At 48.4% G+C, this 274,781-nt stretch overlaps 3 protein-coding genes across 5 annotated transcripts; all 3 read right to left on the reverse strand.

Moving 5' to 3' along the window:
* Positions 1-30,767: 30,767 nt before the first annotated feature.
* Positions 30,768-59,679, reverse strand: LOC101674581 (solute carrier family 22 member 1). 3 transcript variants are annotated; one of them, XM_004770843.3, is made up of 12 exons: positions 59,017-59,664; positions 54,416-54,519; positions 52,515-52,669; positions 51,061-51,229; positions 49,627-49,741; positions 49,106-49,212; positions 46,099-46,313; positions 45,026-45,130; positions 43,284-43,392; positions 35,710-35,822; positions 34,509-34,608; positions 30,768-31,998 (listed from the first exon to the last, which is right to left on the reverse strand). In XM_004770843.3, the coding sequence occupies exons 1-12, from the start codon at positions 59,425-59,427 to the stop codon at positions 31,932-31,934; spliced, it is 1,770 nt and encodes a 589-aa protein (XP_004770900.1). In that variant the 5' UTR covers positions 59,428-59,664; the 3' UTR covers positions 30,768-31,931. The 3 variants fall into 3 exon arrangements, with proteins under 3 accessions (XP_004770900.1, XP_004770901.1, XP_004770902.1); XM_004770844.3 differs by lacking the exon at positions 45,026-45,130 and having other exon boundaries at positions 59,017-59,660; XM_004770845.3 differs by lacking the exons at positions 30,768-31,998; positions 34,509-34,608; positions 35,710-35,822; positions 43,284-43,392; positions 45,026-45,130 and adding an exon at positions 45,150-45,850 and having other exon boundaries at positions 59,017-59,679.
* A 7,182-nt stretch (positions 59,680-66,861) lies between these two features.
* Positions 66,862-162,900, reverse strand: IGF2R (insulin like growth factor 2 receptor). The gene is made up of 48 exons (XM_004770907.3): positions 162,513-162,900; positions 144,046-144,185; positions 134,311-134,432; positions 132,626-132,724; positions 127,696-127,828; positions 125,185-125,314; positions 123,793-123,898; positions 120,621-120,783; positions 120,270-120,444; positions 119,343-119,446; positions 114,213-114,377; positions 111,539-111,679; positions 110,201-110,341; positions 108,961-109,098; positions 108,205-108,352; positions 107,509-107,686; positions 106,758-106,873; positions 106,141-106,309; positions 104,790-104,969; positions 102,463-102,564; positions 101,255-101,356; positions 98,893-99,088; positions 97,899-98,069; positions 97,262-97,405; positions 97,007-97,182; positions 96,659-96,746; positions 95,948-96,163; positions 94,953-95,083; positions 94,612-94,709; positions 92,421-92,557; positions 91,416-91,606; positions 89,703-89,829; positions 88,884-89,003; positions 88,334-88,590; positions 87,798-88,016; positions 85,661-85,810; positions 83,078-83,239; positions 81,704-81,911; positions 81,206-81,352; positions 80,056-80,290; positions 79,192-79,328; positions 76,729-76,843; positions 75,452-75,598; positions 74,727-74,914; positions 72,717-72,903; positions 70,462-70,614; positions 69,367-69,436; positions 66,862-68,687 (listed from the first exon to the last, which is right to left on the reverse strand). Exons 1-48 carry the CDS (start codon positions 162,659-162,661, stop codon positions 68,271-68,273), a joined length of 7,488 nt encoding a protein of 2,495 aa, XP_004770964.3. The 5' UTR covers positions 162,662-162,900; the 3' UTR covers positions 66,862-68,270.
* Positions 162,901-222,591: 59,691 nt separating this feature from the next.
* MAS1 (MAS1 proto-oncogene, G protein-coupled receptor) lies at positions 222,592-230,668 on the reverse strand. Its single transcript, XM_004770848.3, has one exon. The coding sequence runs from the start codon at positions 230,639-230,641 to the stop codon at positions 229,664-229,666; it is 978 nt and encodes a 325-aa protein (XP_004770905.1). The 5' UTR covers positions 230,642-230,668; the 3' UTR covers positions 222,592-229,663.
* Positions 230,669-274,781: the final 44,113 nt, after the last annotated feature.

Raw genomic sequence — 274,781 nt, forward strand, 5'->3', positions numbered from 1 at the left:
AGGGTCAAGGACACCAGGAAGAGTAAAGCCCAGCCCCTGAGCCACTGGAGCTCACAGAATAACAGTGGCCACAGTTGGATCATATCAAGCTACCGTGTAGGTGCTACATCACTAGACTGGGGTGTGCGTGCGGTTTCTCCCACACCGCTAGCCAAAGAGCAGAGTGGGCTGGACCTTCTTCACTCCGTAAATACTGGCTACAGACTAATGATGTCAGTCAGCATCACGCGAGGCATCAGGACAAGGTGAACAAGACGGATGTGGGTTTTGCTGTCACAGGCTTGGACGAAGCAATGACAGCACAGTGTGGAAAGCTAGCCTGGGAACAGACAGGAAGGAAGCCGCTGGTCTCACAGTCACTGGGTCCTGCTTGCTGAGTGGGGACAATTTTCCCTGGGGAGTTGGTACCCAGCTCTAATTCTAAAAATCTGCAGGCTTTGCCATACAGAGGAGGGAGAGTGTTCTCTGTGGAGACAGTGGCAGGTTTGGGAGGTGCTGTGTGGTTGAGGTACTGCATATGCAGGAGGGGGAAAGCTAGGGGGGGCATCAGGTGCATGGCCTTGACCCTTGCCATTGTGGTCTTGAAGAGAACTGTGAATGGCGGGACAGGCCGCAGGAGGTCAGGAGCAGCCCAGGCTGACCCTCAGTGGGCCATGAGAAGGGGGTGGATGAGAAGGGGACTTAGGGAGAGAAACAACAGAGAGACTGATCCCATGTGGAGCCTGAAGGTAGGGGATGAACTTAATGAAGGTGAGTAGAGCAAGCAGAATTATCCTGTAACAATCTAAAAGAAAACAAACCAGAAACTCATCAAACCCTCAGCAGCTGGATTTCACATGAGAGCAGATATCAAGGGGCAATTCTAGAGGTCCTGAGACCATCAGTGTCTTTGAGAGTGATATGGTAGTTTTTATACACAAAATAACCCTAACTCATAGAAACAGCTTCAAGTACATTAAAAGTACTTTCAGGAAGAAAAATAAAAGACATGTCTGAAACAGTTTCACTCAAAATGGTTAAGAGAAATAGTGTGGTGATTGAAAGCAAGAGTAATTTTTAATTTTCTACTTCATAATTTTGGCATTTCCTCAATTATCTTGAATGCATGTATTTTTTAAAAATATATTTGTTAAGGGGAGCTTGGGTGGCTCAGTTGGTTAAACGTCCAACCCTTGATTTCAGCTCAGGTGTGAGACTGAGCCCCACGTCACGCTCCCTGCTCAGTGGGGAAACTGCTTGAGATTCTCTCTGCCTCTCTCTCTCTCTCCTCCGTCCCTCCCCACCCACTCACACACTCTCTCTCAAATAAATAATTATATATATATCATATATATGTATATATATTTGTTAGGCAAAATTTGATGCATACAAAAGCACAGATGTGGTATATGAGTCATCTGTAAAGCCTTCCTTCCTTCCTTCCTTTATTACTCCCTGGTTTACCTCCATCATACCAAAGGCAACAACTATTCCAGGTTTGGGGTGTGTGTGTATGTGTGTGTGTATGAAAGAGAGAGAGAGAGAGAAGAGAGAGATTTTTCTTGTTTTGAAGTATAATTGACATGCAATGTCTGGTTAGTTTCAGGTGTACATCACAATGTTTCAACATTTTTTATACATTATGAAATGGTCTCCACAATAAGTCTCATTATTACCATTTATAACTACACAAAGTTAAAGTTATTACAGTATCATTGACTATATTTCTTATGCCGTAGGGTATATCCCCTTGATTTATTTATTTTATAACTGAATGTTTGAACCTCTTAATCCCCTTCAGTGAGTTCATCCACCCTGACCACTCCCCACTCTAGTAACCAATATTTTGTTTTCTGTATCTGAATCTGTTTCTTTTTTGTTTTGTTTGGTCATTTGTTTTGTTTTTTAGATTCTACAGGTAACTGTAAGTACAGTATTTGTCTTTTTCTGTCTGACTGATTTCCCTTAGCGTAATACCCTCTATGTTGTCACAAATAACAAGATTTATTCTTTTTATGGCTGAGTAATATTTCCCTGTGTGTGTGTGTGTGTGTGTGTGTGTGCACATGTGCGTGTGTGTATGTGAACCACAACTTGTATATTCACTCATCTATCAATAGACACAGGTTGCCTCTGTGCCATGGCGGTTGTAAACACTGCTACAAGGAACAGAGCAGGTGCACAGATCTCTTTAAATTGGTGTTTTTGTTTTCTTCAGATAAATATCTAGAAGTGGAATTGCTGGAAAGCCTGGTAGTTCTCCTTTTAACTTTTAAAGGAAACCTCCACTCTGTCCTCCACAGAGACCTCACCAATTTACACTCCGACCAACAGTGTGTGAGGGCTCCCTTTTGTCCACAACTATTCCAGATTTTGTCTATCTCATTTCCTTATTTTTATATTCTCTCTCTCTCTCACACACACACACACACACACACACACACACAAATATATAAGTGTGCACCTCTACTTTGTTTTCATTTCCATTTTTTTATTTATATGTCTCCTTTTATGTACACCTAATAGGAATGCAACACCACATTTGTTATTAGAACTGTATTCCATATGACCCACTTAGATTAAGGATGAACATGTTGCTAGGAAAAGAAGATGAGCATTTTGGTTTGGGTCTGCCTGGTCTACTTTTTTTTTTTTTTAAGGGATTTGGTAAGAAATTTTCTCCCTCCAGAATTTTTTTCTCTCTTTTTTTTTAAATTTATTTTCAGCGTAACAGTATTCATTGTTTTTGCACCACACCCAGTGCTCCATGCAATCCATGCCCTCTCCAATACCCACCACCTGGTTCCCCCAACCTCCCATCCCCGCCCCTTCAAAACCCTCAGGTTGTTTTTCAGAGTCCATAGTCTCTCATGGTTCACCTCCCCTCATTTCCATTTTATATTTAATTATTTTCTGCTTTTCTGCTTATCTCCATTTTTCTTATGTAAGTTTATTCTATGGTTCCTTTTCTAACTCTCTAGTCCAAACAGTCCGAAGTGGAAGTCTTCCTGTTCAGTACTTACTTATGCTCAGAAAAACAGAACACATTGCAAAAGAAAAAGATTTCATTTTGAGTTCAAAATCTCTATCGCTTATAAAATTTACCTTTCCGTTATAATTCGTCATGTGGAGTTTTAAATTCCTAAAGCACTATTTCTCGAGTTATATACTTTGTCTGTACTTATACCTGTGAATCTTTCTTGACCATATTTGATCCTGTAATAATGGCAATTAGCTACCATTCCATTTTTTTTGAGGAAAATGTACTTTCCTAACCAGGATAAAATATGATTTAGCTACTAATTGAGCCAGGTGGTAGCCAAGGGAAGACCTTACCAGTTCCTGTTCTATAAAAACAAACTGTAGTAACTTAATGTTAGTCTGGAAACAGAAACACATGGGGGTCCTCAAGTTTCTTTGGTCATTGAAGTTTCAAGCTCTTTTGACATGCTAGGAAACAATGCTAATTCATTTGACCCAATAATCCTTAGAAGTTTGAAAGCAGTCAGATTAAATGGACTATTTGTTTTTATTCATTCAGACCGGATGATGACAATAAAAATCTGGTAATAATTACATGAAAATGTTACTTTGAATAACATCTGATTTTTTGGCATGCTTTTGAAAAACAAAGCTTAGAGTATTTAGAATAGAAGGGAACTATCACTTGGACATGTTGCAACCTAACCGCATCAGCAAGATTAAATGAGGGGGTAAGAATGTTTCTCCCTAACCTCAGAGACTATTATAAAAGCAAGCATTAGTCAACAAAGTTTTAAATGGCCTGCTTTGATAAACTAAACCAATAAATATTGTGACATCTGACTGTGGGGTGAAAGCCACAATAAGATAAACTCCCTTAAATACTTGATACATTGCAGGGCTTCTCTGTGGGGGGAGAGTAAACTGTCATGACAGTGGGATCTGATGAAGTAGCTACAAGAATAAAGTGAAAGAAATACACAGGGAGAAACATCATTTCTGCCTAACTTAGAGACCTTTGGTGAACCCCAGACGTCATAAGTACTCTCTAGGGATGAATCTAAATTAACACAACCTACCTTTGGCTATCATGAAATCCAAGATTTGAGCCTTTTCTCTCCTTGGAGAGGGATAATGTAAACAAAACATCTGGAAAGACATCAATAGTCATTTGCTGTTTATTTAGGTCCGGGGAAGCGTAGAAGAAATACAGCAAAGCCAGTGCTTAAAAATACCAGAACCTAGGAGAGATGCACATTACGGATTATGGCAGTACCAAAGTGGCTAAATGGAATTTGCCCTGAATAATTTTAACAGCCTGTGGTGTGAGGACTGCTACTTTCAATGCAGTCTCCAGGAATTTTTGAAAAAACATCTGTCAATCACGATGCACAAGAAAAAAAGTATTAAAATCTTCAGGGTGAAACAATCATAGACATTTTGCTGGCATTCACCATCGTGTTTATTTGACTCACACTTCTTAAGTGTCTGCTGTGTGCAAGTTCTGTCCTGGGCATGGAGATTCCACACGGAACAGGAGATGCTATTCTTAGGTCACGGAGTTCATGTTGTAGCAAAAGAAACAACATTCAGCAACTGAATTGTCACCCAACACACTCACCTAGCCAGGTATCTTGACCAGAGAAGTGGTCAAGGCAGCCCAGAGGGAGGCACAAGGATCACAGAGAGGTCTGACCTCATCTGGGAGCCAGAGAGACTTCCGCTGAGATCAAGGGTGAGTGCGAAATACCCAGACAGGAGTCAAACACGTGCAAGGCCACCTAACTCCTTCCCTCACGTGGGTCACTTGGGACTGTTCTGCCCTACATGGAGAAAAGTCACGTCCACATGGTGTATTTACTGGACACGTTTTCTTAAATTGCGGTAAAATACACAAAATGCTTACCATTTTCACCATTTCTAAGTTCAGAGGCATGGAGTACATTCCCACTGCTATTTAACCACCGCCATCCGTCTCCTGAATTCTTTCCAGCTTGCCAAATGGAAACTCAAACTAAATGTGAACTCCGCGTTCTCCGTGCCCCCACTGCCTGGCGCCCCCCCTTCTTTCTTCTCTTTGTCTCTGTAAATTTGACAACCCCAGCCACCTCATGTGTGTGTGCACGGAGTGTCTTTTTGTGACTGGCTTATTTTACTTAGCATTATGTCCTCAAGGTCCATCCATGTTGTCACAAATGTCATCATTTCCTTTCCTTTTTAAGGCTGAATTTTATTCCATTATATGAATATATCATGTTTTGTGTATTCATTCATCCATCAGTAGACTCTTGAGTTGTTTCCTCTTTTGACTAAACAATATCCAACCAAATATTGTTTGTGAATAATGCTGCCATGAAAGTGAGTGTGCAAATATCTCTTCAAGACACTGCTTTCAATTCTCTGGGATATTTACCCAGAAGTGGAATTACAGGATCCTATGGTAATTCTGTGTTTAATCTTTGGAGGACCCACGGTTTTCCACAGTAGCTGTGGAAATACTTCAAATTTGAAATACTTCAAATTGTCCTTTAGAATGTGTTACAAATTAATCCCACCAACACACTACCAGAGTACAGCTTTTCCATATCCGTGTCACATGGACCTCTCCCTTCTCCTTCTCACACACACGTGTGCATTGCCCACACAGACAGCTTTGCAAAGCCGACCAGCAAAAGAGGATACCTCATGGCTGTCTTACCCACATTTCTGTCAGTAGTGAGGGTAAATGTGTTTTCTTGTTTATTGGCAATTTTCTTTTTATTATGGAATGACTGTTTTTGTCTTTCACCCATTTTCCTTTTGGGATAGTCCACTTTTCCATACTAATAATAAAAGCCTACTTTAAAAAAAAAATTCCTTTTCATGACCTCATCTGCTAGAAACTTGCAGAGAACATGAACTGGAGGTTTTTTTTAAAGTTTTTTCCTTTGGGGTAGGGGACCTTTTCTAAAAGGAAATATTTGCTATGTTATTTCAAGATTGTCACTTTATCTTGAATTCCTGCATCTCTTAAATGTTAGGCTATGTTTTCTCTGCTCATTTCTTTTTCCCAGGTGCGTTACATTATTCCCGCCAGAATTAGTAGATGAGATCGTTTCCTGGAATGTGTTTCTTGATGATTCATGAAGATTCTGCACAAGGCCCATGGGCTAATACATGAAAAGGTTATCATCACAGTCACCTGTAACACACACACACACACATACACACACACACACACAGAATGTGCGGGTCACTCTTCAAAGTTTTTGGATATGGACAAGTGGATTTATTCTTTTAATTTTTAAATTCAATTAATTAGCATATAATGTATTATTGGTTTCACAGGTAGAAGTCAGTGATTTATCAGCCTTATATAATACCCAGTGCTTATTACAACATGCGCCCTCCTTAGTGCTCATCACCCAGTTATCCCATCCACCCACCCCACCCCTCCAGCAACCCTCAGTTTGTTTCTTATGGTTAAAGTCTCGTATGGCTTGTCTCCCTCTCTGATTTTGTCTCATTTTATTTTTTCCACTCTTCCCCTATCATCCTCTGTTTTTATCTTAAATTCCAAATAGGAGTGAGATCATGTGATAATTGTATTTCTCTGATTGACACATTTTGAGTAACATAATACTCTCTAGTTCTATCTGCATCGTTGCAAATAGCAAATTTCATTTTCTTTGATGGCAAGTAGTAGTCCATTGTGTATATATATATATATATATATATATATATATATATATATACCACATCTTCTTTATCCATTCATCTTTCCATGGACATTTCAGCTCTTTCCATAGTTTAGCTATTGTGGGTATTGGACTGTAGGTGATACTTTGAATCACTGCATTTGTATCTCTGGGGTAAATACTCACTAGAGCAATTGCTGGGTCTTAGCATAGTTCTTTTTTCAACTTTTTGAGGAACCTCCATGCTGTTTTCCAGAGTGGTTGCACCAGCCTGGAGTCCCACCAACAGTGTAGGAGGGTTCCCCTTTCTCTGCATCCTGCCAACATCTGTCATTTTCTGACTTGTTAATTTTAGCTGTTCTGACTGGTGTGGTATCTCATTGTGGTTTTGATTTGTATTTCCCTGATGCCATGTAATGTTCAGCACTTTTTCATGTGTCTGTTAGCCATTTGGATGTCTTTGGAGAAATGTCTGTTCATGTCTTCTGCCCATTTCTTGATTGGATTATTTGTTCTTGGGTGTTGAGTTTGATAAGTTCTTTGTAGATTTTGGATACTAGCCCTTTATCTGATAAGACACTTGCAAATATCTTCTCCCATTCTGTCAGTTGTCTTTTGGTTTTGTTGACTGTTTCCTTTGCTGTGCAAAACATTTTATCTTAATGAAGTCCCAATAGTTCATTTTAGCCTTTGTTTCCTTTGTCTTTGGAGACATGTCTAGCAAGAAGTTGCTGTGGCCACAGTCACAGAGGTTGCTGCCTATGCTCTTCTCTAGGATTTTGATGGATTCCTGTCTCATATTTAGGTCTTTCATCCATTTTTAGTCTATTTTTGTGTGTGGTATAATGAAATGGTCCAGCTTCATTCTTTTGCATGTGGCTCTCCAATTTTCCCCAACACCATTTGTTGAAGAGACAGTCTTCTTTTCTATTGGATAGTCTTTCCTGCTTTGTCCAAGATTAGTTGACCAATAGAGTTGAGGGTTCATTTTTAGGTTCTCTATTCTGTTCCCTTGACCTATGTGTCTGATTTTGTATCATTACTATACTGTCTTGATGATTATAGCTTTGTAATATAGTTTGAAGTCCAGAATTATGATGCCACTAATTTTGGTTTTCCTTTTCAATATTACTTTGGCTATTCGGGGTCTTTTCTGGTTCCATACAAATTTTAGGATTATTTGTTCCACTCTGAAAAAAGTTGATGATATTTTGATAGGGATTACATTGAATATACAGATTGCTTTAGGTAGTGTAGACCTTTTAATAATATTTGTTTTTCTAATCCATGAGCATGGAATCTTTGTCCATTTCTTTGTGTCTTCCTCTAATTTCTTTCATGAGTATTTAATGAGTAGTTTTCTGAGTACAGATCCTTTGTATCTTTTGGTTAAGTTTATTCCTATCTCATGGCTTTGGATGCAATTGCAAATGGAATGGATTCCTTAAATTCTCTTTCTTCTGTGTCATTGTTGGTGCATAGAAATGCAACAAATTTCTGTGTGTTGATTTTATAACCTGCCACTTTACTGAATTCTTATATGAGTTCCAGAAATTTTGGAGTAGAATCTTTTGGTTTTTCCACATAGAATATCATTTCATCTACAAAATGTGAGAATTCTTATTTTCTGATTCAGATGCCTTTTATTTCTTTCTGTTGTCTGATTTTTGAGACAAGGACTTCTAGTACTATGTTGAACAGCAGTGGTGATAGTGGACATCCCTGCCATGTTCCTGACCTTAGGAGAAAAGCTCTCAGTTTTTCCCCCATTAAGAATATTTGCTGTGGGTTTTTTGTGTTTGGCTTTTATGATATTCAGGTATGTTCCCTCTATCCTTACACTGTGAAGAGTTTTAATCAAGAAAGGATACTGTACTTTGCTTAATGCTTTTTCTGCATATATTGAGAGAATCATATGGTCCTCTCTTTTACTTATGTAGACTATCACATTGATTGATTTGAAGATGTTGAACTACTCTTGCAGCCTAGGAATAAATCCCAGTTGGTTGTGGTGAGTAATTCTTTTAATGTATTTTTGGATCCTATTGGCTAGTAGTTTGGTGAAAATTTTTGCATCCATATTCATCAGGGATATTGGTCTGTAATTCTCCATTTTGGTTGAGACTTTGGTTTGGGGATCAAGGTAATACTGGCCTCATAGAAATAGTTTGAAAGTTTTCCTTCCATTTATAACTTTTGAAGCAGTTTTCAGAAGAGTAGGTATTCATTCTTCAAATGTTTGATAGAATTCCCCTGGGAAGTCATCCTGCCTGTACTTGGGTTTGTTGGGAGGTTTTTGATTACTGCTTCAGTTTCCTTGCAGCTTATGGGCCTGTGCAAATTTTTTGTTTCTTCCTGGTTCAGTTTTGGTAACTTATACTCTCTATAAATGCATCCATTTTTTTTTCTAAATTGCCTAATTTGTTGGCATATAGTTGCTACTAATATGTTCTTATAATTGTTTGTATTTCCTTGGTGTTGGTTGTGATCTCTCCTCTTTCATTCATGATTTTATTTATTTGGGCCCTTTCTCTTTTCTTTTTGATAAGTCTGGCCAAGGATTTATCAATCTTATTAATCCTTTCAAAAGACCAGCTCCCTGTTTTATTGTTCTGTTCTATTGCTCTTTTGGTTTCTATTTCATTTATTTCTGCTCTAATATTTATTAATCTCTTCTCCTTCTGGGTTTAGGCTTTATTTGCTGTTCTTTCTCCAGCTCCTTTAGGTTGTGTATTGGAGAGCTTTCTTGTTTCTTGAGAAAGTCTTGGTATTGCTATATACTTCCCTCTTAGGATCACCTTTTCTGCATCCCAAAGGTTTTGAACAGTTGTGTTTCATTTTCATTTGTTTCTATGAATTTTTTAAATGCTTCTTTAATTTCTGGGTTGACCCATTCATTTTTTAGTAAGATGCTCTTTAGCCTCCATGAACTGAGTTCTTTCCAAGTTTCCTCTTGTGATTGAGTTCCAGTTTCAAAGCATTGTGGTCCAAAGATATGCAGGGAATTATCCCAGTCTTTTGGTACTGGTTGAGACCTGATTTGTGACCCAGTATGTGATCTATTCTAGAGCATGTTCCATGTGCACTTGAGAAGAAGGTGTATTCTGTTGCTTTAGGGTGGAATGTTCTGAATATGTCTTTTAAGTCCATCTGGTCTAGTGTGTCATTCAAAGCCTTTGTTTCCTTGTTGATCTTCTGTTTAGGTGATCTGTCCATTGCAGTGAGGGGGATGTAAAAGTCCCCTATTATTAGTCTATTATTATCAATGTGTTTCTTTACTTTGTTGTTAATTGGCTTAAATAAGTAGCTGCTCCCATTTTAGAGGAATAAATATTTATAATTATCAGGTTTCTTGTTGGATAGACACTTTAACTATGAAATAGTGTCTTTTCTTGTCTCTTATTACAGGCTTTGGTTTAAAATCTAATTTGTCTGATATAAGGATTGCCACCCCAACTTTCTTTTAATGTCCATTAGCATGACAAAAGCTTTTCCTCCCCCTCACTTTAAATCTAGAGGTGTCCTTTGGTCTAAAATGAATCTCTTGCAGACAGCATATCTGAGGGTCTTGCTTTTTTATCCAATCTGATACCCTGTGTCTTTGGATTGGAGCATTTAGACCATTTACATTCAGAATAACTATTGAAATATATAAATTTAGTGCCATTGTATTGCCTGTACAGTCACTGTTTCTGTATATTGTCTCTGCTCCTTTCTTGTCTACATTACTTTGGGCTCTCTCTTTGCTTAAAGGATCCCTTTTAATATTCCTTGTTGGGTTGGTTTGACGATCACAAATTGTTTTAGTTTCTGTTTGTCCTGGAAGCTCTTTATCATTCTCTTGTTTTGAATGACATCCTAGCTGGACAAAGTATTCTTGGCTGCATATTTTTCTCATTTAGCACCCTGAATATATCATGCCAGTCCTCTCTGGCCTGCCAAGTCTCTTTGGATAGGTCTACTGCCAGTCTAATGTTTCTACCCTTATATGTTACAGACCTCTTGTTCCAAGCTTCTTTCAGTATTTTCTCTTTGTCTCTGAGATTTGCAAATTTCACTATTCTATGTTGACTTATTTTTATTGATCTTTGAGTGGGAGTTCTCTGTGCCTCCTAGAGTTGAATGCCTGTTTCCTTCCTCAGATTAGGAAAGTTCTGTGTTATAATTTGCTCCTATATATCTTCTGCTCCTCTCTCTCTTTCCTCTTTTTCTGGGATCCCAATAAGTCTAATATTATTTCACTCTATGGTATCACTTATCTCTGGCATTTTCCCTTTGTGACCCAGTAGCTGTTTATCTTCTTCTCAGCTTCTTTATTCTCCATCGTTTTGTCTTCTATATCACTAATTCTCTCTTCTGTCTCATTTAACCTAGCAGTTAGAGCTTCCATTTTTTATTGCATCTCAGTGGTAGCCTTTTAAATTTTGTCTTGATTAGATTTTAGTTATTTTATTTCCCCAGAAAGGGATTCTCTAGTGTCTTCTATGCTTTTTTCAAGCCCAGCTAGTATCTTTATAATTATTATTCTGAACTTTAGTTCCAACATCTTACTTATATTCATACTGATTAGGTCACTGGCAGTCACTACTGCCAGTACTCTTGCTCTCTTTTTGAGATGAGTTTTTCCACCTTATCTTTCTGTCCAGAGAATAGATGAATAAAAGAACAAAATTCTGAAATGGCAGCAACAACCCCAGAGAAATATACACTAAACAAACAAAAAGAGATCCAAAACTGAAAAAAAAAATTTTTTTTAAAGAGAGAATATAGTCAGACAGGTGATCAGCATAGAACAATGCACTGGATCCTGTGTGTATTTTGGTCTGTTTATTGTAGATCCCAAAATTGTAAAGAAAGAAAAAAAAAAAAATATATATATATATACACATATATATGTATATATATATACAAAAATTAAATTAAATACAACAAAACTATAAAATGTAACTGTAAAACTGAAAATTAAAAAAGATTTTTTTAAAAGAGTTGATAAAATTAGAAATTGGGGGGCGCCTGGGTGGCTCAGTGGGTTAAGGCCTCTGCCTTCAGCTCAGCTCATGGTCCCGGGGTCCTGGGATTGAGCCCCACATTGGCCTCTTTGCTCGGCAGGGAGCCTGCTTCCTCCTCTCTCTGCCTGTCTCTCCTGCCTACCTGGGATGTCTGTCAAATAAATAAATAAAATCTTTTTTTTTAAAAATTAGAAATTGGTTGAAAAAAAAAGAGAAAAAATAAAATTGAAAGACTAAAGAATAGTGGGGGGGGGTGGTGCATGAATTTTATATACTGTTTTCCCCTAGCACTGGAGTTTTGCAGTGAGTTTTGCAGTGTGATCAGTGAACTTGGTCTTGGCTGGATGTTCTTGCGGATCTTCTGGAGGAGGAGCCTATTGGGTTGATTCTCAAATGTTTTTGCCCCAGGCAGAATTGCACCACCTCTGCCAGGGTCCAGGCTAAGTAATCTGTTCTAGGGTCACTCTCTGTGGCTTTCATTCCCTAAAGGCTTTCTGCACAGCTTTAAAGGATGAGAATAAAAATAGCGGCCTCCCATTCTCCTGCCCCACAGCTGAAAGCTCAGGACCCCACTCCTCTGTGAGCCCTTAGAGAAAAGCAGTCAACCATTCCTGTCTCCCTGGTCTCTGGCTGCTGCCCTGAGCTCACCCAGCCTGTGACCGAGCATATCTATCTCTGGCACACGGCCCCATTTGGAGTCTCCAAACCCAGCAGATTACAGCAGCTCCTGTGCCACTCCTCCCAGGGAGGAAGAGGAGTCTTCCCAGTTCTGCCACTTGTTGGGCCCCTGCTTGAAAAGCAGTGATCCTAGTGTACCACGGATCATGGTTTATGGCAACCCTGAGCTGGAGCCCACTCCTCAGCTCACTCCTGCAACTGACTTCCCTGCTGCAATACCTGAGAGCTGTGCTGCACTCAGGCACCCCCAGTCTTTCTGTGACCCTGAGAGACATGAGACAACATTGTCCCAGCTTGGGTCTTACCCCCTGCTTAGCTACCTGAGTGACATCCCTCACCAGAGCAGACTTCTAAAAGTTCTGATTTTGTGCTCCACTGCTCTATCACTCGCTAGTATCTGGCTGACAGAGGTTCCCTCCCCCTGCCATCTATCTTCCCATAAATTACCTCAGATTCACCACCTTGCACAAAGTCATCCCTTTTCTATTTGTAGAGTTGCAGCTATACTTTTCTTACATCTCTGGTTGAATTTGCAAGTGTTCAGAATGAGTTGACAGCTATCTAGATGAATTCCTGGGAGCAGACAAAACTAAGGTCTCCTACTCCTCTGTCGTCTTGACTCAGACTCCAGACAAGTGGGTCTAGCCACTTAGATTTGCTGTAGTTTTCCTTTGCCACATGTTTTGAGACCTGCTACACACTGGATTTGTACCCCCATCTCTGGCCAGACTGTTCTTTGTATCTTTTACTCGTAATGGGATGGTGATGTCCTGGCATCAAAAGTTTGATATTGGGGGGGGCACCTGGGTGGCTCAGTGGGTTAAAGCCTCTGCCTTCAGCTTGGGTCATGATCCCAGGGTCCTGGGATCGAGCCCCACATCGGGGAGCCTGCTTCCCTCTCTCTCTCTGCCTGCTTCTCTGCCTACTTGTGATCTCTGTAAGTCAAATAAATAAATAAAATCTTTAAAAATAAAAAGTTTGATATTGGGGAGGAGTCAAGATGGCAAAGTAGCACGCTGAGATGACATCAGGTAGCAGGAGATCAGCTATATAGCTGATCAAACCATTGCAAACACCTAGGAATCCAAAAGGAGATCAAAGAGAAGAAAAGCAACAATTCTAGAAACAGAAAATCGATCACTTTCTGAAAGGTAGGACCAACAGAGAAGTGTATCCAAAGAGACGGAAAGATAGACTGTGGTGGGAGGGGCCGGCTCCTGGCAAGTGGTGGAACAACAGAGCACAAAATCAAGACTTTTAAAAGTCTGCTCCACCAAGGGACATCGCTCCAGAGGCTAAACTGGGGTGAAGCCCACGCGGGGTCAGCATGATCCCAGGTCCTGCGGGGTCACAGAAGGATCAGGGTGTCTGAGTGTCACAGAGCTCGCAGGTATTAGAGCAGGGAAGCTGGCTACAGAGACAGAGCTCTCAGGTCGGGATTACCTTGAACCAGTCACAGGTTGGGTGAGCTGGGAGCCCGGCCAGAGGCCAGGGAGATGGGAGTGATTGAGCTCTTTTCTCTTTTCTCCACGTTGAGGAGTGGGGACCTAAGCTCTCGGCTCCTCCAGGCTGGAGATTGGGAGGCCACCATTTTCATTCCCATCCTCCAGAACTCTACAGAAAGCATTCAGGGAACAAAAGCTCCCGAAAGTGAACCCGAGCCTGGCCCCTGATAAGGGCAGTGCAATTCCACCTCAGGCGAAGACACGAGAATCACTACAACAGGCCCCTCCTCCAGAAGATCAACAAGAACATCCAGCCAAGACCAAGTTCACTTACCAAGGAGAATAGTGGAATTCCAGAGGAGAAGAAAGCAAAGCATGGAGTTCATGGCTTTCTCCCCATGATTCTTTAGTCTTGCAGTTAATTAATTTTTTTAATTTTATTTTTTTCCTCTGCTAAATTTTTTTTAACTTTTACTCTTTCCTCTTTTAACATTTCTTTAACTAGTTTATCTTAACAATACCTTTCATAAAAAAATAATCTTTTTTGAACCTTCATTATTATAGTCATATTTTATGATTCATTGTATCTAACTTTATTTTTTGTATACACATAGGGTTTTTTCTTCTAAAAAATTTGGGGTACAACTTCTTCTAATATATCAAAGTATACCCTAAATCTAACTCGGGCTTGTTCTAGTCTCCAGCCTGAGCAAATTCTCTCCACTTTCTTTTTCTTTATTCTCCCAATCAACTTACTTTATCAACTCCTTTTTTAGAAATTAAAAAAAATTTTTTTTTCATCTTTATAGGCATATTCCATCCTTCCATTGTGTTTACCCTTATATATGTTTTTCATTCTTTAAAATTTTGGGAGGTAGTTTCTTCTAAGAGACCACAATACTCCCAAAATTAAGTGGGTGACCCTGTTCTAGTCACCAGTCTAATATATATATATATTTTTTCTTTTTTATATTTTTTTCTTTATTTGTTTTCCTTTTTAAACTTTTTTTTCTGAACTTCTTTTTATTCCCTTTCTCCCTCCCATGATTTGGGGTCTCTTCTGATTTGGTTAAAGCACATTTTCCTGGGGTCTTTGCCACCCTTTTAATATTTTATTTGCTCCTTCATATATTCTTATCTGGACAAAATGACGAGGCAGAAAAACTCACCACAAAAAAAAAAAAAAAAAAAAAAAAAAAAAAAAAAAAAAAAAAGAACAAGAGGCAGTACTGAAGGCTAGGGACCTAATCAATATGGACATTGGTAATATGCCAGATCTAGAGTTCAGAATGACAATTCTCAGGTTCTAGCCAGGCTCAAAAAAGGCATGGAAGATATTAGAAAAACCCTCTTCAGAGAGATAAAAGCCCTTTATGGGGAAATAAAATAACTAAAATATATCCAAGTTTAAATCAAAAAAGCTATTAATGTGGTGCAATCAAAAATGGAAGGTTTTACTGCTAGGATAAATGAGACAGAAGAAAGAATCAGTGATATAGAAGACCAAATGACAGAGAATAAAGAAGCTGAGCAAAAGAGAGACAAACAAATACTGGACCATGAGGGGAGAATTCGAGAGATAAATGACACCATAAGACGAAACAACATTAGAATAATTGGGATTCCAGAAGAAGAAGAAAGGGGGGGGGCAGAAGGTATATTGGAGAGAATTATTGTAGAGAATTTCCCTAATATGGCAAAGGGAACAAGCATCAAAATCCAGGAGGTGCAGAGACCCCCCCTCAAAATCAATAAGAATAGGTCCACACCCCATCACCTAATAGTAAAATGTACAAGTCTTATTGACAAAGAGAAAATCCTGAAAGCAGCCCAGGGAAAAGAAGTATGTGACATACAGTGGTAAAAATATTAGATTGGCAGCGGACTTATCCACAGAGACCTGGCAGGCCAGAAAGAACTGGCATGATATATTCAGAGCACTAAACGAGCAAAACATGCAGCCAAGAATACTATATTCAGCTAGGCTATCATTGGAAATAGAAGGAGAGATAAAAAGCTTCCAGGACAAACAAAAGTTGAAAGAATTTGCAAACACCAAACCAGCTCTACAGGAAATATTGAGAGGGGTCCTCTAAGCAAATAGAGAGCCTAAAAGTAGTAGACCAGAAAGGAACAGAGACAATATACTGTAACAGTAACCTTACAGGCAATACAATGGCACTAAATTCATATCTTTCAATAGTTACCCCAAATGTAAATGGGCTAAATGCCCCAATCAAAAGACACAGTATATCAGAATGGATAAAAAAAACAAAACCCATCAACACGCTGCCTACAAGAAACTCATTTTAGACCAGAAGACACCTCCAGATTTAAAGTGATGGGGTGGAAAACAATTTACCATGCTAATGGACATCAGAAGAAAGCTGGGGTGGCAATCCTTATATCAGATCAATCATACTCAAAGGGTGTGTCCAACAAGAAGATCTAACAGTTTTATTTGTTTTTTTTACTGTTTCCTTTGCTGTGCAGAAGCTTTTGATTTTGATGAAGTCCCAAAAGTTCATTTTCACTTTTGTTTCCTTTGCCTTTGGAGACCTATCTTGAAAGAAGTTGCTGTGGCTGATATCGAAGAGGTTACTGCCTATGTTCTCCTCTAGGATTCTGATGGATTCCTGTCTCACATTGAGGTCTTTTATCCATTTTGAGTTTATCTTTGTGTACGGTGTAAGAGAATGGTCAAGTTTCATTCTTCTACATATAGCTGTCCAGTTTTCCCAGCACCATTTATTGAAGAGACTGTCTTTTTTCCACTGTATATTATTCCCTGTTTTGTCGAATATTATTTGACCATAGAGTTGAGGGTCCATATCTGGGCTCTCTACTCTGTTCCACTGGTCTATGTGTCTGTTTTTATGCCAGTACCATGTTGTCTTGGTGATCACAGCTTTGTAGTAAAGCTTGAAATCAGTTTTAGATTGTTATATTTCTATTGGTTCCATATGTTTGATTTTTATTTGTGTGTATATATGCCTATACACACAATCTTACTCATTTTTTTAATTTATTTTGTCTTCTGAGTATGTAAAATTACTTATAGAATAGATTATTTTTTCTTTTTTAAACTTAGTTTTATTACTTTTTAAAATTTTATTTTATTCATGAGTGTTCTGTAGTTCCTCGAGTACAGATCCTTTACCTCTTTGGTTAGGTTTATTCTCAGGTATCTTATGGTTCTTGGTGCTATAGTAAATGGAATCGATTCTCTAATTTCCCTTTCTATATTTTCATTGTTAGTGTATAAGAAAGCCACTGATTTCTGTACATTGATTTTGTATCCTGCCACGTTGCTGAATTCTTGTATGAGTTCTAGTAGTTTGGGGGTGGAGTCTTTTTGGGTTTTCTATATAAACAATCATGTCATCTGCGAAGAGAGAGAGTTTGACTTCTTCATTGCCAATTTGGATACATTTTATTTCTCTTTGTTGTCTGCTTGCTGTTGCTAGGACTTCTAATACTATGTTGAACAAGAGTGGTGAGAGCGGGCATCCTTGTCATGTTCCTGACATCATCCCTTGAGGATGATATTTGCTGTGGGTCTTTCATAGATAGATCTTATGAAGTTCAGTAATGTTCCCTCTATCTCTATACTTTGAAACATTTTAATCAGGAACAGATGCTGGATTTTGTCAAATGCTTTTTCTGCATCAATTGAGAGGACCATGTGGTTCTCCTCTCTTCTCTTATTAATTTGTTCTATCACATTGATTGATTTGCGAATGTTGAACCATCCTTGTAGCCCAAAAATGAATCCCACCTGGTTGTGGTTGGACCAGATGGACCTCATAGATATATACAGAACATTCCACCCTAAAACAACAGAATACTCATTCTTCTCAAGTGCACATGGAACCTTCTCAAGAATAGACCACATACTTGGTCACAAATCAGGACTCAACTGATACCAAAAGACTGAGATTATTCCCTGCATATTCTCAGATCACAGTGCTTTGAAACTGGAGCTCAATCACAAGGAAAAGTTTGGAAGAAACTCAAACACCTGGAAGCTAAAGACCACCTTGTTTAAGAATGCTTGGATCGACCAGGAGATCAAAGAACTTAAACAATTCATAGAAACCAATGAGAATGAACACACTTTGGTCCAAAACCTATGGGATACAGCAAAAGCAGTCCTAAGGGAAAATACACAGCCATCCAAGCCTCCCTCAAAAAACCTGAAAAATCCAGAATACACCAGCTCTCTTTACACCTTAAAGAACTGGAGAATGAACAACAAATTAAGCCAACCCCACACACCAGAAGGGAAGTAATCAAGATTGGAGCAGAGTTGATCAATGAGATAGAAACTAGAGATACAGTAGAATGCATCAATAAAACTAGAAGCTGGTTTTTGGAAAGAATCAATAAGATTGATAAACCATTGGCCAAACTAATCCAAAAGAGAGAGAGAGAGAGAAGGCCCAAATTAATAAAATTATGAATGAAAAGGGAGAGATCATGACTAACACCAAGGAAATAGAAACAATCATCAGAAATTATTATCTACAGTTATATGCCAATAAGTTAAGCAACCTAGATGAAATGGATGCATTTCATTGGAAACCTATAAACTTCCAAAACTGAATCAGGAAGAAATTGACAACCTGAATTGACTAATATCTAGTAACGAGATTGAAGCAGTGATCAAAAACCTCCCAAAAAACAAGAGCCCAAGATCTGATGCATTCCCTGGGGAATTCTACCAAACTTTCAAAGAAGAAATAATACCTATTCTCCTGAAGCTGTTTCAAAAAATTGAAGCAGAAAGAAAACTTCCAGACTCTTTTTATGAAGCCAGCATTACCCTGATCCCCAAACCAGGCAAAACCCCATCAAAAAGGAGAATTTCAGACCAATGTCCCTGATGAATATGGATGCTAAGATTCTCAACAAGATCCTAGCTAATAGGATCCAGCAGTACATTAAAAAGATTATCCACCATGACCAGGTGGGATTCATCCCTGGTCTACAAGGATGGTTCAACATTCTCAAGATCTAACAATTTTAAATATCTATGCCCCTAACATGGGAGCATCCAACTATATAAACCAATTAATAACAGAATCAAAGAAACACATCAACAATAATATAATAATAGTAGGGGACTTTAACACCCCCCCCTCACTGAAATGAACAAATCATCCAAGCAAAAGATCAACAAGGAAATAAAGGCCTTAAATAACACACTGGACCAGATGGACATCACAGATATATTCAGAACATTCCATCCCAAAGCAACAGAATACACATTCTTCTCTAGTGCACATGGAACATTCTCCAGAATAGATCACATCCTCGGTCATAAACCAGGTCTCAACTGGTATCAAAAGATTGGGATCATTCCCTGCATATTTTCAGACTCGATGCTCTGAAGCTAGAACTCAACTACTAGAGGAAATTTGGAAAGAACCCAAATACATGGAGACTAAACAGCATCCCTTTATTTTTATTTTTTTTAAAGATTTTATTTATTTATTTATTTGACAGAGAGAAATCACAAGTAGACGGAGAGGCAGGCAGAGAGAGAGAGAGAGAGAGGGAAGCAGGCTCCCTGCCGAGCAGAGAGCCCGATGCGGGACTCGATCCCAGGACCCTGAGATCATGACCTGAGCCAAAAGCAGCGGCTTAACCCACTGAGCCACCCAGGCGCCCCAACAGCATCCCTTTAAAGAATGAATGGGTCAACCAGGAAATTAAAGAAGAATTGAAAAAATTTATGGAAACAGATGATAATGAAAGCACAACAGTTCAAAATCTGTGGGGCACAGCAAAGACAGTTCTAAGAGGAAAATACATAGCGATACAAGCCTTTCTCAAGAAACAAGAAAGGTCTCAAATACACAACCTAACCCTACACCTAAAGGAGCTGGAAAAAAACAACAAAGAAAGCCTAAACCCAGCAGGAGAAGAGAAATAATAGAGATCAGCGCAGAAATCAATAAAATAGAAACCAACAAAACAATAGAGTAAATCAATGAAACTAGGAGCTGGTTCTTTGAAAGAATTAATAAGATTGATAGCCCCCTGGCCAGACTTATCAAAAAGAAAAGAGAAAGGGCTCAAATAAATAAAATCATGAATGAAAGGGGAGAGATCACAACTAACATCAAAGAAATACAAACAATTATAAGAACATACTATGAGCAACTCTACACCAACAAATTTGACAACTTGGAAGAAATGGATGCATTCCTAGAGACATATAAACTACCACAACTGAACCATGAAGAAATAGAAAACCTGAACAGACCCATAACCAGTCAGGAGATTGAAACAGTCATCAAAAATCTCCAAACAAACAAAAGCCCAGGGCCAGACGGCTTCCCAGGGGAATTCTACCAAACATTTAAAGAAGAATTAATTCCTATTCTTCTGAAACCGTTCCAAAAAATAGAAATGGAAGGAAACTCATTTTATGAGGTCAGCATCACCTTGATCCCAAAACCAGACAAGGATCCCATCAAAAAAGAGAATTACAGACCAATATCCTTGATGAACACAGATGTGAAAATTCTCACCAAAATACTAGCCAATAGGATCCAACAGTACACTAGAAGGATTATTAACCATGACCAAGTGGGATTTATTCCAGGGCTGCAAGGTTGGTTCAACATCTGCAAATCAATCAATGTGATACAATACATTAATAAAAGAAAGAACAAGAACCATATAATACTCTCAATAGATGCAAAAAAAAAAAAAATTGACAAAGTACAGCATCCCTTCCGGATCAAAACTCTTCAAAGTGTAGGGATAGAGGGCACATACCTCAATATTATCAAAGCCATCTATGAAAAACCCACCTCAAATATCATTCTCAATGGAGAAAAACTGGAAGCTTTTCTTAAGGTCAAGAACATGACAGGGATGTCCATTATCACCACTGCTATGCAACATAGTACTAGAAGTCCTAGCCTCAGCAATAAGACAACAAAAGTAAATTAAAGGCATCCAAATTGGCAAAGAAGAAGTCAAACTATCACTCTTTGCAGATGATATGACACTCTATGTGGAAAACCCAAAAGATTCCACTCCAAAACTGCTAGAACTTGTACAGGAGTTCAGTAAAGTGTCAGGATATAAAATCAATGCATATAAAATCAGTTGCATTTCTTTACACCAACAACAAGATAGAAGAAAGGGAAATTAAGGACTCAATCCCATTTACAATTGCGCCCCAAACCGTAAGATACCTAGGAATAAACCTAACCAAAGAGACAAAGAATCTATACTCAGAAAACTATGAAGTACTCCTGAAAGAAATTGAGGAAGACACAAAGAAATGGAAAAATGTTTCATGCTCATGGATTGGAAGAACAAATATTGTGAAAATGTCTATGCTACCTAAAGCAATCTACACATTTAATGCAATCCTTATAAAAATCCCATCTTTTTTTTTTTCAAAGAAATGGAACAAATAATCCTAAAATTTATATGGAACCAGAAAAGACCTCGAACAGCCAAAGGAATGTTGAAAAAGAAAGCCAAAGTTGGTGGCATCCCAATTCCAGACTTCAAGCTCTATGACAAAGCTATCATCATCAAGACAGTATGGTACTGGCACACAAATAGACACACAGATCAGGGGAACAGAATAGAGAGCCCAGAAATAGACCCTCAACTCTATGGTGAACTAATCTTTGACAAAGCAGGAAAGAATGTCCAATGGAAAAAAGACAGCCTCTTCAACAAATGGTGTTGGGAAAATTGGACGGCCACATGCAGAAAAATGAAATTGGACAATTTCCTCACACCACACATAAAAATAGACTCAAAATGGTTGAAGGACCTCAATGTGAAAAAGGAATCCATCAAAATCCTTGAGGAGAACTCAGGCAGCAACCTCTTCGACCTCAGCCGCAGCAACTTCTTCCTAGGAATATCGCCAAAAGCAAAGGAAGCAAAGACAAAAACGAACTATTGGTACTTCATCAAGATCAAAAGCTTTTGCAAAGCAAAGGAAACAGTTAACAAAACCAAAAGACAACTGACAGAATGGGAGAAGATATTTGCAAACGACACATCAGATAAAGGGCCAGTATCCAAAAGCTATAAAGAACTTAGCAAACTCAACACCCAAAGAACAAATAATCCAATCAAGAAATGGGCAGAGGACAGGAACAGACATTTCTGCAAAGAAGACATCCAGATGGCCAACAGACACATGAAAGAGTGAGTGCTCCACATCACTTGGCATCAGGGAAATACAAATCAAAACCACAATGAGATACCACACCAGTCAGAATTGCTAAAATTAACAAGTCAGGAAATGACAGATGCTGGCGAGGACGCAGAGAAAGGGGAACCCTCCTATACTGTTGGTGGGAATGCAAGCTGGTGCAACCACTCTGGAAAACAGCATGGAGGTTCCTCAAAATGTTGAAAATAGAGCTAACTTATGACCCAGTAATTGCACTACTGGGTATTTACCCTAAAGATACAAGCGAAGTGATCCAAAGGGGCTCATGCACTCGAATATTTATAGCAGCAATGTACATAAGAGCCAAACTATGGAAAGAACCTTGATGTCCATAAGCAGATGAATGGATAAAGAAGATGTGGTGTATGTGTGTGTATATATACACACACACATACACACACACACACACACACACACACACACAATGGAATACTATACAGCCATCAAAAGAAATGAAATCTTGCCATTTGCAACAACGTGGATGGAACTAGAGGGTATTATGCTTAGCGAAATAAGTCAATTGGAGAAAAACAACTATCATATGATCTCCCTGATACAAGTAAGTGAAGATGCAACATGGGGAGTTTGGGGGATAGGAAAAGAATGAATGAAACAAGATGGGATCGGAAGGGAGACAAACCATCAGAAACTTAATCTCACAAAACAGAGGGTTGCTGGAGGGAGGGGTGTCAGGAGAGGGTGGTGGGGTTATGGACACTGGGGAGGGTATGTGCTATGGTGAGTACTGTAAAGTGTGTAAACCTGGCAATTCACAGACCTGTACCCCTGGGGCTAAAAATACATTATATGTTTATTTAAATTTTTTTTAAAAGGCAAGACTCTGAGCAGGTGTGGCCCCTGAGGTATGTTCTTATCAGAGGCAGAAAAATAGGAAAATGTGCCCACTGCCTGGGCTCAAAATTTGGGAACTTGAGGGCCCCTCTCCTCCAGCAATTGAAAGTTAAGAAGGCAGAAGTTGTAGTTTGAATTAAAAAATTCACTCATAACATCCCTGGGGTTTGATGTCAAAAATCTTAGTGATCAACAACACAGTTTTAAAGTAAGACACACACCGCTCCCTTAATGATTTTGGTGTTGTTGTCAAAAGCCAGAAAGATCTGTAAGAAAAGAGCATCAAATAAAAGAATTTACACGAGCTGTTAATTCTTCCACAACAGGAAAAAAATAGGATTACACACTCATTCAGGAACTGAAGTATAATTGTATTTCTATTCTCCATTTGAGGAAAAAAAAGAAAATATTAGTACACAATTACTCAAGCTAAATTAGTCCTGCGGACAGGGTCCATTCAAGTCTTTCTGCATCCTATCATCCTGCGCGACTGTATTTCCTTCTGAAATTACTTCAATTGTCTGGCTGTTTTAGTCTGTCTCTCAAAACAAGAATGTAAGTTCTATAAGAACAAGAGATACTGACTCTCTTCCTCTCTAACTGAATCCCCAGGACCTAAAGATTTATGGGCACATAATAGATGGTCAGTTAATATCTGCTAAATGAATTAATGGTGGGTAATTGGGTTAATGGATCTATCAGCAGATAGAGGCATGGTATCCTTTGATTTTTAGCTTTTCCCTAACACAAAATAAAAGTATAGGGGGTGGGAGGGAGAGGAGTCTGGCTGTGCAGCCCAATAATCATGATTAATCCTGTAATAATTAAACAATATCCAGACAAGAGTAGTTTTCGCCGTCTGCATTAGCTACCACATTGATCAGTCTCAGATGGGTCATTAATTCATTCACTGTGCTTCTTTGGTATTGATTTTTTGTCATTCTCAAATACAACTTTTCCTTTAACTTACCATTAACTTGTGCATCTTTCTATCCCATGGCTCTCACAGGGGCACTGGAGGAAAATATGCTACTTTAACTAAATTAACTAGGATTCTGGCACCAAATGTTAGAATTACCCAGCCTTTTCCCATGCATAGGGGTGGTCCAATATTGCACAACTGTTCTTTAGAACAAAGCCAGCATAGAACAAGATTTCAAGGGCCACTTGTATGTTTTATATGAGCCTCTGGGGTAGGATCGTTTCATTTGTCTTGGAAATCTCTCTTTCTCATCTCAAGAGAGCAGCCTTTGGTTAGGACCCTGGAATTGAACACAGTGGGTTATGTCTCCAACTTTGAACAGCCCCCATCATTTCAGGAGCAGCTGGACAATGAGAACCACACTGAAAAAGGAAAATGATTCTGGAACCTCCTAATTCCAAATAACAGTGGGTCGTGTTTTGTTTTGTCCCGGACAGTATTTCTCTGTGTCCTTCGTTTGGGTCATGGGTACCTCACCTTATTTGACCCCTTCCACAACCCAGCACCAACAGTTAGAAGGTTTTTATCCTTTCATTAAGCTTTTGGCTAATTGTAATCAGTAAATGATCATCACATGATTCCCTCAAATTAAAAAAAAGAGCATAGATTTAAGTGCATATATCTGATAATGACCTTCCAATTAGTAACCAAGGGAAGTGTTTCTACTTCTTCCTTGGTGGTGGTCCCTTCATGGCATGGACCCCTGCTATCCCTGGACCTTGGCCTCTTCCTGTCTGACCAGCCCCTGTCTTCACCCTCCCAGAGCCTGTTTGCAACAGCAGGAGGAAGTGGGGGGCTTCTGTGTCTGCCAAACTTCCTCACCCTTTGATGGTTCTGGCCTGGATGGACAGTGGCATTTTGAAGGTGTGACTATAATTACTGTTGAGCAGGTGACTGATCAGGTAGGCAGGAAACATCCATTAGTTTCCAATTTTTCAATTTCAATTAAGAAGGTGTGTCATTTTGGAATACCATTTTTTTTTTAATCTTTCAAGGAGAGAAGCAATTCTGTATCATTTCCGCCCAGGGCACAACCTGGTGGTGTGTTGTGCAGTTGGGCCCAGGGCAGCAGCTCCTCGGTGGCGTGAGTCACAGTGAGGGCAGCCTCCATAGGCTCTGCGGTCCCTCTACCAGTCCCCCACCCACGTGCTAGTCATCCTCTCCTGCACGCACCAACGTTTCCTCTCCTATCCCCAACCTTCCAGTCTTCAGCTTGGACAGAGCCCAGGAAAGATCTGACCTTGTTTTCCAGGTCCCATAATTCTGCATGCCCAAAATATGTTAATATAAAAATACCATATGGTTTCACTCATATGTAGAACTTAAGAAACAAAACAGATGAACATATCAGGGGAGCGGGAGAAAAAAGAGCAAAAGAAACCATAAGAGACTCTTAACTATGGAGAAGCAACTGAAGGTTGATGGAAGGAGATGGGTGGGGGATGGGCTAGTTGGGGGATGGGCATGAGGGAGGGCACTTGGTGTGATGCGCACGGGGTGTTGTACGTAAGTGATGAATCCCTAAATTCTACTCCTGAAACCAGTATTACACTGTATGTTAACCAACTAGAATGTAAATTAAAAAATTGAAATTAAAAAGAAAGAAACGATCAAACCATAGACATTATGTACGTGAAGCACGCTTCACTTCCTCTTCCCGTCTGCTTCTCATTATGACTGTGAGCCTTGGCGGTAATTGAATCTTGAGGAGAGAACTCACGTTAGTTGTGTTGAACAATTAACAGAACGTCTTGTAAACTTGATTAGAAACTCATGTGTGCTTTTCCTTGGCACAATTCCTATTATTTTTCCCTTTTGAGTATCATTATGGACTTTTGACTCTATGTATAGGCTCAACTTGCTTCGTTTGACCACAATTACTGTTTTTAGGATGGTACAGTTGTCCCTTTGTGGTCTTTGTGGACCCTCCATGGTTCAAAATACATCTTTTTAACACTACCTTAGCCATCTCCGAGAGTCTTTGGCAAAATGTTTCCTTTCTCTTTTTGAATTATGAATTTTTCTTGTTCCTAAGCCTAGCATGGCAACTCTTCTTGGAATCGTGATTTTTAAAATTAATTTTATTTAATTTATTTAAGCAAATTATGCATGAGAGACTAAAATCTGGCCTCCTGGAGTGCGCATTTGATGGCCCCACTGGCTGTTGTTGCAAGTGGAGCAATGCCAGAGGGCACCTTGGCCATGGAGTGAAATGACAAATCATTTCAAGACACTTGACGGGATGTATAAATAAGGCCACAAAAGCCTTGCCTTCTACATGTCGATGACCAAACCAGAGCAGATAAAGACCAAACACTGCAGTTTCGAGCTGATGGCCAGTTGCAGAGGGTGTCTGTGAGCACCAGCACATGGGGTCAAAGGCAATGACATCAGCACTTAGGAAAGAAGTCTCAGAGATGGGAGATGGGGTGCACTGACCGATAACCCATCTGGCACTGGGTGAACATTTTCATCACCATTCGAGGGCCCCCAAGGCACAGATGCAAACTGAAAGTGTTTCTGGGAATTAGGTTAACTGTGTGATCAAGGTGATCCTCTGAAGAGTCCTGACCCTCCCTCTAGCCCTGGTGTGAAGCACAACTAGTTTCTGATGGGAAGGATGGAGGACAGAGCCATGCCTTACCAACTTCTCTTCCCAGCTGCTCTCTGGCTCTTCAAAGACCCTGTTATTGTCCTCCTGGGACTAGCAGAGACTCCATCTGATGTCACCAGCCAGGGTCTGGGTGAGAAAGAGCCACTGGAAGATGCAATCAATTTCTTTTTGACCATGTGGCTATCATGATCCCTTTTGCTTGTAGGCAGTGAAGGGCTTCGTCACTGCAGTAAGAGAACAGATGTTCTAGACCTCAGCTGTCACTGCACATGAGAGCTGTGCCCGCTCTGGGACACCTGGCCATCTTCCACATCCTCACCTCTTTCTTAGCAGGTTAAGGACGTGGTGAGGGGGGGGGGGTGGGACATGGGAACTGCCTGACCTATACTGGGCCACAGGCCAAATGAGCGCCTTATTCCCACATCTCCTCTCCAGCTCCCTTCGTTCCCTCTTTTTAATCTACAAAGCAGATTTGCGCTCCACAGAAATCTGGGCAGCCGACTGGCATTCTCTTCATTTCCTTGTCCCCATCCCAACCCTGTTTTCATTCGTGAAAGGTCCCGGCGGGGTCTCTTTGCTAAACTAAAGGCCATCTGGTCCGTGGGATCAAGTATGTCCCCAAGGGGACGGCAGCACTGCAGACACAGACGGAACTCTTCCTTCCTAAGGGGCAGACATTAAGAACGTTGTGTCTCCCCTTTGAGGGCATAGTACTTCGTGGAGAGGGGAGTTATTTAATTAAAACAGAGCAAACTTTTTCACTACCAGGGTTGGGAAATGTACCCACTGAGAGATTTCAAAAGCAGTCAGCCACGTTTGGGGTGATTTTTTATATGTAATGTAACATGTGGTGTGAAATGTAATGTATTTGTAGTGTGTGTGTGTGTGTGTGTGTGTGTAGAGAGAGAGAGAGAGAGAAAGAACAAGAACAAAATTAATTCACAAGATAAGGCAAATCGGATTTGATTCAGCAAGCACAGTCAGTTTGCACACAAAATGCTTGGGGGAGCAGAGATAGCTTCTTTCCAGTTTTGACATTTCTGACACACGCCAGAAAAAGAAGGTGCTAAGGTGGGGTTCGCACCTTGACTCACTGGCTTTGCTCCACTCGTTACTATGAAGCCTTTAAGCAAGAAACCAGATCCATGTGCTCACAAACGGAAAAAATGTTGAAAAAGCACGTTGCCAACCGCGAGGCATGGCTCTCAGGCCGCAGAACGTAAACGAGCCAGAAAGGGAGCCTGTTGTTCTCTGACGTGGCTTTTCATGTCCAGCCCTCGCTCTGGCAGGTGGTGGAAAACTATACCCTGCCAACTCCAGGCAAGCCTGATCGCTTCAGTTTCTCTCAGAGAATTCCGGTCAATCAGGGCATTTGCACTCTCCTGCCCTGGCCTCCCCAGAGAGGAGACTTGGGTCTCTGGAGCCTCCCTCGTGCCACGGCCAAGAATGCAGGTCCCCTCTCCTCCCAGACTCTCGGATTTGTTTTGAAGGGTCAGACATCCCACCAGCCAGAGCGGGGACAGCTGGTTCTCCTCCAATATCCATTGTCACCACTTCCTTGGTAATGAAACCCCAGCTTTATGTGAGGTCCACATGCCCCCTGGTTTCCTGTTCTCTCTAGATGTGCTGCTGGCTGGTGAGACACCGGGCCTAAAGGAAGACATTCCTCCTCCTTGTCCCCCGTCTCCTGTGATGCATATACGCGCGGTAGGGGTGGCTGTAACCAGTGACTTCCAGAAGCCACCTGGGGAGGGAAGTCCTGCCCAGCACAGCAGTGAACCAGCGGCATCGGCCCCGCTCTGTGCCACTGCACCAGCTCTGGGGGCATCCTCCAACTTCTTAAACGTGAGAAAGAAATAAACTTCTATCTTGTCAAAGACCCTGATATTTGGAAGATTCTGGTAACTCAGAGGCAAACTTAAGCCAGACTTCACCACCTTGGGAGCCAGTGCAGAATAGGGGGCCAGACCCCAGAACGTGTTCTCTAAGACCAGCACCTAGCCCTGCAGCTTTTCCCTCCGTGGCCCTCCCGGCCCAGAGCACTGTTGTCTCTTCCGCTGATGGGCGGGAGATGCCTTCTGTCCTGTCCTGAATCTCCAGCACCCTGAGCAGACAGCCTAGGTGCCAAGACCCACATCTTTTGCTTTCTGGCTTTACTGTGACAGCTCAGCGTGGAGCGAGAGCTGCTGTTCATGGCGGCCAGAGTTGGGGTGCAGAAGGGGCGTGGGGGAAATGCACATTCTTCGTGCTCCCAGACTCAGCTTGCCCGATATTCCCAATATTCCCCGCTGCTCCGGTGTTGAGAGGCAGGATGGGGACTCAGCCCGCTCTAAGCAGCGCCCCCCGGTGTGAGGTCAGGTGGGGAGTGAGCAGCTGATGCTCCCTCCATAGGGTTCGGCCAGATGGTGGGTTTTGAAGTGATTTTCTTTGTGTGTGTATGTTTCTTGGTGTTTTTAAGTTTTAAAAATCAAGAGTCAGTATTCAGGAAAGGTGCAGTTTGAGAATTGTGGAGAACTTCCACAGCCCTCGCCAATGGGGTCCAGAAGATCTAAAGTCAAGGCCCAGATCTTTGCTTTATTAGCACAAGCCACTTACCATCTCTGAATTTAGCTTTCTTAATTTTGAAATGCAGATAATAATATCAGCTTTAAAATGTTGCCTTGGGGCACCCGGGTGGCGTCTGACTCTTGCTCTCAGCTCAGGTCGTGATCTCGTGGGTCTTGGGATCAGGATGCTTGCTCAGTGGGGAGTCTGCTTGAGATTCTTGCTCCCTCTCCCTCTGACCCCCATCAAATAAATCTTAAAAAATAAAAATACAATAAATAAAATGTTATTGCCATGACTGAATGAGCTCCTGTCTGTGAATGCATCTTATAAATGACCTTTTGAAAGGTGTCTTTGTACGAAGCCTAACCCCACGTCTCTGATTTGCTCTGGCGACATCTGAGAACATCAGGCATTCAACCTTCACATTCACAGAGGACATAGAAGTGGAGCAGACACTAGGACACAACCAGGCACAGGGAGGGAGCTGGTCAGATAGCTCGGTTTCCTCTCCAGCTAGAGACAGTTGACTCCCATGTACGATAGAGATGCAGGGCCCATGTTACATGGAGCCTGATGGGGTGTCCCCAGGTGGTGCTCTTCAGCTTTCCATATCCTTCTCACCACATCCTCAGAGCCTCCTGGAGGTGGGCGCCAGGAGGACACAGAGGCTCGGACAGTTAAAGAGCTTGCTTCCATCCACAAAATCAGCAGATGGTGGAGGAGATGTGGGAACCCCTTCTGGGTCGTAGCAGAGTCCGGGCTCGTCCCATGACTTCATGTCGCCTCACTAAGGCACCATGTCCTAGGCGCAAGGCTGGAAGTGGGGCTTCCTGCCCTTCCATCACACCCGCCCCTCTTGGGCAGCGTCCCAGGACCTCCAGGCCCCACTTGCTTTTACGTGATGAGTGGCGCCATCCCCATCACTTGAGGACCAATGTGTGGTTTCCCTTCTTCCGTCTCCCCTTCTGCCATCTCAGTGATTGGCCTTCAAGACCCACAGTATGAAATCTCTAAAGGTTGCATGTTAGGCACTGAAGACATGTTTGGGGCAGGGCTGGGGAGGTGATTTTCCAGATCCTCCTCATGTCCCTCCATCCGCTGAGAAGCTCAGCTGCCTTGCTCCTCCACGCCCACCAGCACAACCTGACTCACCTCCCAAGGCGGTCCTGGAAGCTCCTGGTCGGGCCATTGGAAGCGTAGCCTGCCTGCAGCTGTCTGCGGGCTTTTCTGAGAGCCCGGGATGACTGAGGCACACAGCAGGCGCTCATCACATGTTTGCTGAACTCATAGTACCCCATAACATTGCCCCCCAGAGGAGGAGTCCAGGGGCCTCACTCCAGGTCCTCACAGGAGGTTCTGACACTTGTGTCACACCTTCCCAGCTCTCCCAGTCCTTAGACATCACCTGTCTCCGTGACCGACTTCTCTCCACCTTCACACTATCTGACAAAGCCCTCCTCCACCCTCGCTCCGTCTGGATTGACCGTGGCTCCACACGGAGGGCGGCGAGGAGAGAAGACAGCCTGTGCCTCTCGTGACAAGACAGGCAACATTTAAATACACTTTCTGTAGGTGGGCTCCACTTAAAACCTGGTCACCAGGACCAAGCCTCCCCGCCCCCACCACTCCCAGGAGAGCAGGAGGAGGAGGCTCCCCAGCGCCCCCCCCCCCAACACACACTCTCTCTTCTTTGTCTAAAGCCTCTTCAGAAGTTTCATCAGAGGCTAAGAAAGATCAGAGAGGACATGTAAGAAAACAGTTTGAAGTCCACAGTTTACATATTTGTTACCAGTGAAGAGTTTATATGTTATGGTCGGAAAGATAAGATATTGGGGAAGAGACTTGCTGGAGAGAAACAGAAATGAAGCACTGGTCTCCTCCATGTATCCAGATGGGTTTTAAAATAGAATTCAGAAGACATGGCTTCGACATGGCTTCGACATGGCTTCCCTTCCCTTCCGTTCCCGTCAAGTGCAAAGCTTCAGGTTCCAAGTAACCCATGTCCATTCTCAAAGGAAGACCAAATGCTGCTTAGACCTGACCACCATGGTTTCATGTCCTGGAGACCGTCACTGAGCTTAGCCCATTAGGCCAGAAGTGTTTGTAGCACAAGCACCTGTCTTTCACCTGGCCTCCCATTCACATTAGAAGCTCTGTTTCCCCATGTGCTCTGAAGGCTGGCTATCATGCTGTTTGGTTTATCTCACAGGTAAAGAAATTTTAATATAAACCTTCTGGTGTACTCGAAGAACAAAATCACTTCTTCGACCAGAACAGGAACTATTTATAACTCACAGTAAATGGAACTCCTTTTGATGTATTTACTAGAATATTTTGCAGTTGGCCTAGGAGTTAAGCTTCTAGAATCACCAACAAGAACAAAAACCAAGAGTGAAATCAAATACAATATTCCTGGAGCAAAGGGGACAAAAACTGCTTCCTAAAAAGGTTACAGTTCTAGCCTTCAGAAAAGGATCATATTTCCAACATGATTCAGGTACGGTTTGCAGGAAGTGCAGCCATATTTGAAAACGAAGTGCCCTTCAAGAAGGCAACATATTAAAATACTTTTGCCAAGATAGATACTATAGATACAATGACATTTGCTTTCAAATAATGAATAAAACAACACTGCCTTTAGGAAACCAGTGACAGAGGCCTCTTTTATAGTAATATTAAATTCTATTGGATCTTCCAAATGTTTCAGATAATTAAGTAACTGGTAACCACCGACAGTTCTCGCCAGGAAAAGTACGTAGATAAAAGATAGGGCTTTGGGAAATTTCAAAGAAAGAAAATAAAGCAAAGCACATTTAGTGTTCTTCAGGCTATTGGTTCAGCGGCAGGCGAGTGTGAGGACGAGCACAGAGAAACCAGGGTTTCTTTTCTTCAGATGAAAACCCTTATCTTCCTCTCGGCCACTCAGGCCCCGTGAAGCATCTCTCTCAGCTGCCGGCACATTCTGAAGTTTGGATCTGAAGGTAAATCGTGTTTTCTTTGGGCTTTGCTATCCTGTAGCAGCCAAAAATAAAAGTGAAAGTTAAACAGTCAATGTTTTGATTAAGAAACTATTGCAGGGATCCTGAGGGGCTCAGTTGGTTAAGTGTCGGACTCTTGGTTTCAGCTCAGGTTATGATCTCAGGGTCGTGGAATCAGGCCCCGTGTTGGGCTCGAGCTTAGCTCGGAGTCTGCGTAAGACTCTTCCTCCCTCTGTCCCTTCCCCGTGCTCTCTCTGTCAAATAAATAAATCTTTAAAAAAAGAAAGAGAGAGAGAGAGAAGGAAAGAAGGAAAGAAACTATTGCCAAAAAAGAAAGAGAAAAAAAGAAAGAAGAAACTATTGCAAAGTTGTCTGTGGAAATAAATCTCAAAACAAAAGGTTTCCTGTCTTGCTAATTCAACGGACGAATGGATAAGGAAGATGTGGTCCACATACACTATGGAGTATGATGCCTCCATCAGAAAGGATGAATACCCAACTTTTGTAGCAACATGGACGGGACTGGAGGAGATTCTGCTGAGTGAAATAAGTCAAGCAGAGAGAGTCAATTATCATATGGTTTCACTTATTTGTGGAGCATAACAAATAGCACGGAGGACATGGGGAGTTAGAGAGGAGAAGGGAGTTGGGAGAAATTGGAAGGGCAGGTGAACCATGAGAGACTATGGACTCTGAAAAACAATCTGAGGGGTTTGAAGTGGCAGGGGGGGTGGGAGGTTGGGGTACAAGGGGGTGGGTATTAGAGAGGGCACGGATTGCATGGAGCACGGGTGTGGTGCAAAAACAATAAATAGTTATGCTGAAAATAAATTTAAAAAAATTTTTTTTTAAATCTCAGAACAAAAGATGAAAATGAGATTAGCAAGCAACAGAGGCCAGCAGAGGGCGGTCTCAAGAATAAGCATGTGTCTATGGACAAATTGTACTGAAACGGCTTAAAATCTGCTAATCAACATTAGCTCTCTGTCAGCAACTAGAAAATGTGTTTACAGTTAAAATAGAATGTTTGTTCCTTATCAGTAGTGAGACACCCATAATTTCTCAAAGTCAGGTTTAGTTAGCACTTAAATGCACTTGGTTGGCGGAGTTTATTAAAAGCACAGATTTCCTGGGTCCCACCCTTCATTTACTGAGTCAAAAACCTTAGAAGATGGCCCAGGAATCTGCATTTCAGTAAACTTCTTTTTTTTTTTTTTTAAGATTTTATTTATGTATTTGACAGAGAGAAATCACAAGTAGATGGAGAGGCAGGCAGAGAGAGAGAGAGAGGGAAGCAGGCTCCCTGCAGAGCAGAGAGCCCGATGCGGGACTCGATCCCAGGACCCTGAGATCATGACCTGAGCCGAAGGCAGCGGCTTAACCCACTGAGCCACCCAGGCGCCCAGTAAACTTCTTTTTTTGGTGATTCTCCCGCATACCAAGTTTTGAGACTCACCAAGGAGTTCACACAAGATGTGAGAAGAATGGAGAAAACCTCAGACTTATTGAGCACCTACTTTGTGCCAGGCGATCGCTTGGTCATCTACTTTATCTTAAAATAATAAAATGTCATCTACTTTATCTTCAATAAAAAATAAAATGTCACCTACTTTACCTTACTGCATTTTCCCAGCAACCCTCCGAACTGAGTACTAGTGTGGCTCTTTCTCAGGCAAGGAAGTTCACTCTCTGTGAGTTTCAGCAACATCCCCAAAGTCACATGGCCACATGGATGACTGGATTTGAGTCCACATCTCTCTGATGCCACAGACCATTGTCTCTCCTCATCACAGGGACACATGTGTCTTTCCTATGGAATCCACAGAGTGAGCCTGGAAGGGGAGCTAAGTGGCCACCTCCTCGAGCACTGTTTATGCCTTTCCTTTCTTACCACTTTAAGAGTAGCATCTGAGGGGCACCTGGATGGCTCAGTCCGTTAAGTGTCCGACTTGCTTTCAGCTCAGGACGGGCTCGAGGTCATGGGATCCAGCTCCCGTTGGGCCGCGTGCTCAGCAGAGAGTCTGCTGGAGCTTCTATGCGTCTCCCTCTGGCCCTCACCCCCCATACTCACTCTCTCTCTCTCAAAAAAAAAAACAAAAAATGAAAAAAGAAGCATCTGAGACTCCATTAAAGCACTTGTCCCTGGTACAGGAATGAATGTTTAAATTGTTCTCCTTTGTAAAGAGAGTCACTAAAGAGTGTGAACCAACAATTGTTGAAAGGACAGAAGATTGATTTAAAAAACATTCCCAACACAGAGCAGTTCACTCCAGGGATGAACTAGGGACTCGGTCCTCGGTCAGTCAGCATCTCAGACACCGATTCTCCATCCCACAGTTTAGAACAGATAACTGCCCACTAAAAACACGTAATTGTGCTCTCTAGTCTCTCCTTACCCAAAGCCACTGGTTGTTTGTCTTTCTCTCTCCAGCAACTCTGGGACTAATAAAAAATGCAACCATACCTGCAAAGCTCCTACACCCTTAAGACCAAGAGAGGACATGGAGGCACGCGGCCCCGAGTCTCTGAGCACCGTGGGCTTACCTCCCAAGGTTCTCCGCATCTTCAATGGTCTCTGGCAAGGTGACACCTTTGGTCTCAGGAAGAAGCAGCGTCATTCCCCCGGCAACCAGGCCCAACACCGCTTCAAAGGAAACAGAGTTTACACAGAGCCCTTAGAGCACAGCCAATGGCATTCCGAGGGATGCCAGCCGCTAACTAAAGGGCTGGTGGTAATGAACCTGGTTTTTAGAAGTCAGGAGCATCTCGGGAAAAAGTTGAACAATAGGATTACTGGGAAAATGTCAGAGTAAGAATAGGGAATATTGCCTTCATTTTACTTCTATGTAAATTCTACCATAACTGATGTTTAAGTATTAGGAAATTTATTTATTATTATACATAATATGTATTATATTGATTTTAGTGACTGTATATAAAATGATACATACTAGATAATTATATTATAATGTATTATTTTAATATATAATACATATTATAGCTACTATAAACTATAAAATATACTATAGTTACTATATGTTAATATTCTATTACTATATATGATATGAAGCATAAAGAGTACATTTTGGCCAGGGTGGGCCACTCTTGTTTCTCCCTCCCCTTTCCTCCCCCCTTCTTCCCCCCCCATCCTATTTCTCTCCCCTCTCTCCTTCTCCCACTCCTTGGTGGGTCTGCCTGGGACGCAGCACAGCAGCTCTCCGCACACAGACAGCAGTTTTGCCTTCTGCCAAACAGGTAAGCTGGGTCTTGGAAGACCCAAGGTCTTAGTCTGGGGAGGAGGAGAAGTGCTCTCCTCCTGCTCTACTCCAGCATTATCACTAACAAAGCGAATACCTCCTTGTGTCTATTCTCAATTGTTAAGCAAAAGAAGGGCGACAATTTAGCATCTTCAAACCTCCCACAATTACATGTTATATGCACAAAAGTTGGGAGTCAAATTCATAAGAAAGTGGGAGGCTATGTCAAAATGCCTCCCAAATTTTGTCCTATGGGATGAATTATTGGACTCTAGAACCTTAAGAAGTAATATCTGGCCTGCCTTCTGGGAATGGCATCTAATCTTTCCCATGAAACAAGACAGAGTGAGTCAGGAGACAACAGAAGGGCAGGCACCTTCCTTGTCTCCTGTAAACTCACCAAAGGATATCGTGCACTGGTCAAAGAGGTCTTAAGCAATCATTCTGGGCTGGAAGGAAAGAATATTGAATAACCCATGAAGTCTTACCAAACAAAATGAGTGGCAAGCCTTGCCAAACCTCCATCAGCCTGAAGACCAGGAAGGGGGTGATGATTCCACCCAGATCACACAGGGAGGAACACACCATCACTCCAAGATTCCTGATAAAATACAGAGAACAAAAAGGATGATATGTTTGTGATTCAACTTTCTAGATGTTAACCTTATCCTAGAGCAAGAGCAGGGAGGGGAGAGAGGCTGGAGATAGAGTTAATCACCAGTGATTTTTAATTAGTCATGCCTATGTAACAGAGCTTCCATAGAAACCCCAAACTATAGGTTCAGAGAGCTTCTGGGTTGGTGAAAATACCCATGTGTTGGGAGGGTAGCCCACCCCAAGTCTATGGGGACAGAATCTCCTACGGGGAAAAAAGGTCCTCCTGTGCTCAGGGGACCTTTCCAAACCTCACCTTAAGTACCTCTGCATCTAGCTGTTCATTTATTGCCTTTGTTATGTCCCTTGTGATAATAAACCAGTAAACGTAATTAAGTGTTTGTCTGAGTTCTGTGAAACATGATAGCAAATTATTGAACTTGAAGAGCAGGTTATGGGAATCCTGATTTATACCAGTGAGTCAGAAGTGCAGGTGACAGCCTGAGACTTGTGCCTGGCATCAGAGGTGGGGGGGTCTTGTGGGGCTGGGCCCTTAACTTGTGAGGTCTGCTCTAACCCCAGGGGGTTAATGTCAGAATTGAACAGGATACCCCAGTGGTGTCTGGAGACTTGGAGAATTGGTTGGTGTGAGTAGAGTTCTTTTTTGACATGAAGAGATAGGGAAGGGTAGCGAGAAGGTATTGAGAAATAGAGAACAAAGAAAGCTAGAGGGGAGAATAGAGAAAAGACCGACCTGGCAGGATCCCCTCTGTCCCTTGTAATAGTCTTTGCTCTGACCCCCACTCTGTCTTCGGTGAAGATGGTCACTTTTGATCAGTGTTTGCATGGAATGTGCTTTTCCATCCCTTTACTCCTAAACAATCTCCACCACTATATTTTTTAAGATTTTTTATTTTTTTGATAGAGATCACAAGTAGGCAGAGAGGCAGGCAGAGAGGAGGAAGCAGGCTCCCCACTGAGCAGAGAGCCGGACGTGGGGCTCGATCCCAGGACCCTGGGATCACGACCCAAGCTGAAGGCTTCAACCCACTGAGCCACCCAGGCGCCCCGCCACTATATTTAGAGTGAGTTTCTTGTAAGCGGTACACAGTTGGGTCTTACATTTTTGTCCTGTCTGACAATCTTCGCCTTCTAACTGGGGTGTTTAGAACATTCATATTTCTTCATAAATTTTACATTGTTTAGTGCTAGATATTTTGTATTCCTATAAATAATCTTGACTTTGTTTTAAAAATATGGTGAAATTAGGAACAATAAACTGGGAAAAGCTTTATTCTTCAGTACATTACTTTTAAGTCTCCATTATGCTCATTTGCATAATCTCTTTCTCCCTACAATTGTAATTATAAAAGTAGTGCATTGCATTTCCTTTCCAAACCCCGACCACTACCTCATCTTAGTTGGTTGTATCATTTCTTAGTGTTTGCCATTATATTTTTAAATATATTTATAACTTACTTTATCAGTGTTTAGTGATATGTTTTTTCTTAGCTGGAAATAGAGGAAATTATATGCAAAATTATCTATCCCTATTTTATGGAAAGATTGTAATAACAACAGCAGATGTTGAATTTTATTAAATGCCCTTCACTATCTAAAGAGATAATAGTATAGCTTTAATTTATTAGCTCTATAAAAACTCTTTCAATATACTAGCATGAATTATACTATTGGATTTTTTAATATTGAACTGTCTTTGTGTTCCTGAATAACTCATCTTAGATATGATATATTATGATTTTAATGTCTCCACTATTCTCTTCTGATAATATGTTGTTTGGGATTTTAATCAATATTCACACATAATATTTGCCTATAGTTTCCTTATTTTCTTTATCTTTGTTGGTCTTTGATACCAATATTATTCTAGTTTTATTAAAATGTTTTTTGGGGCACCTGGGTGGCTCAATCGGTTAAGTGTTTGCTTTTGGCTCAGGTCATGATCTCAGGGTCCTGGGATCAGGCCCCACACTGAGCTACCTGCTTGTTGAGGAGTCTGCTTCTCCCTTCCCTCTACTGCTCCCCCTGCTTGTGCTCTCTCTCTCTGTCCAATAAATAAATAAAATCTTTAAATAAAATAAAATTTTTTTAAACCTTTCTCCTTGTTCTATAGTCTAGAACAGTTTCAGTATTATTGGAGCTTTCTATGGATTAAGTGTTTTATAAACTCTCTGTGTGAGACCATTACGGATTTCCTCTTTATCATTGTTAAGGGACTTCCTTATCTTATTAAACACATTTTTGACATAAATTCAACTTTGTCTGATAAGATTATGGGTCTTGCTATATTTTTTGTTTGCATTTACTGATAAGCTTTCATGCATTCTTTTCTTTTCAACCCTTGCAAAGAAAAGTTGTACTTCAGCTATGCAGCAAAGTGTTCAGTTTTGCTTTGTAACCAAAGAAGTTTCCTTTTGTCAATAGAGGAGTCGAGCCTCATTGTATTTGTTTAAATGTCAGAAGCACTTGGAATTAATTCTGTCATTAGCTTTTATACCATGTTCTTTATTGCTTCTAGTGTCTTCTTTTCAGTATGTGTTGGCTATGTGTATTTTTTTCTGATAATTTGGAAAGTTTGTATTTTTTAAACTGTATTTACATATATATACATATGTACATATACAAAATACAAAATACAAAAATACTATATATATAATATATATATAAATATATATTATATTTATATAAATATTATATATATATAGTAACCTACATCAAATGTGGGGCTCAAATTCAGGACTCTGAGATCAAGAGTCATATAGTCATATAGTCTTCTGTCAGAGCTGGCCAGGGCCCTGGAAAGTTTGCATTTTTTATTCAAATGTTAACCTTTATAACTTTATTCAAATGTTAACCTTTATAACTTTATATAATACACTTACTGCTCTATTCCTTTAGGCAGTATTCATTAACTTCCTATTATAGACAATTATAAAATTGTTATAAAATTTATACATTTCCACTTCGTCCATCCTTCCATGCACTGCTTTCAGTACATCACACCACTGGTTTGGTGTTTGCCTTACCCTTTACATCTTTAAGTACACCTAAAGCACTACATAATTTATCAGATTTTTAAAAAAAAAATTTATCTATTTATTTGAGAAAGAGAGAGAGAGCCCCCAGGCAAGCATGGCAGAGGGTAGAGGGAAAAGGGAGAAAGAGAATCCCAAACAGACTCCCCACTGAGCTTGGAGCCTGATGTGGGACTCGATCTCACAACCTTGATACCATGACCTGAGCCAAAAACAGAAATCAGATGTTCAACCCGTAAAGCTACCCAGGCACCCATATCAGCTTTTAGTAATACGGCTTTTTCCAAGCTGGAAAAAGTATACTAAGGATACCACATAGAGCATCCCCTCTCCTTTCCCTTCCCTGTCTTCTAGCCTTTCTTTATCGTCAGATTTATGACATTTACCGCTGTTCTGTTGTCAAAATCACACTCACTTTAATCCCACATTCAATGATTATCAAGCTGATAATCAACTTGATACTCTCCTTATATCTGTGACTTACAGTTTTGGCTCAATAATGTAACTAGAATATTCTTTATCATTGTTCCTTCTGAGTCCATTTTTCTGTCACCCTGAGTGCCACTTCAAATCGTAGAGTCAAACCTTCTTTTATTTCCAGAAGTTTCTGTAAAGGTTTTTATTTTCCCCCTTTGAATTTTTCTGTTTTGTTATTTCAGTTGTCTTCTTTGGGACATGTATGTGTGCGCGCATGTGTGCACGTGTGCTTGTGATCTCCAAGACTTTTAAACTTTGCTTATTTCACTTTCATTTTGCAATTCTTCCTCCTACCTTGCCTTTCCCTCACTAGGTCGGTTCTCCTCTGCACTGCTTTCAGATAGGTTTCCATTTCAATCGTCTTGTCCCATATTCCTTCAAGAACTTTAATCTCTGCTTTAAACTCTTATTTTATGCATATGACCGATTAATTAATATTGCATTTAATTGAGGTACGTGGGGCTACAATTTTCACCTCCATTGTGACAATATTTTCCCAGAGAGTATTCTTTATCTGTCATTTGCTTTTTCTGTTTCCTTTCTCCCTTTCTCTCATGATGTGTTTGTATAACTGGGTGAATTACTTTCTTATTATTCATCTTTTAATACTTGATTTCTTCCTGTATCAGCCCTTTCAGAAGAACTCATGGGGAGGGGCCAGATCATGTTCTAGGCTAGTAAATTCTCTGTTCAACCAGGGTTGTATGAGAACAGGTGCTTCCACATCTCCCACTCCCAGTCTACAGGGGTCGGCGGTGCAGAATCCCCACCACACAGTCTCTCTCCTCCACCTGCCTTGCAGCCTGCTGTTGTCCCCAAGGCCCCTGCAGCTTCTCTCCTGGACTCACTCTCCCGGCTTCACCTTCAGCCTCCTAGTGTTCGGGGAATGAATCCTCTGCCTCCGGCCCCTATACCCATCCTGTTACTGTAAACAGAGGCTCGTGGGCTATACCCTCCCAGGTATGCTCCCTACTTTGGAAAACTGCTGGCCTTGTCCCAGAGTTACTGTCATGGTGTGCATCCCTGGAATCTTCCAGACCCTCTGAAATCTCACTGCATTAGGCAGCCCCTCTTCTCACACTTGTCTTTCAGGGCCATCCTCATTGCAAAGCTGGAATTTGCAGGGTTTTAAAAATTTTCATTCTTCTGATAACTTCAGTGTGCTGTCCAAGAGGAGAAAGAAAAGGCACCATTGTTTTTTGTTATTATTTTAAGAAACTGTGTCTTAAAAAAGTAAAAAATTGAATAACCACACAGAAGCTGGAAGAAGTGAGAACTAGGTCCCTGATGTAAAAGTCATGGGGTTGTGGGGCTTGATTCATTCAGTCGCTCTAGAAGTACTTAGTGACTCCTTAGCACAATTGGAGACCGGGTGCAGAGGCACAGAGATGTATGGCACGTCGTCCCTTTACTCAGGGAACTCATTCCATACTGAGGAGATGAAAAGGAGAGACCGTTCTCAACACAAGGCAGTGCCTATTGAAACCAAAAGAATGTTCTTGACAATATGTGCTATACTTAAAAGGAGACTATTGTTCACTTCTAATACCTCCTGTGAATAAGAAGCACATTCAAAATGGCTTTGATAATTTTTTGACTTTGGAGTCCTTGTAATAAAGTAACTGAAATAATCTTCTTTTTCTAATGACTTAGATTCGATTCTGTTGAAAATATTAAAAATATCAGAACTTTCACGAAAGTCTTCTTGCTGTGTGTGTGTGTAGGTCATGGTAAAAGTCTGTTCTCAATGTTCTGGCTTCTGTTCCGAGAATCTTCATCACAGACTTTCTGCGCAAATGGTCTAGGGCTCCTTGAGATGAGCTGCTTGGTCTTCTTCCACATAGGAGCAGGCCCTCAGGACCTTTGACAGTTTACACTTTCAGTCTGTCCCTTGGGTCTGGTGGCCTTGACAATGGAATTGTTCGCGGCCCAGCTATTTTAGACTCTGGGCTCAGGACAGTCAAATGTAGATGTTCTCTTTAATTTGCCTTCATCTCTTTGCACTCCGTCCAAGCAACCTTTTACAGATGAGAGTAGAAGACGGTCTTTTAATGAAGGACAGATGGGGAAGAGGAGAGCACATCAGAGCCACGCTCGCGTCTTCTGGCTGACTGAGGGGCTCAGCTGCATAGCTAAGAGACTGAGGACCTGGAATCGTTCTGAGAAACCGCTGGCATGATGGCACGGGAAACAGGAAACCATACAGACAGAGAAAAAGGGTTTCAGGAAACATACCACATTCTAAAGAAGGTCAGAATTGGAACTTTAAGCAGTTAATTACTTTTACAATAAAAATCATCTTCACTTAAAACTGAGTCTCCTAAAACACAGATGGCAGTAAATACATACAAAGATGCTCGACATTGTCAGTGATGAGACAGATGTAAATTAAGGTCACAATAATACCACCACCCCCCAGAATGACTTACACAAAAAAAAAAACAAAAAAAAAAAAAACAAAAAAAAACTGACAACACCGAGTGCTGATGGAGCTGTAGAGCAGCCAGAACTCTCCCCCACAGCTGGTGGAACACTAGATGGCCTGTGTCAGCGGAAAATTTTGGAAAATGTCCTGACAGCTCCTCATACATTTAAACACGCACCCTATGAACCACTCCGAAGTTTTTCCCCAAGATATATGAAAATGTATATATATGTAGATATATATCCACTCCAAGACCCATACCTGAATGTTTCTGAGCAGCTAGGTTAGAATCACTCCAGACTGGAAACAGTGAGTGCCAATAAACCGGCGAATGGCTAAGGAAATCGTGGTGCATCATTTCCACACTGCGACGCCGCTCCGCACTCAGAGGGAACAGGGCATGCGTGGATGCCTGCAAGCCCGGCGGTGGCCTCCGTCACGCTAAGTGAAAGGGGGCGGGCACAAAAGGCTACGAGGCCATGTTCCTTCATTTACATAATAACATTCTGGAAAAGGGGAAACCGAAGGGAGAGAGATGCTTGCCAGGTGCTGGGGATGGGAAGGCGCGGACTGACTGCAAACGGACTTGAGGAAGCCTTTGGAGGCAGTGGCAATGTCCCCGTAGTGACTGTGTGGCAGATGAATGAACACAGATACAATCAAAACTCAGCAAACTGCGTGTGACAGTGAATTTTGGTCTAAACCTGACTTTACGCAGTACATCTCCTAGGCCTGGGGCGCCTGCGTGACTCCATCGGTTTAGCGTCTGACTCATGATCTCAGGGTCGTGGGATTGAGCCCCCCCCTCCCCACCCACAGGGCTTGGAGCTCAGCAAGGAGTCGGCTTGAGATTCTTTCTCTCCCTCTGCCCCTCCCCACCTTCTCAAATAAATAAATAAATCTTTTTAAATTACGATGAGTCTTCTAGGCCTGTTACTACATTTACAGAAAAGCATTCTGTCGTCCCAGGAAGAGCCCACCGTCGAGGTCAGAAGGATGCCCTGCCACTTTCTGGCTCTGTGCCTCTTGCAAGTGCTCTTTCCTTCTCTAAAACCCAACTTCCTCATCTGTAAAATGGGCATAACAGTCACATTAAGGGCGAAGATGTCTAGAAATGTTTTATGTGCCATCATACGGTCAGAGCTCTGAGCACATTATGTCTACAGGTGTCTGCATGGCTGTGAACTTAGGCAGGAGCTGGAGCTGAGGGCTAGGCTGAAAGCCGGTCTCACACTCCCCGATCAGGGCTCTCTCCATGCAGACGCTTGTTCTCCAGGGCTTGCCCGCTGCACACTCCCTTCCAAGTTCCCATTTCATGTTCTCTCCTGTAATTAGCCGTTGGCCTTCTCTCTAATGCCCACCCCCCAACTCAGTGTCCAAACGGATTAACCTCTAGGGGAGCCTTGAGCAACGGTCTTGGAAGTGCTGGTCCTCGCTGAGCCTGGCTAGTGCCCAGCTAGGTCAGTGGCAACCCCACCACACTCCCCTACCCCCCGCTTTGTGCACCCACCTGATGAACGTGGGGTACAGCTCGGCGTTCACCAGGCACACCAGCTGGAACACGATGGTGATTCCCATGCGGCCAAAACAAGCCACTGTGATGTTTAGCCAGTGTAGATCTGGACAGGAAACACACAGAGGTGGGGAATGCACATGGGGACTGGGCCATGACTGCCCCGCCTTGAGGAGCCCCATTAGGAAGCTTGGACTCCAGAGCTGGAAGAGCCAGAAAGAGTGCCCTGTCTAACCCTTTCATTTTGGGGTAAGAAAACTGAGTCCTGCAAGGTTGCAGAACCTGATGGTGACACAGGAGGGAGGCTCCTTTGCACAGAGGAAAGAACGTATGTTTTGGATCTCAGTTCTGCCTCCTGTCAGCCACGTGACCTACCTCTTTGGGCCTTGGTTTCTTCAGCTGTAAAATGGGAACAGTGATAGCCAGCCTACAAGCTATTACGGGACTTTGAGATGACAAATGTGAAACGTCCACCATGACTGCTCCAGAAACGTTGGCTTCTTAATTACCATGCAGTAGTGTCTCTGCCAGAGCCTGACACAGGAGGGCCACAAGAAATACAGCCCCTCGGCCAGCAGCCCTGGAGCTGAGGGACCGGATTTCTAACCCTCAATCTAGCCTTCACTTCCAAACACATTGTCTTAAAGGAAACACCATTCAGGATAGTCTCAGACTCAAGCACTAGGGAAGCAAACCCTTAGCAGACGGCTGTGGGGCTCTTCACTCCACGAGGGTTCAGGAAGCCCTCCCCCTACTGAGGACCGATCAAGGAATTGGGCCCCATCACTGGCTCCACCTGGGTTACTCCACATATTAACAAGCAAGTGGCTTCCAGGACATGCCAGGGGACTCATTAAAGCCTCTGGGGTCACAGACATCATGTCTTCTTGACCCCTGTCCCCAGATACTGGCCTTTCACGGAGGACATGTTCGTTTTACTCCGCCAGCGGGAGGGTCCCCGGAGAGAGGACACGGTGGCCTTAGGAATAAGCTCCCCACCGGGTCTAACTCAGTCTCCCAGCCCCCTGCTGTTCACCACCTTGTGGGGGAGCCAAGCCAAGATCATGGATACCCCCAGCCTCCCGAAGAGAAAAGAAGAGGAAGTTCACTCAGGCAGGATCTACAGGGAGGGCCTTGCGTACACACTCTGGGGTCTTTAATCGGGTGAGCAGCTCTGCTGTCCTGTTTCCCATCGGCGCTGGGGGCACCTCTCCCTCCCCAGGGGGACCGTGGGGAGCATCCCTGCCCAAAGCCCCCAGTGCTTCCTTCCACATGGGGGACACCATCCAAGGCTGCCTGCTGCTGACGCCCACGTCTGACCCCAGGCCCCGCCTGCTCTCCCAATTTCAGGCACAGGCTCCTGGCTGCTCCTTGACCTTGACTGCTCAGCTCGACCCTCCGCCGTGATCCTCCCGCTTCCATCGTCCTGCCCGGAAGCACCTTCCCCAGATGGTGACATGGGTCGTTCCCCTCCTTCAGGTCTCCTAAGGCCGCCCCTGACCACTGCACAAAGGATTAACGCCCACCATGCTTCACCTGCACTTTTTCCCTCTAGAACCTGAACTCTGTGAAGCAAGAACGTTCTCTGCTTTGCTCATGGCTGTGATCCCAGGGTCGAGATGTGTGCTGGCCACACGGAAGGTACTTGTAGTATTTCCTGGGAGGGAGGGAGTGTTTATCATCGCACGTGACAAGGACTCAGTAGAGGCAAGTGGAGAGGGTGGGGCTGGGGGAGAGACCTTGGCAGTGGGGGATGGGACCAGAGAGCTCGGTGCCTGGGTTCCGTCCTGATGATAACTGACCGTCTGAGGTCTTGGCTTCCTTCTCTACGCCCACTGCAGTTGCTTAAAAACAAACAGAAAACTTCCCGTTTGTCTTTGCAGAATTCCAGAAATAGGAAAATGGAGAAGATGGTGGAGACGATCTATTCCAGTCGGACTCTGCTCCTCCCCTGTCTGCGCTGTTCTCTCCATGCCAGGAGGAAGAAGAAAACGGAGTCGTCTTTTTATTTTCAGCCTGATCCATGCAGCCTGGTTCTTGAGAAAACCGTTTTCAGGAAACACGTCCCGCAATACCCTCTCTGTAAAAGCTTACCGAAACCGCTCATTTAACCCACAAGGGCAAGGCACGAGCAATACAAACTGAGGAAATGGCAAATCTGCCTTGGGCTTCTTCAGCCACCTCCCCAAACGTAACCCATAGGAAAGGCGGTTGGTGTACTCAAACCGAGACCGACCAGAGTCCCTCTGCTTCGGATTATGCTGGGTGGTAAGGACAATGGACGAAAACACACACCCGCCAGAGAGGCTGGGGTCAAAAAGACTGGCAATACCCAGTGTTGGCAAGGGTGTAGACCCGTTGGAACGCTCAGGCATCGTCGGTGGGAGTGTGCGTTGGTCCAGCTGTTTTGGAAACATGCCTGTATCCACTTCGAGCTGCATATATAGCACACCTGACCCGGCAAACGCACTCACAGATTTGTACCTGGGGGAAAGGAGAGTCTAGACCCATGAAGAGATGTGTGTCCGAGTGTTCGCTGCCGCTTATACCCCAGGAGGCAGACGCTGAAAACCACACAGGTGTCACAGTCAACGGTGGGACAGGAAGTAGCAGGACACTTGTCATTTACTCGTCATGGGTACGTTATACCAATTTAAAATTAAAACACACACACACACACACACAGCTATAGACTAGGGTAACACCCTGACTTTGTCTTTGTTCTCGTTCGAGGGGCATATGCAGGGGCCGAAACACTGTTCCACGGTTCGATAATACGATCATCCAGAGAATGAGGGAACACCCGACTCACCGTGGGAGATAAAGATCATGACGGCGCAGGCTGCCCCCGCCACCAGATTGGACACCACCAACGGGCGGATGAGGCCAAAGCGGTCAATGGTGGTGAGGATGATGAAGGCCGCCGGGAATTCAACCAGAGCCGAGTACAGGAAGTCCAGGTGGAGGTTCCCGCCCGTGGCGCCCACGTGCATGATGAGGCCCTGGTAGAGGACGGAGCTCGTGAACCTGAGCACAGAGGAGAAGCAGAGGCTCAGACGGAGGCTCCTGTCTGTGGGATGGGGGAGGGTTCGGAGTCTGGCCGCCAGAGAGGAACAGGTTTCGCTCCATCTAGAACGTCCTGGAGTGACATGAAATTCAGGAAGGGCGTCCTAGACGGGCCATCCGTGAGAGGCTCTCTCGGGATTGATGTGATGTCATGACTTCTGGGGTACAACCCCATGTCCTAGAATCAGCAAACGAGGACCCTGAGGCCACGGCAGCTATAGAGGGATGGGCAGAGGGTACCAGGAGTGAGCAGGTCCAGCGATCAGGCGCTGTATGAGCTGTGTGATCTTGAGGAACTTAACTAAGCCCTGTCTGCCTCAGTTCCCTCATCAGTCTTCTGAGAACACTCAGCACAGTCCCATCCTGTCCCAGCACCCAGATTCAGCCAGAGCAGCCTTTCCCAGTGGGAAGCCCCTTGTTCTACCCTGACAAAGGGTCAGCAGGCTTGTTCTGACGACAGATGTGTAAGACTTAGCGGCCAGCCCGCATTTGAGAGGCTGTGTCCTCCTCCAGGGGCCCCCACAGATCAGGTTTGCCCTCCACAGAACGGTGACAAAAGGCGCATGGATGAGCGATTTCTCTCCACAACCCTCTCTTCACCCCTTCCCTGTCCCACACTGAGAGCCTGGAGTGATTCCTGGGACCTAGAAAGCACTCGCTAATGATGAGCGATTACTGGTGTCATCATCGTCATCGTCCCAAGGTCAAGTCCACAGAGCACAGCAGAACAGACGCCAGCCAAGTCTTTCCCGCGGCACAGTGGTGCTGTCATTAACAGCACCGCTCCCCTCTCTCTCTCCTCCACCCTGCAGCCCGCCGCAGGACCCCTCCATCTGTAACCCGCCGCAGGGAGGAATAGCAGGGGTACTGAATACAGCTCAGACACCGATACGGACTAGCTAATTCACTCCAGAAGGTTTTAGAGAGTCCGTGGTTTGTTTTTTGGTGACATTATGTAATTTTGGAGGATAGAAACACTTGGTCATTTATTGGTATTTACAGTATGAGAAGAGATTTTGGTTGATAAGAAGTTGCGCTCTTGTCCCAGCATGTAAATTGCCTCTTGGCTCTAAAACAGATCACAACTGATATTTCTATCAATATACTCCCTTGTTTTATACAACTACACACCAAGAAACATTGTGATGCTCTTGCTTCTAGTCCCGAATCATTCCTAACTTCCGAGGGGCTCACCATGCCCTCCCTTTGTCCCAGTTAAGTGGGAAGAGTCACCTATTACCAATAGATTGCTTTAAGAGAAAGGAATGTATTAGCTTGGTTTTCCAGTCAAAAACCAGTTAGCAAGTGTGCAGTGCTGCCATCTTTTGGCAGAGCCCATGAATTGCATGTACATGTTAAAACCGCCGTCCCCGGGTCTAGACACATTCTAAAAAGCCCTTTACACAAATTATCTCACGAAGCTGCCAACATGCCGGCGAGGGAGGTGCTGCCGTGATCCCCATTTGCTGACGAGGAAGCTGAGCCATAGAGAAATGGGAGCTGTCTGCAGTCACGGGGCCAGAAAGGGCTGGGAGAGAAGCAGCAGGTGGAGGGAAGGCCGGCGGGGGGGTGGGGGTGGGGGTCCAGGGTGGGCTCAGGGCAGGCCATGGAAAGGGATTTGGTTTTATCCTCAGGGGGTTAGGAAGCCAGCAGAGGGTGTAGACAGGGGAGTTCTGCAGAGCAGAATGTGCAGGGGGGTGGGTGCAGGAGTGTGAGAGCTGAGGGGCCAAAGCACACCCCTGCCCCCTCCCCCCTGGAGCAGAGTGCATTAGGGGCTGCAGTGCAGGCAGTGAGTGGAAAGGGAAGGGGGGGGGGGGACAGAAGTGCACCAGGCAGCTGGGTGTTTGCAGAGGCTCCTGGGACCATCGTGCGGCTGGCTGCAGGCCTCTGGGGCCAGCACAGGGACACGCATGTGACTGGTAGGGGCAAAGGGAGCGCACGGTCAGCCTGGCTGGCGCCTCTTGCTCCACGGATGGTTTCTATGGAACTGTGGTTATTCACGCGACCTTCAGCGAATATCTGCAAGGTCACTACTAGCTTGGACCTTTGTTCTAGTAAAAGTTTCCTGGAAGCAGAAACGATTGTACAAGGAGCAGAGTGGCTCCAGATGAAGGGGGAGCCCCAGGGGTTGGGGGAGTGACTGCTAAGAACCACCCACGTCAAGGACAAAGAACCACCCATGTCAAGGACAAGGATGTCCTCTGAAGGAGCAGGGTGGGGGACTGCAAGAGAGCCGCCCGGAGAGGGGTGCAGACCCTGGGCGTGGGCCAGGGTACGTGGGTGAGGTCCTGTGTGTGAGGGGGTTTTGTAATCAGTGGGCGATAAAGGCACAGCCCTGCCCACGCAGGGTCTCTAAAGTGCCAAGATGTGAGGAAGGGCTCTGCTTCTTTGGAAGCACCGACAGCCACTGAAGTCTCACCCATTTCCATTGACAACAGACAAGTCAAGACACGTCTGTTCCCAGAAGACAGAGCCGTGAGGGGGCGGCAAGCCTGGGACCCTCCATCATATTTCACTCATCCTGCCGCTGACCCTCCCACGTCACATGCTCTTCTCGCTGGAATGCTGTCTTTCCCTCATTACTCCATCCTCAAGGGAGAAATCAAGATGTCTTTCTACGAGCTCACTGACTGCTTGTAATTCATTTAAAAACTCCTTTTCCGCCCGCATTGCTCCACTGCCTTTAACTCAGACCCCGGGGCTCGGGCAAGCATCCTGATTCCACGCGGGGGAAGACCCAGAAGGTCCCTTACCACAGGTACATCAGAATAAGGGTGTGCTTCCTCAGGTGTGGCGTGCTGAACAGGTCTGCAAAAGAGGGGCTCAGCTTTTCGGTGACATCCTCTGCGAGAGAGAGCGTCTAGGAGGGAGTAAGAGCATCAGTGGCGTCCAAGCTCAGGGGATCAGAAGAAGCCCTCAGGGCCACCCCCATTCCTGTGCTCATCACCCCAAGTTCTTCCAGGGCCTTCCCGCTCCTCAAGGCAGCCCCAGAAGCATTTTCTAAATCACCCGGCGCACCTGGGTGGCTCAGTGGGTTAAGCCTCTGCCTTCAGCTCAGGTCATGATCTCAGGGCGCTGGGATCGAGCCCCATGTCAGGCTCCCTGCGCAGGGGGGGGTCTGCTTCTCCCTCTCCCACTGCCCCTACGTCCGCTGGTGCCCGCCCCTTCTTGCTCACTCTCTCTCTCTCAAATAAATAAATAAAATCTCTAAAAAAATAAGTAAATAAATAAACCAAGGCTCAGTGATATGAGAAACCCCTTGCTACTTTGTCACCTTGAGATCAGGGAGAGGCGATTTCCCGTTCTTCTGGGCAATGTGGTCGATTATCTTTATCACTTGAGTGTTTCTCTTCTGTGACAACAGCCACCGGGGAGACTCGGGCACGCACCTGCGGACACAGATCGTCACCACGTGTGGGCACCTCCAGAGTGCACCTGACGCGAAGGCCTGTTTGGAGCGAGGCCACGGCTCTGAGAATCCGACCCTCCTCACTTCGGGACTGTAATTCCTCAAGCAGCTAGTGGACGAGGGTCTGGGGTCATCCCGGACCAGCCCAGGGATCCACAAAGGAGCTCTGTGGGTGGGTCCCTCACACTCTCAGTGCCACCTGCTAAGATTTTGGGGCAAAAAGGGAACGGCTGCTTTTCTCTGTGGCCTTCATTTCACGGGGCAGGGGTCCCTTTCTCTGCAAGCCACTGGCCGCCCTCCTCCCCCTGGAAACTCCTGGTACAGATCAATGCTCCGTGGGCTCCCTGACCCTTGTGGGACAGCAGGGGGTCTCGGCATCATACAAGGGCAGTTGAACAGGTCCCAAAATATCTCCCAAACCACATAAATAGATAGTATATGGTCATTTCAAAAACTGGGTAAGGATGTTACAACGTGAAGATTGGGAATCTCTGGCATGAGGTCTTCTGGAAACACTCAGGCTGAGGCCCATGCTGTGGGGCCAGCGAGACTCAGCCCGGGCATCATCCCGGGCATCATCCCGCCCGTCCGGGGAGCCCCGGATTTCACCCTGATGGGGAGAGATCAGACTCGTCCTGGCCACAGGTATACGGCTCCTGGCGGCGAGCCCTGCTTTAGAGACTGGGTCTACTTTGGCACTACCCACGGTAATTTGTCCTTGGAATGGTGATGGGGGGGGTGCAAGGGTGAGATATTTCTCTCCACAGCCCTCTGCACACCCCTTCCCTGCCCCACAATCAAAACTCAGAACTCACCTGTCCAGCTGTCTGTGCCTTGGGACCCTGCCAAAGGCTGTCCACTAGGAAGATTGATACGTCATGGGACTGGTTTGTCTCACAGTGGCTTCATGCACACATTCCCCAGGAGCTCTCACGCATTCATTCATTATTCATTCATTCATTCAACGACAGCCAACGCCTGCTCTGTGGCTAGGCGGCTTCTTATCTGACTTGAAGCATTGTCCCTCTCTCTAGGGGGATGCAAATTCGAAGAGTTTCTGTTTGAGGATTGCTCCCCCACGTAATGGGGCCATCCTGTAATATTAGAACACCCCAAATGGCACAAAGGGCGGGAGTAGCCCTATGCCTGAGTGACAGGTCACCCTGGCCACTGGAGGATGGCCCACGTGGCCCCCGAGGTCACCGGGCAGTGGCCCCCGAGGTCACCGGGCAGTCGGAGTTCACCGAGCGTGGTCCCGGGGGTGGAGAGAGTGCAGGGCCCCGTGGAGGACCCGCGTACCAGTAGTAGAGCAGGAGGAGGAAGGTGGGCAGAGAGGTGGCCAGCTGGAGCCGCCGCCAGTGAGGGATGACGTAGGCCAGCCCGGAGAGCAGCACGAGCCCCACCGTGAAGGCCGTCTGGTAGAGGATGGCCACCATTCGCCGGTAGCCCACGCCCACGAACTCTGTGACTGAAACAGGACATGGGTCACCATCAGGGCTCCTGTGCTCCCCGTGGCCTCCTGCCCTCCGGGCGAGCCCCCACACCCTGCCCACCTCCCCCTGCCTGACCCCAGCCCCTTCCCCTCGTCCGCGGATGCTCCTCAGCTCAAGCCTGGCTGTCAGTCCCTGCTTCTCTCCAGCGTGCTCTTTTTTAATCCCCCCTTTTACCGTCTATACTGTCCTTCGGGTGCTTTAGGGCTCAGTTTGCCTGAACACGGGCCCTGCCTCCTCCCCAGAGCTTTGCCCCGACAGGCTCCAGACTGAGCTGCGACATTTCTCATGGCCCCGGGACTGTAATTCACTTAACAAGCATCTCTGGGTGCCCACCAGGGACCCGGCACCTCTCCAAGCGTCCGGGGCGTGTCCTCAGCCCCCACAGCAGAGTCGTGCCCTCACCACCCCACATCTTCATGAGAGAGGGCAGAAGGCGCACCCAGCAAATGAGCAAATGCCAGGCCAGAACGCACTTTGTGCCCCCGGGGGACGGAAAGTTAACCGGTAGGAGGCATCGGGCGCTGGCGAGTGAAGGGATCTCCGTGTCTCAGAGAGCAAAGCAGGGGTGAACCACACGGGGGAAATTCCAGGCAGAGGCAACTGAGGAGGATCTCCAGGAAGCGGTCGGACCTGCGGCCATCCTGGGGGCCCCCGCACAGAGGCTGGCCTGGGCCGCATGAGGAGGAGAGCCCGTGCCCAGAGCGGCAACATGTCCCCACGCCCACAGCTGAGCTGAGACAAGGGACCCACGTGGAGGTGAAGCGATGGTGCTGGCCTGGGCCCAGGCGCGGGGACAGAGAAGAGACGGTGGCCCCGGGTGTGCTGTGAAAGGAAAGCCAGCGGCAGGACCCCTGAGGGGCCAGAAGCAGGAGGAGAGAAGCGGGGGAGAAGCCTGGGGTGGGGGTCTGAGGTGGAGCAGTTTTGGGGACGGGGAGGACAAAGTCCTGGGTCCTGCCACACGGAGGGGGAGAAGAGAAGCCAGTAAGGGCGACCAGTGAGTCAGCAGCAGAGGCCCCGGGAGTATGTGACCCACAAGCCTTCCGGGGAAGGGAGCGGGGAGGTGGGGGCAGGGGGGAAGTGGGGAGGGAGGCCGTCCCCACGTAGTGCCCTGCCCGGTGACACAGGCTGCCACATACAACTAGACTCCGCACATTTTGTCTAGACCCCGCCAGCGAACCCTCTCCCCCTAAGTCCCCCTCCACCTTTGGCTCCATCGGCTTCCCCGCGCCCGGTGGGAAGGCATCCCAGCGGGACACTTACTCAGGACGTAGCCGGACGTCCAGCTGCCCTTGCTGACCAGCCCGTGCAGCAGGCGGAAGAGCAGCAGAGACGGGTAGTCCGGCGCCACGGCCGTGAGGACGCCCAGGACGGCACCGACCAGGGTGGTGGCCAAGAGACAGAATTTTCGGCCAAACCTTCAGAGGCGAGGAGACAGGGCAGCGGGGGTGAGTGTTGAGTATTTGGGGTCCGATGGGCACCAAGCGACAGCGAGGGTCTTGATCGGGAAGCATGTGTCACTGTGTCCTGAGGGACTGTCACTGTGTCCGAGGCAAGGGCCCAAATGTTTGGTCCTCAGGGACCAGCGGCCCCTTTGAGGTTCATTAACTCACTGTAAGGAGGAAGCCAGGATCCGGATGCTCTCCGGCGTGTGGCATCTCAGCCAAGGAGGGTTGCTCCCCTGGGGGCTCTGCAGGTCCCCACATGTGCCCCGCTCGTCGCCCGGCAGACTGCGTTATTATTAACATGCCAGCCTTATCAGGGCCTCAAAAACTTTTCTGGGAGAATATTCAGTTCTCATGGTAGAGCAATTGAGGATTGTTTCCCTTTCTTTTCTTCATGAAAGAAACGGGCAAATCACTTGCTAAGTCTTCCTCCCCGGTAGGGAGCGTCATGGACTCCATCCTTCCAACCTGATCCCACACTCCAGCGGCGACTCGAGGAAGCAGCGGGCCAACCTCTGTGGTCACACGCCCGACCCGGTCCCTACCGCCACATCTCCCCACCCTGCAACCTCGGCGTTCCCCGCCCCCTGCCTCCTAGACTCCAGCCCGGGCCCAACATCCCCGACTCCTTGGCCCTCGCCTCCAGCCCCACGCTCCGGCCCAGCACGGCCCCCACCAGCGAGCCAACAGCCGCATCCCGCACTAATGTGGAAACCTCCGGCCGGACGCTCACACCCGTCACCCCCAAACAGTCAGAACTAATGTCGTCCGCGTCCACCTCCATCTCTCCTGCTGTGCCTCCGACCAAAGGCTGCTCCACCGGCTCCCCGGGCACCCAGCCCTTCCACGGCCCCGTGGGTTCCTCAAGCCCTCCGTGGTGTGGTCACCCCCGTCCTGGACCCGTTGCCTGTCCCCGTCCCTCCCACCGCACTTGCCTTACAGGGTTGTCCACACACCCACACTCTCCTCCCTCCTCTCTCGCCTCTCCTCAGCCTGGCCCTGACACCATCCTTGACCCTGATAGGCGCGGGGGGCCTTGTCCGCAGACCTGGGCGCGCCTCCCCGTCAGGCCAGGCCCGTCTTGCGTTCTAGCGCTCCGCACTATGCCGGGACAGTGGGTGTCTTTCTACCTCCCTGTCGTTTCTGCTACATCTCCTTGGCCAGCAAGTCCTTCCCGAACAAGCTCTGTACGCTTCGCTGCTTATCTCAAGCACAGCTGACAGCTTTAGATACCAGCTCCTGCGGACAAATCCCAGATGTTTATCTCTAGCACAAACCGCTCTTCTGAGCACAACTCACGTACCCAGCTCCCTATGTGGTATGTTTTCTTTGCCTCCTGGGCTACGCTTAGCACAGGACCAAACTCGGGATGGCTCCCCACCCCCTCCGCCACAATTGAAGCCTTTTTCAAACCCCCTCTGTCCCTACCCTCACCTCACCCAACTGCTGCATGTGTACACCTTGCCTTTATCCCGTATTCTCTCAGCCCACCATCCAACTATACAATATGCATGAGTTTGGGCCCCCCAAGTCCATCCTGAATCCCCACCCTTACTCCATCTTGCTACCCTACCCCTCTCCAAAGCTCTAGCTACCAGGTCTCTCTCCCTCAGCATCTGCGGTGGGTTTCAACCAGCCAGACGCTCCCACCACTGTCCCCCGCGATGCATTCTCCTCACGGCATCGCCGCTGCGTTCAGTCGACTTGGCCTTTACGTACCGGTCTGCAATGTAGCCGACACCCAGAGAGCCCAGGAAGAAGCCCAGGTTCACGCAGGACTGAAAGAGGTCCACCTTCCAAGAGTTGTCACACACCAGGTTAAACTGCGGGTCATGCCGTGGTCGGAGGGGCCGGAAACACAAGACGGTTTGTAAGTCCAAGTGTCCCTTCTGTCTTCTCTCCAGACAAAATCAGTGTTTACCCCGAAGTGTGATAGACCCAAGGGTTTCTCATCATTTTTTTCTTACCACATTTTCATAAGACAAATTTCAGGTTTCCCATGAATCTCACCTGCTACGCTATATCCCTAGTATCATTGTTTTACCCTCACCACTGTCCAGAGTTTTGACCTTGGCCGTCAGTTATTGAAAGACAACATGGCCAGCAGATGAGTCTTCTAAAAAGAAGTATAACACAGCAATTTCCTCAAGACAGAAATATAGCCAAATATATTGAACACATTTCTCAGAACTGGTCAAAAGCCCTCGATTAAGTACCTGTTAATTATATATTTCATTATCTGAGGTCTACCGATGATCCTGGAGATTCTGTCATGGGGGGTGTGGCCATGAGTGGCCCCGGGAGGGGCTGAGCAAAGACACTCGGGCAAGAAGCCAGGCTTGGTGGGAGCAGTGCGGGCGCTGGGGTCCTGTGCTCGGGACCCAGGGTGGCCAGAAACTCAGAGGGAGCATCGCGCCTTGGAGCCGGCGAGGGGAGGGACAGAGCAGGAGGGAGCCAGGGGCAAAGGCAGGACAGACCCCCCTGGGGAAGGGCTCTGTTGAGTTTTAGGGGAAGCCGCACCACAGGGGGCACACACCTGGGCACTGAGAAGCCCTCACCAACCCCGAGAGGAGGAGGAGGAGGAGGACGAGAAGCACCCCACCTCCTCACTGGGGCGCAGAGAAGGTAGAAGCAGGGTGTGCGGCGCCACGGCTGGGGCCCTCACGTCGTCCCGGTTCTTGGCACAGCCCTGGGGCACACCCTTCCTCTCTCCCTGTCTCTGTCCTGCTCTAAGTACTTCAGATTCATGGCTCCCCCTACCAGATGACGCTGGGCGATGTGTGACGGTAAGAAAGTCACTTCGCCAGGGTTCCCAGTCTGAGCCGTGTGTATTGCGCCTGTCCGTCCCACTCACAGAGCTGGTGTGAGCACACAGGAGGAGGAGTCCTGTGAACAGGGTTTAGGTAAATAACAAACACTTTACCCTCTAGAATAGAGGTTTGACTATACCCCGCTGCCTGCAAATATTTCAGGTGCTGGTTAAAGCCAACCCCTTCCCCCCACCTCCAGTCCTGGGCCCTGGGGTCGACCATTAAGGGCCCCAGGGCTCTGGGCTCCGTCAGCCTAGGGGTCCCTCTGACTGGCTGCTTACTTCCTTGACATGAGCACTTTTCGATATAAAATCTGGGTAGCACTCTGAGTCACCACTTGACTTTCAGCAAAGAATCCCAAGCCTGTCCTGTGGCCTGCCACCTGCACCTCAGGGTTGGCTCCTGGGAGTGGCCCAGCTCTGGGAGGCCCCACAGGCTACCACTCAGCACCGTGGGCATTCCCTCTGCCAAACCCAAACATTCTCTCCCTTCAGCTGAAAGCACAGCATCCCCGCAGAGCCTCTGCTGTCTTCCATCGTCCCGGCCTGCTGGGGGCCTGCCGTTGGGAAACAAAGGGACAGATCGCTCTTGGGTGTTATCTGGCCATCCCAGGCTCTGCCTCTCCAACCACCCAACTGTCTTCTCGTAGCCTCTACCCACCTGTCCAAGACCACATCCCGCTTACACTGCATTGGGCACCAGTTTGTGTCTTTTGTTCTAATCCTCATCATGCGTGTGTCTGTAAGGTGTCCCTCCCCCCCTTTCTCAGACGGCCAGGGTGCCATCTTGTTCCCCAGACTGTACAGAAGCCACAGTGCTCATGGAGTCGGAGGAAGGGGCATCTGGTCTTGCCTGTGGAGATCTGTGCCCCCACGAGGCTCAGGGTCTGTGTCTAGGGTCACCTCCCATGCCTCGTGCCCCCCTCAGCTCACACCCAACCACTGGCCCCCAGCACATTTGTGCCTACCAGGAAGACGGACCCAGCCCCCAGGAAAGCCTAGGGTGGTGTGGAGTGGGGGACACTGGATGGGTCGCTGCTCCCACTGGGGTTCCGCCCGGGCTAGGGCCTGGGGTCTCAGACACAGTCTGTGTTCTCCAAGCTCGTCTGATCATGAGAATCCCCCAGAGTCCTTGTCAGAACACAGAACGCTGTAAATCCGGTCTCAGCAGATCTCAGGCCAGAAGCCAGGAGATCTCTAGGATGAGACGTGTTTGGGAACAGTGACAGAGCCCTCCCGTGACCTGGGGCTGAGCCCTTTCTCCGGCTCACACTCACAGGCCAGGGAAGACGGAGCTAACCAGCCAGAAGGGGGGCCCCCGCCCACTGGGGGCTGCAGCTGGAAGGGCAGGGGACTCAGAAGTCAGCGAACGTGCACGTTCCTTCCCCAGACGGAGCCCCAGGCCCCACCCCGAGCTCGGGAGGGCAGCGCCGCTGGATGTGCAAACAGGCTGCTTCAGCATCCCCCCTCAAGCAGGTTCCAACGTCCAAGGCGAGGCTGAGTTAAAGATTATTCCTGCAGAAAGGAATCACGAAGGCAAAGCCCTGAGAATAAGCAGCAGCGCAGGAGGAGAAACAGAGGCGAAGGCGGGTTTAAAGGCGCGGGGGTGGGGGGGGGTTGCCGAGGGCTCCTGCCGTCTCCCACCCTAGAGCCCCCGCGCCCCCTGCCTCCAGCACCCCCCCACCGCCTGGCACACGGCACACTCCGTCTGTGAATGAGAGTGCCAGGGCCCCTCAGTCCTTGCCAGTGCTTAGATCTAGGGTCCCCTGGGAGCCCAGCCGGGCTGCCACAGACTGTCACTGTTTCTGGAGCTCTTTCAGTCCCCTTGCGTCTGACCCTGCCCCTCCCACCGCCCCTCTGTGTCCGCTGCCCCACCCCTCCTGGCCACCACCCTGCTGGGCTCCTCCGAAGCCCCAGCCCCTCCTTCTCCTGTGGTCCAGGCTCAGGCTCAGTGGCCCTGCTCACCCCCCTCCCACCAAGAGCCCTCAGGCAAGTTGGGGCCCATCCCTCAAGCCCAGGCCAGGCCTGTGTCTCTTCTGGGGATGCACCCCGCATCCAGACAGATAGTTCCCAATGTCCCGCTAGGACTGTCTTGCTCCTCTGCAGAAACCAGACCGAACTTCCTTGTCTGGCGTGAAGGGAGAGTCGCCAGGCTTAGGAAAGAAAATCCAGGGTGTCTGGTACAATCTGAATTTCAGATAAACAACACATTTGTTTTTTTAGTGTAAGTGCATCTTCGTGCAATATTCCCACCTCAGTTATCAGCAACAAACACTGTAACATCTGGGACATAATTATCTTTAAAAATTGTTTATCATTTATCTGAAATTCAAATTTAACGCAGTGTCCTGCATTTTTTCTGGCAACCTTCCATAAGGACTCTGCCCTCCGGCGGAGAGGGAGGGGTCACCACTCTTCACCCCCACACTCCTCCCCAGAGCCCTGAGTTCGAATCAGTGTTGACAGCTCATTGTCCCCGAATTAGCACATGCTGTCACCAGAGGAACCCTTGGAAACCAGGTGTTCATGTGTTTTCACGTAAAGCAAGTCACACCAGCACCTGTTCCTCCTGAAGGGAAACTCCCGTTCCGTCCCCTTCCCAGTCCGACGCCCCCAGCAGGGACCTGATCAGGCCAGAGGAGAGGACACAGCCCCTTCCTCCAGTAAGAACCTTGGCTGTGTTGACGCCAAAACCACTCAGTGACCTCCGGTTTCAGGTAAGCACCCAAACCAAACTTTGCCAGCAGAGCGCCTCTGCATAGCTTCTGGTCTGTGGCTTCAACAACCAACCACGATGCCAATTTCCAAGGGCCCATGCTTGGCAACACTTTCAAAAAGATCCACAAAGGAAAAAAAATAAAATCTGGTGGCCTTTGACTAAAATATTCTCGAGGCACAACACAGAAAAGACCCGCTGCACTCTGCAAGGGAGGCCCTTTGACCCCATGACCCCCTCCTGCAGGCCAGGAACGGGTCCGCCACCCACAGCTGAACCCACTGACCCTGTCGCAAGAGGATATTCCTGTACCTCCGTGACGCTGGGTAACATCCTCAGGGATGCCCAGTGGATCTGGGGCACGGCCGGGGCTGAAACAGTCTGACTCAGGCTTCCAAACCACCCTAGCGGGCCCGTAGCTGTCACACGAGTGAAGGTGGGGGCCCCACCATTCTAACGGCACCCCAAGTGAATTCTACAGGCTCTTGGAGAAGCCAGTGGGGCAGAAAGAAGAGGAAGCTGTTTCCCTGTACACCCGTGTTCAACAATCCAGTCTGGCTTGCAAAGGGCTCCCCGACCTCCACCTGCCCCTCTTGCGCCCAGTGTCCGTAGGGGACCAGACGGCGGAAGGACGCAGAGTGGCCAGCACAGAGCCAGAAGTGTCCTAAGTGCTCAGTGGATAGAACCCTCCTCCCTCTGACCTGATGTGAAACCGAACCCCCTAGGATTTGTTGTGTGCTTCCTCCCCGCTCCTAAAACCCACCTGCTCCCCCAGACCCGGGGCCCTGTCCTTACCTCGGTCACGATGGACGAGCCGGGCGTGTCGTACACCCAGCCGTGCCGACAGGGCCCCAGCGGCAGGTGACTCCTATTGGTGGCCAGGCTGGCCAGCGGGTCCACGCAGCTGAGGCCGCTCTGGTTCCAGTCCACCTCGTAGCTGCGGCAGTGGCGGGGGAAGGCCTCGCCGGCAGCCCCCGGGCCGGGCACCGTGTAGTTCAGCTCCTCCGCCAGGCTCCAGCCGCATCGCCGGCTCAGCTCGGCCACCCCGGGGCTCAGGCAGCGGTGATCCGGGGTGAAAGCCAGGAAGACGATGCCCACGTAGATGGGGGCGAAGGCAGCAGACAGCAGGCACAGGGTCAGGAAAGCTTGCTTCTGGAACCAGCCAAACTCGCCGACCTGCCCGAGAACATCATCCATGGTGAGCATAACGGGACCAACACCTTCATCGCCTTGGCCAGACTGCGCAGACTGCCCGGACGGCCGGGGTCAAGGTCCCGTGCGCACTTCTGGGCCGTGGGCTGGTTGGAGAGCACACCCCCGTCGGAGCACACTCGGCCTGGAAGCCGACCAACTGGGTGCAGTCTTTCACCCCCGCGGCCTGTGGCGGGCAAGGGAGGAAGGCAGGAGCGTGACCGGCCACATGGCTTGGCTGGGAAGCAAGTCAACTAGGCAGAGGTTCGAATTCTCTGGAGTCAGAGCTCCCTCCCAGAGACGAGAGAGGGAGAGGCCCCTGGGTAACCCGCCCTCCTCCACCCCCCACCCAGGTCTCTGCAGGGCTCCTCCAGAGAGATTACCTGGTCAAACACTTCTTTTTATAAACCCCCTCCCCCAATCAAAGACCGCAAACTGACCCCGGACAGCAGCGGAGTCTGCATAATCAGGCAGCTCGCACTCCCGCACTCCCACTCGCTTGCCGGCCTGAGGCCCCCACGCGGAGCCCCCCACCCCTGCTGTGCCCCTGGTCACGGGCCCCCCTCTGCTGGGCACGGGTCCCATTTGCTGCTGAGGACCCTGCAGGCTGGCATCCTGTGGGAAAGGGAGCAGTGAACGAGCACAGGCCAGAGACCCAGCTGTCAGCCAGGTGAACCCTCGACGGCCGGTACAAGGGCCATCGACCGCCCGTTCAGGGCTCCAACATGGGTTCTCGAACCCCTCACAATGGCCTTTGCGGGAAGTGCTATCCCTCTCTCCACTGCACAGCTGGGAAAACAGGGCCAGGCTTAGGGAGCCAGCGGCAACTTCCCAAGTTCACACCGTCATTGAACTTGAACCTTGCTCCGCTCTGGAGCAACATGCCTTAATTTATTAACTTGCCTCGGTTCGGCAACTCATGCGTTAGCGCTTTCGCTCCCTCGACAAAAACCTGCAGAATCCCTCTGCGTCTCAAGCAGCACCAGGCCCTGGGACACGGAGACAAGCAGCCCCTACCCCCACACGGCTCCAGTTTGGGGGGCATAGATTCGCAAAGGGACGGCTCAGGCAGAGGGCTCTAGGGGAGCCCCCCAAGCCGGCCCCTCAGCCTTGCTGTGCCCCTTACCTCTAGTGGGTTGACAGCATGGTGGGGCTGGACGGCGGCAGGGGGTTGGACAAGCAGAAGGTGAGGAAAGGCAGGAAGGGTGTGGCGGGCAGGGAGGGGAAGGTGGCCCCCGATGACCCTGCCTCCTGGTGCTCACCTCCTGAGACTGGCTTGTCCCCGTGAAATTCCGCAAACGTGGCCACACTCTCGTGGGATTACATCATGCCCAGTGGAACAGCCGCCCTGCTGGGCGTCTGCCCCCCCACTGCTGGCTTTGCTGGAGCGCCTGGCCCTGTGGGGGAGTCCACAGGGACATGGGGCACCCCGTCCGACGGAGACCCTCAGGCCTACAGAAGAGGGACTATATGGGCTCAGAAGCGGATCTTTCCCCACACCGTGGAGGGTCCAGCTGCACTGCGGCCGCCCTCCTGCCCCCCAGAAACCGGAGACAAGTGTGCGTGGCCTTCTGTGACTAGTGTGGTGGCCATGTGGCTGCGCAGCAGTACAGGGGAGCGACACCGTGGGCTCCTGGGAGCAGCGTCTTTGCTGTGGGCGGCGCCACAGGCTGAACGGGGAAGCATCCTGTGGCTGCTTTCTGGCTGGCCGGTCCTTCAGCCTGGGCACGTGGTGCGAAGGAGCCAGGGCCCCCAAACAAGCCCATTTCCCCATATCCTCACCCGGACACGGGACAGCCCGCTTCCCAGAACCCTGTGCGACTCCACCAGCATCATCACCTGATCATTTCCCGGGCAGCTCCCAGCTGCTGGCTTGTAAGACCACCCGACACGCGGGATGCTGGGTCCAGGGGGCCATCTAGGCACAGGGCGGGACTCCAGGAGCCTCGAGTGGAGCTGCTGACAGAGGACATCATACGTGCTGTCAGACAGGAAATACCTTCTCCGGGCCCCCATCTTCGCCCTGGGAGGACACAGACAAGGACAGGTCGCTCCTCCTGCACCCACGAGAGGCAGGTAGTGGTGCTCCCGGTGCCAGGGGTGCCCTTGTGTTTCTGGACTCTGGGCACTGGGAGCCAGCCTCCAGCCCAGCGCTATCCCGGGTGCTTTGGAACAAAGCAGGGACCACCTCAGGGGGTTGCGGCTCTGAAGTCCCCCTGCCACCTGGGGCTGCTGCCAGAGGGCTGAGCCTGGCTGGGAGGGCAGGAAGGAGAGGGCGGGGGCAAACCTCCCCCCCCCCCCGAGCAGGACCTCCCACGCTCCCAGCGGAAAGGCAGTTCTTGCTACTGGCGTGAGATCACAGGGAATGTGTCCAGGTCTCTGCCCCGGTTCCTGGCACAGAACTCCTGAAACTCTTGTAATTTCCTGGGTGACAGGCATGTCCTTCGTTCTAATGAGGTGACTCCAGATGGCTCCTGGATGGTTCCTGGTCATGGGACTGACCATGCCATGCACAGAAGTTTGGAACTTTCAGGCCATCCCTGTTCTCTTGAGTAGAGCTCACGGTCCCCGTCAAGCCTACATGACGAAGCCTCTCTAAGAGCCCCAGGAGTGCGGGGCCTGGAGAGCGGCCCGGCTGGTGAACACGGGAAGGAGAGCGCGCCCCGCCCCACGGCTGCAGACGCTCCTGGGCCTCGGAACCTCCCAGGCCTGGCCCTGCCTAGCTCTTGGTCTGGCTCTTCCGCTGTTCCTTTGTCATATCCTTCCGTAAACGGGTAAATCTAAGTGTGTCCCTGAGTCCTGCAAGCCGGGTTGGCAAACTGGCGGGGAACAGGTCACAGAACCCCGATTTGCAACCAAGTCGGCCAGAATTATGGGTCACCTGGGGACCGACGATTTGCAATTGGCATCCGAAGTAGGGAACAGTCTCATGGGACCGAGCCCTTCTCCCGGGGGGACGGATGCAAGCAGAGTTGCTGGGTGTGAGGGGACATCCCACACGTTTGGTGACCAGAAGCGAGATATCCTGGCTGAGTAGCAAGGGGACACACAGGAGAGGGGAGAGCTGGGTCTTCCCTCCACAGGAAGAAAAACAAGTGGCTTTTTGTAACACAAATGCACTGGCTCCCCTCACACAGGTCATCTGCCGCGGAAGAAGCCGGGAGCAAAGGGCCTGCTTTCAACACATCCTGCAGCGGAAGCACCTCCCCAGTGTCCACTCTCAGGGGAGAAAGCAGCCTCCCTGGGTCTCCGTCTGGGCAGGGGCCTGGCATGCCCTCTCTTGCTCAGACCAGGCCCCTCCCCGTCCCATCTCCCAGTACCTGGTTCAGGTGCATGGAGGGGCGGCCGGGGACCCCTCAGGGATCAGAATCACAACAGCGGGGAGAAGCAACAGAGGACCTCAACCGACCACCGTGGCCCCCACCCCGTGGGCCTCCTCCACGCTCCCCTCGGCCCCATAGCTGTCCCAAGCTCCAGCTCTGGGTTTGTAGTGTCCCTCTCTGTGCTGCCAGGAAGGGACCACCATGTCCTCTCCTCACAGCCTGCCACCCGCAGTACCTCCTCCCAGACAGCACCTTTCTTTTAAGGGCCTTTAGGGACGGTTCCAGTGCACCGAGGAGTCTGGAAGCCGCCCGAAATGAGGAAGGAGCATGGGAGCCACGGGGAGGCTCCACTGCGTCATCAAAGGCGTTGGCTTCCTCAGTGACCGCAGGCTCCTCCCTGGTGTCAGGGCCCCTCTGACGATTCTGCTTTCCCCACGCCAAACCCACTGATGCAGGAGGCCATAGAGAGGATGCTGCGCCCCGCGGCTCAGCCAGACGGCCAGATGCAGGAGCCTCCTGTCTCTCAGTGCCCCCCCCCCCCCAATGTCCCCCTCCAGGCACTGGGACCATCCTGACCCAGTGGCGCGTGTGTACCTGGCATGCCCGTGACCATCTTCTTGTCTCCATCTGTCCCACACACATATCGAATGGGAGCCACCTAGCGTATTCCTCCTTACTCTCCTGCCTCCAGAGCCCGGAGGACCGAGTGTTCACGGGTGTGACCAGCCGGCTGGGGTCCCGGAAGCACGGACTGGTCAGCACAGATGAGTGGGGTTACGAGCCAAGGCCATCTGCTGGACTCAGTGCTCAGCTTTGTTCCCCACTGGGTGCTGGCAGCCCGGTCCCAGAAGCCTGCACCCACGTCTTCGAGGTATCTGAGTCCAAGCCTGGCCCACGAGAACCCGTTTGGCTCTCAGTGACCCACCCACCCTATTCCCACAAGGGAGCCCGCAAAACCACCCATACATTCATTCATTTATTCTCCACCGGGCACAGAGTCCACCGCAGGTCCTGGGGGGTGGGGGTGGAGTGCAGCCTTGGCCCTGGACCCAGCCACAGGTCCTTCTGGGCCTGATGGCTGCCTGGCCCCTCCAGGAGCACGACAGGGCCTCGGATCCTGGATTATGTAATGAAGCCGTCGGGCCAGGCAGGAAGGTATTATGTCCCAGTCCTGAAGGTCGAAACTCCAGAACCAAGGTAGGATTGCTTCCTTCCCAGGGCAATGAGGGGAGGGTGTGTTCCAGGCCTCTGTCCCCGGCTTGTGGAAGGTCATCTCCTCCCTGTGTGTTCACATCCGCTTTCTGTGCACATCTGTCTCTCCCCAAGCTTTCCCTTTTCTCCCCCAGTCCTAGTGGATCAGGGTCCACTGACCTCACTTCAACTTGAGGACTTCTGCAAAGACCATCTAAGGTCACATCCTGAGGTGTGAGGGCTTAGCATTCCACACGTGAACTTGGGGGGACACGATTCAACCCCTAAGAACATCGACTCGCTGCTCGAATGCGCGGAGAAGAGAAGGGCGTGCCAGTACCCAGAGCCCCCCCCCACCGTCAGTGCCACGGTCAGCGGCTCGAGACCCGGGCCCGGATGGGGGCGAGGTGTTGCGGGGGCACAAGCGGCAGGGGCTTCTTCAGGGAGAGCAGGTTCCGAGACGGGGCGCAGCTCTTGGGCCCTCCGTGTCTATCAGACGACACCCCCCAGCCCGGTCGCTGTGACCCCCACCCCCGCAAACAACAGAACTGGGGCCCACAGTGACAGCCTTTCTCGGGGGTCTGGCCTCGGGCCACCAGGCTCCCCCAGGGGACACTGACAAACACTCAGAAAGCCCTGCGTCCCATACCCTTTCGTGGAGACTCACTGGCCACATCCTTTATTGTCATTTCAGCCATCCCTCCTTTTAAAGACTCTAGAGGTCTCGCGGCAAGAAAGGCTCTCAATTAGGAACCTCCAAACTGACTTGGGCACAGGCCCTTTCCAGGTTTTATAGAACACTGACTAAAATCATACGGAACAAGGGTTCCCTGGGGCACACTTTGGGAAACACCACTCTATGATGACAAAACTTCCTCATTGAAGTATGATTTTGTCCCACCTGAGGTCTCTGTCCCACGCTTCCTGAACAAGAGTGCTAAGGCCACGAGGTGGGGCAGAGCACTACAGGGATCCTCCAGGGGCCGGGCGGGGGAGGGGCAGCCCATGGGGACAGCGGCCTGTCAGGGTGTCAGACCCCAAGCAGGGTGAGGAGGGCAACCTCCTGTGTCAAGGCCATGGAAGTACAAAGAAGACAGAGGAACTCTCTGGGCTGGAATAAACTAAAAAGAGCAACAGAGAAGGAAAAAAGTTCCTTGTCCTTTTTGTTCAAAATTTCTGTATGTCCTGATCATCTCAAAATTAAAGAAAAAAAAATTCTGCAGCCAAAGGTCCCAAGGTTTGCTGGGACGTAGCCCTTGGCTTCTACCAGGGCTTTCTGAGGCACCGCACCCCACACGGCCAGCTCCCCAAAACCGTTTCCTCCAGGATGGTGCTGAGGGCAGCCATCGGGTCACCCTACACAGTGGGGTGCGCACACGGGGGCCCCCGGTTTTGCCCTGTCCAGGGGTGACGACCAACTATACCATGTGTTCAGTCTAGTTTCCCTCTATGCAGCATCAAAATATAGTATCTGAAGTAATTCTTCACTGAATTTGGTTTGCAAACTGGTCAGCACACAACAGAGACTAAGATGTGAAAAAAAACAGGAGAGACAAGTCACAAGCTTTACTTTGCTCTTTCACTCCATCTTTTTTATTTTTTTGTATTTATTTGACACTGAGAGAGAGGCAGCACAAGCAGGGGGAGCTGAGGCAGAGGGTGAGGGAGAAGCAGGCTCCCCGCTGAGCAGGGAGCCTGAGGGAGGGGCCCTGATCCCACGACTCTGGGATCATGACCTCAGCCAAAGACAGATGTTTAATGGACTGAGCCCCCCAGGCGCCCCATTGCCCTCCATCTTTAAGAAAAGTCTTTATTTAGTTCCTTCCAAGCTGAGAGGCTCTCCAGGGTGTGCAGGGCCACAGGGGCGGCTTGCACAGCCCACCAGGTATTAGCACACATCCAGTCCTTTCTGCTACAACCCTGCCCTTCCACACTCTCACAGGTCTTTGGCGCAGGCTCACTGGGACTTTCAGGAGACATCTCGAGTCCCGGCCCACTCCAGCCTTACCTCCTCACCTGCCTGGATCACGGTCCCCGCCTGAGCCTGGACAGATGCATGGATAGTCCGGCCAGGCGGCCAGCCCCGCGCCCACAGCACCCAACTTGTGGCTCTGTGCCGGCATCCCTCGCTCACCCCATGCTCCCTGGCCACACGGCAAGGCTAGCTCAAGGGAAAGGCTAACCTCAAGTCATTAAGTCCACCTGGAGAAGCAAGTCATGTGAGCGCACCTAAGTCATGAATGTTCTTCAGAAGCTGGTGAAGGGGATTTCTTTAAACCTCACCTCGTGCACACCGCCTGCCCCCAACACGCTCAGTATTCCCTCGTGACCTGAGCCCCAAAAAGAGACTTAGTTAAGTCCTGCAGGCCCATCCGTGCACTCACACGAAGGACTGCATTATTCCACAAGATTGTTTTAAATGCCCAGGCGGCAGTCAGCCCTTCTAAAGGGCCCTCGTGTGCACTGTGCGATTTAGTGGTTGGCATACAACTGGTTTCGAATGGTTTTAAGTGTTCTAGTGAGAGCAGATTTCCTCTGTACCACGGATTTCCTTGACACGCACTTGCCTACACGGTGCTTACCTCTCCCCAACTCTACCTCCCCGCTGCCCTTGGACAGACTCCAACAAAAGGGCGTCAGAAAGTTGGCTCAAGGAAATGAAGCATGAGGGCTGTGCACTTACCAAAAAAACCACTTCTCTGAAAATACCTGCTGTCAGGGCCCATTTTCCTAAAACTACCTATAGCGACAGCTGGCGAGGACGGTGAGGTCGAGAGCCCAGGACGGCGATGGTCGAGGTCCTAAGACAGCGAGCATCATGCCACCGAAACCCAAACCCAGACCTCTTCGGGAACTTCACAGAACACAAGGGCAGATGTGGCAGTGGGCTCGGCAACATTTCGCCATCGAGGGGGACAAAGCAGTAACACCCGACTAATAATTTATCTTTTATTGAAATTGTTGAATACTTTATATTACAGTAAATTTGATTGAAAAAAAATGAGGAAAGAAATCAATTTTAAAAAATACACTCATGTTGAAATCAAATTAGCCAGCCAAACCGAGTACAAACCAAGGGTAGCTTGCTTTTCAGTACATGAATACCGGAGTCTATATACAATTCTATAATTCGAGAAAAGTCATTCATTAAACACTTCAAGAAAGGTGCCAACAGCCAGGGAAGGACAGCGCTCCTGCCCTCCCGTCCTGCAGCCCTGAGAGGCCGACCCAGCACCCCCAGAGCAGGAATCCCAAGTGCAATGCTAGGGCGAGATGCTAGCCCATCAGCTTTCATGCAATTTCCATGAAGTCACGCACTGTGCAAATTAAGGCTTCTTATAGGTCGAATGGTTGATAAACACTTTTTTTTTTTTTCTTAAAAAAATAAGCACAGTAAAGGTGGTATCATGAGAACCTGAAGAGGTGAGACCTATATCCCAAATCTGGAAAAAAGTTATTTTCTCTGAAATCTCAACTCCATCCTCACACACACACACAAATAATCAATCTTTGGGTGGGTTGTTTGAATTCACCAGCCGGCGAAAGAAATACTGATACATGTGCCCTGTGCACCTAGGATCGAGGATGTCATGCAAAAAGCTGCAGCCGTTACTGACGAAAGGCAGAGAACAGGCGAACCCTCCCAAGCCTAGGCACTCGGGGAGCCCCGCACGCGTGTGTGCCCGCACGTGTGCGTTCCCCTCAGAATCAGGAAGCAAAAAGGAAGGACAGGATGGAGCATTCTAACTTAGAGGCTACATTATTGACCAGCTCAAAATCTCCTACAGAACCTTCCTAGCACACCGACAGCTCCTCCTCCGGACAGCGGATGAACCATGACGGTACCCCAGCCGGCAGGAAAAAGACTGTTGGGTTGGTTTTTTTTCTTTTGGTTTTTTTTTTTCTTTTTTTTTTTTTTCTTTTTTGCAAACCTGAGTAATTGTCAAAGTCAATAAATAGGAGGAGAGAATTAAATGCTAAAATATAATGGTCAAAACCCTACAGGGCCTAAAGCAGCAAGGGTTTTTCTCAAATACACAGCCCTCGGTTCCAAGACGCGTGTGGCCCGGGCACATAATATGACGTGCACGGCTGCCATGCTTTTATGTGAGGGCTGGGGACAAAACCCAGGGCCCCAGCTCTGCCCCCAGTGACAGGAGCAGAGCCTTGTTCCAAGGACTGTAAACCTGACCTGCTCACTCTCTCCCCCATCACAAAAACTCTTCCCTTTTGAAAGAGTTTTTGTTAAAGGCAAAAATGATAGAAGCATCATCGAGCTGAAGTCTTATTTGGTTGGAGGTGCCTGGTGACGCCGGACCCACGTCTCCTGGAGGCCCCAGGAGACTAGATGTGTAGGAGGTCCTCGTCACTGTCATCATGGAAGGACGCCAGGCTGCCGGAGTTCACGGTCTTGGGCGGCGCGGGCCTGGCCTTCCCTCTGCGGGCCCGGTCCCCTCTCAGCGGCACCCCAGCACCCTCTGCGCTCTCCCGGAGCCCACTCCTCTGCGGGACTCTCCCCTGCGGCACACCCGCGGCCCCAGTCCCTCTGCCCGAGTGCACCTTCACCTCCGGGATGGTCAGAACCTCATCCTCACTGTCCTGCTCGTCCCCATGCAGGGAGGTGAGGGCTTCGGCCTTCACAGACTTCGTGGTGATGTGGCCGTTTTCCTGTGCTTCCTTCCCGGGCCTCGGGGCGGGCGCCCGGACCTCCTCCATCAGCCAGTCCGTCTCATCCTCATCCGCCTCCTCCTCCTTGTTCACCTGCCGGAGACAAAGCAGGACCCTGGAGCCCGGCTGAGGCCCCGCTGCGCGCTGTTCCTCTGCGGCCCTCCCTTCCACGGCCGACCCCGGAGTCGGGGACCCCCTCCTCGGCCCACTGCAGTCCCCACAGTCCCAGGCTCCCCACGAGGAGAGGGAGGGAGGGCCGGCGACTGTCGGCTCCCGCTGAGACCCCACCGAGGCAGACAGCGTCGCCGAGGGCAGGAAAGCGGCCTCTACCCAAGCCAGGTGTCGGCGGGGCTGGGGGGGGTGGACGGGCGGGGCCGAGCCCGAAGAGAAGCCACAGGAGGGACACGACCGGGTCTGAGATCAGCCTTTTAGGAAGCGGACTGGCAGGCGTATCACGAGCCACGAGCCTTCAGCCAAATAACACCCGTCTGGGGAGTCATCTGAAAGCATCCATCCAAATGGCAGATGGCACAGAAATTTTCACTGTTTTTTTTTATTTTTTTAAAATAACCAACAAAGCAGAAGCAACTGAAGCTGTAACCACAATGAGAAAAAATTGAAGGAAAAAAAAACAAATAGGGGGTTTGGGTTAAAAACAACAGATGATGTTTTCCCTCTCGTAGGACAACCGACGATGAAGGCATTTTCCTTGTCACGGACTGAGGTCAGCGCCGCCGGCCGGCCGCACACGGGGGGGAAGGCGGGACGTTACCTTCGAGTACTTGTAGGACACGTTGGCGCTCCTCCGGCAGCAGCCGGTCAGCCTGCTCACCACCAGCTCCCTGCAGGGCAAGCACAGTCGCTGCAGGGAGGAAGCAGCGGGGCCAGAGCCCCACTGCCCCGGCCCCGGCCCCGGCCCCGGCCCCTCACGCGCCCGACAGAGAAGCCGGCAGCCGGTGGGGACACAGCCCTCCACGGCACAGGCCCACTTAGCCCACAGCAGTGGGGCCATAACCCAGTTCGGTGAAAAGAATACTCTGGAATCGGACAGAAGTAGATCTGAACCCTGCTCCACCTCCTAGTGGTCTAGCAGGGGCAAGTTAGCTAATATTTGTGCTTTTCCGCTGACCCGTATTGATTATGAAAAGGCCACCCCGGGCCGCAGTGAGATTCTGTGTGCCAAACGACTAACCCGAGACCAGCTCATACCCAGCCCTCTGCCCTGACTCTGTGTTCCCCTGCCAGCCTCTCCGGGGTGAGACGGCTGCACTCAGGACTCCGGACGCCAGCCCTCACTTGCAGGGGATGGTCACGCCACAGGGCTCCTGGGCTCTGGGCTTCACCCGTGCACGCCACGGCCATCTCCCAGGTGGACAGCCACACGCGGGATGAGCCCTTTGACCCAGGGAAGGTGAGCCAAGAGGATGGCATCGCACATGGCGCGCATCTCACAAATGCTCACTCCGGCAAGGGGAGGAGGAGGAGGAGGAAGACAGGACGGCGGGCTCAGCGGAGCAGGACACAGTGCGCTCGTCAAAGGTGGTCATCTTCCATCTATCTCTGGACACAACCAGAGACCAACATCCTAGAAACCGGCGGGCCTGGCTGAGCGCCCCAAGCACCTGCTCCGTGAAGGGAGCACCAGAGCCCGACTCAGATGCCTGGGACCGGCTCCACGGAGTCGGGCTTCACGGTGCCGGTCACACCGAACGCCTTGTCACAGGAATGGAGCCATTTATGAAATAAAACTTCAGAGACAGCATCCACGGTGTCAACACACACACACGCACACACACACACACACACAACACACACAGTCCCAGATCCCAGGACAGTCCCTCACCCTGCACCGCCTCCCTCTCCTCACCTCCGTTCCTTCTTGTAAAGCAGCAGCGTCAGCAGGCAGCCCGTGAGCGCCACCAGCAGCAGGCTGAGGACCGCCCCGACGGCCTGGCTTCGCTCCGACAGCCCCTTGTGCTCCGGCATGTCCTCGCCCGTACCGTCACCATCGAGGCCCACCCTGAAAGGAAGCCACGTCACTTGGGGGCGTGCCACCCCAGCGGCAACCCTCGCAGTCCCCAAACCAGGATGCAGACAGCAGCAGTGACAGAGTCCCTGGACATGGAGGTTAGACAGGAGTCCAGCACACGGGTGGACGGCGCTGCCTGGCCCTCGGCGCGCGGCGGCGACAGAGGACCGCAGCCGGAGTCCTGACTCATCCCACCAGACAACTGTCAGGGCACAGAGGCACCTGTGAGGGGGACGAGAGGGACGAGGGTCCCCAGTGGTCTTCCAGGACCCGCGACCCTCCTCTCTGGGGACAAACAGTGGCCGCCTGCTGTCCGAAGGCCTCTCCCTCCCTGCATCTTGTCTGGGGACGTAGTGTCTGCACCACGGGGGTGGAGGGCCCCCCCCAGGACAGCACGGGGCGCGGCACCATCTATCCAGGCTGCGCGTCCCGGGAGACAGGGCTAGTGACGAACACGCCTGCTACTCCACCAGCTAAGATTGGTCCAGGACCTTAACCAAGGAAAGTCGTAAAAATTCACTAACAGAAAACCAGAAGCACCAGGACGGACTTCCCTTTCTGTTCCGAGAACTAGGCGTCTGTGGACGGACCCGACACTCCTGGTCCCGTGGGCACTCATGGCAGCGACAGAACGAACCCCTGGTGGCAATTCTTGCCCCCCCCCCCCCCGCCAAGAAGGCAGAGAGGAACGTGACAGGACCCTCTGGGCTGCTCAGGAGCAGTGCAGTGAACTGGTGGCTACAGATGCTACAGACTCAGAAAACCACTCGTTCGAGCTGGGTCAGAGGGCAGCCGATGGCCCGACTACGTACGTATAACCATGAGCCAAGTCAGCTGATGCCCATCCACGAGGAGGAGGAGCGCCATGTTCCCCTTCACCATCTGCTTGGGTGGGGAGAGCCCCACGGCCGCAGCGGTGCTCTGGCGGGAGAGGCGCTCGGCCTCACTCGCTTCCAAGTGTGCCCTCGCTTCCACTTCTGGGCGCGCCTGGGAGCCCGGAATTACTCGGAAGTGTGCTTCAGTGTCCCAGTGTGTCTCTATTTTTCAGTTAATTTCTCGTTACTGGGTCTTAACTGCCCCGTGTTGTTTACACGACACTGACATTTAGAAATTTGCTAACGCTGGCCTTACATCCACGTTCCTGGAAAACGCAGGACAAAGCGGACTCTTTCAAAAGCAACAGCTGACTGGAGGTCAGACAGAGGGGATCTGGGACTCCCCCCCTGTCCCTAGCTCCGGCTGCAGAGAAAACCTCCTCCAGGACACAAAGCAGACAGCTACTAGGCAAGAACCTTCCTTCCTGATCTTAGTCTCAGCACAGAGAACAGCAGCTCCTGGGAGAAGCTGACACGGATGAAAGAAGAAGAAAACAAATCCAAGAGGAAAGCACCGTGTAACAGCACGTCTACGCGAGGGCCTCTCAATGTGGCTGTGGACCGGGCGGAGGAACAGAGGCCATGGGGCCGAGAAGAGGGGGGGTTCCCCGAGGCCGCACAGAAGCCCCGGCCGCCCTTCCCCCACTGGGAGTCCTCAGCACCCAAACGCACACTCCCACGAAAACTCGGCATACGGCCAATTTTCAAAATCTGTGGAACAAGTTCTCATTCCTTCAAACACAGACAATACTTTGTTCAAGCTAAAGGAACATTTACCCCACGACAATCTGCACTAGAGCAGACGGAAAAACGTGCCGGGAACACAGAGGAGCCACAGCGGCCGCCTCCTGCGAGCCAGTGAGGAGAACTGTCGGCCGGGGCAGGCCGGAAAGAGCGAGGGGGCTGCGGCCTCGTGTGTGCTCGTAGGCGCATGCCGACGCACTGGGAGGGGCAGACGGTGGCTCTGCGGGTGTGGGGGGACCAGGAAGGACAAGACCTGGAGAGCCGCTGAAGCGGGGTCCTGCCTACGTGGGTCTGCCTCTCTGGTTCTCAGACATGCCAGAATATTCCCACAGGACAGCGCTGGGGCAGAGAACTCACACCAACAGATGCTCGAGCTGCATTCTGAGTGAGCCAGCTGGCGTCCAGCTAGGACGTGCATGTCCCAAGGGCAAAGTGACCAAGGAGGCTCCCGCCATGCCAGGACAGCGTACTCACCCGAGAGGACACACAGCAGAGGTGTACCAGGAGAAGAGGTACTGGCAGTCGGCGGTCTCGTGGCTGAACTCAGGGATTCCATCCTTCACCAAAGGGTCACAGTGGAAGAAGATGGTGGAAGACACAGACTTTGTCTTATCCTTCCCACACTTCGAGGACGAGGCGAACACCACATCTAGATCACCATCTGTCAAAAAGGAAGACAAAACACAGGCAATGTTATCATCAATATTTCAATAAAGGCCCAATTTCACCTTTCCACGGTCTGTAAAAAGTTTGTATGGACTTCAAATCCGAGATAAAGGTCCTTCTTCAAGAGTCCCACATGTGCACTTTCTCACAGGTTTCCTGACACACGTTACGGAGCCCCTGCCTCTCGTCAGGAAGCAGGAAAGACTTGAACCTTCCTCCAGAAGAGGTCAGGCTCTGTCCTCAGCTAACAGCGGGATTCAGAACAGGGGCTGGCCACGAGGGATCAGCACTTCTGGAGATGGAAATGGACCCAGGGGACAACCCGCCAGCCAACCCACCGAACAAGCCTCCACACGGAGCCCGGGACACTGGGGGACCGGTGAGCGTCCCTGGTTGGGGAGAGTCCACGCACACTGCCACACACCAGTGCTGGGAACAGAACCCATCCTCTCGCCACAGCGGGAGGACGATGGAAGCATCCGGCTCCCTTCCGGACGCTACCCTAGATGCCTCCTCCCGTGGCCAGTTTCCATCCTTAACCGTGACTGTAACAGGTCAAATGAGTCCTGAGTCCTGCAGATAATCAAACCTCAGGGCAGTGACGGAAGCGACCCGAAACCCGCAGCTGGTGTCAGAAGGGAGTGAGCCACGGGCGGACGCTGCCCTCAACGAAGTCTGCTGGTGGCTCGACGTGCACAGACCGCCACTGCTATGGGGCCAGGGCGTTTAGTGTGTGAGGCAGCCACGTCCGTGAATGGAAAGGAGCCTGGAGCTCCAGGCTCGGTGGGCCGGGCTCGGGAAGGCCCCATGAGTTCGTGCTCATAACCGGCTGAGGCATGACCTGAATGGACCGCCCCACAAGGACGGCACGTGAGTGCACGTCCCCACGCTGACGGGCAGCCGATGGCAGCTCCGAATCGCAGCGAGATGGGGCTCCAGGCTTCCTACTCTGGCCCTCTGGAATGAGAGGAGACTCGGGAAGAGACTGAAACTGCATTTCTTCATGAAATGCAAAAGGTGGTCTTAAAACTAAACAGACTTTCTAGCGTTGGTAAACACTGAAAGTGCAAAGGTCTGAAAGGGGTTTTAGGAACCACGAATAAATAAATGCCCGTGCAGACATGACCCGAGTTAATCAAACTCAGAATTACTGGAAAGGAACAGAGAACCACGGGAGTTTACTCCATGATGCGAAATCAAGACAGCGCATCAGGCTGACCTAGCGGGTCTGTCTGCTGGGCCTGCAGGGCAAGGCCACGTGCAGGGACAGTGGCACTCGGCGTCTGTGTGTGAGCACGCGGATGTCTGGGCTCCTACCACTCGGGGAGCAGCTGCTTCTCCTCTCGGGGAATCTCTTAGGAGCTTTTTTTACAACAGAGCCAGCTGGGTTTTTAAACACACTTAACTTTGTAAAGAGTGTCTCCCCTTTCTCTTCACCCTTTGGACAGATGTAACACGTCTCACTCTTCCGTAGTAACATCTGAAGTTGCCCAGTAAAGAAGCAACACGACAAAGCCAAACTGAAGGCAATTCTTGGACACACACTTTCTCTTCTGCCTTCACCCCACCTCACAACCTTGGCTTGAGACCAAGTTTTTGGTTTTCGGGCGCTTATCTGTGAACTGGGGTGACTTTTTCCTAGAGCGAAATGCTCATCTTACATGTATTTTTGAATCGTTCTGACGACTGCATAGCAGGACACAGACTCAGACCAGGCTTCTGCTTTCAAACTGGGGATTTCAACGGAAGGGAGTGTCTTCATGAAATTCTAGTCCCTCTGAAGAAGCCGGACATGGAACACTGACGGAAGGCAATTACCTTGAATGTAGTATCTGGTTCTGTCGGAAGTTCCAACTTTCCTACTGAAGTGCTGGTCGTTTGGTTTAACCTGGCATATGTTGGCGCCCGAGCACGCGGGATTTCTGGAGCTTGTGATGGAGGAAAGCTGGATTTCATACAGGTACTTGTCCCCATTTGTTCTCATGTCCCCAGAGGCACTGAAGAGCCTGAAGAGAAAAAAGGATGGCAGTGACTCAGTCCCTCCAGAAACCCGCTTCTGACAGACCCGAACTGCCGGGCCCAAGTGCAGGGCTGGAGGCCACGGCCCTTCCCGAGGTCGGCGGGCCTAGGAGCCTGTGAAGACAGCCGAGGGCGCCAGCTTCCACCCCCTCTTCTTCCTGCCTTCCAGCCTGTGCTCTGAGCAGCAGCCCGCACTGTGCCCCCCTCAGCCCGCCCGGGCACGGCCAGCAGCTGTGGCCTGTCGCTGAGGTCAGGTGGCCAACCCCTGGGATTATCAGGAGGGGAGGAGAAGGAGGAGCGACTTTATTTTTATTCTTGCTAGAGTTCACCATCTTTGGTGTTAAAACTTAATAGTTGAGTAATGCTTTCCCTTGGCTGAAGCAAAATACGACAGCTACCTAGAAACAGTAACCAACACACACTGCCGATTTTCCCTGCAGCAACCCCGCCACGGGGGAAAGATCTACACTGCTGGTTTGATTCTGAATACACTCCAGCGCGCAAAAGGAAAATGTTCCACTTACTTAAAATAAATATCTCCGAGGCTGAAGCTCTTGCCGTTTACAGGGTTGGTGATGGTGCCGTTCACCATCTGCACCTCCTGGGGCTTCACGGCGCAGGCGGCCCGAGAGTCCCAGCTGAAGTAGTAAGTGCAGCTGTCGATGTCGAACCTGGGGAGCGGGCGAGGGCGGCGGTCACGCGCAGCCGCACTGCGGGCGGCCGCGGCCACACGCAGCTGCTCGTGCCTGCAAGACTGGCTTCCAGGGCTCCAAGCGGTCCTGAGCCCGGGTCCCCACGGAAGCCCCCCACCCTCCCCCGTCCCCATAGTAGGCACCGGCCGCTCTGGGCTGGAATGGCTATTACCGACTTTTCTCAAGAGCGTAATCGGGAAGGTGATGACCCAGCACATCGGCAATGTGGAAAAGTAGGCAACTGTTTAACAGTTTTGTTTTGTTTTATTAAGAAACAGCGTGGCACCATGCCTGGGTGGCTCAGTTGGTTAAGCATCAGCCTTCGCTCAGTTGGGGTCCTGGGATCGAGCCCCCTGTCAGGCTCTCTGCTCAGCGGGGAGCCTGCTTCTCCCTGCCCCCATCCCATTCTCTCTCAGATAAATAAATATTTAAAAAAAAAAAAGAAAGAAAGAAAGAAAGGAAAAGAAACAGTGCAACATCTGAGAGTTGGAAAAACTTGCTCTCAAAGTTTTGAACTTTATTTTACAAGCTTTTCTGACTCCTACATTGATTGAAATCCTAGGACAATTCCCAGGTCTCCCCCGAAATTCCAGCCCAGCTTCTCAAAGAATCATTGGGAAACAGCAGCTCGTATGCTCCCTCTGTTGGCCAAACTGTTCCTAGCACTAGACGCACAGTTGCCTGGAAAATTCTCGGGTGATCCAAGAGCACCCCAGGTACCAGCCCCACCTGCATGGGGGTCTCAGGCCACTTTAACAGCTGGCCTGGGCAGCACCAACTGCTGCTCCTTTGGTTCTACAACGATACTGAAGGCAGAGGCCAGCGAAACATCACTTTACAAGTCGCTTTGGTCAAGTGACCCTGTGTCCCCACCCCTTTTCCAGGAAATCCCTCTCTGCGCAGAGCAGCCCCATACCCCACAGGACAATTAACAGCCCCAGCCCCATCCCCAGGCCCCAAGTCTCAGTGGCTGCACAAACACCCTCTCCCTGCGCACACGACTGCACCCCTACATGCCCACACGCCCGCAAGTGAAAACCAGGACAGAGATGGGGTGAGCTCTCAGGCCACTCTCTCCTCGGCTCCCCCTGCAGGCCCGACCCTCTCACCTCATGAACGACGGTCTGCCCACGGTCTTCGCACAGGTCAGCTCTATGACGGCAGATGCCGTCTTATTCTCCCCACACTGATAACCTTTCGAGTAAGTTACAATGACTTTCTCATCTGAAACATACAAAGGATAGAAGTGACGTTATTTCTGGTTATAAAAAGCTTCGGTGTCTGAAATCAGCATCTATGTTAAAGGCCAAGACAGAACAAATGTTTGGCTCTCTCACAACTTGTAAGTCTGCACTCTTGGGTTCGGAGCACAGCCCAGCTGGGTGACCGCTCTGGGTCCGCACCACACCTGGCAGGGCTGGGAAGACCTGGGTTCACACCCCTTCCCCTCCCGTGCACTCGCAGCCCGACTCTGGCCTGTTGAGCATGTCTCCTCGCCTGCCTGAGAGGAACACGGCCCGAAGTGTCTGCCATGTGCCCAGCACGGTGGGCGCATAGAGAAGAGCCCCGCTGCTCCGGTTCTGTAGGATTCTAGGGTCGTTGCAGATGCTTTTCCAACACACCCCCACCCCCAGGGAACCCTGAGAGTCACAGGCCAGGGGCTAGATCTCCCAACTACAAAGAGAAAATCCAGAAACAGAACAGCTCTGGTTTTCTCGGGCATCCCGGCTCCGCGCCCAACTCTCCCACTTCTGACAACACCACAGACGAGAGACCGCGGACACCTGGCGTGTGGGGGTCCACAAGGCACAAGACCCTGCGTGGCTGCCAAGTCAATGGTGCTGCTGCTTCCAGCTACTGTCGGGGGCTACCTGGAGCCATCTGGGGGTGCGTGAGCCCAGCCTGGCTCAGGGGCACAGGGCGGGGGCCTGGGAAGCAGGGCACACCCCGCAGCCCCTGACTCTCACACCTCTGAGACACGGGTGGTAGGGGAAACACAGGCCTTGGTACCAGCTTCCCACCTATTCTTCCTGGGACACAGGCCAAGACACAGGACACTGCTCAGCCAAAGGCCCAGGCCCTTAGCCTTGCCCAAATTCAAAGCTGTACTGGATGAATTAAATATCAGGCTCCTGTGCAAAATTTTGAAAGTTCTACTGCTTTAAAGAGAAATCCTTAAACTGCTGGAGCACAGGAACCAAAGCAATGCAGCTCTTACCGTGGACACCCTACACTCCTCGGCCATCAGCTCGACCTTCCCCAGCTCATTGCCCAACCTGGGGCATGGACTCTAACCCCGAGCCCACCCCCACAGTGCTGTGAGGACTGCTCAGCAGAGAGCAGAGCTGCAGATAAGGGTGACTTCCTGGAACAAAGAGTCCCTCTCTCCAACCCACATGGCTGCAGCCCTTCCCGGGCATCGGGCCCCTGGGCTCTGTCCTTGCACAGCCGTCCTGTGAGGGCCACGGAGTAAGGCCCCTGGTGTGACGGGGACTAGGCCATCCCTGCAGGCCAAACCTTCCTTGAGGCCTTCACTCTGCAAACCTTTTCCAGCTGGCTATGAGAAGTCGGGGAAGGGCTGATCCCGAGAGCAACGGGGGGCCACCCTCGACCCTCGTCGTAAGCCGTGTGGGCAACAGCAGCGAGCGGCGTGCTGGGAGGGCCACTCCGGGCAACGGGACCGACGAGCTGCTCCGCCACGGGGACGGTGCCTCCCTCAGAATTCCTTGTCTCCCCTCCAACAGTTCGAGCAGATTCCAGTCTTGACAACACGGGACCCCATTCTGCTCCAACAAGGTAAGAGCGTTTTTCTTTATCGGTCCCCAGAACACACCCCAGATGTTCCTAAGAAAGATCTGCCTTTTAAATAATGAAAGACAGGGGTGCCTCGGTGACTCGGTCCGGTTGTCTGACTCTAAATCAGTTCATGATCTCAGGGGCGTGAGATCAAGCCCTGTGTTGGGCGCTGCACTGGGCATGAAGCCCACTAAAGATGTTCTCTCTCCTTCGCCCTCTGCCCATCCCCGCCACACTCACTCTCATGTGTGTGCTCACTCGCTCTCTCTCAATTAAATAACGAAAGAATCTTTCACTCAACAACTAACAGCAAAATGAGTTCTTTACTAACACTGTTAAAAAGAGCTTCGGTATTTTCTAAATTGTTAAGACGCTACAAAAATGTACCTCTGAATTATGTTTACCAAGTTCTTGCGTAACGGTTCAGCCTTTCCGACTCAATGCTGGAGCGTGTTATGCAGAGTCCAGCGCTCGAGCCCGAGCTAGAGCCGGGAGCCAGAGGAACCTCAGCCACTGTGACCCTCTCAGGGTAGTTCCCCAGACAGGTGACCCCTCTGCACACACCTGCTAGGACCTGCCATCTCTAGCAATACAAAGTGTACTTACTCTAATGTTCAGGAATTAACAAAATGCTTGAGAAACAGTCGTTGGGAATGGTATGTGGCGGTTTAAACTGAAGCCGGTGCTGACCCTCCTGGCCATAGGAGGATGCTCTCAGCTTCCCAACTCCGAAGCAACACCTATAGTCACGCACCACAAAGGACCCAGGGCCTTACCTAAGACGTCCAGCTTCTGGGTGTGAACGAGCCCCAAGACCTGGACAACACCAGATGCACTCTTTTTGCAAATGCTGGCTCTGTCAGAGCAGTCGAGAGGCCCTTTATATATTTTCTGACAGAGGTTTATGTAGTACCTGTGGAAGAACACAGAGATGGGGGAAGGGCTGCAAGGTCAGTCCGCCCTGTGCACGGGGTTGCAGATCTGGCCATCACTTTCCCAAACAGGAACTGTTCTGATAACCAAGCATGCCACGCCCACTCTGCACGCAACACCGAAACAGACTTCCAAGGAAGGTCCCAGAGTAGTTGGTTACTAAAGAAGGCAGCATGTCACCCAGGCGGGTGGGGTGAACCCGGAGGCCGTGTGGTTTAGAAGGGCTTGAGCTGGGACCCGCAGCGCTCCAGTGCGAGCGAGCTGCTGACCTTAGGACCGAAGTCCTCCAAGCCCATGCCCGCGCCCCACTCTGAGGACTCCTGATCCGAGGGCCCCTGGTGGAGTCACGGAGTGGCCACCACGGCCCCACGAGCCTCAGACCCGCACAGCCTATGTGGTCCGTGCCCAAGAGGGGAAAAAGTCAATGTCCCTGCCAACACCCAGCAACAGACAGGAGCCCCTCGCGAGCTCGACGCTCCTCAGGACGGACTCTGTCACACATAGATCGCCAGCTTCCGGTTCCAATGGTCCCTCTCTGGCCACCTCCGCCTTCACAGCCAGCTCTGGGCACCCGGCCCGGCCGGCACTGGACCGGGGCTCTCAAGCCACCGTGGGCACCGGGTTTACATGGCACCCCAGCTCTGCAGGGACACAGAAGCGGGCCACCAAGAGCCCGCCACAGTCAGGCCGTGGTGGCAGGTACTCACGAGACTCCTTCGTGGACAAAGAACCAAGAGCCGGTGAGCGAGGACAGCAGCCGCAAGTCGTAGGTTTTGTGCTTCTGGATGAATTTGCACTCCATCTTCTTTGGAGGACAGACGACTTTTGTTTTCCACTCAAATGTCACCTCACAGCCACGAACTTCACTGAAGACCTGCGGCCTGCCGATATCCGCATCCTCGTCACACCTGAAGATGATCGCGGACATCCGGTGGCTGTTTGCTGGGGAGCAGTGCAGGGAAGAGTCAGGTCGCAGCCCGGTCCCCCGCCAGCTCCCCTACCCAAGCTCGGCTGTCTCATTCACACCCCCTGACCTGAAACAGACCAAGGCCCCTCAGGGCCCTGTGTCTGTCTCCTCCTGGGTTTCTGAATGGCCCCACGGCAATGGCTTAGTCCCTCGTGGATGGCTATTCACCATCTGGTCACACGTGAACGAGGACAGGAAGCAGAGCCACAGTAAGGCCCCTGTGGTTACCTAAAACGCCGAGCGCCGTCCAACAGCCCAGGAGCACTGCCATCATCAGCCTCAAAGCAGAACTACAATAGCCCCCGGACGTTTAACACTTAGAATTTCTTTAACTCCTCTTGCTCCCTGATTGTTCACAAGAATTAAATAGTCTTTTGTGTATTTCCTCATCATGTTCCTTGAGCACTCACATCCATTTGTGCCACACGTGAGCAGGACTGGCTCACAGCCCTGGTCTCCAAGTGTCTCCGAAGGGCACGCAGCCCGGCTCGGCCCAGAACCCTGGCCCGGGCCCACCACACAGCAGGGAGTCGGCCCACGAGCCTGCCCCCAGTCCTGCCGACGCCCGTGCCGCCCCGCAGCCCCATGACCGGGACTCGGCAGCGCCACGCCATGAGGACATACACCGCCTGAGTTACAGGACCGGCCCTGGTGGCGCCCTGGCCTCGGCCTCTCAGCCCTGCCCTACTTCAGTTTACGTACACAGTCACGTAACACATCCCATCGAGCCAACCGAGATGTCCTTTCTCTACGGAAAACAAGCCTGACATGGAAAAACGACACGCGGCAGAGTTAACCCAGACATCCACGCAGGTCTGAGCGCGAAGCCAGCGTGCGGAGGACACCGGCCAAGCGGCAGCCCGAGCCCAGACGCGCGCCCCGCTACGTACAGTGTCTGCAGAAGCCCCACTCGTGGTCTCTGTCGTAGTTAGCGGTGGTGGAGCACCAAAGCCTCGCCCTGCCCTCCAGAACACACTCCTCGTAGCTCTTCCCATTGAATATGAAGGGGAACACACAGGGGTCACCTTCCTCAGTTTCTGGAAGAAAGAAGAACGTCTATGTAACCCTGATGACCAGCACAACCCTGGCCGTGCTTTCCCTGCTGGGCACGTCACCTAGGAAGGCTCAAAAGGATTCCATCCGGAAGCCACCGGCCTAAGCCAACGTCTAAACGCCGGCCCGTGTCACGACGTGACTAGCAGCTCCCAGGCCAGGACGTGTCGAGGCCCGAACACACACTCAGGGCTGCGTGGACGGAACGCTGCGGGGCCCAAGCCCGGCGTCCGCATTCACGGCACCCACAGCTCCATGCCTCCGTCTCCTCCTGTGGCCGGCTCTAACACCACACTCACCGGGAACATAAAACGCATCTTGTTCCCCAGATTTACCTGGAGGACAATTATCTCCATTGGCATAACTTAAGATGACAGCTTCATCCTGGTGCCTGTAGTCCAGCCGCATGGACGCCAGCCGTCCGAAAGACGCCCCCTTGCTTCCGGAAAGCAGGCAGACCCCTCCGTCCTTGCAGCCGCCTTCGTCCGGGCCCGCCGCCGCGGTGCACACCCCGATGCTGTAGGTGCGGGAGTCTCGAGTCACCTGGACACACAACAGCACACGCGGTCGTCAGTGGGTCCCGCCATGGAGGAGAGCCGTCACGGCAGGGAGGTACGTTCCTGCCGGAAAGCAGGGGCCGCCTCGGGGCTGCGCACGGGTGTGTCGGTGGGCCCTTCCTGCTCTCAATCCTGACCTTCCTCCAGAGGGCACTGGCTTGCGCACCATCAGGGCATTTCCCTCCGGCCACTGGAAGGATCGGCACCTCCGTCCGCCACAAGCCCAGCCTTCTTCACCCTCCCAGCCCCTAGGAGCCGCAGCACACACTGCTGGCTGGCCTTGACAGCCAGGCCTCAGCCCGGGCTCCCCACCTGTTAACACGGGGTGCTGAGGACCGAGCTGATGACCAGAGAGCACACACAGCATAGGTGAGCACGCAGCGAGCCTTCCGCACGGGCCCCGCCCTCGGCTCACACCTGCACACCTGTGCGAGCTCTCCATCACAGGAGCCAGGGTCCGAGCATCGGGGCTCACTACTCACTAGCTACCATGCCCCGGGAGGTGCCGGCGTCTGGTGGGCATGGTCCAAGGTGCATAACCCAGTAACATCTCGATCACAGGCCCCAAGGCGAAGGAGCCTCCAACACCAGTAACTCAAGATGCCCATGGCCTCACCGATACCACAAACAGTCCAAGACACACAAGCCAGATAGATAAGCGCCCAGCCGCATCTCAGGGGAGGGGACGGCTGAGCTCCCTCCACCCACCATTCCCTCCCAGCTCAGCAAAGAGCTGCGTCTGCGTCTTCCAGCCAAGTTGGCAGGAGACAGAGGGGTGTGACCCATAGCCTCTGCTGGGTGTACCAGACCTGGCCCTGCTCCCATGAGGTGCACGGTCACATGCACGTCCCCAAGCAGCCTCCTGACCTCCACTGAGTCATTTAACCCTTACAAAGCCCTAAGGAGCGAACCTCTGAGCCGTGGGACATGACTCCAGCACTACAAGTTGGGCCTTGTCTGCTGCACGGTCTAGAATCTGTAGATTCTAGATCACAAGCTGATCACAAGCTTATCCTGGGTGTCCAGGGCGGGCCAAAGCCCACTGCCCCTCCATGCACCGTGCTTCAGTGGTCACAGGCGCCCACCCCCTACAACACAAAGAACTGGGCCACCGTGTCCCGAGACCAGTGAGCTCTAGCTGAGCGGGGTTACCTTGAACGTGCTTTTGGAGAGGCTGGACAGGTTAAAGCTGTAACGGAGCTGCTCGTCCGTCAGGGAGCAGCCGTCCACCTTCACTTCATCGGGACAGACCAGCGGGGTTTCCCACCCAAACACAAAGTCACAGTCACTGGTCCTCAGCAGCATGGGAGTTCCCTATTTGAAAGAAAACCCACGTGAGTCAAGGCCAGCGTCCTCAGACCCCTTCCTCCGGGGCTGTGGCTGCGGCTGGGAGACGGCCGGGTGCTCTGGTGACCCGCAGCTGGTGACCCGCAGCGGCCCCCCTCCAAGGGAGGCCGTGGTCACCACGCACTGCAAGGAACCAGGCCGGCCCTCCCGGCACAGCCAGGTGTCCTGCCCACACAGCTGGAACCCCACCACGACCTCCAGGGGCCCTCCACTTAGAGAAAGAGTCTCCGTGTCCTCCACACTGTCGGCTCCTTAACCGTCCTGATCCAGCAGGATGTGACAGCGAGACCTGGCCACCGCAGAGTGGGGGGCGACCGCTCTGCCCTGCTCGCCGGCAGCATCTCCCCCACTGCTACAAACCAAGGACCTTCATGGAGGGCAGCACACGGCCAGACTGCACCCAGGCCACGGAGTCTGCATCACTGTGTTTGTGCCCTCCCTCACCCAGCCACAGCCACACAAACCGACAGGGCGGCTGGTCAGGAATTTCATTTTTAGCTGCTGTTGAGAATCGGTTTTTCTATAAGCTTCAGTGGAAAAATACTCCCGCTCAAAATAAAACCGAAAGGGGAACAAATTTCTTTAAGGTCTTTCCAAACTTGAGCACAAATTTCGTGTAAGATGCCTTGTATCTGACAGCCCGTGAACACTGCTCATTCTGAGAACCGGCGCCCGCCCCGTGCACCACCAACCACGCGCAGTTAGCAGGATTCGAGCTAAGTCGTTAGGCGTTCTCCATGTGGGAGGGCAAGGCAGCCAGCGCCCCTTGGGACAGGATCCTCAGAAGAATCCTGTCTGAAGAATGAAATCCTGCAGAGCGGGGCAGCCTTTCTACAGAAGAAGCCCCGTGGCTTATGGTGTGTGTGCCCACAGCTGCCTGGAACACATGCAGACCCACGGACAGAGATAAAAGGGGTTCACTGATCACAGCTCTGTACCCCGATAACTCAGGATTATGCTGACGGCCAGCGGACAGTCTGTGAACAGGGACACGTCTGAGGGCCCTACTGTGGGGTGAGCCACCAGATGGGGAGGCCCCAGGCAGCGATGGTCTGCATCCACCCCCCGCTTCGCACCACGGTCACAGCCAGAGCTCCCTTTGCCTGACAAACCTGCTACAGGCCCAGAAACCAGAAAGTCCACTTAGGGAATTCACAGGACACGTTCCAGAACCAAAATCTGTTACCAGAGCTTCTAGGGCCCGATGAGCCTAACAGCTCATCATCTCTAGGATTTCAAGAGGCAATTCGAGCTACATATTCCTGTCCCTCCTCTCTCTAACACACCCTCACACACACACACACACACACACAGTCCTTTAATCATGCACATTCACGTTTCTGCAGCAGAAGGCAGGAATATTCTTATCAGGTGGAATGCACACCCTAAGTAGCCTCCATGCACTCAGATCAGGGGACTAAGTTTAACTAAGCATGTTCTGAATTTCAGAAGCACCGACTCCGCGCTGGGAAGCTGGGCTGCCCAGGGCGAAGAGCTCACCACCGGAGAAGGTGGGGTCCCGGGGGCCACCACGGGGCCGTGTGAGTGAGCGGCAACACCCAGAGGCTGAGTCCCTGTGACATGGGGACCACAACCAACCATTTGGTTGTGCAAGAGAAAACTATGCAGAAACTCTGTGTAACAGAATGGTACTCGTGATGGAAACTGTGTTATTTTTAAATGCATGTAAAACAGAAGTCGATAACCTCCTTAGAAGGAACACATGCAATTTTGTTAGAGCTATTTTGATTCCCGAGAGGCCTTCTTTTGTTGGCTAAATTCTAAATCTTGGGTCGTATCCTGAACGACGAGAGCTGCCAAAAGTCTGAGTTCCCAGTAGGAACATTTCACTAATGCTATAGTTTTTTAAAAAGGAAAAAGAAAGCGGACCCTTCTGTATGTTGGCAGACCTTGAGCACCACTCCGATGCTCAAATGTTTCACGTTTTCAAATCCCAGCGAACCTCGCTGTGCAAAGTCTGCCCTATTAATTCAGTGTGGGCTCACTCATTGTTAAATTAATGGTTCTGGGGCACCCAGGTGACTGGGTCGGTTAAGTGTCTGCCATTATTTCAATGATTCAATCATTCAGGCATGATCTCAGGGTCCAGGGATCAAATCCCTCAGGGGCTCCCCGCTCAGCGGCGTGCCTGCTCCTCCCCATCCCCACTTGTCCCTCCCCAACTTGTGTGCATGCGGACTCTCTCTCGTGGTCTCTCTCACATAAAAAAAAATTAATGGTTTTAAATTACTCAGTACCCCGCAGACGTACCACGCGACTGCATCCATGTTCGATACGGGCATCCTTAATTCTGAAGCTTTCTGGGCCTGCAGCTGTGGCTCGCTAACCCAGGCCGCGGCCCCCAGACTGTGGGTGGCACACACTTACCATGCTCACGCCTCTCCTGCAGTGGAATGCGATCAGTGAGGTGTAGTTGAAATGCTTGTCCGCCAAGCAAGGAGTACTACTTTCAAAATTCAAGTAAACTTCATTAGCTATGGGGTTGAGTATTGGGGGTCCCGTGACTCGGCCAATATCCTAAACAAAGAAAAAGCAGACAGCATTTCAGGAAATTGCTCCTTGGCACGGCGAGCACAGGCTAATGCAGAACTGCAAACAGAGTACCTCACGTGTTTGGAAAATGAGCAGCATCTAAAGAAACTAGGTTAACAGCAACTGACTTGACAAGTCTTGACAATAAAGCCACTACTCAGAAAGTTCAGTACGTCAGTGGTCATCAGTTTCGATCCCACGGTTTCTAGCAATAGGATTCTATTTTCAACCATGGTCAGTTTTCAAAGACACGAGGCAGTAGGATCTTATCTCTCCAGGTGTCTCAAGAATGCTGCGTGGTCTCTTATTACCCAATGGTGCGCCACAGGGGCCCACGGATCTGCCCCACGCCGGCTCACGTCCTCATGCCCAGCACTGCCCCGGGATTCCTCAGTTTCCTTGGCATTGCCCCTCGGTACCTCCTTGGGAGGGCAAAGTCTTCCTTCCCATGACATTTTACTGCTCAGCACAGCATCTTCCGGCTGCTCAGTAAATATTTCTGAGCAAATAAACCCAAGAATGAAGGAAAGAGGAATGGCCAGAAGTGGTGTGTGTGTGGGTGATGAGAGGGAGAGTGAGCCGTGGGGCTCTCGTCCATCACCGTGGGGCGTGTTCAGGCCACAATCACATGATGTCAGCTCCAAGCAGGGAACTGGCTATCATTTCTAAGATATGAAAAAGGACAGGCCTGCAGGAAAATACAGCAGATCCTACCTCTCAGAAAAGACTCACATCCAGGTCCCAACCTGTGTGGTCAGAGAGGACAGCACTGAAATGCTTCCTACAAAGATGTGGGTACACCCAGGCCCTCGGCTCCTCATGGAGGTAGGACTCTGTGAGACTCCTATCACCATCAATTTCCCCACCCACTCCCAACATCTCTCCCCACTGACACTGCAGATAATGCCCATTTTTAAAAGGGCATCTCCGGGGACGCCTGGTCGGCTCAGTCAATTAAGTGTCTGCCTTTGGCTCAGGTCAAGATCCTGGGTTCCCCGGACTGGGCCCCGAGTCGGACTCTCTGCTCAGCAGGGAGCCTGCTTCTCCCTCTCCCACTGTCCCTTCCCCCACTTACGTACACACACACACACACGCGCGCGCGCGCACACACTTTCTAATAAAATTTTTAAAGAAAAAAAAGGGCATTTCCAGATTTTATGACAGGACTGTGTAAAGCCTACAGATAGATCCTTTGGGACACCTGGGTGGCGCAGTGGGTTAAGCCTCTGCCTTAGGCTCAGGTCATGATCTCATGGTCCTGGGATCGAGCCTCGCATCGGGTTCTCTACTCAGCAGGGAGCCTGCTTCCCCCCTCCTCTCTGCCTGCCTCTCTGCCTACTTGTGATCTCTCTCTCTCTATGTCAAATAAATAAAAAAAATCTTAAAAAGAAAAAAACAGACCCTTTTGAGATGCAGCTCAAATAATAAAGCACAGCAGGGATGTGATAAAACATGAAAACGACTCATGAAGACAAGTTTCAAAGAGCCGAAGCTGTAGTACAAAGTGCTAGGAGCCCCCAGCTTTCAAGGCAGAGCCTCCGGCACTCAGCAGATCTGCTCGCGCCCTAGGAGAACCCATTTACCAACGTGCTCGGGACAGGCAACCCTTCTGTACCCAAGACATAAGTTTCAAAGAAAGAAATCAAGTTATCGGTGTTCTTTCTTGCCACTTTACAGAGAAGTTTCCTGGTCAGGATCAACCTTGAGCATCCTAACACGACACCAGAAGTCTAGCTACTCACACGTGTTCACGGTTCCTTCCTCTGCGAGGAGACCCTCGGGCTGCCGTCATCAGCTGACGGCTCGCGGCACAACCCCACGCTCACCTTCCCCAACCGGACCCAGGACACAGTCCCAGACCCCTGCCCCTCCTTTCTGCCTAAGCAACCCTCCACTGAAAACAAGAAACACAACCTGACAATTGTTGAGAATCCTGCAAAACTCGTTTCCGCCTCGCGCTTCCCATACTTACTATGGGGGGACCGTCGACGGGAACCTTGCACACAGCCGCGCCGGCGGGACAAGGCACCCCATGCATCGGGTTCAGCGGCTGGCAGATGTTGATGTAGAAGTCAGGGCCAGTGTCGGAGGTTTCATCCTCACTCTCGTCATACGCCTCGTAGCCCCCCGTGCGGTGGATGAGCGGGGACAGGTCGATAATGGAGCTTCCGTTCCTCACAGAGCACTCCGTCTGTCAGACAGGGAGGACCTCACTGGAGTTCACAAGAACACTCTCCTCACCACCTCGAAGTCACCCCAGGAATTTAACAGTAGCACAAAAGCAGCACAAAAAACAGATCAACATTCCCCAACGTGTGGGCAGGCACACCTACTCATTGTTGGGACCACCGCGGGCGGCTGGGCGGTGTGGCCTGCCCTCCGGAGGGGAGCGGCGGGGGGACAGTGAACTGGAGGAAAGCCGGTGGGGGGAGCAGGGCCCACCTGGGCTGTGGGTACCCAGGCGTCAAGGAAGGCACTTCTCAGAGGTCACACGGGCCCCAGACTCACCACCTGCTCGCAGGCCAGAGGCGTGTGCCAGGAAAAGAAGAGCGTGCACGTCTGCTTGTCTAGAGAGATGAGCATGGGCCTGTTGGTGGGCCCCACCTCGGGCCTGCACACGAAGCTGATCACGCTCTTGTAGGTCAGACCAGACTTGGAGGGACAGGGGGACCCGCCCTCATACACCAGCTGTAGGACCTGATCCACGTAGGTCAGCCTCTTGTTCGCCTTGCCCACACTGATCCTGGTCTGCCCGAAGCAGGCCCCTGCGCGAACACGGAGGGAGAGGGAAACAGAGTCACGGACTCCGATGACCAGCTGTCTGCAAGCCCGGAGCTAACGCTCGTCACTCTGAGCGCCCAGCGTGGTGCTGGCAAGCGTCCTGCGTCTACTCCTCCGTCACGTGGTCCCGTGCCGCCCCCGCGTGCGCAGAGTGGTAGAGCAGGGACAGTGATGGGTCTTCAGCTCTACTCCTCTCTTTTGCCACAGGAACGTGGGGGCTGGGGACAGCCCTGGGGACGGGAGAGCCAGGCGACAGGCAGGAAGCCGCAGCACTTACCCACACCGGGGGCGCAGTTTTCATTGTCGTCACAGATGCTGATGAACACAAGCCCCTTCTCACTGTAGGCGGCCGTGTGTCCCACTCTGCCACTTAGTGAGCTCAGGTCAAACAGATGTCCTGCGAGGGAGGCAGGGGGACGCACGGTGACGCCAGCAAGCTCACACGTGGACCACGCTGGCTCTCGGGACTTGTGACTTCCTGCTGGGAGTCCCCCACTTGCCTCGTCCACTGACTGGGCCCTAAAGAGGCTCCTGGCCGCTAGTCTATACCATGAGGCTGCGGTCTCCAAGTTTATAGGATAGCTCATCTCTCCTCAGGCGACAGCGCCTCCGAGTGTCCTTGGGGCTGGGCCACAGCAGCCACTAGGATTGTGGGATTCAGGAGGGCCTGACAGCATCCCTCCCGTGGCCAAGGGATGCCAGCTGCAGCCTGCTGGGTCCCCAGCACAGCCATGCAATCGCACTCTCCCAGCTGCCCCCACACTGGAAGATTAACACAGACACTGACTCCAAGTGAGGCAACTCCACAAGCCTCAGCTGCTTCCCAACGAAGAAGTCCAAGCAAACATAGCTGAGTAGAGCCAAGACAAGCAGCCAACATGCACACACGTGCCCAGAATGCTGCTGCCCAAGGGTGTCCTGCTCCCCAGCTTCATGTTAGGTCCCTCACTCTGGGCACTGATGACTCGCTATCAGGCACTGGTGACCAACATGTCCCTCACTATTGGGGTGGGTCACTGGCAGTGCTGCTGGGTGGGGTGGTGACTAATAGTGTCCCTCAGTGTTGGGGGGGTTGGTGACTGGCAGTGCCCCTCACCTGTGGCGGGGTTGGTGACTTGGCAGTTGTCGTGCACGTTGCTCCTCACAGGACAGGCAGCCGGTGTGGGCCAGGAGAACGTATACTCACAGTCCTCCACCGCACTGATGAACATGGGCCTGGAGTTCTACAAGCGAAGGACAGAGCACTGCCAACGTGACCCAATTTCTACGACACGTCAGCTTACATCAAGTTAAGAGCTTCTCTGCAGCACCACGTTGAATTGTGGTCAGGGTCTTTACGGACCGAGGGCAGGCTGAGAAAAGCAAAGGGTCAAGATCGTCCCAGGATTGCGCTGGGGCCTTCACACACGCAAGGTGAGACAGACTCAGAGCCGGAAATCCACTTGGGGGAACACGGAGATTCTCCTACAGCTACAGCTAGGGAAAGGCAGGCAGGGGACAGGGCGAGGAAGCAGGCTCGAAGGCTCTGGTGAGTGAGGGGGGAGCATATAGCGGATAACACTAAACGCAAAGGAACTCAAACCCATTACTATCGACTAAACCAAGAGCCCCAGCCAGAGAACTCGTCCTTTCCTCTCTCATCCTCCACTTGCTCTGGCGAAGACCCCTCTGTACTTCCCCAAGCCTCCTGTGCAAGACAGAGCTGCTAAGACCGATGCAGAGAGTACACTCCTTTCCAGATAAACCTGCAGCAGCTTAGCCACGAGGCCGCAGCCCGCCCTGCAGCCCAGCCTCCTGGGCCCCCCACGGCAGAGCCCCTCACACACCCCCTCACGTCTCCTCCCACATGTCCATCAGCTCCTTCTTCCTCTGCCACGAGCCTCTGCCACTTATGGAGCTGAGAAGGTCTATCGGGGCCCAGGAGTCCAGTCCCCAGTGGCTCCCGTAGGCTAAGCCTCTGTACAGCTCCCCGAGGGGGAAGCCCCAGCTGCTGCTGCTGTCAGGGGGCAGACCCCAGAGCTCCTCCTGACATTGCTGGCCAAACACCGCCGGAGGCAGTGGGCCCTCCATCCTAGAACACTGAGGGGCTGGTCCAGCTTGACCTTATTCCAAAAATTAGCTACATCCCAAATTCTGAACAGCACGTGGGGCTTCACCTTCATCTCACATGTGGAGAGGTTCCTGCGGGGAATAACGGTCTCGAGAAACCATTAATTCAGTCCCACACCTGCTTTACTTCACACACGGCAACCCCTGAGAGAGGCGCGGACCACAGAAATGAGCCCGGCTCCATTTACTGCGCCCCAGCCGTGCACCAGCCCTGATGCCCAGGCCCCCGTCTTCTTCCTAAACTCACAACGATTTGGCGAGACGGGAACAGCTCGTGTTACTCACGTGTGAACAACTCAGCATGGCTAAGTAAGCAAGCTAAGAGGTACAGCGCAGCCCTGAACCTGGTCTGCTCACCTTCGGCTTCTCCCAAACTCTATCCGTAAAGGCAAAGAGCACTGTCAAATAGCAGTCTGCTCTATGGCCTTGGGGGGTCTTCCGGGGACCAAGCTTCAAGGAGAACCCACTAATTCTGAGACCTGAACTCCAAGTCAGACACCCCAGGAGTCAGCAAAGAGAGGTAGGTGCCCACGAGCCACAGGGCTGAGGCGACATGGCCGTCACCTGCTGTCCAACAGGGCGTCCCAAGCACTGCACCCACCACTCACACCCCAGGGGAAGCCAGGCCATCTCAGGGGCCCTAGGATCCGTACGGGCCCAGAGCTGCCGCACTGGGGGCTCAGGAGACTGTGTCACTTACCACTTGACTCTCGCTACAGGTGAAGCGGATGGTGGTTGACTTCTTCCGAATCTGGTCTGGACACAGGTCGCCATCGACATATTTCAGGACAGTGGCACCATCTCCCCATTGTGGCCCCTCGCTCACCCTGCCAAGGTTCACCGGCTTGGAGCCGCTCAGGAGACACGCGGCCGCTTCCGGAGGGCACGGCTCTGTGAGAGGAGACACGGTCGTTACCTTGGCTGATTTTCCAGCCTGCGATTTATCTGGTAAGTAACGTCAGGTGCGTGATCACTTGGTATCTGTTGTTTCTTCCACATGAGATGACAAAGATGCCACAGGACTTCTCAGTTAAATGCTGTTTTACTTCAGATGGAAGGAGTAGTGGGGTAGTGGGGAGAATCCAAGATTCCACAGCCTGACTTATTTCTGAATCCCCACTGTGTTGAAGCTAAAATACCTAGATAAGCCAACCGGACATTTCAAATGGCCCACATTCAAGGACCATCTTTAAGAGTTACTGAGAACTCTGCTGATTTCCCAGTCCCTAAAACGTCTGTGCTATCTGCCCTGCATAAAAAACCAGTCCCACCTCATGGATTAGGAACCAAGTTGTCACTGATCTGCCTGGCACAGAAAGTGAGAGGAAGCGGGCCACGACCTCAAGTGAACAGTCTCACCCGCCCACAACACTCTCAGGAATCACAGGCGCACGCGCAATCACTTTCACTCCCTGTGTCTCCTCCTGCCCTGCTAAGAGTCACCTGCCACCATGATTCCCACCACCCGCCTCCAACTCGTGCTCAAACAACATTACTATGTTCCCAGCAGAGCCTTCAACAAGGACTTTTTCTTTTTCCCAACAAGGACTTCTGCTAGACCATCCCAGGGATCAGTTCTGAGACCCTTAAATAATTACTTCCTCCTGCCACCTCGCGGCCAAAGCGCCTTCACAGAACCCTGTTCTTGCTCCATCTGCCCCCAGTCTGACCACAAGCCATCTGCCCACCGGGAGTCCTCTCTCACCGGAGCCAGCCTGGGGAGACAGAGACTTGCAAACGTTGATGAGGTAGTGCTCGGTGGCTCCTGTCCTTGTGACAGCTTCCCAGTTGTCACTGTACCTTGCTAGGGACGAGAGGTCGAAGGTGTTGCCAGCCCCATCTCTGGAGGGAAGAGAACACTGCGGTTAGGCTCACCGGGTACTCCAGGTGGACACCGAGCACTGGAAAGGCTCGACATTTGAGGTGCAGGCTGGGCCTGACATCCTGGGCCTCAGGTCCCGCCCAGGGACAGAACTTCAGACTGGACCTCGCCCACCACCTCCTGTCAGAGTGAACCTGAGCTCAGGAAACTTCATGACTCGGCTCAGCAAAGTCGTGTATTAATCCAAAGAAGAGCAAAGACAAAGCCTGCAAAGGAAGCACTCCCTGTGCTCAGGGCAGACAGCGCACCCCACAGAGCACGCCCCGTGCTCAGGGCAGACAGCACACCCCACAGAGCACTCCCAGCTCGGAGCACTCTCAGCGGCAGCCGCCTGCCGTCCAGCCCCAAGGCAACCGCGGCCGCGGGAGTGCATGCACTGGTGCAGACTGTCTGCTCAGGCTTAAGTTCACTACTGTACACACCCCACACACAACCGTTGCTCAGAGCCAGCCCCACAGCAGGTGCAGTGTTAACGGGGAGCAAGACAAGCATCTGTCCCCGAGGGCGCCAGGTCCAGCTGGAGCAGAGGCGCAATCACAGATGCCACCCCACGAGGTCCCAGCAGGCAAGAGGAGACCGGAAAGCATCCACTGGTTCAAAAAATATGAGCTAAGCAGAGGGTGTTATACTGACCCCAAAGGATACAAATTACCCAACTTATGAAATTCACAGAAATTATCAGGAGAAACAGGATACAAATTTTTTTAAGTATAGAGTATATCAGAGGGCAATTAAAGCTAAAGAGGAAAAACGTCTGCGGCTGGGTGGTTGGGGGGGGGGGTTGAGATTTTAGATGGTGTGGTCAGAGAAAAACTCACCGGCCAGGTGACCTCACTGTATACATTTTTGTACTTCCATGAATTTATTACAATGTGCATGTGTAAGCTTCCGTTCTAACTGATTACTCCATTTTTGACTTCATTAATTCTTATAAAAATGGAGCATAAAAAACATGATAGGAAAAGCTTTATGTACAAAAATATAAAACAAGACTTTGTACACAAATCTCAGAAAACAAAAGACAGCCTCAAAGGGCAGCAAGAATGGCTAAGCCAATCAGGACTATCTGCTCAGAGGTAGTTCACACCCGCTAGAAATGAGAAATGAATTTGTTTCACAAGGAAATGCTCCCGAGCCAATTTGTTGGAAAAAGAAACATTTCAAAACATGACGATTCAACAGCACTAAATGCAGATTCCTGAATGTACACTTTACCATACGTTACTGAAACTCAAATAATTACTTTACCTAAATAAAATAAAAATAATAAATAAATAAAAATAATTACTTTACCTAAATAAAAGGAGAGAACACAACCAAACAGAACAGGAAGGAAGGAAAACATGGAAATGACTCTACTTTTCCCCAAGACTGAATGTGACACCCCTGCGATCCCTTTCAGGTCTTCACACAGAAGAGGCTGCATGTCCCTTGCCCGCTCGGAACCACAGACAAAACCTCCAGGGATGGGACACAACGTGCCTATTTTGTGCAGCTCCAAAGACACTCCTGTTGGGAGTCATACACCGTAAAGTCCTCTCTCTTACCTCAAGGGCACCCAAACCCACCCAATTCCAGGAACCACAGGTGACCGAGACCAAAAGGGCCACCGACAGCCCCCGAAAACCTACGTCTGGGGGCCGCATCTCCCACACCACCCAGCCCCTCATCCTCTCCACGCCTTCTTCGCTGCTGTGCCCTCAGACACAAGCAGCGTGCGACGGTGGAGGGGAGGCCAGGTGATGTCCTAGTCACCCCGCTGCACTTACACCAGGGAATCACACAAGGTTTTCTGTCCCAACTGCAATCACCCCCCGGTGCGCATCTTAACCCAAAATAATCCCTGACCTGAAGCTGTGAAGGACTTGGAAGTTCACCTGGTCCCAGTGCTCATCTGACTAGGAAGGGATGAAGGCTTAGAGAAACCACCTAAGCTAACCTCCCGTGCCCCGAACTCCGAAGCTGGCCCAAGTTCCTCCGACATGAGGAAGAGTCAACAGACGCGTCCACTCACTTGAAGGAGCACTCGGTCACGTCAAAAGGCGCACAGGCGTACTGCGTCCGCCACTCGAACAGGTAGGAGCAGTCTGAAGTCTCCCTGAGAAACACGGGCTGGAAGGGGAGAGACGCGTCAGAGGGGGTGCTCCGGCTCACTCCTCACACTTCGGATTCGGGAGCGAACACGGGAAAGGGTGGTCACGAAGGGCCACGCAAGCTGACCAGGGTTCCAACGCACCTTCTGAAACTGAGGCACCTTAACTCAGCTACCCGAGGGAGTCTGAAACTCCAGAGCGGACGGAGGGCCGGGAGCACGGGGAAGCCGGGCAGCCACCCCACAGCTGGGAGCCCACTCACCCTCTGGGTGCTCCGGTCACAGTAGAAGAAGATGGTTGTGGAGCGCTGGTACACCTTATGGCAAGTGTCCCCCCCAGTGTAGTTCATCTTCAACAAGCCATTCTCATACGTCAGTTTCTGAGTGAGGAGACCTGCTCAGAGAGAACCGGATCGAAACAAGGACTGGCGCCACCATGCCTGCCCTAGCAGACCCGTCACATCCCCTGAGCCAAGGGCTAGAAGAGCGGGCACGCCCGGCCCTGGGTGCTGGAACCTGCTCCCGGCCGCGCTGCGCCGCAGGCCTCCTCTCGCCCCAGGTCACCACGTTAGAGACTCACAGTGGGAACGACGAGTGGCAGCCACTCCCCAGCCTCGTCACCTGAGAGGTGGCCCCTACGAGTTCCCCCACACACTTGTCACATCAGCTACTTCTTTTTCAAAGTTCTTCAACTTAGGGGCAGCCGGGGTCTCAGTTAAGCATCCGACTCCTGGTTTCGGCTCAGGTCGTGATCTCAGGGCCGTGGGATCGAACCCGTGCTCAAGGAGGAGTCTGCCTGAGCTCCTCTGCCTCTGCCCCTCCCCCCACCTTGTGCCCACGAGCTCTCTCGCTCTTTCTACAATACAATCTTTAAACGTTCTTAAACACACTTCACTTGCCCAGCTGCGGAGGCAGCACTGTGAACAACAGCCTGCGCTGTAAGTTCCGAGCCAAACCCCGTCCTGGATGCCTCCCCTCTGACTCAAATCTAGAAAGTACTACCTCAGAATACCCACCACTGGCTACTTCAGCCTGCCCCGAGTTAAAATAAAGCATCAACAACTGGAATTACTAAGAACAAATAGATAAGATGCTCTCACAACATCTGCCGGTACAGATTCTGCTGAAGAAAATCAAATGACATCAGAAGCACCATGAACACGGCTTTCTTCTGACTCTAGAAAGAGCCCCCCCCTTCAGTGAACACCTTAACACGTAATTCCTCTGTTGCACAAGAGCAGAAAAAACCACACAGTACCTGCCACTTTCTGAAATCCCTCGGGTCCCCGCTTCTCCTGACACGAAGAGATCGCCTTGGACTTGTCACTAGTGGAGCAGACCTTTGAGGACAGCGTGCCACAGACACGGAAGTAATAGGCATACTCGCCCGCGGTCACGACGGTGTCGTTGGCAGCCAGCGGCTTCAGGTCGTACAAGTTGCCGTGCCTCGGGTCCTTCACCTCACAGTTGTCTCCTTCAAGAACACACAGAAATGAAGGGCAACCGTGATCCCAAGGACACTCACACTGTCGGGCAAAAAACGTCTTCCGATGTTTAATCAGGTGATTACTGTCTTAAAATAAGCATTAAATACCATTTCCACGTTTTCTCATCGTGCTTGAACACACAGTATAAACTACCTATCAGACAGACTTCCAGACAGCCTTCCAGAAAAGCCAAGGTCACAGGGTAAAGATCCACTTAACTAATCAAAACGCCAAGTTAAGGTTCCTAAATGCAGGAAGGCAATAACCGCCCATCACTCCAGGCAGGAGAGGAGAATGTCACTGGCAAAGCCAGGCAAGCACCAGAGTCAAAACCCATGGGTAGGAAACCATCCCTCCACTACGTAGCATCTCAGGACCATGCACGTGGCCAACGCGACGGGGTTTTGCACCTAGGATGCTGTCTGGAGTCTCTGCTACTTCAGCCGTTTACAACTATCGGGGGGCGGGACCCCAGGTCTTACCTTCCACTCTGATGACGGGACAGGCTTCCACCGTTCTCCAGACAAACACATACTCACAATCATCCAGAAGCTGAAATGTTGGGGATCCCTATAACAGAAACCGACAACTTACGTTTTTATGTTTTAAAGTCAGTCAGAAAGATAGCCGCAATTAGCCTCCAGCTTTCAATCTCCACAAGGCGAAACATAGAGCACTTGTTAAATACATGTAGGACGTGGAGAAGAATCTAGCCAAATGCTACTGAAGGCCTAAAGCCCAGGAAAGCAGGGGCAGCTCCGGACACAGAGAGGAGACGCAGAGAAGGGAGGCGCCGACGGGCAGGCGCTGGCGTTCAGCCGCTCACGCACCGAGGTCTGAGCGCACTCGAGCATGATCCTGGTGGAGAAGCGCTGGTTCCCGCACTTGTCGCCGTTGACATAGACGATACTCAGGGACCCATTCGCCGCGGCCTGGGGGCTGATCTGCACCACGCCCAGGTTCCAGCTGTTGTCTTCTGACACCAGGCAGGACCCCACTGCGCTGCCTGCAAGAGCCGGGAGCTCGACTGGGGCCGGGGGTGGGAGGAAGGGAGACGGAACTGAAGTCAAATGCTCTCAACTCACCATGGCATCCAGGAATATAAGGGAGGGGGTTGCAAACACTCAAATAGAAAGTTCTCTTTCTTCCATCAGCCGAGGTGTCCACAGCAGTCCAGGGCTTCCTGACTCTGCTTAAGCCACTCAGGTCATACTCATTCCCAGCATCATCTGCAATACACGGAAACACAGGCTAGCCCTGCTTTCTCGCTGACCGCAGACCCCTCATGCACGAAACTGACGCCGGAAACACAGAGTCTTACTACAGACACGTACACTCACTCTGCCCCTCTAAGCTGCCCTTCGCAAGGGGGACCACTGACAGGAGGTACAGAGCCTGAGGCCTCCTTGGGACACTGTTCGGCATCCGGGGTGCACCTTACACAGCTTCACAGCCTTTCTTTTAGGTCCTCAAATAAGATCTGATAATATTTCTTTCCCCTGAGTTTTCTTCTGTTCTTAAGCAGCTTCTGATCCCAAAATATAGATTAAAACCCTTAGTCCAGATTCTCTTCAAGAGAAACATCTCAAGCATAAGGATCAAAGAGGCACAGAACACAAACAAGCCAGACACTACCACACACTTACACGTGCGTGTAGACAGACTCACACACACATGCATGCCCTTGACCGGCCTTCCTAAACCGGGTCCTCTCAGTCTTACCTGTGACCTGGCAATCGACAGGAGAAGGGACGCAGGCCAGTGCAGTCTCAAACTCAAAGAAAGTGTTTCGGATCCCCCGGCCAGAGTCAATATCCTGATGCAGGAATGTGGGGTTTCCTGGGTAAACATCATCGTTGCAAACGAAGCGGATGATAAAGGTATCAGCAGTCCCTGGGGAATGAAGAGGCCAGACTTTAAGAAACAGAGCAGCCATCACGATTCATCCCAGAGCAGCAGCGGCCACTGGGAACAAACCTCACAGCCCCCCTTTAAAATGACGACACCGCCATGCTGGTCTGCTTCCCGAGGCCTGACATGAACTGCTGAGTAGCCACTCTCACTGCAATAGTGATCCACACAACCACGGGCTTATGGGGTGAACATAACGTCCTCTGTCCTGATATTCCAGAAAACAGGGAACCGCAGCATCCGCTCATCAACCCAAACATGAGCTAATGTCATTGATTCCCGGACAATACTGAGTTCCTAGTTTCCTAGTACACAGGAGTGAACGAAAGATATGTTTCCGAACACAGAATATACTGGGGAGGCTGTGGGCAGGGGGCGGGGGCCACTGAAGGGCTCCTGCAGCCAGGGGTGGCAGCAAGCCACGGAAGGACCCGCAGCAGTCCACGGGGCGGCAGGTAACGCCATCATCCCCATTCGGTCCAGGGGGCACCTGAAGCAAAGAGGTTTAGTAGCAAGCCAGAGATGACAGAGCTTTACGTCCAAGAACCTCCTGAGCGGCTGACTGTGGGGAGGCTGGAACCGGGGCAGGAGGAGGGAGAGCCAACAGCACAACCCCACTCGTGAAAGGGCCGCACGCCGGGGCCTGGCAGAGCTCACAGGACGATTAGGGAGTGTGGGGCCACGGCCCAGAAGCGGGAGGTGGGGGACAGGACAGCAGATGGCTCTCGGTACATGCCCAGAAGGCTCCCAGTCACGAAGACCCCGGGACACCCAAGAGCTGCACCACACATGGTCCAGAGCTCACCTGTGGCGGGGGAAAGTGGCCCTTTGTAGGTCAGGGTTATAAAGCCCTCTGTGGACAGCTGCAGGCTTTTCTCGAGTCCAACCGGCTTTTCTGGCTTCAGGTTCTTGAGATCCTCTGTCTCAATCTCCGCCTCGCAGCCAGAGGCTGGTTTTCCATCGATGGTCCCGCACACGGGCATCGCACCACACACGTTAAACTGGGGGCCAGACAGCGAGAACCACGCACGTTAACTCGGGCCACGTAACTCGCCACCAACAAGAGCCCCAGCAATTCAAACGCTGCCCCATGACCCAGACAGCGTTCAAGTACCAAGCACACGCTCGGGCCGTTCAGCCCTGAAGTTCGCACAAAAGGCAACATCTGAAGCCCAATGACAATGCCCATGAGCTGCTTCAGAGGAACACGCAGCGCGCTTCCTGACACAGCGCCACGTCCATGAAGGCAAGAGGTTCGCCGCAGGGGACAGAATGCGGACAGCGTGCTGTCAGCGAGGCAGGACATGCTCTGTAGCAGGAAGACACAGGGCGGCTCCTCCGCTTCCGCTAAGCACTCGTGGACGGCATGTCCACCATCGAGGTCACACGCTGAAAGCACTTTTCTTAAAAACTGAAGCCCCCTACTCCGGAAATGGCCACCGGGTGGGCTATGCGCAGGAGACCTCGGGGACAAAATGCTGGGGCGGGTTCCCTTTCCTTCTTTCAAGGTCTCATCTGTGAATGAGCATCACGGCTGAGAGAAGCCCGGGCCTGCCCTGCTGAGCCGTGGGCACTGGCTTCTGGCTGCCTACACCTGCGGCCCCTCCGACTGAGGGTGCAGGCCCCAGGGAGATGCCTCCCTCAGCAGCTTCAGCAGCGAGGGAGGGCCCCAGGGGGACCTGGGGGCAGCGGAGCCCAGCAGGACCAGGGGACGAGGGCACAAAGCCAGGGAGTGGGCTGGAAGGCCGTGTTGCCCTAAGTGGATGGATGGCAGCAGGCCGTGATGTCGCCCAGGACCCACAACACACCTGCCACCTCCCGACGCCCCTGCCGGCAGCCACACGCAGAGCCTGCTGGCTGCTTCTAGCACATTCTTTATGAGGTAGAGCACCTTCCAGCATGTCCTCTACGTGGGTCAACAATGTTCTCGTCTGCCTGCCTGCCTCTCAGTCTCATGTGTGGGCACATAAACCAAACTGCCTGAACAATCTGGGAGTCGGGGGTAGGTGGAGGACCTGCTGAAGAGCTGCTGAGGGGCAAACGCTGTTCAGTGCTCTGCCGGGCAGCGAAACAAGCTGTATGCTCTCCTGTGTGAGGTGTACCCGCACCTCGGTATCAAATCTACAAAAACGTTCTTATCCCAACTTCGTGTTTTCGAAGGTTATTCTCTCATTCCGCCAGGCCTATCAAAGAAACAAGTGCTAGCAGAAGGTTCTAGAACATGGCCACCTGGGTCATCTCTCGTTTCAGGATCAGGTAACTACCACTTCCCCTTGACTGGTGGTTCTCAGACTCCAGGGGCATCGGAATCACCCGGGGGATGGTTAAAACAAACTCATGGATCCACCGCACAAAAATCTGTATTTCTAACAAATTCCAGGTGACGCTGACGCTGCTGGTCCAAAACCACGGCTCCAGACACACAGCAACAGATCAGGAACAACTTATTTTTGGGAAAATAGCACCCTCACATCAGCACTATGACAGGATGGGACTGAGTTTTTCCTCCCTTTCCCCTTGAATTTGGGTTTTTCGTCTCCTCCTGGGGGAGACCTGCCATCGCTGCGCCATTCCTCAAGACACCAGCCACCGGCCTCCCCAGCGGCGGGGACTTCAGTGACACCGGCCACCGGCCTCCCCAGCGGCGGGGACTTCAGTGACACCGGCCACCGGCCTCCCCAGCGGCGGGGACTTCAGTGACACCGGCCACCGGCCTCCCCAGCGGCGGGGACTTCAGTGACACCGGCCACCGGCCTCCCCAGCGGCGGGGACTTCAGTGACACCGGCCACCGGCCTCCCCAGCGGCGGGGACTTCAGTGACACCGGCCACCGGGCCTCCCCAGCGGCGGGGACTTCAGTGACACCGGCCACCGGCCTCCCCAGCGGCGGGGACTTCAGTGACACCGGCCACCAGCCTCCCCAGCGGCGGGGACTTCATGACACCGGCCACCGGCCACCCCAGCGGTGGGGACTTCAGTGCATCTCAAGACACCGGCCACCGGCCTCCCTAGCGGCAGGGACTTCAGTGACACCGGACACCGGCCTCCCCAGCGGCGGGGACTTCAGTGCATCTCAAGACACCGGCCACCGGCCTCCCCAGCGGCGGGGACTTCAGTGCAGACTGCCTTGTTTCAGAGCAAACTGGAAATTCATCACATAACTCTTACCACAAAAGTCTTCCCAATTCCCGGGACCACGTATCCTTGGGAAGTGTTCAGCGGGTTAAGGTCAAACACAAAGCCACTGTTCGGGTCCCTTATGGAACAGGCCTGCAAGAGAAACAGGGAACTCAGACGACACAACGTACCTCCAAAGCCTGCGCACACGGACCTCACAGAACACCTGCTTCTCACTGACCTCAAACCCCCAGCAGACAGCGGGCATGATTGATTAAGAACAAAAAACAAGCAAAAAAACCTTAAAGTTGGTTTAAGTGTTCTGTTTTCCACCTCACTTATTCACTTAAAGGCAATGGTGATGGGAGGCACAAGGTACCTCACGTCCCTCCTCTTCTAAGAGGCTTCTAGGAGGCTGCTTCCTGCGCAGCCCACCGGACGCGGGGCAAGGAGCAGCAGCCCCAGCCGCGGTACGCATGGCCGAGGACAGAGCGCGGCACCCTGCCCTCCCCGCCCTCCGCAGGCTCCACCAGCCCACGACCCTGGCTGGGACGGCCGTTCAGGAGAGCCTGGGTTCTGTTGCTAAAGCGGAGATTTTAAGGTGGAGGGAGAGAAAGAAGTCCCACCACGGAGAAAACAGCCAGGGCTGTGGGAACCACAAGTCTCCCTTTGGAGTCAGAGAGCACATCACAGCGCAGCCCGCTGCCAGGCCCCGCAGGGCTCACCTGAGGGCACGCGCACAGGCCACGCCCAAGAGCAGGACGCACCAGGAGGGCAACAGACACACAGAAGAAATGGCAGTAACGGGGCTGGGGTCGGAGTTTTAGAACCTCGAGCATCACACCGAAACAGACGGGCCAGGTCCCGTAGATGACGGGGCACTGGTATGTGTGAGATCTTAAAGCGACGTGCTCACCACTCACTTGTCGGCAGCGGCAGCGGCGAACCCTCCGAGCCCCCCGGGGCGGGGATGCCACCACAACACAAATGGGACAAGGGAATGGAGCATGGAGCAAAGGGCAGGAGCCTGCGGTCAGCGGGGAGTAAGGCTGAGGGTCTGGTTCTTAGCCCAGCATCTGCGAGCCGGGGTCGGGGAGAGACGCGAACAGGAGTCCCAGAGGTCTGCTGTCAACATGCAGGAAACGGGGGTGCCACTAACTGATCTGGAAGCACGAGGGAAGGGGCGGTGCAGAGCCGGGACACCCAGGTGGGAAGGTTCAGAGCCGGCTCAGCGAGACACCCCCCGACCACACCCGTACCTGGTCTGTGTCCGTCGTTATTTGGATAGGACAGGCGGCCTCTGTGTTCCACAGGAAACTGACCACACACTCCCAACTGAGAGAAAATATGGGGTGAGGATTCTGAAAGAGTAAACCCAGGGGACAGTCAGCACAACAGGACGAGCTCAATCTCGCCACACAGCAGCGGCCAGACCCTACTGAACGTTTCATGGTGTGTCCGTGATCGGCCAGCCGCCTGTGTGCACTGGCTAGTTATGATGGAATGTCCTCACTATTCCTACTAAAAAGATGGTACCCCTCAGGCTTGGATGTCACGAAATTCACCTGAGGTCATGGGGTAGTAAATGGCACAACCGAGGTCCAAGTCTTGCGTTTCAGCCTGTGCTTCTGAGAAACGCTCTATGCTAAGAACACGCAACGTGAGAAGCCAGGCACAGAGTTCACCTACGTAAGCCGAAAACTGGGGAGAAGTGACCTGGAAGGTCAGAGGCCAGTGCAGGGGCAGAGAAGTGACTGGAAGGGGCGCTCGTGCTCCGTGCAGCTGCTCCCGGCTCAGTGAGCGCTCTGGGCTGTCCATGTCACGTACACTCTGTGCACTTTTCTGGGTGTGTTTGAGAGAAGTTCCCCAAACATGTGCGGGACCACGTTCTGCAGCAACAGCAGCTCACACCGACAGTTTATCACGCCACCGGGAGTTCTGTTAGCATTTCTCAACAGAGCCTCCCCATGACCCCAGGAACCCAGTTCTGTCATCACCCACCATGTGTACACAAACGAGAACACAGGGGCCCAGGGAGTCAGGACACCTGCCCAGGCTCGCAGGAGAAGGAAATGGCGGCCGCCTGATGGGGAGCCCACACCTCGCCCCTCGCCCCCCGAGCACCCTCGGACCTGGAAGTCCCCCACCCTCTTGGCCTCGACACCCGTCCCAATAAAACAGAAGCACATCAGTCCCTACTGCCCCACGGTGTGAAAAGGAACTGCTTTAGCCGTGAAAGTTCTCAAAGTCCCGTGGCTTGCGGAACCCTGCAGACGTGACCCCTGCTCACGGTCTCTGGCTGCACGGGGCATGGCCAGCCCCACACAGGCCCTCGGAGATACAGTGACTATGGGAGGCCACTCTGAAAACACAACACAGTCCACATAAGGTGTCACAGGAAGGCTGGAAAACTGAGGACCCCAGAAAACCGCCTGGAACAGTCCAGTATGTCCACGGCAACGAGAAACCACAGTGGGCAGAGGGAGGCAGGCGAGGCTCTAAGGAGGGGTCACAGACATGCCCAGAGATGGCAAGGACCGGGCTGGGCAGCTGGGAACCCTTCCTGAGACTGAGGAAGAAAGCAGCCAACCCAACCCCAGGCTAATCACGGAATGTGTTTACTGTTCGGTCATGGAACACCTCTCTTGCACAACACCGGCCCACACTCACCCAGCTAATAACTTCATCCCCTTATCAGAGACCCCTTCTTGACCTCTAAAGAAATCATCTCCTGGAAAAAATCGTGTGTTTGCAAATGACACAGAGACCTCAGGATCTGCAGGGCACCCGAAATGTGGGAGACAAAGTCCCCGGGACCACCGGCACTGGGTGCACTGGGTGCTCTTCCTTCCATGAAGCCAGAGGACTCGGCACGTGGACCTGACCCTTTTAAATAACTTATTCAATAATTAATGTGAATTCCGCTGCATTCATCTAAGAGTCTGGCAATTATTCAAAAAATACATGACCCAGATATAAATGTGAAACTCCAGGTTAAAAAGCAACTGGGTTTGTGACAGCCAAGTTCTGAGCATGAGAGCCAGGGATGGGGCCTAACACCATGAAGGTATTTCATGCCACTGAATTGAACGCCTAAAAAAAGGCTTAAATGGTACATTTTATGTTATTTATACGTTTCACTGACTTTTTTTTTTTTTTCAAGGAAAACGATTGGGACCATACGACGACCTCCAGAGCAGTTTTATTTGTGGAATTTTTTCTTCTGCTCCTCCCTGGCTGAGGAACTCAGGGCCAGGAGCAATCTCTGTAACTTTCTCTACTTCCTGGCCTTCATTTTTTATCCTTGATTTGCCCACAAATCACACACATAACCCTCACTGTTCATCTGTAGCCCTGAGCGGCACTGACCCCAGCTTCCTTGTCTATGAATGTCCCTAAGACCTGTTCTGCCGTCAGGATCCCCCATCACCAGCTGACAAGAACTAAGGGACAGGAGAGCGTCCACACAAAACCCTAAGAGGAACCCCCATGCCAGACCCCTTCATCTCCAGAAGACACACACCGACTGGCTCTCTGCCACAGGAGACCCCGAAGGAAGCAAGGTCATGGGCCACACGCGCCTTACCAGGCTGCCCCTAGAACAGACGAGATGGATCCTGGTGGTGTAGGTGGTCAGCCTCCCATCGCTGGTGGTGCACGCCGAGCCGTTCACGTACTCTATGAGGAGGCTGCCGCTGTCCTCCACCGTAGGGCCTCCCTTTGCGACCCCCAAGTTACTGATGGATGCTACCTCAGAAAAGGAGCCCTGCAAACGAACGGGTCTATTAGGTTTTCCCTCCGCAGAGAAAACAAGGCTTCTTCCTGACTGCTACATTTGATTCTTGTTATTCACAGCAAGTGTGATCTGTGAAGTCACCACAAACACTGCCCGGGGAAACACGTACCTATACAGACACCATCCCACAGAGATGATGATCTTAAATCCTAAGAACTTCTGCTGGAACATTCTATTTTATTTTATGACAATAAATGTGGTGTGTGATGGGTCTGAGGCCGTCCCAACAGGCATCTAAGATGGGCCTCGAGCCCTACCCCCAGACCCCACACAGCCCCTCGTGTCCCCTTCCACGGTCATCGATCGGACAGGCCTCGAGAAGGAAGAGCTTTGCCTGGCCCCGCCTCCACTGGGAATGCACTCTGGAGCCACTCCACACACGTCCACAAAGGACTGGGGCACTACAGGTTTTGATCTGGGGCCACAGGCCTGTGCTGGCAAGGCAGTGCTTCACACACACAGAACCTGTGGACAGCGAGGACTGACTGTACTCTGAGGCCATGGCTCCACAGAGAGTGCACACACAGGTATGCCCGCACACACAGGTATGCCCGCGCACACGCCCAGCGGGGAATGTCACTCCTACCCACCAGGGCGCGCTCCAAGCTGCCACATGACAGGCGCCAGGAGAAGTACGTTCCCGACGTACCACGCCCTATTTTCAAAGCAGCACGCGTACATCTTTATTTTAAAATTCCCTGAGCACGAAGAACACAGGCAAAGGGCCCAGAGCTGTGGCAGTCACCGCGCTGGATCGGGGAGGAGGCGCCCCAAGCAAGGGAGCACGCACAGCCCCGCCACAGCCACAGCAACAGTCCCAAGCCACGCTCCCCTGCGTGAGCGGAAGCAAGAGCCTCTGGAGCCAAAAACCATTCTTCACAGAAGGCTACGGACTGAAGGACACTCGTGAGGCTCCATCAAGACCAGGCATCGGAGCGTCCTCCACCCTGTGCCGTGATCGGAGGCCGCCAGCTCCAAGGCATTTCGTAAAGTTCTAAATCTGAACGATGACTCGAGCATGATCACGTGCAGGGGGGGCGCTCCTCCTGCTCAGGGGGTTTTGTCCCAGCAGCCGGGTCCACTCTAAAATACCCGCCTCCACCCGCCGAGTCACGTGCTCTGCAGGGAGGGTGAGACCCACCTGCTCATTCTTGTACCTCATCTGGCACACCGACGCATACCGATCGCAGCCCGGCACCGGGTTCAGAGGGCGACACACGTTTATGTAGTATTTCCTCCACGAGCTGTGCTCGCCCGCGTTGTCCATGGCGTACCAGTTTCCTCCACGACCGCCCTCGGATTTCGCGAGACTAAAATGTGAAGGCAAAATGCATGCTTCTGATGCTAACAGACGCCAGTCCGACAATTCGTTTCTAAGAAGTTACGGACAGACAGGACGAAACTGCCCTGCCCATCAAACCACAGGACGCAGCTCACCGTGACTCACAACACCCACGACTAGCTCGACCTTCACTGACCTCGCACGCAGCAGGACCCTGCACCGGCCCCCTCCCCCTCCGTGTTGTAAATGATGCAGCTGCAGACAGACTTTGCTATGACGAAGAGCAGTGAACGTCACAAAGGCGACCAGAGCGTTGTTAGAATTCCTTCTGCTTAAAAATCCCCAGCTTGGCCCTGCACCCCCAGAACTTACTTGACTCCCCATTATCCACCCAGTTACGAGCTCACCAGCCAAGCCTAAGCCAACCTGGACCCAGGCCGGGGCCAAGGCCAAGGGCGGGATAGCTCTGGCCTCACCTGGAGAGATCGTACTGCTCCATTGTGGAGGGGTCGGTCACCACGCACTCCAGGGGCTCCACTGGGCAGGCGTAACTGGTGTACCACCGGAAGTTGTAGGTAGAGTTATCTTCCTCCTGATCACGTGACAAGGAGAGAAAAGGGATATATGGCAAAGAAAAAGCAGAACATTAACACAAAGTCAGCATTTAAGAAATGGCTGGCACTTTCCCTAAGTAAGAACCACAGGAAAGAAAGTCTACTTTGCCCGTCTACACCTGTCTTATTACAAATGACGACGTCCCAGTAATAGATTAAGACTCAGCTGAGTAGCATCAGCATGATTTGTGATGCAAGTTTCGTACACAAAATCAACAGGGTGGCGGGTAACCACCAAGGTGCACGGTCCAAAGAATAACCAGCTTGGATGAATGGTGCCTACGTATCCTGGCAACTCTAAAAAGATTAATTACAATCATAGGAGATGTTGATTGGCCAAGAAACCAGACAAATAATAGCTCTGCTTCATAATAAAGGGCCCATGACAGGGTCCTGTATCTCAGGGAGCCAGACACTTTGATGGATTCTCCCCAGGAAAGACCACAGCTCACGCCTCACCTGTGGTTAGAACCTCATTTCATTCCAGAGAAGTCACCAGCCCTGTTCCACCCACTGTTGTCCTGCCCCCTGTCTTTACGAGACCAGGGTTCTCTCTCTCTCGGCTCTCCTCGGTGACGGAAGCCCATGCGCGCTCACGCCGCACAGCTCCTACCTGATACTCAGGTACACCAACTCCGGCCTCTCGGTCACAGAGGAAGGTGATCAGTGTGGCTCTTGGTGTGTGCTTTTCATTATTATAGGGCGTGCCATCTTTGTAGTTCAACTGGATCATGCCATCGTAATAGGACAGTTTAGCATTGCTCAGTCCCAAGTTCCAAGCCTTATTACCACTAAAACAAGCAAACAAGCATCTCTTAGGAAGGACAGCAGGGCCAGAAGGGCTGTCATGCTGTGACCCGGAGCAAGGCCACCGCAGTGCAGGGGTGGGGGGCGCGGGGGTAATGTCCGTGACCCAGGGCTACAGATCACCGGGGTCTGTGGCGGGGCCAAAGGGCAGCCTCACCCCACACCAGAACCCAAGGCCACACTCAGCATAGCTGGCTTAAGGTACAACCACCCCCACTGAGCTATTACCACACCGAACAGAGAAACATGTGCGTATCTAACAACCGAGACATGCAAGCTTTGCTGAAGTAAGGTATTATAAACTCCGAGTGTGCATGTGGCCTGCTTCCTTTCCAGGAAATGGAGCTCCTGGCATCCTCTGCTTTTGAGGCCAGGGCTTCTTAGAGTTGCACACTCCCTGAAAAGCAATGATGTCTGTGGAGAACACACCTACTCCTGAATAAAACATCTGTCAGTATGAGATATCTAAGGAAAGTCCATAACTAAAAAGGAAGTTACTTGCATTTTGGCTAATTGACAGGCTCCGGAGCCCGGCGGACAGGAACTCAGAGACACCGCACCGCAAACATTTATGTAGAACTCATACTTGTCTGTGTTGACTCTATATGCACCATTTTTCTTTGTGAGAGGTGACAGATCGAAAGAAAACCCTAAGAGTGAAAATGACGCCATATGTAAGGTCAGTCAGACCACAGTTGAGGAGGGTGGCCCCAGGCTCACAGCTTCAAAGACAATCTTCCCAGGAACCGGCCACTGACAGGGAGCCGCAAAATGGCCAAAGAGATGTTTTCCCCTCAGGCCGCAGGAACGGAACTGGCGGACATCTCCCCTGGAGATGGATTTGCCACCACCATGCCCACTTTACCGCGTTAACCTAAAACCAGACTGAAGGTCCAAAACTGCCGATGAACCACCAACCAGTCCATGTGAAGCTAGATGACCACAACACAGTGACCTTCTTGAAAAGTCAAAGGCAGGTTTCTAGGCCATTAACTTATGCAAAGAGCCTGTCCAAACACCATTCATTTCCTTGTGGTCCTCACATTCTGTACTCAGTGCACACTGCCCTCTACCATGCATCTAAGACGTAGTAGCTTCCTCATTATCTCCACAGACACCAGGACTCTGGTGAGACAGTATTAGTCTAGTTCTCAAGTGGAGTAGTTCTTAAACTCCCACAGGAAATATTTACGAAAAGAAAAAAAAAATCTAAGCCATTGGAGAGGGCACCCCACCAAGGTGGTGTGCGCGCACACACCTGCCTGGGAGTCAAAGACCGTGCAGTTCTCGCCCTCCGTCTTGGACAGCACGCAGGCGGCGGCTGTATGCCACTCGAGCTCATAGAAGCAGCCGTCGTCCTCGGAGGTTCTCAGCACTGGGGCACTTTCCAGATCACCTGTCAGTGAGGAAGACAAATGGATCACTAATCGGTCCTCAACTAAAAATAGTCCCACAAATACTGGGATTCCGCTGACATGAGGTTCCTAGAGTAGTCAAACCTGTGGAGGCAAGAAAGAAGGGCAGTTGCCAGGGACGGGGGTGGGGAGCTCGTGTTCAGTGAGGACAGAGTGGGAAGACGAGAAAGCTCTGGAGACAGACGGTGGCGATGGCAGCCGACACCGGGAATGTGCTTCAGGCCACTGAGCCGGACACCCGAGGAAGGCCAAATGCTGAATTTCATGTTATGCGCATTTTACTACATTTTTTTAAAAACAGTAAATGTTGTGTTACATATATATCACCCACAACTCAAAAAACACTCAAAAACAAAAAAATAGTCCTAGCCCTTGACCATCTCCCACAGCTGGGCACTTATCCAAAGAAAATATTTCAACAGGAGGCGGACAGGGGACCTGCAATAGCACAATCGCCAGCCCTGGAAACACGCTATTAATCCAACAATAGGGAAAATGGTTAAAAATAGTAAGACCCAACCATTATCAACGAGGAAGTCCCTAAAAATTATAACTATGACTGCAAAACACAGAAGAGTATTCACGAAATGCCATGTTTTGAGGAACATTTAAAAAAAAAATTCCGAACATATACAGATTTTGACCCTGTTAAACAATGTAAACCTGTAAATACAGATAAGTGAAGAAGAGCATTGTCTCTAAAGGGTGAGATCACGTACAACATTTTTCAAGCGCTTATGATTTTCCCCCTTTGGAGGAAGTAAAGCAGCCGCACAGCCGCGCGGTATCAGTCCCGAGGAAGAGGAAGCCGCACTGAGACCCATAACTCATTTGGAAAATTGCAACATGACGCTCTCGACACCATATGGTTTCTCCATTTCTGGACTGGTCTTGGGTGGGGGCTGGGGGCTCAAAGCCACAGACCGCCTCTGCAGGTTCTAGAACTGGGAATGTGTGGTATGAACCCTTTCTACCTCCCCCTCTCGGCAGCGGCCCGTGAGAAACAGAAATGAAGGGCGCAGCCTCACCCGGGACAGAAGCCACCAGCACGTGTCGCCTCTCCCCTTTCTCAAAAGGGCTCACCTGGCTTACAGATGAGTGTTATGTTAGTCGTTATCTTCTTGTGGCCACAGTCACTACCGTCGGTATAGGAGAGCTGAAGGTTCCCTTTCTCTTTCGTGGGAGAAGAAACGAACTTGCCCAGACTTTTAAATCCATCCTTATCTGGAAGAAAGGGAAAACAGAAGACATAATTATAAATGATGACGATGTAAAAAAAAGAGGTACAAACGCGTCAGCCAGGACCCAGCAGGGTGCTGTGACCTCTTCCCGGCCCGCCTAGTCTGGCGCCGTGGTCGGTGGGTTTTTCTCGAGGGACAGGTTTGGCCAGGCCATGGCAGCCACACTGAGGACACCAAGGCCACCTCTAGGCCCACTGGGACAGAGCAGTAACGATAAACAACATCTCGCTCCGTGGGCACGAGAGACAGACAGCAAGCGTGCATGTCACACCATCCCAGAAAATAACACCCTTCCCCGACTTCCAGGGCCTTGCTCCCCTGAAAACACAGGTCTTTTGAAAGCACAGCCAAGAGGCTAGAGTTTGTCCCGGGACCAAAGCAGAAACTAACTGAACCTGTCCAGCAAGCCAGGCGGGTGACTACTTCATTCTTGAGTCAGTTGACTTTTACTATGAAGCCCTGAAACTCCGTCCCCAGCCCTGCTTACACAGAGGCATGGGCGCGCCCGGACCAGCTTCGGGAGACACATCAGCAATTCGGAATACCGGGGTAATTCCCAAAACCCAACCTGGATTCACAACTCTTTATCTAATGTTTGTAACAGATTCTGATTACTTCCCCCGCCTCTCATTTTCCAGGGGAGTCTTAAGTGGCAGACAACTCTCGTGCAAAACATCTACGTCAAAGCCTCTGCAGGAAAACCACGGGACCGATAGAATTACAGCAGGAGGAACCCAAGGGGCACAAGTACTCTTCTATGGAGAATACGATGAGACGCCACTCGTCCAAAGCCGTAACTTAACAGTCACGGGCAGTAAAGCTGTTAAAAACTCAAAATCAGTTTCATACAAGTACTGGAAATGTTATTCTCCAAGTTACAAAGGGAAAAGATGACCAAGTAACTCCAAGCCTGGCTCCTTCTGTCCCCAGTTACAGGGGCAGCTCACCTCAGACGGCTCTGGCCACTCCGTGGCAGCGGAGCACTTAGTTTCTAGAGCACACTGAGCAGTTACCTACATGTGAGTCACTTTCCTCCCCGTCCCGGATACGCGGAACCCAGAGAGAGGAGACGGCAGAAACCACAGGAGGATTCTCCAACTTGCTCCAAACCGGATGCAGCCGAGTTCTGTGTGCCTTTGGGAAAACCAGCACCGTAGGCCCCACTCCGACCACAACTCACCGACAGAGCAGGCGGCCGCATCTTCAGGGCAGCCTCTGGCCTGGCCTTCCTGCAGCACTCTGTGGCAGATATTAACGAAGAAGTGCTTCTTTTCTGTTTCCCCCTCGCTGCCATCCACAGCTTCCCAATTCTGTTCCACTTCTATAATTTTAAAAGAAAAAAAAATTCTTTTAGCCAGAGGCAATGATTATTTCTCTGTGAGTCACACCATAAATGGTGATTAAGCCAAAGGAAAAGACCCAAAGCTCACCAAGCATGTAGTCCCTTAAACCCCAGTACTCACGTTTCTGGATGCAGCAGACCAAAGGCACAGAAATTCACTGAGCTCCTCAGGCTTCTCTTCATGGAACAGAAACAAAGCACGCCCCAATACCTCCTCAGAAGAGTAGCCTTACCACGAGGTAGGGACAGGGAATCAATCAGCGAAACTCTCCCAAGCACCGAAGTGTGAAATCAGAAATGGAAAAGCACATCCAGATGGCAACCTGTGCCTTGCACCTGGCCGAGCACCACGCTTTCGGTCCCACGCCCTCCTCCGACCACCAGGAAGGTCAAAGACACCTGCCCCCACTTCCCCACCAGCAGACCTAGTGCAGGCCATGCTTTGTTTCAGGAAAATAACAAAACACACTGGTCCCTGAGCTCAAACATCTTGTGATCCAGTCATGTACGAACAGAATCAGAACTTCACAGAAGATCGAGGGCGTGCGCGCAAGTGGAAAGAGCAGGACCCTGAATCAGACGTGACCCACAAGCAGTGGCCAAAGAGATGAGTTAGAAATGTGTGTGAAGGGCATACAGAGACTGAAGCACTCCTTTTACAGACAGGATGCTGGGGTTCAGAAGGGAAAGGCCACCACTCGTCAGGGTAACAGTCACTCTGCAGAGCTATGTGCCAATGTCAACACCCAAGAAGAGCCCATAGGAGGCCATGCAAAGACAAACAGTGACAAGGCCGGGGGAGTGGGGTGAGCTGACAAGCTGTAAGGCAGGACGACTGTTTAAAGCTAGCAAGGAAGGAGTTCTGAGGCAACCTCAGCAGTCTGTGTGGATCCTGAGGAAATGCTCAGGTCCCTGGAGAGCCCAATGGGAGGGCACGCGTCGGCTGCGTGAGCGCATGTGTCTCTGTATCGCTCACCGGCCCCTGTGTGTGTCTGTACGCGGTGGCATGTAAACAACAGTGCCGGACAAAGGGCTCTCACAGTACCACCCAGCTTAGTGAGACAAAGCTGAGGCCTGCAGGAGGCAGACATCTCACTCAGGACCAAGCACAACACCGTGTTCTCTTTCCACCGCACCAAGCCGAGCTCTTCGCAAACACGTGTGTACCAGCACTGAACCACGGCACCACTCCCAGCTGACCAGGTGCTGAGTGACTAACGTGCAAAGTACACTTGCTGCCAAGGTAGTTCATCAAACCTGAACATTTAGAGAGGTCTCGTGTCAAAAAGCAGCTCTCCGACACTCCTTACAAGAGAGGAATCCATCCTTCTACTATCATATTGTCCCAACCAGATGAGGACTCAGAGTGCATGAGTCATCACTCCCACGGCACGGGTAACTCTGTGACTCTAGGCAAGCATTCTACCTCAGATATTATCTCCACAGATGCAATTTGCTTCCACTTACACCTAATCCCAGGGCTGCCGAAAGGGCAAAACTAAAAATGTCCCAACTAGATTCAGCTTCCCCATGGGGAACCCCGATTCTTAGCACTCGGTCTCTCGACACACACCCCCTCCCCAACCCCCATGAAGTTCAAAGGCCTGGGGCAGGGGTCACGTTCGCCAGGACCCGGTCTGGTACCTGTCACATAGCCTATGCCCCACGACACCTGCAGAGCAGACTACCTCCTGCTCGGCCGGTCTCTACCATGAAGCTGGGTCTCAGGGACAGACCTCTTCACTCGGATACAGCGAGGAACATGGCATCCAAGGGCTCCCAGCCCATTCGCCTTTCAGCCCCACAAGCATCAGAGGTTGCACAGGAAATGCAGACCCCACTTCAGAGAGAGTTTGTCTTAACAAAGGGGGAAAGCATGGGGGTCAAAATAAGAGTGAACCCAGCCACACTGGGTTCCGACCCTGAAGCCCGACAGGCCAGGGGTGAGGTGGAAACACGGCCCACTTGAAGCAGGCTGCTGTAGGACTCGAAACTTCCGCTGTTGACGGTTTTTGACTGAGATGTAAGTGACATGGAACACGGCAGTCGTTTCAGGTGGACAACGCTGTGACTAGATCTGTGTGCCCCCATGTTTAGTTACCATCCACACCACACACAGATACAAATGTGTACGTGTGTGTGTGTGAGGAGAACTTTCAAGATCTCCTTTCTTAGCAACAAGAACGTGTATCTAAAATTAAAAACTTTCTAATCACAAAGTTCAAGGCCTGGGACGTGGCCCTTTTTACTAAACTAGGATAAGATTCGCCAGGGCATCCCAATTAGAACAGTCCTGCCAACCTCAAACTCAGGTATTTTACCTCCTAATTCAGCGTCATTCCTAATAATTTGTGTAACTGCTGCATGAAAAGGCGGGGGGGAGAGGCCAGGCAACAATCAGCTGACAGTTCAAGAAAAGGAAGAGCATTTCCAAAGGTTTTCATAGGGAAAGAGGCAAGAGAAGGTTCCCGTGACCAGGTGGACGGAGCCCCACGGGGTGTGCGGGCCCTACCTGAGTGCCGGGCCAGCGCCGACAGGTCGTATCGCTTCTTCCCATCAGTCACACTGCAGAGGAGATCCTCCTTCTCCTTCACACAGGCGTACTTGGTGTCCCACGTGAAGAAGTAGGTGCAGTCTACCTCCCCGGTGAATACGGGCACTCCTTGCCCATCGTTAACTGTGCAATTGGAGAAGGGAAAAAACAAGCACTCCGTTATGTGACCAAAACCCTGTCAGCCCACTGGCCACGCTGCCAGCAGGGCAGTGCCAAGCCCCAGAGGTGTCAGAGATTGGACACCTTCTCTGGAGTCTCAGACAATCCCAACCCCTCAGTAGCAGGCCTCTGTCCCTTCCACCTTTAGGAGGGTCTCAGTAAGCCATCAGGCCGTTCGCAACACGTTCGCCGTGGGCATGAAACGGGGGCCTGACGAGGAACATGTGAGCCCCCGGGCAGGGCTTGCCACGCACGGGCCGTGGTCAGCCCCGAACAGACTTGTGCGTGGACCCCGCATCAGACAACAAGGGAATCACGCACAGGCGGACGGAGACCAGAGCTCGAGCTCTAGGAGCGCCGCTGGCTTTCTGATGCAATGGCGAGCAGGGCACGTTCCCTGAGATTCATCTCTGAGCTGAAACAAAAGGGTCACTGGGGATAGCCACCCCATCGAAGTGCCGAGGCCCAAGTGCCCTCCCAGAGCCCAAGGCACGCCTCCAGACATCCCAGCATCCTTGACCCTCAGGCCTTCATCGGGGTCCCATGCTCCGCTCGCCACATGTTCGGGGGGCCCTGATGCCACACGTCCGGGGGTCCTGATGGCTCAGCTCCGGCCTGAGAGCCAGCCCTTCCTGGGCCACTGCCCTGATCCACACAGCCTGGGATTTGGCAAACTTTGGTCATTTTTCCCTTACTAGAAATATCCCCTCGTCTTTCCAAGCTGGTGGACCGCTGGCACAGAGCTCTGTTTTCCACCCCTTGATGGTTTAACAACTCTCCTCTGGACCTCCTGCATGATTTGACTTTCTTGAGGTCTGGTGCCCTGAAGTGCACAATGTTCTAAAGGAAAGGGAAATAATATTTTGTACCAAGGGCAAATGATGTTTTGATTGCAACTTCTCTTAAATCTTTAATATTATAAACACGATAATTATAATACCAGCAAGAGCAGCCGGTGTGTTCGGAGCACAACCTGAACCAGGCACCGAGCATCGAAGGGCTACAGGGGGGCGGTCTGCATAAAGCGGGCTCAGGGTTGAGGACTTGACAGATCTTGGCATATTAATTCCATGGCACAGGTACAGTTCCAGCCCCACTTTTATAGATTAAGGGGGGGGAGGGGAGGTTAAACAATTTGCGTATGGTTTCCTAGCTAGAAAGCAGAGGAGCCAGGACTCAAACCCAGACAGTCTGGCTCATCACCATAACCACAAGGCAATACTTCCCTACACTACTGCGGAGCTTTTTTTCTTTCCTTTTTTTTTTTTTCCTCTTAAATGATGGACTTGAAGCCGTTCTTAAGATGCAGCACTCCCAGCTTCCCTCCCTCTCTGGCTGCGACCCGCTGCGACCCACCGTTGCCCGCCCCGACCCACCCACCGTCGCCCCAACCCAGACCCACCATCCCCGACTGCCGGCCCCTCCCTCCACCCGCAGCGGAACTCTTCCACAGGTCACCCCGCCCACGTGGCTGCGGACGGCTTCCTCCCGCTGGGTCTGTCTGGGTTTGCGTCTCACGATGTGGAACAGATCTGTGTTTCCCACAAACCTGGAGCACTCGCCGCATTTCTCTTTGAGCAGGTGAAGTCTACAAACCATTAAATGACACTAGGCCTGGTCCGAGTATCCAGCCCCACTCTGGAGCTGATTCTGTATCTGAACCTTACTGAGGAGGGAGCACCCGTTTTCGTCACTGGTGAGCATCTCGACTCGCGTTCCTTCTTCACCGCCCAGTGAACTGTAGAAGAGCGATAAAGCCGGAACGACCCAGCTCAGGGGGAAACGAGTTCCTGCCGTGGAACCCAGTCACTCTCCGCCCACGCTATCGTCCCACCTCACGCTTCAGCAAAGACAAAGCTACCCACTCACCCGACCAGTTTAATTGTCCCTCTCGCTGCACAGCTAGACTGCATTTCCAGCCTCCTGGCCTCCGAGGTGGGGCTATGCCACTTAGCTCTAGCCCATTTTTTTTTTAAAATACTGTTCCCATTCTGCAGAATCCTCGGAGGCCAAGTCTGCAGACAGTAACACCATGGCATGGGAGGCATGAGACAGGCCCGCGGACCGGAGCCCCGCTGCCAGCACCTCCAATGACCTGCCCTGAACTGAAGAAAATAAACCTTTAACACAGTGAGCCAGTTAAATTTGTGGGTAGCTTCGTACCAGCCTATTCCAATATATCACTCATCCAAAAAAAAAAAAAAAGAACAAACCTGATTTCATATCCTTCTCTGACAAGATCCCCAATAGTAAGTATCACATTACAGCGAACTAGATGTTGGCTGCCGAACAAAGGGCTGTGTGTATGTGCACACACACGGGCTTGAAGAATGAATGCACGCACCTCTGGGCCTTAAAAACACTTAAGCCCTAGAATCGTGAACATATATAATTCTAGAACATACAAGTTAAAACTATAAACCACATCATATTACGTAACCAATTAACACCCATTCACATTAAAAAAATTACATTATTACATTTATCCAAATAAACAAAATCCACCATGGGATTTTTCTCTAAGAACTCTAAATTTAAGTTTGGACAAAATAATAATGCAGTAACTTTTACAGTACATAGTTTGCTCCAAAGTCTGAAATTGAATCACAGAGCTGGAAGGAGTCGTAAATATTTTATGACCACCTCCAGCATGAGAGTAGGCTCCAAACCTCTCACAAAACCTCTAACATCTCCCTGTCCGGTCCTCTTGCCACCATCCTAACTCCAACAGCCTAGGAAGACACTAAGTTTCCGCATGAGGACATCTCTGTGAACCCTGTCAGGCCGGCGAGAGGCCGAGCTCACGAGAAGGAGCGGACGTGGGGTGGGACGTTCTGACCCATCGGTGCTGACGTCAAGTTTATATGAAGCCAATGTGCCAAAATACGTGTATGTATGAATGAATGCACGCACCTCTGGGCCTTAAAAACACTTAACGTTCTACGTGTATGTTTGAAAACCGTTCGCGGTAAAGACAGAGGAGGGAAAGGCGGCCATCGGCGCTTCCTTCAGCCTCAGCAAGTTCCACACGAGTTCTGAGTGCCGGCGCCTCATCCCAGCCGCCCCAGACTATGTACCCTTCTCAATATCCTCCTCACCTGCTGGGATCTATTTAGATCATTATTCTATCAGCCCAGCATGCGCAAATGAGATCAGTGCGCGCGCACAGAGCTCAGCCAAGTCATTTATAAAAAGCCCAGAAAAGAACGGGGCCAAAAGGGGTAAAGACAAGGTCGGAGGGAGACTTGAACCACAGGCGTCGGCCAACAGCAAAGCAGCTCGGCCAGCAGGGGAGGGCGGGCGCCAAGGGGCCTGGTGGCCCGGGGACACGGCATGAGGAGCAGGGCACACTTCCCAGGCCTGGGGACACAGTGGAAGGGCGGTACTTCAGAGGCAGTCCCCTCAAAGCCTGAAGAGGTGAGGAGGACGGAAGAGGGACGGAGCGTCTGGGGAGGGCAGCAGGGTGCTCAAGCCACACGGGAGACGCGCCCAAACCAGCCATTCACCCTCCACCTCCAGCCCTGGGGACTCCACACTGATTTCTACAGAAAACCCAACTTCTCCGCAGGACTTACGTGCTTCTCACCCTCCATTTGAGGGTCTTTAGCCACGTCCAGAATCTGAAGCTCTGACCTAGTCACACCTGCCCACATTCAGGCCTTTGCGTGAGCCGCTCCCTTTGCCACAGAGACCGGTCCCCGTGGCCACCCGACCTCCATGCCTGGCTAGCTGTGACTCAGCCACGGCGTTCACCGAGCAGCTCCTCCTCTTTCCCTAACAGCCCCGACCAGCTTCGCTGCCCACACCCCAAGCCGAGGACTCCCTCCCGACAGGGTCCTGGCTGCCATACTCGCCCGCGGCCCTGGTCCGGCCGGCACGACCCGCACTCCAGGCTCCGTGCCGTCTCCCCCTCTACACTCCGGAAGCACACGCGAGGCGGGGCGGGGGGCCAGGAATGAAGGGCACTGTGATTCAAAGCCTCCCATCCGCTCTACTCCAAGCTCCCCCCTTGCCTGTCGCTGAGGCAATGTACTAGAGCCTGGTGCGAATCACAGCCTCCCTGACCCCCTTCACCGTCACCAACACGAGCCGCCAGCACAGTTTACGTCGTGTGCAGCTACCCTCCCCGAGCTCCTGCTGAACCGCACAGGAACCGGCCTCATCACGACTGGCCCTTGGCGGGGTCGCGGGGTCTCTGGAGCCTCTGTGGCGGCGCAGCCCACCGCAAGCAGGCCGGCTCCAGTACAAGCTCCAAGCAGAGGCCCAGCCTGCCTGTGCGCGTCTGGGGTCCCAGCCTAGAGGCCGACGAGTGTGACAGTCCTCTGGTAACTATGGAACCCCGTCACCTCCCTGCAGATGCAGACTGTGCCCGGGAGCATCATGATACGGACTGCAGCACAGCTTTCTGAAACGCTAGCACCACTGTGACCTCAAGAGAGCCTATCCTCATTGCTCAGTAAAACCAAATGCTCCACTCAAACTTGCCCTGTGACCTCCTGTAATCCCCCATACCCCGCCTCTACCACAGGGTCGCTCATTTGCAGAAAGGGTCGTCTTGAGACTTCCTTCAGAAAAGAAGGGCTCTTTAGTGACCACCCCTCGAGGGTGGGGGGGAAACCCACCCCGCTGACCGGCACACGCTCTGGTGCGAGCCAGAATTCGAGAAAGAAATGCTTTCCCAGCAAGCCCAGGGCTGGGCCCCTTCCCAAAACAAACAGAGAGCAGAGGAAGATGGAAACAGGATGTGTGTGTCACGGGTGGGACGGGTAGAAGGGGCGCTCCTACCCACTCCAACAGAGCAACCTAGTCTGGGAACCAGAGGGGGCCACGTCCAAAGCAGAACGTCTGCCTGGTCCGTCCGCACACGGTTCCCGAGGACACACGTGCTCCCGTCACGGCCACGGGCGAGGACGTGTCGCCAGCGCTCACCTGCCGTCTTGTTGCACTCGAAGTTTATGACACTCATCCGCTGGAAGCCGGAGCTGCACTTTTCCCCGCCAGAATAGATCAGGGTGAGGTCCCCATCGGAGTACCTGGATGTTTGCGACACAGACACAGGGGTTGGGGGAACCGAGAAAGAAACTCGAATTGTTACGCGTCTCCACATGAAGCCTTCTGCATACCCTCCGCCATCAGCACTGACATAAAACAGCAAGCTCTCGGGCCAGCTGGGGAAACGTCTAAAGGAAATGAGTTCCAAATGTATGGGCTTGTCGTCCTCCTGCTTCAAAGTAGTAGCTGGCGGGAAGAAAGCACTGAAGGCTTTGCTGTGAGCATGAAAACTCTTCCACTCGTTCTGGATTTTGCACAAAATAAATAAGGCCAGAGAAACACACAGTGTATCTAGCAACTGCCATAAACACGCTCTCACCTGAGCGACCCTGGACAGTGCTCATTTGCAGAGAGCTACGTTTTCCTAACGCTTTTGTGAAGATGACTACCAAATTACAGGTCACAGGAATTGTACTGAGTGCGTTTCCTTAATTGTTTCAAACTCTGATGTAACGCTAATGGCATTTCAGATTCTCAAACGGCCAGAGAAAAATCAGAACTCCTCAGAAAAATGTATTTTAAAATACAAAGGCTGAATCAACTCTTAACCTAATGAAAGGCCTTTCCTACAGTGTGATTCCTTACACAAAACAGAGGATAAAGCGAACCGTTTTCACAGAAACGGTCTTACTGGAAAGCCAGGGTCGGTGACAAACAGCAACTTGCCTATGTCAGACAGGAAGGAATGCGGATGAGCGGACCTGCCGGCTCCTTCATGGAAAACGGAAGGAGGAAGGTGACAAGGGGAGTCAGCTACGTTTCACAAAAACAGACACAATGCACTTGAAATTACTGTTTACACACCGGAGGGTTTGATTCTGGTATTTTCCGGCGACTTTGATTTGAGAGGGTTCAGCCTTCTTCACTTGGCAAACGGCGGCATCTTTCTTACTACAGAACGGTACTTCGACTTCTCCACAGACATTCAAATAAAACATATATTCCTTCCCGTCTGAAGTGTAGTAAGAGGAGGATGGACCTAAAGGAAGGGGAACCGATGAGCAGAGGCTCTGTTGTGTCCCCAGGTGCTAGAGGGTCAGGGCATCACCTCGGGCGCACCCGAACCCCTCTTGGAAACACCCGCCCAGGGACAGAGGCGAAGTGGGCCCCTTCGCACACGTGCGCCTTCCCGCTTCCTTTCGGAGCTCCCCGCACCTCTGTTCTGTCGCAGGGGCTGGAGGTCAACGGTGATGTCATGCTGCTCGCTGGTCAGAGAGCAGGTCTGACTCTCCAGATAATCTCTGTGGCACGCATACTCAGTGATCCACTCGATTTCGTAGCGGCAATTCGATTTTGCTGTGAGCTTGGGAATGGTGCCCTATCAAGAATGGTTTGAAAGGAGCAAAATTAATGTGTTTTTTTTTTTTTTTAGAGATTTTATTTATTTATTTGACAGAGAGAGATCCCAAGTAGGCAGAACTGCAGGCAGAGAGAGAGGAAGGGAAGCAGGCTCCCCGCTGAGCAGACAGCTCAATGCGGGACTCGATCCCAGGGCCCCGAGGATCATGACCTGAGCCGAAGGCAGTGGCTTAACCCACTGAGCCACCCAGGCGCCCCAAAACTAATGTTTTTAAATGCAGATTTTCCATGCTTCTGAAAAGCTCAAAGGTACTTTGTTGGGTTTTTATGTTCTTCCATTCCTGTTTCAGACCAAGAACCACCTCAACACAGTTCCATCACGGGCGTATAAACACCCTGTTTACTTGCAACCATTTCTGTCTCTTTTAAAGGAGTCACACTCGAGGTCCACCCAGGGAGCCCAGCCTGGACTCGACGTCCCCTGACAGCCACAGCCTCCACACGCAGCCGTGACTCAAGAAGGCACGCGGCCTGTTCCCTCCTTTCTACTGGAGCAGTAGGGAACGGGCCAGATGAACCCACAAGTTAAGCGGAAGTCGCCGTAGGTGTGTCTGGGGAGATGGTCCGTAACTCCTTTGCTCCGGTTGTCAAAGGGGCCTCGGGCACACCTCACTGGTCCTTGAATCTGCTCCTGCGCTGGGGGAAGCCAGGGCATGACCCACCACAAACCCTAACTCTGCCAGAGACCAGCTTTTACAAACATGAGCTCAGATGCTCGTGTTTGGTGTGGACAGGGAAGGACATGATCACTGCTGACCAGAGAGTGCAGTGTCGCCCTTTGAACCATCCTCGGGAGAACGAGTGAGACGGTTCTTAGTACCAGGAATAGCCTCGCACCTCCAGAAACACCCCAGGGCCAATGCTGCCCGCGCCAGCCACGCACCAGGCACATGACAAGGCGTCAGGACTACACACACGGGCTACAACTTAGTAAGACACAGAGCTTCAAGTCCAGTTCTGTCCGACTCAAAATCAAGGCTTTAACTACTTGGCTTGGGGACACCAGACATCTGGGAATGGGGTGCTAAGCGCCGAGTGGTGAAGCCAGGCACAGAAGGCCCCCCAGTGCAAGATGTGCTCATCAGGGAGGAAAAGGCAACTCCGTGGAGACAGAAAGTCACCTAGCAGCTGCCAGAGCAGGGGGTGCGGAGGGAGGGACAGCCCCCGAGCAGAGCGTTCCTTCGGGGCGATGGAAATACTCTCGCGTTAGGATCACACCACCAGTCGCACAGTTCGGTTACTCTGTTGTACAGGAGAATGCTACTGTATGTAAATTCAATAAAGCTTTCCTAAGAAGATCTATATGACAAGGTGAACATTTACTAAAATTCCAGCTCCTAAGGGCATTCCATGAGCCTGGTAAACACTTAAAGAAACCCTCGAGTGTTCAGGTGTCGTATGTCACCCAGATCTGTCCGGCAAACGGTTGAGCTGGAAACGGACCCTCCCGCCCCATGAATAACAAAGCAGCCTCCTTTCCTACCACCAACTGCCCACGGAGGAGAAAGGGGAGAGACTCCCAGACTCCTGATTCCCCTGACTGTGGCGGAATGAACCGCTTCTCCCTGGACGAGCAGGAAGGGGCCGCACAACAAGCCCAGCCAGCTGAGAACGTCTGTCTCATCGGGCAGGAGGAACTTCACCCCGCATCCGCAGGTGCAGATGGACCGTGTCGGCCGACGTCCCTCACATTCACCTTCAGAACGCATGTCGTCTGCTGGCCGGTCAGGTCTGTACTGAGCGGACGCCACGTGGCCCTGCAAGTCTGCGGACACGAAGTGGAAAGCTGGCCTGGCCTACACTTTTGTCTCCACAACCCCCACACACAAAACGGGCCAGCTGCCAGCACGAAACCAGACCAAATTCCATGTTTGTTTGTGGGGAGGGGGAGCTCGCTTCCCTCGCCAAAGAATTCAACTCCTCCTCCTTCGTTCTATTAAGAGGAGACAGAAATAAATGAGAGGAAAGCCCTGCCCTTCCTCCCGGGGGCTATCTCCCTTCCATCAGCACCCCACACCTGCTAGAACACTCGAACAGCAACGGACACGTGCAACGCGGCCGGGCACGGGCCCAAGGACAGCCAGACCCCGGCCCTACCCTCAAGGAGTTTACAAGTGTGCTGTAACTGAGCGGACAGCCAGGGAACAGGGTCAGGGGCCCGCCCGCGAGTGTGGGAGGAGGGGATGAAACACTTCACGGCAAGACCCTCAAACAACAACCTTCCTTCCGGCCAGGACTCTCCCACCTGAGAAGCCCCCAAACTCCGGCCACTGGCCTGCAGAAGCTCGGCCAGGCCTGCACACCACGTGCTCCGCTCACTTCTTACTATGTTTCTATAAACCAATTAGCTATTTTCACCTTACTCATTCTAACAAATACTAGCTAGGAAATCACAGGTTTGAGATTATACATGTGGTTTTTCAAATGTTCATTCAGATCAGCATTATTATATAAATTTTCAAAATCTTTCCATGAATCACGTAAAATCATCTCACACAAACCAGAACAAAAGGCCATCCTCGGAGCGCCCGGGTGGCTCAGTGGGTTAAGCCTCTGCCTTCAGCTCAGGTCATGATCTCAGGGTCCTGGGGTCGAGCCTCGCATCGGGCTCTCTGCTCAGTGGGGAGCCTGCTTCCCCGTCCCTCTCTGTCTGTCAAATACATTTTTTAAAAAAGGCCATCCTCCATAGACATGCAATACCACAGGCATCATCAACACACACGGGGCCCTTCCGGGTTGGGAAGGAGAAACAAGCCCCAGCCTGCTGTTCCCCTGAGACCCTCACGCAGGCAGGAGTGCCTCCCCCCACCACCAGAAGCAAGTCTTCCTGGAATTCCACTGCCCTGGCTGTCTCTGGCTCCCCCTCTCCGGCCCTAGACCCAGCATCCCGCACCAGCCCCAGATGCGCTCACCTAGACAGCCCACACGAGCACGCTGCCAGGAAGTCCTCTGTGGACGAGCCACTCACCTCTCTGCGCTCCGATGGGCAGACAAACGTGATGGTCACCGCCGGGCTGTGACCGTCGCAGAAGTCCAGCTCCCTGGCCCCTTCTTTCACATAACTCAGGACAAGCCTGGATGACACACGTTGAGAAAAGAGTGTTATGGAAGTATGAATTCCATTCACATCGACGTGTTGCCCTGAGTGTTCATCCCGCTCACTCGTTTGGGGGTCAGGGGTAGCAGAAAGAACACTAAACTATAAAGGAAGCCACAGTACGAAATACCTTCAATTTCCATTTTTAAAAAGCTGATTTCAAGTAAACGTCAATGAGTGCTATTTTCTTTTTAAAAATAAATAAAGTGACCAATGTGTAAATTTAAATACTAAGAAAAGCTACTCGAGTAAGACAAACGAGAAAACACTATAAACAATCGAAGAAAACAAAATAAACACAGCGGAGCAGGCCGAGCGCGTTTCTGTCCACGAGGCTGCACGACTGCTTCTTCTCTAAACAATAACTTTGTAAGTGGAAGCCAAGATCTTTCTCTCTCTAACCTGAAGCCAGCCAAGCGCCCCAGCCGCCGTGACCTCCCACAGCCAGGAAGAGCCCGAGCCGCCCCAGTGCGCGGGGATCTCCCGGCGGGACGCGCCTGCCGCTCCTGGTGCGCCGGCCACAGACCCGCCGAAAACAGATGGCCTTCCTCTTCTCTGCAGACTAGCTCAAGCTCTCACTCAGTGTCCAAGCTTTGCAAAGTCCCCTCTCCCCTGTGAGGAGTCACCCACTTGTCACTCAGGACAGCGTAATGGGCTGAATCGTGTCCCCCTACAATTCATACTTTGCAGCCCTAATCTCCAGGACCTCAGCATGTGACTGGGTTCGAAGACAAGGCTTATACAGAGGAGAGGAAGTAAAAATGCGGCCATGGGAGCGTGGCGGCGGTGGGGACGTGGAGCTAACCAGATAGGACGGGCATCCTTATCAGAAGAGACCAGGACACAAACACACAGACCAACAGAGCCCGTGAGGACACGGGGAGAAGGCAGCCATCTACTAGGCAAGGAGAGAGGCCTCCGAAGAAACCAGCCCTCCCATCACCTTGGACTCCTAGCCTCCAGAACGGAGAGGAAGTAAGTTTCTACTGCAGAAGCCAGCCTACGGCCTCTCGTTACAGCAGCCCTGGCAAACTAACACAGACACACATATAGAAACCTCCCAAACGTTTTTAAATTTAGGTTATGCTCCAGAGTCTTCTGTGGACCAAAGCAGTGGCCTGATACACCACCAGTTCCGTGCTAGAACAAGCCACAACAAGGAGTCCACCAAGGCCCCAGGATCTACGGCACAATCCAGGACGCGGTGGCATCGGACAGGCCAGACGAGCATCTGCAGGAACTCACGCCCCAGCGCGGACCCACCTGTCCTTGTTCACCAGCTTCAGTCCCTCCTTGGGCTGGCCAACGTCGAAGGCCTGGTCCCCTCTCACCAGGCAGGCAGCTGTGCCGGCGGGACAGCCACGCAGCTGCGGACTGGGGTCCCGCAGCGAGTCTGTAAGACATCCCATGTGACGCTGTCAGACTGTACCTCAGTCTAAAAGTTCTGAAAGTCCTCAAAGTAACACAAGTTAGTAGAATTTTGGAACCCAGAAACAAGTCAGGCTTGAGAGAGATTCTGGGTGCACCGGTGACCTCTCCAGACGCAGGAAGTGCATGCGTCCTGGCCTGCGGGGCCACTGGGAAGCAGAGGCAAGAGACTCAGTCTGCTCCTGGCAGGAAGAGGTGATGAGAAACAGGGACTGTCACATACTTTGTACTCAAGGAACGTACACAGTCCCCCCACCCTTCCTGAAGACACACTAACTTGAGCATTATCCCCTTGTCCAAGCCATAAGCAACTAGAAAACGCAGGCACTCTGTGGACTGGTGGGAAGACGGGAAGGTTCGTGGAAGGAACCTACATACAGCTCTGGGACCAGGCCTTAGAAACCTCCCTTGCTGTCCCTGCGACTTTGCTCTAATGGCACAACTATCCAATGCCAGGTGCATTTCCCGAAGGTCTGGGGGAGGATTAAAGAACATCTAGATGTGCCCAGAACAACAGCCAGACGTTAGACGATCCGCGACTCTGCTTGTACACAGTCACAGGCTCACTTGCATCCCTGGCCTGTGACTGGTGCTCTACCTGACCGCAGCTCCATCCAGGGCTGGGACTCAGGGCCTCACACATGATGGCCTCAAAAAATATGTCCCTCACAAAGGAGTAACTATGGCCCAGTCTTCTTAGTCGGGGCGCAGGGTGGGGGAGGGGGGTGCCCTATCTTCTCCAGTCTGGCAGGAGGCCATACCAGCCGATGAAAAGGAAAGGCCGTGCAGCACAACTCTACCAGGGGCTGCTCTGAGTCCACATCAAGTACCAGTTGTGCCTCTTCTCCCCGTGGCATTAGCAGATCCCTTGGTTTACTGAAGGCCAAAGAGGAGGCAAGATCCCCAAGTGTGCAGAGAGGATACACAGAGCCAGCCCACAACTGCTCGTGAGGGTCTCAAGGTCACTATCAACATGGCTTGTGACCCCAGGCAACTTCCTGGGTGGTAAATCCACTTTTCTTAATTTTTAAATTATCAATTTACAAAATTACTGTGAGTCAAAGTCACTGAAGTTCAACCCAAACTGCCAATAATCAGGAAGAAAAAAACTTTTATAAGAAAATCGCCACCAAATTCAGAAAATCCTCGAAATGGTGAAAGACCAGAAATCTAAATGTTTTCTAAACTGAAATGAATTCAATAATCTGCAAGACTCTTCAGCTTTATAATCAAATTTGAGCTACAGACCCATTTAAGACACAGGCTTTGTTCGTCTGCCTTTTTCCAAAAGAACATTAAAAGCTGTCCTTGGAGAACAAAAGAATGATGTAAAAACCCTGACACACACAAAATCTAAAATTATCACTGGTCACTTTTAGTGAAACACATATGTGGTATACTCAAATTTAAAACAACAGTTTTTTTTTTCCCTAAACATAGAAAGAATCAAAATGGTACATAATATGTATTTGTACAACTCACCGTAAACTCAAATACCTACCACTCAGCCACACCATCCCATACTGAGTTTATTCTTAATATTTTTTTTCCAAACTTTTCTAAGGCCAAAGTCCCACAGACAGTGTGAGGAACAGGAACATAAAGATAACACTAGAACTCATCTTTTCATTTGCTAATTCACTCGTGACAGAACTGCTGCTGGCATAGCAGAAAGACAAGTCTTGGTCTAGGAGACTAACAACTCCCTGAAAAACACACAAGCTAGGTTCTAGAAAGTGCGGACAAAACAAAGCCTTAGTCAAACTTAACATCCTATTTAGATAAAGACCATGTACAGCCTTCAGTTAATTTAGCCAAGACACCCAAGCTTCCCACACCACTTCTGGCAGCTAAGAAGAAAGCCAAGCCAAAGCTGGCTTAGGATAAAATATGCATCACAACCCAGTTCCCAAGGTCACTTGACAATCCCTCTCTCCCTGTCCCCCAGCCTGCAACGCAAAGCCCACAGACGTAGGTACGCCCAGCTGGCCAGAGGCTGTCCTCCCCTGGCCCCCCACAGGAAGGCTGACTCACCCTGCTGCAGCTGGTCTGGGGCCCCCGGCACACCCACCCCGTTCATTCTCCCACCATCTCGCTGGAAATCAGTTACCCGAGAATCCTGGAATCAAAATGTCTGGCAGAGAGCGTCCACTGAGATGGATAAACCTATACAGTCTGGAACCAAAGCTGACTGGGGGCCCCGGGGGGCTTATGCACAGAGAACATCTTCCTGTCTCCTTAGAGGGTTGACTCCGTGACATGGACACCCAACTAGGAATAACGGTGGAAGGGCAAAGACAGAGAAGTCTTCTAAGACCTCCCTCACCACCACCACCCCCAACCCACCTATGTCTCTACAAACGTTGATGAACAGCGAAGTGTCTGGGTCAGAGTCGTCCACCAAGTAAGCCCCACTAATCTTGATCAGAGGATTTAAGTCATGCTTCTTGAGTTCTCCATCAAATGCATAGCACGGCACCTAGAAGAGAGGAAGAGAAAAGGTGAATCCTGGACACCCACCTTCTTGTGGTACCAGCTCAGCAGAGCATCTGACCGATGTGTCACAGGACACTGGTCCTACCGCTTATGGTCTATCATGCCGTTCGGTCCCTCGGAGACAAAAGAAACAAAGCAGAGGTCAACAAGTGCTTCAGATGCTCTGCATTTAGCACCACGTTTTCCCCTCCTGACTGCCCCATCTCCATCAGTATGCTATGGCATCTGCCAGCCTACAGATGATCTCTCTGCCCCTACCCTGCCCTCAGCCCTCATCCCGGAGCTCTGCAATTCATAATGAAATTACGTGATTGGTCCATCCTCATCCGCTCCCCTTCCTCCCCTTCCACTCTGCCTGAACATGGGTCTGGGAGGTTGCTGTCGCCACCCTGCCAAAACCACTCCCAACCAGTCACCACTGACCGCCTGCTGTAGACATGATGTGCTTTCTCAGCCTTGAGTGTCACTGGCCCTTCCCTACTGCCTGACTGCCATTCTTCTCTTTGCTCCCTAGCCCCCCAGAGGCTCCTGCTTTCCCTCCACCTGCTGGATGCTCCTTCTCAGCCTCCTGGGAACATTCTTCATCTTCCTGCTATCTCTTAATGCAGAGGTACTCCACACCTGACTTCTCTGGTCACTTCCCTGTCTATACTCTTCCCCCCCGGTCACCTCCTGCCCAAGTCCAGACTTCCTAGCAACACACAGTAGATCTTGTTCATCAGCGGACTCTGGAGACTGAATGCTTAAGTCCAAGCTCTGGTTGCTGACACTTAGGACAACCGTGAGCCAGTCTAACCTCTGTGCCTCCGTTTACCCCTACGTCAACTGGAAATAACGACAGTCATTAGCTCGGAGGGCTGCTGTACGGACAGAATGAGTTAATGTATGTAAAGTTCTTGGTACAGTTCCTGTCAAGCCCATATTAACTGTTAAACTTGTTACTGTTACCTCCCATTATCACTTAGATACCCAAAAGCATCTCAAATTTAACATTTAAAAATGAGCACTAGGTGTTAATATGCCACTTATGGATCATTAAATTGTACCCCTGAAACTAATAATACATTTTATGTTAACTAAGTTAAATAAAAAACAAAAAATTCTACCCCTGAAACTAATAATACCTTATGTTAACTAAATTGAATAAAAAATTAAAAATTCTATCCCTTAAACTAAGAATATACTATATGTTAACTAAGTTGAATAAAAAATTAAAAATTAAAAAAAATAATAAAGTAAAAAAAAAAAAGGGAAGAAATGATTCTATTTCTCCCCCAAACCTGTTCCTACTCCAGTGTTCTCGATCTCAGCATTCAGCCAGCTGCTCAAGCTGAAACCTTAAGATCATCCAGACCCCAAACATTCCACATCCAAAACCATCAGCAAGTCCTATCAGTTCTGCCTTCAAACTGAATCCCTGATCAACACACGGTCCCTGACCTCAGCTTTAGTGCAAAAATTACCTGCATCCAGTCTCTTAGATGGAGCGCCCCCCCACCCCACCCCGCCGCCCACCCCAGTCTCAGGCAGGTAGATCTGTATAACAAAAGGTAACCACTTAGTAGCTGAACAGTAGTTCAGCTAACAAGTTTTTCTAGGAAAGATGATCAAACTTGCGGGACTGCTCTGACCCACTAACCATTTCCCCCAGTGCAGTCCTCAGAGATTTCAGGGCTCGTATGGAATGAGTCGAGGGCAGCTCCTCACAGACTCAGGGAACACATGAACTCCTTTCAATGGGACCCCTAAAGCGAACTCTCCCCATGCACACGGGGGGATCAGTGGTCCCGCTGCCGACGGAGGGGGCTGCAGCGGTGGGGTGGGAGGGGTGTGCCGGCACATGAAGCCAGCAAGGTCAGAAGGCCAGACGCCAAGCCTCACACTGGACCCTGCAGAAAAGCCACCAAAACCAAAGGTATTCCTGCGGACTGTGACAAGGCTCCAGTGAGAGGAACCAGGGCATCCAGCACCCTGCAAATGGAAAGCCTGTCATCCTCCAGGCAAGGTAACACAGAGACAGTAACTCCAGCAGGGAGCGACCTGGCCTGTGGCAGGGGTGGGAACCAGCAGACAAGGAGCGACTCCCTAGCTACAAGCAGGGAGCAAGCCGGCAGCTGGCGTGGAGGAGAGCCGGGGCCACGTCTGAAAGAGCTTGTAGTTCTCCACCAGCTCAGCTTCACCCAAAGACTTGAGAGATTCCAGTAAGCGAGGTCTGCAGACGCCTGGCTCAGGCCAGTTTCAGCAACTTCTGGCCAGCTCTCTCCTCCAGGAAGGACTAGAAGACACGCCTAACACAGCACCCCACAGAATTGGAGCGTGCATCGGAAAAACAGTCAAGGCTCCTGGGGAAAGTCCTCCCCACTTCCTGCTCCACGGAGCAAAGCAATGGAGACATTCATAAGAGCAGGAATGTAGCCGCGGGGGAAGGAGGTCGTTGGCCAGCCGCTCACACCACATAGTGAATCAACCTTGTTAGCGCCAGACGTATACGAACTGCACTCGTGGAGCTCTGCTAAGAACACAAGCACCCCAGGCCTGAGTTCTCTGCACTCCTCGGAGTGTGATGGGAAGGGGATGTACATCCAAACTATTTTAAAGAAATTACTATCTTAAAAAAGCCCTACCAGAATTCACTCAACAAGCATTAAGACTGTCTGCAACTACCATGAGCTTTGCCCCACAATTGTTTTAACTCCGACAAAGCCACTTACAACCGAAACGAGATACAGAAATCAAGACTCCAGTGACACGAACCACATCTGGACTGGTTTGGGGTTTTTTGCAGGGTTTTTTTGTTTTTGTTTTTTTTGCATAAAATATTTACTACAGTAATACATACTACAATACCATCTCCTGTAAGGTATAAAGCTGTAATCAAACCTCACTGAAGACAGAGAAGAGGAAACCTGCTCCACCAGGATTTGCTACAGCGAGGCCCGGCCTCTCAGCGGCCACCACGGGCCTCTGCCCATTCCTCCTCCATTGACCTATACCTGAGGCACAGCAAATCCAAGCCATGAGCAAGGACCTGCCCTCCATACCCTCCCTCTATGGGCTCTCTAAGAGCAAGAAGCCTTTCAAAATTTAGTGAAATTCCTGCTTCCTGGCCCACGACAGGCCCTCCACAAATGAAAACTGAATGAATAAGGCCCGGGCTGCCAACCAGACCTAAAGACCGGATCACTGAGGACACACTGCACACTTCTCCTCCATGTGTAGATCGGCTTCTAAGAGAAATTAAATGTCACTGTTTGGAGAAAAAACACAGACTATACTCCTCCCCTCATACATCAAAAACTGATTTAGAGCAAGCCCTCCCCACCCCACCCCCATTACTTTCCTATAAAGAGCAACAAAGTAAATAGTTTAGGCTCGGAGGCGCACAGGTCTCTCTTGTTCTTCTTTGCTTTTTTCACAATCCTGTACAAATGTAAAAACTGTTCTTCGTTCTGGGGCTGTGCAAACACGGCCCAGGGCCAGGCTTTGGCCCAGGGGCTGTAGTCTATGACTTCTGACCTCCGACGCAAAGAAAATAGAAAACAAGTAGCATTTATGTATTTATTTTGCGAAGTAATTTTTCACCAGGTATAACAGTTCAAAAAAGCCAGGCAAGACAACAGTCAAAACAGGAAAAAACGGGTCTCGCTGCTGAGCTGGAGAGCCAGAGTCCAGGAGGACATCTGTGGGACCGGGAGAAGTCTGAGGCCCCACAGGAGAGCAGGAGGCAGCGTCTCTCTGTGGCTCTCACATGCTTTTCCTGCCACTAATTGCACACTGGCACACAGGGTAACCAAAGCATTAAAATTCAAGGTTTAAATCTAAACACTGTCATGTCAAGGTCAGTGTTGTTGTATTAGGCCTTCACTCTTTCCACACTTGAGACTTCTTTCTCACTTGGTGTCCCTCATGCTCTCTTCCAGGAGGCAACATTCTGCCTCTTGCAGTTCCGTATCTGATCATTTAATATTTACAGCTTCGTGTGGCTTTATTTCTTTAAAAACAAACTCCTCTCTTTCTGCCCTTCTTGAATGACACTGTATTGGGCCATCAGTGAAAATAACTGATTGCTCTCATCTTCAGATCCTAGATCCTAAGAGAGTCTTTGAACTCAATCCTTCAGAACATAAAACTTAATGGGGAGACAGAATAATCAACCCGTGAAGCCTGTGGCCTCAGGAAGCACAGAAAACCACCTCCAGACCTGCAGGGGGAGGAGGGGAGACGTGGCAGGGAAAGGGCCGCACAGCACGCCGGCTTCAGGCTCGGGGCTCGGGGAGAGGACACTGCAGGAATCACGAAGGACGACTTGACTGAACACCAGAGAAAGAGTGGAAGGAACGACAGAAGCCATCCAGTCTCTGACGGACACCAGCAAAGAACTGACTGGCCTGAACTCACAGCGTCCAGGAGGCATCCCAAGGCTGAGGAGATGGGCGCTGCGAGAGAGAGTGTCTAATCTAAACACAAGCTCATCCCTGGCAGTCACTGAGCTGCACGGCACCAGAAACCAAGAACTAACTAACTAACTAACTAAACTGAGATGGTAGACGGTGAGCCAGTCTACTTCTAATCATATCCTAGGATATTTTAAATGCCCTGTCCTAAAAATAAAAACCACCCAGCATCATTTTAACAATTAAATCACGTGGTACCTCTACTCAAATGGAATTTCAAAACTAAAAAAGATTTTTACCCCAAAAGGTTTATGCCAGTGTTTCAAATCTTAAAGGTCCCAGAATGCCCTTGGTAGTAAGCACCTGACCTTGAGTCCCCTTGTTACCTCTTTATTAGCTTTAAATGTCTCTTTCTTGCAGGCAGCAGTAGTCCTCCACTCGAAGTAATGCACACAATCTGTTGCAGTTACAAATTCAGGAGTTCCCTATTTTTAAAAAAAAGTAAAAATAAGTTACCATACTGCATTTTGTAAGGGTTTTTTTTTTTCCTCCCTCCTTAAAGTTAGAAACAGTAAAGGCTAATGAAAATTTTTAAAGCAGCACGGAGGGGGAGGAGGGAGGACACAACTGTTTTAGTTAATCAAGGTCATCAAGAAGTTCCCAAACCCAGAAATTATGAGACAAAAGCTTCGTGAAATCATGCTGGAATTTTGGTATAACTGGTCCAAAACTGTTCTACTGCCCCAACTATGCAAGCACAGTAACTCCTGGGATGTAGTCCTCAGAGCCCTTCCACTCTCAGACTCCAAATGTTCTCTTAACCAAATGCCAACAAAATCAAAGCCAGAAAATGTGACCTCATACTTCCTGTAAGCTGAGGACGGAGGCCCATCTGGACCCGACCGAGTTCACACACCAGCCTCGCTTTAGACACCCCCACACTCAAGGGCAGCCCCTCCACACAGACTGCAACCAGGGTCGACTCCAAAATGGTCAACCACAGCACTGCTGGGTGAGACGTGACACAAATTCACCTCTACACTCCCATGTGCAAATCTAGGGAGTTCTTTGCAATTCTGGTTCTCGTGTGATGAACACAGAACTCCTGAAGGAAATCAGTTAAAATTAAAGCAGCAGCTAGCCTATGCTGTAACACAGACCTCCATATTTCATACCACTGCAAAAAGATCTTTTTTCTAAGGTTCCAACATAGACAAGAGTGCATCTGACAGGCTGGTCCCAAATTAACAATGTTAAGTTCTATTTTTAAAGTTCTTCAGAGGAGACATTATAGGCCTAAAGATACAACAATCACAGCACCAAATTCTAAAACAATACTTTAAGGTAATCTGGCAGCCCACATGAGTTTCCACAACCTTATTTTTCTAAACACTTGGGTTCTTACTCTGATTAGAGAACAGTCGTAGGATCTCTATATAAATTGCTTCTCCTAAAAGCTAGCAAGTATTTACTGGAAGGTCCTTTCTATATACCAGAGATTAAAACCAACCACTCATATGCAATATGCAAGAATAAGAACAAACATCACACGTTAAATAATGATGTCCCCTTGCAATGCCAGTAACACTCAAAAAAGGTGTGATTGATGGCCATTACCTACTGGCCAAGACTTCTCCTAGACAGATGCTGGTCTTCCCAATTTAACATAAATGAGGAAACAAAAACAGTTTAAAAATAATAATAATAAAGGCACTGCCCTAAAACTACCAAGATAAAATGCTAGGTAAAAAAAGTCTTAGAAAGAAAAAAATTTATGCCTACAGTGGAAACACTCAACAGTGTTTTGAGTTTAAACACACTAATCACCTTGAATTGTAGTTTTATACAGGATGTAGGTCAAGTTTCACTTAAAAGTTGTAACTATGGGCTACGGTTTGTTTACATATTGGTTCTTAATGGTGATGGTGTTTTGGTTGGTGGTTTGATGGCTCTGTTTGTGTTTTTAATTTTGCTCACTTATTCTTCCCAGAAAAACACTATAGCAAGAATGCCTAACGGACAAACATTTTTAACAAATGGAACATTATAAAGTGACTCTGTGTGGACTCACCAAGGTTTTCCCACATAAGAAGGTAATGCTACTCTGGATTCTGTGATTTGGGCTTTGCTTACAGCTCTCTGTTGTGTTGAATTCCAGAAGAGATCTGGTTACAGTTTTTGAAGAAGAATCACCTATTTGGAAAAGAAAAGACATGAACAAACTATAAAACATTTATAACCATAAAGCTATTTCCAAGCATAAGCAAATTAAAAGTGGCACTATAATTCATCTGAAGGCTCATAAACTTACAAACTGTCCCTTCGCCAGGATTTTCCATCTGAAGAATGGCATTTCCATCAAGCTACTGGTCAAGCCCCAAACACATTAGAGTCTTATCTTTCTCTTATCTACCACATTCAATAAATCAGAAAGTTCTAATGGTTTTGCCTCCATCTCAAATCCACCCACATCTCACCACCTTTACTACTGCTGCTACTAAAACCACTACCATCTCTCACCTACACTCTGGCAATAGTGTAAGATTGGTCCCCTTGCCTCCATCTTGTCCCTCACCATTCCCCCTTTCCCCATCTACCTCAACCAGTGTGATCTTAGAAAATGTAAATCAGAATATATAACTCAACTGCTCAAGTTCTTCAATAATTTCCCATTACCTGTTATAAAATAAATAATTTCCTAATTACCTGTTATAAAATAAAATTTCTTTAGAATGGCTCACAAGTAGGGTGATTACATCTCAGTTTGCCAGGACTGTCACTGCAATAATCTGGAATAAACTGTCTATGCCATACCAATATGGTAATAAATTGGCATAGGAGCAGATAAACTCACAAGCAGATTAGAAGAGAGAGCGAAGAGAGATACATACAAATCAAACCTTGATATAAGACAGAATAACAGATCAATGAGCAAAGAAGAGACTATTCAATAAAGGGAACTAAAGAAAATGAGAATCCACATGTGAAAAAAGAAAAAACCTGGATCCCTGCCTATCACTGTATACAAAAATCAACTCTAAAATAAAGACATAAACATCAAACTTAAGAACTTTTAGTACAAAATATAGTTATCTTTTAGATCTTAATGTAGAAAAGTATTTAAAACTCAAAGCATTAACTTCGGAATATTAATATATTTGACTTCTTAAATTTAAAAGTTTACTTTCATCAAAATATAGCTTAATGAAAACAAACTACTTATAAACTGGAAGACAGACAAAGCTAGCAAAGAACTGGCATCAAGAATATAGATTCTCACACACAGGAAAAGAATAAAAAACTTTTCTTTTATAATCCTAGAAAGTGAAACAAAATAACCTCTAACTGAAAGAACACACAAAACGGAGATAAGGGAAAACCCACACCTAGTCATGTCTTGGTAAATTTTAATATTAAAGGCAAAGAGAAAATGTTAAGGCTTCTAGAGAAAGAACACGTCACATGCACTAGATAACCCAATATAAAATGGATGGGATCAATCAAAAGGAAGAAAAATATGTCAGGAAGCATACAAAGAGAAATGTTCAACACCACTGGTAACCAAGGAATTACATACTGAAACCACATGGCATACCAATTACAACCATTCCAATGACAAAAGTTAAATACCAAGTGTTGGAGGAGAGTGGTCTAGCTCTCCTTTGTTGCTTCAGCATGGTATTAGGTCCTAAAATTGAACATCTTGTACCCCATGAGCTACGTACTGAACTCTTAGGTATCTACACAAAAGGAAACAATGCACATGAAACACGTGAAATGTGAGCAAAAACCTGGAAACAACCGAAATGCTCATCAGTAGAACACTGGATAACTTACCTTTGGGAGAGCCACACAATATTTATGTAAAAGTTGGCTGGAACAAACTACAGTGAAAGATAACGAGTTGGTTGATCTTTAGCAACATAATATTGTTGTTACCACTTTAAGTCCCAGAAAATTACACATAGTATGATATACACTTCCTAGAAAGATAAAAATACCTCTCTCTCTCTCTCTCTCTCTCTCTCTCACACACACACACACACACACAGACTCTTGAGAAAGAAATAAGACACAGCAAGAGAAAGAAACAAAGAAAGGGAAGAAAATTTTAAATACAGGTTAATTATTACTCCCACTGAAGGGAGATAGGAAGATGGAGAAAACACATAGATAGTGATTATTCTTCTCGGGTTACTAGATTTTGTTAGTAATCACATTATTAGTTAGTAGTCACATTATCCAAAACAACTAATCACATTATTAGTTAGTAGTCACATTATCCAAAACAGCTAATTAAAGAACAAGAAAAGGGCGCCTGGGTGGCTCAGTTGATTAAGCAACTGCCTTCGGCTCCGGTCATGATCTTTGAGTCACAGGATCCAGTCCTGCATCAGGCTCCCTGCTCAGCAGGGAGTCTGCTTCTCCCTCTGAGCCTCCCGCCCTCTCCTCCTCGTGTTCGTGTTCTTTCTCTCTCTCAAATAAATAAATAATCTTAATTAAAAAAAAAAAAAAAAACAGAAGGTTAGTCCACAGATCAGTTATGACTGTGTATCATGAACTCGGGATTATAATTGGTCCAATCCGATATAAATACCTGAGATCTTCTTTTAAAAAAGAAATAAAGGAGGAAGAAAAGGGGAAGGATCAAAATTAAGATGCAGTGGGGAGTGGGTAATGGGTTCCAGAGCTGCCCCCACAGCACCAGTCTCACAGACCATTGGTTCCTTCTCCCGACTGCCCGCCTGCCTTTTGTGCAAAGGTCTGCCTGAATCGTTCTCTCCCCTAAAACTCCCGAGATCTTTCCGAAAATCCTTCTTCTCAGCCGAGAGCACAGTCTCCGGGACCAAGGACAGCGCCCCGTGGACAGCACCCGTAGCCCCGCCCATGGTAGGCGTGTCTAGCGCCGCGAGATGGGGCGGGGCTTCTACGCGCCCCTGCAGTGCTGCGCTCCAGGAGACACGGAGGGCGGGCGAGGACCGCAGCAAGCTGCACAAGCCGCTGCCACAAGGGGGCGCTCACAGGCCACGGTCCCCCCCCCCCCACCTTGAAGACCCTCCCCCACGCCTCCCGTCCCCCCACACAGCAGCCCCTTCCGGCCCTGTGCCCAGAGCTCCTGGGGGCTCCTCGTAACAGCTGGGCCCGCCCTGAAAAGGAAACGCAGAGGGTCCTGGCCTCGGGCTGGGAGGGATCCAGCCAACCTTTGCCGCCGCGGCACGGGGCACCGGCATCCCTAAGCGCCAGGCCCCCATCAGCATCGCACCCGCCTGTCCATCTCGCCTTCTTCCTCTGCCCGCTCCGCCCGGTGGCCGGGACCGGCTGCCAACCCGGGCACTCGGGAAGAGGCCGCAGCGAACCGCGGCAGACAACCGCGGCAACCGGCCAGCCTGGCCGTCCTCCCCGGACGAGAGCCGGGTGAGGACTGCGGGGCCGCGGCCAGCACGCCAGGCCCACGGCCAGCTCCCGAGGACGGCGCCAAATGGGCTGGGCCGCGCTCGCCGGGCCCGCCAGACCGCGCCGGGTCCTCCAGACCGCGCGCCGGGCCCGCCAGACCACGCTCTCCAGGCCGGGTCCGCCAGACCAGACCGCACTGGCGGGGCCCCACCAGACCAGACCGCGCAGGGTCCTCCAGGCCGCGCTCTCCAGGCCGGGTCCTCCAGACCAGGCTGCGCGCGCCAGGCCCACCAGACCGCGGTCTCCAGGCCGGGCCCGCCAGACCAGGCCGCGCTCGCCCAGGCCCGCCAGGCCGCGCCGGGTCCTCCAGACCGCGCTCTCCAGGCCGGGTCCGCCAGACCGCGCTGGGTCCGCCAGACCGCGCGCTGGGCCCGCCAGACCGCGCGCTGGGTCCTCCAGACCGCGCGCTGGGCCCGCCGGACCGCGCCAGGCCCGCCAGACCGCACGCGCCAGGTCCTCCAGACCGCGCTCTCCAAGCCGGGTCCGCCAGACCAGGCCGCGCTCGCTGGGCCCGCCAGACCAGGCCGCGCTCGCCGGGCCCGCCAGATCGCGCCGGGTCCTCCGGACCGCGCCGGGCCGAGCGCGCCAGGTCCTCCAGACCACGGTCTCCAGGCCGGGTCCTCCAAACCAGGCCACGCGCGCCAGGCCCACCAGACGGCGCTCTCCAGGCCGGGTCCGCCAGACCAGGCCGCGCTCTCCAGGCCAGGCCGCGCCGGGTCCTACAGACCCTGCGTACCAGGCCCGCCAGGCCACGCTCACCAGGGCCCGCCAGACCGCGCCGGGTCCTCCAGACCGCGCTCTCCAGGCCAGGTCCGCCAGACCAGGCCGAGCTCGCCCGGGCCCACCAGACCAGACAGCGCTGGCGAGGCCCCACCAGACTAGACCGCGCCGGGTCCTCCAGGCCGCGCTCTCCCGGCCGGGTCCTCCAGACCAGGCTGCGCGCGCCAGGCCCGCCAGGCCCGCCAGGCCCGCCGAGCCCTCCAGACCGCGGTCTCCAGGCCGGGCCCACCAGACCAGGCCGCGCTCGCCTGGGCCCGCCAGACCAAACCGCGCTTGCCGGGCCCGCCAGGTCGTGGCGACTCTGCCAGACCTCGGTCTCCAGGCCAGGTCCGCCAGACCGCGCCGGGTCCGCCAGACTACGCGCTGGGTCAGCCAGACAGCGCTCTCCAGGCCGGGCCCTCCAGGCCGCGCTCGCCCGGGCCCGCCAGACCAGGCCGCACTCACCCGGACCCGCCAGACCAGGCCACGCTCTACAGGCCAGGCCGCGCCCAGTCCTCCCGACCCTGCGCACCAGGGGGCCCGCCAGGCCGTGCTCGCCCGTACCCGCCAGACCAGGCCACGCTCCACAGGCCAGGCCGCGCCGGGTCCTGCAGACCCTGCGCGCCAGGCCCGCCAGGCCGCGCTCGCCCGTACCCGCCAGACCAGGCCACGCTCTACAAGCCAGGCCGCGCCGGGTCCTGCAGACCCTACGCGTGAGGCCGCGCTCACCCGAGCCCGCCAGACCAGGCCGCGCTCCAGGCCTACCAGGCCTCGCCTGCAACCCTCGCCGTCCCCGGCCGAGCCCAGCCGAGCTCGCAACTCGGCCTCGCTGAGGCCCCAAGCGCTGGCGATCCCGACATCGCAGGCGGCCGCGGGGCCCACCGCGCGGCCACCCGGCCTCCCGAACACACCGCTTAGAGCCTGTCAGGCAGGCAGACAGCCCTCCCCGTGCTAGTCACCAGTGTGCTCCGGCAAGGCTTCCCCAGTTACCCACTTTCCTTTCCCTTCTCTATTGTGTCGTGTCCCTCAACGTGTACGATTCACAGGTTCTTTCACCAAATGAAGACAGAATCCTCTCTACCCGATTTCCCACCCCCCACAGCTGCTGCCTCGTCTTTCTGCTCCTCTTTATATCAAAACTCTTCAAAAGCGATTTCTATTCTTGCTACCACCAATTACCCTCCCCGCTCAGATACTCCCCCTTGTCCCCTGCACTGGCTGTTCCCCGAGCCACCTGACTCACTCCTTCAGCTCTAAGTCTTTGCTTAAATGTCACTTTCTCAGCGACACTTACCCCCATTTAATATTCGTGAACACACACTCCTGAGACCTCCAGCACCCCTGACTCTTCCTTTTCTTTTTTACAGCACTCATCACGTTCTAGCGCACCACCTAGCCACTGTTTGTGTCTGTCTAGCCCCCACTCTACTGGTATGTAAGCTCCACAAGAAAAGGGATTTTTGTCTGTTCTAGTGACTGATTCATTCAAGTATTTGTTATAAATAAATAAATGGACATTCAGTGTTGGCTGTTTCAAAATATAATTTATACATATCTCTTTTAAGATATGACTTAATCAAGTAAATCAGAATAAAATATGTTACAATTTACCAAACCAGCCCCATACAGCTAGGTTGTGCCAGCATATCTGCCACAGTTACCAATGCTACGGAAAAAAAAAAAAAATTCTTGTACCAAAATCTATGTACAGTGCTAATTTCTCTACTGGTAGGATTTACAAAAGTAGGTAAGGGGAATATAGGCTTTAAAATTTAACAGCTATTGTCGGACTATCAGGAGAGGCCATAAATAAGACAAAAGCATGAGTTATATCTAAAACTGAACCAGATTATCTTCTTAAATAGCCAAAAGAATTATACAGTTTTAAGAAAATGAAAGAATACAGGGCTTAACAGGAAAAGAGATTTTTACATCTTAAGAGTCAGAGATGCAGAATTCAATCCAGCAATCAACCTGGATGGCTGTTCCAGAGTTCTCTGAGTGCACACAAAATATCAACAATACAAATGTCATCTCAAGTAAGGGGCCAGCCTCCTTAGAGTAAATGAAGGCACGTGATGCAGCAACCACAACGGGATTCCTTGTGTCCTGCCCAGGTCATCAATAAGAAGCCGGTCAGAATCACAGGCTTTGGCGGTAAGTAACCACAATTAACATTCTTTCCTGGTGGGTATGTTACACCTCAGTTCTGTGGGCTGGTAACAGGCTTCCTGAAGTAGATGTATAGCTTCTAACTCTCAGAAAGATTAATTAAATTAAGACCAAAGAATTAACATTTGGGATGGCACGAGAAATGTGACTGTATCGGTATTTTTTCATACTGGCAAAGTTCAGTGTCATGACTCCAATCGATCCACAGCTTATAACTGACCAGCTGACTGAGACTTGTGATGCAGTATCAGAACATCTAAGAGAATTTCAGACTAATTCTGTTTACAAATTTAAACTACTGAATTTATAATTATTAGTACTGAAGTTCTAATTGTCAGATCAGACACATTAAGTACTTTAAAAGGAAATCAAATAGGTAAAATGTAAAAACGTAGAAATTTTAAATTGGGGCAAAGGCAATTCAACAAGGTTGCAAATGCTGTTCACGGGTCCCATAAAAATGACTGCTAAACTCTGCCAGATTTATATATGGAACAATATCATTTGCCTAAGGAGGAGCTAATATATGATTTTTTAATCAAAAATAATTTAATATTGTTTAAACCAAAGTTGAGGTCTTAATATTCATTTCTAAGTACAAAAGCAGCCTTTGTGGGTACCATAAAATACACATCAACAATTATCTTCCCAAAAGAGTTACAACCATCTTCCCCGTAGCAATACAGGCATGTGCCTGTTTCTAGGCTCCCTGCCAATGCTCTGTGATTCAACCATTTAAACTTCTGCCAATTTGATACAAGAAAATGAGATTTCATTATCGCTTTGATTTGCATTTATACCTGGCTACTAATGAAGTTGGACTGACCATCTGGGATTCTTCTTTTGTGAGCCGCCTGTTTTCAGACTTTGCCATTTTTCTTTGGGTTGTCTGTCTGTCTTACCATGTATTAAGAGAAGCTCCTACCTCCCCTAGATTATATTTCTATTTTGCTAGGTTTCTTCCCAATGTTCTATTGTCATTTTAATTTTAACTGATCTGAAAATTCTGTTATAGGATATGAAGGAAAGGTCTAAAGTGGTTTCCTAATGGACAAATAGCTAAACTACACCCCAACCTGGGGTTATACTGAAGTTCTCATTTATTTTCAATCTACTGCTATACTAGCTTTTCTGTTCCTCTGATCTATGGGGAGCTCCAGTTTTTTGTAGCTGTTTTCAAAAATTCACTTTCTTTCCTTTCTAGCAAGTTCATAAGAAGTTAGTTTCTCAGTTGTCCTCTCACAGCCAGGAGTTTGGATTTCCCATCATGGTTCCCATTTTAGCTCTGCAACTGTCCAGTGTGACCCCATGACTCACAAAGCAACACGGCCCAGAATAAGTTCGCAGGCTCTGGAGTCCACCTGTCAACATTTGAATCCATAATCATGCAACCTCTGACAAGCTCCTGTATCCATTTTGGGCTTCCATTTCTCCATTTATAAAAAGGGAAAATGAAGTCACCTACTTCAGAAAGTTTTGAATGAACTAAAGATATTTTACTTAAAAAACACAAGGCTTGGCACATAAATGCACAACAACTTTAGTTATTATTTAGTTATGAAACCAAATTCATAATAACAAATTCCGTTATTTCTATTATGCAACACAAACTGGCAAAATCAGATCTGATTCCAGATTATCTGTGTACTAATTTAAGAGCACTTGCATTCAATCAAACTAGTCTGCTTTCTTGAGGTGAAGAGCAGGGACAATGCGCAGAAAGGGCCCACCATCCGGCAGCCCATTCTCTCCCTTCAGGAGTGAAAGTATCTGCATCACGCATGTCTGGGAGTCAAAGGAGATGGGAAAGTGCTCGTTCACCTCACAGTCAACCTGTACCTTAACTTTTAATTCAGCTAGTTACTTCTGGCCTCTCCCCTTTAGCCAACCTCCCACTCCATTGGGCCCAGCTTTCTATAAACACATTTTAGCAGATCACCTCCCCCATTCCTGGCACAAAGAATCTATAATGGACCCACTATTTACATCTCAGAAAAAATCAACTCTCCTGCGGGGCTTTCAAAGCCAACCCACCGTGGGTCATTCTAAAATTCTGTCCAGCCTCTCCAACTTCACAGATCACCCTGCCAGTGACACCTGCTTATCCGCATCCAATATCCATCCCTTCCACTGCACTTCTCATCAGCCAGAAATACTATCGTCAAATATTATCATAAAGTCATGACGAAGATTCCCTTTCCTCTTTCTGAAAACCCCAGTCACAGTGACCAACAGGCCCACCTGTGGCCTCCCTGCACGAATCCTCAAAATAGAACAGCAGGAAGTTGGCCGTCTCGTTGCACGACTTTAAGTAGGTCACAAAATAAAATTTGTCCAGCCCAAGAGTTCCGAACCTGGTGCTTTCTCAGATCTCTGCCCTGAGCCTCGCTCCCCTCTTACCCATGTTTCTAGTCCAGACAGTGCCCTTGCTGGCAGAGAGAGGAACCAACAGAAGCTGCCTCCACCAGCAGGCCACACAGACCTTACTCCTGTCCATCCAAACATTGCTTTCTAAAAAGCCTTTTTAGCCATGTTCAGGAATTTTCATTCAAAACAACAGAGCTACCACAGCAAGCTGACCCTCCCAAACTCCAAAAACCTGGCAAGTAGCCTCTCCCCACGACCACACTGGCCCCAGTCACCCACGGTCTTCACCTCATGACTGTCCCTCACCGTCACATCTCACTGTTCCAACTGCCCTGGTCCAAGGTCCCCACGGACATTCATGCCACCAAACCCAGGGAAACACGTGTAGGTCAGCCCTCCGCCTCTTCCGTTAGTCATCGCCCCCTCTCCTGCTCCATGTGACTCGGCAGGGCTGCCACTGTCCGCCAACCTGAACCCATCCTCCTCACCCGAAGAAAGGGATCCTAACCCAAAAGGAGGGCATTTGGGGAAATAAAACGAGCCCTAAAAAAGGAATGTTTGCACTTTTGTCTCCTAGACTGGCAGTCCTTAGGACTGGTAAATTTTTACTATAAGCCTAAAACCAATGACCACCTTTGATGGCACATAAACAGTAAGAGCCTGAGACTCAAAGAAGTACAGAGGAAAGCAGACACAGAAGGGGTGAAGGGGCCGGGCTCTAGAAGAAATGAGCCTAAAGGAGGGAGAAAAGTAAAGCCCGGGGTTTGAGAAAAACAAGAGAAGGCAGAGCCATCTAGGAAACAGCCTTCTGTATCAATAAATACAAATGTGCATGACTCTTCATGATTCTTCATGATTGTTACTGTGCTAGATGGAAATAACCTAATCTGATCTCACTCTGGACACATATAAATTCTTACTTTTAACACACGATAAAACAGAAAAAATATATTACATAATATAAGCGTATATAAGCTTATGTGTCGATAGCTATAGTCATTTTTGCAAAACTGGGATCCTATACATCCAGTAATTTAAGGGTAGTTCTACTTACCCACAGAATGATAGGTGCTTGTCTTCAAGTCGTACATACAAATGGCACTTAATGGCCCACAGTGGGCAACATCCACGTTTCCACAGATGCTGATCTTATAAATCATGTTATTTTTGGTATCAACAGCTTCCCATGTATAACTAGAAAGGAAGAAAAACAATATGTCACTGTCACTGATCTGCCAATAATTAAACTTCTCCCTAGTTTCACATTAAAGCCACTTTTACTCAAGACTACCACAATCTAGAAGACATACTTTCATCAGCCAAAAATACTAAAGTCAAACTATGTTAAGTTGAATAGAAGCCAGGGCACAAACCACTAAATACCACCTCGTTCTGGTTCAATCCGCCCTGAAGCTGCCACAAGACTGACCATGATCAAAATACTTAAATATTCTACAATTTAAGAATATCAACTCTCATAAGTAACTGCTCAAGAATTATGTTGAATATATGATCGTAACCCTTCCAATCACACCGGAATGCTGAAAAGCCAAAGGACTGTTTTTAACTTAATGTTATATAAAAACTAGTTATGGCATGAAAGACAATTCTCTTCTGGTTTTACCTTTTATGGCTACAGTTCAGATCCAAGCTAACAAGAAGAAGTTGTGCAATAAATCAACTATCTGACTCAAAATCAGACAAAATTTACTTTAGCTTGATCCACTCCATCAAGCATTTAACATGCATTAGAACTTACTCTCCATTCAAGCGTCTGGCAAAGTAAATACTGAGTTAATTGTTCAGGAGTCAATCTGCATACTTGGGACAAAATAATGGTTTGTCAGTTCTGTCAAAACAATTATTCTCAATTCTCCACTCTTCCTGGAGAGAATGTTTTGTCCATTTGTAAAATAGGGGTCATTTCCTCAGCCAGGCTAAAGACAGGAAATGAGGAAAGTAACTAAAAAGCTCCTTGCAAAATGCGAAGATACTGTATTAATTCAACTGCATTGCTGAGGAGAAGTTACATATGAATTGCTCTGGTTCAGCCTACTGGGGAGTTGGTTGGGGGAGAGATGGCTAAGTCCTGAGACCACTCAGGTGTGGGAGTGAATCTCCCCAGAGCAGTACCGCCTTGATGGTAGAAAGCACCAGCTCACAGAAGTAGCCGTGCTTTTCCCAGACCCCGCCTTCCCCAGGCCTCGGGACAAAGACCGGCACAAAACACAAGGCAACGTGGCTTTCCCTGCCTAGAGGCAGCCCTCCCCTCCCCCGACAGCCCTGTCCAGTAAGGAAGGAGCCCCAAAAGTGGGGCTGCTGACAGGCCAGGAGCCAAGCACTCTCCTGAACCTAGGGCTGATCAAATTTACCTGCCGAGAAGCAAAGGGACACAAGCACACGGAAGCACTCGGGCAGGGTGGCCCAACGCTCCCCTGGTTCTCACAGCCGTGGTTGGGAACCTGAAAAACAGGCCAGTGTGCTCCCAGGGCGCAGGCCTGGAGGTAACGCTAGGCTCGTAAGCGGTTACCACCGAGTGTCGCTTTTTTTCAAGTGTAGTTGATACACAATGTTACCTTAGCTTCAAGTGTGCAATACGGTGATTCAGAATCTCTATTCCTTATGCTATGGTCACCACGAGTGCAGCTACCATCTGCCTCCAGGCAACGCTATTACAATACCATGGACCCTGCTCCCTACGCTGTGTCTTCCATCCCCATTTCATCCCCATGAAAGGGGATGAACGGGGGAAGCCTGTACCTCCCACTCCCCTTCACCCATTCTGCCCATCCCCCTACCCGTCTTCCCTCCAGCAACCACCCATTTTGAACTCAGCTTCTTTATCAGTCACCCCTTATAGTTATCTCCTAAAGGCAGGAAGGCTAAAGGCAAAAGAAAATACCCCAAGTACCACCAGGCATGAGAAAGTCATCAATAAAGGCCTGTTTCCTTTGACCTTCACTAACCTTTATTCATTTGCTTCACAAATATTTAAGGACTTCCTGCGAAGGCACTCAAGGGTGCAGCAGTGATCAAAGCAGACCAGTAAATCCCTGCCCCCCCCCAGTACATACTGGGGGGGGGGGGGACAGAAAACAGGTAAACAAATTCACATACTAGTGTGCTGAGTTAAGTGCTCTGGCAAAAATGAAATCGTGAGTGCTGGGAAATGGGCAAGGACGAATTTAGACTTAAAAGTCTTCTGAGACTGTATTTGCCCTGAGATTCAAACAACAAAAAGGAGCAACTCAGGGGAAGATATGGTGGGGAGAATATTCCAGCAGCTGCACTAGCCACTGCTAGGCCGCGCAGAGGGAATGAACTTATTATTAGCACCCTGATGGAGAAGAGGGCAGTGTGGCTGCGGCAAGGCGGAGGAGGAGAGCAGCAGCAGCAGCGGGGGTGAGGGGGTGAGGGGGAGAGGGGTGAGGTCCAGGAGATGGGCAAGGCCCACTACACAAATTTTAAGCCAGTGCTTTTATTTGCAAAGTATTAGTAAAACTTTTCTATTAATTACAGTTAATTAAAGAAAAATGCTAACCTCTTATTCAAGAGCAATGACTACGTTTTTCTGGGATACTAGACATCGAATCTAAAACCTGAAGAGTGACATCATGAAAGTGTTTCACAATCCTAAGTGTATGAGAGCGGTACATAAAGGTATCATTTTAGAATGAATCCACTGCTAGGAATCAAATCTATAGAAATCCGCACGGTACCTAAAATGCTGTACTTTTCTTAAAAACAGAAATCCACTGCTGATTTTGCAAAGCTGATATTTAAACAAGGTAGTTGTAAAGAGTGTGTGTTTAGGGAGCAGAAAAAGAGATAAAAAAAGGAAAATGGGGAATACTGTCTTGATTATCTGGAAATCAGTGTCCCTAGAAAGAAAAATGTTCCTCTGATTTTCTTTCTTTCCTGATTTTGCATTTCATAACTGTTTTGTCAAGATTCATCCAACTGGTAAGTGGGCTCGGGAGTGAGGAGTGATGAGGCTATGAAAGTATTTGAGTGCTGGCTTTCTCCTAGGGCTTGATATAACCACTTACCACAGGGCAGTCCCTCCAGGCTGGCACCTTCGACACCCCCCACAACCGCACCCCAAAATACCGGGTGTAGAGTCCTTCATCACAGGAAGGAACAACCATAGTATATCTCTAATCTATACTACACTAAACCTCTGGATGAAAATATTTGCAAGCTGTGTAGAAATGTGGTCTACACACACACACACACTCACAAGAGTGTGCACGTGTGCATCTCGAGTGTGTCAGCTAGGGGAAGGCCTCCTGCAGCAAGACAGGGATGAGAGCCCAGGGGCATTTCCTTGAATCTCTAACACTCAAACCCATATCAAGTCTTCCAGGTCACTGCGGCTCTACGCCACCCCGCACCCGCTCCGAGGGAAATGACGGGACGCGAGGAGGTGGAGCAGGGAGAACCACAAAGGCCCGAGGAAGAAGTCGGTCAATGGGAAAGAGCACCCAGCTGCCCTGCCCGCGGTCCCAGCCTTGCAGAATTCGGCCGACGTCCTCAGAGGAGGCAGCCCGTTCCCAGTAGAACTGCTCTTCTGGACGCACCACCTGTGTGAGAACCTTGGCTTTGAAAACGAGCAAAAGCGAGCAAGGTCCGTGCCATTCTACCCCATTTTCCAGCGTGTAGTGTAGGAAGCCGACACCCCCTTCCAAGTCTCAAAAAAACCAAATTCATTTCAATGCACACCTGACACTTCTAGACATGCGTGTAGACCCAGTAAGTGCCCTGGACCCACAGCTGTGACACCAGCTCTCCTGACACAGCCCACACACAACGTGTGCTCCTCGGGGCAGTCATGGCCTCCGCTGTCCCCCAGCATGTGGACCAGGATGGAGCACAGCATGGCTCTCCCAGAAAAGCCACCTTTCTTCCACCGTCCTGAGCACCTTGGCCCAGGAGCCAAAGATTCCCAGGATCAGAAGATTGAGCCCCTCACCCCAAGTCACGCAGGTATGGAATGTGCCAGGTCCGTCTGAGCTCCAAGGGCAAGTGTTTAACCACCAAGGTGAACTGCCTCATTTACTTTGACTTCTTCAAAGTTTTTTTTAACTTCTCAGAAAATAGTTTCAATCACAACACTGCAACTGACGAAACAGTCCACAGAACTCTAGTTTAAATCTTGTCACAATGAATGGCACTAAAATGACAGATCCTGTGTTGCGCAGACGCCCAGCATGAGCGAATGCACCGGAGGGTGGCCCTTGAGGAAAGGCCGCACACCTGGGCGAGATGCAGACTGCCCCGGGCCACACTGCCTGAGAGACCGCACCTTTCCCAACTCAAGTTCTCGTCCGCACTTTCCCACTTCTGCTCTCCACCCCGTCCACGGCTGCGCTCTTCTGCACTGCCAACCACCAAAGGCACCGCCTTCTGCAAACTCTTCCCTTACCCAGTGCCATCTAAGGAAGCGTAGCCCTCGGGCCCCTTCCCACAGCTGCCCTCGCCTGCCGTGTGGAGCCAAGCTGGTTGAGGGTTTCACCGAGAGGGACACTCATCTCTGACTCCCCCTCCCCTACAGGAATACTCAGCTCAGCAAAGAGCTGCCCTTTGATACCCCAACCAAGAGTCCAACAGTGTCACCAGTAACTGGGAAACATCCTACCGTCACTCCTTCAGATCCCTTGGGGAACAGGGACGCGGACAGAAGTCACACACAAGGTAAATGTCTTTAAGACATCTCTGATTTTAAAGTGAATTCTGCTCCTGAAATATGCCCTAAACGTGGACAATTAATTTCACCATAAAAAGTGAGCACACAGGCTGAGTCGTTCCTTAAAGGAAGCTTAAAACTGTCAGCCCCGACTGCAACTCCTACAGCCTCAGCCGAAAGTGTCTTGGACGACCACAGTCAGTCCGTGTCTGTTCAGTGGCACAGAGGTTCCATTTTAACCTCATTTGGTTTAAATTTCATAATATCCTGAAAGGTGTTGGCAGATTACCACGAGAAGGAGGCACACAAGTAGCATACTGTCAACCAAGCCCGAGACAGGAAGGCATTTCGACTTTTCCAACACGGTCCAGCAAAGGCCACATGCACAACCCATGCCGGGCAAGAACACACCCAGCCAGGGGCACGACGACGCAGCAAAGCCAGGTGACCAGACACAACTGCCCAGAGTCCAGAAAGCCTAACGGAGAAATGCAGGGCCACGCCCACTGAAGAAGGCCCATACGTCCGTCCGAAAGAAAGGAAATTCACAAGAAAAAGCCAGAAAGGTACAACTGGACAGACTGTGTAAACTCTTTGAGGCTGGTGTCTTCCTGGGACACCTCTCGGGTTTTCTTCTCTGTGATCACGGAGTATCTGCAAAACTGCAGACTCTTACAAAATAGAATTTGGCTTTCTTTCACTTTTAAAACCACTAACATCTAAAATAGAGTACATAAAATTCCGTTATAAAATGTAGGATATGCCCAACCTCTTAGAGGAAAAAAAAAATCTTAGAAGACTGAGTTCTTTCCCCCCAACATGAAACAGCCCCACGAACCTGATGTGCTTCTTCACGCTTTCTGCCATCAAGTCACACTCCTGAAATACACCTCAGTTCCCTCACACTCCATGAGTCTTGGGGTTATGGTCATGGTCATGAAGCTATTAAACTTTTTATTACTGGCCTACAATTAATTATTGGTTTATAAAGCTGTACAGAGGTATGATGGAATCAGTAATAAAATTAATAAGCATGTGTGAATCTATAATTTGGTTTCTTCAAGAAAAAAAAAAAAAACAAAGCTTGGTAACACACCGGCTAAATTCACACAGCACAGTAACTAGCCAGAGGAATGTTTTTCTGAATGCAGAGTGAGCAGCAAATCTAAAATTTTAGGGACAAGCGAAAAGTCTTTCCAACCTGAACAACAAAAAAAGATTTTCCAATTTTTGGCCTGTATCCAAGTCCTCTTGCGGAATACTCAGGAAATCGTTTGGCTCACTTCTGCCTCTTATCATTACCAGATAGTTTCTCAGCTCGTATATCCAGCTCTCTAACCTTCAAAAATCTGGAACAGTCTCCTAAACTTAAGAAGGGGGGAGGGGGGACGCAGGGGAAGGAGGCGCGGCAAGAGGCAGGATTTCCAAAATGGACATTTGCAGCAGAATGTCAAGAGCTTAATGTAACCACTGTTGTCAACAACTTTCTGCGGCCCACACTAAAAGAGAAGAATCTGATTTGGCATCCTGGTCTCAAGGCCAGGGGACACATGAGTTTGACACAGCATGGCAAAAGCTTATATAGGAAGTACTTCACTTCCTATTCTAAAAAACCCACAAAGCTGTGGATATAGATATGGGGCCTGAACAAAAAAAAAAAAAAAAAAAAAGGCAAGAAAGTGCCAGACATTAGTCTTTGGTTTTCCCGGGTGGCTACACCGGGTCGGGGAGCAAGAAGCCAGTTGGCTAGAGAGGGATCCCGCTGGAAGAAAGGCTCTAAGGCAGCACCAGAGCCCAGGGCGCTAGGGGATGGGTGAGGCGGTGGCCCAGCAAAGTTTTAAAACCAGCACCATGAGTGACTAACAGAGGTCGTGTGAAATAGAGAGGGAGGTGAGCCTCACTCGGAAAGGTGCCATGGCAAGAGGCAGGAGCCCACAGACATGGCTCCAACTGCCGCCCCACCCTGACCAGCTGTGTGGGACACACTTCATCTCCCGAGCCCCGACTTCCTCATCTATGAAACTCAGCTGCTGCACAAAGTCACTGTGAGGGAAAGCATGACCAGGAACGCTGAACTTTTGAGGGACTAGGATTTAAGGCTTTCATCTGATCAATAGAAGGCTTCAGGCTGCTTCAAAATGGAGTTTACAAAAAAAGGTACATTGGCTTAGAGCCTCCTAAAGGAATGTCACGTAACACTGGCCAGGAAGTGGAGGGGGCAGGCCCTTATCTTGGGCCATCTCCACAGAGCTGGGAGAGCTAGAGACAGAGACTGGGGGTTGGGGGGGGGGGGGCCTAAGGACACACACACACACACACACACACACACACCCGCTGCCTCCTGGGCTCTCTCAGGACAAGACAGCCACTTGGGGCCTACCCACGCCTGGGCCACGTAGCCACCAGCTGCCACCAGAACAGAGGCCTGACGAATCTGAAACTCTGGCAGAGGAGCAGGAGAAAATGGACGGCACATACCCTTCCTAAAGAGGTTCCAGCACAGTACGAGGTGTGGAATTCTCACTCAGTCCACTGGCAAGGGCCCCTCCACAACACAAACCTCCAAAAAAGGACCCTCTGTCCTTTCTGCGCCACGCCGTGGCCTTTTAACTCAGGTCAGGTCCGCTATTAGGATGTGGGCCTGTATTTCAACTCTAAACCCTCTGTGAGGATTTTTTAAAAATCAGAGTAATTACCTGGATGTTCCCAGACTGTGTTCCTCATATGCATAAAGAAAAGTTGGATTACAGGCTAAACCTCCTTAATTATACAGATGCCTGAATTCAACTGCTTTTAAAGCCAACCCACCAGCCCACGGCATAGGATTCAAACCATAATGCTCCGTCCCCTCGTAAGCTGTCACCAGTGTCCCAGAAAACCCTCCCAGCCCCAGCGCCGTTCCGTCAGAGAGCAAAGCACCAGCGAGGTCTGCGCTCGCAGCCGCGGGCAGGCCGCTCAGCTGCGACACGGACGAGGCCGCTGTCAGGCGCCGGTCTTCACCAGGCCGGCGCGGCTGACACGGAAGAAACGTCTCTGCTCTGAAGATGCCGGGTTCAATGTCAAACTGGCCCCTGCAGCTGGAAGAACCCAACTGCCAATGGGGACAAGGAAACGCACACACAGGGCACCGCTTTGGTGCCAGGCCAGGAGTCACCGTCGTGAGTTCCTCTCAGAAGAACAGCATTATCTCACCTCACCCTCAAGAGCTTTTCTGAAGAACACAGGAAACATCTGTCGGGCAACTCTGTGCCCCGCGCTTTTGCTGAATGATCTGCAAACACGGTTACTCAACTTCACCCAACCTCTCCGGGCAGGTGCTGCCCCCCCCCTCGGACACAGAATGACGAACCTCTGAGGCGCAGGGCCTTGCCTCCTGTCAGGAGCTGAGAAAGTGACAAAGCCCACACTTGAAGGAGGCCTGTCCTGCCTCAGAGCACATGCCGCCTCCAGCACGGGGCCACAGGAGAAGCATCACCAACCGAACGGGACCTGAAGAGAAAAGGCGGCCATTTGCTAAAGTGCCACCCTCGGCAGATATCCTACCTCTTGGTTCACTATGGAAATTAAAACAGAAACTTCCTCATTTCCATCAAATCTAACGGTCTACCTGCACCGTCCTCACACACTCTCTCCACGGGGGCCCGCCCTGGCTGCCAGACTTGTTCCCTATCTGGGGACAGACCCGGGTTTTGTGTCCTCTCTCTTCTCCTCCCTTTCTCTCTGTGCCAGATCACTCCCTTCAGCACACCGGCCTTCCGTCAGAGACTCGGCTCTTTACAACACTCCCCTTGGCCCCACACGCCAGCGCAGCGCCCACCCTCGGCTCTGATCCCTTTACAGCAAACTCCAAACCTACTGTGTGCACAGCCTATGTTCTCACATTCCCTCTGAGCCAACTGGGCTTTCACCCACCCCTCCCCCAAAACCTGGGTCATCATCACCAAAGACCTCTGCGCTGCCAAACCCCCTGGTCACTTCTCAGTCTTCGTGGTACTCAATTGCTCCACATTCAACATACCCAACCCCTTTTCTTCCTACAACCCCATCTTCCCTGGGCTTCCGGAACACTGTGCTCTCTTGGTTCTCTATCCCATCTCCCTGGCAGCTCTTCATCAGCAACCCCTCCAGGCTCCCCAGCATCCGGCAGACCTCCAGGAATAGGGTCCCTCAGACTTGGCCTCCACGACTTCCTAAGTACTTGTTCCAGTGTTTTCCAGCTATGCAGCAGCTCCCAAACTGACATTCCCAGCCCGAGGCACTGCCCTTAACCCCTAAAGACAGAGTCTGGCTGCCCACTTGACCCCCCCAATCAGATCCTAGAATGCATCTCAACATCAACATGGCCAAACCCATGCCTTGTCTTCCCCCATACCTGCCTTTGCCGTGGCTCTCCCCAGCTCTGAAAACAGCAATTCCATTTGCAGTGCAACTTCCGACTGCACGGACTAAAGTAAAACCTGTGCTTGTCTTTCTCGCCTCACATCCCAGAAGCAATCATCAGGAAATCCATCACCTCCACCTTCAAAATACCCAACTCCAACCGCTCCTCACCACCGTTTGCTACGACCTTGGTCCACTCTACTGTAACTGCCTCCCCAGTGTATCAAAAGTCCCAGCATTCTCCTTGGGTCACCCCCACCTATGTCACTCCTCTGCACAAAATCCCCCCAGGGCTCCCACCAGCCTTGGAATAAAAGCCAGAGTCCCCCCAGCGGCCTCTGGGACCCGGCCCTCAGCTCCTTCCCCACCTCCCCTGCAGCCCTCTCCTCCTGTTCCCTCAGACACCACAGCGGCCCCTGTGCCCTGTCCGAGCCAATCAGCGTGCTCCCCACCAGAGCACCTGACACATGGTCCCCAGTAGGAGGAACTGCCTTCCTGGTCTCCGCGACAGACGACAGACGACAGACGTCATCTTACAGAAAGGCCCCGGAGGAGTGCACACTTCCTTATGAAGGGCCCCGCCCGCAGCCCTTCCCACCAAAATGTCAACCAAAGGCCAACTCTACGAAGACGGAACAGAGAGCCATGTTGGCTTATCACTTTGTTTGTGGTGAGGCACACGTGTACAGCACGCAGCAGGCCCAGGCGCTCCGAGGAACAAGGAGAGGGTGACTCAGTAGAGATGCGCCCTGTCACTTCTAGGAATCCACTTCTTAGCACTTCCACTCTGGTGGTTTGGCTTGCTATTTTCAGACCAGGGGCAGAGACCAGGGAGTGTCGGGGGAGTTTTTGGTTTTCGATACAAAACATCATTTCACAGCGTGTAACTGGCTTCAGGGTGGAGAGAACCCACAGATGGCAACAAGTGAATTTTACACACAAAATCCACCGGTGCATCCTCCTGAGCGGGCCCTGAGGAGCATCTGCACCCTCCAGCCCAAAGGCTCTGACTGAAAAGATGGCTCCTACACTTCCCTTCCAGGCTGCCCAGGGGCAACCGGGTTTCAAAGGCCACTTTCCTCCATTCCCACATCCCGCAAGCTTTGCCTCCCTACCTGAAAGCAAAACTGAGTAACACCTTCACGATCTCTCTAATTCCTACAATGCTCCTCGCCGCCCGGGCACCGTAATGCTCGGCAGGATCTGCTGTCCCCACCCAAGGAAGCTGCCCTCCGGACGTTAGGCTAAGGCCAGTTGCCCCAGCGGATCTCAGAGCACACAAGAGCTCACAGAAGGATCCCCCCCAAAGGTCTCCAGCTGCTCTGAGGGGCAAGCTTCATGCTCAAAGGACCTGGAGCGGCGGGCACCCCCCGCACCTCCACCGCTGGGAAGGGTGCGCGCCGACCTGTCCCCCGCGCCGGCTAACGCAGAGACCAAAATAGGCAGATGACACAGGGCTTCGGGCGCCTCAAAATCCTCTCCAGCAGCAGCTGTTGCAGCTGAGCAGCCCGGCAGAGCTGAGGAAGTGCTTGCGCGTCCACCCCCCCAACCCCTGGCCTGCCTTCCCGAGCCCGAATCCAGCACCCATCCCCCTCCATCCAGGGAAGCCCATGGAGAGCTAAGAAGGGGCCCCTGCTGACCACTGACACCCACACAAAAGTCCGCTGGGGCTTCTTAGCCCGGACAGGAGATGAACAAGGAGGCTCTCTCTTTCCCTGGACGGTGGAACTGCTGCGGCCACCCCAGGAAGGAAGACAAGCCAAGAAAACTGCAGGAAGGGGCCCAGGGCCGGCCTGACATATGGCATCTGGCATCCGCCCAAAGCCTACACCTCCCATCATGAAGCTCCTCCTTGTTTAAGGGAATTTGAGTGGGGCTTTCTGCAGCTCACAACTGAAGGAATCCTGAAGGATGCATACCTCCGAACCGCAGAATTCTGGATGCAAAATGGACCTGGAGAATCACACAGTCCAGTGGTTTCTAAACTTTTTCAGACGATGGAAACGTTTCTTTCTCAAAAGGAGTCTTTCGGGGGCGGGGGGTGCCAATGTAGAAAACGGCTAAAGAAGCGATGCTCTCTGGTTGAGGCAGAAACCCCAAGGCACTAATAGAGAACCCCGGGGGTGCAGGGTAACAGGCTAAAAATACCACGAAGATAAATGCAGCAACTCCAGCTCACAGACAGAAAGTAGTCATCACCGCCACCGCCATTTGCGAACACTGAGGCTGGGAAAAGCACTGAAATGCATTGGAACCCTCAAACCAACCCTAAAAGCTTGACTAGCACCCTGGTTTGACGCAAAAGGAAATTAAGGCCTGAAAGGACCCATAACTGGCCTGACTCCTAGCAACTAATAAAGGGAGGGGTCCAAATTCAAACCCAAGACAGCCACTGCCCGCTCCCACGGACGGAACTGAGACCCAGAGAGAGATCTGCCAGAGTCAGCTCAATACTCCAGCTCTCGAGCCTCCAGTGCAAGCAGGACACACTGCACTTGGCCAACTGCAATCAACACGGCTTTATCAGCTATCTCCTGGCAGGCGCAGGCTGGGGGTGATACCTGCGAGGGCAGAAAAGTCCCAAGATTTGAAGAGCAGACACCAAGATGCATCAGCCAGAGGCCCGCCTCGCCCATCCCCCAAACTCCTCTGAAACCATTTAGAGCCAAGATCCAACAACTGCTTCCAGCCCTACCCTGCACAGCTGCACCAGGACAGGCAACAAATGTCCAAAAGGAGACTCACCGCCAAGACCACAATCAAAAGGGCACCAACGCCATGAAAACGAGGACAAACTACCAACAAAAGAAAACAAGCCCAAGGAAGGAGAATTAATGGAGCAACTGGAGCAGAACTTTACGACCTATCTTCCTAGGAACGATGAAAACTGTGGCAGCCAAAAGGATAGATTCACAGGCAGCCGTGACTATACATCAAGTTGTTGAAATAAAAATTTTTTTTAAAACAACAGAAAAGTTTTAGAGCTTATGAGCAACAGAACAGCTAAAGCTGGGAGAGGGGAGACAAGACTTTCTCCTGGAACTCTAGGTAACAGCCAGATACAAAGTATTAAAGACAAGTCAAGCAGGACAAAGAATTAGTTACAATAAAGAAAAGCTGAATTACAGAAACTTTTCCCCAAACGAAGAACAGTTTTTCCAAACACACAGAACACTCTCGACTTGACTAGGTGCTAAGCCACAAGGGCAATGTCAATAAATTCCACCCCATTCACTAGCCACAATCGTTTGGGGGTGAGGGGGAGTGGAATTATCCATTCGCCTTGAGAAAAATGATTCTAAACAACCAACGGGTTCAGGAAGTTGAAACAGCTAGGACTTCTGGATTCCTGAAAGAAACTATTTAGAATTTAAAGGTTAACAAACATGTAACAAAGCTCTGAGTGATACAGTCCTTGGAACAAAGAAACATATAGCTTTAAATTCATCTAATTATGTAAAAGGACTTAAAAGATCTAAGCTTTTCAAATATGTTATTAAGAGAAAGCAGAAATTAATAAAATTGAAAATACACAGTGACAGAGCTGGTAAACAAGAGGTAGACGAATCTTTACTAAATATGAAGACAAAAATGCACAGACATCAGAACTTTTTAAAAATTCACCTAGAAAGACAAAGAGTATTTTCAAAAATATAAGAGCATGCTGTACATTTATATATGAATGCAAAATTAAAATGACAATTTTCTAGGAAATACAGACTTTTTGTAAAGTGGCTTAAAAAAAAACTAGAAAATCTGACTAGATACATAAAGAAGGTAAAACTGAAAGCATAAGCAAAACAACTCCTCCACGGTACTCTACCTTCTCAAAGACACCAGGCCCAGATAGTTTTACTGATGAGTTCTACCAACAGTTAAGGAAGAGAAAACACCCATCTTACACAAAACTTTCCCACAGCATATAAAATACTAAAAACTAACTAGCTTTTTCCACAAAGCAAATATATTCTTGATGCTAAGCTCAGCCAAGAACAGCATGGCAAAGAAAATTACCGTCTAGTCTCACTTAAAAACAGCTTTAATCATCCTACATAAAATGTTAGTAAACAGAACTAGATATATTCATGAAAAAATAAACTTTCAGCCTCTCCTCATATCATACACAAAAACTAATCCAAAAAAATTGAACATAGGACTAAACATAAAAGTTAAAACTATAAAACTTCTAGAAAACCGTAAGAGAAAATCTGTTCGGCCTTCGAGTCGACCAATGGTTCTCAACTAGAGGTAATTTTGCCCATGAAGGGCCATTTAAAACGTTTGAAGACATTTTTGTTGGTCACATCTGGGGTGGGAGCAGGGGGTTACCTCCTGACATCTACTGGGTGGAGGACAGGGATGCAATTTAACATCCTCCATACACAAGACAGCCCCCACAACAAAGAATACCCATCCTAAATGTCATTAGACTGAGAAACCTTAGCATACGTAAAGATTTCTTAAGTTACAAAAAACACAAACCATTAAAAAAAAAAGATACACTAAATTTTGTCAAAATTTAAAAGTATCTGTTGACCAAAGTACATATTTTTAAAATGAAAAGGCAAGCCAAAGACCGGGAAAAAATATTCACAGTACACATTACACAGACGTAAGAAAGGACTTGTACTCAGAACACACAGAGAGCTCTTAAAACTTGTTATGATGACCCCTCCCCAAAAGAATTGGGGAGGAGGGTGACAAAAGACTGGTTTTAATAGGCATTAGTGAAGGCTGTCCAAATAAACACATGAAAAGATAGTCAACATCATGAGTCAGGGGTATGGAAATTAAGACCACACTAAGATAACACTACGATCCCACTAGAATGGCTAAAATTAAAAAGACTGATAAGACCAAGTGTTGACAAGGACAGAGAACTGAAACTCTCATATAACGCTGGTGGGAATGCAAAATGGACAATGGACAATACAAAACGAATAGTCGGACACTCCCACATATCTACTTAAGAAAAAAAGGAAAGTCTATGCAAAATCTTGTGCGCAAATACTCAACAGCTTTTTATTTATAATAGCCAAAAGCTAGTTTAACACCCAGATTATTTTTAGATCAAAGAGAAAATCAAAACTAAAATGACATTATTTAAAACTAACAAAAATAACTGGAGAATGGTGTGCATGGTTGCTGCCTCCCTAGGGAGGGCAATCATGGCCAGCACAGTCCTCTGGGATTTCAACACCATGCCATTCCATTCGTGGTGGCTCCAATTTCGGTTCTGGCCCCACCCAACTGTCCCTCTGCTTAAGAAATTATTGAGGAATAAATGAATCCTACATCACCTTGCAAGGATTAAAGATGAGGAGACACTATCAGTGTAATTTCAGGCTTCTATCCCTCAATGGTCAGGAGTCAGCTATGAGGAAGACACAAAGGACCCATAGGTATACCCAATCTCAGCCACTTCCACCTTCTCGGACACTGTCAATGACCAATGGGGGCATTACCAAGAGACAGATCCCCACAACTGGGGCGGGGGGGCGGGGTCAAGAAAAAAAAGAAAAAGAATGTTACCTCCAAAGTAATGAGCTACTTTCTACCACTAAGTCCCGTTCTGAGACCCTAATGAATCCTCTGACCAGCAAGATACAGTTCTACATGCTGAGATCAAAATAAAGATGAGAACGTATGAATTATTTTTCTCAACCCCATCTTTCAAAAATCCTTCTACGAAACACTGATAAAAGATGTGAAATCCCTCCAAGAATTCATTTCCTAGGAATTCGTCAGGATGCTGTTCTAAGAATTAATGCATGAGATCTAATGTACCCATAATTAACAACCTTGGGCTTCTACACACACTTATTGTTGCAAGAAATTGCACACACAAATGGATGTGGTCCAGGTTCAACATGTGGCCCAAATTAAGCATATAAGCATTGTTCCTTCAGAAAAATTGCAGGGGAAAAAAATCTCCTTAGAGACAGCAACCAAACCAACCTCAACTCCCAGCTGGCTTCATTATTCTCTTGTTCTCAATATAATAAAAACTTTCCAGCATTTTTACCCAAACAATTGGGTGGAAACTTATTCTGAATAAATTATAAAGTACTTTACTTAAATCAAGCAGCCCAATGCATTATTTTATAACTAGTGTAAACTGTTAGGACCCCTTAGGATGTTAACACCTAAACAAAATGGAAACTCATCTACCATATATGATGTAAAATGGTAGTTTCCAAAGTGTAAGTCACACAGTGATGAGAAAGGCTAAAGACGAGCAGAGAGCATGTTGGTCACTTTGGTGACTTTTGATGACTTGGCATGGCCTGGCTTCTGCCCTCCTACCACTTGCTTTCACTGTTCCAGCCCCACTGACCTCCAGACATTCCTCAGCAGCACTAACACTCCTCCTTCCCCGGGACCTCTGTCCATGCCAGACCCACAGCCAGTCACACTGGCCTCAGGAAACACGTTCTTTCCACTAGCACACCACCTCCCAAAACAGCTGAGTGACGAAGAATCCACCAACTTCTTCTCCAGCTCAGGGCTCACCTGGCACAGCAATCATCTTGAGTCTTAGAAAACATTTGACTAAGGCGCTCTAAGAAGCGGCATGTGAAGCACTCGGTAGAGGCCCATGCCTTTGGGAAAATAGCCTTTCTTGCCCCTGCTTTTCAGTGCACAACCCACAGAGACCTGTTCTCTCCTCCATGAGCACAAATGCTGCTCCAGTAGTTCTCCGCTGTTTCCATCACACCTCCCAGTAACTAACTGCACCAGGAACCACACCCCTGCCACCTCCTTACCCTAAAGACAGCAGGCCCACAACTGGCCCTCAGCTTTGCCCTCACCCAGGGGCCTCACCAGGTGACCTGCTGGAAGCCCTGAAGCCTACTCAACTTCCCTCCTCTTCCCTCCCTGAGATTCTAAGGGATCGCAGATGAAAAGTATCCTTTTTGGTTCTAGAGAACTGGGTAAGAGAGAAGTTACTTCCTGGGACCCAACTCTTTTATTGAGAGACAATGACAATTTACTAGCAGGGCGCTAGTTAAAGATGTACAGTGTCTGGGCACCACAAACTGTGGCATAGATGACGGGTTTCTGGTGACTGCCCTAGATGCCAAACCACAAAGAACAAGAGAATTTTCGGTGGAAAAAAGTATGTTCTGTGTTACAAACAAGCAATTTACAAATATTTGGGATGTGATCCTTGTGTCTACTGCGATGTCTACCTGGGGCCTGCTGCCATTTGATGAAGCTACACAGAAATAACACTTGTACAGTCTGCTTTTCATACTTCTGGGGAGTATCTGGGTGGGTCGTTCACATTTCAGACAAATGGACTCCCAGAGACAGAACAGAAAGACAGCTTAACACAACCCGCTTTGGTGATACTAAGTAGAACTTTTCATACTGGATTTAAAAAATTATCAGCTTGCATTCCTGTTCTCCAAATATAAGCTAGAGTTAAGAATTTTAGCCAGCGTTATCTCATAAAAGTACACACAGATTTCTGACACTCCCCCCCCCAAAAATGTCTTAACAAGCATTTAAGCCAAGGTATTCACTTAAAACAGGAACAAATAGGAAGAATTTCATTTGGCGGAATATTAAGTTTAAAGTTGAGATTATGCACAGCTCTGGAGAAGTCTCAACACAAAACCGCAGAGCAGTAACAGACACGGAAAAGAAATGTGTCCAAGCCCACCCCTGAATGGACGGGGAGATTTGCTGTCCTAAGGAAATCTGGAAGAAAAAGCAAACACGCCAACTTTGAAGATATTCTAAGACTGCAGAGCACACATTTGTCCCACTAACAACGCATATCACTCTCTAGCATTTGCGAAGTTGAAGATACAAAGGCCATTTTCTACTGAACCCAGAAGCCATGTTCCACTCGAAAAGGAGGTTAACAAATGCAGATTCAAATTCAAGTCCCTTCGAGGACTCACTTTCGGTGAAACTAAGCCCCCCCCCAACCCCTATCAGCTACTTACATGTTTCTGCAATCAAAACCAACTTTAACTCTAACTATTAAAAAATAAATTCCAATTTGTTAACAGGACCAAGACTTCGAGACCACTAGCCCAGTTACTTTCTTCCCAACAGGACTGGTGGCAGCAGCCATTATTCCAAAACCTCCTCCTTTAAATGTTAGCTGCAGCTTGACCTGGCAGAAGTCAACCCCCTTCTCCGTGTACCACGCTCATTACTGTGTTAATATGCATCTTAGAGCAGCCAACTAACCTATTAACGAATGTGCAGTAAACACTCCAGTCTGCCCCCCCCCAAAAAAGGGAAAAGAAATAAATAACACGGACCTTGCAAAGAATTTCTTTTGTGAGCTCAGTCTCAGTCTCCTTAGAACAGTGTTATCTGCGAGTTCTAAACTCAGGGGTACAAATTAGACCATGTCTGATACAAGGGAAAACTAAGAATCCCGTAAACCCCACCACAAACTCAAAGTTTAGCTCAAAGCGGGCTCAACTTCATTCTGAGATATAACCTGGAAGCACCCGTTCACTGGTGTTTCCGAACTCTTCGCCCTGCTTCCTTCTACCAAAGTTTAAAAATAAATAAATAAATAAAAGTTGGTTTCTCCATCATCCTAAACAGTCCACAAAAGGTTGGTCAGAAAATTCTCCTAACTGGCAGTTCCCCAGCCCCGGGACTCCCATCCTCGCCCGCGTAGGATACTAACAGCCCTCGATGGGACTGGCGATTATACAATCATGATTCCCAGAGCAAAAGGCTCCACTAGAATAATCCACCCTGGAGACAATGACATCATGTGAGCAACTAGACAGGAAGTTAGGCTCAGAGATGTGAAGGGTAAAGTCTTGAAAGCCAATACAGGATGACCACCCTCCAGTCCCTTGATCAAAAAAAAAAAAAAAGTCACCTTCTGCAGAAAAGCTACTTTAATGAGAAAAGGAAAAACCTACATGGAGGAAATCAATTAGCAAATGAAACCACCCCCCCCCAACTCTAAGGCCACTCGTGCGGGATCCTTCCACACTAAGGGCCCTCTCCAAAGACCAGCTGGTGAACTTTGAGGAAAACGTGGAGTGGGAACAAAGCGAAGCTGTAGTTCCTGCGTCCTCCAACTTTCGCAGGCGCTCCGCTGTGAGAGGGCAAGCGCTGGGCGGAGGGCGCCCGCAGTGTGACACCCGGCTGGGTCCGGGCGGCCGGCTGCTCGCACACAAAGACGCCCCGGACTTAGTGACAGCCACAAGTGGCTAGGCAGCGGCCCCCCGGGCCAGCGCCAGGACGACGAGTACCCCGCGCCCCCCGCCCGCGCGCGCACGACCCCTCGGTCTCTCATCCCTCGCCACTATGCGGACAACTTTCCCTCGGGGCCGGGGGAACCCAAACCCAGAAGAAAGGCGACTCGGGGAGCCCAGCCTCTCCCCAGAGCGCCCCCGCCCCCAACCCAGCCCAGCTGCGCGCCCCGGGCACCGCGAGCGAAGCCTGCGCCCCGGCGGGCCACCCACCTGCACAGCTCGGGGAACTCGGCGCCCTGGGCCAGCGCGGCTCCCGGGGCCCAGACGAGCAGCAGGAGCTGCAGCAGCAGGAGGGAGCGCAGCGGGCGGCCGGCGGGCGCGGGCCCCAGGTGGGCGCCCCGGCCGACGGCGGCCCCCATCGCGCCCGGCCCGGACTGCGCGGCGAGCGCGGGGCTAGCGGCGCGCGGCTGCCGGGGGCCGCGGCCGGGACATGGTCGTGCAGCCAGGGCGGAGGCTGAGCTGGAGGCGGAGAAGCGGAGAGGGGCACGAGAGGAGCGGGAGCGGTGCAGGAGCCCGAGGGGCGCGCGGCTCGGCTGGGCTCGGCGGCGGCGGCAGCAGCAGCAGCAGCAGCAGCGGCCCCGGAACAGCGTCACGTGACCGCGCTTGGCCCCGCCCCCTCCCCCGCCCCGCTCACATGACTCCCTTGTTCAGGTGATCCCCGCCCGCCCAGGCTCCGCCCAGGCCCGGTCACGTGAGCGCGGCACGCGCGGGGCAGGAAGCGGCGCAGCGGGGAGCGGGGCGCAGGTGCGTGGCCCGGGCCTGAGTCCCCGCGGCTGCCCTCGGCGGGGACCGACCCCGGCCTCGCTTTCTCCCTGCGCACGCTTTGGGTCGCGGTGTGGGAGCGTCCCAACCTCGAGTTACCGTACCTCAACCCAGACGCACGGCCGGGGAGGGGAAATAAGGGGGTCAGACTTGGTGCCGAGCCGTGAGTGCCATCACACGGCCGCGTCGCCTCGGAGCCTGGAGGAGTGGGAACGCACTTTCCCTGCTCTGCGGAGTCAGCCCTGGAGCCCCGCACGGGGGTCCCGCGGTCGCCCGGCACAGCCTCTCCCAACCCTCCCTGGGAGTATTTCCCCAGTCTGGGCTTCCCACGTTCGGGAGGCAGGGCGGATGCGGGGCCGGGGAGGATGGAGGAGGCAAAGGCGTGACTGCGAAGTGAGTGCCGCCCAGCAGGGCTTCGTTAAGTCCTCGATTCCAATACTCCGTTGAGCCCACACTTTGTGAACCGCTCTGAGCTACGCACTGTGTGAAAGTAAAAAGAAATCTGAAGTGTTGAGTTCAAAAAATTTTACCTTCTCTAAGAGCAAATAAAAAGATACAGACTAACCCCAGCGGTGACAGCTCATCTTTTCTTTAATGTTTTTCCGTGCCAAACAAACCCTACTGGCTGGCACTTAAGCATGAATCTGGAAACCACGAGATTGGACCCTTGTTATGAATGAGGAACACACTCAGAGACGTTAACTGATCCAAAAGCACTTTAAGATGTGGCAAAGCTGGGATGCAAATACGTACACATAATCATGACCCAGTAGAGGCTAACATTTCTTGAGCGGGTAATGGTGTGCGAAGTAGCATTCTGGTGCTTTCATTTAGCTCATTTAATCCTAATACGACCCTATAAAAAGAAAAAGTACCTTTATTGCACCTATTTTACAGATAAGGAAACTGAGGCGAGAGAGATTAAATAATTTGCCAGTCGTGCAGCTAGTAAGAAGCATGGGTTTGAGCCAAGTCAGACAGTGCCAGACTCTGGCTTAGTCACCATGCTATTGAAAGAGTAATATAACCCAAGAAGAGAAAGCACTGTAGTGGCTCAGGGGGAGAGCTCAGATGTCCAACTGTGGGCGTCTAGAAAGGGTTCATATTTTGCAACTCCTCTATTATAATTGATACAGGCAAAGATCTTCAAGGGATACCAAAACCATCAGGTGAAAAGCTGTTACAGCCAGAGAATATTCACTTTGTCTCAAAGTATCACCCTCAAAGTGTATTTCCCTAATAAAGGAGAAATATATCTTCACAAGGGAAAGATCTGCTAGAAACACCTTAATCAAGTGATTAGGATTACTATCACCAATATTTGGAAAAAATAATGTTTTCTGCCTCCTAAAGTGATGCAATGAAAAGTACTGCTAAAGTTAATGTTGAAAAGAGCATGATTATGACTCAGATGCAGATGTAAAATGAACATGTGTTAAAGATATTATTTAACTCATTAATTAAAATGAGAACCAGTAGCGTGTTACAACTGGCTCAAAGGGGAATCCAGAGAGAGAGTCCAACACACTTATAAGCAGTCAGGAATGCCGAAATTGCCCAATAGATGAAGGATTGGTCAATATCCATAAGTCAAAAATCAATTGCATATTCAATGAACACAATTTGCATTTCTAAAGACAAGAATCATAGATATTATCAACAGTATTCAACAATCTCTCAAGTTTTAAAATAGCTCAAAGGCAATGAAAGGCACAAAACCCCATAGAATCAGATACCGCAGCAGGGGCCATTCGATGGTGCCTAGCCTTCCACTGAGGTTGCTCCATATTATTTTGGTCCATTTCAAAGTCTCCCATAATTTTCCCCTACAGTACACAATATCACTTACATGATATTCTTATCAAGATGTTTAATTTAAATCTAATCAGAATAAAACAATTGAATCCATATTGTGGAGCATTCTACAAGAAAACTGAATACACAATTTTTTAAAATGTCAATGCTCAGGGCACCTGGGTCCTCAGGCAGTTGAGCATCTGATTTTTGGTTTCAGTTCAGGTCATGATCTCAGGGTCATGGGATTGAGCCCAGAGCTGGGCTCTGTTCTCCCTGTGGAATGTGCTTGAGATTCTCCCTCTTCCTCTCCCTCTGCCCCTCCCTCTCCTCATGCTATACACAAACAAATAAATGAATAAATAAAACTTTTTTTAAAAGATGTCAATGGTCTGTAAGTCACCCCCCTCCAGAAAAGCAGAAGTCGGGGATATGAAACAACACACTGAGGACCGAATCTGGCTAGAGAGCTCCTTTGTAAATAAAGTTTTATTGGAATATAGCCATACTCATTTGTTTATGTATTGTCTATGGCTGTTCTTCGTATAATTGCAGTGAGTGTTTGCAACAGAGCCCACAAAACCTATTCTACCACCTGGCCTTCTACAGAAAAAGTTTTCCAATCCCAGTTCTGGATCAGTGGTTCACAAAAGTGTGGTCCTTGGGCCAGCAGCTTTGACACAGCTTTCCTTTGTTAGAAATGCCAATCCATGGGTCCCACTCTGACCCATTGACTCAAAATCTTCAGTGATGGGCCCCAGGAAATTGTTTTAATAAGCTCTCCAGCAGATTTTCACATACACAAAGGTTTGAGGACCACTGTCCTGAATTAAAGGAGACTAAAAAGGCAAGACAACAAAATGCAATGTGTGACCCTTAGTTGGAGACTGGACCCCAAAAAAGGAAGACATGAGGGACATTTGGGGTAATTGGAAAAACTTGAATATAAACTGTATATCAGAAACTCTAACGTCAAATGGCATAGAGCATAACTCTCCTGTATTTCGCTTAAATTTTGCAACAAACCTTTTAGAAAATACAAACTCCAAGATGGTAGCTCAAAACCCCATGTTATGGGTTGAATTATGTGCCCTGAAAGGATATGTCGAAGTCTTAACTGCCATCATTCCAGAATGTGACCTTATTTTAAAATATAATCCTTGGGGCGCCTGGGTGGTTCATTGGGTTAAGCCTCTGCCTTCGGCTCAGGTCGTGATCTCAGGGTCCTGGGATGGAGCCCCGCATCGGGCTCCTTGCTCAGCTGGGAGCCTGCTTCCCCCTCTCTCTCTGTCTGCCTCTCTGCCTATTTGTGATCTCTGTCAAATAAATAAATAAAAATCTTAAAAATATATATATATATAATCCTTGTAGATATAGATAGTTGGGTGGGCTCACTCCAATCTTATCAGACTGGTGTCCTCATAAGAAGTGGAGTAGAGACACAGAGACACACAGGGGAAGACAGACATATAAGAATGGAGGAGTGAAGCATCTACAAGTGAAAGACACCAGGAATGGGAGGCAACATCAGACGCTGGGAGAAAGGCAAGGAAAGAGTCATCCCCTAGAACCTGCGGAGAGAGCAGGCCCTGCTGACACCTTGATTTTGGACTTCTGGCTGGCAGAACTGTGAAACAGCACATTCCTGTTGATTTAGTTTGTGGTACTGTGTGTTAGAAACAATACAGCAGGCCCAAAATGGAATCACTTATGCTAAGCTCCATGACATGGGACTGAGATATAACTTAATTATAATTTCAACCTCCCCCAGAAGGCAAATCTTAAACCAGTCAATCAGGAATCAGCCGGTCAACCTTAGTGAGGTCATCTGCTTGACTGACCCCCCGACATCTCCTGAAGTAAAGTGACCTCGACACAACCAATCTACTTTTTTCTAGTGTGACTTGCTTCTAGTTAATCCCCCACCTGTGCTACTATAACATCTCCCCCCACCTTCTGTCTGTAAGAGTCTTCGATTTTGTACAGCAACTCAGAGCTCCTTTTTATCACTATAATAGAGGCTTCCCAATTCATGAATCATTGAATAAAGCTAATGGTATCTTTCAAAATCCATCAGTTGAGTTTTGCTTTTTTAAAAAATTGTCACCACAGTCCTAGAACTCAAATACACCTCGCAGCTTATAGGACAGATTCAAGCCTGGAATCCAGGCGTTCCAACCACTACACCCATGTAAAGGCTCAATCTTCTTCGTCTGACACTTGATCTAGCTTTGGAAACACAAGTTCAAGTGACAGGCCACAGACATACATATGTTGCTGCTGCGGATTTTCCTGCTTTGTGTCTAAACTAATAGTAGCTGCAGGTAAATGAGTGGGTGCCCTTTGGGGACACAAACCAGAAGCTATCAAACTGATGGTGCTCAGACATCTCTCTGAAACTCAGGCAGGTGTGTGCAGCAAAATTCCAGAAACTTTTCTGAATATCCAGGGAAGAGCAAAATTCTACTAAAAGACCCTCAAGTCACACTATCATTTCTATTGGGTATTTCTTGATCCCTACAACAATAAGCAAAGTAATGTTTTCCCAAGGGTAAAAAGTGAATAGTAAATAGTATTATCAAACCAATGTTAAATTTCAGGGGGTGGAGATAATGATATTGTTATTTTGGAGGTGAACGTCCTTGTTCTTCCGTGATACTTGCTGGACATAAAGTATCATGATGTCAGCAACTTTCAAGTGGTTCCAAAAAGAAAGGATTCATGTAAAGAGACAAAACAGATGTCAGGGTCCCTAAATGGCTCAGTCAGCTGAGCACCTGACTCTTGGCTTCAGCTCACACCCTGATCTGAGGGCTGTGAGATTGAACCTTGTGTCGGACTCTGAGCCGGATATGGAGCCTGCTTGAGATTCTTTCTCTCCCTCTCCCTCTGCCCCTCCCCCATCTCTCTCTCTCTCTCAAAAAAAAAAAGATGTCAAAAATATAACAGTTGCTACATGTAGGTGAAGAGTATATCAGTGCTCTATACTATTATTTTGGTTTTCCTGGAAGCTTGACATTTTTCAAACGAGATGGAAAAGAGATGCTATCAGAGAAGAGATTGCTTCTGAGATGAGCCTGGAAGGAAGGTGGATGGGAGGGAGGAAATACAGCGAAAAGACACTGCAGACAGGAGAACAGCAAAAGTAAGGCACAGGTAGAAAAAGACAGAAGCTGTATAATGAGCTAGGCCTTTTGCTTGAGTGAAAGCACATAGGAACAGAGAGAAACTACTTTGGCCAATGATTGTGCTAAATCCTAGCCTTATAAAATAGAATCCTTCTCTCAAGTAGTCCATGGCATAGTAGGGAAGATCATCCATTTTAATGTAAGTTTGGAAAAACATAATTGGGGTCAGCTCCTACAGGATTTTAAATTGTCGCTTAAGAAATGTAGATTCAATTGGATATTAAGTGAGGAATAATAATAGCTGACAAAAAGCAATATCTATTGAAGACTCACTCTGGGCCAAAAACTGTTTCATATTATATAATTTACTCTTCATAGCATACCTAGGAGATAAATACTTTCATTACCTTCATTTAAAAGATGAGAAATTCAGGCATAAAGAAATTAAATACCTTGCCCAGGGTCGTGCAATTAGTGAGAGACAGAACTTTGACATGAGTTGTATGATCTGGTACAAAAGTCCATGATTTTAACTCAGAAACTTCCTCCTCATTGAGAAAGAGATGCTCACAGTTACCTCTTGAGGAAAACCCATCTGATTGCAGGATGCACTGCAACGGCTTCTGTAAAGGTATCAAAGTCAAGGTGACAAAAGAGACCATGGAAAGCCTTTTGTCCTTCCCCAAGAACAGGTTAACACCCTGGCCAAGAGTAGAACTCAGGGCTTGTCACTATCCGGGGCACCTGGGTTCGTTGTGACTACCCAGAGGGAGAGGAATGGGGAGAGAGGTGTGAGGCAGGTAAGGTTGCTGCATTCCTGCAGGCATTCTCTTCTGGGCAAAGCCCACCTTTCACTGAAGAACCTGGACACGTGGCATCCCAGACGGTCTTACAACCAGATTGATGGGACGTCTCCTGGGACTTCTGCAAAATGTTTTCCTCTTCAATAAAAAGTGAGGCAAAGAGGCAAATAAAATAAGATGAAGTCAGAGAGGGAGACAAACCACAAGAGACTCTTCACTGTAGGAAACCAACTGAGGGTTGCTGGAGGGTGGGTGGGGGGATGGGATAAGAGGGTGATGGGCAGAAGGAGAGCACGTGATACAATGAGCACTGGGGAATTACTGACCTCTATATCAAAACTAATGATACACAGTATGTTAAGTAATTGAGTTTAAATAAAATAAATAAACAAGGAAAAAAAGTGACACAAAAGAGGAAATTCACCACGCTTTTTTTTTTTTTGTGGGGGGGGGGTGGTGGACAGAGTGCTCTCTATGTAAAATACCTGTAGGTGATTCAGCCCCTTGCAACTGTGAGGGAAGATATGGCTCACACAGTGGGAGAAAGATGGAAAACATCAGGATCTTTGATGATATTGCTGACCACTTCAAGAGAACCTTAGAACTGGCCAGTGTCTGATCATTTGTTTTGTAACACAATAAATAAATTTGCTTAAGCCATGTGTGTTAGTTAATCACTTATTGTGTCTCAACTCCACATGCACCCTCTAATATATGTTCTGTGATAATGAATTTTTTTGACAGTAGTTCTCCTTTAAAGTGAGCATTCTGGGACACCTGGGTGGCTCAGTCAGTTAAGCATCCGCCTTCAGATCAGGTCGTGATCCCAGGGTCCTGGGCTAGAGTCCCACGTCCAGCTCCCTGCTCAGCGGGGAGCCAGCTTCTCCCCCTGCTTGTGTGCTCTCTCTCTCTCTCTCTCTCTCTCTCTCTGACAAATGAATAAATAAAATCTTTAAATAAATAAATAAATAAAAATAAAAATAAAATAAATTGAGCATGCTCTTAAGCTTTCTGAGTAGAAGGCACTCTGGAGGGACGCTGTGGGAGACGAGGTTCTCCAGTACTTCCCAGAACATCGGTGCCACGGGTTGCTAATTATCTGCTACTCTCCCCCGAACCCCACCTCACACTTCCCAAAGGAGGACCTATTGCAATTGCAGACCAACTCCAGCCTGGTCAACCCAGAGAACTTCTCTATCATTCAATGGCATGAATTCCATCTTCTCCAATGAGATCTGAACCCCTTCCAAGACTGTCTTTCCTTGGGTTCTCTCCCTCAGCCCTACTGTACCATAGAGTTTCTTCATATCTTAGAATAACTTTTTTGCCATTGTTAATCATTTTCTATATCAAACATCCCTGTTTCTATCTTCTGATTGGACCCAGACTGCTATACCATGTTTAGCTGGCTTTTGTATTACTTGTAGCTAAAAACATACCCAGTGACCCACATTTTAGCACCTGGTTAGATAGGACAGCAAAGAAGAAGGCATCAATGATGATGAAAGTTTCTAGATGGGAAAGCTGGTGGTGCCAAGAACAGAAAGAGGGAAGGAACTGGAGAAGAGACATAAACTTGAGGAGAAAGAGAATAGGTGTCTTTCTGTGCAAGAGTGAGTGTGGGGAACACCCAGAGAAAGGTGCCCAGTAGGCAGCTGACAGTACAATATTGAACATGGACAACAATCTGGAACTGGAAGAAATTATGGGGGAGACACTTGCAAAGGAGAACTGGTGATGGGAGAGAGAACTGGACATCAGCACAGTGAACGAAACCACCCAGGGAAAAAACAAAAAAGAGATTCTTGGCATATTAGAGGCCTATGAAAATATAATAAATTACTCTCAAATATGGTGAGTTAAAATAACAATCTTTATTTATTAATTCTCACAAGTTACTGTGGGTCAGGAATTCAGACAGAGCCCAGCAAGGATGGCTCCTTTCTACTCCATGACTTCTGGCCCTCAGTTGGAAGATTCCAGGGTTCAGGCTGGAGTCATGTGAACATTCATTCACCCCCATGTCTGATGGTCAGCACAGCTGTCAACTGAGACTTTCGCTGGAATGCCTGTGTGTGGCCTCCCCATGAGGCCCGAGCTCCTTCAAATATGGTGGCTGGGTTCCAAGTCAAGCAGAGAGAGAGAAGAGGGAGAGAGGTGGATTCAATTTGGAAGTCACATAACCTCAGTTTGGGCATGCACAATTGATCAGAGCAGTCACCAGACCCTGTCCAGTTGCAAAGGGAGGAATCCTAGACCCCAGCTCTCAGGAGGAGAGTGTTGGTCTCACCATAAGAAGAGCAAGTCAAATGAGAGAAATATTAAGGAACAGGCATTTATGGGAAGGGCAAATTGCCACCCTTGAGAACCGCTATATTCATGGGGAAGAGCGAATTCTACCCCAAAAAAGGAGCAGAGGTATAGGAAGAGAACAGAGGGGATTCACAGGGGCCAAGAGCGAAGAGAAAGTTCTTGTGACGTTCACTTGAGACGGCTGTGGAGTTCAGTTATGAGGAGCACATATGAAAATGGATGGTGGCAGCTGTGTCATAGGCAACTGCGGCAAAAATATCACTTTCAGGTTGGTGGTGGAAAAGGCAAATCCTCAGATTAGAGACATCCAGTCTTTAGCTTCTCCTGCTAGGAAGCAAGACAACCAGAGTTGGGAGCTTATGAATAAATACAAACCATTAGATCCATATTAGCAAGACTCCATATGATTGCATTCTCTCACAAAACTAGAGCAGGAACGAGATGACTCTTTGGACCACCACCTTTCCTCTTCTCACCTTCCACAAAAGGCATAATCCCGAGAGAAGACTGTAAAGCTAATTCAACAAAGTTGAAAGTTAATTCAACAAACACATACTGAATATTGATATTTTTCTATTGAGAACTATACTCAGCTCTGGGGAGCAAAGAAGGCACAGCCTCAAAGGACTTGAAGATTTAAGAAGAGAGACAAGTAAACCATTTCCTACTCAGAGTGATAAGTTAGGAGGTACTTAACTGCAGGAAACCAAAGGCTGCATTTGCACACATCACAAAAAAGTGCAAGCCTTTCCCTAGAAATTCTCCCCTGTTGCTGTTGGTAGTGAGAGCTTGGGTGTATGGGTTAGGATCTAGCCTCTACATCTCACGCAACCTGGAGAAATCAGGGGGAGGCAGACCCGCACACAGGGAGAATGCCACATGCAGATTGGAGTTCTATTGCCATGGGTCAAGGAACCACCAGGAGCTGGGAGAAAGACCTCAAGCCTTAGAGGGAGCATGGCCCTGCCAATACTTTGGTTCTGGCTTCCCGAAACTCTAGTTTCTGGAAAGTCAATTCAGTTCTGGAAATTCAGAAAAAAAATCTGTTGCTCTAAGCCATCCTCTTCTTTGTGGTAGTTTATTGCGTGGTCTGGGGAAACAGATCCACCTGGAAAAGATAAAGAGTGTTCGGGTCAAGCAGCCACAGTGAGAACAGAGAGCGACAGGAAGTGCTCTTCAGATCTGGGAGCTCCTAGCAGAGGTTGGAAGAGAGGAGTTAGGACAGCTCCCCAGTCTCTGCAGGATGACTGGGTATTTGGTGGTGCCCCCCACTGAAAAAGAGGAAATCCTCCCAGAACGCAAACTCTGTGGCTGTATTTTGTTTAGTGTGACTCCTAGTGCCCAGAAGAGTGACAACTTAGTACCTAGAACAAATAGTTACTGAATGAGTGGGGAGCCAAATGAAATAGGGAAAAGGGAAAGGGTATCTGTTTTATATCTGTACCACACACACACACACACACACACACACAGTCATTTTCAACATTTTCCCACCAAGTTTTTTAAGTTCCATACAAATTCACTTTGTGTGCAGCCTTCTTTTCAGTGCTCCCTATTGTCCAGCATTTTTAGCCCTCCTATCTACCATCCCCTCCCTTTCCCTTTTCCTTTTATGCTAAGGTGCAAATTTTCTGACCAAAGAAATTGGAGCCCATGGTTCCCTAAAGAAGGCATGCTCACAGATTCTGCCATGTTGCTTGACACAACTAAGTGATCCATAAAAGCTACTTATTGTTGTTCTTATCCAAATAGCAAACTTGGACTTCTCTGATAAATTTGAACAGATCTTCTCTTTTTTTCCCCTCTTTTCACTTCATTTGATTTCTTAACTGCTGCCTTCTTTGTCCTTTAATTCATGGCTAATCCTTCCTTCTGACCTGCGTACCCAATCTACCACCACTTTTCTGACCTAATATGGAAGAAACATTTATTAGTTATCTCCTGCAACTTAACGACTCATCCCAAAATGTCACAACTCAAAAATAGTAATAAGCATTGGTGATCTCCCACACTTTCTGTGGGTGGGTAAGGCAGCGCTGGCTCAGGTATCTCCAGAGGTTGTCATCATCTGAAGATCCAGCTCAGGTGTGTCTGCCTCCAGGATGTGCACTCACATGGCTTGCAAGTTGGCGTGGCTGTTGATGGGAAGCTCCAGTTACCCTCCATGGGGGCCTCTCCACAGGGATGCTTGAGCAGCCTCCCTACACAATGACTAGGTCTCCCCCCAGAGCAAGCAATGCAGGAAACCAAGGTAGAGGTTACAATGACCCAGGTGACAAAGACTTAGAGCTGCCGACCATCACTCCGGCCATACTCTGTTGGTCATACAAACCAACCTTATATAACATGGAAGTACACCACACAAAAGCATACATGCCAGAAGGTGAAGGTGACTAGGGGCCATCTTGGAAATTGGCTACCACAGAAAGTGAGAGAGGAAGGTGAGGAGGGGATATTGAAGGCATAATAAAGGAAAAAGAGATGTCATATGTGTGCCTTTTTTATGAATACTATGTTCAGTCATTTCACTGCTTTCCCTTCATTTTAAAACTTTCTTTAAATAAAACTCATCAAAATAACATGAATCAACATTTTATCTACATGAAGTTATTTTTGGAAAATCTTTCATTTTAACCCAATGGTCATTGAAAATTTTTAATCCTATTCCAGTTGGTATTTCTGTATTTTTAAGTGGGTTGTCAAGCTTATTATGATGGATTATAAGATATCCCTTCAATTTTCTCATGCCTCACACTATTCCTCTCTCTACAGTAACTTGTGAATGAATTCGTTGTCTCTAAGAATTGAATTCATCATTATAAACATATTTATTTCATCAGGCCTATGTCAGTGTTGTTGTATATAAAAGGCTGCATTTGCACCACATCACAAAAAAGTGCAAGCCTTTCCCTAGAAATTCTCCCCTGTTGCTGTTGGTAGTGAGAGCTTGGGTGTATGGGTTAGGATCTAGCCTCTGCCTCTTATTAGCTCCTTGACTTCAGAGGGGTCATTTAACCTCAATTTCACTTTCTTCACCCAGAACAAGAGTCAACAAATACCCTATTGAGGGCCAGATAGTAAATATTTCAGGTTTTGTGGACCACACAGTCTCTGTCGCAACTATTCAACTCTACTTTTGGAGCATGTTTGTGTTCCAACAAAACTTCATTTACAAAACAGGTAGCCAGGTTTATTCCAAGGACTATAGTCTGCCAATTCCCAATCTAGAAAATGAACACATATAAAAACACTATAGTTGAATGCTCAATATCTATTATACCCCAGCTGGTTAGTCTAAGTCGATCTAAGAAGTTGATCCCTTGGGCCATGTTAGTTCAGAAATGGGCATGCCCAGCCATTATATTGCCAGTGAGACATGAGGAGATTACTGGAAGTTTCAGGGAAATCAGCATCCTTGCTCTCAGAAAAATTCTGCTGCACAAATCTAGCCTCTCTGTACCCCAATAATGGACAAGAAACTACATGCCAAACTGCCACAAGTGGCCATCCTACCAGACTTAAGAACAATTGTACAATGTGGATGGCAGAGAAAAGCCTTTCTCTGGACTTCTTCTCATGTGAGCTAAAGAAATTTCCATCTTCTCTTTATTAATCTTGATTGGGTCATCTGTTATTTCAAGTAAAGTCATCCTAAGTGGAAATCTCATCAAAGATACTTGTGAAATCTAAATGGGACAGATGGGTGTAACTGTGGCATGTAAATTTAAAGCTCTACAGATATGAATACTGGTGATATTGAAATAATCACCAAGATTCCCCCCCACACCCTGATCATCACTGGGCCTCAATCATGTTGACTATACACACAGAACTTTGGCATCCATAGTCCATTGAAAAACCCCTCATGTCTCTTCAGTGATAAAAACCAAAAAAAAAAAAAAAAAAAAAAAACCCTTGAAAACTATCACTTCTCTTGGATTGAGATTCCCAACCCACATAAGAAAAAACTTAGTGGCAAGAAACCAACAATAATTATTAGCTTGTCAAAGAGATAAAGTAGCGGCATCATGACGACAACCATACAGGCTGGTGAAGGTGCTTACACAGCAGTCTTTCTTTCTGTCCCTCCTTCCCGCTCCCTCCCTCCACCACTCTCCCTCCCTTCATTTTCTGGAAAGTAGCAAGGCAGAAACTTGAGTTTAAGGGATGTGGGACTGGAGTCAACAATTGGTCTTCTTTGATTATCCAGCTTCATCCCTGAGTAGATTGCTACATACAAAATGTTACTAGTCCCCATAAAGAATATTTTCTCATATCAGAAATGGATAACTAGGGATTTGTGGTTATTTATTAAAATAAAAAATTGCTGAGTCCCTTACAGCCTGAAAACACAGTCTTATCCTCTCTCCCTCCCTCTGAAGAGATTTAACACAACCAGCAGCATGTTTCTTCTACTTCTTTTTTATCTTTCTGTGATGACCCAGTTCTGTGATCATCTGAGAATTTGAAACAAAGAAATAAATAAATTCAATCTAACATTTCATAACCATACAGGTACCATATACCACAGGCGGACAATAAAGAGCTGCTCTTATTTATCAAGTACCCAGGACGTCTGAAGCATGAATCATTCACCTTACAACAGTATTATTTGCATCTTACATGTGAGGAGATGGAGGTTCCCAAGAGGGCAAAGAAATTGCCCAAAGCTGCAGAACAAGGAAGTGGGGGGCCCCAAGATGCATATACATCTGTGGGATTGCCAAGGGGGTTCAGGAAGAACAGCTCAGCTCTGAAAGCATGAAAATTGTGAGTCTGCCAGAAGCGGTGTTATATATGGCTGCTGGTTGAGAGACCCCAGCAAGGGTGGGCGTGCCACCTTGGGTGGTGGGACTCTGGAGACCAGAATGTTGGGTACAAGTGAGGAAAGAGGCAAGCTGCCCAGCGGGCACCTTGGTGGGCTGGAGCCGTCCCTGCTGTGCCACGGCCCTCAAACCCAAGAACCTCCGTACCAGGCTCAAGTTCACACACAGCAGACCCGGAACACCAGCTAAGGTCTAGTTTCTGACTCCTGTCCCACTGCTTTTTCCTGCTAAAAACAAAACAAAAAACAAACTCCACCGAAATAAAAACCTCAAAACAAAACAACGACAACAACAAAAAAGCCTTCCCTTTAAGCCCAGTACAGAACCCTCTTTTCTCCACAGTGCCTTGGTCAACCCCTCTGGGCCCTGCAGAATCCCCACTCAGAATGCCAAGGATGACCCTCTCCTTTGGCATTTGCCATATACTAATTAACTTGTGTCTTTAGCCAACTTTCCATTTTTGTGCACTTATTTTGGCAAAACTCAAAGGCAGGGGCTATATCTTATATGTGTGTGTGTGTGTGTGTGTGTGTGTGTGTGTCCACTGCTAGAAAACAAAACTCAACTGAGTAAATTTAAAGATCTCATTGGCTTTATTCAACATTCAGGAATCAGGGAGCATCTCATCCAGGGATTTTTATAGGCAGGAAGGGGGTGTGGGACAAGGAGGCTATCAGCAGAAGAAAGGATTATTTGAGGCAAGTTCACCTTCCCTTAGGGGGAAGGGCAGGTGGTCTTATCTGGCAGATTATCTCCCTAATGCTGACCAAGAAATTCCAGATCTATTGGTTGAAACTGCAATTAAGTCTTGGTTTTCTTTTTTTTTTTTTAATTAATTTCTTTTCAGTGTAACGGAATTCACTGTTTATGCACCACACCCAGTGCTCCATGCCATATGTGCCCTCCATAATACCCACCACCTGGCTCCCCCAACCTCCCACGCCCCACCAAGGGTCTTGGTTTTCTGTCCTGGAACAAGTGACTCTGCCTTGGACCTGCTATCTCCTTTCATTCTCTCTTTCTTCCTTCCTTCCTTTCCTTCTTTTTAACACTACATAATATTTTTGGGCCCTTCACAGGATCTAATACAATGCCAAGCACACAACCACACGCACCCGATGTTGGGCTGACGTAGCAATAGAGATGGACTGGGGACATGGGCTTACACATGCCAGCCTTTTCCCAGAGGCCCCTGTGTGCACAGACTGCTTATGAGATACAATACAGTTCTGCGGGTAAACACCTGAACTTTCAAAAAGGCAGCCTGGGTTTGAAATCCTGCGCTCCTACATTCTAGCTGGGCCATCTGGGTGATTTACTTCTCCAACCTCCATTTCCTCATCTGTAAAACATGAATAATAATAAATGGCGGCCAAGTGCCCACCACCATCCTCAACACACAGACAGCCCTTGGTCACGAGCACCCATGTACTCCAGACACAGTGAGTGCTCAATAAATGCTATAGGTTGTCAATGCCAATGGAACACAGCTTTTAGCATCTCTAAAAGTAAAGAAAGAGAGTTTATTCAAGCCCAGGTTAGGACAGCTGCCCAGGAAACACACCCTTCACAGGGAAGCAGGTGCTCTGGAGAAGGGACAGTTTTTACAGGGTTATGTACTTTTTACGTCTTGTAAAACCTTGAGAGATTATAGATTAGCATACAGGCAGGAATCACAAGTTCTACTATACAGGAATGCAGGGACACGGGATCTCTACATCAAGGACAAGTTGGTTTTCCTTTATTTTTTTAAAGATTTTATTTATTTATTCGTCAAAGACAGAGAACACAAGCAGAGGGAGCAACAGGCAGAGGAAGAAGCAGGCTCCCCGCTGTGTAAGGAGCCCAGTGTGGGACTTGATCCCAGGACCTATGACCTGAGCTGAAGGCAGATGCTTAACTAACTGAGCCACCCAGGCATCCCTAGATGATTTTCCTTCACACTACTCACTCACAGAGCAGACGTACAATGCATGCACTGTGGCCATAAATCAGGCTTTTGGTTTGGACAAAACTTCAGAGAGTTTTTCTCCATCTGTAGCAACAGTTTTTAATGACAAGTGACAGGAAGACTTATTGAATACACATAAAAAAGTAGACTAAGAATTAGTAGAAACAAACTTGGCATTCAGCTTTGCTGCTGAGTTGCTGTAAACCTGCTCTGCAGAACACATGTTTAATCCCTAAAAAATGGGGATCATCTTTCCTACCTTGTGCTACACCCCCTTCTTCAGGCTATAGATTAAAACTCAACAGCACTAATTAGGTATCCCCCTGGACCCAGAACCAGTTCTTCAGTGGTGTCCAGCAGGAACACAGGAGCCGTTTGCACTTCTCTATGTCAGTGGTTCTCAAAGTGTGGGCCAGGAAACCTTTTGAGGTATCCGTGAGCTCAAAGCTATTTTTATGAAAATGAGATGCACTTTGCTTTTTTGTTTTCTGACCTGTGAAGAGTAGTGTTTCTGACATGTGATGAGATGATGTTGTATCTCTTGCAGTTGATGGCAGGAGGGTTTTGGGATGTCTATGGGTTTTTTCTTGTTTTTTTTTTTTTTTTACCTTTTTAAAAACTTTTTTTAGTTAATTATTTTTATTAACATATAATGCATTATTTGTCCCAGGGGTACAAGTCTGTGAATCGTCAGGCTTACACACTTCACAGCACTCACCATGGAGCATACCTCCCAATGTCCATAACCCAGTCACTCTCTCCATACCCCCCTCCCCCAAGCAATCCTCAGTTTGTTTTGTGAGATTAAGAGTCTCTTATGGTTTGTCTCCCTCCCAATCCCATCTTGTTTCATTTTTTTCCTTCCCTACCACCTAAACTCTCCACTCTGCCTCTCAAATTCCTCATATTAGGGAGAGCATATGATAATTGTCTTTCTCTGATTGACTTCTTTCACTCAGCATAATACCCTCTAGTTCCATCCACATCCTTGCAAATGACAAGATTTCATTTCTCTTGATGGCTGCATAGTATTCCGTTGTATATATATATATATACCACATCTTTTTTATCCATTCAAATGTTGGTAGACATCTAGGTTCTTTCCATAGTTGGCTATGTGAACATTGCTGCTATAAACATTCAGGTGCACGTGCCCCTTCGGATCACTACATTTGTATCTTTAGGGTATATACCCAGTAGTGATATTGCTAGGTCATAGGGTAGCTCTATTTTCAACTTTTTGAGTAACCTCCATGCTGTTTTCCAGAGAGGTTGCCCCAGCTTGCATTCTCACCAACAGTGTAGGAGGGTTCCCCTTTCTCTGCATCCTTGTCAATGTCTGTCATTTCCAGACTTGTTAATTTTAGTCATTCTGCCTGGTGTGAGGTGTTATCTCATCATGGTTTTGATTTGTATTTCCCTGATGCCAAGCGATGTTGAGCATTTTTTCATGTGTCTGTTGGCCATCTGGATGTCTTCTTTGCAGAAATGTCTGTTCATGTCTTCTGCCCATTTCTTGATTGGATTATTTGGTTTTTGGGTGTTGAGTTTGGTAAATTCTTTATAGATTTTGGATACCAGCTCTTTCTCTGATATGTCATTTGCAAATATCTTCTCCCATTCTGTCAGTTGTCTTTTGGTTTTCTTGACTGTTTCCTTTGCTGTGCAAAAGCTTTTGATCTTGATGAAGTCCCAATAGTTTCTTTTTGCCCTTGCTTCCCTTGCCTTTGGCGATGTTCCTAGGAAGAATGTGCTGCAGCTGAGGTCGAAGAGGTTGCTGCCTGTGTTCTCCTCAAGGATTTTGATGGATTCCTGTTTCACATTGAAGTCTTTCATTCATTTTCAGTCTATTTTTCTGTGTGGTGTAAGGAAATTGTCCAGTTTCATTTTTCTGCATATAGCTGTCCAATTTTCCCAACACCACCAACACCATTTGTTGAAGAGACTATATTTTTTCCATTGGACGTTCTTTCCTGCTTTGTCAAAGATTAGTTGACCATAGAGTTGAGGGTCTATTTCTGGGCTCTCTATTCCATTCCATTGATCTATGTCTCTGTTTTTGTGCGAGTACCATAATGTCTTGATTATTACAGTTTTGTAATAGAGTTTGAAGTCTGGAATTGTGGTGCCACCAACTTTAGCTTTCTTTTTCAACATTCCTTTGGCCATTCGGGGTCTTTTCTGGCTCCATATAAATTTTAGAATTATTTGTTACATTTCTTTGAAAAAAATGGATGGTATTTTGATAGGGATTGCATTAAATGTGTAGATTGCTTTAGACAGCATGGGCATTTTCACAATATTTGTTTTTCCAATCCATAAGAATGGAATGTTTTTCCATTTGTGTCTTCCTCAATTTCTTTCATGAGTAATTTATGGTTTTCTGAGTACAGATTCTTTGCCTCTTTGATTAGGTTTATTTCTAGATAGCTTATTGTTTTTGGTGCAATTGTAAATGGGATTGACTCCTTAATTTCTCTTTCTTCTGTCATGCTGTTGGTGTAGAGAAATGCAACTGATTTCTGTGCATTGATTTAATATCCTGACACTTTACTGAATTCCTATACAAGTTCTAGCAGTTTTGGAGTGGAGTCTTTTGGGTTTTCCCCATAAAGTATCATATCATCTGTAAAGAATTAGAGTTTGACTTCCTCTTTGCCTATTTGGATGCCTTTAATTTCTTTTTGTTGTCTGATTGCTGAGGATAGGACTTCTAGTACTGTGTTGCATAGCAGTGGTGATAGTGGACATCCCTGCTGTGTTCCTGACCTTAGCAGAAAAGCTCTCAGTTTTTCCCCATTGAGAATGATATTCGCTGTGGGTTTTTCATAGGTGGCTTTGGTGATATTGAGAAATGTACTCTCTATCCCTACACTTTGAAGAGGTTTTTTGCTTTGTTTTGTTTTGTTTTTAAAGATTTTATTTATTTAGTTGACACACAGAGACCACAAGTAGGCAGAGAGGGGGGGGGGGGGGCAAAGCAGGCCCCCCGCCAAGCAGGGAACCTGATGCGGGGCTCAATCCCAGGACCCTGGGATCATGACCCAAGCAAAGGCAGGGGCTTAACCCACTGAGCCACCCAGGCGCCCCACTTTGAAGAGTTTTGACCAAGAAAGGGTGCTGTACTTTGCCAAATGCTTTTTCAGCATCTATTGAGAGGATCATATGGTTCTTGTTCTTTCTTTTATTAACGTATTGTATCACATTGATTGATTTGTGGATGTTGAACCAACCTTGCAGCCCTGGAATAAATACCACTTGATTGTGGTGAATAATCCTTTTAATGTACTGCTGGATCCTATTGGCTAGTATTATGGTAGGAATTTTCACATCTGTGTTCATCAAGGATATTGGTCTGTAATTCTCTTTTTTGATGGGGTCTTTGTCTGGTTTTGGGATCAAGGTAACGCTGGCCTCATAAAATGAGTTTGGAAGTTATTCTTCCATTTCTATTTTTCGGAAGAGCTTCAAGGAGTAGGTAATTATTCTTCTTTAAATATTTGGTAGAATTCCCCCTGGGAGACCATCGGGCCTTGGGCTTTTGTTTGTTGGGATATTTTTGATGATTGCTTCAATCTCCTTACTGGTTATGGGTCTGTTCAGTTATGGGTTATGGGTTATGGTTTCTGTTTCTTCCCGGTAAAGTTTTGGTAGCTTATATGTCTCTAGGAATGCATCCATTTCTTCCAGATTGTCAAATTCATTAGCGTATAGTTGCTCATAATATGTTCTTATAATTGTTTGTATTTCTTTGGTGTTGGTTGTGATCTCTCCTCTTTCATTCATGATTTTATTAATTTGGGTCCTTTCTCTTTTCTTTTGGATAAGTCTGACCAGGAGGTTATCAATCTTAATTCATTCAAAGAATCTTTAGCTCCTAGTTTCATTGATTTGTTCTACTGTTCTTTCGGTATCTACTTCATTGATTTCTGCTCTGATCTTTATGATTTCTCTTCTCCTGCTGGGTTTAGGCTTTCTTTGCTGTTCTTTCTCCAGCTCCTTTAGGTGTAGGCTTAGGTTGTGTACTTGAGATCTTTCTTGTTTCTTGAAAAAGCTTGTATGACTATATACTTTCCTCTCAGGACTGCCTTTGTTGTGTCCCACAGATTTTGAACAGTTGTGTTTTCATTATCATTTGTTTTCATGATTTTTTAAATTCTTTAATTTCCTGGTTGACCCATTCATTCTTTAGAAGGATGCTCTTTAGCATCCATATATTTGAGTTCTTTCCAACTTTTCTCTTGTGATTGAGTTTTAGCTTCAGAGCATTGTGTTCTGAAAATATACAGGGAATGATCCCAATCTTTTGGTACCAGTTGAGACCTGATTTGTGACCCAGGATGTGATCTATTCTGAAGACTGTTCCATGTGCGCTAGAGAAGAATGTGTATTCTGCTGCTTTGGGATGGAATGTTCTGAATATATCTGTGATGTCCATCTGTCTTCAGTGTATCATTTAAGGCTTTTATTTCCTTGTTGATCTTTTGCTTGAATGATCTGTCCATTTCAGTGAGGGGGGTGTTAAAGTCCCCTACTATTATTATATTATTATTGATGTTTTTCTTTGATTTTGTTATTAATTGGTTTATATAGTTGGCTGCTCCCATGTTGGGGGCATAGATATTTAAAATTGTTAGATCTTCTTGTTGGACAGACACTTTGAGTATGATATAGTGTCCTTCATCATCTTTTACTATAAACTTTGGCTTAAAATCTAATTGATCGGATATAAGGATTGCCACTCCAGATTTCTTCTGATGTCCATTACATGGTAAATTGTTTTCCACCCCTCACTTTAAGTCTGGAGGTGTCTTTGGGTCTAAAATGAGTTTCTTGTAGACAGCATACTGATTGGTTTTGTTTTTTTAACCATTCTGATATCCTGTGTCTTTTTATTGGGGCATTGAGCCCATTTACATTCAGGGTAATGACTGAAAGATATTAATTTAGTGTCATTGTATTGCCTGTAAGGTGCCTATTACTGTATATTGCCTCTGTTCCTTTCTGGTCTACTACTTTTAGGCTCTCTTTTTGCTCAGAGGACCCCTTTCAATATTTCCTGTAGGGCTGCTTTGGTGTTTGTTTGCAAATTCTTTTAGTTTTTGTTTGTTACAGAGGTTTTTTTATTATTTTTTTTAATCTCTCCTTCTATTTTCAATGATAGCGTAGCTGAATATAGTATTCTTGGCTGCATATTTTTCTCATTTACTGCTCTGAATATATCATGCCAGTTCCTTCTGACCTGCCAGGTCTCTGTGGATAAGTCTGCTGCCAATCTAATATTTCTACTATTGTATGTTACAACCTTCTTGTTCTGAGCTGCTTTCAGGATTTTCTCTTTGTCACTTAGACTAGTAAGTTTTACTATTAGATGATGGGGTGTGGACCTATTTTTATTGATTTTTGAGGGGACATCTCTGTGCCTCCTGAATATTGATGCTTGTTCCCTTTGCCATATTAGGGAAATTCTCTATTATAATTTGCTCCAATATACCTTCTTCCCCTTTCTCTCTTCTTCTTCTGGAATCTCAATTATTCTAATATTGTTTCATCTTATGATATCACTTATCTCTTGGACTCTCCCCTCGTGGTCCAGTAGTTTTTTGTCTCTCTTTTGCTCAGCTTCTTTATTCCCTGTCATTTGGTCTTCTATATCACTAATTCTCTCTTCTGCCTCATTTATCCTAGCAGTAAGAGCCTCCATTCTTGATTGAACCTCATTAATACTTTTTTTTTTATTTCACCTTGGTTAGATTTTAGTTCTTTTACCTCTCTAGAAATGGATTTTATTTATCCAGACAGGGTTTCTCTAATATCCTTCATGCCTTTATCAAGCACAGCTAGCACCTTAAGAATCGTCATTCTGAACTCTAGATCTGACATATTACCAATGTCTGTATTGATTAGGTCCCTAGCTGCCAGTACTGCCTCTTGTTCTTTTTATTGAGGTAAGTTCTTCCACCTTGTCATTTTATCCAGATAAGCATATATGAATGAGAGAATAAAATACTAAAAGGGTGGCAAAGACCCCAGAAAATTGTACACTAACCAAATCAGAAGAGACCCCAAACTGGGGGGAGGAGAAAGGGGGTAAAAAGAAACCATATATATATATATATATATATATATAATTTTTTAAATTTTCTTTTTACATATATACATGTATGTATATATATGACTGATGAATAGAACAGAGTGACCCACTTGATTTTTGGTGTATTTTGGTCTCTTAGAAGAAACTACCTCCCAAAATTTTAAAGAAAGTTTAAAGAAAGAAAAAAATATATATGTATATATATATACACACACACACACAAAAATAAGGGCAAACATGATGAAGGAACAGAATATGAATGTAAAGATGAAAAATTTTTACAAATTCTAAAAAAAGAATTGATAGGATTCATTGGTTGGAAAAAGAGAGAAGAAAAAAATGGGATAGAGAGAATGTGCTCAGGCTGGAGACTAGAACAAAGCCCTGTGCTAGATTTAGGGTATATTTTGATCTATTAGAAGAAATTGTATCTCAAAACATTTTAGGGGGAAAACCATATATGTATACAAAAAATAAGGTTAAATACAATGAAGGATAAAATGACTATAATAATGAAGGTTTAAAAAGTTTTTTGTTGGGTGCCTGGGTGGCTCAGTGGGTTAAGCCGCTGCCTTCAGCTCAGGTCATGATCTCAGGGTCCTGTGATCGAGTCCCACATTGGGCTCTTTGCTCAGCAGGGAGCCTGCTTCTCTCTCTCTCTCTCTCTCTGCCTGCCTCTCTACCTACTTGTGATCTCTCTCTGTCAAATAAATAAATAAAATCTTTAAAAAAAAAAAAGAAGTTTTTTTTTTTCTTTAGAAAGGTACTGTCAAGATAAACTAGTTTAAAAACATTACAAGAGGAAAGAGGAAAAGTTAAAAAATTAGAATAAGAAAAAAATAAAATTAAAAAAGGTTAATTTAAATTTGCAAGACTAAAGGTTCATGGGGAGAAAGCCATGAATTCCATGCATTGCTTTCCTCTATCTCTGGAGTTCTGCTGTTCTCCTTGATCCGTGAGCTTGGTCTTGGCTGGATGCTTTTGCTGATCTTCTTCGGGAGGGGCCTATTGCAGTGGTTCTCAAATGTCTTTGCCCAAAGCCGAATTGCACCGCCCTTGCCAGGGGCCGGTCTAAGTAATCTGCTCAGGTTCACTCTCAGGAGATTTTGTTCCCTGAATGCTTTCTGTCAAACTCTGGAAAACGGGAATGAAAATGGCAGCCTCCCAATCTCCAACCCGGAGGAGTTCAGAGCTCGGGGCCCCACACCTCAGTGCGCCCTCAGAGAAAAGGGGTCTCCTTGATCTCTGGCCACACTCTGGGCTCACATACCCTGTGACCAAGTATTTCTATCTCTGATGTATGGTCCCTTTTGGAGTCTCCAAACCCAGCAGATTCCTGCCTCCAGAGGAGGAAGGTGAGTCTCCCTGGATCTGCCACTTGTGGGGTCCCTGCTCAAAGAACAGTGGTCTGACTGTCCTGCAGATCACAGTTTAAGGTAACCCCGAGCTGAGAGCTCACTCCTCAGCTCTGTTTCTGTAGTCAGCTTCCCCACACTGATACTTGCGAGCTCTGCTACACTCAGACACCCCCAATCCTTCTGTGATCTCACAGGTCCTGAGATCACACTGTCACTGCGAGGGCTCCATCCCCCACTAAGCCTCTAGAGCAATGTCCCTCAGTGGAGCAGACTTCTAAAAGTTCAGATTTTGTGCTCTGTTGCTCCGCTAATTTCCGGGAGCTGGCCCCTCTCACCAGGGTCTATCTACCCATGGCTTCAGATTCACTTCTCCACACACCCTACCTTTCAGAAAGTGGTCAATTTTCTGTTCCTAGAATTGCTGCTCTTCTTCTCTTCAATCTCCTGTTGAGTTTGTAGGTGTTCAAAATGGTTTGATAACTATCTAGCTGAGCCCCTGCGACCTAATGTCATTTCATTCTGATACTCCTCTGCCATCTTGCCTCTCTTGGGATTTCTGTGTTTTTAAAATTTCTCCATGTTGATTCTGTATATGATAAATATCTGGGGCACATGGGTGGCTCAGGTTAAGCATCTAATTCTTGGTTTGGCTCAGGTTGTGATCTCAGGGTTGTGAGATGGAGTCCCACATTGGGCTTCATGCTCAGTGGGGAGTCTGCTGGAGATTCTTTCTTCCTCTCCCTCTGCCCTATCTGCTCCTACTCTCTCACTCTCTCTCTCTAAAATAAATAAAATAAATCTTTAAAATTTTGAATATGGTACATATCAATAGATATAATCCACATTTAATAAAAAATAATTTGGGGGCCATGGGTAATCTTCAGGAGTGAATCCCACCCAATGCCAAAAGTTTAGGAACCCCAGATCTAGATGATTCTGAGCTACCTTTCTGGGTAATGTCATCTCACACACTGTCATTCTTCTGTCATTCACTGTCTTCATCTTTGTTGTAAAGCCATGTGAGCAGTGATAAGGATGCCTTTGGATTTGAGGATACATTTTTCTGATGGGTCTGTTTAAGTTCATCTTGCCAGCATTTCTGTTGAACATTACAGTGGCAGTTACAGGCCTACAGACACTCATGGAAGAGACAATCCTCCTTTTATTTTAAGAAAAATGTCCACGGTGACAGGCTGCTGCCCGAGAAAATGGTCCCTGCACCCCAGCTGTTCCTAACTGTCCTGTTGCTTCTCATTTGCTTTTCCACCTTGAACGCTGTGCTTTGCTTTTAAACAATTATATTCCAGAGCTTGTGAAACAGCCCCATTGAGCAGTTCTTACAATGATTTTCTGTTTCCCAAGAGTATGCTTATAAGGGTTGTGGTTACAGAAGTTAGAAAAGGCTGGGTGGGGTGAGCTAATTATATATGGATTATTGCTTCACGTTTTCCTGTCCCACAGACTCAATGCAGATGGTATGACTGTCCACACAGCAGGGGCAGATCTGCCACCAAAGAGACAGGAAAGCTTGGCGGGAGGCATACAACCTCCACGGGTGTGTCTCTCATTGACCTTGGCATCCCTCCAGCAAATCTTTCCTTTTTGGTAAATGAGGGAGACAGCTTGCGTAGGCTCTGCCAAGGCTAATCGGACTCTGGTTTTCCCGAGCTCTGGAACTCGCTGACTTTAGGCTTAAGGGAGAAATTAGACGCCTCTTAAGAACCAACAGCAAATGCACATTCCCCCTTAATCACACAGGCTTCGTTAACTGTATAATCTCTTACAAACAGGGCCTTCCTGGAGGTATCCGCTCAGGAGATGCCTATTCAGGAGACAAAATAGATCCTGAATGTGTTTACAAGAGACATCTGCTTTCTTTGGCTAGTTGTTACCATTAAATCAAAATGTATATGGAATTTATAGTCCTTGGCAGAACAAGAATATAATCAAGGTTGAAAGGTTGAGAAGGTTACCAGACTGAAATAGAATTTATAAATTCCACAAATGGGTAAGACTCCTCTCCAAGGGTCCATGAGATAATGGAATAAGGTCCCTGACTTAGAAGCGCACACAGGGTCTACAGATGAAAAACAAATCAGCCACCCCAGGCCCAGTTACCATCCGCTCCAGCCTCCTGACTGGCCTTTCTCTGTCCTCTGCTTGTTAGGAGGCAGCCAGGGAGAAATTTTAGAATGTTTAGAACACCCTAGAATCAAATTTCAAAGCCCTAGCCAGTGAATTTCCCTTTCAGCTCTCCAACCCCATCCCCACCTGAAATTCCTCCCCTCGTGACTCCGGGGCCTCTCCTCCCTACCCTTGGTCCTGAGTCACCCACTTGAGATCAGGAACAGTTCATAAATAGTTGGCTACATAGCCCCAGAGCCACTGGCCTCTGGACCAGATGAAGATTCAAATGCAGATTTACAGAGCTGGTTTTTCAGCTCCTAGATCTGAGAGAAAATATGCAAGAGCTGCAGAAGCAGAGAAGAAAGGGAGGGTCCCTTGGACAAAGCCTGGGGAGGGCTTTAGGCAGCCTTGAGTTCCAAAGAGGTGGAGACACCAGCTTGCAGCTGTGCATTGCTGACAATCACCAATCTACTGCTTTCCAATTAGCTGGTTTTACTTGGCTCGCGCCTGTACTCAAGACTTCCCAATTTATTGTTTGAGGGCCTAGGACACTCTTACAACCTCCAGAACTTCTAGAATAAAGGACAGAGGTGTTTTTGGAGGTGAGCATCCTGAGGGCAGGGAGTGGTCCAGATGAAGGGAAATTTCACTTTTAACCAAGATGAGCTTGGAGAAACCAGTTTTCAACCCTCCCAGGTGGAATATGCTGACCTGTTACACTTTCCAGGACTGGGGTAACTCTATCTTCACAGTGGAAAACACACAGAAGGGCAGAAGAGCCATTTCCCACCCAAAAGGCAGAGATGAGCCTGCTGGTGAGAGGGAAATTGAGAATCATTAATAGTTTAGATTCTGGGGATCCCTGGGAAGGGCCCAGCACCCTACTCCTGGACCAGCACTGGAATATAAGGGTAAGAAAGTGAGGAATCCCAGGTAAACTGAGGAATGCCTGGATCTCAGTCTCAAAGACAATTCATGTGCTCACTGGATACCTGAGTGTTTGGGTAGCAATGCCAAGGTGCTCAGGCTGGTGGGTTTAAAAGAAGCTTCTGAAAGGGAACAGAATGCATGACCCCAAAATATTCCGGTTTAGCATGCATAATATTTTGAGGTGTAGGCAATCACGGCCCAGCAGATTCAAGAAAAACTTTTACGTCTCCCTTATCTACCTAAAAGAATTTAGATAGAGTGCCCAGCTCAGAGCTATTACCAGAGACAATTTTAATCTAAATGCCTTATCTGTATGCCAAAGCAAACATCTAATTTCCAACATCCTCTCTTCCTATGTCGTGTGAATTACCTTTCCACCCTCTGAAGCCCCAAGCTCTATCCATTCCTTAGCTCAGCATGACATATAAACCTCAACTGCTGGCCTTGCCTTTGGGGCTCCAATTTTTATGGGGTTGCTGGACATACAAAATTAAATTAGTTTTTCCCCTAGTAAGCTGTCTTACGTCAATTTAATTTTTAGGTCAGCCAAAGAACTTAAAAGGGTAGAAGGAAAATCTTTCCTCCCCTGTACTTCACAAGGGGGCAGAGCAGCAAGGAAATGGCCAAAAGAGCTAGGGGTCTTGAAAGGACTCTCTTGATTGGGACAGAGACCAACCAAGTGGGCCCAATGTAAGTGGCCTTGAAAAATAGTGTACCCTCCTGGAAAGCAGCAAGAACAAGATGACCAAGGACCATAAAGCACCTCCCCACAGCAGTATAGTATGGGAGCCTCCCCTGAACCCAGACACTGCCTGGGGAGAAAGAGGAAAGCAGAGAGATTGGAAAGATTCCCCAGTTAACCTAAGAGTTTCCCAAAGGAGACTGTTGCAAACTAGAGGTAACTGACTTGTGGCAAGATGAAATTCTCCTTCAGAAGAGATGAAAACTTGTCAGCAAAGTTGAATTCGGTTTTAGAGAAATCACATTTCTGCATGCCCGTGTTTGTGAATGAAGAAATTTATGCCTTTTATGGGGTCAGGCAATCTCCTGCTAAAATACTATAATAGTTTCCCGTTGCACTTGGAAATTAATCCAGACTCTGGCCTCTGGCCTACAAGAGTATGAATCTGTTCTTCCTCCTCTATTTCCACCCCACCCCCAACTAAACTTTTGTCCCACTGGTCTCCTTTGTGAACAGCACACTCGCCAAGTTCTTTCCTGACTCAAGGCTTATGTGTATACAGTTTCTTCTGCCAGGAACACTCTTTCTCACACCAGCAGAGGAAACTGGCACCTTCTCAAATTTGGTAAGGCCAGCTGCAACTGATCTAAATAGTTGTTCTCTGTACATCTTATTCTCTATCTCAGCACGCTTCTCTTCTTCAATTCCTAGCACTTCACGCTTTAGAGCCACTATTCATTTATCATCTGTTGCCCTCACTAGACTCCAAGCTCTGTGAAGGTGGGGATCTCATCTATCGTGATCATGGTGATACTCTCTAGTCCTAGCATACCACCTGAATTTAGTAGGCACCTGTCAAATATTTGTTGAGTAAGTGGATAAATAAGCAATCAAATTAACCAAGCAGCATAAGAAAGGACTCCAGGGAGTACACTATAAGTCCAAAGCTAGAAATCATGACTGATTTTGCTCAGTGGATTTAGAGAAGGCTTCATGGAAGGAGCATATCATGGCAGTATGGGCAAGAAAAACAACACCATGGTCAAGAGATGGGAGTGGGTAAGACATTAAAAAACAAAAATCAAGAGAGGACAACACTTACTCCAGGCCTTAACACATTCTTCTATATTAGGAAAGCAAGTAGCCTCTATGGTTTGGAGGAGGGAGGGGATTCAGGTATAGGCAGGATGCTAGAGTGTAGGACTAGGAACAGGAAATAAGGACTAAGATTAGGCATGTCACTTTATACTCTTATCTGAGGCTGGGTGCATGCTGGACATGTCCAGTTCAGGAACTATGGCTGCCTGAGACATGGCTCTGTCCACTGTGTGGGTACCATCAATCTCACTCAAAAAGCCCTGGGCCATCAGCTCCAGATGAGCATGACATAACTCATTGACCACTCTGGAATCTCAGTCCTTGAATGAAGGAAAGAAATCTGAGAGAGACGCCCTGTGAGCCTTCATGATGGATATATGCACACATTTTTGGAAATATTTTTTTAAATGTGTATCTGTGAGTCACTTAAGAATCATGTGGCCCCCAATTGGGATCTGCGGCTTTTAATATCAGCTACCCTTAATGACAAGGCACCTACTTACAATTCAATCATAAAAAGATAAATAACCCAATTTAAAAATGGGCAAAGGATCTGAAGAAACATTTCTCAAAGAAAGATATACAGATGGCCAATGAGCACATGAAATTATGCTCAACCTCATGAGTCATCAGGGAGTTACAAATCGAAACCACAACCAGATATCACTTCATACGTACTAGGATGGCTAAAATTCAAAAGTGAGATAACAACAAGTGTTGACAAGGATGTGAAGAAATTGGAAGTCTCACATACTTCCTGGTGGAAATGTTTAATGGTGCAACCACTTTGGAAAACAGGCTGGCAGTTTTGCAAAGGATTACCATACGACCCAGAAACTTCACTCATGGTATATACCCAAAAGAAATGAAAACATTTCTTCACACAAAACTTGTGTTTATAGCAGTATTACTCATAATATCCAAATGATGGAAACAATCCAAATGTCCACCAACTAACAAATGGGAAAATGAAATGTGGTATATCCATACAATGGAATATTATTTAACCATTAAAAACAAATGAAGTACTGATATATGCTACAATTTGGATAAACTTCAAAAACATTAGACTGAGCCAAAGACACTAGACACAAAAGACTACCTATCATATAACTCCATTTTTATGAGATGTCCAAAAAAGGAAATCTATACAGAAAGTAGATCAGTGGTGCTTAGGGCTGGAGAGGAGAATGGTGTGGGGTTTAGGGAGTTGGTAGCTAAAGGGTTTCTTTTTGAGGTGATGGAAATGTTCTAAAATTGACTGCAGGGATGGTTATGTATATCTGCAAATACACTTTAAAAACATGGAATTGGACACTTTAAATAGGCAAATTATATGGCATGTAAATTATATCTCAATAAACTTGCTTCAATAATATAATGAAAAAGACCAGGCAGTTACAGAATAGAGTTAGAAAGGCTTTCTAACATATCTGTTCTGGATAAGGCAAGGGACCCTTGTATTGTGCCACCTGGAGTCATAGCCCCTTTAAGCCAGAAACACGTGCATCATTGCAGCCTCTAGGAGACTAATGCAATGCTGTACTGATTAAGAAGAATTCAGTAAAACAGTTGATAAATAAATGAACAGGAAAATAACATTTCAGTGACTGAGGATTATTGTTCCTGAGCACAGAGTGAGAAAAGAGGGATAAATGTCAGGAGGAAGCTTTTAGATTAGGCGTTTGGTAAAATGGCCTAACATCAAGTGTGGGACCAAACAGAAGAATGATCTGTTATGGCCTATACATTACAAAATTGAAGTCAATCCAGCAAGTTGTTAGTGAACTTTTCTCTGGCAAGAATTGGGAGATTCAAGCCACCATTTATTATCCCCAATTCTTTATGTTTTCTCAGCTATGGTAATCACCATGGAAAGTCAAAAGCATCAAAAAATCAATAGCCTTGGGACACCTGGGTGGCTCAGTTGGTTAAGCAGCTGCCTTCGGCTCAGGTCATGATCCCAGAGTCCTGGGATCGAGTCCCACATCGGGCTCCTTGCTCAGCAAGGAGCCTGCTTCTGCCTCTGCCTGCCATTCTGCCTCTCTCTCTCTGATAAATAAATAAAATCTTTTAAAAAAAATCAATAGCCTAGTCAGACAAAAAGTAACACCCCCTGGACAATTAAACACACCCAACATATTATTATCATTCCCAAAATATTGGCATCTTTCTCCTGTTTATTCAAATAACCAAATAATCAAATAATTCCTCTTTCCTCTCTACACTTCTTGGGTGGTGTGGCATTTTAAGGGAATTAAAATTAATTTCACTTTGAGAATTTTATACCCCTGAGATAGAGATACCTTAAAAATTGGGGCTGGAAACTCAAAACCGGGTAGCAGTGTAGGATGAACAGATAAGGTCTGTGATGAGAACGCTATAGTATCGGAGACTTAATTTACTTAATAGAATATGCTTTACTTACTAATGGAAAAGAAGTATTATACAAAGACAAGATAAAAAGCCACATCCCTAATGTAGACAAGCAAATGATGTTAGTTCTGGAATTGGCCAAGTTACTCCTTACCAGGTTTGTTGGGGCAAAAGCATCACATTTCTTTCTGCTCCTCTTCTTGTTACCAAGAGAAGAGAATCTCCACTCCCCACGGGCAACACTTACTGAGTACACTTGAGAGGGAGCCCAGCTGTGTCCCTGCTCTGCATCCAAACGGTAGGCTAACTGTTCAAATTCCACCAAACAGGAAGCCAGCCAGGCTCATTCTCTTACAGCCTGAAGAATATTGCACCTGGAATGCTTGGTGAAAGTTGAATCGACCCCAAAAGGATCCTGGATCTGTGAGGTGAGAAGCCCTAGTTCCCAGAGGAGGCATACCCCCGGCCAGGGCTGCAGGGGTCAACAAGCCTTCTGATGCCAAGAGATAAGCCGGCAAGAAAAGGAGTCATCCTACCAGTAGGGTAACCTATCCTGATCACCAGGAGGGTCTCCCCTTCTGCAATGGGGCATGGGAGAGTATATTTGCACACTGGCAGTCCACAAGGCTATCTCTTTGCATTCCCCTGCCCAGCTCTGATGGTAAGGAGGCATCACACACCAACAACAGTCTCAGCAGGGTGTGGTGATCAGGATTTCCAACCCCTGGGGATGAACAACTGGGTCAGGCTACCAGATAAACTACCCAGACCAGGAAAGTTGCTGGCTGAGTGGGAGGGGAAACTAGAATGGATAGCAAAGGAAGAAAATGATGGATAACATGTGGCCTCAAGCCTACCTACAGCAAAGAAGACCAATCTTACTCTTCCAAGTTTCCCCAGGAAGAGACTAATGAGACTCTTAGAGTAGTTTCCAGATGAAGTCAAGTCACTAAATGAAGCAGTTGCCCAGAATGTGGGCTGCGGTGGATGATGGTATGCTCTCCACATTCCCTGCTCACAGTGGAGGCACTAAGATATCTCCAGATGGAGGGAATGTTTTCTGCTCAAGTCTCACAACCAGGTGCAGTCCTCTGCTGAAGAAAGCTATCCCACCCAAGGTAACATGCTCTCCCCAGCGGCAGCCTGCTTCCAAGGATTAGTTGAGGCAAAGATATAAAGGTTCCATCCTCTTACCTCATTAGGGACACACATGTGTATCCTAGTAAATATTTCACAACTGGTTCTCTAGGAAAAAAGCCCTGGCTTGTCATGTTGGGTGGTTTCCATGGTGTAAATACTCCCATTGTGGCCAATTTCGAGATTAAGCTGACATCATCGAGCAAGGATCTGGAGGGGAGGCACACAGTTGCTCACACAAGCCGGTAGAAACCAGTCCGGTGCACCACTGCTCATCACTCAAAGGGCTCATCTGGGTTCTAGAGCTGCCATTGGATGGGCTGAGACCTGGCAAAACCACATTACATTCAACTTGTCCCTCTACCCAATCCCGAGTCTCCATTCCCTCACCGGTGTTGGTTCTGAGACATTCCCCAGCATACCTGCTGGTGATTCTTCATCACCGAAGGTATTTTCCAGGAGACCTGGGCTACCATCATCTCTAGGACTTGACCACTATGGGAGTCCGTCCTGGCCCTGTTCTCCTCTTATTCTGTAGTCCTTCCCTGGGCAACGTCATGCTCTCCCACACAGGGCCATCACCTCTGGATCCAATAACACTATTCTACTATGGACTCAGAGAAAATAAACTTCAGATCCCTATGTAAGCCGGACAGGATTCACTGGTGCTTAGCACTTACTGTACCCAAAATAATCTCATTACCTTCCCCACCAACCGCCTTTTCTTCTGTACCCTCTATCTCAGTACATGATTCACCACCTTTCCAATAACACATGATTTTAAAACAAAACAAAACAATATCAACCTAGAACTGCCTTTAACAGCTCATTCACCCTAAATTCCTGCCAGATCTCTGCTTGTTTCTGAAGCTCTGTCTCTGTACTCACATCTAGCCCCCACCTTAACGTAGGTCGCTATCACCTCTTACCAGACCATCCTGATGGCTCTGAGTCTGATTCTCTTTGCTTGTCTCCCTGCCCCCATGATGTACACCATTAACCTTCCAAGTGGGGTCTGCCTGTTAATCCAATGGAAAGCAAGGAGTACTAGGGCTTTTCTCTTTTTTTACTTTCTTCTGTTGCTTTTAACATGTGGCTTTTAATGTATAAGTTATGCCCATAAATGCTTATAATTTATCAATACCTTTAGTGGAATGCTTATTCGCTGTTTTTGTTTGATTCTTAATGATGCATGAAAAGTTTATAGACCATGGCCCTCCACTCCTACTCCAGGGTGATCTTCTTGCCCTCCCAATCCTCTAGTGTCCCTCCCTGACTCAAAGATGTTTGGTGACTCCCTAGGCTCAAATGATCTCCCTTCTTAGATCTTTCTCAATTTCCCATGCTGTCATCCCCTTCTTTCCCTGTGTATCCAGAACTCCTAACATATATATATATATTTTTTTTTACTTACAATATAGAAATTGTAACAATTTAAGCTCATTGAGGATAGAGACTCTATTTATATTTTCCCCCAGAACTTAGCACTTCTCCTTGCATATGGAAAATGAATGTTAATTGAATGAATATCTTAAGTATCATATACCTCAAAGATTGATCCTAATAATATAGCTTACATCTAAATAACAAAGGGTTTTGGTGGTGGTGGTGGTGTGTGTGTGTGTGTGTGTGTGTGTGTGTGTGTTCTTTTCCATTTTTGAGAAGGTAATGGTAGTTGATAAGACATCGTTCAGGCTTAAACGCTCATCCTTTTTAGGAAGAGCCAGGGCTCCCTAGCAGTTGCTGGGTTACAGGCTATAGCAACAAGACGAACTCACAGGAAGATACTACCACAAGGTGGCAGAACGACATTGCTCTTCAATATATGTTTTTTTCAGCTTGCATTCTCTTTGAAAACATTATTAACCTACCACTTAAGCTACCTCAGAACATAGCACATGTCCCCAGAAGAAAGTGCGCTAGGAGCACTTCCCGTCGTGCTGAGCTCTGACCTTTGTAAAAGGCATTAGATAACAGGAGTATCCATCTCCCGAGCGCATGCGATTCTGACTCAGAGGGTCTGGTCTCCTGCACCAACATGTCTAATGCACCAACATGTCTAATGCATCCATCCCAGCATCAATTCTTGTGGGGGTCAGGGGGCCAAGGAAGCTTCTACTGGCAGCTTCCCTTCTGCACCAGGCACCTCCATGGACCCCAGAGGACCAAAAGAAGCTGACATTTGATGATGTGATACAGGTACCCCCTGTATGCCCCTGTATTTCTAAGCATCCTCCACCCAGTGATCCAGGGTGTCCACATGTGAGGCTCCTCACTAACGCTCTGTACCAAGTAGGATGCAAACAGCAAAGGAGTAAATCCTTGGCTTTGACATTCAAGAGGCTGGCGATGGTGTTTTGGGATCTTTTGGAGAGGTGGTGGGGGAGAATGCATGCTGAAGGGTAGCAAGGCATTCTGCCCTTACCTTATTTCCCATGGCCAGGTATCCCCGGGGCCTCTCCAGAGAGGGAAGCCCTGATAGATTACACTGGAAGCTCTGCGCTCTCCATCCCTCAGAATGTCAGATCAGTTGCAGGAGTTGAGATCAGAGTGGCCAAGAGCTGTCTTTCTTGGAAGAGCCTGGAGGGACCAAGGGCCCCAGCAGAAGGACAGACATCCCACTCTCTGGCATGACAACAAATGTCACCAAAGTCAAGGCACTGGTTTAAGTGCTGACTCACTGAATTTTCATAACCACTCTGTGAGTGAAATTATTTTAATCCCCCTTATTTTCAGGTGTGAAAACAAAGCTTTTGCCCTGGCTAGGGAATGGTGGGGCTGGGCTTCAGGTCCAAGCAGTCTTCAGGCTCGTGCCTCAACTTTAGTGCCCACTGCCTCCCAGAACAGGACGGGAGGAAGTGATGGAGGGCGGAGTCTGTAGGGAGCTGAGGTCATGTGACTCAACTGTGAGTTTTAGGGATCATCCCCCAAATGTCAATCAAGACATCTGCCTAACCCTGGCAAGGGTGAGACCCAGACCTTCACCCCATCCGTGCCTGGCATAAACTTATGTTACTCTGAGGAGAGGAACCAACCAAATGGGTTACTTTCTACTCTCTGTGACTCAAAGTAGAAATTAAACTCAGTGCCAGGAAAGAAAAAAAAAAAAATCATTCCTTACATCTCCCACTCAGTAGACAGAGGAAAAGGAAGAAAACAAACCCTCCTGCTCTATCCCAGGCACACTGATCCTCCCCACAGCATGGAGGGTTAGCAATCCCCCCTCCATGTTAATGGGGCACAGCCAGGAGCAGAGGTCAAGGGCTACAGAAGCAAAGGTCAGTACAGGTGGAGCCAGAAGCCAAACCAAGATTCATTTAGTGAAAAATCACGGGGTACTTCCACTGAGCCACGAAGCACTGGGTGTTAGAGGTCAAGCTGCCCAAGGCCGCCATTTCACAGATGAGGGCACTCAGTGCAGAGAGCAAGTCCAGGCTCTTGGCTGTTGCTCATCCCCTTTCCCAGAGCCTCTGACTGACGGCTCTGCAGAAGACTAGGCTCTAGAATGTCTTCTCATTCCGTACAAGTGACTCCTCTCAGTTTGCAGCTTCTGGCACTGCCTTATCTCAGATTTTGATAAAGAGAGCTTTGCTGAAAACCTCTTGGAAGTTGTGCAATAGAAGAATTTTTAAAATCTAAATAGCTTTATTGAGACACCATTGGCATACAATAAATTACGTACTGAGATACCATAAACTGTCCATTTAAAGCAGGCAGCTTGAGAAGTTTCCATGGATGTATCCATCTGTGAAACTATCACCACACTGGAGACTGAAAATATCCATCCTTGCCAAAAGTTTCCTTGTGCCTCTTCTTTGTAACCCCCCTTTCTCCATCCTCCCCCAAAGCAACCAATGATCTGTTTTGGGTCACTATAGGTTAGTTTGCGTTTTGTAGACTTCCATATAAATGGAATTATACAGCAGTACTCTTTTTGGTCTGCAATCTTTCACTCAGAATAATTATTTTGAGATTTCTCAATGTTTGTCAGTGTATCAATAACTCATTTCTGTTTATTGCTGAGTAATATTGTGCTGTAAACATTGCTTGCTTATCCATTCATCTATTAATGGACATTTGGGCTGTCTGCTATGAACATTATATACATATCTTTAGATGTATGTCTTCTTTTTTCCTGGGTAAATACTTAGGAATGGAGTAGATGGATTATATGGTAAGTGTATGTCTAACTTTTAAAAATGCTACTACACTGTGTTCAAAAAACAGTTGCACCATTCTACATTTCTACCAGCAGTATCTGAGAGTTCCACTCTTTCCATATCCTCACCAGCACTTGGTGTGGTTAGTCCTTTCCATTTTAGCCATTTTAATAGGCATGTAGTTTTTAATCTCACTCCGGTTTTAATTTCCATTTCCCTAATGTCTAATGATGCTGAATATCTTTTCATATGTTTATTGACCAACCTTATAGTGGGCAAAGTGTCTATTCAAACCTTTTGCCCTTTTTTTTAAGAGTTTATTTATTTATTTATTTATTTATTTGACAGAGAGAAATCATAAGTAGATGGAGAGGCAGGCAGAGAGAGAGGGAAGCAGGCTCCCCACCGAGCAGAGAGCCCGATGCGGGACTCAATCCCTGGACCCTGGGATCATGACCTGAGCTGAAGGCAGCGGCCCAACCCACTGAGCCACCCAGGTGGCCCCTAGGTGGGCTTTCAGATATACGCTTTGTATAGATTTCCTCACTGGTTATGTATATCTTTTCATTATCTTAACAGAATCTTTTGAAAAGCAGAACTCTTAATTTTGGAGAAATATAATTTTCAATTTGTTATGTTATGGCTCATGAATTTGGTGTTATATGCAAGAAATCTTTACCTAACCCAAGGTAACAGATCTTCTATACTTTTATCTAGAAATTTTATACATTTAGATGTGCAATCTAATTTGAGCTAATTTCAGTATACAGTTCAAGTTATGGGTCTAAATTCATTCTTTTTCATGTGAATATATAATATTTCCAACACCTTTTGTTGAAAAGACAATTTGGGGGGTGCCTGGGTAGTTCAGTCAGTTAAACATCTGACTTGATTTCTGCTCAGGTCATGATCTTAGAGTTCTGAGATAAGAGTCCCATCAGACTCCATGCTGAGCATGGAGCTTGCTTAAGATTCTCTCTCCCTCTTCCTTTGGCCCTTGCCACCCTCCCCCCACTAAAAAAGGAAGAAAGAAAGGAAGGAAGGAAGGAAGGAAGGAAGGAAGAAAGACAAGACCTTTCTTTCTCCATTGCATTGCCTTTGCACCCACCTTTGCACATTTGTCAAAGATCAGTTGTCAGTATATGGGTGAGTTTATTTCTGGACTCTATTCTTCTGATCTATTTGTCTATCTTTATGCCAAGGCTACACTATTTTGATTGCAATAGTAGAATTTAAGGTGTGATGAGAAGCTTAAAAAATGGCTCCAAGATCCACTCCATCCTAGAGAGTCTGCACTTCCCTCTTTCTTTCCCAGGACATGGTGGAAACCTGCATTCTCTTCCCAGAGCCCAGCATAGTCTACCTTTTGCTTAAATGGTCTTAGAAGAGCCACCACACATGTTGCAGCCGAGAATATTCTGGGCTAATGTGGACAATATAAATGGTGGAATCTCTGCAGAAAATTTACCTCTAAGAGAGGGAGAAGTGTTCCCCCGTAGGAACAAGGACTGTTGCTGTTCCTAGCACTGAGTTACCCAACTGGACACTTGCTAGCCATTTCTGTAAAGATTTGCAGGTAGGGAAACTGAAGTTAATCATTAAAATAAAATTCGAGACTAAAGAATTTATTGTATCTACCCCCTTCTCTCCCCTTTTCTCTTCCACCATCACTCCTAATCTCTCCGCTTTGAAAATTTTGACCTAGTTAAGCACTGAAAAGGGGGTAGAAAAAAAGATTTCTCTCTCTTACACACTAGGGGCATGGTATTGATAAATATGGGAGCCTGGCAACAGAGCACTGGAGGGTTTGAACAAAAAGTTAGGGAAATAGTGTGTATGGAATCTCTCTGTACTATCTTCACAAATTGTAAATATAAAGCTATTCTAAAATTAAAATGTTATTTTTAAAAACCCAGAGTAGCCATATGAAAGAAAAGTTAGAGAAAGGAAAGGTTTACTAAGACTGCTTAAAATAACACTGCAGTTCTAAAACCTAATCATCCTTTTTGTTTATTATCTTCCCAACTGAAAAATGACCATTAACCTTCAACCTTCCAGATGCTTCTATTTGATTGGGTATTTATTTATTTCTTCAAGCTCTAAAATGGTCTTTAGATGCCCCATGAAACAGCGTGAGAGTGTTTTGGTTTCTCCCCAACCCTTCTGGGTACAAACAGCCTTCCATCTGTTCCTTTTCTCCCCAACCCAGATTGCATCATTTTTCCTGGTTTAATCAGAGATAAGAAGAATAGATATTGAAAGTCTCCTTAAAGGAGAGTCCAGAGATGCTCTGCACTTGTGGAAGGTATGAAAGCGTGGGAATTCAAAGACGAGAACTTCAGGCTGTTGTCATGTATCACTACTGTACTGGCGTAATAAAAATGGAGGACATATGAACATCCATTCCAAGGAAATCAGAGTCTCCTATAGACAAAAGCATTTCACGGAAGAGTATCCCACTAATGGGATAATCCCACATATGGATAAAGACAAAAACACAGGGATCTGTCATCCACTAACACCTGAGTACAGCTTTGCCCAGGAAGGAGGCCGTCTGGTAAACATAGGTGTCAGACTGAAAACAAAAGCCCTGGAAACAACACAACAATGCTTACTACCAAATGGAATTCCATCAATGTCAAGTCTATCTTAGACCTTATCACAGAGACTCATTACCAATAAAAATCACAAGGAGCTAAAGATGAGATGATTGCTTAGTGTGTAAAAGGGCAGTTTTAGTCCAAGACTTTGAGGTACTTATAAATGAGTTGGGGAAGGCATTAAATATTCACTTACAGGTCAGGTTAATCCTGACCCTTGGTGAACCCCATGGAAAACCCTCCTCCTGGGGTTCACATGTATGTAGGTGGGAACAAGACCTGTAATTTGCTTTAACCAAGAGAATATGGCAGAGGTGATGGGCTATCACTCCATGGTTAGGTTACTATATGCATGTATAAGACTCTGTCTTGCTAGCAGACATGGTGGACTCTTCCTCACTGGTCTTGAAGAAGGCACCATGAAGCAAGTGGCCATGGTGGACAAGCCCTTGCGACAGAGAAGCATGAGTAACTTCTATTTGCTGAGAGCAGCCTCCAGCAAGAAACTGAAGGCTTAGCTCTGTAACAAGAAATAAATCAATTCTTCCAACAACTAAGGGAGTGTGGGGGCTGACACTTCTCCAACAGAGCCTCTGATGATCCTACAGCCTTGGCCAACACCCTAACACTAGTCTGGTGAGATACTGTACCCCAAAACCCAGCTAAGCCATGACCAGACTCTCAACCCCCAGAGACTCTGAGATTATAAATGGGCGTTGTTTAAAGCTGCTGTTTGTGATGATTTGTGATGCACCAATAGCTACCTAATACCCAGAGTAAGATACACTTGAGTGCATTAGCCACTTAAACTTTAAAATATAAAAATTTCATTTCCCTTCATGCTCGGAGAGGCATCTCCCCCTCCTCCCACTGCCATAGAGGGGACCCTGAAATCCAAACTTGCACTAGACCGCATCTGAAATACACAATGGTAGAAAAGCAGTGGCTCCCTAAAAAACAAACAAACAAACAAAAAATGAGGGTCCCATGACTAGAAGAAAAAGAAGGCAGAAAGTGAACATCTTAAAAATAATGCTTTTCCACCTGAGAGTCCAACCCTATTAATTTGACAAAGGAAGAAATAGGCCCAGAGAGGTGAATGGCTTCCAAAGTCACCACTCTACACAGAGCCAGAAGAAAAACTATTTCCCCATCCTTAATCCAGCACTCTTATCACTAGAGCAAGTTGTATGACTAATGTTTCTGGATGATCTTATTTCACTATGCGGTTAACCTATTTAGGAATATGTATTCAGAAAGCAAGCTTTAAAATCAAAGTGAAATCATTAGTGAAGATAACCATAAGTTTGAAAAATCCAACCACAGAATCAAACTTGTTGTTTGGAAGAGAAATGCCCATTTGGCGGCCCTTCGAAAACATTTCCAACCAGTTTGTGCATACTTGGGACTTTGAATCACTCCCACAATCAAGAACAACAGAATAGAAAACACAAACCTGTCAAAGAAAGAGAAAAAGAATTGAGTGTTTGGCTTCTATTCCCTCCACGCCCCCTTTTTTCCTTACATGTATAAACTCGTTGGGGTCTTCTCTAGAGGGGGAAATGGAGGCTCTCTCCTTGGAAGAAAGCTTTGAGCTTATTGAATCAACCACTCTGCTTTCCTCACCAGTGAACGAGTAGGTGGCGGGACCCGATCTGGGAGGCTCGGGGGCTGTAACATGGGTCAGAGGCTCTGTCATGCTTCCTTCCTCTGTCATGTGATTTCTTTCGGGCTCCACTGTATTCCTGGAGCTCCGGGAGATTCCAAGGGCACCAGTAGGTGTGTAAGCGGCTTCCTGAGGTCAGAGCACAGCTGTTCATTGGCCCCACGGTGGCTCTGGTGCCCTTGGAGCAGCTGCATCATGGAAGAAGGCCCATACAAGTACTAAATAGCATGTTGCTGGTCAGGGCTTCGGAAAATAGCTTCTGGCATTTGCTTCCTGCATTGCTTTCCCCTTTTTATGTCAGCAGGCATGCTCTTAGGGATGGTCCCGATTCCGCAAAGGCCAAGGGGGCAGAGGAGGACAGAGGGAGCCGACAGAGGACAGAGAGTAAGGGCAATGCCAAGCCTTGCTGTCTGGCTCAGAGCTGAGCAACCTCTGTGAGTCTCCGCTTCTCCTGTCTAGAGTAAAGTACTGATTGCTGCCAGCAACCTCACCATGGGGAGCAAGTGAAATGGTGTATGGGTGAGAGCATGTCCAAGGTGTTTAATAAATGCATGAGTGCTGGTCTGAGCCAGTTCAACATCCATAACCACTTCTTGCCCTCAGCTGAGGCCCCGAGGGCTTAGATGTCATAACGATGGGTCCCGTGCAGGGCTTGCTGTGAACACAGTCTTAGTGTTTTCCACAGAGTAGTACATGATCCTCACAACCACATATGGGGTGAACACGATTATGACCATCCCCCTGTACAGGTAAGGAAACCGAGTCACGGGGGTGAGACTCTTGTTTGGAGTAACTAGCTGGTGTGCTAGTATAGCCAGAACACAGACTCAGGCAAAAGGTCCAGGCTGCAGGTGTCTCATTGCCACGTTTTCTCAGATCACCGAAATGTCCCCCGGGTAATGCACCAAAGAGCTCAGGGACCCATCCTCCCACTGCTCCTTCCTCCCATTCTCCACTACTAGTCCCACAACCCTCTTCAGTTCTGGGGCTCCTCTCTTACTCCCAAATTCCTGGATTCCAACCTTCCCTGAGCCCCCTACCTTCACCTCCTCTGTTGGATCACTTGCCTTCTTGGTGCCCACTGAGCTCCTGTAGCCTTCTCTCGATCTGTCCCAGCTCCATCCTGCAGTCTAGAGGGGCTCCACTTGAGCCTGTCTAGAAGGGAAGGTAGGTAGATTGCAATTGTTGGTCATTTAGCAGAGAAGGTTTCTTGGTAGCCCATTGCAGCCAACATAGCATGAACAGACATGAAACCCCCAACCCTGCCAATGTCAGCGTGATGCTAGCCAACAACTACATGGAACTTACCAAGAGATCTGCAGCCCTGGTAGTGAGTGAGTTGTCTTCCAGGTAAGCCCTAGGAGGAAAAAGAGACACAACACAAGGAAAAGAGATCACACTTGAGCTCTGATGAGCTGTCACAGATTCTGTAAAATGTTCTGACGACACTGTTGGGGATGGGGGGAGGAGCTGAGGAACAGAGCATCTCCCTTCCAGCATCTGCGAAAGTGGGATCTTTGGCATCAGGTCAACCTGTGGGCTGCACAGTAGAGCCACAGGGCACTAATTCCAAGTCACTTATAGAAATATATTTTTCCTTTGTGTGCAGTCTTTTGAGTTCATGAAAGACTGTTTTGAAAAAAAAAAAGTCCCTTTTTTTCCAGTTTTCATCCCCAAAGTTTTGGTGCATTTCCTATTGCTGTTGAATACGTTTTACAAGTGGAGATCTCTATTTCTTGTAACAATGTTTGGAAAACCACATCTGATAGTCAAGTGGCCATCACTTCCAGTGCTGTCCGGTCGGAGATATTGGTCTGGACGCATCTTCATGGTCTGGCCACATAGTCTCTCCTCATTCCTAACCAGTGAGCCACTGAGATGCTGTGGGTGTTGTTGAGTTTGAGTTTGCTCGTATTTGATGTAGTGGGATCAGGAGCAACAAGAGATGTGTATGATCTACATTAGCAAGTAAAGCAGCTACTCACCCCCACCAAGTGATGGTGTCCTTGAACCCCAGACTTAGCTGTCTGGGCCACCTGGCTGGAGGAGCCCTCACTATACCACAAAGTCACCAGTGGGCTTCCAGAATGGCTGACCCAATGGTGTCCCTTTCTCCTCCTTGTCCACATGCTTACCTACAAAGATATTTACTTGACTGAAGGGCATGACCTTCTCAAACAGAGAAGATCCCTTCTTGGATCAAGAATGACCTTCAGAGGGGCGCCTGGGTGGCTCAGTGGGTTAAGCCGCTGCCTTCGGCTCAGGTCATGATCTCAGGGTCCTGGGATCGAGTCCCGCATCGGGCTCTCTGCTCAGCGGGGAGCCTGCTTCCCTCTCTCTCTCTCTCTGCCTGCCTCTCCGTCTACTTGTGATTTCTCTCTGTCAAATAAATAAATAAAATCTTAAAAAAAAAAAAAGAATGACCTTCAGAGATTGAAGTGTCAATGAGGGACACAATACGGGGATTTGCTTCAACACACTTCGCAGCAGTAAGTAAAAATGAGGACCCTGAAATGGGCCGGGGTAAAGGAAGACGAGCTGCAGAATGTCGACAACTGTGGCAGCTAAGCACTGACATCATGGGAATCCACGATACTGTTTTCTCAGTGTTTGTCTATATCTGAAGTTTCCCATAAGAATACTTTTTTTTAAAGTAGATGTCAAGTCCCCATGTTGGTTTAGAAAGACGTAGACACCTCTGATGGACGGGGAGCCCAGCGTTTCCTGCTGACATGGGTAGAACATTGGGGTGAGTATTCTCACACTATAGAGCATCATGACTTGTTTTTGCCTGAGTAGGTCAGTTGGAGGTCAAGTAGGTCAAGTTCATGTTCATAACTTGATGTGGCCATGTTGTTTGTATAGACACAGACCACAGAAGGGGCTTGAATCTGGTGTTTTTTCAACCTATGCTCTGTAGAAGCCCAGGGCTTCTGAGGAGATGCTCCAGAAGGTCCGAGCCAACCTGACATGAGCGCAAGTGGCATAGAAGGTTCCTAATACCAGGGATGTGATATCAAAGGAGACACACTGATCCCCATCCTCCTGGAGTCCACAGTGTGGGAGGAGGTGGGGAAAGACAAAACAGATGTGTACTCCATGGTGACATGGAGGAACAAAGCAGGGAAGGGGATGGGTTACACTAAGGTGAAGGGCCGTACTGTCCCCAGCTTCTCTCTTGAGCCCCACCCCTCCCGCCTGCAGAACCTCAGAGGGAGCTCCAAGCATGTTTGCAGAGCCCCCACATTACACAGCTGAGTGCAGAAGGGTTTGTTGACAGACAGCAATGTAGTAAAGGGCCCCAAAGTCTCCCTGTGACCCCTGTGCTGGGGCTCACCCTGTCAAATGCAGCCCATTCACTGGACAAACCTTGAACACCTCCTGTCAGCTCAGTTCCACATGCAAGGGAGGGAACATTAATGAGGCAGCCACAACTCTCGACCTGGGATACCTCAGGGTGAACCTGTGCTTTTCACTCTCCTGCCAAGTTCCTACTTGGGCTCTACCCCTGCAGCTATGTATCCAGTGTGTGTGAGTGTGAGTGTGTACGTGTGTGTGTGTGTGTGTGTGCATGTGTTGTGGTAAAGTTATACATAACACAAAATTTATTGTTTTAACCATTTTTCCCTTTCATACAGTTTATTTATTTTATTTTATTTTTTATTTCTTTTAGGTGTACCAGAATTCATTGTTTATGTATCACACCCAGCGTTCCATGCAATCCGTGCCCTCCATAACAACCACCACCAAGCTCACCCATCCTCCCACCCCCCACGCCTTCAAAACCCTCAGATTGTTTTTCAGAGTCCATAGTCTCTCATGGTTCATCTCCCCCTCCAATTTTCCCCAACTCTCTTCTCCTCTCCAACTCCCCACATCCTCTGTGTTATTTCTGAGTGAAATAAGTCAAGCAGAGAGAGTCAAATATCATATGGTTTCACTTATTTGCGTTTTAACCAATTTTAAGCATACTGTTCAGTGGCATTAAGAACACTCACAGTGCTCTACCACCATCCTTCTCCAGAACTTCTTCATCTTCTCAAACCAAAATTGTACCCACTAAATAATGAGTCCCCATCTCCCTCTACCCCCACCGCCCGGCCCCTGGCAACCACCATTCTACTTTCAGCCTGCGTGGATTTGACTATTCTAGGGACCTCATATAAGTGGAATCATAGAGTATTTATCCTCCTGTGTCTGGCTTATTTCACTTAGCAAAATGTTTCATAGTTCATCCAGATTGTAGCAGGTGTCAGAATTTCATTTCTGGAGCACCTGGGCGGCTCAGTCAGTTAAGCATCTGCCTTCGGCTTGTGTCATGATCTCAGGGTCCTGTGATTGAGCCCCGCGTCAGGCTCCTGCTCAGCTGGAAAGTCTGCTTCTCCCTCTCCCTCTGCCTCTCTACCCACTTGTTCTCTCTCTCTCAAAGAAAGAAATAAAATCGTTTTAAGAAATTTTAAAAACAGAATTTCATTTTTTTTAAAACTGACCTAAATTCCATTGTACAGATATACGACATTATGCTTATCCATTCATCTCTTGATAGACATTTGGGTTGTTTCTACGTTTTGGCTCTCGTGAAGAATGCTGTTATGAACTGAGTGTCCCTGCTTTCTTTCATAATCAATCCATACTCAGTAGACATAGGAGTGGAGCTGTGGGATCCTATGCTAGTTCTAAGTTAACTTTTTGAGGAGCCACCATGCTATTTTCCACAGTTGCTGTAGCATTTTATACTCCCACCACCAGCGTAGCAGGGTTCTGAAGCCAGGGTCCATCTCATCAGTTCAGCTGAAAGAACGAACACCAGTGGTCATATCGTCCCAGGCACGGGTGGACTGGGCAGGGAGCATGCAGACCCAGACCCTGGAGACAGGAATGCTTGCTAATCACTCAAAGGAACATGAAAGAACACAACCCCACTAACTTATGTATATACAAGTGGATAGTTTAAGTACATACAAGTAGCTGGCAAGCACTACCCTAACCACATAATCGCCATATACCTAATGAAATCTCTGACATAGAAAATAAAAATATTTTCCATATTCCAAGTGTCTTGACATAGAATAGAGCTCCATGGGATGAAACAAAGTGGCACCGTAAGTGACTAAGTAACATCTGTTGACATGACTTCATGAGCCTCCAATCAATGGCTTTCACCTTCTCTGGAGACCCTTCCCCCAAATTTGCCCTTACTTATAAGCCATTGGAGAGTTCAGGACCTTCAGCGTTAGCTCCTGTTCTCCTGGGTGGCACCACACCCATACATAGCCTTTCCTTACTGCAAAGCTCTGTGTCAGTCCTTTCCTGGCTTGCAGCACATCAGGTAGACAAACTTCTGCTTGACTCATTCCAGTTCCACCTTCTCCACATTCCTGCCAACTCCATGTTTTTGACAACAGCCATCCTCACGAGTGTGGACTGACCCATCATGAATTTTGGTGGGAGTTCAATGTGAAAACACATCTTCCCGAAGTGTTCTTGTCAAAATGGCATCTCAGTTGTCACCCCCACAGACTTCCAGTTCTCCCAGCTCTTCTCCTTTCCCAACAAGTTTGGTTTGCTGGCTTTGGCAGCTTCCATGTTTCTCAGTAGAGGGTTTGTAAAATGAGATCAACAAAACGTTGTGAGATGAGGGATGAAGAAAGAAACGAAGTGGGGCGCCTGAGTGGCCCAGTGGGTTAAGGCTCTGCCTTTGGCTCAGGTCATGATCTCAGGGTCCTGGGATCAAGCCCCACATCGGGCTCTCTGCTCAGCGGGGAGTCTGCGTTCGCCTCTCTCTCTGCCTGCTTGTGATCTCTGTCGGTCAAATAAATAAATAAAATCTTTAAAAAAAAGAAAAAGAAAGAAAGAAACTAAGAAAGCATTTTCCATCTTCTCTGGTGTCTGCAAATAAGAAAGCTGACAGGGGAAATAGCCCTTCCCAACCTCATCTGGAGCCAGTACCAGTGGGGTAGCCAAGGCCCTGTACAGACTGAATCTTGTTAATGGGCAAATCAGGAACCTGGATATCCAAAAATCAGACAAATCATGCTACAACCACAGAATGTCATTTTATGCTGCCATTAAAAATTAAGCTTCTAAGACATATTTAATAACACAGGAAAATTGTGTGGTTTAATTTAAGATGCAAGAAGGTGAATGTAAAACTGGAATGATGTTAAATGATGATAAATATGCCTTAAAAGAGACGAAGAGGAAATATATAAAAATGTTACTGGTTATTTCTGACATGGGTCACTTTTAATTCTCTATATTTTTCTATTTCTCAGATCCTCTAAAATAGGAACTTAATATCTTCTAATTAGGAAAAAAAAATTATTAAGCAAACACACCAGTAGCTGCCGTAGATGTACCAAAGTGGCTGTCAGCCAAGGGGAGCTCATGGAATGGCTTGGGACGTGACCAGGGAAAAGTAAGGACATAGACTGTGGCTGAGAAGAGGCAACTATTTTTGTTATTGTTGCCATGGTTACCTGAGCCCTTGGTTCACTCTGGGCCGGTGTGGTGTGGACAGGCAAGGCAAGGCGAGTTCCAATGAAGACCCCCCGGCTCACTGCCATCTGTAACAGAGAAGACTCCAGAATTAGGAAAAACACCATTAGCTATTAGGATGTTTACTCATTAGGGACCCTCCCCTTTTCTCTCTGCAGTTGTCATATAAATGGGCCTAAATGGTCCCTGTTCTGTTTTCTTCTTCATAGAAACCAGGACTATTCGCTCAAAGCTCAAACTAAAATTCCTATACTCAATTGCTTTACATATAGTCCCACTAAACATTATTTTTCACCGTTCAGAGACTACCCACTTGATAGACTCTTTGAAATTATACCCAGCAACTGCTAGCCATGAATAAGAAAATGATGTAGCTATAAAAGAACATGTGTCAGTCAAGTTTCTCCAGAGAAACAGAACTAATGAAATATTTTATCTATCTATCTATCTGTCTGTCTGTCTATCTATTTATCCATCTATTTGAAGGAATTGGCATGTGCAGTTATGGAGGCTGAGAGGTCCCAGACCTGCCATTGGGAAGCTGGAAACCCAGGTCAGCCAGTAGTATAACTTCCAGGTCAGGTGCAAGTCCCAAGGCAGGAGAAGACAATGTCCCAAGTTGAAGACAGGAAGAGAGCACATTCTCCTCCTACTAATTGACTGAGACCCACCCACATTAGGGAGGGCAATCTGCTTCACTCAGTCTATCTACGCAAATGTTATTCTCATCCAGAGATACCCTCAGGGAAATACCCAGAACCATGTTTAGCCAAAAATCTGAACATTCTGTGATCCAATCAAGTTAACATATGCAATAGTCTCTCAAAACCCCACGATGCTATTGCCCTTGGAAGCTCTACCACCCAGACTCTTCCCCACCCCTGCCACTGAGTAATATCCCCCAAACACATAAGTCCCCTCTCCGATTCCCATCTGCTCTGGGAGTTCCCATGCCCTCTTCCCTTTCTGGGTTGTCTGCTGTCCCTGGAGGTTTTCCTGCTCAGGGGGACCTCCCTGCAAGCAACCCGACCAAATGCCACCCAGTAAGGCTATTTGGGCAACACTGTCACCCTATGGTTCTGTCTCATCCTTGAGCAGTTTAGAATCCCTCAAATTGACTAGAATATTCATTGTATCATGGAAGAGCTTTTGTATGATCCTTCCTCCCCCTGTGCAAACTCTTGGGAAGAGAGTGATCACTTTGAAATCACCATGCTTTCTGCATCAAATCTGTCACCATGTTCCCTGAATTTCTTATCCCCAGCCCAAGAATCCTGAAGGGTGTGTTGGGGAGAAGCAGGCAGGGTGAATCAAGTATTCTGTCTCCATCTTCTTAGCTTCTCTCAATCAAATTCATAAAGTCAAAGCTTAAACTCAAACTATGCTAAGACCTTTAGTGGCCCCCAGCACTGGGAAGGTTAACGTGTCCACCGCCTTCCCTCTATGCACCTCAAAGTGAGAACAGCACTAAATCATAAAATTCAAAACTTATATGTGTGCTGAAGTTGAAAACAATTTCTAGATTTTTCTGAATTGTTTGCAAAATGCTAAATAATTTTATGGAAAATAAACGTTTTATTCAAAAAATATTTAGTTGTGGTGACTGGCTACCTCTGTAGAGCACACAATTCTTGACCTCAAGATTCTGAGTTCAAGCCCCATGTGGGGCATGAAACTTTTTTTTTTTTTTTAAGATTTATTCATTATATTTTAGAGAGAGAAAGCAGTAGGAAAGGGCAGAAGGAGAGAGAGGGAGTCTCAAGCAGGCTCTACATTGAGCGCAGAGCCCAAAGCAGGGCTCAGTCTCACCACCTGAGATCACGACCTGAACCGGAACCATTGAAACCAAGAATTGGGCACTTAACTACTAGCCCACATAGGCGCCCCATGGAGCTTATTTTAAATACATATATATATATATACATATATATTTTTTGTATATAGTTGTTGTTGTTTTTCTTCACTTGTCTTGTTTTGGTTTTTTTAAAAGATTTTATTTATTTTTTTGACAGACAGAGATCACAAGTAGGCAGAGAGCCAGGCAGAGAGAGGTGGAGGCAGGCTACCTGCTGAGCAGAGAGCCCGATGCGGGGCTCGATTCCAGGATCCTGGGATCATGATCTGAGCTGAAGGCAGAGGCTTAACCCACTGAGCAACCCAGGCGCCCCATTTTGTTTTGTTTTTGATTCCAGATTTATTAATACACTTAGCCCATGGAGAAATGCTGTACTGCTTACACTCAAGCATGGTGCAAAATATAGACTCACTGAGGCAAGACCATATCATTTATGCTTATCACGGTTCATGGTATGAAGAAGACACGTGGTAAATGTTTGAATTGACTTACATAGATAAGCTAGAGGATTATAATGACCATTTTTAAGCCACATATTATAGAGGACTATATTTTTCCTCTAGCTGACCTCAAGAAGTTGAAATAATATAATATGGAGACTACTATATTGATTGTTGTATCCTTTTTAGCCAAAAACAAATAAATAAATAATATCAGAAGGTCAAATATCAAATATCAAAAATTTCTTCTTATACAATCCATGGAAGAAATAGTTGGTAAACTGGACTTCATTCAAATTTAAACTCTCCTTTGTGAAAGGCAATGTCAAGAAAATGAGAAGATCAGCCATACAGTTGTGGAGAAAATATTTGCAGAAACATAAATCTGATAAACGACTATTATCCAAAGTACAAAAAGTGGCACATAAAGAATCACATGGAGGATATTAGGAGAAGGAAAGGAAAAGTGAAGGGGAAGTGAGATCGGGGTGGGGGGAATGAACCATGAGAGACTATGGACTCCAAGAAACAAACTGAGGGTTTTAGAGGGGAGGGGTGTGGGAGGATGGGTTAGCACTGGGTGTTATATTTAAACAACAAACCTTGGAACATTACACCAAAAACTAATGATGTGTATTGTATGGTGACTAACATGACACAATAAAAAAAAATTTAAAAGACTCTTAAAACTCAACAATAAGTAAACAGACAAGTTGGTTCAAAAATAGGCCAAAGACCCTAACAGAAAGAAGATAAAGAAGATATACAGATGGCAAATAAATATATGAAAAGATGCTCTACATCATATGTCATCAAGGAAATGCAAAATAAAACAACAATGGGATGCCACAGCTATTAGAATGGACCAAATCCAGAACACTGACCTCACTAAATGCTGGTGGGGATGTGGAGCAGCAGGAGCCATCACTGATTGCTGGTGGGCATGCAAAACAGTACAGCCACTTTGGAAGACAATTTAGCAGTTTTTTACAGAGCTAAATATACTCGTACCATACAATCCAGCAGCTGTACATCGTGGTATTTACCCAAAGGAGTTACCCAAAGGAGTTAAAAACTTAGGTCCACCCAAAAATCTGCACATGGATGTAGCTTTGCTCATAATTTCCAAATCTTGGAAGAAATCAAGCTGTCCTTTGGTAGGTGAATGGATAAATATGTTATGGTACTTCCAAACAATAGAATGGATACACTGAATACAGTGCTAAAAAGAAATGAGCTGTCAAACCATGGACAAACATAGGTAACCTTGAATATAAATCACTAAGTGGAAGAATTCAAACCAAAAAGGCTATATGCAGTGTGATTTCAACAATACTACATTCTGGAAAAGGCAAAACTATAAGACTGTTTAAAAAAAAAGAAACTACCACCAACAATAGTGGCTGTCTGGGGTTTGAGGAAGGCAGGAACAGGCAACACACAGAGGATATTTAGGACAGTAAAAATACTCTGCATGATTCTATAATGATGGATACATATCTTTATGCATTTGTCTAAGTCCATAGAATGTACAACACCAAAACTGAGCTACAATGTAAACTGTAGACTGATTAGGATGTGTCAGTCTAAGCTCATGAGTGCTAATCAATGTACCCCATGGTAGGGGATGTTGGGAAGCCTGTGCATGTGTGAGGCAGGGGACATACTGGAAATTTCTGTACCTTCCCCTCAATTTTGTTGTGAACTTAAAACTACTCTAACAAAGTAAAGTGCTAAAAAAAATTCCTTTTTAACCAAACATTCAATATTTCTAAATTTAAACAGTCAGATTTTTTTAAAGCTCAGATCTCTATTTGGTAAAAGGAAGCTGCATTATTACATAACCCTTTCTGTTGCCAAAACCCAATGTAAATTAACTAACAGGTCAGAATTGTACCTTTAAAATATCTGAAACAATTTTTGGATCAGTGAAAGGACAGAAGGCGAGTGCTCTCTAATCTTTCATTTGCCTTGTTATTTGGTAATTAACAAATATATTTAGAAGTGCTCTTTCCTTCAGAAAAATATTATGCTAGAGGAAGAGTTAGTATTCCTCATAAAAAGATGACAGACGGAACTTGTAAAATTCTATTTACAGCGTTTTCAGCAGAAAACTAAAGAATAATTTATTTGGCTTATTAAGCCCAGCCTATCTCTGAAAGCCAACAAAACTCAAAACTCTTCAGTTTTTAAATGTCAGAACCTTGTGATGAAATGTCTTGATATCTACAATCTGTCTGAGGTTATTATCTGCAGAAATGTATTTGCTTCTACCAAATATATTATTCCCTAAAACATTGGGTGGTTGGGATTTTTTTCTTCAGTGGAAGTGACACTAAAATAAGTTCTGATCTTGGGCCTCCTGCAGTGGTACACCTTGGCAGGGGAGAGCAAACCAGAGATAGAGGAAGCCTTCCAAAACTCCAGTTTAGTCTCCAATCAACTCAATTCATGGTTGGATAAAGGTGATTAGATTTAACTCTATCTGCCTCACCAAAGTTTACAGTGAACCCCCTCTGGAGGAAAATAACATTATCCAGAACTTCTATACTGTCCTTAACCTGGAGTCCATGTACATCCAGATCCTTTGGGTTGTAATTAAATATAATTGATTTCTTTGTAATTCCATGCATGTCATTTTCTTCACTTAATAATACCCTTCTAAAAAGGAGTCCATAGGCCTCACTAGACTGATGAAAGGGTCCCAAAACACTTTGTTCATACACAATGTCCAGAACTCAGCCAAAAATTACCAGGCATACAAAAGAAAAATAAGACAAAGCATAAAAATCTACTACATTTTTATACACTAGCAACAGTTAAAAAGCATTATTAAAACAATACAAAACAAAATAAAAACTCCACCATTTATCACAGCAAAGATATAGATTATCTAGAAAAAAATCTAATAAAATGTTTTAATTTTATTACTCAGGAAATAATAAGACTTTGTTGAAGGTTATTAAAGAAGACCTATAGGTGGGAACATATGTCATATTCATATGTAAAAATATATAATATCAGAAGGGTATTGTTCTCCCCGAAACTTATCTGTATGTTCTATATAATTCCAAACAAAATCTCAACAGGATTTTCATGTAACCTGAAAAGATACTATAAAATGTATGTGAATAATAAAATTTTTTTTTATTTTTTAAAAACATAATTTAATAAACAAATAAGTAATGTGTATGTGGGGGCACCGGGGTGGCTCAGTCATTAAGGGTCTTCCTTCAGCTCAGTTTATGATCCCAGGGTCCTGGGATCAAGTCCCACATTGGGCTCCCTGCTCAGCCCGAGGTCTGCTTCTCCCTCTCCTACCCCCCTTGCTTGTATTCCCTCTCTCACTGTCTCTCTCTCTTTCTCTGTCAAATAAATAAATACAATCTTTAAATAAATAAATAAATAAAATGTATATGGAATATCAAATTGTTAAAAGAGTTCCCCAGAAGACTGAGACAACGATACACAGGGATGCACGTAAAAGTGATTTATTAGGAAGTGTTCCCAGGAAAAACTGGTAGTGAACTGGAGAACGTGAAGGAATCCAAAGGGGTATGGGCAATACATTAGCATCATTTGCTCTATATCATGCCTAAGTAAAATGAATAGGGCAAGGGAATTTTCCTATTAGATATCAGACTTACATAAGACTATAGTAATTTAAGACATTTAAGTAATTAGGGAAAATTAAGACTTGCCAGAGAGATTTTTTTTATTTTGTTTTTTCAGTATTCTAAGATTCATTGTTTATGCACCACACCCAGTGCTCCAAGTAATACGTGCCCTCCTTAATATCCACCACCAGGCTCACTCATCCCTCCCATCCCCCTCCTTTCCAAAACCTTCAGTTTGTTTCTCAGAGTCCACAGTCTCTCATGCTTCATCTCCCCCTCCAGTTTAGCCCAATTCACTTTTCCTTTCCTTCTTCTAATGTTCTCCATGTTATTCCTTATGCTCCACAAGTAAATAAAACTATATGATAATTGACTTTCTCTGCTTGACTTATTTCACTTAGCATAATCTCCTCCAGTCTCGTCCATGTTGATACAAAATGTGGGTATTCATCCTTTCTGATGGCTGCGTAATATTCCATTGTATATTTTAACCATTTCTTCTTTATCCATTTGTCTGTTGAAAGGCATCTTGGCTCTTTCCACAGTTTGGTGATTGTGACCATTGCTATTATGAGCATTGCCCTTCTTTTCACTACATCTGTTTCTTTGGGGTAAATACCCAGTAGTGCCATTGCAAGGTCACAGGGTAGCTCTATTTTTAATTTTTTGAGGAATCTCCACACTGTTTTGCAAAGTGGCTTCATCAGCTTTAGCACCAAGAACCAAAAGATACCTTGGAATAAATCTAACCAAAGAGGTAAGGGATCTGTACTCCAGGAACTACAGAACACTCATGAAAGAAATTGAAGAAGACACAAAAAGATGGGAAAACATTCCATGCTCATGGGTCAGAAGAATAAACACTGTTAGAATGTCTATACTGTGCAGAGAAATCTATACTTTCAATGCCATCCCAATCAAAATTCCACTGCCATTTTTCAAAGTGCTGGAACAAACAATCCTAAAATGTGTATGGAACCAGAAAAGATCCAGAATGTCTAAGGAAATGCTGAAAAAGAAAAACAAGGGTGGGGGCATCACGCTACCTGATTTCAAGCTTTACTACAAAGCTGTGATCACCAAGTCAGCATGGTCCTAGCACAAAAACAGACACATAGACCAATGGAACAGAGTAGAGAGTCCAGATATGAACCCTCAACTCTGTGGCCAACTAATCTTCGACAAAACAGGACAAATTATCCAGTGGAAAAAAGACAGTCTCTTCAATAAATGGTGCTAGGAAAATTGGACAGCTATGTGTAGAAGAAAGAAACTCAACAAGTCTATTATACCATACACAAGGCTAAATTCAAAATGGATAAAAGACCTCAACATGAGGCAGGAATCCATCAGAATCCTACAGGAGAACATAGGCAGGAACCTCTTCAGCATTGGCCACAGCAACTTCTTTCAAAACATGTCTCCAAAGGCAAAGGGAACAAAAGTGAAAAAGAACTTTTGGAACTTCATCAAGATCAAAAGCTTCTGCACAGCAAAAGAAACAGTCAACAAAACAAAGAGGCAACCCACGTAATGGGAGAAGATATTCGCAAATGATAGTACAGACAAAGAGCTGATATCCAAGATCTATAAAGAACTCCTCAAACTCAACACCCCCAAAAACAGATAATCGTGTCAAAAAATGGGCAGAAGACATGAACAGACACTTCTCCAAGGAAGATATACAAATGGCTAATAGACACATGAAAAAAAATTGGAAGAGAGATTTTTAAAAATTTGACCCATGGGAAAAAAATTCAAGGGACCAGTGGGGCCATTCTCCTCTGAAAGCTCTGGAAAGAAATCCTTCCTTGCCTCTTCCTAGCTTCTGGGTTTTTCTGGCAATCTTTAACATCCTTTTACCTGTAGACATATTTACAGTTTCTGCTTCTCCCTTTGCACAGACATCTCTCCTCCATACATGCCTGTTTTTTGCAAGGCCCTCTTATAAGGACAAATCATTGGATTGGGGATATATCCTAATCCACAATGACCTCATCATAACTTAATTGATTACATCTACAAGGACCTCATTTTCAAAAACAGTCAAATTCTGAAGTTATGAGTGGACATGAATGGTGGGGAGGATGGACATGGAATGAAGGGTCAAGAATCTTAACAAGATGCTCATTCTCTTTAGCAACCTGGTAAATGTGAATCAAGTCTACAACAATGTACCATCTAGACTGGTGAACACTGAGAGGTGTAGAAGGGAGTCAGCTGTATCTATATATTTTGGAGGAGTGTGAATTGGCTCACTCCATCTGACCCTCCCCACTTCAGAAAATGCTGTGCCATTGTTTTGTAAATCTGACCCAACAATGCCAATTTTAGGTACATGCCCAAGAGAAATTCTTGCACAAGTGTACCAGGAGATGCGCATAGAAAAGCTTCTAAACAGCAGTGTTTTCAGTTTAAAAAAGCTAACAAGCTGGAAACAGTCCACTGACAGAGAATAAGTAAAATGTGGTCTATTTGCCCAAAGGACTATATTTCAGCAGTCAAAATAAATGAATAGCACTACACACAACAGCGTCGGTGAATCCCCTCAACATAATGCTGAGGGGAAAAACTTTGCGGAAAACCACATAGAGTAAGATAAAATTTTTATACAAAACACACCAAATAAACTATATATGATGTAGTACACATACATTATATAGCATGGGTGACAAAATACTAACTGCAAGAATGTGATAAAGTGAAAGTGTAAGGTAGTGGCTGGTGCTGGTGTCAGTAGATCAGAGGTAGATGTCACGGTTGCACCCAAGGAATTTTTACAAGCAGAGAAACTGAGCACGGCACACAGAGGGAGAAAGAGGTTGTTAGCTTTTTATATGAAAGCTTTCTTTGTTCATTCAACAGTTCTTGAGAGACAAAAGCTGTTGAAGATGAGGCTTCTCTAGAGACTTGAAGATAAAACAGTGGATGGGCCTGGTCTGGATCATTCTGGAATAGGAAGGCATTCTAAAAACAGGGAAGAGGGATGAGGTCCATAAATTTTTTAATTTTATTTCAAATCATTTAAAACTTTTTAATGAAAGAAGATAGATTCCTGCTAATTGTTACAGAATTCATTTCCATAACTTTGAGTACTATTAACTCATTCTCAAACCAATGTTGTTCTTAATTCATTGCTCGAGTAGTTTGTCACGTCCTTTACCCTTATGTTTTATGGTCTAATTTCTCCCCTACTCCCAAGATGCTTTAGAACTGCCCTTCATGCTTCCAACCCCATCTGTCATGTATTTTCATGTACCCTCCAACTTGCCAGGTTCTTCTCTGGATCATTTATGTCATTTGCTCCCTTCAAGGGACAGGACACAGGACTGGTTTTCAGGAGGAACAACCATCAGGTGAAAATGACCCCCAAGCAGGAATTTCCAGATGCTACCTAGAAACAGGATCCACGCCCCAGCATGAAGTTCTCCACTATTTTCCACGGGATCGTCTTGTCTTTTTTATAGGGAGGGGAAGCTCAGCTTAATGCAGAACCTTCCTTTGAAACCTGAAATGCGAATGTTGGCATGGCCCCAATTCCATCTCTTCCATGGACTTTAACTGTAACTACCAACCTACAGCAACAGGGCTGGAGGAGGAAGACAGGGACACTGAAAAAGCCAGAACACCAAGGTTTTGTTTTCTTAATGCTAACCCCTGCACTACTTATCTTTGTGAAAGACAGTAAGCTTGAAGGAACACCTTCATCTTTCCCCAGTGGTTCCTCAGGTCATCCATACGACATGTAAATTTCTCAGCTTCCTCTTCAGGGTTAACAGTGAAACAGGTCTTTGGCCAATATCAGAAAGATCTGAATGTTTGAGTAACCTGAAGGGTAGAGGCTCCAGGGTCAGATGTCAGAGTTTGAGTTCTGGTTCTGCCCTTTACTAGTTTTATAAAATAGATGTAATAAAAGTATGTGCTGACGAGGTTATGAGTATTGCATGGGATATGTACATGAAGCCTGAAGAAAATTATCTGGCAAATAGCTATTTGGGTTGGCAGTATTAATCTCTACTTCTCATGAAGTGGGTATTATTGTTGACACAAATAGTCTCACAACCCTGGCCAGTTGGTCTTGCTTCTCAGTTCAGTGCATTCCAGAAAATAATATTGTTGGGAGAGATGTAGAGAATTAGCTGCACAAAATTGACTCTCTCCTTTCTGTTTAAAACACAAGGAGTCCCGCACATACACAAACGTAAAGCTCCTTAAGTTTCTAGAAGCAATACAGAAATTTGTTGCCTTAGTTTCTGGTGAAAAATCATGGAATTGAAAAAATACAGACAGCCCATCATTACAAAATTTTTTATTATCAAACCATGTACAGGTAGGTCATGCAAAACACTACACTGTAGAACTCATCTCAAGTGTGCGCAGACTGATGTTTGACAGAGTGTGAAAGGAAGGGAAAATATCTCAGTGTTTTCAGAGGCCAATTACCCAGATGATGAACATTTTCCTACCCTGTGATTTTCTTCTTTTCAGGGTTTTCTCTTTCGTTGCTTCTCTCTAAACTCAGACGAATGGTCTCGGGGCAGGAAAAAGGGAGAGGAAAGGGTGCCACCCGGATATTCCCGACTCGGAGCTGGATGTGCTCACTGGAAATACTCCGAGCAGGGAGGGAGACAGGACATGTGTGGAGGGTGTGGGAGGCTTACAAGTGGGGAAAAGATGTGTGGAATGTTGGGCAACCAAAGGCTGGGGCCATAGCGGGTACTTGTCATTCTTGCGCATCCCATTAGGTATAGTGTTTGTGGAATGTAGGTCCCACAGGGAAGCGAAGGGAAGGGACGGGAAGGGGGCAGATGCAGGATGAGACTATGTCGATGGTGTTTCCAGCAGTGCTCTCACCTTGCACTTGGCACAGACAAATCTGTGACTGGAGCATCATGGTAGTGGCGTGTGGAGGCAGCAGGAGGCGGCGGCAGCTCGGCCTCTGGGGGGTGTCTAGGTGATGGGGGTAGGGAGCAATGTCAGTAGCAGCGACCTGGCCACACAAAAGCTTCCCGATGTGGTCACTCAGCCTACTCCATGAAAACCCCAGAACTTTCCATTCTTTGCGTCACTGATGACTACTTTTCTTTAGGCCTAGCATCACACAACATAACACAACACGACGGTGTCACTCGACAGGTAAGCACAAGTCCCCAACAAGAGAAAGCAAAAGAAACAGAATCTAAGTCACAGGCCTGCAGATGGGCTTCCTGATGACCCACGGCAAGGGACGTTTCCCTCTGCTTTTATTTCCAATCCCCCAAAGACTTTTTTTTTTTTCAAAATATCATAAAAATGACATGACAGATGAAATGAAAAACAAAGTCACACAAAACACAAACCCAGTATTTTAATTATTGCCTTAACAGATATTTCCATTTAAATGGAAATTATTCTGTCGAAGTACCATAGAATTTTCTCAACGTTTCCTCGGAGTCTGGTCTCCCTGTGGGCCAGGACCCTGTCAGGGAGCCTCCCAGGGTAGAGTACGGAACGTTCTCTGAGTCAGCACCAGTCCTCGTCCGGGCTGTAAATGGAGGCAGGGGCTGGGGTCTCTCTGGGACCCTCTGGAGAGACCTTACCCTGTGGAGGTCTCACTCGTGCCACAGATACAGCCCAGCTCCTAAGACATTAATGTCCTGCCTTACCTTCCCCGACAGTCCCTTCACTGAACTCCAGCAAACTTCATGAGCACCTCCAGTCACTCGGGCTCATCTCTGGTCACCCAGGAGACAGGGCACAGGTTCCTCAGATGTCCCAGGCCCCTTCCCGAGCATTCTACTTCATTCCACAGCCAGCAGTGGTGTGGCCTGTGTGGGAGTGGGTGGCGGGTGAGGTGGGGGTGGTGGGCCACTCTAGTCTGTCTGTAGCCCTCCAGGATGCTTTGCCCTCACCAGCATGCTCTTCTCCCACCTCAGTTCACCGCACGCTAGGATGAAGAAGCAGAATGATTGAAAGCTGGGAACGAGGTCTGTCGGGAAAAGTTTAAGCCAGCAGGAACCTTCTGTGAATGCTGATACTGAGAGTGTCCTTGCAGAGAGCTTCCCCCTCCCCGGGGACAGGCCTGGAGAAAATGGCCACACATGGACGACTGAGCCCGCCCATGGACCAGCTCTATCCAAGTCAGCCTAACACTCGTGTTCCTCCTTCATGCGTCTGACAGCAGGCCCTTGGATCCTGACAGTCACCTGGGAAATAACCCTTGTTCTCAGTCGGCAGAAATAAGAGGCAAGATTTTAGGTGCTGAGCTCTCCAGATAGAACCAATACCATCACACATACCCTGTGTTAGTGAGTCCCCGGCTCAGTCATGCAGAAAGGGAAAGGGTCACTCTGCCCCTTGGGTCTCACCTGTCTCCTCTCCCCGAAAGAAGAAACGTGGGAAGTCCTCGGGACCTCAGTTTGATTTCCCATAAACACTCAACTACGCTCCACCAGGGCTAATAGAACCGAAGGACTTTTAATGGTGTTTCATTGTACCATTATTGTGTTTTAAGGACTCTTTTTCTCTTTCTACATTTGTCCAAGACCAAATCATTTTAAGGGTACACTTTGATCAAAAGCATATATCAGTGTATCAGTGTGATAATGACCTTTGCGTTAATAACATCCTGAAATATTTATCCCACAACTCTAGACAGGATTATGTTCCTTATTTAAGATGGAGATGGTACAAAGCTTGCCAGCACTAATCAACCCAGTATTAGGAATGTTCTGGTTTTCTAATTTGTCGGCAATTAGAGTTTATTCATGCTGTACCCAAAAGCCATATGTGAAATCTTCATCTTTCTAAAAACCCAACATGAATTCTTACACATGAACATTTCATTCCGAGTCTCTGAAAAACTCCAAGAATTCTTTCCAAATCCAGAGCATCTAGTTTGTTATGACTGAATAAAATGGTCTGAGTACAGAAAAGGAATTATATTTATAGCCAAGTGAGCTACCAAAGAACATCTTTCCCTCGTTTTCTAGTATCACCTTATGTTTCTCTGATTTATTCAGATTTGTCAATTTCATCCATCAGGTTTGAGTCAAGGTGTCTGCTGGTCCTTTTGCAGCCAGATCTTCAGGGCACAATGGTGACTGGCCACCACTGAGATCAGGAATATAGACAGATGTGTTTCGGCCACATTAAAAGCAATTCCAGAAGAGGGAATCCCAAAATACTCCAGGTCCAGGGCGGCAAAGCCCCGCGACCACCACAGTGAGCTGCCACTCGTTTTTATGCAAGCTACCAACTAAAAGTAGTTGTTTACATTTTCAAATGGCTGAAGAAATTTTTGTGGCAAGTGACAATTTACATGAGATTCAATTTTCAGTATCTGTCCATAAAGTTTTACGGGAATATAGCCATGCTCCCTCGCTGATCTATCGTCCATGGCTGCTTTCCCTCGAAGAGAGAGTTGAGTCATTGCAACACAAACGGTATGGCCCACAAAGCCCAAAAATGGTTGCCCTCTGGTCCTTTGCAGTGGCTTCACCAAGATCCTGCAGGGCTTGCACACTCGTTTGCAAGTACAGATCGTGAGAGGTATTGTTGAATTGGCCCCGTGTCTGCTCACACAGGAGATGTTGCTGGTGCTACACCCCCCAGAGTGACGAGTTTCTCTTCATTCCTTGTCATCAAGACTATGGGCTGGGGGCCCATCGGTGGGCCAGACACTCAAGCATTCTGAGGAGCACACCCAGTGCCTTGAAAGTATAAGAACTAATTGTTTTATTGTGGCAAGGTATACATGACATAGAAGTTACCGTTTTCACCATTCCTAAGTGTCCATTTCAGTAGCATTAAGTACATTTACAATAATCTGCACTCATTGTCACCGTCCGTCTCCAGCGCCTTCTCATCTCCCAAGACTGAAAATCTGTCTATACCCAACATGAATTCTCCATGCCCCTCCCCACAGTCCCTGGCAGCCGCCCTTCTCCATTCTGTCTTTATGAATTTGACTGTTCCAGGCATCTCGTGCCCTTTTATGCCTGGCTTATTTCACTTAGCATGATGTCCGCAAGGACTCTTTTCTTTTTTTTTTAGATTTTTTTTTTTAATTTTTTAGTGATTTCTACATGCAACATGGGGTTTGAACCTACAACCCCGAGATCAAGTGTTGCATGCTCTACTGACTGAGCTAGCCAGGTGCCCCAAGGAGTAACTGCCTTTTGATTGATGTTTCCCAGTTTGGGGGGAGTTTCACACACATTATCTCATTTATATTTGGCATGACTGCTTTGTGCTTTGTGAGGCAGATTATTTTTATCCCATTAGAGCAAATGCTATTGTTTAGCCCTGAAAGCACCCTGAGGTCACCTACAGGCGGAGCTGCACCTGCCTAAGTTTCCTAAGCCTCTCTGCTTTACAGTGTTCTCCCAGGGCATACCCAGAGGAGCTGGACCCACGGCATACCCAGAGGAGCCGGGAGTTGTCACGCTAAGAGCAACCTTTGCCTACAAGAGGCAGGAGGTGGTGGCTCAGCACCATCTTCATCCCTCCAGGAGGGTGGTGCTGAGTGGATTACATGTGTCTCTCAGGAGTGTCCACTCTCCTGGGTCTTTACTCACTAACTCACTCTATATTGGTTTCCTCTCTTTCTTGTCTAAATATCCCAATCCCTCCATCACTGCTTAGGGTGACCTCCTAAATAAATAATTTGCACCAAATCCTTGCCTCAGGATCTGCTTTGGGAGGAAACTTGCTGACTCGCACACAGCTGATGAGTCAGGCTTTAAGTCCTAGTCTTCTCGCTGCAAGGGCAGGGTCCTCCTCTCTGTCTGCCTTGCAGTAAGAACAGTCTCTGCCTCAGGCATTCACAGTCCTGGTGTTAGCTGAGGCCTTAGAAAGGAAACCTTAGCGTCAGGTATAACTTGCTCCTTCCCTACAGGGAGTGCCTTGGGGGAATGAATGACCTCAACCAGGACTCCTTGTAAAGACACAAATCTCTTTCAGACTGCTTTCTAAAAGTATTATACTTGGGAAACTAGTTCTATTTTCAACACAATACAGCTGATCTATCAAGATTGGTTATTGCAAATAAATTTAGAATTTATAGATTTATGGGACACAAGACTGGAGAAGAAGGAATAGTGACACACACATTTTCTGTGTGATAAACAGAATTGCAAAATGGACACACCTCAAACCTAAATGCTGTCCTTTGAAAACAATGTGTTCACCTACATTGTTCAGAACTCACCAGCTTAAAGCTAAGCTACATTCTCACATAGGAAAAAGGGATGTTTTGGGAGCTGCACCTCAGTTTGGGGTTCCTCCAGAAAAGAGGGTTTCATTTGTGCCTGTGCTTGCCTGTGACCTTTGGATCATTACCTTTCCATGGGGTAAGATCTGCAATTCACAAAGAGTCTGCTTTGACAACTCAACCCTTTGTGTTAACACTTACATGTACACATTTAAAAATAGCACAAGAAGATCTCCATATCCAAGGATGACTGGTTTTTGGAAATATTTGTCAAAAGGGAATCTTATTAAAGTAAGGACCAAGATTTCATAGTGAGTCCTGTTGGGAAATACATTATCTTGAAAAGTGAAATTAGAATTACGAGAAAGTTTTTCATTGTGTCTTTATCAAAACTTATTGTAATGTTGTATAGCTAAAAGGAACACAATGATACGTGTCAATTATACATGAATGAAACAAGAGGGGGGAAAACTTGTATTTTGAACCACATGTTAATTCATTCAAATAAGTGAGAAATCAACAGTTGATTTTTGCCTCTTGGAAAAGCTCATTCTCAGGAAAGTTCCTCTCAGAACACAGTTGTGTTCTAGACTCTAGCACCTCAAGAGGCCAAGTGTAGGAACTCTGGAAAACCTCTCCAGCTTAGCCCACAGCTATCTATCAACCCCATGAGGGCACCATCCTGGATGCCACGCCCAGTCCCGCCTTCAGACCCCTGCTGCCTCAGCCAACATCTGACTGTAGCCATAGGAAACCCCAAATAGGAAGAACCCAGCTGATCTCAGTCAACCCACAAAATCTTGAGAAGTGATGATATCTTGGCTTTAGTCACAGAAAAGAGGTTAATAATTTTTGGAGTCATTTTTCAAAACTGTACCTACCAAAATTGTAGCTAGCCCCGGTATGAGGGCTCACCTTAGCCAAGGACACAGTGAGTTCCTTCAAAATAAAAAGGGAGGAGTCTATGCACAGAGACATGCAGCTAGATCCACAGATATGATGTTGGTAAGATGGGGAAGATTTCTCCTAGTTGCTTCTATTCTTGTGAAAAAGAAAGCAAACTGTGAAATTGTCATCCAGGAACTCAGGCACCCCTGAGTGACTGATCCATGAGCTGGATGTAGATGAATGAATGGAGTTTGCTAGATTAAAAAGAGAGAAGAGCAGTCTGTGCAAAGGGAATAGCATTGCTGGGTGACAGGGTGACAAGTGGTGTCATTCACTGAGAAAAGAATAGAGGAGGAATGGTGGGTAACTGGATAGCTTGCATTTGAGGTATTTGCAAACATCACGTCCAAATGCCCGTTAGGTCATTGGATACACTGGACTAGAACAGAGTTAAGTCAGTCAGTGGGATGTGAGGGTCATAAGTATGTAAGCCATTATGGATAAGGATACCAACGGAGAGTATGCAGAACAAGAGAGCAGAGGTCCAGCTACTGAACCACAGAAGATACGGCCACTTAAGGTAGGAGCAAGGAAGGACAAGGTAAGAGGTGGTAAACCTCCAGACTGGTAGACTAGGATTAAAAATGAGAGTTAGAGGGAAAATGACCAATCAGAACTCAAAAGAAAAGATATTTTCAAGAAGAGTATGGTCAATATGTCCAGTGCCACAAAAGGTAGAAAAGAACCCAACAGACATAGCAATGTTGTACTCCAAGCTCGGCCAGATTCAGTGTGGCAGTAAGGTCGTAAGTCAGCCAGCTAGTATAGAGGGGTGAACCATAACACAGAAAATGTGGAGGAGCCTTTCCAGAAGTTCTCTGTGAAGCAAGGGAGATGAGATAGATGCTGAACAGGATAGTAGGGATTGGCGCTTTTTTTTTTTGATGGTTTGCTTGTGTTAAGATCGGAGTGACCTGAGCCTTTAAGAGGCCCATGATCTCACCACCACAAGTAAGGAGCACCTGCTCCTCCAGGGCTGGGGCCATAGCCAAGAGCAAAAGGAAGTCCCTGCCCTCCAGCACCTTATCCTCCAGAACGAGCAAGCATGAAAATGGATGTACAAAGTGGCAATGTGATGAGCTCTGAGGAGAAACTGAGCCACGTGGGGAGGGAGAGGCGGAGAGGCTGGTGGCCATGTGTTGGGTGGCAGTGGGAGCCTCCCTGCTGAGGTGACATCTGACCAGAAGCCTGAGGGAAGAGGGGAAGTGAGAGAGACTTAGGGGGAGGACATTCCAGGTAGAAGGGACATCATGGTGAAAAGCCCGGAAGTGGGAGTGTACTTGGCATCTTTGAAGGATTGCAAGGAAGCAGGTATGTCTGGAGGAGGAGCCCCACTAACCCTGGGGAGAGTGAGGGGACCCAGATCATGTAGAACCCTATATAGATCACTATAAGGACTTGGCTTTTTACTTGCAACAAGAAAATAACATTGGTTGCTAACAGGAGTAAGACTACAAGCTGAGAAGCCAATGGATAGGAAAACGTGGAAGGGGAGAAAAACCTTCAGGCAAGAGAAAAAGAAGGCACAGCACCAATCAGGTCACTCTGGACAGTAGGGAGTGTTGGAGAGTTATTGCCTAACGGCCTGGATTTGTTTCCAGCGATCCGTGAAGAAGGTGGTGAGGGAAGAGCAGCAGTGAGGGGAAAGGCATCAGATAGAGAGACAAGGAGGGAGAGGGTTTGGAAGAGCTGCCCGGGGCATGAGTCATGAAAAGGGGCCAAGCTGTTGGCACCTTGACTCTGCAGGAGCCCTCCACAGACGGTGGCCAGGGCTTTCCATGCCACTTGGAAGATCTGTAGGGGCCAGGGAGCAACCAAACAAAGGGCAGGTAGAAGAGCAAGGGGGCAAGAGAATCAAGGGGCACAGGGAGAGTGATGGGCTGGGGACACCAGAAGTCCGACAGCACAGAGACAAGACCACACAGAGGTCAGACACATGAGGTCTCAGGACATAGAAGTCCAAGGCAGTGGGCATCTGGAGGTGAAGGAGGTGAAGGATGGGAGAGCAGGGTCAGAAGGCAGACCTGGGGCATTTTTTTTTTCTCAGAAGTATGTTGATAATGAGTTGCCCTAAGACTCAGAGTGTCACCCAGAAAGGAGAAGAGTTGAGGTCACCTGGTCACCTGGCCACCTCATCAAGGCCAATGGATGACCTGTGGAGATAAGAACTTGAGACCGCCACCCATGGCAAGGCAGGATGTCAGTGAGAAAGGATGTAAAGAGAAGTCCTGGGGGCTACGTCCCAACAGTCTTGAAGAATGTGAAGCCAGGAGACCAGAGGCAGAGCATCCAAGAGAGAAGAGCCGGAAGGTGAGCATGACCATCTAAGTCTCCAAGGTCTGCTTCTCCAGCCAGCCCCTGGCAGACACAGCGACCGGCCCTGCTTCTCCCAGGTGGTGGTGTGCACGCCTTTGCTCAGGTCGCGCTCTGCCAGCTTCCCCACCTCCTTGCTCCTCTGAAATCCTACCTGCCCTCCAGCAACCAAAAGGCATCTCCATTATATGGTCCTTTTTTTACTACAAAACATGGGATTTAACCTTCCTCTTGACCTCAACACAACTTCATTTAGAACACTCCCCCATCCTTGATTCATGTGCAGCTTGGAGCTGTAGTACACGTGTGCGTCCTTCACTCCTATTCTAGACCACAAGGGTTTTCCACTTGCTCATCTTGGCCTTGCTCACATCATGGAGTCTGGCAGAGAAGGCAATCTGTGATGATCTGTTCCCTTCATCAAGGACAATCATTGTATCTGAACAACCTTCTCCTGGGGCCCAGGGAAGTCATAGAAACGCACCCCCCCCCACACAGCCTATGATGACTCAGGCAAAGTGTCTACATGCACAAAGGGTACAAAATATCTAGCCTACTCTCCTCCATATGTGCACATTTACTTAACTCTTCCTGTTTTAGTTTTAACCTTATAGTTCACTTTGGGGAATGGGTTTATTTAAGAGAGAGGAATTTGTCCTTGGAACACTGCTAAACTCTGAATCTTACCTGTTTGCAAGACATTGCTCTTTAAAAGCTTGGAAGAATTTTTATATTTATGATCACATTCAATTTCCCCACTTTATCTGCAGGAAGGCAATCAATGGAGGCTTCTCATGAGTTCACCGTATTTTCCATGGGGGAAAAGTCCTTGTTCCCTGGAGTCTTTGGGTTCCTCTTTGAAACCAAAGATCCCTTTGAGATGAGATGAAGCCGATCCCTTTTTCCTATCCCAGAAGCCAGCGCAGCACCGGGAGGATGGTGGCAATCTGAGGGCCGCTCTGACCTCCATATTCTGTTCTTACCCAGGGAAGATGCTCTGTTTTCCATCAAAAACAAGATCATTGTAAATGTCAGCACTCCACACCCATCTGGGCTCCTGAAAACAAGCTGCCTGGTTTCTGAATCAGATGTCATCACCCACTGAAGAGCCACCTGTCTCCAAGCTCAGCTGGGTGGGAGAGACTTGCGCATCTCCCCCAGTGAAGCTGCCCACCACCCTCCTCCCATGATCAGATCACAGGTGATCATTCATTTCGAGAGTCAGAGGATGGAGAAGAAATGAACAGCAACAGAACCCTTTCATCATGGCTTCTCTGACCCTTGGGAGACAAATGGTTAAGATAAATCCCAATGGGTTCATTTATAGGCATGAACATTTTAGTCCCTTAGGACCACATGAAGCATTGCCATTTTTGTGGAGCAGTTAGAAGGGGCAGAAGGAAACAAAAGACGGTAAGATAGTCTATGGGCCATGATGGGTTTCCTAGGGGAGACCCAGGACATGCTGTTTGAAGACTCAGACACAAGTCATGGCAGGAGAGCAGCAGAGCAATAAGATATTGACCAAGCCCTGCACAGATTTTCTTGGGAAAAATGTCCACGTACCCTCTGAGATGTGGTCAAAACACTCATCAGCCCCTGCTGCAGGGCCTCCTCCCAGGACTAACACAAAGAAGCGCTCAGGAGGAGATTGGGTTGAAAGTGCAGAAACCTGCGTCTGGCTGCTGGTGACAACTCTGTGGCTATAAACAACCCATCACTTCATGGGGGTGGAAGGGGAGGCTCCAAAAACATAATCACCCTCACAGACTTGTGACTTAAGTTCCATTCATGAAAACTTACATCAAGCAAAGGATTTCCAAACAGACTTTCATTACATCAAGCATTCTCACAGAGGGAAGGAAAAGCCACGAGAAACTCCTCTACTGGCGGCCAAATGTTTTTCTTCACAACCCAAGATAATGCTCTCACACGTGGCTGGTTGGATGTTGTAACATCTGCAGATGTTTCCAGCAGAGGTGTTGTGCTGTGAAAAGCTTTCATGCTTCAAGCAAAAAGACCTTCATAAATGTACATTCAACATTGGAAAACACATAACAGTATTTGCACGTGATAGAGCTGTGTGTATGTGTGTGTGCGTGCATGCACAAGTTACAAAACAGAAGTTGGTCTCTCTTCTTGCATTTCAAGGTGGAAAGACTGATGTTTATTGAGCATTGACAATGTGCCAAGTGCGCAGCATATCGTAACTCCACATTTCATCCTCACCACTATCCTGGGAGGAATGGACTATTACTATTAAACAGTTTATAGGTGAGGACAAGAGACTCTGAGAGGTCAAACCACTTTCCTGAACTCCCACAGGCAGCAAATGATAAGAGTCGATCTGACTCCAACACCCATGTTCTTCCTGCTACATGGCTCCACCAATACTCATCTGTACATGTTCTTGCCAGAGTAATTTCTACAATTCATGGGAAGTGCTGCTGGAAGAGCTGAGGAGGAACCGAAGGTTTCTTCATAGGTACAGAAATGATAGAGGTCCAACATATTTTGAGTTTTTTCAGAAGATACAGTACAAGGATAGGGTCTTATCATCAATGAGTATCTCATGCAGGTGATGAGGCATCCTTCCGTGCCATATTTAGGACACACTGAAGTGGTAGTCCAAGCACAAAGTACAAATAATCTGTGCCCCACCATTTTTGTCCATGGTTTCCTGCCACTGTCCTCAGACCACAGTCTCAATTGTGGTGGTGTTGCCATTGTCTTCCTGGCGCCTGGGTTGCATTTCATCCTTGAAAGCCCTGGTCAGAACCACTTTTAAGGACTCCTTGAACCGCTTTTTCTTACTGCTGCCCACGAAGAAGTAAATAAAAGGGTTGGCACTGCTGTTGATTGTGGAGAAGAGAAGAGAAATATGGTGCAAGTTTCCAAAGGCTGACCAATATTCATAATAGAGCAGATAGAGGAGCCTCATGGGCATAGCAAAAATGAGGAAGATGATGATGGTGACCATGATGACTATGTACAGCTTTGAGGAATGGGCCGTCCACGTGTTCTTTCGGATCTTAATCACTAGGATGGTGCTGGACACCACCATGAGGGGAGTGAAGACCAGGAAACTCAGAATGGCAATGAAGATGATCACCGCCCTGCAGTCACTTTGAGAGTGACTCTGCCCTTCACTGTCAATGCACATGACATACTCCATGGTGGTTACCAAGCACGAAAGTGCCCACAGGAGGGCACAGACAAATGCCGACTGGTGCTTGGGGCGATGACATCGGTACCAGATGGGGTAGAGGACAGACAGGCACCTCTCCACACTAATGGCCGTCAACAGATAGAGGCCCGTGTTGTAGCCAAACAGAAAAGTCACTGATAATGTGACGATCGTGTAGTAATAGCCAGAAGAGAGCTCATAATCTAAGGCATAGTCAACAGACAGAATAAAAATACAAAAGAGCAATGAGATGTCTGCAATAGACAAGTGGGTGATGTAGACCGTGAAGGGATTTCTTCTCATCCGGAAGCAGAGGAACCAGAGGAGGATTCCATTTTCGACAAAGCCCAGAGGGGAGATGCTCATAATTACCCAGTGCACAATTGGAATTTCCCGACGCAGGTCTCCAGCCGAGGTATTCCTGGCGGTGGAGGCGTTGGTGGACTTCTCATCAACGAATGACGTCACGTTCGACTCATCCATGAGGAGGCCTCAGGCAGGGGCTCTTCAGGTAATTTTCTATAAATAAGTAAAACAAAAAAAGAGGGCATGAAAATGGATGCATTGGTGGAGAAGGGAAAATTTCAGCAACGGATCATGAACTTCATGGTTAACAAATATGTTTAACTGACTCTTTCTGACAATGATAAAATTAGACATTTTATCAGAAAAGAGAACTGAGTTCATGATTTTTTTTTTTTTTGGTCCTTCAATAGCCCTTAATTCTGTATTATTATTTGCTTGTGGCTCAGTGCCAAAAGGGATTCGGCAAAACGGGAGGGTCAGAGTGCCTGGTGTCCACATCTGGTCTGGCCCATGCTCTCAGAAGGGTGTCTTGAAAATCATTCATCTTCTGCACCTGTCTCCCATTCTGAAGAACCAGATTAATTGCATTCAGGAGCAAAGACAAAATATATTTTTGGTCAGTGTTGTTGTCGTCATTTTTTTAATGCATAAAGTGCCATAAGTGATGGGTAAATGAGAGAGAATAGCTAGCAAAATTTTGTTCCATCATATACCGATATTTTTGTAAGTGTGAACAATTAGAAGGCATTTATCTTATGTGGTCTCAATATCTCTGACAAAACTGGGCACCTCTCCAGACGAGGTGTGCCAGGCAAACCGAAGACCTGAGTGACAGATGGTGAGACTTAACAAGGTGTGGTCACATCGCCACAAAGCACAGGCCAGACCGTGCAGGAAAACACTTCTAACAGACATTCAACAAAGCACTAACTGGAAACCAATAGAAACGCTAAATATTTGAAACTGCAAAGCAAAGAGTCTCAGAAACTTCCTATCACATGTCTATGAATTGCAAAATAAATATATGCACAGTCCCCGCCTTCTTCCTGTTATGTAACAAATACACAGATGCCACTTCCCCCACTGGAGAAAGGACAAGGTAGGCAGCGGCAGAGATCCTCTGCCTGGTGCCAACTTTAATTTGTCCTTGACTTTGTCAAGTCGTTGTTCTTGTCATTTTGATGGTGGCAGTAAAATACTCTTTTGTTTTTTGAATTTTGACCTTGTAGACCAGGGTCCCTCCATATGCAAAATAATTAACCTTTAGGAAGTTAATCAAATCAATATTTTAAATTAATAGATATCTGCCTTTTCCTTACAAGCTTCCCTAAAGGAGAACAGTGCAGAGATGCAATGTTTTGTGAAGTTTGCACGTCTCAGTGATATTAGATGTTTTCAGGATTGAGTCAGCAGAAGCCCAGCATTGGCACATCTCCGCGTGTAGAGCTCAGTACAGCTGTGCCTGACATCCAGACTCACAGGCGGCCTGCTCAGAAGGATAGTTACCTCCCCAGTGGTGTGCTTCAGGAGCCCCTGGGGCCTCTGCCTCCACTGTTCTTATCCCTCATCTCCTGACTAACACTTCCCTCAGCTACTCAGATGAGGTACTGGAAAGGATTTTCACTGGGGCAAGTTCTCCTTTCATTTCATAATTAAACAGAAGAAATAGACCCCAATACCCTCAGGAGCCCAACACCAGGACCAGACATGGCATGACAGACCGAAGATCTGCTGTAGAGACCAGCCTTTGTTAGACGTCTGTGGGTAAGATGGTCACATTCCCCACAGTCACCCGCCCAATACACATTCAAAGCCAACTTCCTGCTGGGCACTGTTCTAGGCATTGGGACACGGCAGTGAAGGAAACAGACCAACCATCAACCTCTTAGAGTCTCTCTTCCAGTGGGAAGGCAGTCAATAACCAAACAAAAACCACAAGTAAAAAGACATCAAATCCTAATAAATGCCACACAGAAAAAGCGCAGACCACATACGAACCAGAATGTGGTCGTGGAGGCAGCAAGATGTGGTTGGATTCTGGATGCAGTTTGGTTCGTTGATGGATGAGAGGTGTTATTGCAGAGAGAAAATGAGTTTTCAGCCATTTACTGAATGGACAAGGTGCCGCTGGAGTGGCTTAGGAGAGTTATATTGAGTTTGCAAAGCCCATCCATGGGACGCCGGGGTGGCTCAGTTGGTTAAGCATCTGACTTTTGATTTTGACTCAGGTCATGGTCTCGGGGGAGTGGGATCGAGCACCGCATCAGGCTGCACTCTCAGTGGGGAGTCTGCTTGAGATTCTCTCTCTTCCTCCGCACTGCCTCGACACACTCTCTCTCTCTCTCAAATAATACATAAATAAATCTTTTAAAAAAGAAAAGAAAAGCCTATGCAAATGGAGATGTCTAGTAGTGACGGGAGCTGGGGAGACAGGTGCAGTCTGGGCGTAGAAATACAGGTATTGTATGCAACCAGGTGGGATTTAAAATCATGAGGCTAAATGAGATTATCTATGAAATACAGGTAAATGTAAAGGAGAAGAGGTCCAAAGACCAATCCCTGGGACATTTCGAAGTTCACAGGTCAGGGAGATGAGAAAGAAGCAAAAGAAACTAAGATGGATCTGGCAGAGAGATAAGAGACAATCACAGAAGAGTGCTGTCCAGGAAGCAAAGGTGTTTCTCAAAGTGTGATCAACTGTGCTAACTTCTATTCTAAGTTCAAATCAGATAAGAATTGGAAGTGGACCATTAGAGTAGAGTCATTGTTGACCTTGATGAGAGCCGTTCAGGCACAGCGGAGAAAGTGAAAGTCTGATTAGCCAATGGATTCCCGGGACGATGGGAGGAGGGTAGGTAGAGACGGGGAGGAGGGTAGGTAGAGACGGGGAGGAGGGTAGGTAGAGACGGGGAGCATGGACAACCCTCTTGAGCAAAACCAATGCAAATGCCAGCAGAAATGGAGGAGTAACTGGAGAGGGCTGCAGGGGTTTGGGGGAGAGTTGATGAACTAATAAGAATTTTCCAGGAAAGAAGAAACAATAGATGATTCATGACTTAGGGGTCTAGAGCTTGGTGGAGTTGCTGGCTTTTGCTGGTAGCATAATTTATTCATCAGAGCAGAAGGGAAGGCAGAGTGTGTAGTTAAAAATGCAGTTAGGCAGGTAGGCTGACAGCAGGAGTGTTAGAAGTTGGAAGACATTCTCTTCTGAATGCACAGTATCTCCTTTTTCAGCAAAGTAAGAAGCTAAATCATCAGCGAAGAGTGAGGAGAGGTCCAGGGAGAGGTGGAGGGTTCTCTGTGAAATCATCAAGTGAACAAGCGAAAGGACCAGGGAAATACCCAAAGAGGGAGATTTCGGGCAGACCTCAGAGCCCTCCAGTGTGTCTTTAAACCCCCAGGAATTTAAAAAGTCATCCCGAATGTGCTTTTCTCCAGCTACAGCTCAGCTGTCCAGGTGGGAGCACGGTGAAGGAGGGGGCTGGCTTTAGCCAGGGCTCTGGTTTTCCCAGGCTGGTGCAACGGTGGAAGAGGGGCGCCCATGGGATCGAACGACACGGAAGGGACTGGGTGCAATGACGGACTACAGAATGCAACGGGGTTAGGAGAAGGGTGAGGTCGCGAGAAAGAGGACAGTGACTAGGACACAGGAGCCATCTGATAGACCCCAGGGCGAACAGAGGACTGTGGAACTCCAAGTGCTAAAGGTAGGGACCGGAAAAAAGGAGGTGGGGCTGGAGAAAGGGATCGCAACCGAGATTGCAACTGAGATTGTGGCGGTGGAGATTCCCGGTTCTCGCTGTTGACAAGGGCAGAGCTCGACCAGGGGAAAGAACAGCAGAGGGAGCGTGGAGGACGAGGTCATCTGAGGGGAGATCAGGACCTGGAGCCGGTCTTTGAAGACTTGGAAGACTTACCTACGTAATCATTGAAATGACTGGGGGATAGTGTAATGTGGTTGGGGGGAGGGGAAGGACTAAGAACCAGGTGTGAAACTCTTCAAGAAATTTGGGAACGCAAACCAGGAGTGTGTAAAGAGTCATGGTGAGGAGAGTCATAGGTAACATAGATGGATGATAGGTGCTTTTGTTGTTGGGGGTGGTGTTTTAGAGGTACAAGAGAGGAAACAGAATAATCTGGAGTGCGGAGAGGTAGAGGTTTAAGAAGGGTCTAGATTAGCACTAGCCAGTAGAAAGATAATACAGGTCATATGTCTTAAATTTTTCTAGTAGCCACATACATACAAAAAAACTAAGAAACAGGTGAAATGAATTTTAATAACTATTTTATCTGACCTAATGTGTTCAACATATTATTTCAACACATAATCAACATAAAAAATATTAACGAGATATTTTATATTCTTTTTCTCACAGTGTGTCTTTAAACTCCAATACATTTAGGCACATCTCCCTTCATACTGGCCACATTTCACAGGCTCAATAGCCCCATGGGGCCGGCGGCTACCATAACGGAGAGCCCAGGTAGGGAATCATCACAAGGAAATCAAATGCTTTCATCTTTTCATAGCAAACCCAATCATCTTTTCATAGCAAACCCAAATCAAAGACTAGATATGTCAAATCAGAAATTTTCTAATTTCTAATTGATTTGTAATCAAAATGTTTAAGGAAACTGGCAAGAACATCTTTCTGACTTAGGCTCACACCCTTGAACTTCTCACAGACCACAGCATCGTTCAGTTTTCTGATACTCGTTATGTGCAAGAGAGCTGTCGTGTACTCCTCATAAAAGCGAGTTAGGAAAGGTCTTTTGACACATAAAATCAAACTATTTTTCTTTTAAAGTCAAACCAAAATAACTTTCTGGAGAGATCACCGTCTGTCGATTTTTCAACAAACGTTTGGATTTCAGTCACTGTCCAAAGTCTTAAGGATAAAGAAATAAATAAGACACAGTCTTCTGCACAGTTTTGTAGGGGAGACAGAACTAAACCTAATTCGATACAGGAAATGGAAGGTAGGGGACCTTGGCTGTGTGCCAGGCAAGCATGCAGCGGGACACAACGTCTCGGGCTTTTAAGGAAGGCTCTCCAGGGCTGGGCCTTGAAAGGTCAGTCGGAGTTTGTTAGCTGAGGGAAGGACGAACAGCATTTTAAGAAAAGCTTAAAAGGTAGGGACCGGAATGGTCTGACACATGGAGGCAGGAGGGCACAAGGTGTTGGGGGTGGGGGTTTGAGAAGGCTGGTGGACGCGGGGCAGACAGCGGGGCTGAAGCATGACAGACAGGTTACGATGCTTCTCTAAATGTTAGGATTCTTCTCTAGACCATGCTCACCCAGCTTGGTGCTTAAAAATTACCCGGGATTGCTTGGGAAAAATGCAAATTCCAAGATCCCGTTGTTTCAGAAAGCCTGGGTTAGGGCTCTGGAATCAGTAATTCCACAGCCTGGAATCAGGGGATTCTGATGCAGGTGCGCCAGGGGCCGTGCTGGGAAATCCTCTGCTATTTGCACTGGGGAGCCATGGAAGGTTTCAGCGCAGGGCTGAGATATGTCCTGCGATGTGTTTCAGAAATGTTACCCTGGTTCTAGTCTAACGGCTGGATGGAGGGAGATACTGGATGGAGCAAAGAAGCCAGCAGGGGGCTGTGCCAGTGAACAGCTTGTTGTGGAGACCCAGGAGGGAGGGTAGCGGCTCGGCCAACCGGGGAACAGAGCTTGGTTTGCCTTGCGCAGCGCGCCCATGAAGCATGGGAAGGGCACATCAGGGCAGGATTCGGGAGAGGGAGGGGGCGCGTCCGTGCGTGCCCGGTTCCCCTTACTGTGTTCTTCAGTAAGCAGAACTCCATGAAACGAAAGGTAATAGACACACATGTGAGATCTTCAGAACATTATTGATGACGGTGCATTTTCCTGATTGTGAATTTCAAATGCAGGACCAACCCACAGCATGTCCCTCTTCTGTTCCCGTGACTCTGGCCCGGACCCTCCGGAGGTATCTCCCCCTCACCTCCTCGTGTCCCAGTTCTCTGCACCAACCATCCAAAGCGTCCCTCGACCACTCTGGTGCTCTTTCTCCGTGACTTTCCTCATTGCAGCAGAGCTAAAACTGCATCTCCCACACTAAACTGCAAACTCGTGGAAAACAGGGCTTTATCGTATTCCTACCTGAATCTCTAGCACTTGGCACACAGTAGGAATCCAATGAGTACATACTGAATTATTCCAAGAAATAAAGCCCATCACAGTGGTCCAAGGGAGAAAACCACCAGCTCCAGTCCAGGATGTGCCAGTTAGTAGAAAGTCCCGTTGCAAAAATCCCAAGACAGATTTTGACCAGAATGTGATTGGAAAGCAAATGAAAATCCCATAAAAACTCATTCCTATTAAAAACTAATGATAACTCAGGGCGTCTGGGCACAGTCAGTTAAGCGTCCAACCTCAGCTCAGGTCCTGATCTTGGGGTCCTGAGATCGAACCTCATCGGGCACCCGGCTTATCGGGGAGCCTGCTTCTCCCTCTCCTCTTCCCCCGACCCCTTGTGTTTTCTCTCTCTCTCTCTCTCTCTTTCAAATAAATAAATTCTTTATAAAAACAAAAACACTAATGATAACTCTCCACGTTGTTTTGTTACAGTGGGGTTTTATTTAAATGACGCATTGCTAAAAATCGCATTCCTAGTCTTACCAGACCAAATTGAATTTCAGCCCCCCCACCCCGGGAAACAGCAGGTGGCCAGAAGCGCCTTGGACACAGCTGGCCGGACACGCTCACTGCCTGCCCCCTTCCTCGGGGCTCCTTGGCCATTCTGTGCGCTATCCCCCCTGCCGGTGGCTGGCTAGGACTTGCGAGGCTGACCAGGAGGACGGTGGAAGGGTGGCTGCTGCTGGTCGTCGACAAAACCGCCTAGCTCAGAACAGCACACAGCTGAGCTCTCAGCAAACCGTGAGGACACGGGGACGCAATCACCAGACAAGGAGCAACGCTGAAGGTAACCCGTGTCCATGTCCGCGCGGGTCTAGCGCTGTGCACTCTGACCAGACATGCAAATCATTTATTTTTAATACATCTCATCTTTAGAGAGACGTCATGTTTGCAGCGCTGTCTCTTACCTGGTGGTAACAGTCCAGGGGGGAGGACAGGTCGTCCCCATTGGTCTCTGTGCCCCGACGTGGCCAATCCCCCAACACAGCCTAAGATCTGGGTCGGAAGAGATGGCAAGTTGGGGGATGGCACCACTATTGGTATGAACTACTGGCAGCATCAGAGAAGCACCTTCCTACTCTCTCTTCCTTCTCACAGAAGAACCCGGATGGAAAAAGCAATACATCCGAGCAGGAGAAGGCAGCTGGGGCATCTTCCCTTCCAGTTAACTTTGGGTCCTCCCATCAGCTCCAGAAATGATAAGGAAGCTGTTATTGTCCCCTTTTTATAGGGGAAGAAGGAAGGCTTAGTAAACAGACCAAGTTCACACACCTCCCCAGGGCCCGACCCCAGGGTGTTCCCAGGACCCTGCAGGGCATCGGGGCTGAGAGCCCCCGTGGATCCTGATCCCAGAGTCAGGGCAGGAGCACAGGTCCGCACCCTAACTGAACGCTGAGCTGGTCTCCCACTTAAGAAAGAAGTCCGACCAAACCCCCTCGTTTTTACAGACCCGTAAACGGAAGCCTGCAGTGGAGACACTGGGAGAGCCCATGTCCCATCCAGGTGGAGCGCGCCCTGTGGCTGGGAGCCCCGGGGGCTGACTCCGGACCGCCTCCCACTCTGCTCTGGGGCTGGACCCTATTTTTAAGACTTTGCCTTTTATAGCCTATTCTAGTCTGCCTCCAATCTTCCTACTTGAGGAATTGAAGGCATCAGATTCCCTAATATTATAGCAGATTTTCTTCCCCCAAAGACTTGATGACTTTCTAATTGTGAGTCTGCCAGGGTAGGAGCCAGGGGCTGAGCCCTCCCTGTACTCGAATCCCACTGGGAGTGAATTAGCCCAAGGGAGGGGAGACAGGGCTCAGCCCCCAAGAGACGCACCCCGCACACACTCATTTTATAATGTCTCATCCCAGCCCAGAATGGGGGTATTTTCTAAATGTTATTGCCTTTTTCTCTAATTATAAAACAGTATGTGTTCATCAAAGAAGATCTGGAACATTTACTGGGGAAAAAATAATCACATGTAAAACCACTAATCAAAATTAATCTGCTTTCATGTTTGGGGATACTTTCTTTTCATCTTGTTCCTATGCCTCACACATGCTCCTTTTTAAAATTGAAATTGCTTTTTAAGGGGCGCCTGGGTGGCTCAGTGGGTTAAGCCGCTGCCTTCGGCTCGGGTCGTGATCCCAGGGTCCTGGGATCGAGCCCCACATCGGGCTCTCTGCTCAGCAGGGAGCCTGCTTCCCTCTCTCTCTCTCTGCCTGCCTCTCCATCTACTTGTGGTTTCTCTCTGTCAAATAAATAAATAAAATCTTTAAAAAAAAAAAAAAAAAAAAAAAAAAAAATTGCTTTTTAAATCTGTTTTGGTGTCCTGCTTTCATTTTTCTACTCACAGTCAATACCGTATTGTAAACATTTTCTGTGTCAGCATGGTCTCCAAAGACATGACTTTCCTAGTCACTGGTGGGGATGAATCATCATTTAGCTTTAATAATCCTCTAGCCTTGCACATACCCATTGCTTCGTATTTTTCATCATTATTTCTAAAAACAAAGCACTCTAATGAACTTCCTTGGATGCAAATTTTGTGCACGTCTTTAATTATTTCCCTAGGACATATTTCTAAAAGTAGAATTGCTGGATGAAAGGATACAAGTATTTTTGAAGATTTTAAGAGCCTATTAACAAATTGTCTTCCAAAAAACACCTGGACCGATGACACGGACATCTAGAGTATATTTATGCTTTTCTTCCCCACAGCCTCTATATGCATAAACTTTCTCCTCACCACCCAACGTCTCCATTTATTTTTCTAATTTGCAAATTCGGTAGGTGATAAAAGGTTCCTGTTTTACTTTGCATTTATTTGATTGCTAATGAGTCTGGAGGCTCTTTCATGGTTAATATTCACTTGTCTTTCCTCTTTGACGAGTTATTTTCTTCTTCACACCATCTCCTTACTGCTACAAGTCTGACTGCTCTGTGTTGGTTGGGGACGTTTGGAACTTGGAGGAAGCGGGTATTTCACAGATGAGGAAGCTCAGCCACAAGCAGCCCAAGTTCACATCTTTAGTGAGCTCCGAGGCCCGAACCAGAGCCTGCACTGCCCAGGTCCGCGTGAGCGCTGACTCCACTCCCCGTGCCAGTTCTTTGTCAATGGGTCATGGCCATGGGGAGCTCACTACCCACACATACCATCCTCTTTTGGGACTTTTAATAATGGCCTTAATGTCATCAGAAACCGTCACCACCATCAACTTGATTGTCAGTTTATTAAAAGCCTCAAAGTTGGGGTGGCTCAGTCATTGGGCAGGTCTGCCTTTGGCTCAGGTCCCAGGGTCCTGGGATGGAGCCCCACATACTGCTCCCTGCTCTGCTGGGAAGCCTGCTTCTTCTTCTCCCCACTCCCCCCGCTTGTGTTCCCTCTCTCACTCTATCTCTATCAGGTAAATAAATAAAATCTTTAAAACAAATAAATAAATAAGTGCCTCGAAGGGTGGACTTTTGTTAAAGGTTATTTAATAAAAGGATGGATTGTGTATTGTTATTGAAGGATAATAACTGCTTACTAAAAGATGAATATTATTTATTAGAGGATGGATTTTTTTTATTAAGGCACCATCCATTCCATGCCAAACTCATAACAACAAAACAGGTTAGAGTTGCGTTCAGTTTCCTCGGATCCCTGTTTCTTCTGTGACGTGGGATGACCCAGAGTGCTCGGCACTATGAACAAACACTTCTATTGATGAAGGGCACCATACTTCGCCCTTTCAGGTAGTGATAATTGAAGTCAAAAGGGAGCACTCGGGTTATGTCCTTTCATAAGGACAAATAATAAGAATGAGCCGCATCTAGTCGTCAGCACTGTGCTTCTGGAAGAGTCCTGCAAAAGGAAGGCGGTATCGCTCTCACCCTGCTCCCCAGCTCACACACTCTTTCTCCATGTTTCTGCTGCATGACGACACCATTGCCTAGACGTGCTTGCTTCCCTCTGGCTCTCCTCCTCACTACCAGCAGCTTCTTCTCTGTCTCCTCCCTGGATCTCTTCCTACATAGCTCTTGGGCTTCTGGGGCCCCTTCTGACCCTCTTCCCCTCATACTCCACAGACTACTCCTGGGTGGCCTTGTCCAACCCCTTCCTTCAGTAGTACCACACTCTGATGACACCGAAATCTCTAGCTCTAACTCAGACAGCTCCCCAGAATATCAGGCTCTGCAACCCCTCGTCCTGGATGTCTCCAGCTGGACCACTCACAGAGGCACACCAGCCCCAGCCGACCCAAAGCAGAGATCAGACTTTCCTGGCTACTCTACGCTTGCTCTGGTATTCCTAGTCTTGTAAGCCAAAAAACTAGATATTTTGGGGCACCGCTCCTCTTATATGTTCCCTGCACCTGTCCCTTTTGTATGTTATATGTATTATATGTTGTACTTTATTTAAGTTTTGTTATTCATTTGAGAGAGAGAGAGCAGGAGCAGAGGGAGAGAATCTCAAGCAGACTCCCCACTGAGCTTGGACCTCCCCCCCTTCGTGGGGCTCCATCTCACGAACCTGAGATCATGATCTAAGCCAAATTCAAGAGTCCAACACTCAATAGGCTGAGCCACCAGGCGCCCCCTATATGCTGTATTCTCTCTTTTTTTTTAATTCTTTTTTTTAAGATTTTATTTGTTTATTTGACAGACAGAGATCACAAGCAGGCAGAGAGGCAGGCAGAGACAGAGAGGAGGAAGCAGGCTCCCCGCTGAGCAGAGAGCCCAATGTGGAGCTCGATCCCAGGACCCTGAGATCATGGCCTGAGCAGAGGCTTTAACCCACTGAGCCACCCAGGCACCCCTATATGCTATATTCTTATAATGAAGTAAGTTGGAGAAAAGAAAATGTCATTAAGAAAATCAAAGGGAAGAGAAAACACATTTACAGTACTGTACTGTATTTATCGGGAAAAAACCTGCATGTAAGTGAACCCAAGCAGTTCAAAGCCAGGTTGTTCAAGGGTCAACCACGCGTGTGTCTGTGTGGTTGTGTCTGCTGTGTGAGTGTGTGCAATGGATTCCCACCTGCATCTCTGATTGGAATCCAACACCACTTAGTTCAGTTTAGTTTCTTCCTCTCCATATTTCTAATTCTCTTCTCTGATGGTGAGAAACTTGACCGCCATTATCCTCAACATATTTACTTATTTGGTCCATTCACCGGTGGTAAATCACCTCCTACATGGGCCACTGCCCTTCCCCCACCCCTGCACCAATCTTCCCCCCACTTCCCGCCCCCCCCCCTACGCTGTCAGGCCACCGCTGCCACTGGTCTCTGCCCTGGGAGCCACTCCTCACCCAGCAGAAGCCCTGACGCCAGGGCCGGGTCCCCTCTACCCCTCCCTCCCCACGCTGTGCAGATGGCCTCCCCCAGGCTGGGCGGCTGCCCCCTCACCGGGCTTGCAGCTCAACACCTCACGCAGGCCACAGGGAGTCAGGCTGATGGCGGTAGAGGGTACACTTAGCACACACCTCCCTCTTGCAAAAATCAAAAGAATTATACGCCCCCCCCCAAAAAAAAAAAGAATTATAGGCCATTTGGCATCTGAATGCAAGAGAGGTGTTTGAGAAGAGAGATTTGACATTGTTCAAACACACTGCAGAGACAAGGGCCTATTCTGCCTATGCCTAAGGCTGCTTTGCCTCGAAGCCACATTGTCAGAGTGACTCCTAGATGCAAGTCCCAAGCAAAGCCGTTTGGCCCCCTGACCCACAGTTGCTTTGCATAATCGGCATTTGAATGTATTTCTGGAAGCCTGGGGTGTAAGACAACCTAGGTGAGGAAAAGCACTTTGAGTCTCGTGGAAATGCCAAATGGAGATAATGAATCAGCAAGCTGGGAAAACAAGCCTGGTGGTTTCCATAGACGTTTAAGGATGTGGGCTTCGCAGAGCCCAGGTCCTGGCAGGTCTTGAAACTGCTCCCTGCACTTCCCTCTCCCTGAGAGAGAGAGGAACAGATGGACAGTGGGGCTGACAGACAAGCAAGGAAAACCTAAGACGGCTGGGAGTTGTGGGGGTTCTTCAGCTTTCCTGGGGCATAGGCAGAAAGTTTTAAATGCGACATATTCTGCTTGCTGAAGTTTTCTCATTCAATGGCCACGGTCCTCGCCTGGTCCTGGATTCCTAGCCTGCCGCATCACTCTTAGAAGAAGGAAGGGGGGAAGGGAGGGAGGAAGGAAAAGGAAAGAGAAAAAACCAACAAAACAAAAAAAGAAAGGAAAAAACCAAACTCCACAGTGGGTCACCTGAAACCCTTTCTTGTTCCTCCGCAACCGAAAGGAGAGGCCGGACCCTAGGCTGGACCTCCCAGGCGTGAGCTCCAGAGGAAAGGACAAATTCCTCCTTCTGCGCGTGTGCAGCAAGCTGGACAAACAGAAACCTACCTGTGAGATGGAATTTCCGTGGCAGGGAAGGGACCTGGCGGCAGGGTGCAGGGCAGGGACGTCTGTCCCGCTATTAAACGCCTCGTGTCCGGCTTCCTCCTACTTGAGCCACGTGCATGGAGAAGCAAAAGCTTTCTGCTCCCTTTCCAAGTGTACAGCAGGATCAACTTACAACACTGGTCTCGGGGCAAGGAGAGGCAAGGGGCTGACCCTGTCCCCGGAAGTCATTTGGTGCCCCTGGAGATCTGGGTTGTTGCCGAGGAGAGGGGTCTATCAGCCAGGGACACTGCTGAGCGCCCCGCCACGCACAGAACCGCTCCCTACGACAAGGAAGGATCTGGCCGAAATGTCACGGTGCGAGCTTGGGAAACCTTGCTCTAGAGGGAGGCTTCAGACCACCTTCTCGCTGCTGCTTACAAAGCATTGAACAACATCCCATACGTTCTCCCTCCCAACGACCCCCACCCCCGTCCCGGAAATAATTGCCAAGAGACATCAAAGACAAGACAGAGCAGGAGATTTCTTTCTGTGGAGCCTTGCCACCATGGGCTGCACGTCCGAGTTTCTAAGCCACAGAAGCTAGGACGAATTCTGGTGCCCACTAAGGAAAGGCAAAACAGAACAAAACAAAACAAAAATCCAGCTTGCCTCTGGCCATGCCCAGCTGCTTCTAGTCCAGTGATTTCCCCAGAGGACTCAAATATAGTAACTAGCCTTTCAGACCCCAACTCTTTTATCACTCGTAGCAACCAATTAAATAGCCTTGACCGCCCCCACGGCCACCGCAACCTCATGAACCCTCCGTTCCTTGCCCCCCCATCCTAAGCCAAAGAGAAAAAGCCAACACAGAAGTTTCAACCCCAAAGTTGAAAAACAGCATCTGAGGACAGTTCACCCGGCAAAGAAGCACATTTTTCAAAACAAAGGCAGGAAGGGGGGTACAGAGGTTTGAGCCAACACACCCCAAATGCCTAACACACCGTCACAACAGCTGGCACAGAGAGAGTTCACCGGGCACTAGGTTCTTGAAGAGGGAAGATCTTACTCTGGTTGCCAAGAGCGGCTGAACAATTCAAACCTGGGGCGCAGACTCACTAGCTCCATTTGCTCAGGGAGGGTCAGAGGTGACAGCAGGGACGGCGTCCCTTCGCGTCCTGGGGCCCCGCCACCCTGCCAGCCTGCAGGGTCTCCGGTCCCACGTCTCCAAGGACGGCGGCAGCCTCCTTCCCTGAAGAAAGCAGAACCGCTCTCCCACTGCTGAAAATATTTGAGATGTGCCAAGCAGATGGTCCCACGCTTATCAGCAGAAGCCGTGCTTCAAATGGCATCATTCAGGGAGACGCTCGAGGGGAAATCTTCACGCGGATCCGGAGTGGAAAAGAGCCGCTGAGAAGGCAGGGTCCTTGAGCCCCGGGAACCGTCGGGGCCAGCCAGGGCTCAGGAGGGAGGTGACCCAGAGGAGGGTAAAAACCATGCAGGGGGCAGAAAGACAGACCCCTGCCATTCCTGACAGCCTGGAACTAGCTGACTGGTCTCGGCAAAGCGCATTAAGACTCTGTTTTCTCGCCTGTAAAATGGGGCCAATCCAATTACCGCCAGAAGTTGCGATGAGGAAATGAGGTGCAGGTGTCCATGTCAACCTGCATAGTGAGGGACGCGCTGTTCGGCCACTAAGTGCCCGTTCCCTCCCTACAGCCTGTGTTCAGGGTCACAGGCCATGTTAGCGCACGAGCACGGTGCGGTGGACCTGGGTGCCCAGACCGCTTCTCCGCCTGTTTCGGACACTCACCCCTCCAGCACCTGTTCCCGTGACCTGCATTCTCGCCCCTGCAGTCATGTTACCCTTCCCCCACCTCCCCCACCTCCCCCACCTCCCCCTGACCCCTGTCCTCTCTCCAACAAGCTGGAAAATTCTAGATGGGTTGACTCACCCAGCCCTGCCACAAAGACCCACCCTCCACTCGTGCCCCTATTTCTTCCTCGCCAACAGCACCCCTTCACGGTTACTGTGTCAAAGTAGGGATGGACCCGGGGGACCCATTAGATGGAAACAGGGCGAGAAGGCGATTTCAGATTCTGTGGGAAAGCAGACTCGGGAGCCCACAGATCAGGCTTTCCTCTGACTGTTTCCATAAGCCGCGGGGCTGCAGTGAGCCCTGCTGCTCCTGTGGGAAGCCCGACGGGCGGCTCTGTCCCCCCGGGGGTGGGTGCGGGAGAAGAAAAAGGAGAGCAGCAGCTTCCCCTCGGGACGTCCACGCCGCGAGCCACTCAAGGTGGGGCTGGGGGCATCCTCGGCCAGGCAGGTGCTGAGCAGCAAATCAGAACCTCGGGGGTGCTTGGCCCAGGAAGCCCAAGTGCGCTCACGTTACCTGGTGTTGACGTTCCGAGGGAGGAGAGGGGCGGCCTCCTGGGACTTCCCACTCCCAGAGGATCATCAGAAACTGGAAAGAGACCTGGGAGCGCCTAAAGCCAACCACGAGGCAGAAAACAAGGAGCTCTTGGCGGGAAGGGGGTCAGACAGGTGCCGGCAGAGGGAGTCCGGAGAGAAGTAGCGGGCTGCTGAGAAGGGTGCAAAGATCCCGACGGAGGAGCTGCCCCGAAGGGAAAGAGGACTGAAGGAGAGCCGCAGGGCCCGAAGGACCCACTCTGCGCCTCGGCTCCACGTGTGCTGCTTCTCAGAAGCTCAGGGACTGTCCGGATTTTATGAACGTTTCACTCTGTCCCTACGGGGGCTGTGAAACCCTGAGCAGAGTGACCAACTGGAAGGAAGACTCCAACGTCATTATTTAAGTCAACAGAACACGGGGCCTCACCAGTTCGCTTTTTCCAGCTCCCCACAGAACAGAAAAGTCTGTCCATGCTGGCAGAGAACGCGTTGCCCAATTTGTAAATTGGGGACAGTCACGGGGTGAACGAGGACCAGGCCACCAGGATGGTGGAGAGACAAGGTGGTGCCCAGGTGAGGGCAGAGGGCGGAGAGGGGCAGGGGCCGGTCAGGGGGAGCCTGGAAGAGAGGGTGCGCTCTGCCCCCAGACTGAGTGGGTGGTAGGAGGCACCCACTTTGTGACTAATTGGCACCCCTAACAAGAGCGGGGCCCCTGCAGATGGAGCTGGGGTTTCATTTGTGGTAGATAATGATTTCTACTTAGAGAAAATACAGCAACTCTCTGTAAAAATAAAACTGCTTGCATTTAAGCCACAAATAGGTTGGCTATTTCTGTGCCTGGCTTGTCTTTGTGAGTAATCATCTCCTCTTGAGAGGTAGGGAGAGTTTGGGGGAGGGAGGTGTAGACAGAATAGGGAACAGAGCCAGCGGAGCCCGGGGAAGTGAAGTCTGTGGTCCTCAGCGTCCAGCGTGGAAGAAAATTCTAGCTTTTCCTCCATGAGCCAAGTCCCACCTTCCAAAGTTCTCTAGAGAAACACTATTCCTCTTTCTCCCAACAAACAACAGGGAAATGGGGCCTCGGGCCCGGGCCTCGGGAAGGGCATTATAGGAACAAGGAAAGTGGGAGTTAGTGACCCAGAAGGCCAGAGAATGGACCCGTAAGTGGTAGAATCCGTAAGGGGAACTCACTCCAATTCCAAAAGCTCTCAGTGCCATGCAGCGCTTGCTCAGTGCTAAACCCAGGGATGCCCAGTGAGTTCCACTCACATCCTAGAATGTACTCCTCCACTGGAAGGAAGTCCGCCTTACCCTGGATGTTGAGCTCAGGATGATGGCGAGACAGCCATCAACTACTTCCCCAGAGCCCAGCACTCCCCCTTAGAGGTAGATGCGGGGGTGACGGGGTGGGGGGGTTGTCAGGATGCGGAGAGAGGATGGTTGGGGCTGGGGCAGGGGCAAGGGCTCATTCTCGTGGGAAGATAACAGACCTCAGCGTCTGGGTTTGAAACGGCAGATCTCAGAGTGGCAGACGGCCCTTCCTGTACAAACTGTCTTGCTCTAGCATTCGGGAGCCGAGCAACTTCAGATATGCTAGAAATTTGGACTTGCCACCTTGACCAGAGTGAGGAGTGTGATTGTCTCACTCATCTGTTTGATTGACAGGGCAGGCCCCGCCCTCTGCCCGCCCGGCCAGCATAGGAGACTTCAGATCTCACAGGCCAGATAAAAATCCAAGATAAAACCCCGAGAACAAAACTCTCCCAGGCTGATCTGAATCCCATCCACCCCGGGCAATCTTCTCCAGGCTGCTCCTAGCCTGCCCTGTCTGGGATTGGCTGGTTCTCTCCCAAGGAATGAGCCTCACTCTCAGTCCACATTTCTTAAAACATCAGATCTTAAAGAAAAATGGCATACTTCTCCCCCTTGTCATGTCTTTTCCTGCAAGGACACAGGCCCCCGTGTTGGGGCAGAGACCACAGCAGGTAAGACAACACGGGGAAGCGAACCCACCAGGAGGTCACAGAGGTCGCTGTCCTCCATGAACCCTGGGAAAATGAGACCCAGCTGTGGGAGTGGAGGCCTCCAGCCTCCCATCGGATTTGGAATGTGCCAGAAAGGAGACTCTTTGCAGGGTGGTGAGGAGAGTGTGCAGGATGTGAGATGAGGCTGTGTGGGGACGTGGGGACACTCCTGGATGGCACTGCTCTGCGAAGATGGCACTGCTCCGCGAAGACACACAGCTCAGGCAAGTTCCCTAACTTGAACAAAGGGAGTATCTCCTTGTCCTCCCCAATCAACACCTAATCGGCTACCCAGACACTTTATCCTCTCGATTCTTTACCTAGATTGTAATCCTGCTCTCCCTTGTCCAAACATCATGAAAAAAATCCAGTTGTGAGAAAGAATATTTTTGGAGCATCGCCTTGGGACATGGAGTCTATCCACTCCTCTAGATGTTCTAAATATTACCCTGGGTTCAGCCCTGCGTACTTGGCCAGCATTGTCTTGGCCCTTCATAAAACTCTAATTTCTAAATTACCCTTTGGAGATAGTCATCAGCTAGCATTTAGAGGCTCTATAAAAAAAAAAAAAAAAAAGACAGAGAGAGAGAGAGACATAAAAAGATCAAAACTGTGTTCATGTAGGATCTGGCTAGCAGCCTTCCCACCAGACCTACAGAGTCTCCTCCTGGAGATTTCTGCTTTAGGAATAGCTGAGCTTCCATCAGCTGTGTGACTGGGCTTTCTTTTTTTTGTTTGTTTGTTTGTTTTTTCTGTTGGAAAGCAACATATTTGACCTGCATTTGAAATGGACCCCAGGGCTACTTAAAAGAAAAAAATGTCTGCAATCACAAATTGAGTCAGGGGTCTATGTGGGCACCATTCGACTTGCATTCGTTATCCCTTTTCTGCTCCTGCATGTGGATTTGGACAATATTTTCGTTTTTACCTACAACATCCTGAAGGAGCTAGAAACAGGTCAGTCACTTCCAAAGGCAGTGTCGGGTCTACCACGAGCAGCTAACTTCCCCAGCAGTGACGGGACCCATGCAGAGAAGAGTTCTCTAAGTACGGTGGTCGCACCTATTAAATGACACTTTTAGAGTGACTTGTTTACGTGTCCATTCTCCCCACAAAACTGAGCTCCGTGAGGGGGAGGCAATGCCTTACTCATTTAGTACTAGCTGAGCAAAAGAACAAATTGGATAAGCCAACTCTGTTCAGAATTGCTGCCACAATTTCAGATACTGGTTGCTTTATGGCAGTTTTATAATGGTTATAAAATTGTTTTATGATTTCTTGAGTGTTCATCTGATTTTCCCAATAGACTGTAAGTCCCGGGAAAGGAACCATGTCTGGGCTTCCCTGTGTAGCCCATACAGGGCTGCGAACAGTGGAGGTGAGCGTTGCCGGGCAACTGGACAGGTACTGGGCTCCGTGGAATGCTGGTGGGGCCCCGGGTTGATGTTTTGCTGAAACGGTCTATCTTGGCTGGTTACCCCGCAGCATCTAGCAAACCAGTCACCTGAGTGTAACGCGATACCATGCTGGTGACTGAGGTTTGTTTGGGGTATGCGTGGCGTCGGTCATCACCACCTGTCATCATTGCAGAGATGAGGACTTGCTATCTCTCTCTTACTGAAGCAGAGTGTCTAGTCATTGGCTGATAGACACTCCGCAGATGGTTTTAGCGGTGGTTTACAGAGGTGAAAATGTAGCCTTGCCTCCCTTGCCTGAAAACAATCTGAGTTAACACCCAAATTCCACACCATCCACGGGGCTCATTATCGGTAGTTTGATGTCCATATGTTGCCCTAAAGAGAGACACTCAGCATCTGCGGCCGAGAAAACAATGGTTAAATATTTCTGGCAGGTATATCTCCCTTAGTGCTGCTCAGCTTCCCCGTGTTTACTTCTAAAAACTGTATCAGGAACAAAAATGTCCAGCCTGCGACAGTATAAAGAGACAAGATAAATAAAATGAACCTTCTCAATTTGGGCCCAACTTCAATCATTGTTCGAGGTGAAGAGGAAAGTACAGTCAAGCTCCAGTGATTGGGACCGGACCGCTGGTCAGTGGCGCTCCAAGTCCTTGACCTGGTCCTTCCAGCCGTTGCTCTATCCTCGTCCTGCCGAGCCATCGCCGTATAAAGCCGAGCCAGAGGAACAAGAGAAGGGTATGCCCACCATACTCTTGGGAGAATGTGCCTGAGAGGGAGCTTGTACTATCTGCCAAAATGAGAGTGAGGGATTTTCAGAATGTTCCATTGAACACTCTCTCTTCTCCTGTGCTCTGATGACAAGGACGTGTGCGTGGGTCGCTGTCCGTGCGTCGGAAGATGCAGGGGTGAAGGGAGTGGTCCAGAAGGGGATTGCCGAGTGCTGAGAGGAGAGGTATGGAGGATGCAGGAAGCAGAAGCAGAAGCAAAAATGAGGGACCCCAGAGAAGTGCACCTCCATCCCTCAGGGAATCCCTGGAGCCTGCAGGGAGAGGTCAGGGGTCATGGGCAGAGACCTCGGAATATAGGTCCGGCTCAGCCCAACCCAGGTTGATGTCCTCACTAATCTGTGTTGCTGTCAAATCCCTTAAATAGGGCTGATACCCTGGAACTGTAAAAGCAATAACCTGAGGTGAAAGTTCTAGAACAGGAAAGTCTTTCCTGATCAACTCCACAGACACAGATCCTCTGATGCTGTGTTCTCCCCACACCTGGTGCAGTCTCGACAAGATGACATGCCATTTGACTCATTGCTTCCCCAGGGGCGAGGGGTCCTCCCTGGGATCTTCCTCAAGATGAAATTTGAGGGTTTTTTTCAACTCGAATACATCAGAAAGCCTCAGAGCAGGTGGCACCTTACTGCCTGCCGTGACCTGAAGGTGGGTCTCTAAGTGCTGCATCTGGAAGCCGGCTTCTTATGCTGTTTGTGCCCCGAACTACATCAAGAAGCAATCCAGTAGTTTCTTGAGTACAGATCCTTTACCTTTTCGTTTGGGTTTATTCCCAGGTATCTTATGGTTCTTGGTGCTATAGTAAATGGAATCAATTATCTAATTTCCCTTTCTGTATTTTCATTGTTAATGTATAAGAAGGCAACTGATTTCTGTGCGTTGATTTTGTATCCTGCATTACTGAATTGATTTTGTATCCCACATACTGAATTGCTGTATGAGTTCTAGTAGTTTGGGAGTGAAGTCTTTTGGTTTTCCATATAAAGTATCATGTCATCTGTGAAAACAGAGAGTTTAACTTCTTCAATGCCAATACGAATACCTTTTTTTTCTCTTTGTTGTCTGATTGCTGTTGCTAGGACTTCTAGTACTATGTTAAACAAGAGTAGCGAGAATGAGCAACCTTGTCGTGTTCCTGATCTCAAAGGGAAGGCTGTCAGCTTTTCCCCATTGAGGATGATATTTGCTGTGGATTTTCATAGATAGATTTTATGAAGTTGAGGAATGCTCCATCTATCCCTATACTTTGAAGCATTTTAATCAGGAAGGGATGCAGTATCCTGTCAAATGCTTTTTTCGGCACCAATTGAGAGGACCATGTGGTTCTTCTCTCTTCTCTTATTGATTTGTTCTATCACATTGATTGGTTTGGGAATGTTGAACCACCCTTGCATCCCATGGAGATAAATCCTATCCGGTCATGGTGGATAATCTTTTTAATGTACTGCTGGATCCTATTAGCTAGGATCTTGTTGAGAATCTTAGCATCCATATTCATCAGGGACATTGGTCTGAAATTCTCCTTTTTGATGGGATTTTTGCCTGGTTTGGGGATCAGGGTAATGCTGGCTTCATAAAAAGAGTCTGGAAGTTTTCTTTCTGCTTCAGTTTTTTGAAACAGCTTCAGGATAATAGGTATTATTTCTTCTTTGAAAGTTTGGTAGAATTCCCCAGGGAATCTGTCGGGTCTTGCGCTCTTGTTTTTTGGGAGGTTTTTGATCACTGCTTCAATCTCGTTATTAGATATTAGTCTATTCAGGTTGTCAATTTCTTCTTGATTCAGTTTTGGAAGTTTATAGGTTTCCAGGAATGCATCCATTTCATCTAGGTTGCTTAACTTATTGGCATATAACTGTTGATAATAATTTCTGATGATTGTTTCTATTTCCTTGGTGTTAGTCATGATCTCTCCCTTTTCGTTCATAATTTTATTAATTTGGGACTTCTCGCTCTGTCGCTCTCTCTCTCTCTCTCTCTCTCTCTTTTTTTTTTTTTTGATTAGTTTGGCCAATGGTTTATCAATCTCATTGATTCTTTCCAAAAACCAGCTTCTAGTTTTATTGATGCATTCTACTGTATCTCTAGTTTCTATCTCATTGATCAACTCTGCTCTAATCTTGATTCTTTCCCTTCTGGTGTGTGGGGTTGGCTTAATTTGTTGTTCATTCTCCAGTTCTTTAAGGTGTAAAGAGAGCTGGTGTATTCTGGATTTTTCAGGTTTTTTGAGGGAGGCTTGGATGGCTGTGTATTTTCCCTTAGAACTGCCTTTGCTGTATCCCAAAGGTTTGGGACTGAAGTGTCCTCATTCTCATTGGTTTCCATGAATAGTTTAAGTTCTTCTTTGATTTCTTGGTTGATCCAAACACAAGCTCTACTACAATGCTGTGATCACCAATACAGCATGGTACTGGCACAAGAACAGACACATAGACCAGTGGAACAGAGGGGAGAGCCCAGATATGGACCCTCAACTTTATGGTCAAATAGTCTTCAACAAAGTGGGAAAAAATATACAGTGGAAAAAAGTCTCTTCAATAAATGGTGCTGGGAAAATTGGACAGCTATATGTAGAAGAATGAAACTCAACCATTTTCTTACACCATTTCTTACACCATTTTCTTACAAAGATAAACTCAAAATGGATAAATGACCTCAACATGAGGCAAGAATCCATCAGAATCCTAGAGGAGAACATAGGCAGTAACCTCTTCGACATCAGCCACAGCAACTTCTTTCAAGATATGTCTCCAAAGGCAAAGGAAACAAAAGCAAAAATGAACTTTTGGGATTTCATCAAGATCAAAAGCTTCTGCACAGCAAAGGAAACAGTCAACAAAACAAAGAGGCAACGCACAGAATGGGAGAAGATATTTGCAAATGACAGTACAGACAAAGGGCTGATATCCAAGATCTATAAAAGACTTCTCAAGCTCAACACTCAAAAAACAGATAATCACATCAAAAAATGGGCAGAAGACATGAACAGACACTTCTCTAAAAAAATGTTCATCATCAGTAGCCATCAGGGAGATTCAAATCAAAACCACACTGATATACCACCTTACACTAATTAGAATAGCCAAAATTAACAAGACAGTAAACAACATGTGTTGGAGAGGATGTGGAGAAAGGGGAACCCTCTTACACTGTTGGTGGGAATGCAACTTGGTTCAGCCACTTTGGAAAACAGTATGGAGATTCCTCAAGAAATTAAACATAGAGCTACCCTATGACCCTGCAATTTCACTATTGGGTATGTACCCCAAAGATACAGGTGTAGTGAGAAGAAGGGCCACAGGTACCCCAATGTTTATAGCAGCAATGGCTACAGTCACCAAACTATGGAAAGAACCAAGATACCCTTCAATGAACGAATGGATAAAGAAGATATGGTCCATATATACTATGGAGTATTATGCCTCCATCAGAAAGGATGAATACCCAAATTTTGTATCAACATGGATGGGACTGGAAGAGATTATGCTGAGTGAAATAAGTCAAGCAGAGAGAGTCAATTATCATAGGGTTTCACTTATCTGTGGAGCATAAGGAATAACATGGAGGACATGGGGAGATGGAGAGAAGGGAGTTGGGGGAAATTGGAGGGGGAGACAAACCATGAGAGACTGTGGACTCTGAAAAACTAACTGAGAGTTTTGGAGGGGAGGTGGGTGGGAGGTTGGGTAAGCCTGGTAGGGGGTATTAGGGAGGGCATGTATTGCATGGAGCCCTGGGTGTGCTCTATAAACAATGAATTCTGAACACTAAAAACAAATTTAAAAAATAAATAAATAAACATTAAAGAAAAAGAAACAATCCAGTTACACATACAGTAAAGTCTTGCTCCTCGTATCAACCTCCAATCAGACCTTAACATGGTGAGTTCCTGCTGGTAAGGTAGGGGCTGGGCAAACATTTGCATGGAGCAGGGGAAAGGGAGGGAGCAGTGGGGACAAGCAGGCCCATGTCACACCACAGACTTCATGTTCACACCATCCAGGGTTTCAATCCACTTCACCTCTGGAGTCCTCAGGCAACTTTCTTAACTTCCCAAAGCCTCAGCTTCTTCACCTGTAAAATGGGGACAGCATCATACTCCCTCCATCAGGCTCTGTGGGCATTAAATGGGAGATGCAGGAAGAATCCTCCAAATGTTCATAAGTCTTAGCTGTTTTGTTCTTTTTGCTTCTGTGGCTGTAGTGGGGTTGGGTCAGTGTGGCTCAGAGAATGTGTCCTTTAAAATTCAGCCTAAATTTTCAAGAAGTCAGCGAGTTGTTTTTAGAATACAAACTATAAAAACTAGGGTTTAGCAGAGTCTTTTTAACCAATAGGATGCAGTGAAAACAGAATGGGAAGGCGTGGTAGGTGGCATGGTTTTGGGGCCACGATAACAAAATACCACAAACTCGGGGAACTTCAAACCACGGAAAGGGATTCACTCACAGTTTTGAACCTGAGAGTCAAGGTCAAGTTGTTGATAGGACCTTGTGCTGAATCTCTGGAGATAGAAACCTTCCCAAACTCCTCCAGCCTTCTGGTGATCCCTGGTGCCCATTGGCAATCTGTGACTGTCCATGGCAATCTGTGACTGTCTGTGGCTTACAGCTACATTATCTAATCTCTGTCTCCATTATCAGATGTCCTCATGTGGCTGTGTTCTTATGAAGACACCAATCATATTGGATTCTATCATCTGAACTAATTATGCCTACATTGACCCGATTTCTAAATCAGGTCACATTCTGGGGTACTGGGGCATTAGCACATCAACCAGTATTTGGGGGCACATGACTCAGCTCGAAACAACAGCTCTACAGAGTTGAGTTTTACTGCTCTCCTACATCCCAGGACGATATGGAACTTGTCCTTCGGCCAGTGCTTAGGGAGCTCTGGGACACCAACACCTCTGTTCAGGGGTACAGGGTGTCCTGTGTGCCGTGAGCAGCTGTCCTTGACACTGGGATACTCTGGACCCCAAACGCCCCCTCCTCTGGTGCGTGCTCATGGAACACAAAAGCATTTTAATATTACTGAAATATCTCACGTGCGTGTTGAGGGCTGGTGACTAGGGAGAAAAGGGATTCGTGAAGAAAGAAAGTGGTCCTCCTTTGGAGCTATCCTTTCAAGCCATTTCTATGGAAATAACCAAAATATTCAATGGATGAATGGGTAAAGAAAATGTATTATACAGCACATTTACATATATTCCACATTATTGTTTGTACACACACACACACAGTGGAATATTATTCATCCATAAAAAGGAAATCTTGCCATTTGCAACCATATCATTGGACAGATGGATCTTGAGGGCATTGTGAATGGACCTTGAGGGCATTATGCCAAGGGAAGTAAGTCAGACAGAGAGAACAAATACTACATGATCTCACTTACATGTGGGGGAAAACAGAGAATTGGTGGTTAGCAGAGGCTGGGGGTGGACGGTGGACAAAATGGGGGAAGGAGGTCAAGAGGTATAGACTTGCAGTTCTGAGATAATTAAATCCTGGGGATGTAAGGCAAGCAAGGTAATGATAGTTAACAATATTGCAATGTACAGAAGGAAGTTGCTAAGATCTTAAAAGTTCTGACCACGAGAAAAGACGTAACTATGTGTGGTATGGATATTAACTAGCCTTGCCGTGGTGATCATTTTGCAATACACACATATATCAAATCTTACGTTGGGGGCACCTGGGTGGCTCAGTGGGTTAAGCCTCTGCCTTTGCTCAGGTCATGATCTCAGGATCCTGGGATCGAGCCCTGCATTGGGCTCTCTGCTCAGCAGGGAGCCTGCTTCCTCCTCTCTCTCTGCCTGCCTCTCTGCCTACTTGTGATCTCTGTCTCTCTGTCTGTCAAATAAATAAATAAAATCTTAAAAAAAAAAAATCTTACATTGCACACCTAAAACCAGCTAATGCAATGTCATGGGGCACCCAGGTGGCTCAGTCAGTTAAGCGTTTGACTCTTGATCTCAGCTCAGGTCCTGATCTCAGGGTCGTGAGTTCAAGCCCCACATTGGGATCCATGCTGGGTGTGGAGCCTACTTTAAAAAAACAAAAACAAAAACAAAAAAACAGTGCTGCAGTGTTCTATGTCAATTACATCCCAATAGAAAAGTGTCTTGTGGTTGTCGGGGTAGGGTGGGGGGGACGGGTGAACTAGGTGAAGGGGATTAAGAGGACCATTTATCACGAGGAGCACTGAGCAATGTATAGAAGCACTGAGTCATGATACTGAACACCTGAAACTAACATAACGCTTCATGTGAATTATACTTGAATTTTTAAAAAGATGATGTGAGTAGCCTTGGGGATATATATATATATATATATATATATATATATGTATATATATCATAAATCTAAGCAACTACTAAAACAGCCATACCAAAATGCTACATATAAAATAATGTGTAGTCTAAAATGTGTTCAAGGAACTCACATGAAGGAACTTAAAAAAAAAAATAAACATAAGAGAGAACAAAGAAAAAATGCCTCCCTCTTGAACAGGGTGGTGGTTATACAGGTGTATGCATTTAACAGTCACCAAGCTGGGTACTTAAAATGTGCTACTTTTTTTAATGCAAATTATATACCCACAAAAAAATTTTTTTTTCTTTGAAACTAACACAAAACCAGAATGTCCGGAAACGAGAAAGAGTGAGAGGATAGACACCGCAAACGTGACGTCATGGCGCACTGGGCGTTTCAGCGGACGGCTTTGGAGCATTCATGTTGTCGGTGTGTAAACTGTCCTCCCTCCAGCAAGGATCGAGCCTTTCCCTTTATCAGTCTGAGGATGACCAAGTCTCCAGCTCTGCTCTGGAGGACCGTGGAGCAAGGGGCCACCTCCTCGACAAGGGGGTGGCATTGCTCGGGGAGTCTGGCCCAGATGGGCACGAGCCGAGCTGTGCCGTGCACCACACTGACCTCGGGGGCCGTCAACCGCAAGAAGGGGTGGCCCCCACCCCCTCCAGCCCACACACCCCCCGCCCTGCTCCTCGCCAGTCCGCATGGCTCTTCTCCCCCTTCTTCCCAGCCCCTTATCACTCACCCAGTCACGGTCAGTGGAAAAATTGCTCTGCAAGGACATGCCTGATTCTTTCCATCTTAGCAAACTGCAGCCTCCTTTTTTTTCCCGGTCACTGCTCCGATGATTGAGCAATGTCGGCAGGGGACTGGGGAAGAGCCTTCAAGGTACCACGGCGAGGAGAGGGACAATGGAAATATTAGAGCTTCTTGGTGCCCTACGCCTGGTTTCCCTCCACAAGAGAGGAGCTGGGACTCTGTCCTGAGTCTGTTTCTCCAGCAAGATGTGGCCCCATGTGTGCCATCACACACACACAACACACACGTGTCCTCCCCGGGGCACAGGGCTTGTGACCCTCTCCTCTCCCACGAGCACTCTGGCTGCCCCTTTCGGGAGGCTTCTCCCCATGGCAGACCCCTGCTAACCTCTCAAGTTTTCTCGAGCTCTCCCTTGGGTCCTGGACACGTGGCCCCTGCAGGAGCGCGCGTCGACACCATCCGTGAGGAACCACCAGCAGAGAAGGCCGGGCACCCTGGCTGCCAGCCTCTGTTTTGGTCCCGGAGAGCAGTGCCGTGAGGAGACCCCTGCTCCCGAGACCGGCCTGTGAAGGCCCCCCTGAGGACTAGGAAATGCAACCTGATGCAGGTTCAGTTCTCATCAACAGACAGATGAACCCAAAAGCAGAGCTTTGGAAAACCTCTTATTTTCCACGTACTTTTTCCATGTTAACATGTACCTACCATAAAATTTAGCAAGTTAACCATTTTAAGCCCCTAATTCAGTGTGTTAAGTACATTCATAGCGTTGTGCAACCACGCAACCCTCCGCGCCTCCAGGATGTTTTTCATCTTCCCAAACTTCAGCTCTATCCCCATGAAGCAGGAACCCCGTGTCCCTCTCTCCCCTCGGCCCCTGGGCTCTCGTCTTCTGTCTCTGAGTCCGACCACCCGAAGTGCCCCCCGTAAGCGGGAGCGTGCAGTATCTGTCCCTCTGTGACTGGCTTATTTCACAGGGCACGATCTCTTCGAGGTCCGGCCCCCTTGTCGTGGGCGTCAGGTTCACCTTCCTTTTCACGGCTCCCTAAGACCCCATCATATGGAGCGGAATGTCATCGGAACACATTTTCCCAATCCGCTTATCTGTCGCTGAGCTTGGGTTGTTGAAGGACGTCCTCTTGAAGAGTTGCACTGGGGAACATGCCTAACCCCCCCTCTTTCCATCTAGTTTTTAGAACCCCTCTCCGAAGCCACCGTCGGGACACCCGGAAGGTGCCTTGCAGATCCTGCTGCCCGGAAACCATGCTTGCGCCCGGGGACTTGTTTGGGTAGGGTCTTGAGACAGGCTTCAGCTAATCTGAGTGGAAAGGGGATTTATTCAAAGGATATAGCTAGCTCACAGGATCTCCAGGACAGAAAACTCTGGGCTCGGTGAGGGTGCCAAAAACAACTGCATGATTGCGAAAATCGTGAGGCCGCTTTAGCTCGGTCAGGACACGGCTGCTCAGCCAAGCCTCTGATGACTCAGTGTCTCCTTCACCAGCAAAGCGCCCGGCACCGGGCGTGGTCCCGCCGCCCTGGGCTCGTCGGGGTCTCCCCCGCCACCAGTCACCCACACCAGAGAGCGTATTCACGGTGTCCCCGCTTCCTCTTGTCACCAGCAGCTGAGGCAAAGTCAGGAACAGACCTGGCTGGCTGGCGGCCCGAAGGGCAGATGCCCACAGTCCGGAGAGAGGTGGGCCAGGAGTGTGAGACCTCCCAGGGTGGACTGTCTCCTGGCATGGGAACTGCCCGGCTTCTGCACGGCCAGAAGGAGGGATGAAGTTCCACGTCAACTTTTAGTCGCCTCTCCGGGCCTATGGCAAGCCTCAGCCCAGATAGTAGGTGTCCCGAACCATCCAATAAGGACTTTGGCCTGATTAAGTGGGACCCTGGCCCTGAGCCCCCCGTGGTTCACTTTCATCATGTCCCATTCACCATAGTCCATGGCCACCAAGTGATGTGCCCGGCCTGTGTCTTCCTCCTGGAGGTCACACTCTGGGTGACGTCAGCCAGGCAACACTCGGCCTGCTTCCAGGGTCTGCAGAGACCTTAACCCTGGGTCCACCCTCCCGCGGATGAACGGTGCTACCCGGAGGGGCCCCCAAACCAGGCTGTGTGTGATCAGCGTGCTGCCAGGGTACCCACGCCTGTGTCCGTGAGGCCGTTCCTGGTGAGGGACAGGGCCAAGTGCAGGCAGGGAACAGGGCGGGATGCAGGCCAAGGGGCCAGATGCCCCGCGCCACGGTGTCTCTGCGCGGAACTCCAAGCTGGCCTTCCAACTGTGACAAAGGTGCATTTGTCAAGGGAGGAGGACGAGCGGAGCGAACAGTGCAGCAGCTGCGGGGGTGGGTAAGACAGACAGAACATAAAATGGATCGCGTCCCCCCTTTTTCAGGGCACACGCTGTTGGGCAACCACCACCAACAACCCTCTCTGGAACTTTCTCATCCTCCCAAACAGAAACCCTGCCCTTGTTGAGCAGAAAGTCTCCACCCCTGCCCGGCACCCCCTGGGACCTCAGCCCTGCTCTGTCTCCAGCAGCCCCTTGGAAGCAGCCGCACAGAGTATCTGTTCTGTGCTCCGGCGTCTCCCCCTACGCGGACTCCTCCAGGTCTGCTCGTGTTGCAGCGAGTGTCTGAGTTCTCCTGGGCGGGGGTGGGGGGGCGGGGGTGGGCACATCACACTGTTACCCCGTCTTCAGGCCACAGACTCAGTTTCCACTCCCCTTCCAGCTGCTGTGAGCAGAGCGGCTGTGAACACGGTGTGGTGTCCTCGCTTGTGGGTTTTGGGGTCTGTTCCCAAGCAGTGGGACCCCCCAGGCCGGGTGCTGGCCGGGTGGGCAACAGTGGCGGGCTTGGATCTTTCCACGTCCTCGCTGTGTGTTTGTGTGTTTAATAACAGCCAGCCTAGCGCTGGGGAAGGCGGGGTGGGGGGAGGCGGTTTCTGGTTTTAGGACGTGGAGATCACAATTTGCAGACTGTGTGCGCTCCTCTCCGAGCCAGAAGCGCTGCGGCTGGGCCTACCCTCACCATTTACACGGGAGAGTGCGCTCGCTTCCTAGAGAAACAACCACCACACACTGGGGGCTTAGAACAACAGACACATATCCTGTCACTGTTCCGCAGACCGGAAGATACCAGCTGGGGCCATTCTTCCCCCCAAAGTCCCTAGGGAAGGGTCCTTCTCTGCCTCTTCCATCGTCTGCTGGCTCCGAGTGTCCCCTGGCTCAGGCCACATCCCCAACCTCTTGTCTCCATCTCCATGGCCTCCTGCCCCGGGTAGGAAGGGTCCTTAACCTCGGCACCCCGACAGTACTCATCTCTTCCAGTTTAAATAGTTTCTCTCGGGTAAGAAGGCAAGAAGACTTTCAGTTCAGCTGTTTTGAAGACCTGCTCCGAACTCAGCCGTCCTGAAGAGCCCCTTCCTTTTCTCCCCCTGCAGAGCACAGGCAGCGAAGGGATCCCGTAGCCTTGAGGGCTGGCATTGAGCAGGATGCGAGGAGAGGCCAACAGCCAGGTGGGATGGTATCTGGAGAACCCCGAACCCCTCCACCCAGGGTCCCAGACCCGAAGCGAGGCAGACTGCTTCTCCTGCACCTTCTCAGACCCCCGGGGCGCTCCACCGCTGGGCTCCGCGCACTGTGTCAAGCATCCCACGTTCCAGCCTTTGTCCCCAGGCCCCACGCCGGTCCCAACAGGGGCTTCACGACCCACATTAGCCCCTGAATGTCCAGTGTATCTTAAAATAGACTCGCTGTGTCCTGTCCTCCTGACCAGAGCTATTGATACCCACAGCCCCACCAAACAACCCACAGGAAACCGTTCCTTGGAGCGTCTCAGAAAGCTTTTTCCAGCTGGTTTAAACCCTCGTGTGAGCAGTGATGTCTGTCTCAGGCAGAGGAAGACAGACACGGGTCGCAAACCCTCCTGAGAACAAAAATACATCAAAACATAGTTCAAAAAATAGCATCCCTCCCTCCATTGGGGGGAAAAAACTGAGTTTTAAACGGCTCCACCTGTAGGCAAGAAGCAGCCCTTTCGGATTTCTTAATTTTTGGTGCCCTCAAGTGGTGACTTCGGTTTTCAAAAAATGGAAATCTTTCTCATAATTTATGTGTATTCTTTGGTTTCCCCGCTTCTGTAAGAAGTGGCATTTTTAGCTCTTCGGCTATCTTTAGGGGAATCTCACCACCGCAAACCAAGGAAGATCCCCTTACCTTGGCAGACCCCAAATTAAATCTGCTGTTTTTAAATGAGTGAGAGAGAGGCTGTTTTTAAGCAAGCGAGAGATTCTGAATGTCTAAGAGGCAGCGCTCAAAAGGGGTTTTAACGAAGTCCTGTTGTCTCCCTCACCGACACCATCACACTATTCATATGTCGCCCCAGTTGTCCACACTTTCTCATCGCTGTTTCCTCCTTGAATTCCAAAGGTTCAAACAGACACTTATGAAGGTGGGCGAAGCCTGGACCCGGCCCAGCCCCGCTCCCCTCCCGTGAGATGGCCTGTCTTCCTCTCTTATGCCCCAAGATGGCTGACAATGAAGACAGCCAATGACAACTGTCCCTCTCTCCCTTTGGGGACACTGAGAGGTGGGCTCCTACCCGCTAACAGAGCCATGATGAAAAAGACAAGCACACAAAAGCTATCATGACATAAAGAAGGCTCTTAAGACCAAAGAAGAGTTCTTTTTCTGCTTTCTCGTTACAGCGCCCCCAGGAGGACCTCTGGGGCCTTGCAGGGCTGGCTCTCCGGGGAGGTTCCGGCAGGGGTGCTGCTTGCTTCTGCCCAGGGTCCCAGGAACACCTGTCGTAACTGAAAAACTCAGAGTGACCCTTGGGGCTGCCCCAAGTCCTGTGAATGTGGCTGCCAGATGTCTTAAAAGACTAGGCAAAATCGGGGCACCTGGGTGGCTCAGTGGGTTAAGCCGCTGCCTTCGGCTCGGGTCGTGATCTCAGGGTCCTGGGATCGAGTCCCGCATCGGGCTCTCTGCTCAGCAGGGAGCCTGCTTCCTCCTCTCTCTCTCTCTCTCTGCCTGCCTCTCTACCTACTTGTGATCTCTCTCTGTCAAATAAATAAATAAAATCTTAAAAAAAAAAAATACTAGGCAAAATTGATTATCGTTCCGCACATGAAAAGCAAACTTCTTACATTTATCTAGATTACATTTTCTCAATGCATTTCTCAGGTGGGAAACACAAAAGCAGAGGATTGTGGCTCGAGACTGGAGACTGGCAGTCCTGAAGGTGAAGTCACCCCCACGTCTTCCAGGTCGGGGAGGCAGGCCAGAGGCGATCAGGCAAACGGGAGCCCACAGGGCCAAACAGGGCCAGAGTTCCTGGATGGGCACATACGTTCGTCCCCTGCCCTCTCTTCCCCAGCCGCTGTGGTGACCCACAGGAATCTTAGCGCCGTTCCCATAGCCCTGGTCACAAGACTGCAAGGAATAAGAAGGGGAAGACAATAAACCCCTACAGACCCGTAGTTGTAGGAAATGTCCCTCCAAGGGGGCTCCTGGCTGGCTCAACCAATAGAGCATTCAACTCCCAATCTTGGGGTCCCAAGTTCAAGCCCCTCATTGGGCATAGAGCCCACTAAAAATAAAAACATAAATAAATAAACAAATAAATAAAATTTTTTAAAAAGACATGTCCGTCCATAAGTATGTATTTACTATTTTGTCTTCACCCTTCTCAACTACATAAAACATTCCAGATGACTTTAATGAATGCTTATAAATGATGTAGATAAAATTAAGACCTTAGAAGCACAGGTAAGATGAAAGACTGAGTCCAAAGGAAAAATTAGCACGTAACTATCCAGACTATAGTCTCACAGATACTAAAATGAATTCACAGTTATCTACAGATTTTGATCTGAGCTTCCTGGTGGTCAAAGCAAACAGGGAAACGTCGTTGGCATTCTCCAAAAGGAAACTATAGTGATCTTTTTTCTTAGCTCTCCTTGCATTTAGAGCTGAATACAATTTCTCCCCTGGTCTTCTTTGGAGAGAATAATGAATGCTTTTGTAGGATAAAACCACTGTAGCCCAAGTACACAGCTTTTTAGAGGTCCAGCTTGGAATGTGTTTCAAATGCTGCATCTCCTAGGAACGGACTGACAACCCTCACAAAATATTTTCCATAAACTCAGATTTCTCTAGGTAGGTTCTTGATAAAAGTAGATCATCAGGCTGTTCAAGGATACAGTCCCAGGCAATTATTTTGTTCCATATCAGAATCAAAATGAACAACGCTGCATGAGTTCCAGTATCTGAAGGGCGTCCGCGGCAGCCGCCCAGAGCAGTCGGGCAGCGACTCCCAGTTTTCTAGAGGAGCCCACCCGGCACTGGCCCGTGTGTGAGTAATAATATTACACAGAGGAGATACTCTCTACGCCTCTGATGTGACACAGGTGCCACCCAGTGGCACTAATATAAACCACGTACACTGGACGGTTAATTCCTGTTTCTTCTACAGCGACGACGTTCCCATCAAACAGGACACACTCTAATGAAGACAAAGAGGACGAGCCGTGGCTGCTGGGACGGGTATCCGAGGCCCAGGAACGAGAGAGCCGCTCTCCCCTGCAGACAGAGCCATGAGGGGCAGGAGGAGTGGAACTGGTGGCTCTGAATTCACAAGACGGGAGATGCTGCAGCTTCTAGAGCCTTTGGAACACGAGATCTGTCCGCGCTTCACTCGGGACCGCAGCACCGCCGGCTGCCCGGAGCCCGTCCCCAGCGTGGCGACCGCCCCCATCTCCCTGCCCACCACCTGGCAGCTGTCCTGGGTTCAGATCCTGTCTGGTTCTACCATCGGCTCTGAGCAGGCACCTTCAGTTCCCGGCACCGCGACTCCTCCGTCTGCCAGGTGAGGTTGCTGTGGGCGCCTCTGACGATTGGCACAGAAGCTTGTCCCAGTGACTGTCACAGGCGACATTCTGCAAGCGACTGCCAGGACGGATAGCCACTGCTGTGGAGATTTAAAATCTTAATCTCTGGAGCGCCCAGGGGGTTCAGACAGTTAAGCATCTGCCTTTGGCTCAGATCATGACCTCAGGGTCCTGGGATCCAGCCCCGCATCAGACTCCCTGCTCAGCAGGGAACCTGCTTCTCCTGCTCCCCCTGCCCCTTCCCCCTGCTCATGCTCTCTCTCTCTCTCAAATAAATAATATCTTTTAAAGAGACCTTTAAAAATCAAATAAAATTTTAATCCCAAGATCATGTAAGAATCACCATTGGTGTTCTGAGTGAAACCTTTGTTTTCACCCTACAAACGACCTGAGGGTCATGAACTTGTTCTGGCATGAACAGACATTCTGCAAAGAAGACATCCAAATGGCCAAAAGACACCTGAAAAAGTGCTCAGCATCACTCAATATCACGGAAATACAAATCAAAACCACAGTGAGATACCACCTCACACCAGTCAGAATGGCTAAAATTAACCAGTCAGGAAACGACAGGTGTTGGCAAGAATACAGAGAAAGGGAACCCTCCTACACGGGTGGTGGGAATTCAGGCTGGTGCAACCACTCTGGAAAACAGCATGGAGGTTCCTCAAAAAGTTGAAAATAGAGCTGTCGGGGCACCTGGGTGGCTCAGTGGGTTAAGCCGCTGCCTTCGGCTCAGATCATGATCTCAAGGTCCTGGAATCGAGCCCCGCATCGGGCTCTCTGCTCAGCAGGGAGCCTGCTTCCCCGTCCCTCTCTGCCTGCCTCTCTGCCTACTTGTGATCTCTCTTTAAAAAAAAAAAAAGAAAGAAAGAAAGAAAGAAAGAAAATAGAGCTGCCCTATGACCTGGCAATTGCACTACTCGGTATTTACCCTAAAGATACAAATGTAGTGATCCTAAGGGGCAAGTGCACCTGAATGTTTATAGCAGCAATGTCCACAATAGTCAAACTATGGAAAGAACCCAGATGTCCACCAACAGATGAATGGATAAAGAAGATGTGGTATATATATGCAGTGGAATGCTGTGCAGCCATCAAAAAAGAAATCTTGCCATTCGCAACAATATGGATGGAACTAGAGGGTATTATGGCAAGTGAAATATGTCAATCAGAGAAAGACAATTATCACATGACCTCACTGATATGAGGAATTTGAGAAACAAGACAGAGGATCATAGGGGAAGGGAGGGAAAAATGAAACAAGAAAAAACCAGAGAAAGTTTTTTTTTTTTTTTGAAGATTTTATTTATTCATTTGAAAGACAGAGATAATAAGCAGGCAGAGAGGCAGGCAGAGAGAGGAGGAAGCAGGCTCCCCGCTGAGCAGAGAGCCCAAAGCAGGGCTCGATCCCAGGACCCTGAGATCATGACCTGAGCCGAAGGCAGAGGCTCAACCCACTGAGCCACCCAGGCGCCCCACCATGAGAAGACACTCTTAATCTCAGGAAACAAACTGTGGGTTGCTGGAGGGAAGGGGGGGAGGATTAGGGTGGCTGGCGATGGACACTGGGGAGGGTATGTGCTATGCTGAGCGCTGTGAATTGTGTAAGACTGTGAATCACAGACCTGTACTCCTGAAACAAATAGTACATTATAGATTAATAAAAAATAAAATAAAATAAAAATAACTTGTTCTGGGCTGGCGAGGATACGCTGATACAGAGGAAGAGATGTACCACCCCGTGTGGATTTTAAAAGACTAAGCAACATTTTACTCAACTCAATTCTGTCTTTGCTTTGACAGACACAGGGATGGCGTCAGGAAGCTTTCTTCAAACCCTTTTCCATGAATTTGATGCTCCCAACCGTGGCCTGCGTCTGGGGCACAAAAGGAAAGGAGCGTGTCATCCCACTGTCTGTGACACGCCCCCTGCCACCAGCACCTCCGGCTCCCGCGCAGAGAGAGCAAATCCGTGTGGGGACCAGGGGAAAGGAATCCTACAAGGGCATGTAATGAAGGAAGGGCCGTGTCCAGGAGGACAACCAAAGGCAAAGGAAAGCCCAACACAAACGATTGAGGAGGAAGAAAGAAAACAAGCCTGTTACCTTCTCTATGAACGTATCTGGGAAGAAACAAGGAGGGAAGAATGGAAGCGTGGGACTTGAATATTTTTGCCCGTTGCATATTGTTTAAAGGAGATTCCTGAAGGACAGGCCTACATACCAAACATACGAGAGAAACTAGCTGACCAGTGGAAACCCCTTTTTGGTTTCTGATTTTTGCTGCCACTATGTGGCTTTTCTGTTTTGAACAACTGGTTCTGATGATTGTAGTCAGTACTCTATTGCCTGTCATCTTTCTCTTGAACGTAACTAAAATGACCACTGCATGATTTTGACAACCTTCCTTAAAGTGCAGAACTTTTCTAAGGGCGCCTATGTGTCTTGGGGTACAGTTGATAAACGGCTCCACAAGAATTATCAGCCATACGTGATACAAATTTGTCAACCCACTAGATTTTTCTAATGGCATTTTGAAACTTGATTCTCGGGCAGAAAGCCCTAACGTTAGAATGCCCAGTTCTAAGCCAGACTCCTGGCAATTCCATATGAGGCGTCACCCACATCCGGGTCTCTTTTCCTTTGTCGGGGGCGGGGGTGAGATAAAGAGGGGGCTGGGGCCTTCGTTACCAGTAGGTCCCAAGTGGATGACTAACCCCAGCGCTCCAGGGAGAGTTGCCACTGGGCCTCCAAAACCAGCTGTTGAAGAGGTAGTCACGCTGGTTCACCCACCAGATGCATCACAGGGGACGTGGAAGGTTCGAGGAAGTTGTTACCTGTATGCAACCCTCGGGAAATGTCCACAGGGGTGTGTGTGTGTGTGTGTGTGTGTGTGTTTCACTTGCCTGTATTCCACAAAGGATGCAAAGCATCCTAAGGCCCATAAATTAACACGTGGACAAGGATAAAAGCCAAAGTCAGAGGTGCACACGCAGCACGGGAGAGGAGGGCCAGAGGGAAAGTGCTACATACACTCATACTGGAGTCATCGGGACAACAGCCACTGGGCTCTAAGCTCCTGGGTATCAGAACACAGAAAAAACCAGCAGAGTCCATGACTTGTGTTCTGTGTCCGCGGACTAGTCCCAAGGGGTGGGGGGGAGGGCAGTGCACAGAGCAGGGAGGGAAGACACACACATACCCTGGTCCGAACAGAATTTCCACCATGGCTGTTCCGGGGGGTTGCAGTGAGCAAAGACTTTGAGATCAGTCATCAGGTGGTGTTTTTTATGCCTCTGTCGTTCCACATATTTTGCTGGGATATAATTCACATACCATCACATTCACCCGCTTAACATGTACGATTCAGTGGTGCCTAGGAGGCGCGATCAATTGGGCGCCAATTCTTGGTTTCAGCTTAGGTCTGATCTCGGGGTTGCAGGATCAAGCCTTGCGTCGGATTCTGTGCTCAGCACGGAGTCTGCTTGGGTTTCTCAATCTCTCGCCCCCCTCACTCCTGCATGTTCTCTCTCTCTCCCTCTCTAAAATAAATAAATGTTTTTTTAAAAAAATAAAGTGTACAGTTGAGTGGGTTTTAGTATGTTCACAGAATCGTGTAACCATCCCCACCTTCTATTTTTAGAACACCTTTATCACACCCAAAAGAAAGCCCGTATCCCTTAGCTCACACTCCCCATTCCCCTTCCTTTCTCCGAGGTCCCCATGGATTTGCATACTCTGAGCACTTCCTACAAATACAACATACGGTCTTTTATGACTGGCTTCTTTCACTTAGCATAAGTTTTCAATCCACGTTGTAGCATGGATCAGCGCTTTTACTGACAAATAACAATCTATTGTATCCATAGATCTATGTCTCTTGTAAAGTTAAGCAGAGAGCATAATGCTGGGGTGTAGATAGCAAGTCGGAGGCTTCCGGGAATCCAGCTGGGCCCATTGGAGTTCACAGCATATCTAAGAAATGAAATGCACAGGTAGTCCTTCAAATAATGTTTGCGACTTCATTCTAGACGGGCACTTGGTCAAAAGTGAGCGGGGACCAGCCCAAGTGCGCACTGCCTAAAAAGGCTGGGGCAGGCAAAACAGATCTGAGCTGGTTAAGGACAGACACACGGACTTTGAAATGGAGTGGTCAGATGCCAGGGTTAAGGATCTTCTGTGGTAATTGAAGACCTTAACCCAGATTCCTACTTAGAAAGAGAACTATCCTGTCTGCGTAGGAGATCTTCCCCAGCACGTGAAGAAGAAATGATCAACACCACAAAGTCGCCCCAGAGAGCCCAACTCGGGGGGTTGTGAAGCCTCTCAGAGCAAAGTAAGCAAGTACCCACCACTAGGTCAGATTAGTCATAGTTCATCCATGGGAACCAGTCACTACTACGAATAGGTTGCAAAATGAACCTCTGAGTAAAGACATTGGTTCCCTTGCTGACTATATTTATGAATAGAGACCAATTAAATTTGGAGAAATTATTTGGCAAAATAAAAATCAGTCTGGCTTTAAAAAATTGTTCCGGTTTTAAGTGATTTTTTAAAAGTTTTATTTATTTGAGAGTGCGTGCATGCATTAGATGGTGGGGAGCAAAGGGAGAAGGAGACTCCCCACCGAGCAGGGAGCCCAATGCAGGGTTCGATTTCAGGACGCCGGGATCATGACCTGAGTTGAAGGCAGACTCTTAATGGACTGAGCCACCCAGGTGTCCCTGGTTTAAGTGACTTTAAAGTCCTTCTTCCTGACAGTGCTCAGGTTAGCGGGTCAATTACCTAGTACTTGCACTCTTGGCTTGTGATAAAATAATACAAGAGGATATTTCTCATTTCAGTCTGTGACCCTTTGTCCCCAGCAGCCAAAGACCCTCTGGCCCATCAGATGCTCCAGGCCTGGAGTTTGATTCTTCATTAAACAAATACTCACCAAGCCCCTGTGTGTCGGCACTGGGGACACAACGGTAAGCAAGACAGCAACCTCGCCTCCACGGAGCCCACATGCTAGTGGGGAGACAAGCAATAAACAATGAGTGTGTGCAAAGTGCTAATTAGTACAAAGCAGAGCAGAGGAACAAGAGAGGGGAGGGGTTATGTACTAGATGTGGTGGTGGCGGTGGTAGCCTCCCAGTAGACTTGACCTTGAACGGAGACCAGTGAGGCGAGGAAGAGAGCCACGTGGTCTTGGATCTGGAAGGAGGGAAGCAAGTCACTTAGGAACTGTTGCCTGCAGCTGCATTAGAGCCCCAAGGCCTGGAAGGGGCTCCGGCTGGTCTGCGATGGGGAGGTACAGGCGTGAGCTGTGAGGGTGACCGAGCGGCGGAATGGGGCGTGTCTGCTCGGGCAGGGTTCAGCCCGAAAAACCGAGCTACTAAAAGCATAATGGGAATACGGGAGGAACTGGGACTGGAGGTGGGAGGTCAGAGCATCAGGGAAAGTCCTTGGGGCACCGGTGCTGTGGGCTGCTCAGAGCATGCAGGAAGCTCCAAGAAGCCGGGGCGCCAGCCATCCTACAAAGGGATGCCCACAGAGGGGGCCTGGCCCTGCAGAAGCTGGCTGGGGCTCCTGATGACGCCAGGGCCACGGGTCGGCGTGCTTTCGGCATCCACCTCCCAGAGCCTGTCGTAGGATTGAGGGGCAAGGAAGGGCAGACAAAAGAGAAACAGCCCCAGATGTGTCAGACTTTCTCTGCTCCTGTCGTGGCTTCCCCTTCTGCATGGGGCTAAACAGGAGCTTGGGGCAGGGACTTGAGTGGCGTTCCAGACATAACGGAGGTGCGCGCCCCCTGTGCACGTGCCCATGGTAACCACTCTTGAGACACCCCGGGAAGGCTTTGTGGAGGCTCACACTGGCCAATGGACCAGAGTTAGGTGGATTTCGGGGGAAGGTGCTCGTGGTGTATGGATCTGGTGGGCCACACAGCAGAGGCATTTGGTCCACAATAGCAGGGAACTTGCAGCTCCAGTTTTGGGGAACTGAACTTCACAGGTCCTCAGGCCTCTCATAGCAGCCCCTCAGACAGAGGACAATATTCAGCACTTGGAATGACAGCTCGTGCTTTTCGGAATCTGCCCACCGGTGGATTCCAGCTCTCTCCCACATGACTGCCCAGATCAGACCCGATAATTGTGCCCGCAGAGCATCACGATGCAGAGTGTCTAGAACCCGCTACGGCTGGAGAGTGGAGGACGGAGGACTCCGCCCCCGAGTGTGGCCGCATCTACCTGCCAGACAGTGACGCGGCTTGTGCTCCGCCCGGAACCCCAGGAGCATCAGTGGTCTGCATCCTCGAGCGTCCTGCCTGGAGGGCCAGCCTCCCAAGGGTGGTTTTATCCCTGTCAAAGTCAACACTGGCATTGGAAGGGAAATGGTCCGTCTCCAAATGATGTCAGTCGTCCAGTCCACTCTTATCACTAGCAAGGCTGAGCATGAACCCAGATGTGCGTATTTCTTGAGAAGTTGTGCGCTGAGCTCCATGTACTGACATGCACACGAGAAAATGAGACTTATAAGGAAAATAAACACAATTAAGAGTGCCCTATTTCTTTTCCAAACGCCAGTGTAGGTCTTGGGTTTTAGCACAAGCTTGACCCCCAAGTAAGTAAATAGTCCCCAGTGTGGGCAGTTTCTAAGCCGCGTGGAAAGGACCCCATTTGGCCTGCAACTTCACAGCCAGGCATCTAGAATTCTGCTAGAAAATTCTGCAGGGTGATACTATGCACTTGGTGATACTATGCATTTGGTGAAGGAATGCAGGGACTATGGGACACTTCCTTGCCCGGAGACATTCCCTGGGTTTGCCAGGGGATCCTTGCAGAGCCGGCAGCGAAGGAGCTCTCAGTGAGCTGAGCTTTGGCCCCAGGCCCCAGGGCTGAGCCCCGCAGCAGGGAAGGCTTCCTCAGGGGTTCCCCGACTCCGGACTCACCCGAGTGCTCTGTGCAGATTCAGATACGGTCCCCTTCCTCCAAGGGATGCGGCGTCTCAGCCATCAGAGTGCACAGCTGGGGGACGAGAGTGCTGCCGGGACTTCGGCACCCCCACCCCTTCCTGCTGGCAGCCAGTCCACATGGGCAGAGGTGACGGGCCCCAGCTGTGTCTATAGGACCCAGCGGAGAAGCTAAGATGCACCCTGATGGGGGGGGGGGGCGGCGGGGAGGGGTTGCTGCTCATTCTGGTCCCTGAGCACGTGAGGCCCCCTCGGGGTACAGGCAGCTGAGCAGTTCCTCAGCAACCAGCAGCATCTCCTGGAAGAACTTTCCTTTCCCGCACGGCTGTGACCCTTGGTTTTCTGCCCCTGGAAGCCTTTCTTAAAACCAAAGCATTCCTTGGGCAGTACACGAACCACACAGCATCCTGTAAAAATGGAAGCACGTGCCAGGAGAGCAGGCAAAGCGGCAGCAGCACGGGGCCCAGCAGCGTGGCGGGAAGAGCTCTGGTATGCGGTCCTGCCACTCTGGCCCTCAGCCTAACCCTGGGGCAAGACTCACCTTCTGCTGCCTCACCTGAGTCGCTCACCACTGATAAATGACAAACACTATCTCGACAATGACAGTACAAGTGTCCCCTCGTCACAGGCACTGAAAGAGCGCAATTTCAACACACTCACACGGCGCCCCACACGTCCAGCTGCTCAGGCCCAAGACCAAGCACCTCCGGCTCCGCTCGCTCCTCAATCCCGCCTTCATTCTGTCGGGAAGCACAGGGGCTCTAACGGCGGAAGGCACGTGGATGCAGAGTCCACGGCCTCCCACCACTGCCGCTTCCCTGCTCCATCCCTGGGCCACGGCTACAGCCCCCTAACCCCTCGCCCTCTGCCCCACACAGCCGGAGGCATCCCTTTACAACGGAAACTGGAATCAAAATAAAAAATAAAAAAATAAAACCTAAGCCGGCTGTACCCTACCCCCGCTCAGAACTTTCCCTGGCTTCGGTCCTCTGAAAAAAAGCGTCATGGGGGCTCACCTGATTCGCCCTCAGCTCCTACTTCACCCCCCCACCCCCAGCCCCCGCCATGGGCAGGCACTCCCTCACCCCAGGGCCTTTGCGGCAACGCCCCTGCTCACACAGCACCTCCACGAGCCTCCCACACTAAGGTTGCAAGCTACCCCGGTCTTTCAGCTTCTCCCCTGCCGGCTCTGAATTCCCGAACGTCCCTTTCATCTTGGCCGTGTCCGCCTATGCCTTCCCGGAGGGCACCCGCCACAGAGCAAGGGTTGTGATTAGAGAACAGAGTCTCTGAGATGCGTACCGGCCTCAAAGAGATAGGTTTCAAAGAGCAAGTCCGAAATGTTATTAAGGGAGAGAAAGAATGAGTGCCTGACTTTTCTGTTTTCTGCCACGTTTTATTTGTAAAAATGCATAAACTCTGGCTTCTACAGAGTTCAGAGCAGCAGACGCCACACGAGTGCGGCTCTCTCCAGGATCCCATGGCAGTGACAGCCCGTGCTTCTCCACATAGCTGAGGATGGGGCAGGGGGCTGGGCTGGTACTCGGGAGGCTAACGGAATCATCCTTACAAGTTCATGAGCAGAAGTGTCTGTGCACTTGGCAGAAAGGCTGGAGCTCACCTTGGAACCACCTCTGCTGGGTTTCTGCTGCCCTGAGGGCACTTCGTTTCTGCTCCGCCACTCTGGGGTGGGGCGCTCACCCTGGGGGGACCTCCTGGGAGGACGGGGGGCCCAAGTCTACACCAGGCGCTAGGGCCACCCTCCCGTGGAAGCAAGGGCAGAGTGGGCTAGGGGGTCAGTGTGGCAGCCGTGTGGGTGTCACCCCGAGACCCCGCGTTCTGAGCAGGCTGGAGCAGGGTCCCATATAAACAACAAAGCAGGCTGAGCCCACGTGCGCCTCTGCAGTCCCTCTTTCCCCAATGTTAGGGTCCGGTGCTTCTCTTTAGGACAAGGGGGCAAGGCAAACAGTTCGCCCAGGAGGGCTGGGGTGATGGGAACCTGCGTGTGTGAGCTGCCGTGGGTTGAAACACCACAGGGCTCCAGAGACCACGGTGACAAGGTGGGGTCCCCAACAGAGACTATGGGTCACTGCCTGCAAGTGTGGCCTCCAGCAAAGCCTGCTTCAGCCTCTCTGTCATCGTAAGGTGGGGATACACACACTGACCCGGCAGGACTGCGATGAGCTAACTAGGCCAGTGGTGCTGGAGAATGCGGTGGGCAGAATACTGGCCCCCCTCCAGACACACCCACATCCTAATCCCAGAACCTGGGATTATGGCATCATGTGTGGCAAAAGGGACTTAGCATTTTAATTACATTGCACAGGATTTTCAGACAAATGGATGGAAAACTGGACCAGAGATGCTTAATGGTTAGAAAGTAACAGGCTTTGTTTGCTCCTTAGGAAGGATTCCATAAGTGATCACAAATGACATGAATTTCTTTTTTTTTTTTTTTAAGGTAGGCTCCATGCCCAGCATGGAGCTTGACTCACAGCCCTGAGATCGAGACCTGAGCTAGGATCAAGTGTCAGACACTTAACCGACTGAGTCACCCCAGGTGCCCGAATGACATGAACTTTTATCTCTCGGAGAAAAGGTACTTGGAAGATATAAAAAAGGCTAACATTAAGATGACCATTTTAAGACTGCTGCTATTTCCACTCATGATCTTTCTAATGCTAAAAATCTCATCGTTTACAAAAAGGATTCCGACATTTTAAGAGCAAGGCCTGGAGTGATGTCACTTCTATAGGATCAGGGGTCACGAGGACATCCTAGGTTGGGGACAGGGCAGGGGCAGCCATGTGTCCTTTTCCTCAGCTGTAGAGGCAGAACCATGTCAATCATGCAGAATGAGGAGACTCCCCATTTTTCAGGTGCCTCAATGAGCAGCACCAAAGAATTCAAAGTCCATTCCTGTCCATAGCACAGGGAGCACTGGCTCCTGAGGACACAGAGAGCCCCACAGGTTCTGTGGACTAGAGAGCAGGGTGCCCACCTGCGAGGGGACAGACCAGGCGCCCGGCCACACAGCGCGGGCGTTCCAACAGACGCAGGAGAAGCCCGACCCCTGAGGGGGCCACCAGGACAGCACAGACCCAGAACCCAGAGGAGACGCCAGCTGAACGGAGTCACAGGGACGAGTGGAATAGGCCAGGCTGAGGGACGAGGAAGCCTGCTCAACGCGGCCTCCACGACAGGAGCCAGCAGGCAGGGGAGGGGCTCAGGAACCGGCGTGCAGAGTCCGCGGAAGGACCCTGAGCAGGAGAGGCGCAGGGCGGGCGGGCGGCCGCAGGCAGGTTGTGGGGAGGGGAGGGGGGCCAGAGCCCCACCGGGAGGCAGACAGAGGGAAGCGCGGAGGGTAGAACACCGGCTCACGGTTTGCTTTGGATGTTTCATCCCACGGAAGCATGAGATGAAGACCCAGGCACGAGGAGGAGACAGCAGGGGCGGGGGGCAGCAAAAGGCAGTCCGGGGCTCTCCCCGCTCTCAGCACTTCTGAACAGCACACGAAGCTGATCACAGCCACAGGCTTTCAGCAGCTCAGCCACCCCGGCCCGCTCTCCCCACCGCCCTCCTGCAGCAGGGACAAGAGGCAGCGTGGTCGGCGTGGCCATCGTCCCCACGGCGCGACCGGCAGACCAGACCATCTCGGCCAGCACACTCCCCACTGCGGGTGCGCGCGGCAGCGGCCGGTGAAGACATGCAAACCGGTAAGACGGTTACAGGAGTCAAGTCCCATCAAGTCCCTCAGGGTGGCCTTCACTCCAGAAGGATACAAACCAGCTCCTAGGGTTCGGGTCCTGCTCCAACCCTGGAAAGTTAAAAGGCTCACTCGGTACCCTCCGCCAAGCATGTGCTCGCCTCACGTTTGCTTACCACACGCGGAGCACATCTAACGAGACTGAGCCCCAAAAGCCCACAAGAGCAAAGGGGCTGCTCCTCAGTACATACAAAGTTACATTCAACGGGGGACAGGGGGAACCCACTAGGATGCCATTTGGACAAAAGGATAAAACTTCCTCCCCCCACCGACCCCCGAGACTGTGCTTTCACTGGTCCCACCACGAGCTGCCCCGAACCTCCAGGCACAACAGCCCGCTGGTCACCTGTCCCTCAGGTTGGGCCTGAGACTTCTGGAATGACGGATCCCACACCCTCCACTGGGATGGCTGCTGCCACTAATGCTTCTGCCTTTTAGAGAAAAACTCTATATCCCACCCCTCACCCCAATTTTTTTTAAA

This window comes from Mustela putorius, unplaced genomic scaffold, assembly GCF_011764305.1.
Source record: "Mustela putorius furo isolate JIRA1106 unplaced genomic scaffold, ASM1176430v1.1 tig00000450_pilon_pilon_pilon, whole genome shotgun sequence".
Classification (NCBI taxonomy): domain Eukaryota; kingdom Metazoa; phylum Chordata; class Mammalia; order Carnivora; family Mustelidae; genus Mustela; species Mustela putorius.

What these genes read in the sequence shown, in the direction of transcription:
- MAS1 (XM_004770848.3), bottom strand. Translation starts at nt 230,641, where the DNA reads ATGGATGAGTCGAACGTGACGTCATTCGTTGATGAGAAGTCCACCAAC.
- IGF2R (XM_004770907.3), bottom strand. Translation starts at nt 162,661, where the DNA reads ATGGGGGCCGCCGTCGGCCGGGGCGCCCACCTGGGGCCCGCGCCCGCC. An exon ending in CAACGTTTGTAGAGACATAG is followed by an intron (nt 125,315 to 127,695) that starts GTGGGTTGGGGG and finishes GATGTCTTACAG; the next exon opens with ACTCGCTGCGGGACCCCAGT. An exon ending in CCGTCGACGGTCCCCCCATA is followed by an intron (nt 85,811 to 87,797) that starts GTAAGTATGGGA and finishes TTCTTTGTTTAG; the next exon opens with GATATTGGCCGAGTCACGGG.
- LOC101674581 (XM_004770843.3), bottom strand. Translation starts at nt 59,427, where the DNA reads ATGCTCACCATGGATGATGTTCTCGGGCAGGTCGGCGAGTTTGGCTGG. An exon ending in CTCCTCCTGCTCTACTACTG is followed by an intron (nt 49,742 to 51,060) that starts GTACGCGGGTCC and finishes CTGTGTCCGCAG; the next exon opens with GTGCGTGCCCGAGTCTCCCC. An exon ending in CTTATTCTGATGTACCTGTG is followed by an intron (nt 46,314 to 49,105) that starts GTAAGGGACCTT and finishes CTCTGTGCTCAG; the next exon opens with GTTCACGAGCTCCGTCCTCT.